Here is a 288,358-nt window from a genome sequence, read left to right on the forward strand (position 1 = left end):
ATTATCTCTAAATTGTCTTTGTCCTTAATGTTACAGTTGCTAATAATGATTTATAATGCTTGACCATATTCTCCTCCTTTAGGAACTGCTTTTTGAAATTGCTGCATTTGAATGTTCTTTCCTAAAACCTGTTTGGTTTGGTTTCTTTTTTTTAGCATTTTTATTGTCTTGTTCTACAGATAGACACAGTGTCATGATATAAAGGATAACCTTGATTGCTCCAGTGTTACTAGTGACCATGTGTAACCAGGTATGTATAACCTCAGGAAACCTCACTGTAACTATTAGCTGTCAGGGAATATTACTCTGATGCTCATAACAATTTCATAAATTGTAAAGTTTCAAAGGATAATAGGGTCTGTTTTCTATCGGGTTTTTTAATCTGCTGAAACACCAAAAAAAGTGTGACCTTCATAAGCACTTAAATGCATGATTGAATCCATTATTTTAAGAAAAATAGCTACATAAAACCCTGTTTTTAAGGACACTTGTAGATATCAAATATCTAAGTTTTAATATGAGGAGAATTACTGAGACTTTGAAGAATTTTGATGCTAGTTCAACAGATGCATCTGATAATCCTAAATCAATTCCTGCCAGATTAGAATAATTTGACAGGTTTAGATGTTGATGGGGAGGGTGGGACCATTTTGCTTCAGTTATTCTGCCCAGCTATTCTAATTAATCTCCACTTAATTTAAAGAAATTACTTACTGTATCTGATAATGAGATAATTTGTAATTCAATTAGCAGCACCATTTACAAGCCCTTAATGTGAACAAAAGCACCTGCTGAACTGCTTAGTCTGCCTTATACTTGGGAGATGGCAAGATGAATTTTCTTCCCCTGGCATGCCAGGATGGCCAAAGTCAGGTCACGCCATTGCCCACAAAGATGTACCAGTTCCACCTGTCTCAAATACCAGTAAAATTATATTGATAATTATAATTATATGCTTTTTATAAGTAGCTGTCAAACAGTGCCTAAGTTGATGTGTTTTTTCCTGCAATGTTTGCTTTATTCAGGTCATGATATAAGTATTGAGCTTTCAGTTGCTATATAAGAGAGAAGTTCACGGTATAGGACAACTCAGTCAGCCTCTCGCAGTCAAGCAGTGTCCTTGTGGATGGGTTGTTTTGACCCAGCTTTTAGTAAGGTGTTCTTCCTTTCCTATGTTTGATTTTGTTGTCTATAGTGCTACTGAAAAAGGACGGATGGATCGGAGAGTTTTGAGTGGTTTTAATGCCCTGAATGTTCCTTTTTGTTTGGGTTTTTTCCCCCTTTGGAAAATTTTAGTTAAGGTGAATTTACTGGACAAACAGATATTTTCTACACTAACCCTGTTTAAACTGGAAGAGAAACTGTGGTGTTGTAATTGCACTCATTGATATATAACTTATACAGTATGTATTACTAATATTTTTGTTTCATTAAACAGAAAAAGGTTTTGTTTTGAAAAGTTTAGGATGAGAATACCGACAGAGAACAGCCCCATCTTAAAGCAACAAACACCCTCAGACAAACAAAAAACACCAAGCTGCTTCTGTTGTGGAAAAAATAGTCTTCACATCAGTTACTTTCTAAAACTCTTTTACACCTGGTTGCTCTAATTAATTGGAAAATGAAAACATGTTCCTTAGCTATGTTAAGTTATAGTGGAGCAAAGAAGGTAGATGTAAATTCATCTACTCAAAATGCTTACACAAAGTACAAGTGCCTTTGTAAATAGTTGTGGGGTTTTTTGGTAGGTAGGATAGTATGGTCTAAAATGAGGATAATGACATAACCAAAGCAGAAAAAGCAGGTGGCACAACAGGAAGGGTCACATAGGGTACCGTAACAGTTCACTGGGAAAGGAAAGGGCAGAAGAAGGAGAAGAGATCAAGTGTCTGCATTTCCTACTGGACTGTGACTCAGGATGGAATTTAAGCCAAATGACCAGATTTAATGCTTCTAATCGCTTTTTTAATTCTAAGGTCCTTTTTTTCCCTTCATGACTAGCACCATTTAAAAAAAGACCTTAACAGGCCAACGTTCATCCTAATTATTCTCTTTCAGGTTTGTGCGCACTCACAATGCCAAGTATTCAAGGCGATCCAAATTTTTTCTGCCTTTGGCAAAGGGAATTAAATGCTTGCCCTTAACACTTGTACCCTATGTGCTATATGTCCACAGGCCCTTTGAAGTAGAAGTGACAACGTTAAAAAGAGGTTATGGCTTCCGAATTTTTTTAGATCTTTAGAATCGCAGATAGATCACAGTGAACACTGACAGGAGGATGGTAGAGGAGAGCCTGGCAACCAGTTAAGACTAGTAATACGTGTATCACCTCAAATATTGCTGGTTATTGCAGTATTTGGGGCATCAGTGTAGTAAGTCCTAAACATGCACACCTTTGGTATCTGCATTCAGAACTGCACCATTTGCTTCTTAAAAAATTTACTTCTGAATGAACATCAGTGTAAAACGATAGCCAGCAGGCTGTTGTGGGGTTTTTTTTGTTGTTTGGCTTTGGAGTGTTCTAGGCACTTGGAGGTTTTTACTGTAATGTGGTTCCTGGGAATTGGCTGCTGTTTAGCCAGTCGCTGGCTCGTGTTATTTCTTTGTGTACATGACTGGAAGGCCTTTACTCTGTGCTTTGAGAGCTCTTTATTTGTGGCTTTTGGTAACAGCAAACATAAACCCCATAAGATTTTATTTCTAAAATTTACTTTGGATCATGTGAATAGATTGGTCAATGTAGCTAAGGTATCACAGGTTTTTTTCTTTCTTTTTGTCATTGACTTATTGTCATTTCCATATTCCTAAAACATGGATTCATGAATGTAATATTTAGACTATTTAGAAATACATTTTCCTTGGTTTGCAACTCAGGATGACACCTGGTCTGCTAACTCAAGTTAGCTAAGAGTTCCTTTTGAGCAACTTAACTCCAATTCTTAAACACTAACTCATTTTATAATTACAACCAGTGTTGGTTTTTTTTTTTTCCTAATGTCTGTATTAAACGCACAGTCTTGGATTGCTTTCAGTTTGCCAGGTCACTGAATTGTCACCAGTTTACCTACTCACTTTTTCATCTTACGACCAAAATTATCTTTGTGCCTTCTGCATTTTCATAAGTTTTTCTACCTATACATGCTTTGTTGTTGAATTACATCAAACCTGATCCCTTCAGGGCTCAAGTAACTCACGTCTGGTTTGCTGATGTTGGCTATGTCTAGTAGTAGCTGCACAACAGTAAGTCTTGAAATTTAGGAAGGAACTATTTAAGCTATAATGTAGTTCCTTAATATGTGCATTATTGTGATCTTTATGTTGTGAGCATCTATGTCACGGTAATGCCATGGTAAAATGCTAGCTTGTATCATCATTCTTGCCCTTATTGGTCAGTCTTTGATCTTCTGTGCTTGAAAAGCAGAGAAACTTTCTTACAACTCAAATGTATTTGTTATCAAATACTTTGATAATCCAATCCTAACTTTGAAGTTATTTTCTCTTGTGTTTGTTAGAGAATTACTTTCACAGGATCGTGGGATAACTCAGGTTCAAAGAGACCTCTACTCTAACCTTCTCCAAGCAGCATCACTTGTGAGGCAAGGCTGTTCAGGGCATTAACCAGTCAGACCTTGAAGACTTTCAAGCGTGGAGACTGCACAGCCTATCTGGGACCCCATTCTTCTGCTTAACTGTCTTCATGGTGAATAGATTTCTCTTATACCTTTCACCTTCATACAGTTTTTATGATTATCTGTAATGTTTGAAGAGAGCTTTTTTGTAGTCCTTATTAAGCTGGCCTAGCTTATTACTTTAGAAATGTTAGAAAATGATGCGACAACATATAGTCATAAAAGCAGTGCAGGGTACTGTTGCAAACCTGAACTGGAAGAGTTTCACAATAGGCTTTCTGCTTTGACACAGAAAGAGGGTTTTGTTGTGAAAACAGTTTCCATTCAAAACTGAAGAACTGTGACATTTTTCAGACAAATGAAATGTTACAGTATATTGTTCTGTATCAATATAATGCTCTGTATCTTCTGAACAGATATCTGAATGGCTGACGGTTCTACTGCTGAATGTGCTTGTCACTGTGCAACAAGTAGATGCTCCAAGTCTAGTTATCACAAGAAGCGTGCTGGGTTAGACAGCATCGGTTTGTGCTTCAGTTGGCAGAAAAGCTATGCTGTCCCCAGGGAGCCTGATCCAAGGCAGAAAGAAAGCTTTTCCAGAGACAAGCTCTTTCCAGCAGAGGAAATGACATCTGTTTCTATTGTTTTATACCTATTCTGAGAGTCTCCACTGAACAGTCTCCTGCTTTGGTGTCCAAGACTGCCAACCCGGCATACCTCACGAGTGTTGCAATGTTGCTGTAATCCCTCCCATGTGAATTGAGGCACATTCTCTGTGTGAATTACTGGGAATAAAGATGGGAATTTTGGTGTTATAGTAGAAGCACTTTAGGAGCAGATACTGAGTGTGGGGGTCAATACCTGCACCGATCACAACACCCACTATGTTCTAAAGTGCTGTTCCTTTGTCTCCCATAGCAGACTTAAGTGAGTGCTTTCTTTGGTTTATTAAACTTCATTTATCCTCCAGCTCTGTCTTTAGTTCTTCTCAATCTCCTCTTCCTTCTAGTGCTGAGGAAAACAGAAGCCCACACAGGAAAATACTTGGTAGGTCATTTACTCAGTAGAAGTCTTACAATGTTGCTGAGACAAGGGGAGCCAAATTCCAAACAACATATAAGTGTTCATAATGATGGACTTCAAGCTGTTTTGATGAAGAAATTACAGTTGCTTTTCATTGCAACTTTAAAATAATGGTGTCCACATATAAAATATCAGCCCCGCTCTAGAGTAGAAATGAGATAGTTAGTCCTTCAGTGTAGGCCTTTGTTAGGATATATGAAGTCAAAGAAGATAGCTGAAATTAGTCTGTAGATTTGCTAGCTTGAACATTTTGAAAGTCTTGGTATAAAGCCCAAAGCCTATGTTCTGTAGTGCCATTAAAACCATTGTTATTGCAGAAGGGCAGGTGAAATGTCCAGCCTACTTGTCTTATTTCTGACAGTAACCACTTGAGGATACTTCAGAAAAGAGCGTTTAAAAAGGTGTGAAGGAGAGGATGATCCTTTCTGTGGTACATCTCCAATTTAAGGATTTCCAAGGGGCAGTATGTATTTTTCAGCACTCTAGAAAGTGTCAAGATTGTATACTGACGTGTATAGGCTTGTTTGGATCACTAGTTAGATAAATGTGGTCTTAAAATAGAACTAGAGTTTGTCATCTCTTCAACCCTCATAATTTCTTTCAGTTTCAGATAAACTACATTCAATCTGGGAAATTCAGACTGACAGTTAAACTGTAAAAACCTCAAGAATGGGAATGTTCAGCTAAGACACGCACATAACTTAAACTCAGTCTTTTGCCAGAAGTGCACATTAATTATGATTTAAGTATTTTAATACAGTCTTAGTTTGGATTAGCTGCAAAAAAAAGACCTTGTTTTTCAAAGACTCATCCAATTGTTCTTTTTTATTGTTCCCATCACTATAGGGCAGAGTTAAGGCTGTTTGGATGCCCTCAACTGTAATTATACTATTGCAAGCAATTTATCCAATGTTTACATGCATATAATACATTGTGTATTAACTTCATTAACCCTAATGCGCATTGGATCAGGTCCAATATAGATGTGTTGCTGAATTTGTAAAATGCTTTGGGATACTTCAGATAAAAGGCACTGTGATAAAGTGGGAGTTAGTAATTACCATGAGCATGAGGAAGTGGTTGTATTTGACTCTAGCTATTGACCCATAACTCTTGGAAAGAAATTGAAAGCTAAATGGTAGATACTGCAGAAGTAGCATCCCATCAGAAAAGCAATGCAGTTTCATAGTCTCTAGCTACCCAGTTTTGAAAGCAGAAGGTGAGACATTTTTGTCTGGTTACAGTTAAACAAAGTGCCAAGGATTTCTTTTTCCAACTTGCTCTTTGCATTCTGAGCTGTAGGCTCATCTGAAGCGTGTTGCAGCTTCCAAAGCATCGTATGACCAGCTGTGCTGTCTGAAAGACCATTCTGTTCTGTGGTACCCTCTTTCCTTTCAGCTGCCATGACCATCCTTTCTTTGTATTGCTCTAGCACAGGGATACACGATGCACATAAAGCACAGTCTTTATAATCCTTCTGGTGATTTGGTGTTGGCATTTACCTTCCTGAAATTACTCAGCTAAGTGTCAGCAAGACTGCAGATTGGCATGGTCAGTACCCAGCAGAACAGTAATTAGCAGCGCTCCAGATCTCATGAAATTTGGGTAACATCCATTTGGCTGCCAGCAGTGAAACCTGATTGGCAAGAGACAAGCAGAATGTATCTGAGAAGTCAGAGCACAATGTGTCTTGCTAAAGCCAAATTAGGAGGAATGCAAGTGGTATGCTTGAATGTAAGTGTATGGAAGGTAAACGTATTCATTCTGAGGTAAGGAAGGAAGAGAAAACTTGCCAGTCTGGTTTGTAGAGGTAGCAACTATGAAGAACCTCTTGTTATTTTCTTGTGCTATATATTTCTGGTTTTAAAGAAACCTTTTTTGTGTTTTTTTTTTTTTAGAAGATTTTTTAATCCCTCTATCTTTATATAGAAAACTCCTATTGAAGGTGATCACAATGCTAACTACCAATCACTGAATGTCTTGATAGCATAGCCAAGAGCTTTCTGGACAGTAGAATAAATGTGAAAACACTTACAGGGTCTTGCATTAAAAAAAAATCAAGTAACATTAAAACAGTCATTGACTCTTTTCTCAAAAATAGAAGTGGTGAAAGGATGTCCTGGGTTCAGCAGCAGCAGTCAGTTTTTCTCCTTCTTAGTAGCTAATGCAGCACTGTGGTTTTGACTTTCGGCCTGGGGATAATACTGATAAAACCGATGTTTTCAGTTGCTGTTCAGAATGTTTACTCTGACCAAGGACTTTGTGAGTCTCATGCTCTGCCAGGGAGGAGGGGAAGCTTGGAGGAAGCAGAGACAGGACACCTGACCCAAACTAGCCAAAGAGGTATTCCATACCACAGCACATCATGCCCGGGGATGTAACGGGGAGTTACCTGGAAAGGCACATTCTCTGCTCAGTCGGGCTCGTTTTCGGCAGGTGGTATCATGTTCTCTTCCCTTGTTATTTCCCTTATCATTATTATTATTGGTGGCAGCAGTAGTGATTTGTGTTATACCTTAGTTACTGGACTGTTCTTATCTCAACCTGTGGGAGTTACATTCTTTCAATTCTCCTCCTCATCCCTCTGGGAGGGGCGGGGGAGGTGGGTAGAAACTGCGTGGCTGACTTGCCGACTGGCTTAAACCACAACAGTTATTTTTTGGTGCCCAACGTGGGGCCTCTTCAGCACGCATCGCCTCCTCCTCTGGTGACATTCCAAAATCTTTGCCCTCTGGCCAGTCCATGATGACTTCTAGAATGCCTGGACAACTGGGATTTCCTATTCGAGCTCGTTGTGTAATTAGGGCAGCCCATTTACTCCATGTCGCATCGGTTGCACGATGTGTAGAGGAGACCCTGCCTTTGAACATCCAGCCCAGCACGGGCAACCGGGGTGCCAGGAGGAGCTGTGCTTCAGTGCCAATCACCTCCGAAGCAGCTCGAACCCCTTCATAGGCTGCCAGTATCTCTTTCTCAGTTGGGGTATAGCTGCCCTCAGATCCTTTGTATCCCCGACTCCAAAAGCCGAGGGGTCGACCTCGAGTCTCCCCTGGAGCTTTCTGCCAGAGGCTCCAGGTAGGACCATTCTCCCCGGCTGCGGTGTACAGTACATTTTTTACATCTGGCCCAGTTCAGACTGGTCCAAGGGCTACTGCATGAACTATCTCACGTTTAATTTGCTCAAAGGCTTGTTGTTGCTCAGGGCCCCATTTAAAATCATTCTTCTTCCGGGTTACATGATAGAGAGGGCTTACAATCGAACTGCAATTTGGGATGTGCATTCTCCAGAACCTCACAGCACCCAAGAAAGCTTGTGTTTCTTTCTTATTAGTTGGTGGAGACATTGCTGTTATTTTGTTGATCACATCTGTAGGGATCTGGCGACATCCATCTTGCCATTTTATTCCCAAAAATTGAATCTCCTGTGCAGGGTCCCTTGACCTTACTCCGTTTTATGGCAAAACCAGCTTTCAGCAGGATTTGGATTATTTCCCTCCCTTTATCAAAAACTTCTTCCGCTGTATCACCCCACACAATAATGTCATCAATGCATTGCAGGTGTTCTGGAGCTTGCCCCTGTTCCAGTGCATTCTGGATCAGTCCATGGCAGATGGTAGGGCTGTGTTTCCACCCCTGGGGCAGTCGGTTCCAAGTGTACTGGACGCCCCTCCAAGTAAAAGCAAACTGTGGCCTGCACTCTGCTGCCAAAGGAATTGAGAAGAATGCATTGGCAATATCAGTCGTGGCATACCACTTGGCTGCCTTTGACTCCAGTTCATACTGAAGTTCTAGCATGTCCGGTACGGCAGCACTCAGTGGTGGTGTGACTTAAGGAAAACATCGCAGGCATCGCCACCTGTGTCGCTTTTAATTATCAACAGGAAGTCCATACATGATATTTCACAACTCAGTCAGAAAACAGAAAGCTGCAACCAGGACACTGCATATGTGTCTGAGGAGCTTCTCATGTGCTGAGGGTAAGGGCCATGTGTGGTCACCAGAAAGCACTGTAGGAGGTGACAAGCTGCATTACAGGAATGGGCACTGCCTCTCATTTGACAGTGAAAAGCTGAGGCTTCCTGCGTGAGATCTGCACTTGCCCCTGGGATCCACTGGCTGGGGAGGGTGATGATTAACACCCTCCATTAGGGGTTGGCTTGTTCTTAGCTGCAGAGAGCAGAGCTGTCACTGTGCATGCACTTAGTAAGGATAAAAAGAGGAGGCTGAATATCGAGTTGCAGAGTCCAAGTCTCTTTATCAGTGAACACAAAGCATGGAGGAAGAGGAGCTTTGCGGAGCTCTGTCAGGAATTACACTGAAGTAAAGTTTCTGATCACTGACTCATGCATTGAAGTTGGATGAAATTAAATGATGGGAAGCTGGCTGGGTTGGGAGGGACGGCAGTGATAGCCTTTCCCATTACTCCTAACAGCCATAAGCAGAACATATTGCTGGGGGTGAATGCTTTCACCAGCAGCTGAGCTCAAACTAATCATGGTCTGTATTTGCTATACCTCTCCTGTGCCCCTGAAGTAATCCCAATACCCTTGTGCTCTGCGACCCCTTCTCCAAAATACCCTGGGCTTCCTCTGTGTTATTCCCTAGTCGCTCACCTCCTTCCCCCATCTGACACATGCTGGCTGCCCACCCCAACCCTCAACCAAGGGGCAGCTGGAAGAGGGCCTTTCTCCCAAGGACTGTAGGGATGGAACGCTCTTTCAAGTGTGAAGCGTGCTACTGAAATCATCCTGTCTCCTCAAATTCTGAAAATAAGGTCCTGAAGTGATGTATAGCTCCTGTCCCCCTTGAAAGGATCATGATGCCTGTGACTTAGGAATGTGAATTCATTAGCAGGGTGTTGTTTGTCCCCCTGAGGGGTGTCCCTCTCCTGCAGAGCAGTGGTGGGTGCCCTTTGGATTGTTGTTCAGCTGTGGTCATATGGAGGGGCCTGGAGGCACCATGGACAAAAAGAGTGAACTTCCTCTCTGTACCCAACGACTTTGCTTTCATCATATTGGAAATATGAATTATTATATTTTCTATATTATATAGGAAATATTTGTCATGGTGGGTAATTAGCACATATGTCATAGCAAAGGCCACAACAAATATATCTTTAGAAAACCCATATAAACCATCTCTTTCCTCGTGTGGCAGTTTGTGTGCAAAAAGCTACTCCTCACTGAGATCGCAGTGGAAGCCCCTAAAATGCAGATATCCTTAGTAAGAAGGTGGATGTCAGAACCATCCACATCGTTTACAGAGAAGCTGTGTTTCTGGACAAATAAAATGTTCTTGATGTGTTTGTAAACTAAACAAAATATCTCTCACAGCAAGGCGTTCAAACCCTCCTTTCCCAGTGAGAAAGAAGTTAAGCGTGCCGTGTAGCAGTAAATATAATCTGCTTACAAAGAGGGCATATTTTTGCCAGCAAAGCAATTTATTTAGAAAAACAGACATATCAATCTAAAGTAATTACAAATTGCAACAGGAAAATTAAAGTAAGCACCTCAGAGGCACTTGTGAAAGGAATTTTCAAACAGAAACATACTGGGTGGAAAACTACAATATGTATTGTTTCTGTCCACTGTCTAGATACTGCATTAATGTGCACTAATGTGCATTTATGCACTCCTGCTAATCATATCCAGAGCACTTCTTAAGTAAATAGACTTTCTCTGTTCCAGCTAGTCCCGTTGTATAAAGCATAGCACTAATCAAGCAAGTTATCAGTGTAATTAGGGACTAGAAATCACCAGGGGCGTCATGCATTATGATTTGTCTGCTTTATTTTTAAGATCCTGAAATGCAAATAGGTAATAAATGGTGTTAGTGATAAATTGTTTTTATTTTCTGTTGAAATTAGTATGAGACAGGTGCACAAATGGCATATATTGACATAAATTGCTGGCTTCTTTCATCCCTTCCCCCCCTCCCACTCCTCATGCATGAAGCACCTAACCCTGTTTCCTTGCCAGAACCACAAGAATGAGGCTTCTGTTAGGTCCTGTGCTATCCTAGAGGCAGATGCTTTTCTCTGCCTTCAGTGCAGGGAAGGAGGGGCAGAGTGGAGATATCAGAGGGAACTGGGAAAGCAGGTGCAATGATTTGTGCAAAACACTCTGAAATGCCTGCTCTGACAGAGCGTATCTCTGCGTCTGGGAGAGGGAGGGTGTCCTGAGCCTGGATACCAGGAAGCAAGAACTTGTTCATTTTACTTGACTAATTACCAGCAGGAAATCTCTGGCAGGAGTTAGAGCCTGAGTGTTGTCTTCTCTTTTGGGGCTCCAGAAGTGGTATACAATAAAGCATGCGACAGTGGAGGCCATCAGTGCAAACTGAATAGATACGCACTTTGGCTTGGATGGACTACAAGAGTGATAGTGGCTAAACTAATTGATATAAAAAGTAGGAAGGTCATTGAACATGAGAACAGTCATGTCTTCCACATCGGTTTGCCTGAGCCATTCATATTTTGGCTAGAACACAGACTTAAATTCCCCAAATTTCTTATTGTGGCTTCTTCTGTGTTTCCATTTATAACCTCAGAAAACTCTCATATTAAAACCCCCTCTAAGTTAGGTCATCTGAGAGGATGCAGAACCACATGTTCTGGAAATCAGTAACCAAAAATGGTCTATACATGTAGGAAGAGAGGGTATGTGGTCTGAACTGAGAGGAAAGCTCACACAGGTTTTTTTAAAGCAGAAATTACTTAACAGAGAAATTTAATCAAATATCCTTCCTTTCTCAGACAAGTGTGCAAAGCTGTGATGGAAAGATGGCACACAGGAGGATAGGAGGTTCCTTACCCAAGTCCTAGAGGAAGGTAATTATACAAGCAGAGAAGAATCTGGCCCACAGTACTTGTAGCTTCAAATTTTGTTTATCATAACGTATCATTTGTTTTCCATAAAGTAATGGAAATGGTATCAAGTGATAAATGACCACCAACAATTTTTAATCCAAATGTTGGTACTGAGGATGCAGAGTGAGCAGATAGTGAACAGTTTCATCCCTCTGGAGAGAGGGGGAATTTCTTTACTAAGCATGAGTAATTTCAAAGACTGAACACATCCCACATGTTTCTACAAGTAGGAAAATAACCTAAATGTATTTTAATTCACTTCATTTTCTCTGAATCGTTTGCTTATGTCCAAGTGATATAAGCCAAGCACATGTGAGGCCTTTCTGGGGGGTGGTGGATTGATGTTGGTGTGTCATAAATAGCTCTCCCCAGATACCCAGGCTTAGGAGCTAAAGAGCAGTTGTTAAAGGGTACGCAGGTGGATACAGACAGCAGGAATTTATCCACACTTAGCTCAGAAAGAAAACTGTCTTTGCACGTGTATATTGACCAGCACCTTCCAGGAGTATCTGCTGTCAGGTAATCTATTGATTGCAGATGGATTGTTGCAGGAAATAGAAGTTATAGGTCAAAATATGGTTCTCTTGTAGCAAGATATACAGCAACTGGAGCTGATCAAAACTATTTACTGCTGAAAAAATTAGCTGACGTGATTAATAATCCTCCTTCCCCCCTTTCCCTCCCCCTCAGCCCCACATTCCTGAATATAAGTGGTGTTCAGATCTGGGGATTTTTTCCCCCGAGTGTTTGAATAAAGTGGATTCATTTTGTCTCAGCCTTTCAGTAGTAAATAAATCAATAATTGTGATCCTGAGGGGCACGGAGGTAACACTGCCAGCGAGCCATGGATCCTGAGCCACAGCTTGTGGGAATCATCTGCTGAGAAAATGGTGTGCAGATAAGACATAGTCAGGCTGCAGTGAAAGGGAAAAGTGAGCAGTGAAGCTAAACTTAGGAAAGAAGCTAGTGGAAACCAGAAAAGGGTAAGGGCTATGGATGTCAGGTAGACTGAACAAGCCAAAAGATGCTATCTGCTCAGTGCTGCTCTCCCTCTGTTGCTTGAGTATGCTGGTCCTTGGATACACATGTGTTTGGGGAATTTTAGATTCATTTTTTTAAGGTTATTTTCAAAATGAAAAGAAATAGATTTGTTAAATTGAATTAAATTTGGAATTTGTTAACATGAAAAGAAATAGAAATAGTACTGCGGTTGTTTTTCGGCACCACAGTATTTTTGCTATTGGGAGGCTGTAATTTATAATCTGTAACTTTTCTTGGCATCTCTTCATTGGTTGATGTTAACTAAATAAAACATTCAAATGGTAAATATTGACCTGAATTGCAAAAAGGGAAAAGACTTCCACTTTCCAGTTAAACAGCTCCTAGCAGGAATATCTTTTTTGGAGTGAGTGAAAAAAATTAAAATTAATAAAAATAACGAAACCCAAATCACCATAAACCAAAACCACACCTCCAAATATCTATATCGGTTTACCATTTGCACTGTGACATGTGCAAACATCAGGAAAAATGTGCTAAAACGGGTGAAATACAACAAATATTTATTTCCTGCAGTAGGTATCCAGTTCCATTTAAGGTGTTTGTAAATTATCAGTCTATTTGTGCTACACTAATGTATGTAGAGGAAAGTTTATATTCTAAACCAAGTTGTGAAACTACCCTGTTAGATCAGGTTAGCATAGCAACCTTATTTCTATTGTTTCACATATGCCTCGCAGCATGCCTTCATGCTTTGTCTTTATTCCACCAAGCAAATAAACCCCCAAAGCTAGCGAGGTACCTAACAGAATGCCTTGCTGAATAGGAACCCAGATGCAATAGGTGCCTTAAGATTCTGGTTTAGTATAACATGCAAACAGGGGCTAAAATCTGTGGGTTTACCCCTCTGTAGAGAGATTCAGGAAAACATGTGCTCAGAGGTCCCAGCTGAGCAAACTGCTTCAGTGCATGCATTGTTTCCATGAGTAGTATGTCTTTCAGCATCAATAACAAAGCACTTAGAGCACTGATCAGGCAACTCACACACTAGAGGCAAGATTAGCTTCAGTTGATCATATCTTTAACAGCTTCTGTCTTTTTTATACTTTTCTCCACTCTTTGGAACAGTAACCAAAATAATGTGGTTTTACACACCAGAGAAAAATAGATTTGGGTTTCTCTAGAAATGTTACCCTCCTGTTTACACAGGATCTGCTACCAGCTGGGATAATTGGCAGAGCCTTCACATGTGCTATTCTAGTCATCAGTGTCAGGAGGTCATATTCTCCTCCCTCCTTTATTAAAAGGAGGGGAGAGGAGAAGGAGTTTTATGTCTTTTTAAAAAACTGTTAATAACTAAAAAAAATCTCCTTTATGAATAATCTACCAGTCAATGCTCTGTTATACAATCTAGCATGCCTCTAAAACTCCAGTGCCAAAGCAAAAAATGGGATGACTAAATCCTTTCAGTCCAGAAACACAGCTGAACTGCAGCTCTATTGCTATGCAGAGAACCTCAGCTCTCTGCTATCACTGCTATTGCAGTGATTGACACGCAGTCCCACCAGTATGCTTTGGATGGGGACCTCAACCTCCATTCAATAGTAGAAGCCTAGTAATTTTGGATGAGAACATGGTGTCATCTGGGTGCTTATTTGAATAGCATCCATTTTGTCAAGAGTATCATGTAAAATCTGGCTTGGTTTTGGTGACACCACTGTTCCAATACTCTGTCATAAGAACATTAGCTCACATCTGGGTGATCCTCTGGGTCCCATTTTAGTTACAGAATAACTTCTCTCCACCTTTAATTTTCTCCCCATATCCTGCTCCTTCAGTTATCAGGTGAAAAGCAAAGACTAAGCTGCAAGGCTCATGCTGGACCTTTACTGGTTTCTGTAGGTTGCAGTTTTAATGGATACAGTTATAAAAGCCAGTGGTGGGATTCAGCGCCCAAGTTTGCCTCAGGATCACTATTAGTGTACTGCTAGTTCATAAAAATTAAAACTAAATGGGGAGGGGGCAGGCATCTTTTGTGAGTAGCTGATAGCAGCCCTTGTGTACCCCAAAAAATGTCAGTTCAGGATGCACTTGGATGAAGAAAATCAGGTTTTGCGGATGCCATGGGTAAGTGCATTCCTTTCAACCTCTATCCAAAGAATGTGGATCCCCATCCTCAAAAGTGTGAAATACAGCAGTGGCTAATGCTTCTGCAGTATCTTAGATGCAGAAGGACAGCAATCTTTAGGTTCTAGGATACTTTAAGAAGAAACTTTTGTCTCTATGCTCTCTAAAGTTGTCTGCCTTATTTCTTGGATCCTCCCAGTACAGTATTTCTGAACAGACACCACAGGATTTGCAAAGCAATGCAAAATGACATTGGCAATACCAGTCCCACACAAAGACAGGTGAATGTACGATAGATACCAAAAGGTCAAATTCTGCACTGACATTTACAAAGATGTCTCTGTAGGTCTTGATATTTTATTCTATTATCCCTGTGCTTACATTTTATATTCATGTTGTCTAGATCCTACAGTTCTCACCTCCAAGCACACCTCTTATTTTAACCATCTCTTTATACCTGTTCTCCCCTCCATGCATCTATATATTAAAATAATCGCTGTATACACAGCTATACATAATATGAAGTTATTTATGAGTAGTCAATCACAGCACCACAAAAGCAAGAATATGTTTACAGAATATTAGCTAAACCCCTGGTTTTCTTGGAAATCAAATTCAGTAAAGGTGTAATAGATAACTTGGAAAACCTTGAAAAAGGGAAGCTGGTGGGGTAATCCTACATTTCAGGCACAGCAACCTGTCATATGCAAACAGTCATACCTGTGGAGACCAACATGAAAGGAAAATTAAGGTTTAGGTAATTACTGTTTAGGTAACTCTTAGATGAGTTTAGGTTGCAATAGAAAGCAAGCATAAAAAGAGAGAAAACCCTTAAGCCTAGGCTGGATGAGAGCAATTTATAAGTTCTTTGCAGGGCTTATTTTGCTTGCAGCACAAACAATTAAACAAAGTCAAGGTCTATTTTGTTTGAAAATGATAAAGTTCTTTGTGCTGCCCCAGCTCAATGCCCTTGTTCATGCTGTAAAATACACTGTTTTAAAGTGCCTGGTAACATGCGTTAAAATGCTGCTTCCATTTCTGCCTGAATTTGAATCCCTTCTGCAAAGTAGAAAGAGTTTCAGACTTAGAACTTGGTTCTGTTTTAGGTTGTGACAGTCGCCCTATCACAGCTTCCAAAGTGATGGGCAATTGCTTAACAGGGTCTTTTGGGCAGCCCGTACTTTGGAAGTGTTACTGTCGCCTCCTGTATCTTCCTTTAAATTAAATTAGAAGGACATATCTGGCTATTAAAATCTAACATCTAAAAAAATGGTGTGAACTGCTAGTCAAGTTGCATGTGAAACAACTTCATCCAAAGATATTTTTGTGCTTTTTCTTCTATTGTAAGCCAGAACCCCCCTACCATCAACAAGAATGCAATAGTAAATTAAATGCATTCATAGTGCTGCAAGACAAGACAATGTAACTGAAGTGAGAATAGTCCTGTAGTGATTGCAGTGTTCACACCAAGAAACTCAGATTTTCTTCTTTTCCATCCTTTTGTGGTTTAGTTGCTTCATCAGAAGAAAAGAAAAGAAGTGGGTTACATGGAGTGTTCATTTGCTTTTCAAAACATTCTGGAGTTAACAGTCATAGCAACTCGAAGCATTCTTATTGTAGTAATATTGCTAACCATAAAGTAATATGTGATTAAGTTCAAATTAAGTAGTAAAACTAAAAAATTGAGTGAATAAAAAGATCATTACACTGAGAAGAAGGTGATATTAGGAGCATTAAACCACTGAGAAACTTAAGTTTGATGTCAGAGTAACTAATAGGTTCTCTAATCTGAGAACTCTGTCTCATAGCATAAAGCAGTTCTTTGCTTGTAAGGGAGGCAGACATTTAAATACTTAGAATGCAGTAGCAAGTTTCCCTTCTTGTCTGTCTGTGTGAGGTGAACATGACTGGGAAAGAGATTACAGATAAATAAAGGGATATTGAAGTGTCAGTGCTATCAAAGTGTGATCCAATTCTGCTGTTAGGCTCTAAGTAGAGTGGTAAAACTAAATTTGTATGTAAAGTGACTTTCCCTTTTTGATCCATCTCCCCTTTTAAAGTATATACAGAATGCCTTGTTCCACTGCTGTTGTCTCCTTTCACAGGTGAGTTTTGATAAGAACTAAGCCATTGTTGTCAGATAATGTTTCTTCTATTTCACGCAGCCTCTAGAAAATGACCACAGAAAGCTTTCCAGAGGTGGAAATAGTTAACCTGATCTCTGCCAAAGAGCAAGCCTCTGCTTGTCTTAGATCTGCAACCTTACTTTTAGAATTAGCCCTGGACACTCCTAAACCAGATCTCTGAACTGGTGCATCCCAACATGCTTTTTTGTTCCACCTGTGAATTGTGCAAGTGCAAACCTTTGTGTACATAAAGCAGTTTTGTAGGTTTTGTCTCTTACATCACTGGATTCTTTTTGCCATTCCCATGTTGCCAACCTTTTTTGCTTTTGTCTATAATGCAGCTTGCTTCACATCTAATGTACTGGAGTTTGGGTGTGTTGGCTGCTGGATGAGAGATCCAGTATTTCTCCGATTTTAGTTTTCCATGACAAGCTAATGACTTCAAGTCATTCTTGAATAAGGCTTTATTTGGCATGACACTGTGTTTACTGTAAAAAGAAGAATTGGACAGATATCCATTAAAAAAAAAATAAATGAAATAACAAGGTATAATTGGAAAAGAAAAACATAAAGTTTGCTTAGGTGTTTCAGTGGAGCCAGCAGTAGACTGGCTAACTAGCTACTTGAATTAGATGAAACTTTCCCATCGATGACATATTAAAAATAGAAGTTGTGGACCGATATGTTAGAGCGGAAAACTCTTTCAGATTTTAAGACATTAAAAAATATTATTGCTGAGGATTAGATTTCCAACCAAAATATGCTATAGTCTTGATGGAAAACAAAGCATTGACAGTTTTATAAAGCTCAAGTAGCTGTGCATGACTGCAAACCAGATGTTACAGCATGATTTTGATCTAGTCACTCGGCCAATAATCACGTTGGGAATTAAGACCTCCTGAATATAGTGTTTAGGAGGGGAATGAGGCTCATCCTCTGGCTCTGAATAAATACAGTTGTCTTTGCTTGTTTCCCTCACTGCTGTCATCCTATGAACGACATGTATGAAGGCCAGATATTTTTTTTCTGTGCAGAGAACAAGGCTTGTTGCTGGCTTGACAAGCTAAGAAGCTTCTGTCTGCAGCAGTTTCATCAACAATGAGGATGTTTATTGAGTAGATACCCACAAGAGGTTGGGCATTTCAATTACAGAGCGTCATTCCTTGCCAGAGCCTACCATAGCAGATGTCTCATTTCCTAATACAAGACTGAATTCTCCCCAACATCTGAATTTTCATCATGGAAATGCTCTTTTGCAGATATAGAGGCAAATTAAATTAATCTGTTGTGGAGGGCAGAGCGTTTGAGCCTTTTGTGTGTGTGATGTATAAAGCATGGCAAATAATAGCAAAACTCTGATGTCTTTGTTAGGCTGTTGTTTGTTTTTTAAGTAGCAGAAAAATATTCTGAAGACATATGGAAATGCAAAACAGGCTAAGACATGAGAGTTATCTGATGGGATATGTGATGAAAAGCAGGTGTACTGTGTAGGAGGACAATAGAATGGCCTCCAGCACTTTATTTATGAGAAAACCCTTTATCTCCATCTCTCTACAGCAAAACTGTCTTTTCAGAAGTAGATCAAACTATGTTACTAACACATTCTTCTCATCTCCCATTAATCCTTCTATGTCCGTCATACAACCCATTTATTTTAGGCTCCAAGGAAAGTTGAAAAATTAAATTTTCTGCCAACTTGATTTCAATGGCATCTTCTTTTGCTTCAGATTCATTGGTGCCCAAAGTGTCATGTTTTTAAATAAGCTGTTATCCAAAGCCAGAGAGAGGCAAGGGGATACATTTTAGTGACAGTACAGCTGCTACCTTATGTGAATGCTATGGATTATCAAATGTAACTTCCGATCTTCAAGTTCTCTTCAGTAAAGATTGATTTGTGACAGTCTTAAGAGCAACTAAATTCAATAGGTGTGGGCACAGAAACATGGTGTCTCTTTGTACTGAAACACTCTGCCTAGAGTCATCAGAAAGACTGCAGTTTGCGAAGTGCTATTTAGGTGCTGTGTGCCCGTAGCGGTATTCTCCTAAGTCATGAACATACTTAGATGCATGTAGGAACTGAGTTGAGACCTAGGTTATCTTTTCCTGAAGCCATTCAGATACTCTCCTACATTTTCACTGTCCTACCCTATTTTGAGTGGAAGCATATTACAGAGAATCACCAGCTTCTGTTTACTTGATGGTGAAGGGAAACAGCTGTTAGTTGGACATTTTCCCTCAAAAAAAGAAACTAATCTCTTGTTTAAAATCTCAATGAGACCTATTGCTGTTATCAGATTTTTTTGTCAAAACCTCAGTTATCATGTCTCTAGGAAGAAAAATGAGGGAAAGTGGGGGTGGAGAAGGGGGTAAGTAATGATGAGAGAATAGTTAGAAGTTAGAGTCCACAGAAATGGAGCAGCTTAGGTTCATCCAGTTCTGTCTTTAGACCCATATCTGTTCTCACTGAAATCAGTGGCATGGCTCCCACTTCTGCAAAGAGATGAGAATGAATGCTGAACCCAGAGAGCTGTCTGTTTTCTATGAATACATGTTTTGGAGATAAAGAGAAATGGAAAATCATCAAATGCACTGCCAGCAATTGCATAATTTGCTATTTGACCGCTGCTGCATGATAGCTGCAGATGAGAACATTGGGCCCTTAGCTTGCTGTAGGTCAAACTTTACTCTTCTGTGTGCAGGGCTGTAAAGATGTGAAACAGACTTTCCAAGACAAATGTGCAAAAAGAAAGAGAGTAACTGGGATCAGCTGTAGCCATGGATTTTATGAATGGCTTGTTGGAAAGAGCATTAAATGGTAACATCAGTCCAAATAAGAGGTCTGCACTGTTTCTGTTCCAAACCAGATGGGTAATTCACTATGCAAGAGGTTTTCATGGCCAGCATTGCAGGCCATCCTATTTGCCTTGGACCAGCTTTCGTAAAAAAGAGAAAAATCTCAACTTTTTTCATCTGGAAGTTTTTATTTCTTTTGGAAAGAGTGTAAAGAGAGGAACCAAAGAAAAGAAGCTACCTGAGGATTATTTTCTTCTTCCCTCTACTTAAGTGAGCAAGATATGACAGGGATCATAGAATCATAGAATAGTTAGGGTTGGAAAGGACCTCAAGATCATCTAGTTCCAACCCCCCTGCCATGGGCAGGGACACCTCACACTAAACCATGCCACCCAAGGCTCTGTCCAACCTGGCCTTGAACACTGCCAAGGATGGAGCATTCACAACCTCCCTGGGCAACCCATTCCAGTGCCTCACCACACTTACAGTAAAGAACTTCCTCCTTATATCCAATCTAAACTTCCCCTGTTTAAGTTTGATCCCATTACCCCTTCTCCTGTCACTACAGTCCCTGATGAAGAGTCCATTCCCAGCATCCTTGTAGGCACCCTTCAGATACTGGAAGCCTGCTATGAGGTCTCCACGCAGCCTTCTCTTCTCCAGGCTGAACAGCCCCAACTTTCTCTGCCTATCTTCATGTGGGAGGTGCTCAAGTCCCCTGATCATCCTCATGGCCCTCCTCTGGACTTGTTCCAACAGTTCCATGTCCTTTTTATGCTGAGGACACCAGAACTGCACGCGATACTCCAAAAGGGAGGTCTCACGAGAGCAGAGTAGAGGGGCAAGATCACCTCCTTCGACCTGCTGGTCACGCTCCTCTTGATGCAGCCCAGGATATGGTTGGCTTTCTGGGCTGCGAACGCACACTGTAGCCGGCTCATGTTCATTTTCTCATTGACCAACACCCCCAAGTCCTTCTCTGCAGGGCTGCTCTGAATCTCTTCTCTGCCCAACCTGTAGCTGTGCCTGGGATTGCTCTGACCCAGGTGTAGGACCTTGCACTTGGCATGGTTAAACTTCATCAGGTTGGCATCAGCCCACCTCACAAGCGTGTTGAGGTCCCTCTGGATGGCATCCCTTCCCTCCAGAGTATCAACCGAACCACACAGCTTGGTGTCATCGACAAACTTGCTGAGGGCGCACTCAATCCCACTGTCCATGTCACCGACAAAGATGTTGAACAAGACCGGTCCCAACACTGATCCCTGAGGGACACCACTCGTTACTGGTCTTCAGCTGGACATCGAGCCATTGACCACAACTCTTTGCGTGCGGCCATCCAGCCAGTTCTGTATCCACCGAGTGGTCCACCCATCAAATTGATGTCTCTCCAGTTTAGAGACAAGGATGTCATGTGGGAAAGTGTTGAACGCTTTGCACAAGTCCAGGTAGATGACATCAACTGCTCTGCCCCTGTCCATCAGTTCTGTAGACTCACCATAGAAGGCCACCAAACTGGTCAGGCAGGATTTCCCCTTGGTGAAGCCATGCTGGCTGTCACCAACCACCTCCTTGTTTTTCATGTGCCTTAGCATGCCTTCCAGGAGAATCTGCGCCAAGATTTTGCCAGGCACAGAGGTGAGACTGACTGGTCTGTAATTCCCCGGGTCATCCATTTTCCTCTTCTTGAAAATGGGGGTGATATTTCCCTTTTTCCAGTCATCAGGAACTTCACCTGACTGCCATGATTTTTGAGATATGATGGCCAGTGGCTTAGCAACTTCATTCACCAGCTCCTTCAGGATGGATTTCCTCAGGTCCCATGGACTTGTGTACGTTTAGGTTTTTAAGATGGTCTCAAACCATATCCTCTCCTACAGTGGGTCTAGGGTCTTCATTCTCACAGTCTCTGCATCCACCTTCCAAGATTTGTGTGGTGCGGTCAAAGCCTTTGCCAGTGAAGGCCAAGGCAAAGAAGTCATTAAGAATCTCAGCCTTCTCCAAATCCAGGGTAGCCAGTTCTCCTGATATCTTCCGGAGGGGGCCTACGTTGTCCTTAGTCTGTCTTTTATTTGCTACGTACCTATAGAATCCCTTCCTGTTATCCTTAACATGCCTAGAATCATTGGTTAAACTGGAAAGTGGCAACTGTAGGTTGGATGGGACGTCTTCAGTCATACAATGTGCACTGAACTATGGAAGTCAATGCCACAAGATGTCATCCCAGCTAGAAATTTAGTAAGACCCAGGAAAGGTAGCTGAAGTATTAATACATTTTGAAATACTTATTTAAAAAAGAAAGCTTTAAAAGACACTTAAGGCTTTGTGATATAAGCTCATTCCTAGACCACAGGGAGAGAACTTCTTATTTCATCCTTGCTTCTTTTTCCTTCCTTTCTTACAGTGGCCATTGGCCATTGTCCAGTTTGCATACTGAAACACGAAGATCTAAATCCAAGTACTCTGGTTCTTTTTTCCCATTTCTGGCAAACTGAGCCTGCTCCTCATGAAAAGCATTCTCAAATGCATTGCTCAGGACAGCATTAAAGCATTGCTCCACGTTTACCATACAACAAGCTATGAGTTAATGTTCCTAGGTGCTCACCCTTCTATTTAATTGACTTCTGTTTGTGCTTAGCAGACAATGAGAGTGGCATGTTGATGAGGATTCTTCTTGTAAAATCCATTGCACTGACTTATGCCAACTGTCTGACTGGAAAGATTCTGCCTTAGCACACTTGAGGATGCTTCTCTCATTTTATTCTGGCCTCTCTTGTAATTGGGCAAATGAGCCTTATGAGAGGAAGATGCTTCACCTGATGCTTAAATGACTGTGAAGCTGATGAGGACTCAATGTTTGCATGTGCAATATCTGTATGCATACTGCGCTTTAGATCTTAAAATGCAATCTCCCTCTAGGGAATGTTTTCTTTCTCCCAGAGGGAAGCTTTTAAATATCTGTATTTAAATAAATGTTAAAACCTCTGTTAATTAATTCCCAACAATAAATTTTAAATGTTCATTTTCTCACCCATGCCCATTTAACATTGTAGATAATGAAGACAGGTGATGTGGCCATCTCTAACATTTCTGTCTGATCAGCACCAAGATGAGATATGTGCTTGAAAGGGAGATGTGATACAACAGTGTAATCACACACACAATGCCCTAAGCATTTTCTCCCCCAAAACTGTAAAAATATTAGCCCTTTTGTTGAAAATACATTTGCCTTCTATTCTGTCTCAAAAGCACCACTGGTAAAGTTTAGAGGTTGCATGACCCTTTCAACTGTACCCTCAAAATACAAAAATGCAACATCGCCATGGTAACAAGCTGTTTCTACCATCCATAAAAATAAAGGGCAGCTATTTGTTTCCAATGATAGCGTCTTATGTTTAACTGCCTTGAGCAGTGCTGACAGGGTCAATCCTTGTTACAATAGTCGGTGGTTCTTGGTCAAACAAGGAAAAACACTACCTGCTAAAACTGACTGTGAATGAACACAATCATAAATCCTTAACATTGACAGGGGTTTTTTTATTGCTGTAAAAAATTAAATGGGTAAAGTACTGTCCTGGGTTCAGCAGCAGCAGTCACTTTTTCTCCTTCTTAGTAGCTGGTGCAGAGCTCTGTTTTTGACTTTCGGCCTGGGAATAATACTGATAAAGCCGATGTTTTCAGTTGCTGGTCAGAATGTTTACCCTGACCAAGGACTTTGTGAGTCTCATGCTCTGCCAGGGAGGAGGGGAAGCTGGGAGGAAGCAGGGACAGGACACATGACCCAAACTGACCAAAAGGGTATTCCATACCACAGCACGTCATGCCGGGGGATGTAACTGGGAGTTACCCGGAAGGGCAGGCTCTGCTCGGTCGGACTCGTTTTCGGCGGGTGGTATCGTATTCTCTTCCCTTGTTATTTCCCTTATCATTGTTATTGTTGGTGGCAGCAGTAGTGGTTTGTGTTATACCTTAGTTACTGGACTGTTCTTATCTCAACCCGTGGGAGTTACATTCTTTCAGTTCTCCTCCCCATCCCTTTGGGGGGGGGGAGGTGGAAAGGGGGGGCGAGTAGAAACTGCATGGCTGACTTGCCGACTGGCTTAAATCATGACAAGTACCCTTCTGTCCCCTTCATATGCAAGGTGTAGAGCACTCATGTTGGTTTCTTATTTGGAGAAATGTATGATGGTGAATTTAAAGTATTTTGTTCTTGGTTTTTATTTTTAAATAAGGCTTTACTCAAAATACTCTACTTTCCAAGATGGAAATATCCCAGTGAAACATAGCCTGGTGAGAAATACCAGAGACTGCCATCTAAGTCACTTCATAGCAGTAGAAGTTAAATACAGTTATTACACAGCCCTCTGGTCTTAAAGATCGTTGCACTGTGTTCTCTGCTAGGATTTCTGGCAACCTTTTTACTGACCTTATTGCTGCTAAACCCAAATGCCTCACACATGGCCTGTTGAAGGACAACACTGTTCTTATACACAGTTGAAAAATGAAACACAGAATGGTGAGTAGGAGTATTTTTATACAAATGTATTTTCATGTATTGAGAGCAGATTGTTGCAGATTACAGGTAAATAACTAACTGGGTTGCAGAGGTTACTCAGAGGTGTGGGGCTGAAAATCCAAGTGTGTCTCACAGTATCTGTAACTACCTAAATATACTAAGTTGGGGAGGAGGATGTTAGGACTTAACGCTAAAGTGACTTGCCTGTGATAGCCCTCGTAACTTATCCCATAGTAGTGAGATGGGCAAGGAATGCAAATTGCTCCAGGCAAGGGTCAGTGGAAGATGGAGGAAAGAGCATGGCAAGAGAAATTTGAAGGATTTTCTGTTTTGCTGTATGGAAGGGTCACAGTCCATCCCTGTGATGCTAACACTGCTTTCATGGCTTGTAGGTATGAGCAGATGTACCTAGGCCCAGGATGTATTTCCTGGTATGCAGAACTCAGCAGGGTATGTAGTGGGAGAAGGGGGCTTTCCACTCCCAGAGTCCTGCTCCCCAGCAGAACTGTGAAGCCATACTGGCTCAGAGAGCCCCCCCTTTGCATGCCTACATGGGAGATGGCTTTCAGTCCAACATCTTGAACAGGGCAGCTATGCACAGAAGACCAACATACTCTTCAGGGTGGCATTATTTGTTTTCATAATAAGAGGAAATAGAGAGGGCCTGAACAACAGGTAATGCAGGGTAAAGAGTACGCCTGTGCTTGGTGGGTTTGTTTGAGGATGAACAATACCAGCTTAATGTGCTAGGGCATGACTTTTGGAACTTTTCCCTATGAGCTTCCTAGTGGTAAAACATGGTAGCTGCCATGCAATGATTTGTACTCCTAGAGTCAGTAAATGCAATCTTGTGGTTAGTGCAATAAATTGATTCAGGCATTATATTTTGCTGGTTTTTTAGTATTATTATTTTTATGTTCCATTTGTTTTGGGCTAATTCTAAGGTATCCTGGTGTTCAAGTTTTCCTTATTCTGAAATGCTCACTAGCTTGTCATTCAGGTCAACTTGGGTATGTCAGGCTTAAAACTTGGTCTTCCCCCGCATAGACACTGTTTGGGATATGGATGATTTGGAAAAGTTGTTTGGGGTGACAGTGCTTTATAACTTGAGTGTATATCAATAGCTATTGGAATCTGTATGTATTGTTGTTAAAGCATAAATCATGTTCAGACATGCAGAGCTTGGGACAGACTCAATGCATCAAAATAGCTACACTTAATGGTAAATATTGATTATAGGGCCTGGCAGTGTAGTAAAATGTAAAGAATCTATACTTCCGAAGTGTACCAGATGTTCCAGTAATGTTCCAAAATGCATGTGTTGCCAATATGTCCACATTTCACAGTGAAAGCTAAGCCTTGCTTAAGGTCTGAGGGGTGTGAAACCATGTTACTCATTGGCTAATAGCAGGCTTCATCCACTGACAAGTCAGTCCATTGATACACAGCATGCAGTGATAGCTGTTACTGTGAATGGACAAAAAAATATAGGTTTAAATAACTTCTATGGCTTTTTGCACTCTTGGTGTACAAGCATTATCTTGTGCAAAGGTTATTCAGGGCCATTCCATCCCTTTCTGTACTGTGCTTAATTGGACTCCAAAAGCATTTTATAGATAAAAATATGCTTCTGCAAGTACATTTGAATTGAGGTCTTTGAGATTTTTGGAGCATTTTCTCCTCCTGTCACCAGTTTATAAAAGAAAGCATTTGAGGAGCACTTTTCATTCGTCTAGCCATACCTTTTGGGCTTGGTCAGTGACAGAAGGATAATTCAGCCTGTCTCTTCATGTTCATGAGCATGAAGAAGTTCTCTTCTGAAGGAACAATGTGGTATCATCTTAGGGTGATGGGATTCCTTAGGAAACTTATCTTCTTAATTCCTTTAGTCTGTTAAAAGGCATAACTGGTTTGCAATGATTACCAACAGTACAAATGCTGTGAGGGGGCCGCTGTGCGGGTCTCAGCTAAGTGATAACCTCTTGTACTGATTCTGAACACACCCAGAGCAGCTTCGTACTCCCTCATGCCCCTGCCTCTTCATGTGCTCCATTCAAGCTGTTTTTTCCAGCGATGAAGAATCTTCAACAAATGGAGAAGTCCACCAAACGTCATCTTTTCTCAATGTGAATATTTTACATAATGCTGGTTACTTTCTGCCTCCTTGCTTTCTCACTACATAAAAGTAAGTCTTTTCTCCAATAGTCAGGATTGAGGTGACATATCTAGGTATAACTTTTGACTTTGAACCTAACAACTATGTAAAGAAAACTGCCCACTGCTGCATATGATACTCCCTAGGACTTTATCATCACTGTCAGGGTGGAATCTAGCTGTTTCTTTCTGTTTTTTCATGAGGGGTGAAGGAGGCCAGCGTGAAATTTGGGTGTTTGTTCTTGGTGTCCTCATTTTCATCTCTGCTCAGCAATAATAAGACAAATGACTGACCAACAAGACACCAACACTCTCAGTTGATGAGCTTTTTGGTGAGAAAGTATTTATTGAGCTTATTTGGAAAGCAGCATGTGTGGTGTGAGGTTCCTGCCTCTGGCAGTTGGACTTTGAGTCCTGCTTGCTTCAAAATCAAAGCTTGGCATTGTAGAATTCATCCTCTTCTATTCCCTCTTTGTTTTTTCTCCATGATTTTTCTTTTAAGGCAGTAGCAAAGCTTGTAAAATAACTGAGCAGTAGAAACCACATGAAGAAAGCTGTTAATCTTTATAGATCAGTCCTGATGATTTGAGATAATCACCCTTCAAAGAAAATGTTCTGCACTTTTGTGCAATTCCTGCTCTAATTAAAGTTTTGGTCTGAAACTGCAACAGGCTTCAGTGGGCAAGGGTCAGGCTGGCTACAACAGGTAGAGGACTGTGTTTATCTTGGAACGTTTCTCACTGTGAAGGATGACCTTTCCAATTGCATCTTGGGCTTTACTTCTCAGAACACAAAAAAAAAGACATTTAGGTTTACCAAAGAGCATCACTAGAATTAAACCAGGCAAAACTCAGCAGACAAATTATCTTCCTGTAATTAGTCAGCTACAGGTGTAAATTTAGATCAAATCACGCTTTTCTCAGGGCAGCACCATAGTATGCTACAGTGCAATATATTTTTGCTATTTAAATCATTTTATTGAAAATAAGGGGCATCTCTTTGTGCTTTTTTGCCTGGAGGTCCTGTTTCTCTGCTTTAGAAGTCCAGGGCTGTGTGGGTTTCCCCTCCCTGACAAGAAAAAATGTAATGAAAGATGATTTGGGGGCAGGACATGGAAGCAGGTTTCCTGTCCATGTAAAATAAGTCATAATTTATGGACTTTTAACTGGGCTGGCCCTCATTAAGTAGTAGTAAATGTTAATGCTAGTATCTTGCAGTTGGCTTATGTTTTAAAGCTGTGTGCATTTAATTGTAGGGTACCATTTACCATCTAAAAGGAAAACTTCCTTCAAAGACCACACATGCATTACTGGAAAGGATATTGTGGTGTGAGGGATCCAGGGGTAGGCAGCATCCAATGGTTTGCTTCTACCTGAACTTAATGGATGATAATGCATCTTTTATGTCATGTTTAATGATAAATTTACTACACTAATAGGTCCATATGCCGTAACAATAGACCACTGCTCCAGTAAGTTCCTCTTTTATAACAAAAAATTGCTTGTGTATTGAGAAGAGGTTGACAGGTAAATTGCTGGGTTGCTACCATCTTTGATACAGTAATGAACTAGGTTTCCAAAAAAAAAACCAAAAACTATTAAATCAAAGCCTGCTAACGGAAGTAGGAGGGGAAAACAAGAAATTAAGTAAGGAATAGAATCACTTAGTTCCCTTAGATGTAGACATACAGAGAATAGGGTCTGCTACAAAGACTTGCGCTGCTGAACTGCCACAAAACAATTCTTAAACTCTCTTGCAAAAGATTAAATATTCAAATATTTATTTCAAAAAATTTATCTGTAGGTAATACACTTCCAAGGCATTCTGTTGGTAATAGGTAGCTGATAATCCTTTAGTTTTTCTTAATACCTCAGCATTGAAAATATATATGCAACTATATGCTTAAAATACATTGAACTATAATTAAACAAGGTATTCAAATAGTCTGTTATGGTTTTTTGTTTTGGTGTATTGGTTTTGTTTTACAAATTCAAAATTAACTGGAAGAAGGCTATCACAAACATAAGATTTCCACCAGTCCCTCCTGTCTCACCCCGAATTCCCTTCTTCCTTCCTACTCTCACACTTCCTCAAATTTCCATCCTCAGTGTGCAGTGTAGCCCTAGCTTGGTAGCAGCAGGGAAATATGTTCCAGAAGAAGCCAACACAACCTCGTTGGACCCAAGATTCAGATTATCCTTCCACACTTTTTAAAAAGAAACATTTTTATAATAGAAATTTTGTAGTTCTGTTTTACCGCATGTTAGAACAATTTTTTGTAAGGATTGTAAAGATTACCTGTCCTATACAAGCAGAGCTGAAAGCAGTGCAATTTTCAGGGCTGCTGGAAAAATAAACTCACTGAAATTTGCATTACATTTTGTCCAGGTCATTTGTCTGGCAAGCAGTGGAAGTGGTAGATGAAAAGTGGTGGCTGGATTCTTCAGTTGTATTGAAAACAACTGGTGGAAGAAACCAAGTTTATTTAAAAAATAGTAATCCAGGTGTGTGTGTGTGTGTTTTGAGGGTAAGATTTTCTTGTTCTTAGTGGGAATAGAAACTGGTTGTGGTTATTATGGCAAATGCGGAGCTGAAGCTAATTGTGAAGTTCCTGCTATATCAGCCCAGTGCACTACTTGTGAGAAGAAATTTCATAGCAATAGTGACCAAATGCTTTTTAACTGGTGAGGTCTTGATGCATTACCCATGCCTAGTGCTTAATCACACTAATGAGGTTATTTGAAATGAGAATGTAACGTCTACAGAACTGTGTCAGTCAGAGGTAATAACATATGTATAACATGGAGCACCTGCAGTATGAAGACAGGCTGAGAAAGTTGGGGCTGCTCAGCCTGCAGAACAGAAGGCTGTGTAGAGACCTCATAGCAGCCTTCCTGTATCCGAAGGGGGCCTATAGGAATGCTGTGGAGGGACCCTTCATTAGAGACTGTAGTGATAGGACAAAGGGTAAAGGGTTAAAAATTAAACAGGGGAAGTTTAGATTGGATATAAGGAAGAAATTCTTTGCTGTGAGGGTGGTGAGGCACTACAATGGGTTGCTCAAGGAAGTTGTGAATGCTCCATCCCTGGTGGTGTTTAAGGCCAGGTTGGACAGAGCCTTGGGTGACATGGTTTAGTGTGGGGTGTCCCTGTCCATGGCAGCGGGGTTGGAACTGGATGACCTTAAGGTCCTTTCTAATCCCAACTATTCTATGATTCTATGATTAATCTAAAAATAAATGAAAGAGTGTATATAATGATCATCATTGTACACTGACTATTTGAGAATATATTGTGAGAGCAAATCTTGTGATGTCTTCTGTTAGTGAAGGTAAGGTGACCGCAGGTGAGCTTTTGAGAGGGGAGGGAAATTAGTGGGGTATCACAGTATCACAGTATGCTAGAGATTGGAAGGGACCTCAAAAGATCATCCAGTCCAATCCCCCTGCCAGAGCAGGAACACCTAGATAAGGTTACACAGGAATGTGTCCAGGCGGGTTTTGAATGTCTCCAGAGAAGGAGACTCCACAACCCCCCTGGGCAGCCTGTTCCAGTGTTCCGTCACCCTCACTGAGAAGAAGTTTCTTCTCAAGTTTAAGTGGAACCTCTTGTGTTCCAGTTTGTACCCATTACCCCTTGTCCTATCATTGTTTGCCACTGAGAAGAGCCTGGCTCCATCCTCGTGACACTCCCCCTTTATATATTTATATACACTAATAAGGTCCCCCCGCAGTCTCCTCTTCTCCAAACTACAGAGACCCAGCTCCCTCAGCCTTTCCTCATAAGGGAGATGCTCCACTCCCTTCACCATCTTAATTGCCCTGCGCTGGACTCTCTCCAGCAGGTCCCTGTCCTTCTTGAACTGAGGGGCCCAGAACTGGACACAATATTCCAGATGCGGTCTCACCAGGGCAGAGTAGAGGGGAAGGAGGACCTCTCTCGACCTACTGACCACCCCCCTTCTAATACACCCCAGGATGCCATTGGCCTTCTTGGCCACAAGGGCACAGTGCTGGCTCATGGTCATCCTGCCGTCCACTAGGACCCCCAGGTCCCTCTCCCCTACACTGCTCTCTAACAGGTCATTCCCCAACCTATACTGGAACCTGGGGTTGTTCCTGCCCAGATGCAGGACTCTACACTTTCCCTTGTTATATTTCATCAAGTTTCTCCCTGCCCAACTCTCCAGCCTGTCCAGGTCCCGCTGGATGGCAGCACAGCCTTCTGGCGTGTCAGCCACTCCTCCCAGCTTAGTGTCATCAGCAAACTTGCTGACAGTACACTCAATTCCCTCATCTAAATCATTGATGAATATATTAAATAATACTGGTCCCAATACTGACCCTTGAGGCACTCCACTAGATACAGGCCTCCAACTGGACTCCGCCCCATAGACTACAACTCTCTGGCTTCTCTCCTTCAGCTGGTTCACAGTCCACCTCACTACCTGATCATCCAGGCCACACTTCCTCAGTTTAGCTATGAGGATGCTGTGGGAGACTGTGTCAAATGCTTTGCTGAAGTCAAGGTAGACCACATCCACCGCTCTGCCATCATCCATCCACCGTGTTATTTCCTCATAAAAGGCTAGGAGGTTGGTCAAGCATGACTTCCCCTTGGTAAAGCCATGTTGACTGCCCCTCATAACCCTCTTATCCTTGACATGCCTTAAGATGGCATCAAGGATAAGGTGTTCCATCACTTTCCCAGGAATGAAGGTGAGGCTGACCGGTCTATAGTTACCCGGGTCCTCCTTCTTGCCCTTTTTGAAGACTGGAGTGACATTTGCTTTCCTCCAGTCCTCAGGCACCTCTCCCGTTTCCCAAGACTTGGTAAAGATGATGGAGAGTGGTCTAGCAATGACTTCCGCCAGTTCCCTCAGCACCCGCGGGTGCATCCCATCTGGACCCATGGATTTATGGATGTCCAGATTGCTCAACTGGTCTCTAACCCATTCCTCATTGACTAAGGCAAACTGCTCCAGTGACCTGACTTCATCTGAGGTCTCAGGAGTACAGGGCTCTTCAGGACTGCCTCCGGCAGAGTAGACAGAGACAAAGAAGGCATTCAATAACTCTGCCATCTCTGTATCTTCTGTCACCAGGGCACCCATCCCGTTCACCAGTGGGCCTACCTTGCCTCTGGTGTTAGTTTTATCAGCCATCTATTTGAAAAAGCTCTTTCTGCTGTCCTTGACCCTTCTTGTGAGATTTAATTCTAAGGAGGCCTTAGCCATCCTAGCTGCCTTCCTACATCCGCTAGCAGAAATAGGGAGTATTTCAAATTGCCCATTTCTAAATATATATTTATTGCTTACGTTTCTCCCATGCGTATAAACTATCTTTGAAACCTATTCCTAGCTGCTGTAGTCCATTTATAATACATATATACATAGCTCTTCCAGAAATATCCTTTTTTCTTTTGGTATTAAAATGATGTAAAATTCCCTGAAGAATTTGGGGATAGATGTCAAATCACTCAAAGCAGTGGTAAGAAAACCATCTCTTTCAACAAGTTTCTTTTATATCCATGAGTACCAGGCACACACAGGCACTGGGCATAAATAGTGGCCATCTGCAGTTTGCAAAAATTTAAAAATTAATAATTATTTTAAAAACAACACCTTATCTTACTGCTAAATGTTTCCCATTGTCTTCTGAGATAAACTACTTAGTGACAGATGGTCTGGCACAGTTATAAGTAATATTTCTAACCTACTTCATTGGTTACAATGAAATTCAGTGGAAAAACCTCCTGGAAATGGGTAGTTCACAGAATTTCTGTAACAGGACACTTGCGTATAAGATGTTGGCCTGCAAGAATCCCCAGCCAGTTCTGAGGATCCATGTTTTCTACTCTACAGTTACAAACAAGACAGCCGTCCCACACAACTCATGATCTGAATGTCAAAGATTTCTTGAGTGAACCAGGGGGATTAAGTGATGTGATGGAAATTGATCATAAATATTTTGATCTTAAATCAATGCCTGAGCCCTAGGGTTGTTTAATTAGTTCTTAATAATTCAGAGGTCCAGCTTTGCTTCATGTTTGTCAAAACCAGACTATGGATCACTGTTAGTGACCATATGGGCCACAGCAGCTTCACAAACATAGATATAACTTCTCACATAGGGTTAGTTATAGAAGAACAAAGGTTTCTGAAAGAGCATTGCAAAGGGACACTCATATATGCTGCTCAACTGCAAAATGCAAACCCTGAGAAGTTATTATTTGAACAAGAACATCTGATAAACACTCAACACTTTAAAATCAAATTAAAAAATCTAACTTCAGTCGCAAGAATTGCATGGCGTGCTCCTTTAAAATGAGGCAGTAGGGCAGCATAAGAAAAAACCAAACAACCCATATTTCAGCAGATTGTTGTGAATTCGGGCCAGGTGGAACTGTGCCGGTTGATCCTCACAGAGGCCATGTCTCAGGCCCGCAGCACAACAAAACTGGATGCAGAATAGATGACATTTGTCTAGAAGCAAAAATAAACACAATTATTATCATCATTACAGTGTCATTCTTTGCTGCACCAAAGAATGAATGTCACAACTGTGGTTTTTGGTACAGATATTATTAGAAGTTGACCCTGGATACACAAGCCAGAACTCTGCTTAAAAAGACCATTATATTTGGAAGAAATCCGCTCTGTTTAAGCAAAATAAAAGCATGAATTTAAAACTCAGATATCGTCTTTGAAAATGCATAGTAGAACTTCTTTTCTGTGAATGACGAGCAAAAGTGGAAAATTGTGAGCCAATTTCTGCTCTAGGGTCCTTAAATCATCTCTGCTAGTGCCTTGGAAAAAATCTGATTAACTGCAGTAAGTGCTGGATTAGGCCCATATTTTGTACTGTATTTTTCACTAGTAGATTCTAGCCCAAAACTTCTAAACACATGAGGCAAAACAATTAACAGTGGCAGATTGCAGTCTGTAAGGGCTGCCTATGCTTACATCAAAGCTAAATATGACTCCTTAATCATAGAATGGTTAGGGCTGGAAAGGACCTTAAGATCATCTAGTCCCAACCCCCTGCCATGGGCAGGGATGCCCCACATTAGACCATGTTGCTGAAGGCTGTGTCCAGCCTGGCCTTGAACACTGCCAAGGATGGAGTATTTACTACTTCTTTGGGCAGCCTGTTCTTTACTAGTGCAGAAATATGCCAACCCTTCATTGGGTTTCTTTTGTACACGTTTGATTAAAGAATTATAGAATGTGAAGCTGTTTGAAAAAATGCATATGGAACTTGAAGGATTTCAGATTTTTAATTAGTAGTTTATTGCAACTTATAAGGAAACGTTGTGGATAGAGCTGTATGCATCTTGGTTTTCCTTTTGGAGCAACTTAACGCAACGCTATTGCACTGGACCAGCACTGATTTATACTCTTCTGGGGCCAATGAATAGAAACCTTAAATCAGCTCAAGGACTGGGAAACAAGTAACCTAAATGTCTTCACTGACTGTGAAAACCTCTGTAAGCAGAGTGACTAGATTTATTGTTTTTTCATTGCTATTGCTATTACAATAGTACTAGGGCTACAACACGTCACATCCTGTGCAAACAGATGCTTGGAGGCAGACTCAGCTCATAGTGATGACGATTAAAGCCGCCTTCTGTTGCAGAGAGCACTATGGCATGGAGATTCATGAGTGAATGCTAAGCTATATAATCTTTTTTTTTTTTGATACCTAGGTTTATTGACCATAATGCAAAGTCACCCAGCATTTTCTGTTTGGGTTTGAATCCTATTTTATTAGCCTGTTTTCCAGTGACCCTGACAGTAGAATAAACATATAAAGAAGAAAGCAAATATAAAAATGAGTATAACAGTTGCTGAGACAGAGGTTGCACCTAGGTCATTAAGAATAGTAGAGACCTAGTAGAGGCTATTTAAGCTCTGGATGTATGGAGTCCACTTCTGGTCTTGGTACCTTGTTCTGTTGGTGCTCAGGCTGCCCCTGTCATATATACTACATGTTTACACTTTGCTTTTTCATCTGTTGCCCCAACATTTTGATGACCAAAGTGGCTAGTACCTTACCCTTTTCCTTACCTATCTCACCTGTAATTGGATTCTCAGCCTGATATGTTATTTATGATTTGGGATAATAGAAAAGCCAGGCACTCATCTCTTGGTTTTAAACCATGTTCATGTAACAGGGCCCCGCTTTCCAGACATAGCTAATGTTTTATGCTTAATGTGGCTATCCACTCCTACAGAGTGCTAAAACAGTAGCCAATGCCCGTATTATTAAATGCATTGCCATTTTCCAAACATTTTTTGGCAAATCCCACTAAAATACTCTTGAGAACAAAAAGATTAATTAATTACACTGAATGTTCAGGCATTGGATCTAAAATACCACAATAGAGAATTTAAGAGAGGAAAAATATTTGAATAGAAAACTTGTCATGTTCCTGTTTATGCCAAAAGCCATGTAATTGCTCAGCTTTATTTGTGAATATAAAAATGGAAGTTTTATCCCCATGATCATTTTTTCAAGGAAAATACAGATAATATTTGTCAACTGTAAACAACTAATTCTAATGGGAAACAAAACCTCTAAACTTATGAAAGCATGAACACGAGATAGGAGTTTATCAGGGAATTGCAGGGGATTCTGCCTGGGCCAACATATAGAAATAATTAATTTCACAGTATCATTGCCAGCTAGAACAAACTGATGATTTAAAGAAAGAGGGGGAAAAGACAGAAGAGAGAAAAGACAACCCAAACCCATGGCAACAAAAAATCTGTCAAAACATATTTCCTTGGCTGTCTTGCTTTCAAGCAAATACTGTTCTCCTTTTGCATGCACTCAGTTTGAGGACTACTTCGTTATAGCAGCCTCTTTTTAGTTGTCTGCCTGTGGCCTGATGCTAGTGGAGCTGATGGTCACTAGTATTCAGAATGTCCTGAGGCTTTGGGTTCAGACAGCCATTCCCTCTGCAATCCTCCCCTCTAAAAAGCTTCTTTTCATGTACATAAAGAAATGCAATGAGGTACAGGGATCCCATTTTATGTTACCTTCTTATTTATCCAGAAGTTTTACAAGCCGCTTGAGAAACTTGATAGTTGTTCAGTAGTTGTTCAGATTCTATTTTAAAAGATTTAAATGTTAAACTAGAATGGAAACTTTTGTGTCCATTGGTTTGACTCTGGTGTGAATAAGTGAACAATATCAAATTCCTACTGTATCCCATTGATTTTCTTTGGAAAGAACTCAGATTGGTAGCAGCTACTACGCTGCATCTAGAGCAGACCTGGGTGCTACATCTACCTATATGATCCAGTCATCCAACCTTGGAGACATGGGGAGTAGAGGAAAGCACAGAAACTTACTATGAAAAATAGGCTGATTTTGTATATCCTGGCCCTAGCTAGGGAACAGAGATATCATGGAACTGCAGAGCTGTGAGACACGATTCTTCTGTGAGTTAATGTTCAAACCCATTCCTGAAAACAAACAGCTTCTAAATTTAGCATGCTTTATCTACTCTTTTTCAAGCTCCCTCATCACCACTTTTCACCCATTAGGCTCTGACACGCGTCATACCATCAGCTCAAAAGCAGCAAGACATCTGATAGCTTCATCTAGAGGTGAGGAGGGAGAGCCTGACATCACCAGTGAGTGCCCACCCAAGCAGAGTGCTCTCATCTCACTCCGCTTTGAAATACTCAATTAAAATAGGTGTAAAGGATTGACAAGACCCACTGAAAGTGGCTGAATGTTTCAAAGAAAAGAGCTTGTCATGCTGGGCTGCAGTGTGTGGGAATCTACATAGGAGGGCAGAAAGAAAAAAGGTTTTTAGTTATAAAATATTCAGGAATATCTTGGCTCATCTGGGGAAGGAGGATAGGAATCTGCAGCTGCTGGAAGGGAAAGCTCACAAGAAGAGTATTTCAGATTTAAACATACGTGTATTATTCATCCTAGCTTGAAAGAGATCAGACAGACTCTGTGCTTGGAGAAGGTGGTTTTTGGGTTTGAAAATCCTGGGTTTAAATCGTGGCCTCTATGCCCAGCTTGCCACTGCTGTGTGGGGTATTGTGGAGTGGGTGCAAAGCCTCTTCAGTTTCAAAAGGTAAATTTGCAGCCCACAGGTACAGAAACCACAATCATCCTTTGCAGTCTCTTTGGGCTAGTGGCTAGCTTTTCAACTGTATGTTTTTTCCACAGTGTGGTTGGAGATTTGCTTTATTCCAGTTGCTTTTGAAGGCTGGTCTATTAAGGCAAAAGGTGGACATCTCCTCCCGTCTCAGCAGACTGATGGTTGCTTTCGCAGTCCCCTAACTCCTTCTACTAGGAGTTAAACTTGGAGGATAGCTGGCCTTTAGTTATTCTTGTCACAAAACTACAGTCTGTAATTCCCTCCATGCCCACTAAAAAAGCATTTAAAGATTTTCAGCTTATGAGTATGTGATCACAATTTCCTGAAATGACAAGAATCACAAATGTACAATCAGCTTCGTATTCAAATGAACAGCCAGGAGCTGCACTCGCTCTTGTGAAACATAAGCAGCAGCATTGTGTGGATTCCCTTCATCTCAGTTCTCCTGGTGGTACTTGAGCATCCTTAAATAGTTATCTGTCAGTTACTTCCAGCAGGAGCTGCTCTTTTCTCACATACTGTTAAGTTATCATGGGAAAGGAATGAGGAATAACTGGAGAATTCTCCTGGATCCATAAGGGGATCCAGAAACAGAGGTCAAAAATATTTAGGAAGAGATCGGTAAGAATATGTCAAGGCTCCTATAGCTGCAGCATGCTTCTTCATTGTTGGCACAGCTCCTAATCAAAATAGACACAGACCTGGGCAGCTGCCTGGAGAGAAATCTCAGCACACGCTAGCAGCTCTTCCTCACATCCCTGTCAAATGCACGTGCAAGTCCTGTTTCCTCTGTAATTCTCCTGTCTAGTCATACATGGAGAACTCTCCTATATTTACAAGACGGTTAAGTTCTCTTTTCTCCGCCCTACTGTATTTTAAGCCCCACCTCAAGTGCCAGCCCAGGGATGTGAGATGTTGTTTCTGATTAATTGCTTACAGCCAGCACGTACGCATCCTGCTGTATAGATGATTTGCGGGAATTTTTTTGGAAATGACACTCACACATAAATCATGAGGTGATTCCTATTCATGCTGGTTTGTGGGGGCTTGTCTTCATGAATTTATAGTTTACAGGAAGCCAAATGTGCACCCTACTTGAAATTACTGGAAGAAAACGCTAGTCTTATTTAACTGGAAGGAGGAAAGCAGTTTTTTCTAGCACCTTTGCAGATGTCCTAAAAAAACAAGAGTAGAAAAATTACTGGTACTGCATTTCTGTCTTCCACCCTCGAGCACATGCCCTGCAGCCTTTATGTGGCTGGGAAGTCTGTGATTTCTGACTGCTCTTGCATGAAGTGCTGGTCACCTCCAGCTTCTGTGGGCTTGCATTTTAGGGGTTGCAGTGCTCTGATTGAGGTACTGTCCTCAGTCCTGTGGTGGTAAGTGTCAAGAAATCCCACATCTCTGGGTATTCCTGTCACTTCTCAAGGTCTTTGTGGCTGTCCAGGAGCAGCTTTCGCAGGCATCTTCTCTTGAGATGCCCATGAGGTGCTGTATGTGGGGTGGTGGACAGACAAGCTCCTGGCTAAGGCAAGATAACACAGGTCTCCTCTGTATGCCTGGTCAAGTGCAGAGTGTGGTCCCCAGCCTTCTCACTGCAACCTGAAAGAGCTAAGAGGTCTCTCTTACCCTGTGCCTGTGCTGGGTTGAAGCCTATGTCATAGGGAAGAGAGGGGAGTCAGGGAGGAGTGCTGCCAGTGGACGTGACTGAGCCCTACCTGCAAGAGGATGGGAGCTCATCCAGTCCCATGCTGTGCCAGAGACCTGGCAAGCAGGCAGGAGTTCCCACTGGAAGGTTGCTCTGTAGACAGAAAGTCAAAGCTTTGAGTAATTCTTCTGAGACTTCTCAGTAAATTCCCATTAGTGGGGAAGAGCGTCATGATTCATTGTGTTACCGTACGCACCAAGAGCAGTCTGCCAAAACCACACTGGCTGCAAGCCCTGGTCAGGAGGACCTGTGATACTCCTGTGTTCCCATCAACACCTCCAGCTGTCTGTTAGGGTTGTGTGGTTTAAGCTTCAATGTGGGAGCAAAGGAAGGGATATACCAGACCTGACTGTTTAAGAGGACTATTAGGAATGTGCTGGTCTGAGTTTTCTCCCCAGCCACTTTTCTGGCTGCTCTCCACGTTAGGCTTAGCTCAGCTTACAAACTGAGTTGTTTGTGATAGCTCTTGGTGCTCTCTTTCCTTTTGTCCTGGCATAAGGGTCAAAGGTGGCCCTCTTCCCTGTGTTTGGAAGAACAGGCTAAGAGATTAGCTGGCAAAATGCTGCAGCCCCTTCAACTCTGGAAAAAGGGAACAGATCAAGAAAGGATTGAAAGACAATGTTAAGTTGGAGGGCTTTTTGTTTTGTTATTTAAAGAACAAAACGTCATAGGTGAGCTATGACATTCTGTTAAGTAAAAGCTGAAGTCATCCTTGGACACTTTTCCTTAAGTTGCAGAATGAAAACCAAGCAGCATGAATTGAGCTGTGTGCACGTCCTCTCTCCCCCATACGCACACCCTGAAAAGTATGTAGTGCAAGTGTTGTCTCTTGCCACTCAGCAGTAGCGTTGCAGCTACCATAGGGTCTAGATAAGGTCTAGACCTTTGTTATTGTGAGGGAAAATAGATCCTGGTATTCTGAAAATGTTGGTGAAACCTGACATAATGGTGGAAGGAATTGTGTCATGGCAACTTCCTTGTCCAATAAAGAGTGGGAGTTCACACTCTTCACCTTGTCCCTGTCTCCCGGCAGTGATGGAGGGGACATGACAGCTGATCGTATTCTGAAGTTCAAGGTGGAACTTATTAGAGACTACTGGTATTAGCTCTGGTATTTCTGTTGACAAACAGGCATGAGAAAGTCTCATCACCTTACTCTGTCACAGGAAAGCATTAAGCATAATTAAGTCTTGGAGAAGATAATCATTAAATACAGGTCTGCCATATCTCAGAAACTCCTCATCCGCCTCAGATGAAGTTACCCAACTGCTATGGAGCTGGTCTGTGCTCTGAACACACTGCTTTGTTGCCTGAGATGAATAAGGCTATATTCTGAGCTGATGTAGCTGGCTTAGCTCCACCAAAGCAAGTAAAATACGGTGACACACACCCACCAATGTTCTTACTTTTAGACAGGTCACTATAAGTCTTTTCCAGAAGCTGCCAGCTTGAGTGGACTTTGGCTTAGGTTGCATGTCTGTAACATGGTTCTATAATACAGTAATTTCCATAACAGCAATAGCATAACGGAGAGGAAACGAGTTGTTCTGTTTTCATTACATCCACTGTTGTGTTTCGGTTTTAACAGCAGACTAGAAAGGTCTGTGAAATATTCCAATCAATCTTGTAACATCTTAAAATATCTCTCCCTAATTAAACAATATCCAATTCACTCCTTATGTAGAAACAGAATGAGGCAATTCATCTGTGTCATGGTTTTGAGTCCATTCTGGATAGTGGGTTTTTTTAACTGTATCAATTGAATAAAGTCATTCCAAACAAATCATTCAAAATTCTTCAAGCTTAACCCTGGTCTGCCTCTCAAAATACAAAAGATGCCTTTGAATACAATATCAAATACCAAACACTTGCTTAAGCTCTTTTATTTGCTATCCTGCTGGTTTATTTTGATAGCTTTTGATGTAAGCCTGGGTAACTTTGTCAGAAATTTTTAACATTGTCTTATATGCTATCTAATGTGACCCAGCAGGTAAGTATTCAACAATACCAATTCCACCAGGACAATCAGTAGGTTGGTATCAAATAGGGCTTTATCAGTGTATTAATAGCAAATCTAAGGATGTTCTCTAGAATTAAATTAAACTGGCAACATGGAGTATTTGACTGAAGTTACATGCTACTCCACAAGAATGTATTCATGGTGTAAAGCTCTGTGTTGTAATATTAATTTAGCTTGTTTTGCAATTGTTAGAAAGGATCATAAATCAGAGCATTGTGAGCAAATGTAGTGGAATTCCACATAACTAGATCTTTCTCCAACCTACTTTGTTCTGCTAGCGGTGTCTCAAAGTGAGTTTGGATTGCTGCTAAACCCTCAGCTTTCCCCAGCTCTTACTGAAGCCAGATTTATAATCTTAATTTTTTAGATGTGTTCCATAATGTGCACTTGATTTCACACCATTGTCCTGAAGGAAGTGATACATAATATTTAGAAAGGCTTATTAGGTATGTACAACAGCTCGAAGACATGCCAGGTGCAAAGACGCAGTCTTGGAGAAGCTGACACCTACATTCAAACATGAAGTGAGCAGGGAAGAAGCACTGAAGTTAAAGTTACTCCCTAACTCTATGATCCTTCAAAACTTAAGCTCTCCAGCAACATTCAATTGAGCAGTTCTGTTAAATATAGCGCTCTGCTTTAGCCTTTCATTCTGGCTGTATCTGTTTGAATTCTCATCCAGCCTCCTCCACTCTGTCTGTCTTGGTAGTTTTCCTGCTTCCTTTTCCCCACTCTTGGCATTCTGCTCCCTGGCTCCCTTGCCAGCCTTCCCCCATGCTCGCTCTGCCATGGAGCATGTAAAGGGGCTCAGTCATCATAGTGGTCCTGTGAAATGGGACATTTCATCCTGCCAGGGGTCAGGCATCACACAGGCTGCATCAGGTGCTGCTTCATAGCGTTGGGAAAGATATCAGAGAATGATAAGGGCTCTTCCCTCCTCTTTATTGTTCATCTCACAATGCACCTGCCTCCTATTTCTTTAAATCTGCAGCAGGAAGATAGGCAGGAAGCTGGGAAAAAAGTTTTTAAACCATAACAACAGCAGCCTCTAACAAAAGGCCGAGCTTTACCCGCTTCAGCTGAGGCAGCCTGTGAATTGAGTGCTGCCAGATTTTTTGTTCATCTCACTTTCCAGCAATGACCTTGTCTGCCCTGAGCACGATCCTCGACTTCTCTTTCCTTTGACTATCCCCACATGTTGGAGGAATTCACATTCTCATTTAAAATGCTGCTATTGCTGGCTCTGACTTCTCATATTTTTCTTCTCTTCAGACACTTTCAATGCCTGGATGTTTTTTCCTAGCCACAGCCCAAGAATCCCAGGGTTATATGAAAAGCTGGTTTTATTTAAAGGCAGTATTTTTCTGGACCTCTTGAATATGAAGAAAAGTTTGCAAAATAACTTAAGTGCTCTCTATAGGCTCAAAAGGCAGCTTACTAATATCTTGACCAGCCTTGTGGTTTTAGGCAATGCGACACATACTGTTTTACAGTTGGAGGTTAGTAAAGCTGAGTAGAGAGGCTGTTCTCTACATCCGCAAAGAGCAAAATGAAGACCTCGCATCCAAACACCCTGGAGTTAGATGTGGATTTGCTTTCCTGTGCAGAGTCACCTCTCACCTCAGTATCTATGTGATATGAGGTACCACACAGAGGTCCCTTAGAACACATACTAACTAAGGAGTCAGCAAAATGATCCTGTATGAAGCATTCAGGTCTGATGAATGTATCCACACAGCAAGGCTCATGCTTTCTCCCTTAATGCTGCTGGTGACTGACAACACGAGCAGACTGATGACCCTTGCAGGTGGAGGAGCTGTGCTTTCCTGTCTTGGAGGATCGTGGGAAGTGTAAGTAACACAGCTCACTGACATGGACAGACTCCCTGGTTCGCACTGCTCCTGATGACTGCTGAATAGCAGAGATTTGCAGAGCACAGGCTCTTCTAGACTCTCAGACATCAGCTGCTTCTGCTGTGCTTGTACAGCTGAAGGAGATGCCATGCCAGTGTTAGGAAAGGGAGACTGCTTCCTACAAGGAATAAATGCTCAGCTGCATTGCAAATGGGGAGGAACTGCTTGCTGTAAGTCTCATCAGGCCCAGGTGAACTGGGGAACAGCACATGTTCACTTACCAGTGCCAAAACCCAGAAGAGACCAAAAGTAAAATATTCCTGTTGGTAATATTCCTTTCCTATAGCAATGCGTTAACTCTGTAGTAACAAGGACTGTGATAAGGTAACTACCCTAATATAACAGTTTTCTTTCTCTGGTAAGAAACAAAAGCTCTGTACACCTAGAACAACAACTTTCTGTAGTTTCGAAGAAGAAGGAATATACCACGACACTTGTGTTGAGGGAACTTTGAAAACAATGAAGTTTTGCCCTGATAGTTCCGTCAGTGGTCTAGATGAGTATACATTAAACAACGTTCTCATACTCCAGCAGTTTCTCTCCAAAGAGAGCTCACTGGTGGTGCTGTGTTTGTAGATTCTAACCAGTATTTCTTCAATCATCCTGAAGCCTTGCATGTGTCTGCCCTGTTTGTAATGGGTGAAAAAATCGAAATCACTAGGCAAAGTCTGCTCTGTGCACCTAATCTCAGGAAAGACAGAAAGATCTGGGTTTACCATCCTCCCACACCAGCTGAGAGACTGGAGTCACCACCGCTCTGCCTGAGCAGTGACCACTAGTCCATAGACTCAGTGTACTTGTAGCTGAAATGCAGTTTGTTCCCAGGTCATTCAGGTGGAGAGGGGACACTAAATACTTCACCTTCACATGCTCTAGCAGTTCCTTGCAGAGTGGCAAAATGACAGTGCTCTAGACCCGCACAGGTCCCATCAGACCACCAGCACCTTCACCCTAGAAGTGGAACTCAGTGACACTTCAGGCACTACTGTGGAAAGGTTGAGGGGGCAGCATGGTTTTTTCTGTTTGACATGGTTTATGCTGTTCTTGGACTTATAATATTAAGCACTTTCTACTAACATATCAGGAAATCTATCTAACGATTGGTGTTGAAGCAGTTACCCAATATTTTTGCCCGGAAGCAGGGGCTCTTTCGTTTTTGCAATGGATTTGTATAGTCTCTAAAAAATGGAGCCCAGATCCTTAGATGTAATTCGTCTAATTCAGTGACTGACGTGATTAGTTTCTTTTAAATTATGAGTATTCACATGGTGGTTTGATGTACTAAGTCAGTCCTGTGTTTATTAATAGCTTTCATTTTATATTTGCTTCCTTATCTTTTTAATAAAGCGAGCATATTATGGAATAAATGTGGCACAGTTTCGCTGATACCACCAAAAATGGATGTGATGACTGAATCATGCCCACAATTAAAATAGGACAGATAAATCTAGAGACTCAACTGAGCAAATCAAGAGATTAATATGGCAGATACCTTTTGCATAACTCTTGACGAGTTATTTGCTTTGTGGTGCTTTGACATGAGGGAAAGTTGAAGGAGATTGTTTCGTTTCACTCCAGGGCTCGAGCCCAATCTAGACAGCATCGTGTGGTGACCTAGACAGTGAAGATACACCAGTCTCTTCTGGTCTAAGACCTTTGCCAAGTGAGACTGCCCAAAACAGATGGTAATCCATCCCGGTTCGTTTCATTTGCCCTCAGCAGCTCTAAGTGGATGCTTTCTCGTTGACTCTCACTGTTCTTACAAGTTTCTAATTTATTGATGTTTTTTTGTTACTTTCCCCTCCTGCACAGTAACACAGAATCTGTCAACACAAAGATGCTATTTAAACCCTACGCATTAGCAGTTTTTAAATAAAGTCCCTTGTTAACTGTGGACTATACGCAGCTGATGGTGACAGACATGGAAAGCAGAGAGGAGAATAGCTAAGAAATGGCCGTTATTAAAGTTCCCTAAAATCCGTGTGTTTGCGTTCCCTCCTGAGACATGAAGACCTGGGTTTTTTCGTTATGATAAAAAAAAAAATGCCTTTGAATTTTCTCTGGTTCATTTCTTTTGGTGTCCTGATGTCCTGTGGTTCCTGGGAGCCGTGTGATGAGCCCCCTGCCATAGGTGGCAGCTCAGCAGCCTGTCTCTGCTGGAAGCTGTCTGTCAGGTTTTTGGGTGGCCTGACCAGGCAGAAGGGGAAATGTGGTTACTCAAGTGATGTTGATGCTGGCCAGAGAACTGGTGCTTTCCTTGCTTCTGACTCACGGTTTCACAAAGTCATTTCCTAATGAAGAGGCTTTGGGATCCTTGGTATCCTGAGCAGTCTGAGTGGGAAGAAGGGGACCCTCTCTCCTTGCACTGATCACTGGAGGACTCCAGGTTATGACGGAAAATCCCATAGCCAAACAATTATGGTTGCTGTTTTCCTGCTTAATGTGTCCCTAGATCTGGCTCACCCTGCTGTAGCCGGGTGTTTTAGAAATACCGATTAGGAGGATGTTGTGGGGCCTTGCCAGGAAGAAGGGTGTTATTGCCACCACTTAAGTTAATGGGCATTAGTTCTGCTAACTGTGGGTCTAATGATCTAATCTGCACAGTCACTGCCTTTTCCTTACAGTTGTTATTCCTCAATCTAAATTGGGAAAGTAATAGTTGCAAGATCATAACTTGCTCTGATGACTTTTAACCTAGAATCAGAAGCTGCTTTTGCATGTCTCTGAATAGATTGCTCTTTTAACTGAACAATTAAAATTTTCCCAGCTCAGCTGGAAGCTGAGTCTGTGTCCCTCATGTGTAGTCCAAATTATACGTAATTAGCTCTTTATTTCTATTAGAATATGAAACAGCAGCTAAGGTTCATCAAAGACAAGACAAATCCTGAAACCTTAACAGGAGTGGTAGTAGTTCACTGTTTGTGCGATATCAGATGGTGGTCGCAGAGGCAATTTACTCAAAAGGAGTTTTGCTGCTCTTTGCAAAGACTCCAGCTTATGGTTTTCCTCTAAAATAAATCCGTCTTTAGAAGAGCTGATCCTTGGTGATGAAGTAGAGGGGGGAAAAAAGCAGTATGTGTCAGAGAGTAGAAACTGATCTGAAAACAGGCAAGAGCTGAGCATGTACCAGTCTGTAACACGTGGGTTTATGTTGCTGGAAAAATCTTTTCCCCTAAGAAAAAAAAGACTTTCTTTTGCCCCTACCTCCTTATCAGGGGCAGTGCTTTAGAGTGCCACATGAGGGGAGGGCAGATGGACAGGCAGGCTGCAAGGACAGCGGGTCACCAGCCCATTTCTCATGTGTGGAGCCTGAGAAAGGGGCAGAGCTGTCTGTAAGGCCATGTAAAACTTCTTGGAAATACTTTGACACCTTTTATCAAAAGTAGCTGATTGTCAGTCCCCTGGGAAAAGAGTCAATCTAGCTTAAGTATGTGTTGTTCTTGCCCTGTGTTATTTTAATATATAAAGGGGGAGGGAGATTGAGGAACAACATGCGTTGACTTCTGTATTCAGCTTCTTGCTGCAATTAAATGTTTAAAATGTCTTCACATCCCCTGGTACTCTAAATATTTAGGTAGTTTATTGTATGACCATATTTTTGCATGCCTCTTGTGGTGCAGACTGGTGAGGATTTTGAAAAAGTCCATAATTGCAAGAAATTGGGGAAAACTGAAGAGGTCCATGGGATTTTGTACATTTCAAAGCATATTTGTTTGTGTTGCCTTTAGTATGCTATGCCATTTACTATATGGCTAGAGTTTTCACAGTTTTCCCTTCGTGCAACAATTACCCTACTCATCAGTCGTTTCTCATTATTTAGACAGCAGTAACCCAGGTGTGCTATCTACATTACAGAGACAGAAGCTTAATCTCTGAGTCAGATAAAATCTAGAAAGGATGTAGACAGAGCAACACAGAAGTGGGGGTGAGGAGAATATAGAATTGAATGATCACAGTAAAGGCTGGGACAAATCTCATTATTCTAGATGCATGCTTGGTTTTCTGTGTTTCCCTTATTTTCACTTATTTCTCTTTTTACCACCCTGTAAGTCAGATAAATATACTGCCAGTGTATATTATGTCAACTCATGCAGATTTATTCAACAGTCCTTCAGGTAATGTGAGAAAAGATTCCTCTTCCTTTGTCACAGAAAAAATTCTGGTAAAATTTTTGATTAAAAAATATTGACAGATTCTTTTTTTGGCATTCACTATTTTAGGGCCAAACCCAAGTCACCCCTTCTACTTCATAATAGGTCAGGAAAGGTAAATAGCATCCTTATTTTTCTCTTAAAACATCCTTTATTAGTAAACATTGATACTATGTGTGTCTTGTATATTTTTAAGGGATTCATTCCAATAGCCCATGTTATGCTATTTCAAGATGTTGGCCTTTGTTTTGTCCCCATTCTTCAGTTTAAATCCAAAGTTATTTGACTGAGGTCAGGGGAATTAGACTGATACCAAGCCAGTCTAAATGACAGATGAATCAAACCGCATAGAGAAGCAATGCATAAACTTCACCTGAATCGAGTTGGATACAGATATTTTTCTGATCCCTCTGCATGCAGATGAATTTTGTTTCCAACATTCATCTGCTGGGAAAATAGGTCGTATTTAGCACAATCTAACTCAAAGTGCAGTGAAGCGTGTGGAGACATTCCTGTTGATAACTGTGAGTTTTAGTTTGGACCCATACAGTTTTGAACAAAATTCACATTATATTGATCAATCAAACTCTCAAAAGCAGGAACATGGTAACACCTTCCAAATCGCATGACGGCTGCCTGCAGAGGTGGCCTCCGAGCATATGGCAGAAGCACTACCTGTCCAGCCGTCTCCTGCAAATGAACCTATATAACAAAGCCAAAAACTGCCTCCAGTGAGCACCCTCTGTCTAAAGAAAGGGTAGCGAACCAACAGCTGTTTTCCAGCTGACTCAGAGAAAACAGCTGCTACCAAAACAGCCGCGTAGCACTCAGCACAGCCGCAGCCAGGTTTTCTCAAGTGCCTTCTAGGTATGAAGCCAGAGCGTAGCAACACAGCATCTGTAATTTGCAGGCGTAGGTTTGCATGTAAGGAAGTGGAGCCAGCAGGAAAATAAAGGCAGGGAGGGAAGAGGGAAAGAAACAACAACAAAAAGTCAAACTCTGCTTGCACAGTAGATGCAAAGAAGTGAGTTTATGTTCCAAGATGGGGGAGAAACAGAATGCCGCTTCTCGCTTTTGGGTGACCATATATACAGCAGCTGTTTATCAGCATAACTTTGTGAAAGATGTGGCTACCCGTCAGAAAGCAACTTACACCAGATGTCCTCAAGGAATGAGCAATTCAGAGGTGTAATTGGAACCAAACTTTGTGAGCAGATGAGCGATAATTCAGTGGTCCATCTAGAGCTGGCAGATACACCTTGTTTTCCTACCCAGGATTTTTTGCTGGTTTGGGCTTCATTAGTTTGGCAGTGTAATAGACAACGTTACCCAGGCAGAACACCAGGAATGTTCTGCTCTTTTAAGATCTGCTTAGCTATTTGCAAGCTGTGTAATCTGTTGATCTGCTTAGATATGAAAAATTGTGGATAGTTATATCATTAAGTATTCATTATAAGCGGAAGACAAGTGAGCCAGCAATGCGGAAGTGCCTTTGTTACTTTTCATTATCCTCTGCACAACAGTAAGATGATCTATGACTAGACGTAAAGGGATCTGTGGGGAGCCACTTAGTTTCTGTCTTTGTCCTGGACTGCCTACTGTATATGAAATGGGTAATTCTTTCATTCCATCTAGATGAAATAAATAGAAGTCACCTTACTGAAGCATTTGACATTTCAGGCTTTTTTTTCCCCAGAAAGGGAGATGGTTTGAGAATAGCAAAAAAGTAAAGAGAAAATTAAAAAGATGGTCCTCAATAGAGCAAAATCTGCACCCATTAACGTAAATTGAGCTTTAAAGAAAAATTAATTAATTGCAGGGGAAAGAAAAAAAGCTGTATACTATACTCTTGAAGATGTATATATATTTGTAGTGTGTGCTTCCAATTAGAAAAGATACATGTGCTCTGCTCTTGCATCCTGTCCCTGAAAACATAGTACATGAAAAGTTAGTGTAGCTATGAAAAGACACGAGGGCTTAGGAAGATCTGTGCTTCTCTACAAGTAATGGCTTTTCTCCTGCTGCTGGGGATTAGTGGATTAGATGCCATGCTCTGTGTCTATGACTTTTAATAGGTGATTGCCACATCTTTATTTCCCTCCTTTGTCCCCTCTCCCCCTCCCCAACTTGTGATGCTTTCATTTGGAGACCTGTTTAAATTTTTAAGATTTGGGAAGTTTAATTTTGTAAGTCTCAAGGGAAAAGTTACTGTGTGTGTACCATAGCAACCAACGGTGGATGCAGATCAAACTGTAGGCAGAGTACTGGTTCTCTGTTTGCTTCCAGAAGTATATCAACCATTCTTGGATGCCACCTCTTTTGGATACTTTGGACTCTTTTCCTAAAGTCTCATTCTGCAGCTATGAGCTGTTCCTCTACTGCTTCCCAAGCTGATCTCATATTGAATCATTTGGAAGGAAATAATTGGTGGCAGAGGATATAAGGATGAGAAATAAGATGTGTAAAAAATAACATGGCTAAAATCTGGAAGATAGGATACGCAAAAGTGGGAGAAAAGGCCTGCGTGATAATTTCCCAGCTTTCTCCAGGCTTAGGTATCTCATCCTTGCCTTAGAGATGCCCTCTTTTTTGTCTCCACACTGTGTGAGTGTACTATCTGTAGTGTATTGCTTTACACAGGCCAATGCCATCACCCTCATTATATGGATGAAGATTTGTACAATGGTACTAAGGTCACCTGGGCATGTGTAGTAGAGAACTAATCTCTCCAAGTTTTAGGACCATGTCCTAACTTCGGACTACCCTTCCAACGCATCAGGCATTCATGCAAAATACAAGGCAAAACACAGCAGCTGACTGCAGCAGGTACAGATTCACCAAAGCAAGTCTCTTCTATGACTTCCTGATGTCTCAGGGCATTATTGAGGAACAGCATAATTTGCATGGTTGTAGGATGTTATGCCTTTGCTATTGCATTGCCACTGCTGATTGCACTAAGTCCAGAGGTGTCTGGTAGTTATGTCTAGAACTCAGAAGATGCCAAACACAGCTCAGATTTTGAGGCCTTTCTGTGTACAATTTCTAAGAGCATCAGTAGTAGATTTGTGTCTACTGGTGTCTAACTTCTCTCTAATGACCTTTGACAAAGTTTCAGATGGATTTTAGCTGTCGTTGGGATCATTCAGGGGTCTCATCTTGAGGTCCGTTGGTGTCTGTTAAAGATGCACATGTCTAGGATCTCTGTCCTTTTCTTACTTGTCTACTTCAGTGAAACTGGTAGGAATTTTATTACTTTTGAGAAATCTGTGATTCTCTAGTTTGGTTGAAAGCAGCCAATTAAATAAATGATGGATGTGGGAGGAAAGAGTTGTATGCTCCTAATCAATGTGATCACATAAGCCCTGTTTCCACTGGAAACAAAGCTGAGACCTGACCTCCTCACTGGACCATGAAGCTGCTTGACATCTCTGATTTCAACAGTTCAGATGTGGCAGTAGTTATCTGTGCTGAAAATGAGTAATAACTGAAAATGATTAAAGCCTCTACGAAGAAAGCACACTTTTTACTTTTTCATTGTATAAAGTTCTGTGTGAAGCTTTCTTCCCCTAAAGTTTCCACAGTGCACTTCTATGAAATTATGTAGCCCAAACGGGCACTCAAAACAGTCTAAGGCTGCAGATGCATAAGTGTGTTGCAACAAGGTTAAATAATTTCTCATGACAAGTTAGTTTTGTTGTCGTTATTCCTCCAGTTAGATGTGATCCAATGGTCGTTTCATTAATGGCTTACGTAGTACCAGTGGAAGCCCCAGTTTGAGTGCCTTGGCTTTTCTAGGAATAGAGAGATTATCTCATTATCATTCTACAAGCCAAGCAGCCTCTGAGGGTTTGAACTGCTGAAATTGATGGGACAATGATTGTCATTGTTATGAGTGTTCTTGTGATTGCTTTCTGAGGGTATTACATGGGAAAACTCTCTCAACATCAAACACCAGTTACTATTTTGTCCACTGTTGCATGATAAATAACAACATAGAAAAGTCTGTAATCTTGCTAATCTACTCTTTGCCAAACTGCACATTTTATAAATAGGGCAAGGGGAAGACAAACCGCTCCTTCCCATTTCTCAACATAGGTCAAGTGACAGAGGGTGAAGTGATTTCCTCTGTATTCCTAAGGTTTCATTACTTTTTGTAAAATACAGCGTAGCCTGTTAAAGGGAATGAGAAATTATTAAACCTGAAATACAATCCTCTAAATCAATACACAATATATATTTTGGTCACAGTATTATTTTCTTCTCTTTCTTCACTTACTTAGTAATTAACAAAATTTTGTAATGTGCTATGGGTCTCCTAGGTATTACAGAGAGAGTATGTGGTAATTGCAATTGAAAACCCCAAGCTAGCTGTTTCCTTAATGCTGATGTATCTTCATGCTTTGTCACTACATACAGCAATGTTGTAATTTTGCTTTCATTTTGTACGTTTTCCAGAAATCTTATTTCTAAGCTGTTTGATGGTCTTTAACAAACATGTTGTTTACAGAATGCAGTAGAGCGTCTGCCTCTGGAGCACCATCTCTCGCGGGTGGGGGTTGTTTAGATAAGTAGTCTTGGCTCTGTTGCCCCTCCATAGGCTCATGCATACACTTGGTCACTGCTGATCTGCGCCAGGAACCCAGCCAGCCCACACCACCAGCCCTCATGGCCACCACACCACACTTGCTGCAGAACTGCCTGGCACAGGAGAGGACAAGCGCTCAAGTCTTCCCCTGCTGTGAAGGCAGAAAGTACATTTGAACCCGGATTTGGGAAGCATTCCTGAGTTTAGATCCAGCCACAGCTTTCCACCCATTTGGGCAAGCTGTAGTCAGGCAGATATGACTCAGGTGAAGTGATGGTGTGCAGCTCGAGGTGTGCAGAATCCCCAGTGCTGCCAGGTCTGCTGCACAACACCTAATACAAGTGTTGCCTGTCCCTGCATAGAGTCAGTGTCCATTACTGGAAGTCTACATAAAAAATACTGCATCTGGGTTTATGAGCTCTTAAGGATTCGTGTTATGACACCACATTCAAAGAGCTGGTCTAAAAGCAGCGCTGCTGTTCCCAATAGTTCTGCATGTTGCACTCCTGAAAGCCTTGGATTTGTGATTATTTTGCTTCATTTGCTGAAGCCATTGGCACTAACCTGGACTATGAAGATGGGATGCTAAAGAATTTTATGTGCAATGTTCTTATGCGGTCCAGATTGTTTTAGCTTTCTATTTGGATAGAGCTTAGAAGGTGCTAATCACCTTTCTATCTCCCAAGTAAGGTCTGTGCCAGCATGCAGCATTAACAGGCCCCTTATATTTGACTGTGCACAGTTGGAAAGTGTTATGCCTCAGTATCAAAGAACATTTCAGGCAGTCAGCTGTTAAGGCAGCCATCATTTAAATTAAAAAAGATGCTTTGGTTTAAGTGTGGGCAATAGGCACCATTCTCAAAACAAGGGCTGAAACTTAATGATGCCACCAGGCAACTGAGACAGGGTCCATGTGCTCACTGTTTTACATTGCCCTTGGTGTCAGGTGTAACTGGGATACGCTGACTTCCAGAGGGTCAGCAGACTGAAGAGGGCAAGCACTGAACAATGTCAGGGAGTTCAAACCACTCTGATCCCAAAACATTGCTCAGACAATCTTTTTCAAGTAGTCTTGTGAATTCCTGCCTTCTGGTCACTCAAGGAAGTACGTGTTTCTTTTCCTTGTGATCCCATATCTGTTCAGAGCCAGATTCGGGAAGTATCAAGATAAATTAAAGGGTTTTACTTGACTGCTAGGTAGGCTTCTCTAAATCTTCTATGCTGTTCAGTTTGCATTAGTTTTAGATTAAGTTTATTTTTTAGATTATCCACACTGGTTCAGCAGTCCCTTCTAAAGCCCAAACAATGCAATAAATAGCTGAGGAAATCAAGAACCAGGCTCCATGTGGAAGAATCTTCTTTTTAAGGCACACCAGATGTTCAGAATGGGGCTTGAATCAAGGCACAGATCCATAAAATGAGAATCATAAGTGAAATTCTACATTTCCTTTTTAGCAAATTTCTGTTAAAAAATCCTCTTACCACTATCAGAACACTTTTGTAGGGGAACCCATGAATTCATTAGTCTGTATCTGCAGAACTACCACCTTGTCTTCTACACTTCAAGGTGAGCTTTTCTTTAATAGTTTCTAGTGCTGTAATAAAAAGAAATGAGCACAGTATTCTCCAAAGTTCATAGGGAGATAATAGGATGTAAATCAAGGAGTAACTATGTTAGTCATGAAAGCTGATGGAAAAAATCCTGGCTAACTGAAATAACTAACTCACGTTGATTTTGGTGGGATCAGAATGTCATCCAACTTTTTACCAATGTCTTTACCCTCTTATATGGGGGGAATTGTGGAAAAAAAAACCCAAAGAGAAATTATGAGCTTGTGGAAGAATGGAAGCTTTTTCACATGGCTCCCAAAGCTTTTGGTACCCCTATTAATATGTGAAAGGCTGCAGTTAATGGAGGTAATTTACATTGACGTAGCTTAAGTTCAACGGTTCTTTGTTAAACCTGAGAGCAGAGTTTCATGCAAGGTTTTGGAGAGTATCACGGGCTGAGTGATATTCATTTTCTGTAAAGAGCACAAATGCGGAAACCAAAAAGAAGCAATTTGATCCTAGTTCAACTCAGCTCAACTTCTTAGCTAAAGTTCATCTTTTCTCTAGAAATAGGGTGAAATATGAGAAGTACCTTCATGCAAAACAGGCAGGGCACCTAACGTATCTGACAAAACTAACAAGCTACTTTCCTTAAATTCCCTTTGTAACCTGTGGTATGAGTGGAGTAGAAGGGAGCAAGAGGAAAGACATACACAAAGAGAGACACATTTAGAAGCAGGACCTGAAACTGGGAAGTGTTGTCCCTCTAAAGGACACAGAAGGAAGGCAGCTCACCCAGGGAACTCCTTGGGTGACATCAGAACATGTCCTCTGCCTTCACCCTTACTTTGCTTGAGGCTGTGTATGTGGTTTTGGCATGCTGTGTATGACAGTAATACTATATTATTTATTACTCTACTGTATTATATAATACTGTAACATTCTACAGACTCCCACTAATGCTTGATGGTGGTAGAATACTACAAGCCTGCATTTGCCCTTCCTATTATAATGGGAAGCAGCAGCTCTACACCTTCAGTTCTATAGCTGCCTTTATTAGGCAAGATTGAGAGAAAAAGGTATAATTAGTCTAATAACAAGTGTGTGAGCTTTTAGCAATTACATTTTCTCCCTACTTTGCTCCTGGAAAGTGCCAGGTACCTATAGGGAAAGAAATTATGAAAGTAAGTTACAATTTCTCAGTAGCCTAATGAATACTGATACACACAGCGAAAGTGTTCCCTTGGCTAATTATTTAGTCAGCAATCACTCTGGTTGTCCCTGCCATGAAACCAAGAAACAGAAGTAGTATAATAAGTACAGACAGGGGTTGCTGACCAGGAAAATATATTACAGTTGGGTGGCATAGGCCTCAGGACATGTTATGTGGAGAAACTGCATTTAAAGCATTGACAGAAACAAATTTAATTAAAATCTGAATAATTTTTCAACCAGAATTTCTAGTTCATATACTACATGGCCAGCTGTCTGAATAAAGTTATGTTATACAAACCCTCTCCCTTGCTTTAGGAATGATTAAATAGCTGGAAGAATTTGATTGTTTTTGTTATCTATCTTTACTCAATTCACAAAATTTAGGCTTGGTATATAAATCACTGCCCAAATTGAGAATGAAACTTCTCCCTCTCCTCAAACGGCAATTAAGTTGTATCTACTGCACTCATTCAATACTAAAAATTCATTTTAATCCTCTGTAGAATTGTTAACTGTGAGCTTCCCTCCTGGAGCCCCTTCCCCTTAGGGGTATTAGTTTATATATGCTTGAGAAAAATCAACTCTAAATAGACATAGCTCAACTACTTAGTAAAGAAAATCTAACTTATTAACTACGTAACTCTACTGAGATTGGCAATACCTCTTCTTGCACAGAAACAGAGGTATTGCAGAAGTATTTTCTCAGCTTTTCCCAGTCTGCTTAAACAGCCCTTAAACCTCGCTTAAATAATTAAATGGGAATTTCAAGCATGCTTCACTGAAAAGGAATTGCATTTTTGCCTTGAATTATCAAAAATAACTAAGCTAAGAACATTGATACTTTTTGGGGCAGGTCTGGAGAGAAGGTGCCCCAGTTTCATGCACTCTCTGTCCTGTCACCTTCCCAAAATACAGCTTGAGTGGTTATTTTCTTACTGGCATGCAGCAAAAGCAGCTATTACTCAATAATCAAGAAGTTGTCTCAGTCGTATGAAAGCCACAGGCCTCATATCTTGAGAGCCATCTACTGGCACTTTATCTATTATCCATGTATTATATATATCCACACACCCTTCTCAGTTACAGAGCTGACATGTAGCAGATTTTACATCTTCCTGCTATGATATGAATAAGAGCTATTTAAAGCAGTCTAAGTTCATAAATCATCTGCAGGGGATTTCTTGGAGACCTTGTACCACCAGACTCCTCCATGCCTTGCCCACAGGCATACAGCAAGACTAATGCAGGACATGGGGCTGCAGAGAACTTTTCCTAACTGCTGCATGGTGATTAGTAGTAATTGCCTTGCTCCAAAGTGGTAGCGTATTTTATGAAGCAAATGAAAAACAAGTGGTGAGCTGTATTCTGGCCAGAGTGTGCCATTCCCATAGGAAGCAAAAGCCCTTGCCAGTTGTATCCTGCTTCTTCCCAGCCCACCCTGCTGGGATTGAGAACCTCCACTAGGGCTGTGGCAGAAGGAGAGTGGACACTCAACCAAGCCAGCTTCTTGTGCCAGAGGTCACGCTTCTCCCAGAGATATGGGACCATGGAATAGGAGGGTGCATGCTGTGCCTCTAAACCTCATAGGACAGGGGCTGGGAGTGGAATGGGGGCAGCAAAGACACGGATCATCAGCAGAGGAAAAACACAGCTGAGAGGCTGCAGAGAGGGACAAGTAATTTTGCAGGTCTGACAAGTGCAAAGACATCTCGCTCACCTTCAATTCAGTCTCCCAGTATTAGTTGATGCAAAAGCCGGTTTTATGTTCATGTGCTGGGCAGTGAGCTCCCGGGATATTTTCTGTTTATGTGTGTCACAGACCTATGAAAAACCAATCTGTGCTGCTGCTTTCAGAGTAGATAGGAGTGGTATTTAGGACTGCACTTTGCCTGTAATTTCTCTTTCTTTAAATGGAAGCTTTTAAACTTTCCATTTAAGGCAGCAAAGGGTCTCTCTAGTATTACAGAGCTTTACTTGATGCACTTGACAAGTCTTTTGGTTTTGGGTTTTTTTTTTAAGTTGCCATTTATATGTATCATTTTACATCAATGTTTTAGTTAGTGAAGCATCTTCATGGTTGTTTTTATAGTGTTTTGAGTTGATATGCCTTCAAATAATTTCTAAATAATAGTTACTTTTGCCTGACTGATCATAAAAAATGTTTCTATCATGCACGAGAAATGACATTTTGAATAAAAAATTAATTACATGATAGGGAGTGAAATGTTTTCAGTTTTCAACAATGCTTCTCTGTAATGCTGTTTTGTTTCATTTAAGGTGTTAAATATACGCATGGTAGCTTGCAAATCAATAGGAGATTAGTGTGGCTTGATAGAATACTGTACCTGGAGAAGTATTAGTGCTATACATTAAATGGGAAACAATATTAGTTTAGGTAAAGTTAAATATATGTGTGACAAGTTAAGGTAAAAGTATATGCGTGGTAGCTTGCAAATCAGATATGACATCAGTGTGGCTTGATAAAGTACTCTATCTGGAGATGTATTGGTGCTATACATAAAATGGAAACAATATTAGTTTTCCTCAGAACATCACCTTTGTGCTAGCTGTTGGTAGTCTGTTGTGTACAATGTCAGTATTGACGAAACATCCCTTTCAGATCCTTAGACAGAAAATGCCAAATGAACTGTTTTCAGAACTGTACCTCTTCTGGGCCTCTCCCTTCCAGGTATGAAATCTGATTTCTTAATGCACATATGTGGCTTTGTGTGTGTCTGTGTAAGAAATTGCTAAGGATATTGACTTCTGATCCTTGTGAGAATCCTTCTTATGCAAAGCTTTCAACAGTCTTAGCACTTTTTCTGTTAAACTTAATTTTAATTTGTGTCCCATTCCCAAGAACAATCAGAAATATTCCTATGACCCTTCATTCTCTGACCTGAGACAAGCCAGATGAAGGATGCCTATCAGCCTTTCATTGCTTAGTGCACAGGACCACGCCACCACTCTGGCGTAGTCACTTAGACATGACACCATGACAGAGGAGCTGAACTGAAGTCTAGATTCCAGATTAGATGGGGTTTTGACCAACGTGGTCTAGTGGAAAGTATTTCTGCCCATGGCAGGAGGGTTGGAACTAGATGATCTTTAAGGTCTCTTCCAATCTAAATCATTCTATGATATCTTGATATTTGTCTTTTTGTTCCCAAAAGCCTTGTGTGTGACAGGTAACTGTGCACACTCTGGTACCCACACCATGTGCTCAGTTACTGGGGCGGGGATGCTCAGACTAGCAGTGCACACAACGGTCAAACATTGATGTTTCTCATAAGTGAAGACAAAGATGTTAGATCTCCATCCATATGCAAAAGGAAAGCATGGACAGGCTGTTATCTGTTAGAATGATTTAGCAATATACTAGGAGACAGGGAGTGTGGCTTACAGACGTGGGCTGGCACAAGGTGCTGAATATGAAATGATTGTTTATTGGTTTATAATGTATGAAGTAGAAGTATTGAATGACGTTAGCAGGTGCCAAGTTGAAGAGAGTTATCTTCTCACACAGTACATGAAGCTCATGACCACAGGTCCTCCTGACTACCATATGTTTTTGTGCTTCATGGGAGATTCATGGAAAGAAAATCTATCAGGATCTGTGAATCACACAGACACTAGCTCTTGTCCCTGAGCAGTCCCAGCCTCCAGCTGCCTGTGAGAGTCCAAGGAAAACACCACTGTAACCTTGTTCTGATCTCCTACCCTCAGCTACATGTCAAAGGATCCATATACGGTCCATTCAGCACAATTTGTGCTGTCACCCATGGGCCATCACCAGTGCTGCCTCTCTCGCAAGAACCAGCACTCCTCCTTCACTGCATCTCTTAAACATCTGGGCAGTGCTATCTGCCTGTCTCCAAGGGTCTACTGAAAAGCAGAAATGGCTCACACATCTGTATGTTTAGCAGTACTACCTTTGTCTGTGGTTAAGCCCTCTCTGTTCTGCAGATAGACACAGTTCAGGTGTTTCTGTTGACAGCATTGCTGTGTGGAGACAAGAGTGGGTACCTCAGACTGGTTGGGATTTGCTCAGTTAAAATATTAATTCCCCTTGGTGGTTTGCAGGAATCATATCTAGGTAGAAGCATACTATGCGGTCAGTTGGGCTGAGCTTAATGCAACTTCTGCAAAATGTTCGTGAAAGATGAACCTAGAAGCTGGCTGAGAAATGCCATTTGGAAATGCTGGTTTATGTCTCCAGGGTTTCTTTTTCATTGGAGCAGTTTCATTGCCTGATAGGAAAAAAAGCAAGCACTACAATTCCAATGACGCAAAGTAGCTAGAAAGACCAATGATATGCAAAGGCTGCACTTACTCTTTCATATTAAAACACTTTCATGCTTTTGTCTTAAAAAGAACTCTAAGTGAAAGAGCCCAAGGATAGAGAAGGAAAATGAGATGTATGTTACACAGAAGAAATAGTTTGTATGGCAAAGAAACTGATATCACACAGAAATTATATCAGTGAATAGAAGCCATGGGTTTTCTCCTTGCAGGCCCAATTTCTGTATCCCCATTCAGTATCATGATGGGAAGAGAGCTGCAAAAATAAAGCTCAAGTATCTCCACAACAGTAAAGGTCCCCCCGGCCACCACCTCTTTCTGTATCTGACTCTTTGAAGAGCTGTCAAGCCATTTAATCTATTGTAGTGCTGTCTGTCCTGAGAGGTGGAGGTGATTTCTACTGCTGATAGCAGAATGTCCAGTGCTACAAAGGTGCTTGTAAGAGCAAAGCTCTTTGTAATTCAGTCATGAAATAAGACTGTTAACTTGGCTAACCCTGATAATAAACCAGAGTTATGAATTTCTTCTCCCTCGAAGATGTTTTGTTGCTCTTCAGGAATAAACAGTGCTGAATAACCATGACTTTATATAAATAATACACTACCTCCTACAAGCTGCATGAAATGTTAAAACTCCAGAATGGACTATAAATGGATGCATAAATCTTTAGGATCCATGTGTTTCAATCCATCTATTTAAAACTGAAGGTAAGAGGATCACAGTATTTATTCACATTTTCCATGCCCTTTGTGCAATTTTTTCTGACATCAATTTCATCTGTGGAGCAGCACAAAATAACGTCCCAGTATATATTGCAATACTTTGTTCTGTTTCTTGGCATGTGCCGGCACATTCAGTTGAAAGTAAAGCATAACACAAGCCAGCTTTTTTGGCATAACAGGTCACCAAAGGAGTGGAATGTTTCAGTCAAAACTCAAAGTGTGAGACACATTGCTGAGAGGCAAGTTGTCTTTCAGTAAAAGCTGAAACCTTTCTTCATCTTTATACATGAGAAGTCTTGCTCTGAAGCAGTTAATTACAATGAAAAATACAGCACATTTTTCTCATAACTGCCCATGAATTGTACTTGGATTACACACTAGTTCAAATGACAAATAAGAGCCATATTTCTCTCACAAGTAAGGGAAGAAAAAGCCTGACAGTATGTAGATGAATGTTATCTACTTGTTGTTTATAGACCCAAAGGATCCCTCAGAGCATTAAAAATCCATGTGATATCCAAGAGTGGTATACTTTGCATTGAGATATGTAACTTAGCTGAAAGCTGTATAAAATCTGTAAAACTGCATGTAGGCAAAGAGCATCCTGCTGCCTGTGTTCGAGGGAAGCCATGTGTACTTTTCCTGCACACATGAAAAATAGATGATCATAAAATCTGCTTGAGATTCACAAACTTCTGACAGGAACATGTGTGTAGGCTAAGTCTGCCAACTTCTGGTCAAAACAGGCCTGAAAATACACAGACCTGAAATAAGCATTGTTCTTCCATGGTAGGGAGAAACTCTAGCTTCATACACAGCAAGTCCGTACAGTCTTATATACAAAGTCTTATATAAGACTTATACAAATATATATTTTATATATATATATATATATACGAAGACGTACAAGTCTTATACAGTCCATTGTAAGCTGGTCTTCTGCAGGGAATAAGTGACATTCTTGCCTCCTATGTTGGGTCTTCTAACTGGCAACTGGGCTCCTAAGCCCTTTCTGATATGGTCTTTGGAATCAGACCTGCTCTTTTGTCAAGAGAAATTGCCATTGAAAATAGGTGACCTCTACACTCCACTCTTGTTAGCTAGGACTTTAATAGGGACTAGCAGTGGTGGTGGTATCTTGCGCAGTAACTCGTGCAGGTGGTGTGGCTCTCATTCTCTCACAAACTGTGCAATGTAAACTTTTTATTAACTAGGTATGTGTGTTTCATAAACATATTGCAACATGATGCTAGTGGTGAAGAGGCTGACTCAGATGTCTCTTGTGCATATGGTGGGATTAGTTCTTACCTTTGTTCTGGAACCTTATCTTGTACTTTTAGTGCTGACTTGAGGAAAATGTTGTCGATAAATATTAGCTGGACTGTAAGCAGCCTTTTCTTCGTCAGTATTCTTGATCATGGTCACCTTCCTAAGGCTTTTAGAAACATCAACACGGGCCATAAAGTGTTTTAAGGAGAAGGATTCACAAACTTAGTCTTTGGGTAGGCAGAGCAGAAAGAGAACTGGTGTTGTGTACCCATAGATTCTATTGCTGAGGAGGTTTAGCTACACCCGTCTGTGCCATTTGGCTTCTCCCAGGTTCTGAGGAAACTTTTTAGAAACTGCAGGCTTCCAAGAGCAGCCCAGCCAAGATATAACACAAGTGTGAATAACTGAGGTTGTATAATTCATCGCTAGTACACCATCTCCCAGCCAAGCACAGCAACAGAAGGCATTACTCATAGATGTGGCTACGTGGGACTGGGATCAGGTGCGGTCTGGCCCTGGGCCTCAGCTGCCAGCTACTGCTGCCCAGTCCAAGCAAAGGAGTGCAGTGCACAGCCAGGGCAGGTCCTGCCCTCACTTTGAGATCTTCAGAACACCTGAAACATCTTGACCGGCTGCTTTTCATCTGGCAGATGATCTCCTCCAAGCACTGGTACATGTGGCATGGTCACATGGATCAGCTGCCCTTGATGCCTCCCATATGGTCTGTTTCTTGGAGCATAAACATCTCAAATCTGGGCAGGTTCAGAAAAGCTCCACGAGTGGTGGGTTTAACACTCAAGATGTAGTCTCCCCTCATCATGTAGTAGAAGAACCCTTCCAAGAAGGATTCTGATTGCTTTTGCTGCTTATCTTCACTGGAGCCAAACATACAGCCACAAGGAACTGTCTGCGGTAACTTGGTTTGGGCATGGAGAATGGGGAGCCAGGGCACATATGTCGTAACCTCAGGATCTTGCTGAGGAGATGCTAGTTACAGTTTGCACATCAAGCTAGCATAATGCTGCCTGCGTGGCAGTGAACCTCTTGCGTAGTTTACAGGAAGTAGTTTTTGTGTAGCAGTAAGATGGGATGGGAACTTTAGGGAGTACAAGAATGCAGGTGTCAACTAGCCTAAGTGTTGAAGTATTTGGGAATAACGTGTTACCAAGAGATTGTGTGTGCAGCGTCACATTAATAGGGCAGAAGAAAGCATGCTTTGGAGCGAGGAACTATATGAAAAAGTGATTGGTATCTCAGTCTCTATAATTCAAAACAAATTGCTAGAGACAGTAATGGAGAAATGGGGCTTATGGGCCTAGCTGTCCCTTTTGGAACAGGCAGACGTATTTTTATCATAAAAAATGTTTTCATAAGTGAAGTTTTCATATCAACAAGGAAAATCTTTTTAAAGTAAGTACCAGTGTTAGTCACAGCAAAAACTGTAATACTGTGCCTTAAGCGGATTGCCCTTCAGACAGTTTCAGGTTCACAGTTCAAGCACCATGGTGTGACAATTACAGGACCTCTGGTGGAGCTTCCCTATTCCACAGTCAGAAAACAAGTATAAAAATAGAGGGGCTCCTTTGTCTCCCCAGGCAGTGCCTGTTGTCTAAGTGGCTGAAAATAAAGCAGGGTAAATTTAAGTCAGAACCGTGTGCCTGCAGGTCGGTTGCTGTGGTGTTATATGGCACTCTGGGGAGAACACGGGCCATAGCCAGGCTTCTGCTGCTGTATTTAATGATATTCTGTGAATGCTGGATACACTTGTGGTATCATCTGGAGCGTGAGTTATAGTGACGGGAGAGACAGATCAGAGAGGGTCTGGCTGTGAGACTAGGAAAGATTGGCCTAACAGATTCATTCCCTGTATGGTCTGGTTAGACTGGGCTAAAAATAAGGAGTCCAGTGGTGCCTTTATGATCTGTAGCTATGTGGAGATAAAAGGGGTTTGGGGTGGAAGAAGGAAGGAGGTAAAGAACTAAAATAGAATGAGAATAGAAACTGTGGGCCATGGTAATTGCAACCAGGGGAAAACAGAGTAGGGAGACCACACAGAGGAATCAGGCAAGTGTGAAGAAGAAACAAGGGGGAAGAAAAAGAAAGGAAAAGAGAGCAGGTCATTCCCCTGGTGAGGCTGTGTGACTGGTTCCTGGCCAGCCACAATGCTTTTTTATTTTTAAGCACCTTAGTGATCAGCCAAGCAAAGAGCTGAGTTTCAGCAAGCAACAAATAATGAATGCGAGAAAGAAGAAACAAGTTTGAAACAGAAAGGGGAGAGGAAACAGAAAGAATGTGATAGTAAATGGCATAACTCAATGGCATGAAAAAGTGAATAAAGAGCTAAAGCAAAGGGAAAAAATTGATCTGGCACCAGGTGCTCAGCTGGTAGATTCGTTGTAAGCCCATGGAAGATGAAGGATAAGATTTAGTGCAACCACTAGCAGGCAGTAAAAATTAGTCTTTCCTTTCTGCTAGGTGCTGCTTAAGGCTTGATAAGTCAATAGGAAACAGTAGGCACATGGATTTGTGTGGATCTTCATCAGAGCCTTAGCACATATTGGAATGTACAAATTGATAAACTTTAATTGTAGTGAAGGCTTCTGGGCTACAGGTGGGTAGATGAGGTCAATACAGTTAGCAGCAGGGAGCAGGGCTAGATGTCTGGGGCAGAAAGGAGGCAGCAGAAAACCTGTCCTACCGCTTATGGAAAAGCTAGATAGGAATTATACGAGCATAAAATATTCCTTGTCTTCTGAGTACAAAAGAACCTCCATATGATGGGACACTAAGCACTAGTACTGCTGTATGCATTTGTGTAGTCCCCTCGAAGCGTGGTTGCATCAACTGTGTCAGGCAGTATTTTTAAAGAGCGACTCCTGAATCTCTAACTCGGGGGTCGAAGAGGAGGTCATACTTTCGGCAGGAACACGTATCCAGCAGGGCTTCCTCACCGGCATCCCGGCAGCTCCAGGCCCGCGGGGAAGCTGTGCCCATCCCCGCCACCTTCGGGGCTCACCTCTGCCCGCCCGGGGGCCGCTGCTGCTCTGCCGGAGCCCTCGGGCGTCCCGAGCTGCGCTCGCAGCGGGAGGTGGAGGGACAGAGGAGCGGCTGGGCGCCCGCCGAGAGCCCGGTGGTCCTGCCCGGCGGGACGGGACGGGTCTGGCTGCTCCGCCGCCGGCCCGAGCGCGGGGCAGCCCGCGCCTGCGGGCAGGGAGCGCCCGTGGCTGGACAGCGCTTTCCTGCTGCTGTCTCTACCAATTGATCCGGTTTTCTCTTCTTTTCCGGTCTAACGCGCCCTTGCCGCGACAGCCGCTTCATCCAGCCGCCGGCACGGCCGCGCGTTAGGTGCCGGGCGTGTGGTGAGCAGGTCCCTGTTACCTGGCCGGTGTGCGTCCGGCAGCGAGCGGCGGCGGGGACGAGGCTGAGCAGCCCTCACTGCGGCGGTGCGGGAAAGGGGCTGGGGACAGCGGCTCCGAGCACCGGCCGGGAGGGGGTGTGGGGACACTGCCGCTGTGTCCCGCCGCTTCGGAGGGGTGGGGGAGTCCCGGTCCCGCAGGCCGCCGCCTCCTAAAACTAAAGCCCCGTAGAGGAAGAAAGGAGGAGGATCCGCGGCGGAGGGCGCAGCGGGGAGAGACGGCTTCCGCAGCCCCGTGGCAAAGCGCCGGCTGGAGGCGGAGGGCGGCTGCAGCGGGGCTCCCTCGCTCTCCGAGCGTGCGCTGGGCGTTGGGGGCAGAGCAGCCCTCCGTGCTGCCGTGATGGTGCATTTTTCCTCCGGCTCCGTCGCGGGGATGGTGCCGGAGCCCGACAAGCCCTTGGCCGCTGCCTGCCGAGGCTGGCCAGGATCTCCCTGTCTCTCTCATCCCTGCTTTCCCTGCTGTGCTCGTTCCTTCCCCTCATCACCTCGCCGGCCGTGTGCCCGCTCCAACCCCCGCAGTAGTGACAGTGTTTTATTTCCCTAACGTCGCATCCGCGCGTGATTGAACACCGGCAGCGGGGTGCGCGGCCAGGCAACTTCAGTGGCGCCGGGGCGTGTGGTGCGATGGGGATAGGGGATCATGTATGTGTCTACCCGCGCTCCCAGGTGAGCCTGCAGCCACCTGCGGCTCCGCGCCGCCGGGGGACGATGCGCTCTCACATATGGGTAGGCAGGGAGGAAGGAGAGGGCAGCGGCGCGGCGCTGCCCGGCCCCCGCCCCGTCGGGGATGCCCATAGTCCGGCAACCAGGGACTCGGCGCTGGGATCGCCCGGGGCCTGCGGGTGGCGGGCTCCTGCGCGGTGGCCCGGTCCCACCTCTCCTGCCCCAGCCCCGTTTCTCCTGCCCCGCCCGGCGGCGGCGCGGCGCGGCCCGGCCCCGGGCGCTGCTGCGGGGCGCATCAGCCCCGCCCGCCGGGCCCCGCATCCCGCTCGGCCAATGGGGGCGGCGCGGCGGCGGCACGTGACGCGGCGGGCCGGGACCTGCTGCTTCCCCCGCGCAGAGGGATGCGGGCGGCAGAGCGGGGCAGGCGGCGGCTGCTGCTGCGCGGCGGCGGCGGCCCCTCCGCGCCCTCCCCCCGCTCCCCGCCGCCCGGCCCCTATGGCAGCCGCTCCCCGCCCCGCCGCCGCCCGCACCCCCGCGCCGCCCCGCCGGGCTCCGCCGCTCGCACCAGCGTCGCGCCCGCATTCAGCCGCCGCTCGCTGACCCGCTGCCGCCGCCGGCCGGGGCCCCGGGATGCCCAGCGGCCCCGCCGCCCGTCCCTGCCGCCCGCCGCGCCGCCCGGGGGGCACGCCGCCGCAGCCGGAGAGTTGAGTTAGGAAGTCATGGTGCCCTGGGAGCCCTCCCCGCCCCGGCAGTGCGGCGGCTGGACGCTCTGCGACTGCTGCTGCTGGCTGCTGCTGCCCGCCGTGCTGCTCGTCCTCGCCCGCCCCGACAAGCTGGCGGCCTTCCCTACCTCCTTAAGCGACTGCCAGACGCCCACCGGCTGGAACTGCTCCGGTAAGCACCGGAGCATCCCGCGTCCTGCCCCGCCGGGCGCTCAAAGTTGCGCGGGAGAGCTCAGGGGAGACAACTTCAGAGGGCGATGCCACGTCCCGCGGAATACATGGGAATGGGGAAGGCAGAAGGTGCCGGGCTCCGGGGCTCGCCGCAGCTCCCGGGCACCTCGCTGCCTCCTGCTCCGCGGGGCCGGGCGCGGCAGCCGCGCCCTCCTCCGGGGCGCAGCGCCGCGGCTTCCCTGGCCCGCGGGCGCACAACTCCGCGCTTAAACCGGGCAACTCTGTGTGTGACTGCGGAGCGGGGGTGCGGGGAGACGGGCCGGGTGCGCGCATCCTGCGGGCGGCTGTTGCCGTGCGCACCGAATCGAGAGCAAATCGGGGTAGGGACGCCGCGACACCGGGAACACGGTGCCTGCTCCTTAGCGTCCGGCTGACCTTTATAATGAGTTTCCTATGTAGGTCAGCAGCCGGCCCTTCTCCAATACACAAAGTAATTCTGACATGAGGCTGTAATAGCCTTTTGAGGGAAAGAGCGTTATCTAGGGTAATGTGTGCTTCGCACATAACGTGTTAGGTTGGGGGGGGAACCTCCACTGTAAGCTTTTCACTTTAAACATGTAGCGAGATGGTTAAGAGTGCTCAGATGTTTTCTAAAAAAATCAATGGATTTAGATCTTAATGGGTTTGGAGTCTGATATAGCTGTTTTGTTTTAATACCTTGCATGCTGTTGGGAGTGGGAAGTCAGCTAGCAAAATCTGAAATTCATGCTTGAATTCGTGAACTGAATTCTTCAGTCAGATCTGTTGGTTTTTCCTGGAGAAAATGAAGGCAGAGAGCTCGATTCATTCAGCAGCTCGTGGGGAACCTGGCACTTCTCCCTGTTAACTTAGAGGTGATCAGTCTTCATTGGGATCAGGCAGACCATCACGGAAAAACACACAGCCTGTTTGTCTTTATTACTGGGGGCTTTGTTGCATCATGGGCTGGAGAAATTCCAATTTGGACTTTTGTCCAACAGATTTGCTATTGGATTGGGATACGTTGATGATGTTTCCAACCCAGAGCCATGCAATAGCATAACTACCGGATGGCTTTTGAGGAAATAGAGTCTGTGAAATAGAGAAAAAAGTGTGTGAGGTCGTGAGGGGTAAGGACTAAGAGAAAGAGTGAGGGAGAAACAAGAGAAAAAGTGGAAAACTGGGGACAGGGAAGGACAAAAGAAAATCTGGACTCTATCATTTCATCAACAAGGTTATTGTGCTATGTGCATTAAAATGCAATCATCCCGTATTGTTCGCCTTGTTAGACCAAAGCTGACATCTATTTTTTTTCCCTCTTTACATTTGAGGTTACGATGATAGAGAAAATGATCTCTTTCTCTGTGACACCAATACCTGTAAATTTGATGGGGAGTGTTTAAGGATTGGAGACAGTGTGACTTGTGTCTGTCAGTTCAAGGTAAGAAGACTGATATTTTGCTCTCTAATTCACTAATGAGAATACAAATCAAGGATCTCCCTTTATAACCTATCTCTTGGCAATTTATTTCTCTACGTGCAGAGAAGTTAGAGGGAAAACCTGGCAGCATGTATAAAAGCTGGCAGGAGAACCAACTAGTGTCAAGAAGACATAAGTTTCTCTGGGAAAATGCAGATGCTGTGGCTTTAAAAGTCCCTCCGGGTCTGCAGTTTCAGGTTGTGCATTTCTGATTTTTCATCTCTGCCGTTTTAACAAGGATTTAGAGTCCTTTCTAAATTCATTTCTGATACAGATCATGGCTTATTGTATTCAGAGTTCTGATCTAGTTAAAGAAATGGATCCGTAATGTGCTTATGCAATATTTTCAGGAAGGGCTGCATAGTGACAATGCTTCTGCCTGTTTATCTGCCTAGCTGATCAGATTAAGGAGCAATCCCTCTGTTCCAAAATCATGAACTTCCTTTAGGTTTTATATAGTTTTAAGGGGGGCTATTTCTGGGTAGGAGGGTTTTTTTTCTTTCTGTTCCTTCTCTCTTCCTCTTACAGCTACATCTAAATCTCAGGCATTCTCGAAGTCAGACGATTTCATTATGAAGGATTCCATTTAATATGTTTTAGCCAACTCACAAAACAGCTGTGCTTTACGTAAGACCTGAATAAAACCTGAACAAATTAAAGGAGTTTAAGCATGTATGAGCACGTGTTGTATGTACGTTTATTCCCCTGTGGTTTCTTGCATTTTGATGTGGATTTGTAAAGTTGTGGAACTTGTAATGCTGATATGAATGTTTACAGTAGAGCAGGCCAAATGGTGCACAGTTCAAGTTGTGCACATCTGTAATGATTAAGTTATTACTGAGCTTTGGTAAACTATTCACTTCGAGGTATGACAAGTATTGTTTATATTTCTAGAGCCAAACGTGTCTTTGGACAAAAAAACCCAAGCGAGAAATTCTTTCATTTAAAACAAAGAAGGAATTTTCTATAATAAGAACAAGACAGTTGTTTGCTAAAGTGCTTTGAGTTTCCCATGTTGTGAGAAAATTCGTATTGACTGTGGGTTTTTTTAATTCCATTTCTAGTTTACATGTAATCAAAAATTCAATGTGAGAATGCTGTTTTGAGCATTTGCCTAGGCTCAGCACACGCAGTGATTTAAGAGTTAGTCTGTTTTCTCTTTCTAAGAAAAATCTGCAATGAAGTGAAATGTCTGTGACTTGTCCCACTGCCTAGTGGTGAGCTAGCACAGATGTTGTGCCATGAGCGCTGGGAACTTAGGGCAGCCACAGAGTGCTTGGGTCTTGTGTTTGGTCCCAGTTTGGCGTTGCCATTTGTCATAAAGCAATGAACTCATAACCTAGAAGGAACAAACTCAGATATTGCTATGAACAGGGAAGAAGGCATTGGGAGTGCTGTTTTCCCAAGGCGGAATGCTGGTCCCTGGTGATTCAGGATATTAAGAATGAGTTGGGCAACTGTGGGCCTGATCACTAATAAATGGGTTAAAATCAGCAGTAATCCTGGGTTTCAGTGGCATTTAGATCAGGCCCTGTAAGCATTTGGAGCTCTTTGTCTTGATTTGAGCTCCCTGTGGAGCCACAGGGCTGACTGTGACCTTGGAGGGCAAATTACCTGTGGCCGATCCTATGCCAGCGCTGAGAAGGGTGATGCAGTGCCGGGGGCTTCTTTAGTCAAATGCATCCACTTTGATACAGGCAGAGCCGGGGGGCATGTTAACTTCTCTTGTAACACCAGTGGACAATGTGACAAGCCAAAAAGATACGCCACTAGAGTCAAAAATCAATTTCTGGTGCGGTGCCTGATGCTGGCCAAGTAAGGCAGAGCCAGCCAGGTAATTTATGTCATGAGTAAGGGGGTTCCCCATCAGAATTCAGGTCCCCCGTTTCGGTTGCAGCTCTCTGGGGTGATAGTGAGCAAATCAATAGCAGACTCCTCATCACTATAATTACTTTTTATGTTTTCTCCACAATTTGCCAGGGGCTTTAACTGCAGTTTGAGATAATAGACAAGGGCAGAAAGCTAATTTTGCCTCCATATACTGTTGAAAATTCCTGGGCTGGCCAGCCTGTGTCTTGAGGGGCTGGGGGAGGCAGAAGTGGGGAGCAGGGCTGCTGCAATCTCAGTTTGGGTTTCTTCAAACCAGAATCACAGGTGCACCATGTCTGTTGAAGTGGAGCTAAAATGAACTTGTTTTTATTTGAAAAGCTGAATATGATCAGACTGCTCTGGAACACCTGAGTTAGGCTTCTGTCCCTGGAGAGACAGCAGGCATGTAGTGAGCAAGGGATTTATATTGGTTGGCTCTCTTGTTGCACTCTACTGCAAAATGATAGCTCATTCACTGACTTCTCACAATGAGACACGTATTTAGTTGTAAAATACCATGTCCTGCTCTGATTTGTAAATGCAGACCCATACCCTGCTCAGGGCAAGCCTAGACCTTGGTGCCATCAGAGAGGGAAGGCATAGAGCTGGTACTGGCTCCAGCAGTGGGGCTGAGCAAGGGGAAAACTATCACCCCTTCCCTCCCTGCACAGGGCAAACTCCATGGGTCCACCGGAAGCTGCAGAGCTGTGCCAGCAGGCACATGGTTGGAGACATGGCTTGCTAGGGTCTGTACCCCAGTCTGCCCAAAGCCACAGTTCTGGCAGCCTGGATTCTCTTCCCTCTTAGATTTCATGAACATATCCAAAAATACGCCAGTGTATTTCCATCAGTCACATATCTTTTCTCTTTAGTCACGAGGACTGTGGACATTGACTGGTTTTCATGTGAAGGAGGAGTCGTGTTTTCATTTGTGTTGAATCCCTCACATGCCTCGATGTTTGTGGAGCTGGAACAGCACCTGGACAACTTACAGCTTTATATTCTCTTTGCAGAATATATTTTCATATTGCTTCATTCAAGATGTAGGTGGCATTTAGGAGTAGTTGATTCAAGAGAGTAGGACACTTTTAACTGTGATACCAGGAGGAGAACTTAAACAAGTTACCATTTTCTTCATAAAACAAACCTTATGCTTTCAGTGCCCAGTGCAGACCACAATGCTTACAAAGCTGCTTTGTCTCTCGTGATAGTGGGCATTCAAGGCTGCTAATGCTGAGAAAGGCAGCCTTTGACTGATACTTGTCTGATTTGGGTACATCCATTTCCCTGCTGTACAGCTGTATTATTAAAATGTGCATGTAAGGAGAGAGAAGTGGGCAGCATGGCACTATGCTGCTGGGTTTAGTGGGAGTTTTGACATGGATTTCCTTGATCAGCCCTTGCGGGATAGAGAAGCATTCCCACATCTAGGGCTTGGGCTATTAAGCTCTAAACCAATGCCAAAAATGTGTCAGTAGACTGAAGAAACTGACAGTCAACATCTAATATACTCCAGTACTAGCAAGAAGTATTTTATCGTGAAGAGCTGCGAGTACCAGATTCAGTGTGGTCAAGTACAAGAGTCTAGTTCTAGTGGATTAGGAATGATCCTGGTGACAAACATCACAACCTTCTCATCCATGATTGTTGTACGGATAACTTCCACTACAGTTTCCTGGTGGCTTTCAGAGCCATCCCAGCTCAAAGCCAAGGCAGGAGCCACCTGCAAGATCTCACTTCTTTTTGTGGCTCCTGCCTTCATCCCAATACGAGTTGTCCAAAGGCAGCAGTGGTGGGAAGAGTGGGCAACAGGTGAAGAAATACAGCTTCTACCAGCACAGTTTGAAGAAGAAAAGGCTGCGTCACTGGTACCCATCATGGAAGTACCCTCTACCTCCACTGGCCGAAGCCAAGCTTGAATGTGGTGGGAGCCACAGGAGAGACAGGGAAACTTCTATGGGGAGAGTTATTCCTGCCTGGAGCCCTGGTGTCTCTCGAAATGAGTTTTGAAATTGCCAGCCTTTGGAAGAAGTTCCCGCCTGTCTCATAGCAGCTCTCTCACTTGCTTCTGTGGATCAGGATGGCACTCGTGATGCTGTATGCTGATAATGTAAGGCCGCCTGGCCTTTCAGATTCGCAGCTGAGTCAGTGTAAAAGATCATCTCTTGCTCTGGGCCAAACCAGTAGAGATTTGCCGCTGTGTTTCTTCAGAACAGGATCCAGCATTGTTTCTGAATGTATCGGAGCTTGTTGAGATACTTTGGGCCAAATTCTGCACAGATTGCTCTGGCAAAAAGTCCCATGGGTGACAAGCAGATAGGATGTCTAAAGCAAGCACAATCTGATCCTTCATGCTTTAAAAATCTGCATGATTGTGTTAATTGTCCTGGTTAAATATTCCATATCGGCCTCCAGCAATTGCTGTTGAGCTTCTGGATGGAGTTAGCGTTTTCTGCTCAGATTGAGGACATAATGGTGAAAATAGCATAGTAACACTTTTTAATCAACTGTTTAAAATCTCTGCATGGAGGAGCCCGTCGTTAGGAAAGGATTTCTACTGTTGTGGCTGCTGGTTCTCGTTCCAAGGAAAGAGAGTGCTGGGGGTGGGCAGCAGCTTGGGAAGATTGAAGAAAATACAATGCATAAGGAAAATGTCATTTGATTTGGCCCAATCAAAATGTCACTCTGACCAGCTATGAATAATTTCTTGGCAGCTGCTGTGTGTGGAGGCCTGCAATTAATGCAATCTATGCAGTTGTTTGTGTTAATCACTTCGGTAGTCATTCACTTTGAAGCCTATTTGATGTTATCCCTGGAACTTCAGTTCTGCATTTCACGTTGTGCCTGATGAACACACCTCAGACACTTTGTGGCATAATGTAGCTAAAGACAAAGTATGATTTCTTTTTAATTTTTATTTGGATTTAAGCAGAGGTGAGCATTTGTAAATAATAATTGTGTTCATCCCATTTGTTATAATTAAACAATGAGGCATACCAGGAGTGTGGTAATCATGAGATAATCATATCCCTGGTATAATTACCATGTACAGGGTACATCCAAGTATTTCTAAGCCTCAGAGTGTGATTATCTTATGATAACTGCACCCGGTAGGTTGCCAAATTTTCAGTGTAAAATGGAATTATTTGTATTAAAATGAACAAGAGAGGGCAAAGCAGTCTGCCAGTGGTGGAGGGAACAAGGCACAGGTAGTTTGCAGAGTTGGGCAGGAGTCTGAGCCGAAGGAGGGGTGCGTGGTGTGAGTAACTTCTGTCTTGGCTCGCTGCAGTGCTGCCGCTCCTGCCTGCTGGCCACCGTGGGGAGAGCTTGGACCTTCCTGGAGCATCCCAGGCGCAGCTTGCCGAGAGTCCCTGCAGAAAGAGGGATGAGTTTTGATCATAGGTGTCTCGGATAATTTCAGCCTGTCCAATCAGTTCTAATTATAGCTATGTACTTAAATAGTTATACACGCACAGGCGGACACAGTTCTGAGTATGCAGGCGGCTGTCTCTGTAGCAGTGAGGGGGTGTGTGTGTACGGGAGGAGGGGAAAAGCAAGCCTCTTCATTACAGTTTGTCTGTAGCCATCCAATGGAGACATGTGAGCTGCTATTGCAGATGCAAGGAGCCGTGTGCCTTGCCGGCACTGCTTCCCAGGGGAATGCCCCCACCTCGTTCTGCAGGGAGAGATCTCTCAGAGTGGCAATTACTGATTGCTTTGCCATTCAGATTGTCTTTCCCATAACCTGTTCAAGTCTGGTTTACGATCCTCTTCCTTTTATGCTTTTAAAAATCCCCCCTCTCTCTGGGGGTCAGCGTGTCCCTCTGTTTGTTTTCCCAAGGTTTCAATACTGGAAGGGGGCAGAGGGGTAGCTAGATGGATGCTGAGCCATCCAGCTTGTGTGACTAACGCTGCTTCTCTCTGTCCGTTCCCATCAGTGTAACAATGACTATGTGCCCGTGTGTGGCTCCAACGGCGACACCTACCAGAATGAATGCTACTTGAAACAGGCTGCCTGCAAGCAGCAGAGCGAAATACTCCTGGTGTCTGAAGGATCATGTGCGACTGGTACGTATAACATGGTCCAAGCTGCTCGCTGACCTTGCCATGTCCCTGAGTAAAATAACCTGTGAGTGGCCAAAGCTGTTTGGATCCCTGCTTTGAATTCATTACAGGTTAATTCTTTACAGTTGTAGGCATGAGAAATTGCTGCCGTCCTTCCCTTTTAAGTTAGTATATGCTCACTGTCTATGATATTGACACTGTTTTGAAGAGTGCAGCTCAGAAGTTGTTTCTTCTTAATATGTATCTTGTGCTCCTGATCATTCTGTGTGCTGCGTACACCCCTCAGCTGTTCGGACAAGTAACTGGAAGCAGATTAAACGAGCAGATGTCTGATAAATGGGCATCTGGATTACCACAAACCTCTCCATAATCTGGAGAGATAGAACTGGAGCATTATTGCCTGCAATCCAGTTTCTTAGGTCTTTTCTTAAGCATGTAGGGCCAGAATCCCAGATGGTATCTTTCAATAGACCACAGGTTATCATGAGCCTTACCAGTCTATACCAGCTGCAGATTTGGCTCAAAACACATTTAATGAGGACATCTATGCAACAGTTGGATTTTTTTCCTGGATTTGTTGGACGAATTCATTAAAGAGTGTGTATGAAAACTGGCATTTGAGACATCTTTTTTTGACTCTGAACATTGCGAGGTATTTGTATCTCTGCTTTTATGAAACAGCTAGAAAGGTGAATGAGCAAAACCAGTCAGTAAAACCGAGTTGCTTATGTGCAGGGGTTCTTGATGTTTTTCTTTTGTACTCGGTATCTGTTAGAGGTGGGCAGTGAAGTTAACTTGAAAAGAGCAGGAGGAGTAAGTCTTTGTTCTTGAGAGAGTTCTTTAAACTTAAAGCAGCATTTTTTCCTGGCTGAGGATGGAGGAAGCAATAAAAAGTGCATTAGATAAACTTTTTGCGGTGCCGTGATTTTGTGTTTCATACACTTGAGATAAAAAATCAACTTCTTTCCCCGGAAATGTTGTTCTCTGAAGCTGTTACCTGACAATTTTCAAGAGGGAAAAAAAAAAACAACACATATGCTGCATTTTGATTTTTTTTGTCTATAAATTCATATTAAACAGAGCTCAGGCTGACAAAACCTGTTGTAGCGTAGGATTTGTTCAACATAGCGAATTGTCTCAGCACAGCCACTTGTCTTTTTTGGTTCAAACTTTTTGATTAAAGGGATAATGTAACATCTTTTCTTAACCTTGCTTGCCTGCTGACAATGGCCACGTTGGAAGCATTCTCTCTGAAACACACGGTGGATTTCAGAAATAGAGACCTGGGCTGCTGAGAAGTGTGGCAGTGAGCAGCCCTCCTGGCCATCACTGGCAGGGGTCTGGGCATCAAAGGGTAGGGGCATAAGGAGAAACATGGGGTCCTTTTCCTCCAAAGAGCCAGGGAATATGATAATTCATTGTGAGAGGCAGGTGATAGCAGGTGTTCATTTCTTTCTCGGTGCTGGGGAGACCTGGCACACCTGGAAAAGCAGTGCTTCCCAGAGCCATGAGGCTCTGTAATGTAATGAAGACACCTTTCCTCTTTCTTCAGTAGCTCATTTGAGAAGGAGAATCAGGAGAGAAGATCAGGAAAATGTAGGAGATGGTCATTGGGAAAACACCATCGTTTTCTGTTCTCTTTCCCAGACCCCTTTTTCACCTGTCCTATGCAGTGTTGCTGTGTAAATCTACCACTTCAAGCTATTCTTGTGACAAGTTGATTTAAATAAGGGGTTTCCTTCTTTTTTTGACTTTGAGCAATGATGGCATGTACAAGCCAGTTCAGATCCACCACACCTTGCTGTCAGTTAATTAGATCTAACGACTCATAGAGTAATTGATCTCAAAGCACCCTTTCCAAACTCTTTCTGTTAATCTTGATGCTGATAAATGGGTAACCCCTTCACTATGGGGGAGGATGGGATGACAACCTCCCTCCTTTCCCTGCAAAAGAAACTCCTCTTATGGGTTATTTTTGGTAACCCTACATGTGTGTGCACTCCGTGCTGTGCCTTGCTTAGAAAATTGCGTAATGAAGCTCCAGTGTTGGCAGTTTTGTGACGTTGCGCTTTCTAAATCTGTGACTCTCGTCATTCCAGCCAGCAAACCATGGAGCAGGGGAAAAAATAAAGCACTTAATTTTGAAACTCAGCAACAACCTCAAGAAAAAAAAAATGGCATTTCAGTCATTTATCTGAAGACTTTGAATAATAATAATTTCAGTGGTTTATTCCAACTAGATCTGATGAGATGTCACTGTTTTGGAAAGATAATGGCATTAATTTCCAATTGGTCCGGCCTCAAACAGATGGGTTTAAAAATTCTCTTTGGTGAAGGTTTAGTAGTGGCCAAGTCGGGTAACTTTGCACAGCTGTTGGGAACAAAGGTTTATCAGTCTCAGTACAACGAAATGAGGCAGAGGCTTATGAGGATGTTTCAGCGCTCCAGGGCTTATCTTATTTTAGTCTGATATAGAAACTTTAAAGAAAAAGAGTTGAGACATGGGAAAGATGGCTTGAGTGAAGTTCGCTCAGATTAGATCTCTGTAGTTTACCCAGGGATGACATCAAACATAGCCTACGCTGTAATACACTTATACTGAATATAATACACTTATACTGAATACACTTACGCTTTGCATGCTTACAGGACATACTGTAGCGTGTGAATATGAATTTCTTTCTGTTCTTTCCTCAGATGCCGGCTCAGGATCTGGGGATGGAGGTAAGAGCTATCTTTTAGTATCTCTGTGCTTATATGTACACGCATTGTCTTTCACAACTTCAGATTTTAAGCGGATGTGCTTTGCACTTTGTTACACTGCATATTGTCTTTTGCTTAGCATTTTCACTGAAATAAAATGATGGTTTGCATTTTAGTCAAGCTGGAACTTAATAATGACATGCTGTTTTCTAGGGAAATTCAGAAAGCTGTTACTTATAATAGGACTTGGAATTATTCATAGGTTGTGCTAGGAGCTCTATCTCCATCTACTGTTACAGCTGCGCTCATTTGGTTTATGTTTAGAGTACTATTTCTTTTGTTTTTAGAACGTGAGCCAAACCCTTGGCTCCTCCTCACTGGGGGATTCAAGCCAAATATTTTGTGGTAATGCAGAGCATTCTTTCAAAGATGTGAGGACTTGTCACACGGAAAGAACAATGTGTTTTTATAAGAATAGCAGCAGCAAAAATGAAAGTGGAAATAGCCCAAACCCTTTACTGCATACCTTAAAATTTAGGCAAGCTTGCATTTGAGTTGGGGATCGTCTTTCTCTTTATTTCTTCAGTGCAGTCATTTATGGTTTTGCTTGTTTAACGCTGGTCCAAGGGTTTGTGACTGATCCTTCATGGAAGTATAACTGTTGTAGTGCCCTGCTTTGGGGCAGGGAATGTGACTTTTGGGAGCTACTTGCATGGTGGGCCTGGTGGGTCAGGGCTAGTTTGTATGGCTATGGAAAATTGTCCTTAACAGTTAGACTTATTTGTGCCCAAGCCTCCCGAATAAGCTCTAGGAGCCCCATGGCAGGGGAAGGGCAAGATTAGCATCAGGTTGACGTGCTGCTGGGCTCCTCTGGCTGGGGCAGCCACCAGGAGCTGAGCCAGCTTTTGGCGTAAGACACAGACAGCAGGTCTGGGCTCTTACCCAGTTCTATGGCTGGTCCTGGCTGGAATCAGGTTTTTCAAATATAGTCCCATGATTTGGCAAAATATCACCTAGTCCTCGTGTAGTTTTGGTAACCAGGATATTAGAGAGTGCAATGTGTGAGTAAAGTGTTATTTTTACCTGTGAAGTGGTCAACAACATGAGCGTGAGGCAGTTGCAGAGGACTTAACTTTCTAATGTTGGACTTGGGCTGCTTTCTGGACATTGGGACACTTAAATGTGCTTTAAGCTTGGCTCTCCCCCAGAATCACAACCTAAAATGCTGCTATTAATTTTCAGGAGCTTTGTCCAGCTATTCCTATTTTACTCTAATGTCCTTTCAAATTGTCTTTTTAAACTGTTACACCAAACAAGTTTCTTATTCAGTGCTTAATAGCAGTCTACAATTTAATTTGTATTTATGATAGACTTTTCACACATATGGTCAGTCAGCTTTCAAATGAAGTTGCGCAAAATTCATCGTGTGTACTAAGGAAAACAGATAAAATTTCATTTGTTTTATAACGGGGGAGGCGGGAAAACAAACTTGGCCACTTTCTAAAAGTAATGAATTTCATTCTTTTTAGATAAAAGTATAGGAATTTAAAAGTATGATTTCCAAACAGTTTCATTTTAAAAGCTACGGTTGACAAAAGGTGAGCATGACAGGACCTTGGGGACTGACTGGGCAGATAGTAAGGGAGCAGATTTGTGAAGAAAACAGAACCAAGTTGGTGCATGTGTTTAAAGGTCTACAAAGCTGCCTTGTATTATTCAAGATTTAGTAGGCAGCTATGGCTCTTCTGAAAGTACAAAAGTATATTTATGTGCCCTAAGAAGCTAAATCCACTGAAGTAAATGCTGTCACTACATCACTCTTTACTAGACACAGTCTTGTTGTAAAAGCTGTAATAAATTTTGGATGTCATCACTGAAAGTCTTGTAAAATCCACTCCAGCAATCATGAGTGGGATGTTTTTCTGGTCTTGGGCAATCTTGTGTGTGTTTGCTGGTTTTATGTAAGTTTTCTTTTCCTAGGCTTCTTCAGTCTTGGTTAACAAACTGCTAACCAATGCAGCATCTCTTTTGGTGGACCATAGGGACCCTCCCCAGCTGTCCATTACCTCTGCCTGAATCAGCAGAATAGGGCTGTGATGGATGCTGTAGGTGTCAGAGGTGCTACATACGTCTGCAGTGAGGGACCTGAGGTATATCAGACAGTGGGAATCCTTAGGAACAGCCATTTTCTTGTTGATCTGACCCATTTCTTGTTGCTGTCGGAATGCCGGCAGGACGTGGGGTAGCACAACACTTTGGCATTCCTGTGTGCTCTGTGGTGCATCTATGTGTGCTGTGTTTTTCAGAGCTGGCAGACTTTCTGGCAAGGGTATGGTTTGTGCAGCTGTGATGGTCTGTCTGGGCAGGCTGAACGATGCCTCCTGGGCATGGGTTAGGAGGCTCTGGTTAAAAAGACAAAGAGCGAATGGACTTCTTGAAGGCACCTGTAAGGGCTCATCCTCCAGTCTCAGTTGCTGAGGAGTGTCCTCAGCAGCAGGAATCTCTGCCTCTCAGCACTTATAGGTCCAAAAGGATGTTGATTCCTGCTGGAGCCCCTCCATGTTATTCTTATGGGTTCCCTTAGTGTTGTTGTGTACCACTCGCAAGCTGTGAGAAAAGGGAAGCACCTCTTCAGCAGAATTGCATCTCGTGGTTGGATTTGTTTGGTCTGGTAAGGTACACATCTAACAGGAAATAAACCGTGAACTAGTAAAGAACATTGTGTTTTTCCAGTTCTTAGAACATGCCAGATTTCTTGCTTTGAGGTGTTTTCCCCCATGACTAACACCCCTCCAGCTCTCAGTACTGCTTCTCTATCAATGGACCTCTTGTCTCGTGGAACTGTAATTGGTTAAGGGTTCAGAAACGACTGGGCAGGGGTTGGTGCAACGGACAGACGTACACTAACACACCATGTGGTCACGCAAGCCTTTTTTCCTCAGGAAACTGGACAGAGCAGGAACAAGGAACAATAAAGCCAGAGGCTGTGTTTTCCCTGCCACACTTCCCTTCTGCGTGTTCCTATCTGGGTTTGCAGAGAAATCTTCTCAATTTATTATTTAGGATTTAGGGTTTTCTGCCTTCCCGTCAGGGATGCTGGGATCAGAGAGGTCCCAGCTTCTTAGCACTTTAATGGTCTTGAGGGCTTTCCAGAAATGATTTAATCCTTTTTTATGCAGCAGTAGCGTACAAAAGTCCCCTTATTTGTAAAGTGATGGGGGAAACTTAATCTCATTTGATTACTGAACCTCCAGCGTGCACTTTTGGGGATATCCAGTAAATGGGTAAGAACAGTAGGTGTTCAAGTTTCTTACTGCAGAAGACATTTTTCCCCTGTAAATGAAGGCTGAAAATGCAGAATCAAGAGCTGTTTCTGTGTTTTGATTGCAGAAGCTGAGCGTATGGTGTGGAATTATTTAAAAGCCCATATCCCAGAAAAACACTAATCAATGGCAGAAAGAATGAATGTGAAAGCGTTTATACAGAGAGTAATTTAAAGACATTCCATTCATTTTCATCTATGCTGTTCTCTAGACAACTGGGTTTTTTTAGATCCCAGTGATTCATGTTTTGGTCTTGAGCAGCTTTATAATGAATTCTTGCTCGTTTCCTAGCTTCCTTCAAACAGTGACAAACTCAAGATGCAGTATTTCATTATAGCTCTTACTGTGCTAAGAACACCTCTCCTTGATGTCTTTTTCACATTGAACACTTCTTTCCCCTCCCTGCATTATCTGTATTCTTAGGTCTGTTGACTGGCTTGCATTCATAGTCCAATGGATTTACTGTGGGTGACTATCACACTAGGTGTTTCTGTGATCCCCAGTAAGGCAGTGTGTAAGCACCTATGTTGAATCAGCTTCAGAGCCTTATTCAATTTTCATTCAAGTCCTAGTGGCTTCAGTAGGAATTGTATGGGGCCCCTGGGTACACAGATCTTATCCTAGTTTGATGTTTACATTAATTCTTTATGATCTAGACTAAAGCAGAATGAAAAAACAAGTCATAATTCATCAATATCATCATCAGCATCTATTTTACAGTAGCATCTAGAGGCACTAATTATAAGATTAGGACTCCAGTGTGGTGCACCCTGGTACTGTGAGGCACTTGTTTCACAGTGAGGGGGAGAATAGAATCTGTGAAGCAGGGTCTGGGTATACATACTGGACAAAAAGCTGTAAGTTGCGTCACACTTCAGTGGCTGAACTGGGAATAACTCTGCTTTCAGAGCCAGACCAGTGCTGAGTCTTTTAAACCACACTGATTGTCAGCAGACCCATATGTAATCCAGAAAGTATCAGAGATTATATTGCTCTTAAAGTTATTACTAATATGTTAAACAAACCTGGTAATCAACAACCTTGCAAGCCAACTTCTTTCCTCCCTCTGTCTCTTTTGTTTTGTGTGTGTATTTTAAGGATGAGAATGTCTTGTTTGTTTGTTTGTTCATTCTTTCAGTTTATCCCTTCAGTCTTATCCAGAAAAATTGAAGTCCTGCAGCTCTTTTAGGTGCCAACATGTAGACTTAATGATAGATTTGGAATTCTGGTCTGCCTTTCCTGTTGGCTTAGAAGATGTGTGAGTAAACACATACATACTATAAATCTGTATGGAGCAGCAGTCATTTGAAACACTAACTGAGAGGAAACAGGGAGAAAAAAATTAACACTTTAAAGTCTAAATTATTTTTGAAGGCAAACTGTAATGGTGCAAGTGTATCTTTTTTTCTTTAATCAACCGGCTAATGGCTACTTTGACCCAATTGTGTTTGTGCTTGTCTCCATGCTGGTTTTGTATGACTAACCTGAATTCAGCAGCTCTGCTGCTTTTCCACTGATTTCCCTTTCTGCTTTATTACAAGGTTGATTGATGGGCAGGGCTATGCAGAACACAAAGAGTATTGCTGTAAACACTATCCTAGCAATAACACTTGAGCCAAAATACACAGTAAAACCTGGAGTATATATTGGTTTGAATGAAGCAGTGTTTAAAATGCAGTGGTGATAAACACGTACATATACACTTGTTCCCAATATGTAAGAAAATACTGGAAGTGTTCTAGTTTAACCTCTGAAAGAAAGGGAATCCATTCTGTATGGGTATAAATGGTGATACAGACTTCTCAAGTGAATTTAGAATATCTCTTGACCCCACGTACTATCATCAACTGCAATAAGGCAATAGGAAATCTTCTTCTACTCTAATTTGATTTTAGAGGTATAATTTAAAAGCAGCATCAGAAGGTACAAAATCAACTATAAGCAACGTGCAATGACTGGGTAAGTACCTCTGGAGGTAATGTTTAAATCTTGAATGATTGAGCTGACTGTGGATGGTCAAATATACATCTCCTCTGTTAAACAGGTTTTTACCTTGTTAACCTCAGCATGGCACTGAGCCCAACCCAATAAGCTCTTTGAAAGGCTGGGCGTATTAGCTCAAGCTCTTCGCTGTCGTAACCTGATTGCATGACTTCTGGTTCAGGGCTGGTGTGCTTCTGACCTATATAGGAGTTAGGTCAGGAAAAGTCTCTTTGTGGCCTTTAAAAATGAAGAAAAGATGAAGTTCCTGTGTTATTGTTGACTAGATGAGAAGAATTTGGGCATTTGCAAGTGCTGAACTTTTAGGCCCCTGGCATGGGCATTTTGTGCCGGTTTTGGACAACACTACGAAGGTATAGGAATGACAGGAATACCAACTTTCGGGTTCCTCTCAGGCTCTTATTTGAGCTAAGTACTGAGCTGATCAGCCCTGCCTGACTGACAAGTTCAAGCAAATCCCCACAGCTCCTGTGAACTTGAAGCTCTCCAGGGTTATATATAAAGTACTAGTCTGAGAGATACTGGTTTTGGATTTGGTTGCCTGCTTTCTGCCTATGTTTTGCTTGCTGCTTCTGCTGCTTCTGAAGTTAGAATGCGAAAATCCAATGAAAAATGATGCATTTTATCCCTGTGCTTGCTTTGTTATTAATGGCCAAAGTCTCTGCTGTGTTTCTGGTGTGAATGCACAGGTTCTATCAAGGGGAAAGGTTCTACCAGGGGAAAGAGTTGGCCCGTAGTGAATGACTTGTGGCCCATTTTCAGCCATTCATGCAAAACTGAAGAAAATGAATAGAAGATGCCATAAAGATTCACAGACTTCTGTAGGCGAGAAGTAGGAATGACATCTATTCATACGCTCTTTCCTAAATTATGTTTTTTAGCACTTCTTTTAAGTAGTTCAGAGCTACACAAGGAGACCATGAGTGAAAGATAGTCTGCTTACACCAAAAAATACTGAGAAGGCCCTGGTTTTGCTTTAAGAGTCAAAGTTGTCTGTCTACATCAAAATGGAGCAAAAGAATCCAAAATATGCTGTCTAATCACGTTCAATTTGTAAATCCACAGATAACCAAGTCATCAAACCAGTGAACAAATCCTATGATACTCCTCAAACAGATTAAAAAGGGACATTGGATCACAAATACTCATTTATCAGTCTGTTGTAAACACAGTAAGAGAGATGCAACGGGCTAGATTTGTCTGCTACATCTCTGTAAACCTGGATTAATTTTCCCTGTGACAACTGTGGAGTCACTGGAGATTAGCAGTGATGACAATGAGAGGTGAATCTAGCCCACTCTTTCACTTTCCTATGTAGGGAGTTCTTTCATAGGGAAGAAAAATGCTTCTCAAGCTTTCAAAAGGCTCTACCATGCTCTCTACAAATACCTTACTCCATGGGGTAAGAGCATGTGTTCAATCGCATGCTTAATTTTTATCACATGCCTAAATATCATTGACCCTCACATTTTCTCTGAATGTGTATGTCTTGCAGCCTTGGAGTGACCAGAACTTCTTCAGATCCTGTTCATCTCTTGGTTATATATTCTGTGGTTTCGTGATTGAAGAGGCTGGTTCACTATGTGCTTGCTTTGAACTGGTTTTGGCGTGACATAGGATTTGGTTTGATGCTCTCGTGAGATCTTAAAAGAACAAATGGGATGAAAACTGCCAAGTCTCTCTCAAGGTTCCTGTACTCGCTTTTCTTTAACTCTTACATTTCAGACCTCAGCTGCATCTGACAAATTTAATATATTCTGCATTGGATGTTTAAATTCCCTTTTGTCCAAGAGGCTTTCTTTCAGGGACTGGGAAATAAAACCAGACATTTTGCCTGCTGTCTTTGAAGTCAGTGGGAGCTTATAAGCAGGAAAGGTACAACTGATTTCCAGACACCTAACAAAGTGGAGATTGCCACCTTCTTTTTGTAAATGGCCACATAGGATGAGTTTAATGAGTGTGGTGCATGACTGAGAATCCAGAACAATTCATGCTTAAATCCAGGCATCTTAAAATTTTATGTTACAGAACTACTGGTTTTTAAGACATTGCCACAAGTCTTTCAGCCCAGGTTTTTGAGTAGTGTTACAGAGGATGCTTAGTTTTTTATTCAAAACAAAGACAATTATTTCAGCCCATATTACTCAGGAGAATATTTGAATAAAAGTCCCAAATGCTCAACAACTGGGAGAAGTCCAAATTGCATTTTGAAAATATCCTGACTTGGGGAAGAAGAGGTCAAAACTCTTCCATGATATTTCACATGACTTTTTTAATACCTTGGGCTTCTTGATCTCCTTAGCTCTAGCTGCATGGGAGTCTGATAATGATGGTGCCTGTTTAAACCTATTAAAAGGCAGCTACTGAAGCAGGATCAGTTTTACCTCAGCAGTCCTAAATATTTTGCAGTCTTTAAAGAGGGACAGTTAAGGGACTTTAATGTTGCTTTTCAATAAGTTTGAGAACACAGGAAGGTTCTAAAGGCCTTACAGAGTGTAGTAGTAAAAAGGGTAGGGGAAAAAAAATCCAGATATTTATAGGCCTGTCAATCTGACATTGATTGAAGCAGGGCATGTAGACCCGAACCTCCTTAATAAAGAAATAGATGAGAACTAATTCTGAGCAATATGGACTGATGTAATAGATTTTGTCCACTAATTGGAGCGTAATTTATGAAGCTACATATTTGCTTCCTAAAGACAACAATACTGATATAGTGTACGTGGATGTCAGTGACATATTTGGCATGGCCCTATATGACACTATGATTAAGGAGCAAAAATCATGCAATATGAATGTGTTACACAATTAGTGGAGTAAAAACTGCCTTTCCCAATGTAATTATAAGTGGATTTATCATTATTAGATGGACAGCACAGGGACCAGCCTCGTGCTATTTATATGTTTGTTTGTTTTATCAGTGACCTAGGTGGGTACATACTTCCCTCGTTGATCAAGTTCTCAGCAGATGTAACTGGGGAAATAAGAAACAAACAGTTCACTGACACAACCCAATCTGATTTACTAGGTGCACTAGTGTAAAAACAGGCTCTCTGATGAGGCCAAACATAAAACCACAACCATAAAACAAAGATGGGAAACCAGGGGAGTGAGGTGGGGAAATGCCCCTGGGAACAATGATGCTGCAAAGAAAGCTGGAGTCTTTGTAGTTACTGGGCTTGTTGCAAGGTCCTCTGCAAACACAATGAGCCAAAGGGCCACTGGTACATTTAAGAAGCAGAGTCTTGAGCAAGGGTAAGGATGTCACAATGCTTCCATCTTTACTGGATGTGGTACCTGCAGCTTCAGAGGTACTGAGAAGCCAAGGGCTGTGGCAGGCAAGTAAGATTTGCTGTGAAAGCTTTGATGCTCTTATATTTTTCAAGGGAAAAGAAAGGTCTGTGTAGGTCATGGTCAGTAAATCCTAGAATCATAGAATAGTCAGGGTTGGAAAGGACCTTAAGGTCATCCAGTTCCAACCCCCTGCCATGGGCAGGGCCACCTCACACTAAACCATGCCACCCAAGGCTCTGTCCAACCTGGCCTTCAACACCTCCAGGGATGGAGCATTCACAACTTCCTGGGGCAACCCATTCCAGTGCCTCACCACGCTCACAGTAAAGAACTTTCTCCTTATATCCAATCTAAACTTCCCCTGTTTAAGTTTGAACCTGTTACTGCTTGTTCTATCACTACAGTCCCTAACGAATAGTCCATCCCCAGCATCCCTATAGCCCCCCTTCAGATACAGGAAGGCTGCTATGAGGTCTCCATGCAGCTTTCTCTTCTCCAGGCTGAACAGCCCCAACTTTCTCAGCCTGTCTTCATACGGGAGGTGCTCCAGTCCCCTGATCATCCTCGTGGCCTCCTCTGGACTTGTTCCAACAGTTCCATGTCCTTTTTATGTTGAGGACACCAGAACTGCACACAATGCTCCAAGTGAGGTCCCAGTATGGGAAACACAAACAAGCAACAGGGCTCTTTGTGCTGACAAACAGAGGTCTAATGAGATGCCAGGCTGGCAGTTAAAGCTACACAAACTCAGAGTAAAGTTTAGGTGCATGTTTGTAAAAGAAGACAATAGCATGTAGAAGTCGGGCAGTGGATAACTTCAGCTGCTCCTGATCTTGTCTGAATCGTGTCAGGCACCTTTGGGCTTCTCTCTGTGTGCAGCTCAGTGTCTGCAGACTGCAGTCTACCCTCAGCTGGTGCTCGGAGGGAGTCCCAAGGAGGATCACCAGCTATCTGTTGAGCATCCTTTTCTTTCCCATTTCTCGTGTTGTAAGGAGGTGAGAGGAGAGGGAAGGATGGCACCCAAATTGCTTTGAAGTTGGAACCCCTGTTGATCATGATTAAATACAATTTGATTTTTTAATCTGTTAGTGCAAAGACCCTCCCTAGCTTTGATGCGTGTGATGGGTGAGAAGAAAGAACCCGAGTAGGCTGTAATTGCTTTGGCTCATACCTATTGTCCACTAGACTCAGACAGAGAGGCATCTTCATTTTTGTTATAATAGAGCCTTGATAAACAAATAACTTATTCTTTTGTACAGTGCCTGAGATTTTCATCAAAAGAGGAGGGAGTCGGTTGTATGAATCACAAGGCCAGTACAGCCCAAGTCTACGCTGTAATTCATTTAGACAAATGCTGAAGTGAATTGATGGACTCAGGTTTGTTTCGATTAGTGGCCTTTTGAAAAATGAGTTGTCCTGTGTGTACAATTTTTCAATCTGTTTACATCTAATTAGCTGTTCAGATTGGCTAAAATTAAGCGATGTCACTTGTAATGCATCCAGAGGTGAAGATATGATAAAATAGACTCTTTTATAATCTCTTCAGTAAGTGGCTTGGAGCACTGGTGTAGTGTGAACTGAGGGTGTGTGGAAGATCAATCTGTAACGTGGAATCGAATATAATCAAGCTGCAATCTCACAAATGTAATGAATAGTCTATAGCATCTCTCTTGTACTTATTCAAAGGGGGAGCACGTTTTTCAGTCATCCTTTCCCACGACTCCTTTTCAGTAGATTCGCTTGGCTGTCTGGGGCATGGTGTTGGGATGGCTGTCCCTGTATGCTGGCATCTTTACCTGTTTCACTATTGATTCCTGCATGCTAGATATTCCTCCCTGGAGATAAGTCATTTGAACAGCTTGAAATCTAAAAACTGACTGCTGCAATGTCAGGTTTCTAATTCTGCAGCTCAGCTGACAGCTCTGGAAAGTCCCTATCAAAGGCAGAAAATGCAACAGCCTTTATTCTGCCAACATACAGCCCCAATTCTATTTTACTGCTCCAAAGCCTACAGGCTTTCACATGTTTCTGACCAAAAATCCAGCTATTAATATGTAAGCTTCTCAGCAATTAAGCTGTGCTTATTGCTGCATCAGTGCTTTTTGACCGTGACCAGCAAGCAGCACATGAGCACCAGCAATTTAGTTCTCTTGCTTAGTCATGGATACACGTCTAAGGAGATTTTGGCACAGGTTTTCTTAAATATTTTCAAAAGTTTTTGTTAGTCTTTTCATTCTTCCTTGGCTCTCAAGCCTTTTGCTAGCAACGTGCAGAGCAATCCCCTGCGCTTGTGTAACAATCCCTAACACGGGACTTGAGTGTTTGCTGAAGTGAGCCTTCCCATGGTGATTATAAGGCGCTGTCACCTGGCTCCCTTCTCCAGTTCCCTACTGCATGGCATGGCAGTGCTGTCCCCTCTCAGCTGGCCTCTTGGCCCCAAAGGTTGGGTTGTCATGGAGTATGGGCAGGTTCCCCTGTCCTGTTCGTGTAAGGAGCTGCAGTGGGGCCATTGCCTCCCTCCTTGGTGTCCCGTTTCTCTTCCTATGACCTGAAGTACCAGGATTGTGCTGGAAATGAAAGCGCAGCTCAGTGGCCGAGGATTTTGGGGGGCAGGGTCCTGCCTTTCACTGAAGTGCCACAGAAGCAGCAGAAGAGGGCTTTTAAAAGCCAGCAGGAGGATTTCCATGTGAAGTCTTTACAGACAGCACTGGAGAGGCTCAGCAGGCAGCTTGGTGACAGGGCAGCTAGTGGTGGAGATGGCCTGGCCAAGCTGTCCATTTGCAGGCATCAGGCTGGGAGCTTCTACCTGGACAACAGCAGTGAAAAGGCCAGCTGACACCTGCCTAGGCACCTTTGTCATCACAAGCCCCTGACCCAGTTCCCTCAGGTGCTGCCCATCACTGCTTTCTGACCCCTTAACAGTTCCCAAAAGGAGCTGAGGGCACTCAGTGTGTTATGAGGTCGAACTGAGATTCTCAGGTGCCAGGGTTGTGCCAAGGACAGCTCCATCCTTCGTGTTGGAGCTCTTTCTGGTTTCCTCCGGGGTCTCTCTCCTCCTGCCCCAGTGGTGGTGACTGTCCCCTTGCTACTGAAGCTGAGGGTGGCAAATGCCTAAGCATTACCTATAGGCAGCAGCAATAATAGCGGGTTGTTGGGTTTCGGGGATTGGGGGGAGGAGGGTGTGTTTGTTTCTTTTTGGTTTGTTTTTTGTTTGCTTGTTCTTCTGTTTTTCTAAAAGAGATCATTTTACATGAAGAGGAACTTTTCTAACCGGTAGAGTAAATCTGTATCTGAATCCATTAGTGTCACGTATATAGATTCAGGTGTGGAAGCCACAGCATGCCCCAACTCCTCTGCTGTAAAGTACTCTTTTCTGGATGTCTTTAGCTGGATGACATGTGCCTGAAATTTTCTCATATTGTTCATGAGGATTTTCTTGGATTCTTTCTTTAAATTTGAAAACAATACCATGAGCCCTTTCTGAATTGACAATAGTATGTATGAAGTGAAAGGTTTTGCTTTTAAGCTATTTGTTGTACTTGAAAATGGCAGTTTTAACAGTTTTAAGCTATTGCTGGGCATTCTTCATCAGGATTTTTATATGCTTTACCTGTTCCTATCCATCTACCTTCTACCTCAGTTTCATCTCAACTCCTCTGCTGCAACAGTTGTTGGTTAATAAAAGATCCTCCTGATTTCACTGGACAGTCAGGCAGTCGTGTTAAACTAAGCCTAATTTACAGAGGTCAACTAGATTGAGAATAATCAATGTTTTGTTACGGTCTCAAGCCAGTGGTAGGGTGGACAAAACAATATCTTTAATTTGGAAGTATTGGAAGTAATGCTGAGAAAATCTATTGGTATTTCTGTATTGGAAAGAATATATGAGGTAATTTTCTAGAGCATTATAGTTATTTGAAAACAGTGATAAACTTAGAACACAAGAATGTTCAAAGTTGACAAGCAAATGGGAAGAAACCCCCACATTTAGTTGACTGGAAATTCACAGGGCTACTTTCTTGTCTTCATCTTTACTTCTCCCTGCTTCATCCCTTTTCAACTTAGGACAGGAAGGAGAGATTCTGCTTTGTCTTAACTAAGGAATAGGACAGCTGCTAGGGGCAGGAAAAATGGTGGTACAATCTTTCATCAGATTTCATGAGACATTTCAGCAGTCTCTTCTTTCTTGAAGAGATTACTTGTGCAATCTATGTAATTAGGAATATGCACCCCCATCTGTCTTAGGCGATACATAGAGGTGAGACATAAAATCTGCATTTTCTGCCTTCCCATAAAAGTGCAGTGACTTCAGGGCCTCAGAAAGTCATCTCTGCTGTTTCTGTGTTTAATGGCATTGTAGAACTAACTGATGAAATGCTGTTAATTTGAAGGGATGTAGAGGGAATGTAAGGTCCTCAGCAGACTCTGATCTGACAGCAGGTGAACAGCATGGGGAGCTGTCAGATTGCACAGCCTGCTAAGGTCAGGTTAAATTAGTGCCCAGCTACTCTTACAGTGGTAGTAGGTGCTAGTATGTATGGTACAAGTGTCACCTTTAAGTCTCTGCAAATTCCAGTCTTAAATTAGTGCATGGAGAAGACATTTAGCCACATCACTTGTCAAGTGGCACTGTCCCAGAGTGGGGCAGGCAATGGAAATTCTTTGTGTTTCTTTAGGAGTTAGTGTCACTTTTAGTGTCGTTAGTTAAGGGATTGGACCGGTTCAGTTTGATGTCTCAGCTGAGTTTATAAACCTGCTGAAAGTTCCAGCAATGCTCATCATCTTCATTGCCTTCCCATGATGGGGAATGAAGGTGCCATCATCTTGTGGAGACAAAAGTAGGCATACTCTCATGATTATGTATGTACATAAAGAAGAGAAGGAGAAGACATTGCAGAGCACCCTGCCAACAGTAGTGAGGGAGGGAAAGCTCTTCTGATAACTCATCTCACCTGCTATGGTTGCATTGTTATTGTCTGGAAAGATTTAGTGCCAGAGGGCTTCATAAAAGACAGCAATCCTGAAAATGTAACGGAGCAGGTTGTGTTACAGGACTTCTCTTCCTTTAAGGTACGCTGTCGCACAAGGCTGCTGTACTGCAGCTCTTAGCAGTAGCAGCCGCTTATGCCATAAACACCGTCAAGACAAATGTAATGTTTTACCAGAGGCAGCCAGCAGATGCTTTGTGTAAACCTTAGCCTGCTGCTGGCCAGGTTAATTTTGGGCGTATTTTACACTGCATTGTCTTTAAACAAATATGTTTAGAATAATAATCCTCTGCTAGCTCGAGCTTCTTCAAAGTGCTCAACAACGGTTGCCCTCTGTTTGAACGAAGGGTGAAATCTGTGCTTTTTGAGAGCTCCTGTTGGAACCACCAATTCACTATGTAGTTTACAGGCATCATAGGGGATTAGCTGCAGAGTACTCCAGAGGTGCTCTTCAGTTGTCATCCTACAGCTAACAATGTCAGCTGAGGAAGAAGAGTGTAGGTAAGAAATGCAAATAAGCCAAAGAGACTGAAAACATTGCTTTCTCTTTGTCTTTCCTTCTCATTTTCTTTTGAAAACAAGATATAATTTCTTACCCTTTAAACCTACCCATGAATGAAAGCATGTCAGTAGGTGCTGCAAAACACTGGGCTACTAGTGTCTCCTATGTGGAGCCCATTCTGGGGATGAAAAGCTGCACCTCTGCTTCTATTCTCACAATAGTAATATCTGTAAAAAATTCAATCTTTCAAGCCAACCGTGGTGTCCTTGTGATGAAAAGAAGGGAAAGGTCAGTGAAGCTTGTCCTTGATGAGAAACAATCCCGACTGATGTTCAGAAAGCTGAAATGGTAAACTAAACCCGTGCACACGTGTGGCAAATGCAGTCAAGCTTCTCACTCATTTCAGCTTCTTTTGGACAATTCTAGATCAACTAGATCTAGTTTTCAGCTAGACTTAGTTGAGAAGTTGGTCTTTCTAATGAATTTGTATGAGTTTATTGACCCTGGCAGTTTTCACTGTAATGCACTCAGTATATTATATTAAAAATGTATATCACAACTGAAGCAGTTTTGTAAAACAAGCTTTAATGCAGCATCTGCTTATTTGTGCCTTGGGGATGAGAGACAACAGCAAACTGCTTACTGCTTGAGAAATCAGCACACCACCACAGGCGTTGCTCTAGTGTTAGAAGTCAGGGCAATGCCTTAATCTGGATGTTGATCAAATTGCTGTGTTGATAATTAGAAGACAATAAGCCTGCATGAAATTGAAGCAAGACGTATTAAAATCAGGTAGTAATTCTCCTTAATGCTGACTGGAAGTAAGCCATGTCGGAAGGTAAGCAGAATGCATTATTGTTTGCCATTATAAAAAGGTCCATTTAAATAGCTCTCTCTCACCTAGGGCAATTTAACCTTTTGTAGGTATGAGCATTACAAGCAAGCTTAATGCATATTTTTTTGTACATTATTGTGCATAAATGCATGCCCACAATTTTTATGTTCCTACGTGCATATTCATCATGAATCAGACTGGGGTCAATGTATTTCCAAATCATGTCACTGATGATAGCCAGGAGCAGCTGTTTCCAAAGAAGGTGAAAGAAGCTTCATCCTTGAGCTACCCTAGTGGGAAATTGCTTGCTAAAACCTACCAGTGAGTGCTTGGCTAGTGCATCAAGATGGGAGTGTAAACGTGGACATGAATGTTCTCATCCAAAAAATGCGTTTGTATGTGAGAATCAGCTGTGAATGTGCCTAAATGCTGGGGTCTGGTGATACGATAATGAGCTTGATAGTGATCGCTTTGCTTGGAATGAAAAGTATTTCCCTGGTTGTCTTTTTTTCCTGTGATTCTGAAAGCTGAACACAAGACCCTTCAGGATGTGGAGGACCCTTCCCTGTGCTGGCCCTGCTTTGCTTGCCTGTCTGCTTCTTTCAGCTTCGAATTTCTTGTAAAAGGTTCATGTCATTTTAGGGAAGCACCTTTATGCTCCAGAACATTTTCTTTCCCAGCATTTCAACTTGTCCATTTCCTGCCTGTGCTTTTTGTACACTATTTCCAATGCTAATAAGACATTATTAGTTTGATTTATATCAATTGTTAGGTGGTTGACTGTGGTGTGTTCCCATAACCTGACATAACTGGCTGTAGTTTGCTGTAATTTTTAATAATGCTTCCTTCAAAACAGATGTACTTATATGTTTGTGTTGATCATTAACTGAAAGGAAGTAACTAAGGCAACATTTGAAAGCTCGTAGATGCAGTACACGTGTGAGCTGTCTCGGTCTGATCAGCAACCTTATGGTGGGTTTAATCTGGAAGTCCTTATTTAGACAAAACTGGGGTAGAGCTGAATCTCAGCTGGTCTTAAATAACTTCACAAACACCATCTTTTCACTGTCTGTGCAGCTCTGTTGGCAGATGCACTCTATTTACAGACAGATGTAACTGGAATCTGAGATTTACACCTAATTTTGCACTGCCACAGTGAACAGTTTTTATTCAAAAAGTGTGGGCATCTTAGTGTTGCTCAGGCAGCAGGACAGGAGACACATCCCACAGAGCTTGGCCAAGGCAATGGGAAGAAAAGAAGAAATTTGACACTGACCTCTCTCCTGTTCTCAGATATGGAGCACCACTTCATGTGGTGGTAGCAATATGGGGCAGATTATTGAGAGACAGTGTTGTTTCTGTTTGTGTTCATGGTTTATTCAACATCAGGAGAAGCTCTTGCTGAACTGAAGGTGTTGCTGTGCTGTTCACCTAAGCAGAATGGGGAAGATTTTTAATACCCTTCATGCACTCCATGACAGAGCAGTCTGGGTGGAGGCTTGTAGACAGGACAGCGACATTGGATGGAGGTTTATAACTTCCAAGGCTTCTAGGAGTGAGTCCAGTTATGTAGCTCTGCCTGAAACCTGATGGCTAAATTAGTCCCTCTACCCAGCCACAGGGGTATGTAGGCATTTAATGCTTTCCCTAATTATGTAATAGTGCAAAAGGCAGTAGATCTGATCTGGAACTTGGATTCCTGAAGTCCTATGCCTCAGGAAATGCCTTTGTTTTGAATTGCGTGCCTCTAAGTATGTATTCAAGTGCTTGGGGATCATTTGGTCAGATGCTTACACAACTGAAAATATGTTAAATGATTTTCAGCCATAATATCTGAAAAAAAGTGTGAGGTGGCCTCATCATATACAATGGCTTGTATCATGCTTCAACAGGTTCTGGTTTCCAAGTAGGGTAGCATTTAGTTGCTTTGGTTTAAAGGCATTTAAATGGCTGATCCTTTTCCTGCTTTGTTCTTTTGAAAGTTCTCTTTCTTTAAATATAAGGGTAAAACCCGGAGCATTTTATGGCTATTGTTTGAACCAGTAACATAAGGAGATGAGAGCTGCGTGTTTGTGTATGTAGCACATAATATATGGACATGCACTGTATAAGACCGTGTTACTTATATTAGAAAGAAAAAAAAAGCACCCAAACAAACAAACACCCACCCCACCCCCCAAAAAATAATCATTTATTTTTAAAGCCATTTTAAGTAGGATTGTTCTTTTTTTCTTTCTTTTTTAAATGCCTGCAGTAGGCACAGACTATGAAACCCTGTATTATTAAAGTTGACAATTACAATAATGCTCTAAAATCCACAGGAAGAGGTTCTGGTTATTGAAAAGCCAAGGAAATCATCAGTAGTCAAGGGCAGACAGGGATCCTAAAGGGATTCCAGCTTGTAGAGAAGAAATAATACACCAGGAAGTAACAAATGGAATTAATTGGTTCTTCAAGTAGAACAGTTACAGGAGGAAGGAGGATTATACATATGTATTATTATTTAAATAATGCGAATGAATAGAGGACTTCAAACCTGTGGGTAGCACACAAACACTACTAAGAGACCCTGGGCTGCTGAAATAAATCTGCATTACAACTGGGCAATGAAGGAGCATAAGGTTCAGAAGCTCCGCTTGAACTTATTTTGGCTGCTGATGAATTTGTTAAAAAGTTAAACGTTCAAGTTTTAAAATCCCATTTTGGAACACTAAAAAGTTCCATTTATTTTTCATTTGTTTGCTTGTTCATGGGTGCTTGGTTGCTCTCAAATAAGCAGCTTCAGAACTGGAACGCTGCAAGCCTGACATTTAAATGGCAGATTCAGTTGTGTGTAATTTTCATCTTCAGTTCTTTTGGGAGTATTTTAGTGTCCTATTACACAGTGACTGTCCTACAAACTGCAGTTGTCTGGGTTGCATGTCCTCCTGCATTTCATCCCTGGCTGTAGGCTGGATGTCTGTGTGGGAAGCTTACGAGATTTGAGCGGTTGTGGTGTTACAGTTTGGCTGCGTGTTCTTCAAGCATGAAGGTATTGGGTAAACACAAAATACTGTTCTAATTGTGAAATGGAAAAGCTTCCACAAATTTCGGGTCAGAAACTTGTCATAGCAGCTATACTATTTCGTTTAGAGGAATCCCTATAGCATCTTCCAAATAGACTCTGTGTGTGTCTTCTAAAAGGCATAAACCAACCTTTTGCTTTTCCCAGCTCTTATAATTAGCAGGAATAAAAATGCTCAAGATTTCAGCAAGCCTTTCTGCTGGAGTGCAGATGTGATTCTTGGTGACTCAGACATTTCTCAGAACTTAGTTACCCTCTATGTAATTATTCCAGAGAATTATCCTTCCAAAACTAGAAGAAAAAAACATGTAATTTCAACTGCAATATTAACATACTTAATGTCTGCCTAATGTCTGAGCATGAAGTTGGAGGCTGGGTCTCCAAGCAATATACACACTGTGAGCACAATGAATCGAGCCACGCAATTTCTTAAACAAAGATGCTAAATATAAGAGCTCTGCATCAGTTATCGCCATGATTGGCCGTGGAACTTGAAGAGAAACTGAGGAAAGTAATGTTTCTTTCTAATTACTCTTCCTCTACCCTCTTTCTCCTTTACATATTGATCGGCCTGTTTTGTCAAGCACAGCAATCTCAGCTCATCTCGCCATGGGCTGCCGAGGTCCTGCCCTGTGTTTTGCTGGCTTTGCTGTTTTCCCAGCCCCTCGCTGTGTGCTTTCAGTACACCACCCAGCACAAAACAGCTCTCTGTCCCTAGCTTTGTCCTCTGCTGACTGTTGCAGTGAAATGGCTCAGCACAGGGCCGGGCATGGGCCAGAAGTGCCTCGGGAAGGGACTGAGGAAGGGCAGCTGTCCACTTTCCCCAGAAGGATGGCAGTGGAGCTGGAGAGGATAGGTGAACCTGCATATGATGCTACGCTGCACAGTTAAAGAGCGATCTGCAGGTATCGCGGTTGTCAGTCCCACTTCTCTCTTCCTTATGGAAGAATTTGCTTTTTAATCAGAGCGTTTGACACCCACCAGCCCTTAACTGTTGTGGAAAAGGGGGAGCCGGAGACAGATCAGGCGAGAGGTGTCTGTGTTAGCAATGGCAGTCGAAGAAGAGATGCTGTGGAAAGCCCTGTAGATGCGTTCTGTCTAAGGGGTTAGTTAAATAGGAACACTAGAGCCTTAGATAATGTCTGGTTGCATAAAATGTGCATCATTTATGAGTTCTTGGGGTTTTTTTAAATATAGCACCTTTTCCAACTCCCTCTTTTTCTCCAGAGAATCTGGTTTTGTGCTTTATACTTCCTAGAAGCTAATTTGACTCTACCTATTTAGAAAATGAGTTTTCAGATTGCTCAGCATGATTGAATCTTACTGTACTTTTGTTCACAAGGAGCTGTGAGAGCTGGAACTCTCAGGAAAGGATAGGCAGTGGAAAGGAAGGCAGCACATTCATATATGTGGTAACTTGCAGCGTGGTGTTACGTTTATGTGACATGACATGCTCATGTGAATCAAATGTGCTATTTTTACATCATGTATTAAAAGGGGAATTGTGACTGGTGTTAGAGCAGTGCCAGAACTCCTGCCAACATACCATGTGATTTTATTTTAAGAATGAAAGGTCTTGAATGAGAACCCTGTATTTCCAGCAAATTTATTCCATTTGTCTAGGGTCAGCTATGCCCATAGGTTGCTGCCCCCTTTTTGTTTGATTTCTTCCTTACACGACATTTGATTTCATCTCAGAATATGAGCAGAGAAACCTAGATGGCTTCTGCAGCTGTAAAATCATGTACAGCACAAGGGAATGTCTCTTTTGTGTATAGTGTGCTCCACATCTTCAGCCAATGTTGACTGAAGTCACTGGAGCTGTGTTGGTGTATGTAAGCACAGGAAGAGCCTAATCCAAGAGGTGTAGTTGGTTGATGGCACCCTTGGCTATTAAATAATCCCCTCAAAAGCAGGCTGTGAGCTGGGCTGGTATTCATGCCAAAAATTGTGGTACTACCTACACTTCAGACATAGGCCAGGGGTGCAATATTAACATGGCAATTAGTCCCAGCGCATGGCAAATAGTTTGTGGATGCCTAACTTGAGACGTTGTGAAGGGACCTGTTTTGCCAAAGAAAACTGAGATTTCAGAGGAATCAGCTCCTTAAAGTCAGGTCATGCTGTGCCGAGGAAAATGACTGTACACTTTTAAAACTTAGGCATGGCTTCGAGCCTCCTTTGTCAGAATGAGGTGATTAATTCCAGGGACAGATTGACACCTGAGGAAAGAAGAGTCATGATGGCCATTGAGCTCCTGCGGGCCCCCACCAGCTGATACCATGCGCTGCAGCATCGACCAGGTCAGGCAGCAGAGGAGCAGCAATGAATCACTGTTTCAGCTAATTGGGGTCTGTCAAGCCCAAGTACAAGACAGGATCACTGGAGACAATAGAAGGCGATAGACAGATGAGCACAGTGAAAATAAGAGTGAGGGATGTTTAATATTTGCATCTGAAGTGTTTCTCATCTCTCATATGTTCACCTAAAGTTCATATCTCTAAAAATCAAAAAACAACCACAAATATAACTTATTAATTCAGGGAATAATTTTATTGTAATTATAGCTAATCCAGTTAAAGGTGATTTGTAATGATTGCAAATTAACTACAAAAATACTGGATTTAATGAGTGGATTACTATTTATTTTGATAAAAGAGAAAATGCAAATAACAAGCTAGAATATTTAGTTCACTTAGATCATGCTGAGCTCAATACTGCTGGATTTATGGAGTCATTTGTTTCCAAAACGAGGGAGAGCATAGTCCCAGCTGAATGCATCAAGACAAATATCAAGCTGTTTTTCTTTCAAAGAGTGTATCTGTACGACAGGGTCAGACTTTCTTGATTTTCTTATAATGGAAATCAGATGTGATGTCTGAGGTCAGAACTTGGTGTGATGCACTGGGAAGTAGTGAATCATCTCTTTCTTTTTGTAGGTTTTTATCTAATTTTCAGTATTAACTTGCTAGCTTGTACATAGGGTGCTGCTTGTCAACAAGCATCTCTACGTACTACGTACCTGGGGGACACAAAGCCATTACCCCATCTCTGCTGCTGTGCCTTCCTAATCAAAAGTAGTGTGAGGTTATCCTGCTTCACAGAGAATTAAAAAGCTAGCACTGCGGGCTGCGTGTGTGTTTAAGGTATACTTGTTTATAAGATTCAAGTCTTGGGAAGTCAACAGGATTGTAAAGCCAAGAGGCGCTCCCACATTAAAAAGTGTTGAGGCTCTGATGGGGGAGTCTCTCAATTACCAAGTATTGCACAGGCAGAAATGGAGAGTCTTGTTCCAGAGATGTGCACAGATATTGGCCAGGTAGTTCCTTAGCAGGTACGCATCTTCATCCCTTTACATAACTTCCCCTGGCTTTTCTTCCTCTTAACAAGCCTTACACTTCACGTTGACTGTCCCTCTGCTTCTTACATAAATGCCACCACCATCATGCTTTGGGCTTGCTTCATCCTCAGACTCTTTGCAGCTTTAAGTCGGTCTCTTAAGTCTGGGTCATGAAGATATTATAATATCTGTATTAGCAGATATTTTTTCAAGCAGCTGTTTTGGCTGTGTTATCAAAGGTGATTGACTAAGTAAATGGAAATGAGATTCCTTCCAAACAGCTCTTGCAGCAAATTAGGTATGGAGCAAACTCTGGTTCCTAAGGAAGTCAGAAACTACTGAGCAACCTGTAATCAAGGTTCTCCTAATGCTGTGTTTTAAGTAGACCCATTATCATAGCAATGTCTTCCTGAAAGCATTTAGACTTCATTACCCCATTAGAGAAATTAACATATTTTACTGATCAGCTTCTGGCACATTCAAAAAACTTGCAATAATCCTGGGTGTTGAAGCTACTCTAAAACATGCTTTCATTAAAGGGGTCTTGTGCCACATAGGAAATACATAAATAGAAAAACCATAATTAAAATGCCACATTATCTTGTGCTAAACTTAGTGTGTCTTGAAATTTAAATATACAGTGCTATCTTTAGGATTTTCCAGCAGAAATCTTCAAATTTTATTAGCACAGTGGAAAAGAAACTGGGAGTTGGTTGTTTTGGTTGGTTGGTTGGTTGGTTGGGGTTTTTTTTAAGCACAAATGTGACTGTAGCAACTGTCTTTTTAATTAAAAAGTTGGAATAAATCTTTTTAAACCATTCACTAATTCTAAGAGGTAACTGATCATTGTTGCAGTATTTAGAGCAGAGATTGCACAAGAGCATGTCAGGAAGAAATGACAGGGAGGATCAGCAGGGTCAGTGCGGAGCCAGCGTAAGCGTTGTGTGTAATTGCAAAGTCAACAGAGAAGAGTTAGTTTATGCCAGAATTTGATCTTGAACAAAAATGAAAAATAACAGAGTCCATAAATATGGACGTAAGGAGGCCTTTTTTTGCTTTTTGCCAAAATACAGATTTCCAAATGCTTTCATGGTCAGAAGAATGTATAAAGACAGTTTCTGTGGTTTGGATTCACAGCAGCTCTCTTCTCCGAAAGCCCTTTAATGTTGCAAGTGCAGCACAATTTCTAGTATAGCCTTTCCATCAGTGGGAGCTCTGGTTGGGGTATCTCACCTGAATGAAGCCATTTATTCTCCTGAGGATTGTAGGCAATTAGTATTTTAAAATCTGATCCAAAAGTTGTGGGAGTCATGTGATGGAACCTCAGAAAGTTATTGTGCTTCTCTAACAGTGATAGAACTGGCATGGGATCTCTGTAGGGCAAATTTAACTGTAAAAAAGGGAAGAGATTTTTTTTTGTATTTGCAGGTATCTGTGGTATTTGTGGTGCAGAGCTGCCCTGCTCTGTTCCAAATCAAATTCAGCGTCTTCCTGTTATGGAGTTGTGAAAGCTCAAGCTACAGCCCATATAGAAAGCACCGCATAGGCCCCAGGGTAAAAAGGAAAGCATCCAAGAAGAGGTGATCAATACAGAGACTTGATTAGCAAAAGGGTGATGCACAGTGTAAGTCTGCATTGTTGGACAACTCCTGGTTGTAATTACTGTCACCTCTTCCAGGTCATTTCATGCAAAGGGAGAGATTAGACAAGTTTTGTCTTTTGAAATATTGTGCACATGTTTAAAATTAAAACCAAAACAAACTCCACCCTCATTCCTGGTTCATGCACAGAAATCTTTGACTCATTATTCTTTGCACGTTTCCATAAGTTAAATATCATTCTGATGCTTAAGAGGGTCTGCAGCAGACACAGGGAGGCATGCAAACATGCTCGTGTCCACATGGGGCACTGAGAAATCTTATAGATGCAGGTGGAGGTTTGAGTGCTCATACTACCTAACGAACTCTGGATAATTGGCTACCCTATTAGTCAATAAATGACCTTCTGTATGCTTCTGGAGAATTACACCTTGATCAATTGTAGGCATGTTGTATATTTTTGTCTGTTTGTTTCTGCTGATAGGGAACACCCCAGAAATGTGGTTAGGGGCAACCTAGATGGCATTTCCCAGACACAGCTTTCTGATATATTGGCCAAGCGCAATGCAAAAGGAGCAAGCTCCCATTCATCAGGCTGAGCTTCAAAAGCATGGCAGGGAGAGAGGGTTGTCTCTGTACTAATGATCTAATACACACTGTTTGTATCAAAACTGTCATAGCAAGGACACTGGTGGGAGTAGGAATGCAGTCAACTCAAAGCTGTGCTTCTGGCATTATCTGGCACGTTTGCAAAAGGCATCCTCAAAAATGTAATTATACTGAATTCACAGAGGTCTTGCGAAAAATATGTCAAGTTGGATGTTTATTCTGATGGTAAGCCAACTCTGACATTCCTCTCTATGTTGAAATGTGATCGTATGTGGGTGTCTAATGATGTGTATGCATACACACATAGGTATCTGCATATTGTATACAGACAGAACGTATACGCCAGTGTCTGGGTGCATATTTATATATCTGCTCTCTCACAGATGCAGCAAAGTGGTGATTAGATGCCAAGGATGCTAAATTTTCACGTTAACTTCGTGAGACCAATCTGTAATTATCTGATACTCTGTCTTACCTAAAAGTTGCCATGCGGCTTAGGACTAAATCCTGCCTCCCTCTTGTGCTCTACAAAGTTGGTATATTCTGTGCTTCAAGTATTTCACATGGGGTTTTGAGGTCATGGGAATCACCTCACAAATGCACTGCCAGGGCAGCGGGGCAGGCAGGTGGGCAGCAGGGTGTCATCTCCCCCCTGTGCAGTCAGCGCTGCTCCCTCCAGCACTGCACTGGGCAGAGGACAGCCTGGGGACCTGACTTTTAGCCCAGCGTTTGACTTCCATGGCCTCTATTAAATTTATAGGCATGGTTATTCCAGGAAACTTGCTGCTTCAGGAACGCTTAGGGGCTCTGCAGAGAAGACAAGCAAGCGGGCAAGGAAAAAGTAGTAGCTCTCTTTGTGTTTTACTGCTAAAGAACTGAGATGCAAGAGATTAATGGATGTGCCCAAGGTCATATTGGAAATCTGCAGCAGAGCCAGGCACTGAATCCAGATACCCTGCATCCTAGCGCAGTGCTGTAGCCATACTTCTTTTTTCTGCTAGTATTTAAAAGAAATACTGTTCCTGGAGAGTGAAACAAATCAGAAAAATAAGCTGGTAGTTTGCGAATGAGAAAAGGTCATTTGTCCTGTTTCATCACTTTGTTGTCCAAAGATCTAATTACTTCTGGAATTACCTCAATGGCTTTCAATCAGTGCCTGTCTATCTTAGGTCATTCCGCACACCTCACCTTGTCAGTTTAAGATGCTTTGTAAAGATTTTTTTTCTTTCCCCTCCCCTCTTAATTAAAAAATAATGCTGCTGGCCAAATCTTCTGTATGTGTTTTTCAAGCCTATGCATGAGGCTGAATACCGGGAGAACCAAGCGCTTGTGCTCCTGACATCTGATGATTGCTGTGTAAGAAGCGAGGCACTTTTACCTGTAATATACCAGAGCTTTCCGCAGATTGGAGATGACTTATAAATTACACCGTGGAACTGCTTCAGCTGCAATAGAAATGTAATCACCGTGATGCTGGGAGGTACGGGCCATTTAAGAACACAGAATTTATACACTGCACAGTCCCTCACAGCACATTGCACAATCAGGAGTGACTCTAAATCAACTTGTTTTAAAATAATGTGTTTCAGTTCTGTTATTGCCTTTCAGTTTCACCATCTTTAAGGCTGCATATATATTTTCAAGGGTTTTTTTCTCCGCAGTCATAGAGTTGTGCAGAACTCTCCCCCAGTCACTCCCCTATTTGCTCCATGAAATCACTTGTGTGTTTTCTTGGTTCCAGCACCCGAGACCTGCGCAGGACCAGCAGGTATATCATACATATCACAACAGAGCTGTGACAATAAGTGGCTCTCTGCGTATGGCAGGTTATGTGAGCAGCTGACCTGGAAGAAATAGAAAATCAAAAAGAATGTGCTCATTCTCAGTGAATAGCACTCTCAGCCTGAAAGATAGTTGGGATCATTCCCCAAGAGGTCTTCTCCCTCTCAACTTTGTAACTCTTCTGATTATGCTTTTTTTTTTGCCTTGACCCAGATTCTGGATGACTGATTTTGGGCAGGACCATGTGTATACCCCTGAGTTTTCAGGAAAAGCTTTTCCTGGCCTGGCTCCTGATGGTTATCTACTCTAAAGCCAGAGATACTGGGATTTCATGGATGGGTCAGTTACTACACTGAATAGTTTGATTGTTCCTACTATACCTCATAAATCTCAAACCACGTTCTGTCTTGCCAGCTGCTAGTGCCAAGTGAGAGCTTCAGAGGCCCTAGCAGTGGGCACAGCTGCTGGCACATAGCTAGCCAAGGCTGGCTCACCTTCATGGCATGATGGGTTAATATACTGTGGCCCAGGATCACTGGTCAAGGACATGGACCACATCTTGAAAGACACACAAATACAGGGAAGAGCAGGTCTGTGCCCTCAGAAGTTGACAATCTAAGTAGGCCAAATCTCAGTTAATGGCTTGAAAATAATTTACCCAAAGCTATAATTAGGTTGGATTGTACCTTACCCTCCTTTCTTTCTCTCTTCTATGAATGGAGTCAGTGACCTAAAAGCTCTGCTAGACTCCCTCCCTTTGTTTCTATTATTAACACTGTTTACTTAGTATTTTCCTTACTGCTGAGAGAAATAAAAGATTTTTTTTTTCCCCTTGCATACAGTTTAGATGATACTCCATTTATTTAGAATTAAATGACAATAACCATGTCCATTCTGTGCCCTTTTGCAATTAATCAATCTCCCTCAAATTCTGCATGCAATAAGGAGCTCACTTGGATGGCAGAGAAAACAGAAGAGCAGAACCGCCTTGTTTCACAGCTTTGCAAAAAATGGACCTTCATTTTCTCTTCTCCACTTCCTCCTCTCTCTGCGTTCTGTGGTTTGCAGAGCAGCTTCCCTCACTTTGTCTGTGAAGTCTGCTGAACCTGGTAAGGGTATTGCAAACTGATTTTTACCTAAAAGCACAGTGGCAAATTTAACCCAGAATAAGCTTAAAGTGGCTTCTGAAAGAAAAGTAGAGAGCAAGTTACTTTTTCAGCTACACCTTACAGCATTTGTTCAGTCAGACACATAGGGAAAAGTTTGGCTCTTTTCTCAGACTTTTAGCTTATATAGCGTTAGGACATTAGCTTTCATCAAAGATCTGAAAGCAACGGTCAAGCCAGGTCAGTGGAGTCTGAGTGGAAAAAAGCAGCAGGTAAAATCCAGCAATTCTTTAGCAGCTTCTGCGGTGTAAGAGGTCACAGATCTTTATTGCTCTTACTTTATGGAAAAGCACCATGGGCTGAGTTTTATAAGACAGCACCCACCTCACCCGAGCAAAGAAAACACCAGAAAAATGTTAGCCAGTGAGATAAAGAGTTGTTTGTCACCAGTTGGCAAGCCAGTGTTGGGGATGAAAGTTGTAAATCAAGGATTACAGTAGTGGTCTGCTGAGGTGCTCTTACTTGTTGGCAATTCTGTCGTTAAACTATCAAGTCCCAAATTGGACAACGTTGTGTTACTCTGCATTTCTTTTTTCCCATCCCCAGCTAATACAAGTCACTGTTGACCAAAGGTCCTTTCACAGTCAGGTGGCAATTTCTACTGTATGACATTAATAATCCTCATAAAGATGTGCAGAGGTGATAGAGTTTTTACTGGTTTTAGATTGAAACTGTGTTTTGAAAGAATAAATGGAATGATTTTGCGGCATTTAAAATACCACAGTACCACGCTTCAATCTGCACATCCTTTGGGTGGGTTTTGAATTGTCCTTGCATTAAGCACAGTTAATGGGTCTCTTTAATGTGTCTGTAACAGTCTGCTGTGATACATACAAAGGATTGCTTTTTTCCCTCCACAAGGACGAGAGCAGCAATACCAGTTTTGAAACTTTTGGACTGATCCATCAGCTTAGTCCTTTACGCAGCATGACCTTTATCATCCCATATCTCATTAGAGCCAGAGATTAGTGATTTGTCTTTTCAAAGATCAAAATCGTCATTTTTAGGTGCCGTTTCATATCTGTATATTTATGTCATACTCTTTTCCTTGGCATTTCAGTACATGGTATGAAGCACTGGTTTTTAGCTCTAACAATTCTGAGGGGAAGAGCAAAACACTAGTAAAATGTCAGCTTTATTATGGCTTAAAGAAGAATATTACAGTGTTAGCAGTCAGAGTGTATGTCTTCTTGTGATGAAGTTAAGTTCCTCTATGAGAAGAGTAGTTATTTTCATTTTACAAATAAGCAATTGAGTTATAGATAAGTATAATAGTTTTCCTGAGATCGTAGAAGGAGCTTTGAGGGAGCCAGTTCACCCCTCATAAATCTGACCCTGACTAAATGAGCTAATGGAGGAAAAAGATTTATGCAATAGAGAAAACGGAAATCACTGGGTATGTGTAAGAAAACATCCATAACTGCCCCAGATTGGTGCTTTCAGAAGCATAGTTCTTTGTACCTGGAGTTTGGTTTCTAAGCATTTCCTACAGAGGAGTAGAAAGCGTTTGTGTTTAATATTCTTCCTAGATAAAAATTACATAGTAAGAAGTATTACTGGTTTGTGATCCCCATAGACACTGGTATGTTTATACGTTTTCACATAGGCATAGAAGCTGAATTACATTTTGTCTTTTGAAGGGATGGTGTATCATTAACCAGAAAGCAAGCAGAATCACAGCCCCTTACCTGCTTCTCACTTGATAATGAGTTACTTTTGATATAATACTCACGCAAGGGAGATTACCTGTTATGATCCCTGCCTTCTCCACTTACCACAGGGCAAAGTGAGGCAGTCACATTGTCCACTTGCTTCTAAATGTAGGTACCTGCAGGGGAAGCTCAGTCTCTGCAGTTACCCCTGTGCGCAACAGCAAATGGGACAGGCTTGGCCAGGGCACAATCAGGGCACTCAAATTAGGCTTTTCCTCTGAACTGCTACATGCCCTCCAAAGTCTCTTTGTCTTGCTGCCTGTTGATGAACATGGACCTTAGATAATAACAGATACCAAAGGTAGGGTGCCTACTGTGTCATGTCTGCTGGCAACTCATGGGGAGATGGAATCAAGGGATGGCCCCTCTCCTCCATGCTGGACCTACCTGCCCAGAGCAAGTATTGCCCTCTCCTCCCCTATGCAGAAATCCATGATCCAGGGTGGGCATATGGTCTCCCATATGATGGTTTGGGAAAAGTTTTACCTTCTGGGTGCTGTTATCAGGAGGTCCATGTGGAAATGATGCTCAAGGGCTTAGTGAAGCATACGGGGTTAGCCATGGGACATGATGGCCAGAGCATTGAAAAGGTTTAAAGTCAATTAACTGTATCCGGTAAGAATTGCTGTGTATTGGTAGTGCCTAGGGAAATGCAATATAATTGAAATAACTAGAATATACCTATCTGTACAGTGCCTGACATAACTGAGTCATGGACTGTCCTCCAGTATAGCAAGAATCTCCCACATCACCAAAGCCCCTCTTATGCCACCTTCCAGCCTTATTTAGTAGTGAAATATCAGCCCATAAATTAGACTAGCCAATATTGGGTTGTGTATGTAGCAGTTCCCTTTTATTTGCAACTGATCATAACCAAAGCTGGACAGAAAATAATACGGTTCATATATTAAGTATGGCATTTTATGAGTGTTCAACACAGTAATTCTCATAATAAAGAGGGGTAATATTTAGGCCAAGTGATAAACCTAAAGACTGATAGCAAAGACCTTTTTTCCCTTTTAGAAATCATGTCTTTTTAACAAGAGCCATACTTTGTATTATTTGTTGAACCAAATGCATGGAAGTTTACTAAGCAAAATAAATAAAGGAAAATCAAAATAATCAAAAAAACTACAAAAGAAGGAATGAAACAGCTGGGCAAAGTGCATCTGCAGCACAGTAAAATGTGTACTGTGTCTGCATAAATAGTAAATCAGCATTTTTATGGCAATACTATGTGAAGCCACAAGCTAGGTATAAGTAAATAGTACAAAGTGCAGATATATTTGAATATAAGAAGGTAAATACTCCAAATCAAAGCCCAAAATTAGGCAGGCACCTCCTCATAATTATCTGTAAACATCCTGTTAATCTTAGAACTCTTTATTTGACATTTTAATGGTCTGTTCAGTGATGATACATTGCGCGTAAGGCTGCGTTCCAATAATCATTAGTTTGGAAGTTTCCGTTGTTAGCAGGATACCAAGAAGATAAATGATTAATTGTGGTTTCCTGAGTCCATCTTTTCTTTGCTCCCCATAGGCCTTGTATTGTCTCCTCTTGATTTATGCCAGAATAAGAGCTTGGTTTTGGTCTGGCTGGTCTAGTCCGAGTACAGGCTCACTATTGGATCTGCTTGAGGGAAATGGAGCCTTTGGGAGCTGCCACACACCTTGCCTCTGGGGTCTGAGAAAACCTCCATCTCAACACCGCGGGTTTTCTCTTCCGTGTCTCAGAGACTGGCTGTCTCCAGAGGCTCACTCAGGAGATCATTAAAAGCATTGGGAATGCTGATAGTGACTTAATGGGTTCAGACGTAGGTATGTATTGTCATGAGTGCTGTAAATAAATGCTTTGGGAAGACGGCTTCTCTCCCAGCTGTGTGTAGCAAGGGGTGGCACTTGCTGCCAAGTTTTGTGGGTTTATCGTGGCCTTTGTGGTATTTTGAACTTATACTCAAGCTCGGGATCCTCTACATGTGATTTATTGAAGATCTGACCTTTCTTTGATTGTTTTTAAAGACAGTCTCTTGCCCCTCTGTAGTAGAAAGCAAGTTGGCACTGCAGCCTGGACCCCAGGGCGGGGAGGGAAGATAGGCCTCACATTTATTATTTTTGATGAAAGCCTTTTTTTAGGCTGGTCTCAAGGTTCTTAGGTCCTTCCTTGTCAGGCCTGAATTGTTGTCCTCGTTCCATGAACCTTTGCTCCACAGCCGCACAGCTTTGCTTTCTTACTCCCCTTATCAGTGATGGGTATTAACTTCTTTTATCCTGTGTTCACCTGGTTTACAGTCATCCAAGGTGACTATGAAGAGTGGGAACACAGAAAGGCCTAAATGAAGCTTGTGTTTAAAACAGAGAAGAGTAATTGTGTAAAGGCAGCTTCAGGGATTCAGTCCAAATGTCCAGCTCAACAGAAATCTTCTAATTGCAGATCAGACCCTGAACACAGATGTCCTGTTTTCTTTTTTTCAGTCTGAACCTTGATAAAGGACTTTGACATTAATACATTTTGGGACATAAACAGCAGGTTGCCAGTACAAGGCAGTTGTTCCAGCACTGCCTGAGTAGTGGAGGAGCTGCTTATCGCTTACAGCCTCTGCCAGTGCTTTGGCTGAGAGAGTACAGAGAAGCTGAAGAGCCAAAGGAGAGTGGAATCTGAACAGAGACTTGCTTCAATTAGCAGAAGGAATCTCATCAGGCTGAGCCGAGCACTGAGCACACATGGGGTTAGCTCCAGTCTCGCCTTTCCCATCGAACAGTTACATAATAAGTATGCAGGAAAATAACTTTGCTTGGCAGAACACAGTGTGTGGAAAATGAACTCATTTCTCGTGATGATTTAGATGCCGCTGAGATTATGATGTTAAGGCTTTTGTTTTAAAGGGTTGCAGACTTTAAACAGAGATCACAAGGAACATCGTGCTTTGGGATTTAACATTTATTCATTCAGTTCATTGAGTACTGATATGCACATAGTACTTTGTTGCAGGCATCACAGTGCTGATAGTAGCCTGAGGTGATGAACAAGGGATCGCTAGATAGTAAAGAAAAGGTTGGCCTTGCATAGTTCCAACCCAGTCATCGTGTAATATTTCCTTAGATCTGACTTATGCGTTCTGTACTTTGAACAAATACCTGTAGTGCTTTGCTCACCTCCCCTGCTTTCTGTTTATAAAGGGCTTTACCAGTTGATTCTCGAAGTAGCTATGAAGTGGGTGATTTTTCTTTCCAGTGAGTTTAAGCCACGCTGGGACTGCAATAAAATCACTGTTCTGAACACTGAAGCAATCAAAATGAACATACTGCCTAATTCTAGCAGCAGTTTTTGAGTTAAAATTATTGAACACTTTCAAATCCTTTGAAAACATTAACCCAGCCTGGATCTCATTATTGCAGAGATCATACAGTAACCAGAGCAGGGTTGCAGCTGAGTTCATAATGTCAGAATTTCACTAGCCCCATTCAGGTGGAGGGAAGGGGACATGACAAATACAGCGTAATGCTATAAAAAGCAATATCCATTGATTTTGACAAGAAATATTTCCATGCGCATTTCCTTCTCTCTTGCCGTCTTTTTTCCTCACTTTGGAAGATTCTATAGCAGGTTTTAAAACCTTCCAGAAATGCTGTAAATTTTTCCAGAGGGATGAAAAATTTAATGTAAAAATTCAAATAGAAAAATTGAAAATCTCATGGAAATTTTCCATGGGAAAGGAGTTGACCATGGTCACCCTCCAGTTCTCCTCCAATGAGAGCCAGCTGAGCAGCTGTGTACAGACAGAGGTGGCAGAGACCAAACGGTTCATTGACCTCAGTTCTTTCCACTTCCTGACACATCTTCTCTTTTCATTTGCACAGTATCCCATGGTAGCCATCACACTTCTCATCCTGTCTTAGGTCAGGCCACAGTTTCGTGTAATTTCTCTATTTCCCTTTATCCATAGTCTGTCAGGTTGAGAAATCAGGATTTCTTGAGCATGGGTAACTAGAGCTTAGTGCAGCACTCCAATAACAATATTAATACTTGTCTATTTCTCCTGATGGTGAAAATATGTCATGAGAAGTCCTAAGATTTTGTCACCTTTCTCACAGTGGCATCGCAGCCAGATGTCTCATGGCTGGTCCATCACCGCCTCATTATCCTGTAGTGTTGCTATATCCACAGTGTTTCTCATGACTAGGGGAGTTGTGGTCGTTGCTGCCACCATCTAAATTCTAATGTAAAGGCTGGATGCTCAGATATCACTGGAAGTTACTTGATGCTGGAAGTAACTTTCTTGTTGACTTCATGGGGAGGTTGCATGCCCAGACAGTGTGTAGCAAACCTGTTAGTGTCCGTCTACCACTCCAGGTGGTGGCAAGTTGCTCTCCTGTGTCACTCATCTCCAAGGAGGGAAGGAATGTAGGTCAGGCATAGGATCGCACAACAGGATGTCTTGATTTTGTCACAGATGCTTCCTGATGGATAACATAAACACCGCCTGTGCTTTGACATTCACTGTAGCTATTGCTCATAGAAGCTTTTTCAGCATTTTGCTGAAAATGTTGGGGTAGAAGGATGGAGATGATGTCTTTTCTAGTCAAGAAACTGATGACAGTTGATGAGCTGAATGGCATCAGGCTTGTCCTCCATTACTACTCTTTGTAACTGTCCTGCACAATGCCAGGATCTGCTGTACACAATGTGTTTCCATTTGTGCTAAGCCGTTCGGGGTTTTTTTTCCCCATAACTCATCTCTCTGTGTATTCACACTAACTAGTATCCTAAAAATCTTCATGAAAGGTTATTGATATTCTAAGGTAATTTGATGAAATAGCACTGTTAATGCAATTATTCATGATAACAATGATCATAGAAATGATAAAAATACAGGTTGAAGAAAGTTATTATAAAACTGGCAAAAGCAGTGTTGCTTACATTGTTACTTAACAGCGTTCAGTTGCTTTGCATTGCTTGTTACACTGAAATCAATGGCCTTGTTCGCTATCATCTTTTTTCTATTTGTGTAAACGCAATCTATGTTAATGAATATATTTGAGCACATCCAAACTGTTTGCATTGGAGACTATGAGGAACGCTTTATTTATCACCTCATTGGAATCAGATCAACATCCAGGCCAAGCTTTTTTTCTCTTCCTTAAGTGAACGTACTAACTTTCATACACTGATATTTATGTTGCTAAAGTAGAAATCATGTAGTGCTGGGAAGCTCATAGCACTGAATTATTTGCCGTATCACTGTTTTCAGCAGTGCTGCAAGCTAACCCTTTAGAAATCAGTCAATGCTTTTACTAATGGTAACATTTAATTTTTGAATGCTTTTGCAAAATCCACACAGTTGATGAAAGCAAATTAAAGGAGCATGAAATTAGTGGGGCTTACATCTCTTTATGGTTTGTGAGCTGAGCTATTATTGGTCTCCAGACCTGATTCTGAATCCCAGTAAACGAAGGCCTAAGTTTTTATATTTAGATTTTATAAATAAAAGAGCTTTTAAATTACCTTCTTCACACCAGATGAACACCAAATCTCTTGGACATTTATGTATGAAATTATGCTCTGTCCTTTTCTTTAGGTTGTAACGAGAAAGAGCAAAATGTTGAACGAACTAACACTTTGGCATGAAATTTAAGGGCCAATAGTGATTACTAGGGCCTGGGAGGAAGCTTTCCCTTGGGCCACATTATTGCCTTGATGTCTAATGGTGGGCTGGCACTGACTGCATTTGGAAATCAAATAATGCATCAGACTGTTAAACTCCCATTAAAACTGTGGTGTCTAATATGTTTGTGGATTGGAGCTAGCATTACTATATAAATCTCAGTTCAGAGGTAAAGAAGTGCTCTGTAGAGCACCTAGAAAAGATCCCTGCTTGTCTACTGATCCAGATGACCGTATTATGCGACTATTTTATTATATGTATTGTGATAACATCCATACTGTGTTAAGCTCCTTCTGGCTGAAAAAGAGCAGATTGCAAATTCTTAAAGCAGAGAGGTAAATGGAGATTGTCATTACAGAAAAAGCCGGTTGCAAGCAGAGCTGTAAAAATTGTTCATGGTCACACCTTAATGTAGTAACTTCCCTCCTACAGCATTGCTGATTTTGTCTCTCTTTTCAAGCATGATTCACATCAGAAAGTGATGTTCAGGAGAGATGTCATGAAGGTTTATTGACTTTAATATATCTCCTGTGAAAGGAACAAAGCAGTGGGTGTATGGGTTTGTAATGTTTGTAAGAGCTAGAGAGATGGGATGGACACCAGATGACCAAGAAGTTGCCAGGGATCCAAATGAATGGAGGCAGCTGCGGAAAAGCATCATGCTGTTGAAGGAAGTGTAATGTAAAAGCAATACCGCACCCTGGAAAAGGGGAGGGCTGGTCAAAACATGGGTTTGAGAATGTTTTCACTGGCAGAGAGTCTTGTTGGTGTTTGCAAGTTTAGAAAGCTAGGCTGTGAGACTGCATGGAAAGCAGTGAAATTCCATATAACATAGGCTTCCTCCTGAAGCAAGAAAGAGTGGCGGGAGGAAGATTCCCACTGTGTGGTGCAAGACAGCAGGAGATTCCAAAAGCTCTGTTCAGTGGTGGGTTCGGGCAGGTGTTTTCTTTCCTCCTGGGGAAGTGAGAGGTCTCTGGGATTCATTCCATTTTCTGGAATATTTCTCTTTTCCTAAGGCTGGCGTCAAAAGAACTGTGTAACAGATTGGCAGCTCTTTCTTGCACAGCCTTCTTGTATGTGGAAAATCTGTTGACATTTTGGCATGTAGCTCTCACTTTATACACAAGAATATACGGTGTGCACACTTCCCCCTCTTCAAGTGACTGTTCAGAGGTGTGAGGGGAAAGGGCCACATTAATTCCAGCCATGTGTCTGCAAGGAGGTGCAGTGACAAAAATGTTTTGTTTGCTGTGAGGTTTAAAACTTGTACTGCCAAAACCCCTTCAGTATTTAGATCATCTGCTTTCATGCCAAAATTTAAAGGGAAAAAGAAAGCTTCCAAGGCAATCAGAAGCAGAACGATCCGTGATTCCTAGAAAGCTCAGCTAAGCAAGGTTTCCACAGACACGACAAGCTATTGCTTAGGAAGAAAGGAGGAAAAAGGAACAACATCTTCCAAATATGAAGTTACACTTTGACTCCTGCTGTTGGTTTTATTTTTACAAAATTCTTCCAGTGTCTTGATCACCCAAAAGAATGGTTTTAAGTTTGAAGCTCTTAACAAACGTGGGTTCTCAGCCACCTCCCAAGAGTTTAAGGTTTTGAATATAAAGACCTTTATTCTTCTGCCATGCTTTAGTAATTATTATCTTTTAAAAGAATAAATATTTCTTCATTGTCTGTAGAGATACGCATGTGCAAGTCCTACTGATATCACAATGCTAAGATTACAGGATTGGATCCCAGATATTTCTAATACAAGAAAATGCCAACTAAATTTCTTCTTATGCCTGTTCATTTACTTTTAGCACAGTGGTAGAATAAAAATGTTGTAACTGCTGGGGATGGCAGAGGGTGTTGTCATTAAGAAGAAGCCTTGAAAATGTGAGTTATTTGCAATGAGCCTGACACCCTTGTAAAAATGTATGTTTAGAGTCACATAAATAAGAAAATAAGTGTGAGTTCCTGCATAAATAAAATCTGAAAGTCTTTATTTAAAGCAGAAACTTTTGCATTGAAAGGCACAACTTGGTTAAAAAGAGCATTTTTTTTTACTGAAGAAATGTGTTAAATTTTCATTCAAATTTAGTTTCTCATGCCTTCATTTTTCATCCAGCCATCTATCTATCTATGTATTCATCGAGCCCGTTAGCTGTGTCTATGCTGCCTTTGTTTGCTGCCTTCAAGTCTGAGTTTGAGTATAGACAGCCAAATGTCTAAAGACAGCTGTCAGTGCCGCTTTTAATGGGCAAAGCCTGAGTGTGATCCATTCCATCTCATAGGCCTAAAACTGCCTTTGTGAAGAGCTGGAGGGTGAACCAGCAAAGCAGACAAGCAATCTGCACAGCAGAGAGTTTCACCTGAAGCCTTTTGTATGTTCCTTTTTTATGTGCTGGGTTATTGCTGAGTTATTGCACTCATACCAAGGTACATAAATGTTGTGGGGCTTTTTTTTCTTCTCCAAATGCACAGCTGTAAAACCCTCCTTACTGGAAGAAAAGGCAGTCCTAACAAATACGTTCTCTACAGTCTCCTTTTGTTTCTGTTTGGCCCCTCTAGCTGAAAAATATTTCAGCCATCAAAGGTTTGATCCAACATACGAGAATACGCACATCCCTCTGTTTTCAGCAGGAACTTACGTTCATGAGCCATTTTTGATTAATATTAACGTCGGGTTTTAGATTCTCAGTTCGGGTGACAGAAGAGACCTTTGAATATGGCTTGGCTGCATTGCCTGCATACTTAAATGTCTTCACATGTTTCAAGACTGTAAGTACAATCAGCTGTGTGCCGCTTTTGAGGTGGAGGACTCACAGGAGGGCCAAGAAGTAACCTCTGAAGAGATCTCACGAAACAGACAGGGCACTGTGATATTATGCAATATCACAGGGAAATAAATCTGAATGAATCTTTTTAATCAAATAAAGATCAGAGTATTAGGACCAGAAGATAGCTTTTTCATCTACAGGAAATGAATTCCCAGGTGAAAAATTCTTGACAGATACTCACAAATGTATGCTCACTTCCAGCTAGCATAAGAGCAAAGATCAGATTTACCGTTTCACCTGTAAACAATTAAACAAGTGAGGACTCAAAGAACCGTCTATAAGAGACAGATTATAGTATGTTGAAACTAGAAAATTCTGGCAGACTTGATGTGAATCTCAGTCCCATTAAGTTCTCATTAGGGCTGCAAGTTTAACGTTGGCACCAAGAAAAAGTAATGAAAAGTAACAGTGAAGCTGTTGTACAGTGTCCTGGTTTTATCTGAGAGAGAGTTAATTTTCTTCCTAGTAGCTGGTACATTGCTGTGTTTTAAATTTAGCCTGAGAATAATGTTGGTAACACACCGATGTTTTAGTTGTTGAGCTTATCCTGATCAAGGACTTTTCAGTTTCCCATGCCCTGTCATGAGGAGGGGCATGAGAAGGTGGGAAGGAGCAGAGACAGGACATCTGACCCAAACTAGCTAATGGGATATTCCATACCACAGCATGTCATGCTCTGTATACAAACTGGGGGAGTTGGCTAGGAGCTGCCAATTGCTGCTCAGGGATGGGCTGGACATTGGTCAGTGAGTGATGAGCAGTTGTATTGTGCATCACTTGTCTTTCTGGGGGTTTATTCCTCTCTCTACCTCTCCATTATTATTATTAGTAGTATTAGTATATTGTATTTATTTCAATTATTAAACTGTTCATATCTCAACCTGTGGTTTTTCCCTTTTCCGATTCTCCTCCCCATCCCATTGCGGGGCAGCAGCAGGCGTGAGCGAGAGGCTGCATAGTCCTTAGTTGCTGGCTGTGGTTAAACCATGACATACGATTTGCTTAGAATTTAATGAATTAACACAAGGTAGAACCTGTAGGCTAGGTGCTCAGTTCATTGACAGCCATTGAGATCTTCATGGCTGGCAGAGTTGCTGTCTGATTTATTCCACCTGAGTAATTCTCCAAGCCTGATTTATTCTGTGTTTTTTGTTTTAGAATACTAGATTCTTTGAACCAGGCTACCACAGGCTATTATGATTTCCTTATCTAATATCCTCCACAAGAAAAGCATAAAACAAAACTTTATAAAAGGTCAGCCATAATATCTCATTTACCCAATCATATCAACACTCAACAAAGGGACATGAGACAATGAACTGTGCAAATGCTGTTCTGTGGATGGTAAGCTGTTATAATCTGGTATGTGAGGGTCAAAGCACACGGAGATAAACATAAAAACCTCTGATCTTGGTAAATCATACCTTTGTTTGTAAGGCTTACTGACACATGCAGGTTTTATATCTGATAGCAAAGAGTGAGATATGTTCGTAAGCAAGTAATACCTTGATGGTTTGGTCTGCATGAGCAACAGTGAAGACCTGAACGGAAGATTATAAAGGACTTTGGGTCTGTTTTTTCCATTCCTCCTGTTTAAATTTTGTTATCAAAACTAAATTCTGCACTTTATTTGTAATGATTTGCATAGCAAAAATTGAAAACAAGGGTCACCTCTGACTGAATCATCTAGAAGTCACAGAATCATACAGAATAATAGAAATCCATTGAAAGAAATGGATTAACCAACAGAAATCCAAAGGCATGTGCAGCAAAATAAAAAAGTGTACATAATTTGTCATTTTTACACCTGAAGGTTGGTACCCCAATATTAAAATCTGAAGACAGGAAAATTGGTGCAAAGAACATGCAGTAACTGTTGTGTTAATGATTGTATTAAAGTTGGCTCCCCATGCATAATTTTCCAATAGTGCTGTGTGACTTATAAGGGATTTCTTCATTGTCTCACACAGTGATATGTTCTTACTAATTATAGTTATTAGTAGTATGTGTGATTTGGTCAATTAATAAAGAATATATTGCCAGTATTTAAGTAATCTGTGTAACTATTCCTACTATAATCTCTAGCAGCCCAATGTGGTAATTGTGTATTTAGTCTTAGATCTTTCTATTGCATAGTCCAAGAATATATGTATTTCAAGTTACCACAAAGTTCATGATATGTATTGTACTTTAAAGTACTGAAGGATGTTACTAAGTTGAATTCATCACCAGTCATGTAGCTCCTTTTGTGAAAGGTACCAAGTTTATGGTGTGCATAAGTTTTGAAGAAGGTAAATAGACCTTTCTACAGTCAATATCAGTGATGTGTTATATGTGTGATCCTTCTTGTGATTCTAGAGAACTGGGCCTAGTGACTGGTTTGATCCTTTCCAAACCCATTTCCCTAAGAGAAGCAGGTTTCTGAGATGGTGGGAATGGTGATTTGGGATTTTGTCGCTGGATCTGGTATAGGGCCATTGCTACTAAACGATTGTAAAGGCCGCTGTAAGGGGAGAGGTGCTGACTTTCAGATACGACATCATTAACTTGTGGTCATTAGAAAAATCCCATGATACTTCTTGAAAAAGTAGAGTAGTTAACCTTGGTGGCTTGGCCAGACTCCAGCTTTTGTAATTGCATCCTGCCTAACTAAAATTGCATTGCACGTGTTCAATTGGATGGGGTATTCTTCACCTATTACCCTCAGCTGCTGAGTAGTTCTGTTCAATATTTTCTATATTTCAACACAGAAATGTCTTCATTCAGCATTATTTGTTTTGAATGATAGTTCATAAAGTGCTTTGAAATCCTTCTGGCTGAAAGTTGCTGTCTACTATAAATGTAAATTTTCTTTGTTGCCAGCTGTAAAATCGTACAGGTTTTGACATCAAAAGATCTATGCCTTGCACCATTATGATTTGGCTTGAAGAGCTCCTGAAAACCTTGACAGAGTGTGCATTAAACACAGCTATTTTCTGCAAGGATGCTGGCGAGAGAGTGCATATCTCCCAAAGCCAAGCAACTAACATAATCTGCCTATGGATCAATAGTATGCCCTTCAGGGACACTGATACTCTGAAGCAGTCAGGGAATTAGCTGCGCAGTGTGCAGATACTGTGCTGGTAACGGTGGTGTTAGCTGTAAGAGACGATGGCTACGCTCAAAATATTGCAAGAGGTTGAAATTCATTACTCTGGTAGACTACTGGCTTGTCTGAAATACAACTTCTGTAGTCAGCCAAGGGAAGCCTTTGCTTGTTTGCACTGAAACCTGTCAGGGGACTTTGGAGTGGACTATGGTCTAAATATAGCACGATTGTTTTCTAAGCAAATCTTACATTTTTTTGACAGAACTCTTCCATCCATGCATCAAAGCAAGTGCACTTCAAGGGGCTTTATCTGTGCAGATAAGGCTATGTGATACAGGAATTAGGAAAGGAATAAAGCTGGAATTAGTGCTAAATCCACAGTAATATTCTGCTGTGAGATACTTCGACCTGCAGTTCTTTTCAAGTTGTACTGTGTGCTCTGCGAGCTGGCTGCATGTGCTTGTAATGAAACATTAAGGAAAGTATCAGGCACCTGAAGGAGAAAATTACTTTCATTGTTCTCTGAGTAATATCTACCACAAGAGTCAAAACCTCCTGCGTCCCCAGAAAACAAACGGAGAATTCAAGGGTGAATGTGAAAGGGGAAAGAAAAGATCTGCTGAGGGAGAGGGGTGATAAAGGCAAAGCTTTGTGCTTTGCCCAAGTGTAAATTCAGGATTATTTCCCCTTCAGATAATGCTCTGTACTGCTCCTTGATTTTTGATTGTGGGACGCAGGCAGACTGCATCAGCACAAGCAATGCTACTCTTGGGATGGCATCTGTGGCTTAATCCAAAGCTGACCAAAGGCAGCGCATTGCTCCCTGTGGACTTAGGGAAGTTTGAGAGTAGAAGGCTTGAGTGCTCCAACAGTGTCTTTATTCTGCCAGTCTCTTCAGAGGGAAGATGCTTAAAAACACCTTTCAGCCCAAAAGTCTGAGAGTTTTCAGACTTCCGTGTGTGCAGACTGGGGAAGTTTTCTTACCTTTTTCTACCGTGAGCCTGTGGCCCCACTTCATAGGCACATAAACTGCTTGGTATTTGACATATCCAGGCAGTGTACCTTTCTGTAGGGCTTATGTGGAGCCCAGCAGACCTACTGCCTGCAGAAAGGGTGTAGGCATTTTCCAGGCAGTGCTGTTTCCTGTCTTGCTGAGCATTGCACTCAACAGGCAGTAGTATATTATCTTAGACACAGCTTATAAATGTCTTTAGAGGACCATCGGGTGTAACAACTGTGGTCCAAAGAGCAGGCATAACGATGGCTTTGTGGTGAATGCGGGGCTAATCAGGGACCCTTGACACAGAGGGAATTTTGGAGTGCCTTGCCCTGGCAGGCTTTACAGGCAGAGGTGACAGCCTGCCTGCAGCCTCCATTGCAAGGGGTTTTAGGAGCAGGGAGACCTTCTCCTATCCATCATGCTGCTTTCTGGTGCGACTGGAGCAGGCAGGAAGAGGGGAAAACATCAGCGATTTATAAAGCAAACAGCCGACCTCTTCAGTCTCCTGGCATCACAACTGCAAATCTGATTTCAGATCATGTTCCAATACATGCAGTGGCAGCCAGTTTTTATTCACACGCAGCCAACCCCCTTTCCCTAATGCGATGACTGTCCTTCCCTACACAAGGAAATACAGTACCGACCCTTCTTCAGTTCTACAAATGGTTCAAACTGAGCCCAGAAGGCTTATTTACTCAACTCTGTGCCTAGTTTCGTGAAATGCTGAAATCTATGAAATAAATCTTAGGCAAAGGTTGTGGGGGTTTTTAAAAATGCCATCATTAACTCTTGCTCTTGGCCGTCTTAATAGCCACTTGTATTCAGAGCATGCAAGACTGCTACTCAGCGTCGCTACAGTAGGATATATTTGCTATAAATTAATTAAGTTGCTGGCAGTATCCCAGATTGCCTTTGAAATGGAAAATTTATAGAAATATGAACTTTATAGTTGGTAAGTTGGTAGTTTTAACGGGTAAAGATATACGGTCTTATTTAGGTGGGCAAGGCACAAATCTGGGTGTAGCTAGAGTTGTTCTGATGATGGAGGCTCTGGTATTCTTTGTCCTTTTATACTGTGCTTTCTGTGCACTCTGACAGTACGGGCAAATTCTCTAGTTATCTACACACCCTCCTATTTTTCTCAGGTATTCTCCAACTGTAGCCATGAAGATAAGTTTGTATTAGGCCTTATAGACATGTCGCTCTCCTGAAAAGAGCTCTTCCACCTCTAATGAAGTCGTGTGGTGTTGCCATAGTAATTTCTTCTTACCTGTCTGTGAAACGTCTACCCTGTTTCATCACCACAAGTGCTATCTTCTACAAAGCCTTCTGCTCCACACTGGGATGCTAATCTTCAAGAGGAATGCTGACCAGCAGTGAAGCATTAGTCCTGTACTTTTCAAAAGTTGAATTCAGAGTTTTACTCCTAAAGACTCCGCTGAGAGTGGCCACGTCCTTTCCCTATACAAGGATGGCATGTGGTGCATAACCTGAGCCGCTGCTCTCAGACTGTGCAAAGTGAGAAAATCCAGGTTATGGTCCCAGAAAAAAGCCAGATTCATTCAGGCCATGACTGGGCAGTGGGAGCTCGCAGCACCGCAGTGGGCAGCCTCGGCATAACCTCCCTGATTAGGTCTCTTAATGTGAAATCTGGACAATGATACTCTTCTCTCTAGGAGATGTAAATAGATACATGTAAATAGATACAAATATTTAAGATGCTCACTGGGACCATACAAGATATGTTGCAATGGAAAGCTGGGAACCAAAAAGTCAACTAAGAGACAGTCAGACACTGTGAATGGCCATCAAAACCATCCTCTGTCCCTTTCCGTTGCCTTCAGCATCCAGCAACCACTGTTCTCCTGTGCAAAGCCACCCCTTTCCTCTAGCTCAGGACTTAGCTGACTCCCAGTGTGCATGGGAATAAGTGTTTCCTAACCAATTAAGACATGAGGATGGGTGCTAGAATATGTAAAAAGAAAAAAATTTATATTAACAATGGCCTGAAAGCATTACCTGCACCCTTTAGCCTGTTCTGCGCGGACAGGGTACAAAGTTGCTATGAACTATAAATGTACGTAGGAGGTCTGAAAAAGCACATCTGCAACAACTGTGTTCTGAGTAGTCGGTGATGGTTGTCGTTCGCTCCTTCCCATCCAACTCCAAAGTAAGAGGCAATAGCGATGTTTAAAATCTGTGGAAGCATTTAAGGAGCAATCCGTGGTGTCACAAGGCCTTTTCAGGACTGCAGGACTGGTTTATGGGCTTTCTGGGAAGCATTGGGCAGACAGGGAGGCTGGCAGCTGCTCAGACAGAGCAGCATGGAAAGGGGGGACATCAGGAAGATCTGGTCTTTCACAAGGTGCACGCCATCGAACAGTGCACCAACACATTATAAGGTGCTGGGGAATGTCTGCTGGTGAGAGGCCAGTTGAAAAAGATAAAACAAATAGAACAATGTGACCAAAGACTGACAATAAATCACTGAACTCTCTGTCCCTGGGATCTTAAAGCCAAAATAGTGCAAAGAAAGAGTGTGGATAGGCTGCAGGAAATGGGATATCTCCTAGAAAGACCTATATAGTTTTTTTCCATTTGTCAATGATACCTTTGATTTGGTGCTCAGCTGATTAGACTATCTAGATCCATTCTTTTGGATACTGGTAGCAAAAGGGAAGAGTAGTTCACAAAGACATGGTGTCTATGGTTTAGCAAGGATTTTTCAGCCGATTGTAGCATTTTTCAACTGCTTAATGTCCTTGTTGGCTTTGAAAGGTTTCTGAACCAAATATTAGAGAAGCAAGCATAAAGCAGGTGCCCTGTTTTACCTTGGCAATAGTGAAAGAGCAGAAATGAGCCTGGATGGCATTTACTCAGATGCTTAGGTTTGCCACTGGTTTAGAAGGATCAGAAATAATTTGATTCAAAGCAAAAATTAAAGTAGTAGTGCTACTGGGTAAGAATTAATGTATTTCAGCATCAGATCCCATATTTGAATAGGGATCGGTTCTGAGCAAGAATAACCTATTCCAGACCTGTCACAGAGTCAGTAGCCATCATTAGGTATACATGGAGCTGTACAAACTGGGGAAAAGATAGGTATCTGCCCCACAGGCATGTGTGACCTAAAGCTGAGATGAAGCTTTCTGGTACTGCATAAATTCTGTTAATCTATTTATGTTGTAAATAAAAAGTAACCGGTGAAAAAACTTGTGCTTACAGAGGGAAAATAGATGCTCTGGAAAGGTTAATATCCAGAATCAAGTCTAAATATGGACTTTTGTTTGTAAATTCATTTTGTAAAGGGCAAGAATAAAATGAGTAAGAAAAAAAAATGGCAGAAGCAGATAGAAAACATAATGCTGGATGTTTTAGGTGGTGGGTTTTTTACTAGCTCTAAATAATGGTAGTGTAGTAGAATAGCTTTGTGGATGTTTTTCCTCAGTGAGATGCAAATCCAAAGGCAAAATGGAATCCGCTTAAGTAGGATATGCATGTATGTCTTATAGGTCACATACTGCTGGGGGCATTTTAGTAAACCTGACCACAAGACCCTAGACACTAGGCACACTGTTCTTGAGGGTAATTACCAGTAAATGCAGGGAGATCAATCGTGCCTGATGCACTGAGCAATTATATTTTATAAATTATTTTATTAATTCATATTTTAAATTTGATAAATTTATATTTGTAAAAGTCTTACTGTTCAGGGGGTGCAAAGTATGTGAATTTCATTTTACCACAGAAATATTAGGAAAACAGCAGCATGAACAAAGCAGACAGACACAGTGCAAGACCTTAAAGCTGCTCCGATGTTAGGGAGGTGCACCTCATAAAATAAGCCTGTTTCAGAAATACCACCATGGCAATTTGTATGCTTGGAGGAGGTCTTTGGGAAGAACCATTCCCTCCACTCAGACCAAAACCCTACAGGGGTAGGTGTTATGCCTCTCTCAGCATGGACCCTGAGATGGAGGAATGGTGAAGAAAGTGAACCCAGGTCCAGTAAAATGGTGGGATGCAATGAAAATAGGCTGTGGCTGATGTAAGAGTGATAAATACTGGCTTCTTTGAGAAGAGAGAGCCATGTTTTGTACTCTGCTACAGGGTTTTGGATACACTGATGAGGACTTGGAGCTCCTTGTGAGCTTAGCTCTTGGAAGTGGCCCATCATGTTGGCAGAGTTGGGTCTTCTGTTTTGCAGCCAGCTCAGTCACCAACTGTCGGGGTGCTCAAGGTTTCTGTTCCTCTGAACATCTTTCTTGGAAGTAGCGCAACGCGTGGCTGTGTTTTCCTTACTTGCTTCATTAGCTCTTTGATTAAACTACCTGTGATAGTAAGGCTGGAAGAGACGATCTCTATTTTTGTTAATAAAGCAGTAGCACAGAGCTAGGCAGAGCATCTGCTAGATGCTGGTTGTGTGATGCAGCTGGGATCCTCTCCTGCTGCACACCAGCCCTCTCCTGACTTATGCATCCATCCATGGCATGCTATTGATGTTCTCATCAAAACGTTGGAGGGCAACTAGTTCTGCTTTATTGAAAAGCAAAGCCGTCTGCAAACTTCATACATCCACGGTTATCTTAGAAAGGAGCCATGAGCTCTGATTTGAGTGGCTGGGATTTTGTGGCCTGTCCAATTCTTAGGCAGCAGTGCAAAAACCTGTGCCGTCCTCCTTGAGCTGGTCCCTCATGGGTGTTAAGACAGAAAAGAAACTTGAAAGCTTAAATCAAGATCAGTAACAGTTTCTGGTTTGTTTGGCCAATGCGAAGTTTGTCTTCCTGAGGTTTGTGATGGGGTATCCTGAAAGCTGCTCCTCCCGCTCAGCCAGGCAAGGCTGAGGCGGCCTGTGTAGCTCTTCTTGATGCAAAATGATGAGATGATTCAGAACTCCCATGGCAAATACTCATTGCAACTGCCTCTGCGGAGCGTGTGGATGCTAAGAAATTAGGCAGGCACAGAGCTCATGTGAGTACTGTCAAGTGAAGACTCATGCCTGGGGGCCTGTATAAACCAGATCACATATACCACACAAAGTCCGAACCTGTGTTTGCTCTTCACCCTGTCAGTCCATCAACATGATTCCACTTGCACACAAAATGGAAAAGCGGCATTAAAAAATGTGGAAAATAGAGCAGACAAATAATCAGGCTACAGAGGAGATGCATCTGAGCTTTTTTAAAGTGTATTCACAAGTTAATTCAGGTAGGATATTATTCTGACAGGTAAAGAGTGAAGTTTACTCCCGTGGGCTATTTGTGCTTTATTTAGGGCTTAAGTGAAGTGCAAAATCTCATGAAAGACAGAAAATCCTTCAGTGTGGAAGACAACCCTCTGGAGGTGAAATACAGCTAATCCAACACCACCTTCCCCCACCGCATTTGCAGTTGCTGCATTAGAGCAGCAAGAGGGGTCGGCAGCCCATATCTATCCCAGCCTATGATGGGACCGGGGTCAGAAAGCCGGTTTCTCCAGTACCTGGTGAATGGTCTGTTTTAAGCAATCCTGAGCACACTTCGGGGGTGCCAGGCTCCAGGGAGCGTAAACACCCCTTGGTGATACTCATGGCTGTTTCTAAACCCATGCATTGCTGTCAGCAAGGTTGTAATGTGTGTATAGGGGAGGTGCCTAGCCTAAATCAGAACAGCTTCAGACCACTGTTAGCTTTTTGTGCGTAGTTTTCCCCTCAAATGAGTAGTCTTCTATTCTTGCCATGGTTAAAGCAGGGACACGAGCTATGCACCTTGCACTTACATTTTAGTGTGGAAATGTTATTGTGGAGTCCATGGTAATTAGCCGGTTGTTCCTTCTACTGCTTGCAATTACAACAAAGAGGTACAGGGATAGTTTGTAGCAAAACACACGTGAAATCAGTGGTTCTTCCACTCGGAGCAGGCATTTGCAAAGAAACATACCCGCATCTGCCATACACCTGCTAACTTCTCCTAAGAAATAGTCATGGTGAGCACCCAGGGCTTGGCTCCAATCTGTTAGGAGGCAGCTCTGCTCCACTGAAGTCAAGCGGGCACCCAGCTGGTAGGAGCTGAACGCTGACCTCCACTCTGTGTGCTAGGAGGCATTTCCTCCTCCCTCACCACGCTGTACGTCTGAGGACACAGCATTTCTTGTGTTTTAGACTGGCACACGCTGGATGGAATTTATCCGGTGAGTTTTCCGGAAGCCAGGTTTACACAGTGCTTTGAACAAGAATGGCACTGCATTTTGTATTGCAAATACTTAATACGTGATGTTGAGACTTTTCTCACCACACTGGGCCATATCCTTTTTATGTTTCTGTGTATGTAGACATGGGGTTGTACTGCTGAGCTATATTTACATTGCTTTCTTATGCTTATAGGGCCTGGCCACCTTCTGTGTGATTTTGGGGTTTTTTTGTCCGGATCCCCTCTTCCCATATTTTGGGGGAAGGCATAAAGGGTTTGCTCTCTGCTGAAATAGTATCCGTACCATCTGTATGCGTCCTGTATGTATTCATGCATACAGATATACTGCAGAAGGGTGAGTTTGGTGGCTTAGTGATACTTAGCTGCCATTTCAGACTTTCTTGATTCTTTCTTCTGTGCTGTACCTAACAGAAAAGGTTTAATATGATTGTTAGCAGAGGTAATGGAGAGAGTCCCATTGATTGGAGCAGGACCTGAACCAGACCCCTCATTTTTGCTGACTGTCACACGGGACGCATTTATTATTATGGTCTTTCTTTCCTTTTTTCATCAGAATTCACTGCAAATAGTTTTTCCATCATTAAGAGTTTTTTGGAAGGAAAAGTTACATTTTAAAAAGAGCCTGCCTTGCTACAATTTATTCAGCTCACCATTTCCTGATTCCAGCTGTGCCCTCGTGCTCTAACGGGGTTAAAGAGGTTGAGTTCCCACAACACTAAGTAGAGAGAAAATCTCAAGGTGATCAGGAACTGTGTATGTAATATTCTTAATTGTTCTGTGCATCATTAAAATGTTCATGCATTTCATGTACTTCTGGCTGAAAATTGCCCATTCAGCTTTAATAGCTAATTACAAGAGTGACCAGGCATTCACATGGCACACACAAGCTTATTGGATATGACAGATGGATGTGTCTGGACCTCTGATTCATCATTTTATCTTTCCTTTCGGAAAGGCTATGTTATCACTGTGCAAATAAACCGTAATTCTGCCCCGGGCCCAAGTGCTCACAAAGGAAAAGGAGAGGAAAAGAAGCACACCCTCTGTGCACCTAGGCAGCTACATAGCATGGGTGCTGGCTGCAAACACCGGAGGCTGAGGAACCTCTGAAGCTCTTCTGTAGAAGGGTTGCTCACTCCTTGGAAACGGGAACAGAGAGGACAGACTTTGTGCTGTGACTCCGGCAGATGCAGCACAGAAAACCCAGCTCCGGGGGATGCAGAACAAAGGTGGCTGCAAGCCCTCTGCGCCACGTGGATCTTGGCTGTTGCATGGGCCGCTGAGGCTCCTGACACACATTTGGGCAGTCGCAGTCTGCTCTGATTGGAAGTAGGGCTCCCTGAGATGCCCAGATTTGCTGTCCCCTGATTTAGAGCTGTCACGAGGAGCTTCATCGCCTCCATCACCTTCTGCCCTTTGCGTCAGGGGTGCAGCCACCTCAGGTCCATGCATTGGTTTGACATGAGGGTGGCAGGCTGCTGGGCAGGACCCTCACCCTGAGCAGGAGTGGCCTGCATAGTGTTTTACCTGCGTCATGATGAGCTGAGTGGTAGCACTGGAAACTCACTGCTGACTGCTCTGGGAAAGGCAGAGCATTACCTGTATTTCTCTATTCTCTATTAACATAGATTGTGCAAACCATTTAACGAAAGATTTTTGATTTTTTTTTTCCCTTTTAAAGAGGTCTGTTCCTTTTCTCTAAAGGTATTTTCTTTAATGGAACAAAAACTTGGTCAACTGGAACAGAAATTTTCAAACCACCATGTCTAAAGAAAGAAACTTCTCTCCTGAGGGCTGAATAAGGTGCAGTTGGTTCCCTAACTTCTTCAGGAGCAGAAGAGCTGAAATCTTGTCCACAAGGTCCTAGGTATAACCAAGTCCTCTGAATTTGCAGAGTCAGGGACTTTTAGAGATTATGCAAAAATACGTCGTGGCCTCATACGTGGGCAGACATCACACACCCAGCTGACATGAAGACGGTTTTAATTGCGTTATCAAAATTGCCCAGTGATTTCAATGGGAAATCATACAAAATAAAGACTGAATTGTCTTAGTATGGAACCCAGCCATACCCTAACCTGCAGAAAAGGGATGATATAGTCACAGATGTATAGTTTTGGAAGTAGCTTCAACTGATCTTCCTCGTGTCTGATGGGAACAGCTATAGTTGTCCCTTGCTGTGATTTGCTTGGCGCAACCTCAGAAGCCACTTCTGAGCACACCAGCTGCATTCCGGTGCAGCCTGTTCTAGCCACTTGTAATTCTTAGCAGTTGGAATATCTAACTTAAATCACCTTTGCTGTAAATTATATCAATTATTTCTTGTCTCAGAAATAATGGATGTGGAGGACAATTGATTATCCTTCTTTTTATAGCAACCTTTTAAACATTCCTTTTTATATCAGACGACTAGTCTCTCCTCAGTCTCCTCTTTTCCAAAGTAAGAAATTTCCACTCCCCTGAGCTCACCGTGGAAGTCATATTTTCTGAATCACGTCATCCTTGCAGCTCTCCCGTGGACTCTGCAAAGGTGGCTGCCCCTGCTTGAATGCTCTGATGGAGCATTTCTCTACTTCAAACCAGAGTAGCATCAAGCAGAGTGGGATAAGAATGTCTTATAAACATGTCAAAATAGGTTGAGGGTAGAAATAAGCAGTTATTGGACTAGCCAAAATCTTGATTTATTTTTTTAAGCCCAGAATAAAATTGAGAATTAAGTTTCATCTGCATTACACGTTTTATCTGCCAGTTGCCCTGTTTTGACCTTTCCTGTCCCCAAGAGGTATATACTGACAACTTCTATTGTATTAAACAATCTGGTCCTAGTTAATCAATGAGCAAGGCTCTTGGTCTTTACTAGGCTACACGTCTGCATTTCATCCTCTAAATCATTCATTCTTTTTCTGTTTCGATGTTCAGCCACTCTATTAATAAAACTTGTGAGAAAACTGCTTACCCTCTCTGTCAAAGATAGCATCTTGCATGTTTCAGTATCTTGTAGGTCTGAGTTTCCTCTAAATAATTGTTCCTGCTCTGGCTTGGATTTCAATTTTAAAAAGCATTAACCCAGTATTTACTTGGCATTGGCAGCAATAGACCATTCATAGGATTTTATGTCCTGAGGGCAAATGGCTCATTCCCTTCACTGTTCATTAAAAGCAAATACTATTTGAACCCTTTGTCTCTTCCCTTAAAAGAAAGAAAAGCCTTTACTATATTGCCCACCAGCGAACATTTCATTATTTATTGTTTAATTGCTGTTTTATACTTGGCATAAAAGATGTAAGATAAGATGAGACTGCTGGAGGAGTAGTTATTAATGGTGAACAGGAGAAAAGGACCCAAAACATCAGTGGCTGTGGAAATGCTATTTCTCACTCGGCAGCGTTCGGTATCATTAGCCGTGCTAGTGAACCCTCTCAGCTGGCATGGTGAACCCTCGCACCATGAAGCACTTGTAATCGTTCCTCTGTGGCGCTGCACCACGGAGAGATACCATTTTCTAACTCGTTTGTATTGTTTTGAAATGAGATCTCCGGTCTGCAGACACGACCTCTTGAAAGGAGCTCCGTGCTTGATCATCCTCATCGTATTTAACTGGGGTTTATAGTGTCCACTTGAGTCTACTGACACAGTGGGTGAGAAAATAGAGAATTAATCTTCTATCACATTCCCTTCTGTAGAGAAAATTTCTAATTAAACATAGAGAAAATTACTTTGAAAGTAACAGGAAGAGGGAAAAAAATCCTTCCTCTACTGTGGGCATGGGCAATGTTAATTGAAAAAATGTGATTTATTCGTGAAAAGCTTCTAACTGCACCTCATGTCTGCAGTGATTTTCCTAAACTGGAACTAGCTTTCCCTCCAACAAGGACCTGTGCTAGGAAAATAGAAGAATGTACTATAATTACTGTTTTGCTTCTGGTTGGTTTGCTTCAGCTTTTCTGTTCATATTTATCTATGTTTCCAAATTTGAGAAAAATCCCTTGATAATTGCCTCTTCTCTAAGATGATCTCACTGTGGCAGTTGTCACACACACTGAGAATTTTCCATTTTAATATTCTGGTCTATTACCCACTAAGAGCACCGACAAGATAACGAGAAATGAAAGTCCCCTTTTTAAGCATTTTTGTTTTTAAATGACAACTTTAAATGTATAACTCTATTTAGAAAGAAAAATCTGAGTGGATGGCATGATGGGTAATGATATGTAAATGACCATTCATGCATGAAAATCAGGGCCACAGTTGAATGTATTAAGCAATGACTGATATAATCATTATTTTGGATTTTGCATCTGAAGAGGGGGGGATTGCAGATATCAAGTGAATTGCGTATTTAAAGAAAACATTTGTGTGTGTGTGGAATAAAGAATGATTTAGACATTTTTGCTTTAAGTATCCTGGTGTTATGCTGTTTGGACTTAAATAAGGTCAATATGTTGGGTTTGTGCTTTTCATATTATCTCTGGCTCTCACTTTGGCAGATCCTCCCTTCCCCTGTTTGTGCAGCGTGCCATCGGAGTGCCAAGTTTGTAATGTCAACTCTTTACAGCTCCCTGTTAATGCTTTTATCTACAGAAAGCTGACGACTGCACACATGGGGGGAGAGCTCAGGGAAAGCCAGTTGCTTGCATTTTAAAAAGTGTGCAATCACTGCGATCCCTTTGTTGCTCTCACATGTTACACGCACTGGTAACACACTGGGTGGTACAAGAAAGCTAATGCTGTGGGTCTTGTGGAGCTGCAAGATCAAGCTGGCAGCCCTCACCAAGGCTTGACTCTGGTCCCTATCTCCACACATGACAGATGTGACCAGGGTCATCACTTAACTGCTAGTTTCCCTTTCAAGGGTTGGGGTGCCTGCTGCAGGGTTTGGGGCCATGACTCTGGGATCGCAGCTCAGGAAGGTGATTGGCAGCATGCAGGCGATGATGCTTAGTATGCCTACTCCTTCATCCTCCAGCTCGTGTGATAGTGATGCTTCTGCTGTTGATGTTACAGGTGCAGAAGTGGGACCTTAAGTTGGGCTCAGAGTGCAGCTGCCATTAAGTCATTGCTGTAAACTTACCAAATTCGTATGCCTAAGAGCACACACATTCCGAGAAGTGCTGCCTCAGTGTAAGCTGCAGATGCTTTGTTCTGGTGACCAAGGGTGGCCAGTGGCAGGAAGGCTGTTTGAAGCTGACCCAAAAACATGAGGGAAGCGTCTCTGGGGATTATTGTCCGGGAGGTGACAGTATAACTCTGTTCTTTGCTTCCTAGCCAGAACTCTGCAGCCGTTCTGCTTTTAAAGTGCCTCTTTCATGACAAGGCTGCTAGTGAAGACTGAAATAGGGGAAGGATGTGGTATCAGTAGATACTAGAGACAGTGATGTTCGCTTGCCTTGTCTCATTCTGTATTGTGAACTTTAAGGAAAAAAGAAAATTCCGTCTTGGAGTAAGGGAAAAATAAGCTTCCGTTACACAATATCTACATTAATGGATTCCTTCTATCGAAGGCAGAAAATAGCTGTGTTGCTAAATATAATTAATGCATCTGGAGTTTGGAGAACATTATGCTAAATGTCCATGATACATTCTCGGTCCCCTTCGGCAGTAGTATATGATCAATTTTGCTACTCTGTCCTTACCTAATTATTGCTGTCGCTAATGAAGGGAAGTAGAGAAAAACATGTCTTAGTAGGTTAATAAGCCATCCAGAAAATTATATTAGCATGATCAATCCTTAATGATTATGGTTTCTCATAATATTAGATCACCTGAAAGGTGTTTTTTGTAGGAGATGGGAGGGATAGTAGATATCATTTTGTAGCCATTCTTCCAGGTGTGCTCAGTTGGTTTTTGGAGAGAAAAGCACTCAAGTTTTGGCTCAAGAGTCCTGACTGTTCTTGCAAACATCGATTTACTTAATGGAGCTGGTTTATTTTATCATAGAAGCATGTGTAAGGGCAGCAAGTATGGGAGTTTTTTTACCTTCCCTCCTTGCACAAGTATTTGTGACATTGGCTTTCACCCAGGTTGATGGTGTGCGTGTTCTGTGTTGCTTTTCATCAGCTTTTGTGAATAAACTGGCAGTCTCAGATCAGTCTGAGCAGCTTCCAATTGGCATTTTCCTCCTCTCTCCATGATGATACACCTGCATTTGTAATCTAGTATCTGGCTTAGTATCTGTCAGGATTTCTTCATGTGTTTGGTCTTTGTCTCATTGATGCTTCTTTAGGTACCCATGTGTGCCAGTACTGCAGCATACTCAGGATATGTTTATGAAGGCTCTAAGAGCATGTCCAAGGTATCAAAATGAACAGCAGAGGGGAGTGATCCTCAGACATCAGACTTTTTTTCTTTTTTCTTTTTTTTTTTACTTAAAGATTTCCCCAAATTAAACTGAATCACAATCCTCCCTTTTAATTTGTTAATTACACTTCTGCAATGGTAATGCAATCAGTGAATATAGCTAAAGTGTTTGTGTGGGGGAATCAATATTAATGAGAAAGAGCATATTTGCAAAGTGTGGTACATACCAGCTCTTTGCTTTGCGTCCATCTGCCTTGTGTAAGGCAGCTCTAAACCAGACCCAGCTGAGCAATGCAAGGACCCTGTGGGTCATTCACTCCCTATAGTCCCATCTATACTTTTCCGTACTCAGAGGAGATATGGAGCAGGGCACACTGCCGTTTGGGCAGGAAGGCCAATGTTTTGGGCAACACAGCCCTCAGAGGACTCAAGTTCAGCAGCTTTGGCATCTTGACCAAGCAGAAAGTCAGGGCTGTCTCAGCCTGGTGACAAAACTCTGAGTGAGCTCATAAAGGTTAATCACGACTAAGTGAGAATGAAATCTGGCATTTTCCTGCTGGGCTTCCAATTTTCTGTATATGCAGTGTATTGAAGCTAAGTGAGATTAAACGTTTAAACCGTTCTTGCCATATGGCTCCCCCTATATCATAAACACATCTGTAAAATTATCCTCAAAAGGGCAACATCGTTCTGGTATGAATGGATTCAAATCCATGCTTCTCTCCTGCTCGTATCAAGGCCGAATTTGATGTGTTGCTCTCAAAATGTTTGTCCTGTTAGCGGAGGTCTAGGAGGTTTTTCCCTACATAATCGCATAAAAGCACAAAAATAGATCCCCTGTTTATCCACAGAACTGATCCGTGGAGGCTCCTTCTCCTAAATCTTTGCCACTCTTACAGGAGTGGCTGTGCTACCCATGAACTCCCTTGCCTTTCTCCTTAGGCTATCGGCAGTGTTGCCAGTATTTCTCGTAGGGTTTGTGCTGTGGACATGACTATTCCACTGCATAAACCATAAACCAAGGAGTTACATTGAGCCAGTAAGGGTGCTACTGACATAATGCCTCAATCTGCCCACTAATAATGGAAATAAAAAGGAAAAACATGATTCAACAGATTTTTTTTTCCCCATTTGTCCTGAAAGGTCATCTTACTGCTGAATATTTTCATGCGGTTAACTGATCCAGTATGGTTTTGTGTTTGTTGAAGAATAGGGTTATATCAAAAAAAAGATAGGTTCTATGTTGCATAAATATTGTATCTACTCCTGCAGGACTTAGAAACTTTGTCGTTTCCCTCATCTTACCTTCTACTAAGTTCCTTAGATGCCTGCACTTGTGTGCACCCTGAGCTACCACAGGGTACCTAAGGACTGCCTAGCTACAGGCTTGGGAAGGCAGAAATACCTTCACACATGTCAGGAGAGATGTTTTTGCAACTAGCTCTGAGCCAGATTTTCTTTATTTTTAAGTGGAAATTCTCATAAAGGAGCAGAGCAAACACAGGGATAAGCCTGGTTGTACAGGTTTGGAGGATCAGCACAGCGGTGACAATTGCAGACTGGGGAGTGCTACTGCAGAAATATTAAGTTCTTCTGTGTCAGGAGCTGTGGAGGGGGACTGGGGATTACCCTTTATATGCAGGTTGACTGCTGAGCTGGTGGAGGAAGAGGCAGATAAAGAGCCATCTATCATGGCTCCCAACCACAAGGGGACAGCCTGGCTGGACATGGGGTTTGACTGCCAGTTTTCTGACTGCGCTGCGTCCTCCTGAGACCCCCATCACAGAACGTGACCTCAGCACATGTCTTCTTGACTTCTTGAGCTCTGGGGCAGCCCCAGCTCTCAGTTACATGTGTATAACCTGCATTAGCACTGAAGAAATAAGCAACATAAACAGAAAGGAGAAGAGTATGCGCCGCCCCTGGCAGTGTTGGGTAGGGCCTCGAGCAACCTGCTCTAGTGGCAGGTATCCCTGCCCGTGGCAGGGGGGTTGCAAGTAGGAGGTTTCTTTCCAACCCTAACCATTCTGTGATAACACAGAAGAAAAGGGGAGTGGGAGAAGAAAACAGCGCTCCTTGTAGAATTCAGTGAAAGGTAGACCCAAGTCACTTTTACAGTACAGTCACTTTACACTACCCTGATTATGTAAATGGGACATAAAGTAAATTAGACTTTCACTTGCTCTGGCACTCCCTTCTATTGCCAGAGTGATTTACTGAAGCCTTAGTGTAAATTAGACCCAGGACCAGTGTCTGCGGTCCACGTTTTAGGATTTAAAACCAGCCATTTCCCAAGATAATTGTGATGCAGTCAAGACTAGGAGCAGCTTCCTAAAATTGTCTGATACCCAGATTTGGGTTTCTTCAGTGGCTTAAATGGAGTGGCATATTATCTCCTCTATAGTCTGCCTAAAAGATAGATTTGATGTCTGCAAGCAAAGACATGAAAATGCTATAGGCGGAAGCTCTTATAGCCTGCCACCTATTTGATTTATGTGATAAGTGATCTCAGATGACCCTCCAAGGCACTGAACCATTAGAGAGTTATGTTGCACAGCGATAAGAAATCTTCAGAGATACCTAAATCTTCTTTTACCACTGGGAGTTTCATCTGTTCTGGAATAAAGAACATTTTTATGTATGATGTTGCTATCTTGCTAGCCATACTAATATTCAAAAGGATACACAGACTTAAATCAATAGCAAAATGACAAAGACTTTAAAACTGAAGTAGTCAACAAGTGGATGCTAGACAGCTCTTTTAGGTTTTATCTTCGTTCCTTTCATTCTGTTTCTTGAAAGATGAGCAGCTGTAAGGGTTCGCATTCAAGCCTTCTGTTAATCTTTCCGCCAGGTAGGAAGCTGGCAAAAGCACCCTTTCGGAGCAGAAAGCCTTTAAAAGTCACATCACCCATTTGGGGCTTCCTTATTGTAGGCTTTGTGAAATCATGGGTTGGATCCTTCTGTATTCTTTTCACTGAATTTCTCTAAACTCAGTCATCCAGGTTCCTCTCTGCCTAGAATGAATAAAAGTGCTTAGAACCCCAGGTGGGATGCAGATTCTTGACAGAGGTCAGGGAAAGCACTGGCAGGTAATTTCTGTGGTTTATGTCCAACTGTAGCATCTTCTCCTGCAGAGGGAGGCACTGCTGACTCATATTCCTCCTACTGAACCTATATCTAATGCACTATTTGCTTGATAGAATTTGCTGTGAGAGCAATGTTGCAGCATGTAGTCCATATGTTCTGCCCATCAGACTATCTTTGTGTCATGTGTTTAGTGCATCAAACATAAGGTATCCAGCAGTAAACTACTGTTTCAGGCAGTAGGGGATGCAGCTTCTGCCCAGGCATACAAGAGGAAGAGGAGGGGATAGAACCAGGCCCTGCTTTTCAGCAGAGCCTGAAGATGCTGGGGCTCTTTGCAGGTCTGCAGGGACAGTGTGTTTGGCAGTCCACAGAAGGGATGAAGAGGGTTTTGAGCCTGGCCTGCTCCCCTCCCTTCTGGCACTTACAGACAGGCAGCTCACATTTAACTCCTCCTGAGTAACACTCGATGGCTCTTTTTCAGACAAATAAGAAAAGTGTTATGGTACTGGGTACTTCCTTGCACTATGGCTTCCCATCTCCCTTGACACAGCACTGAGGTTTAGTGGTCTGTGCGGCCAGGCAAGTCAACCTGAGGAAGCAATCAAACATCATCTTTTTTTATTTCTCCTAGATCGTGGAAAATCTTCTGGTCCTTGCAATTAGGACTGCAGTGGTCTCCTTTAATAATGGTCCTGATTGGTGACCCGTCGTGTTGCATTCATCCAGCAGCGGGCATGTCCACTTGGTTGTTTTGTTCGAGCTGTTGGGCATACTGAAATACATGAGAGCAGGGACTGATGCCACAAAAGCTTTGGCAGCACTGCAGGCATGTTTTTTACAACAAGCTGTATCTATTCCTTGAAAATTCTCCTGCAAGGAAGTGATTTCTCTTTAAAATTAAATTAATGCAAGGCAGAGATGAATAGTCCCCATGTGATATTTGGCTTTTTACTCAAAGCTGTTTATGAGGGGAAGCTCTTGGCAGAATTAAATGAGCCTCCTCTTCCTCAAGCTGGCAAATCCTGTCAATGCTGGTCATTGTACACCTTCATAAATCTGCAGTGTTGGCATCCCATATACAGCAGGCAAACTTCAAATTTTGTAGGGGGACCGCACAAGGGTGCAATAATCACAGCTGTTTCATGTCAGTATTCAGGAAGCTTACAATAGGGTTTTATTCAATGAGCCATTCCTTTTGAAATGCCATTAGAGATATTTGCGAGGAGAAACTGGCCTCAACTAATCGTATTTAATTTTTTATCAAATGCACCATGGGAGCAGCAGGGATATGCATGAGGCAGAAGCAAGCAAATGGTGTTTGTTTAGAATAAATAAACTTTGAGTAAGAATTGAATCTGTTCCCTTCTGGCCACAGTTGTACAAATACAGGCAAGTCCCTACTGAAGTCTGTAGGGGATCATGTCCTGACTTAGACCTGGGTGCTCTTGGAGACCTCCAGTTGTGCAGGCTGAAGGGAGAGAACTGCAGTCAGATAGATGCAAAGGAGCAATGCAGCTCCTATGAAACTGTTCCCATCCACTTTAGCCCCAGTAAATGAGGTTTGGAGGGCGTGAAGGCTGCGCATCCCATCAGGTGAGGCTTCCAAGCGCCTGCACTGGGTGACAGATGGAGGGGGCTTCTAAGGTTTCCAAGACATTGAGCTGTGCAAAGTGAGAGGCAGGCTGCCCATGCTTCTCACAACAGTAGCACCTTGTCTGCAGAGCTGCCAGAGCTGCTCAGTGCTGGGCCCTCTGTTAGGGTAATTGCAACTGAAAATTTTGGAAATGGAAGAAGCCAAAATAGAATGGGAAGGAAGGCACGACAGGAAGCAAAACAGGAGGTAAAGAGAAAGACTGAGCTAGAGAAAGCAGCAGCTCTTACTAATACTGTGGAACAGTTTTTGTACTAGTTATTTACTGGACTCAGGGCACTTCCCAGACACTGTTTTCTTGCACTTATTAGCCTGTATTCAGGACAGGATCAGAGCCTTCAGCACAAGGTGCTAGAAGCTCAGCACAGGGTCTTGCACAAGAGTGAGCTGTTTCAGAAGGAGAATTAGGTTTTAAAAATTACAAAATTATAATTTCTGGTATTCATGTATTTATGACACTCACAAACTTTTTCTCCACAGCCCTAAAGCTTAGACATACCTTCCAAACACATATGCGTAGAAGCTGAGATCTTTATACATTGAGATAAGTATCTCAATATATAAACATGATATATAAACATGATACATAAACATGATATATAAAACCACCAGCTGTGATTTTAAGGAAAAATATAACCTGAGAGTCACAGGAGAAATACGGAAGACACTGCAAATTGAGTCTGACTGGCATCAAAAACGTGCCAGGCTGTATCTACGTGGTCTTTAGAAAGAAGATAAGAGGACATTTTATCAGCATTGTATGAGCTTGCTGGATACATGTAGTTCCTCCCCAAAAGCCTTGCTAGGTATTTGCATCACACTGAATTTAACCTTTTCCAGCACTTGGTGGAGAAAGGCAGCATGAAGGTACCCAAGATAGGACCTGAAGCAGTATAAAGTCTGGAAAGGTGGTATGGTTTCCTGGGCAGCCAGCTCAGGTATGGCACAATGCTCATGCTGTTTAAGTAACCTGCTCAATGATAGCAGAAAGGTGGTTTCAAGGGCTGGCCTATGGTGGGATGGAGAAACAGACCAAAGGCCCATTGGCATGTAGCAGAATATTTCAGGTCTGCTTGAGAAGTTCCGAGTTGGGTCAAGCTGGGCAGAGACACTCTGTTCTTTTGTTATGTGATAAGTAATTTCCCCAGCATGTTTGTGTGTGTGAGAGAGAGCAAATTGGTATTTATTGAGATGGAGCCGTGCAGCAGGAGTAAAGCAGAACAAGGCATGTTGGAGTTTGGATTTATCACCGGTACGGCAGGCCATTTTCTGTTCATTTCGACTGTAATGCTGTTCTGAGCCTCTGCCAGGCTTCAAGAGCAGAGTCATTCGTGAGTCGACCTCCTGTTTCACACCCTTCATTTTTCTCACTTTGTAGGTTTTGACTGAGCTAATGCTTCCAGGAAAAAAAAAGACTTATTGATTAGAGATAAGTCACTTGCAGCATCTAGGCTTTTATTGGTCGAGTTTGTGAGTTGCGTTAGCCATTTGGTAGAGGTGCAGGTAGTGTTTGCTCTAACACATTTAGTAAATTCTCTTGGCTTCTCTGCCCTGGTTTCTCAGAGCTTTATCACTTCGTCCACTTCCCTTGTCACCTGCCCAGAGCACTCCTGTTGGCACTGAAGCATGTGGTGAGATCACCTCAGCTGCTCAGAAGAGCATTCTTCTCCTCGTTTTAATTTGCACTTTGTCTTTCATTCCAAAATACAAAAATGGCCATCAACCCTCATCTCGACATGATTTGTGTTATTGCCTAGATTTTTATAGCTAAAGACAAGTGCTAGGATGAGCTAGGGCAAGCTTTGTTTTTCTTTCTACAATAGTAAAGATGTCCCACCATAAGGAGTCAAGTCAGATTGTGTCTACATCAGGCGGACAGTTTAGGACTTCTGGTTTTCGTCTGATATTGCAGGAGGTGAGCACAGAGTCAGACCAATTTACTGGTGATACTTTCAGTCTGTTTTTTCATCTGTGGAAACAAAGAAAATGTCTTGAAAATGGTTTCTTTCCCGTGGGACTTGCAAGCAATACAGATTCTTGAAACCACAACTATCTGATGCGAGTGCATTGAGGAGGCCAGAAAAGGACCAAATGATTAAAACAGGAGCTGTTGTGGTTACCACAGCCCATTGACTCTGTATATTGTGTGTGGTGTCTTCCCCAGCTAAAGATTTTTTATTGCTTAGGAGATAGAGGTAGTCCCTGAAGTGACTTTCAGATAATGTTAGTGACCTCCTAACCCATGTTAGCACATTTCCTTGAACTCTGGAAGTTGCTAATCTCGCTAATACAAATAGGAACTTGCAGTTTAACATCTCAGTTGTGTGGTGGGCTTCGGTGATTAGCTTCCTTGGAGCCCTACTATGCTCCTACAAGGTTTTGGTGTTAAAACTCAGCAGCTGCTAATATGTTAACTACATAATGTGCATGAGAAAAAAAGAGAATTGTGCTCCTTGTATTTTTAGAAGAGGAATCCAGAAACTGGATTATTTTTGCTAACATTTTTTCTTCTTAGTTGGGATATGAAGTCAAGTGCAAATCAGCAAGTGCAGCAAGGAGAATAAAAAAAGGAAAAAGAGTCACCTTAGAAAATGAACATTCACTAGACCTCAAGCTAAAAACCAGCAGGAAATGTTGGGAAAATAACTCTTTCTAAGATGTCTGGATTTATCAAAGCACTTATCTGCACAGCATGGAGAAAACAAGTCCTGTGTGTCAGTCCTGGGTGTGGGTACATATGCCAGCGTGTATGTTTGTGTAGGGAGAGAAAAAACACCTCAAGGAAATGTAAAGATAATATTATCTGTGGTTATTATCTGAAAACAGAGAGGGAGAGAGATAAACAGCTGTCTTCTTTTAATCGAGACTGCTGCATGCTTGGCCATTTAATGACAACGTGCACATTGACTATAGATGGCTGGATGCAGAGCTTCTTCAGAGAAATATGAAGCCGTGACCTATTATTTTCTAGTAGAAATTATGAATTGCATTGTGCTTTAGTATGGATGGTCTTATCTAAATCAGTTACTTCAACATGCTGAACCTTTCAAATGCTTTCCTTTAACAATGGAAGTCGCTGTTTTACTGGGCTTGTGATGTGGAACCTTGTGAAGCCCCTGATCACACCACACCTGCTGAAACGTTACAGGGAGGAAAAAAATAGGGCATATGCTTTTAATTAAAAGGAAATGCAAGGGAAGTGATTTGCAGAATAACGAAATAAAGAAATTATAGCTCTTTTCCATATATTCTCACCCTCCTGAAGTGGAGTGATTGTCATATTCCTGGTAGGTGAGAAATGCTTGGCTGTTGTAAGAAGTCTTCTGCCCATAGGTCCCATTGTCCTTTGCATATAGTCATTCATTACCTATTGTGCCTAATATCTTAACCACTGGAAACCCCCTGTCAAGATTGGCTGTCAAAGTTATCTCCTTAGTAGAAAAGATTTCTATATTTAAAACGTAAATGAAACTTAGTGAAAAACACAGGGCAGGATGCAGCTGCAGAGGAATGGGGAGCAGCTGTACAGTAGCAGGAGCCTCACAGTGCTGTTGGGTCGGGATCACACAGGCGGCACATGGAGATGCTAATGGCGTGAGGACATGGCACTCGGACACCTTGTCCACCCTCATACACCTTCACCTCTAATAAAATGTGAGCCTAAAGAGTTCCTCAGTCATTTAAGGAAACACCAAAACCACAGCTCAGAGCCTCCTTGCAAAGCCTGACAATGCAGTAGGACAAAAATCTAGCGTGTTTTCTGAATTTCCCCTTTGGTTTTTTGGGCACGGATTTTATGGATATAAAGGTGAGCAAACTTGTACAAAGAGGTCAAAACCCTCTTTTTCTTTTTTTCCTTTTAGGATAATCATAATGCTCATCATAGGTGAATTGTTTTCAATTTAACATAGTTTAAATTCAAGCATGACAAGAAATTGCTGCAGCACAGCACATACCTAAATATAGAGGCATCCCTGCCTGTGGCAGGGGGTTGGAACTAGGTGATCTTTAAGGTCCCTTCCAAGACATTCTGTGATTCCATACCAGCTCTTCCTTTGAAGAAGCCTCAGGAAAAAACTTCTTAGACAAACTGTCCCCCTTAGGTATTTCTGTAGTCTGTACCACTGTAATATCTAAGCATATAGTAATCTTTTAGTATACTTGTTTCCATATTCTGTGATGTTGGTAGAAAATGGTATTATTCCCATTTCACACAGTGGGAGACATGGCAGAGGTTAAATAAGTTGTCCAGGGTAAGAAAGCAAGTTTGTTGAAAAACAGGCATTAGGACATTGTAGGGACAAAAGCCCTTTCTCCTCCAACAGCCTTGTGAAAGCCTGGGACTCTTTCCCTTTCTTTAGTAACTAACAAAACCAGCCTATTCAAAGCCTTAACTACCTGGTTAACCACTAACACCAGGTGAATGGTCCCATGCAGGGGATATACAACATCAGACAGGTGATGTCACTGAGGCTACTGAGACACTTCTGCGTGTCTACCAGCTTTGGTAGGTTAGACCTAAATGTGCTATAAGCCTGTACCACAGTGCTGACTCCAGGTGAAGGAGGAATGAAAGGATGACACTGCAGAGGCTGTTTATGCAGATAACATCAGTTAGAGCCAACTGATGCTTAAAGTCTGGTTGGTTTAATTATTCTGTAACTGGCAGAAGGATATCGCCAGGTACGGTGTCTTGCTAGAAAACAGCATCTTTCAAAAGATACCAAAAAGCACTTATATACTTCCGTACAAATGCAGATGATATTTCTTTTGGATCTTTTAAGAACCCCTCCTCTTGGTGCCTACCTTAGTGGGCTCTTTCTCTTTTTCAGTGCTCGTCTGCTGATATTTTTTTGCAGTCCTCTTACACCCATATTTCTATTTTCCTCTTAGTGCCATCATGTTTTTTGACTTGAGGGCCAGATACGAACCTTACACAACTGCAGACATAGACTTTTCTTGGCTTCAGATTTAAGCTATGCTGGAGATCATCCCCTCCTCTGGACAGCACTAAATCTTCCCTGCCAGCAATAACTAGTCCTTGGGGCTCATAGCTGTGCTTCTGAAGAGAAAAATGTTTTGCTTTGGAATGGGCTAGATTGCACCACACAGCAGGTGATTTCAAAACACTTTCGAGGAAAGCATCCCCTTGGGGTCCATCTCAAGGCCTTCACTGGTACAGGACATAAGGCAGAGTGTGATGCTATCAGTATACCTCCATTATTTTCCCAGGGAGCAAAGCAGTGAGGCTTAATGGTCACAGAACCTTCCCGGGCTGCTGAAGGAGTCACTGTTTAAGTGGAATAGGAAGAAGAAGGCTCTTTCTCCAGTTTCCTTTCTAACTCTACAATATATTTAGGGAATTTATCACAGACCAACATGGAAATCTCTGTGGTGGTCCCACTCAGAAACACTGTCTGTTGGCCAGCCATCAACTTTGTGAGCAAGGCATTAAGCTGATGCAGTGAAGAGATTTTTCTAGAGAGAAGTGCTTTGCTACAGTGCTGTCTTTACTAATGTGTATTTTTCTGCTTTCCATCAAACAGTCAATGAAGGCTCAGGTGAAACCAATCAAAAAGAGACATCGACCTGTGACATTTGCCAGTTTGGGGCAGAGTGTGACGAAGATGCAGAGGATGTTTGGTACAGTAATTTGGTCTATTCTTCTATTTTAATGAATGTTGTATTATCTAAAGGTACCGTGGTTTAGAAAGCATTACAAATATTAGCTATTTAATTTTCTGCACCCAGAGATTCATCAACAAGTGATTGAGGTGGTTATTACCCTGAAAAAATGTATAAACCAGTCTGTTTTACGATTCTGGAACATGAAGTCTAGAAACAGAGTTATCCATTTTGTTGCTGTTATAACTTATGTTATTCCATCTGGGCTTTTACAGCTTTATACTTTGGTAAAAATAGAATTGGGAAAAATAATTGACCTAAAGCTTTTCCGGTTAAACAGTATCATTAGTATTATGATCATGTTAATTCATGTATGGCACTAGAAGCGCTGGGAAATCTGTCTCGCTTTTTCCTAGTTGCTGGAGTTGACGACCTAAGCCTCAAATGTTTGAAATAATTAGAGTGTACATTTAAACATTTTCTCAATGGAAATTGGTTTAGTTTGTATTTTATAAAAAGGACTTCAGAAGTATTCAGGGTTGGTTTTATTTTTTATTATTTTAAACCTTAACCACATAAGCTGAAAGGAACTAATTCTCTCTATTCAGAATGTATTTTTTTCTTTCATTTTACCGAGAAACTATGTGAACGTGGAAATTCAGCCAACTTTAATAATTTCATTGTGATTTTGGAATAGCCAGTAGATGAAAAAAGCCACTATTCACAGAGCTGTACTTCTAACACTGCCTTAATGCTGAGCCTCATATTTCTATCTAAGGAATTTATATACATTTTGAGAGACAACAAAATACTCATGCAAATGTTAGAGCTGTGGTCTGAATGATGAGTCTTCTGAAGCTGTGGGGTGATGGTAGCTAAAGGATGGATACAGAGGCTGGACAGTGTGATGTCAGTAAAACAGCATTGCCAAACTCTTACTTGGATGATACGAATGGAGCAGAGAGGAGTCAATGAATGAATGAATGGTGAACATGATAATTGTGCCAGTGTTGGACAGGGGATCTCATCCAGGCAAGGAATCCATGCACTGTTAGTCAGGCATGAAATCATGAACATTTCTGCTAGTAGGTGAAGAAGCTTAGGAATATGGTCGTGGTCATCCATTTGTGCTCATCTTGGTTTAGTCTTGCCAGGATTTTAATAACATTTAAAAAACACCAAGCAAACAGACTACAGAAGCCTTGCTCTGGCTCAAGTCGTCAAAAGAAATTGTGGTGTTGAACAGGAGCAAGATGCATCGGGGTTATAGGTTTGCAGCAACGTAATGAGATTTGTGTGGAAGAAATGCTTAATGTTGACTTTGCTTAAGAAAATTACCGCAGGTGTCAGGTTTTTCATCATCTCCTTGACCGGTTGTCCTTGGTAGTTTTGGTGGTGCAGTGTAGAAACAAAACCATGGTAAAATTAATATATCAAAATTCACAGTCTAGTGCTCATGTTTTCATAATTAAGTGCACTTCCAAATTGGAAGGCAGAAGAGAGGGGCAAGGAATAATATTAGCTGCAAGATAACATTATTAATCATAAGCACTGAGTAGCAGTGTTTATTTTTTTCCAGAAATAGCTTGGTAAAAAAGCCTGATCCAACTTACCCCAATAATGTTCCCACTGCAGCTCTTCCACTATCTAATTCCTCCCTTCTGAAACAACTTGGCTTATATGGAGCAGTGTAATGACTGCAGGAGCAGAAGTTCTCAATCTTTATTGACAGGTGGTCTTCCTGCAGGGGAAGAGGCTTCTCAGGGCAGGAAGCAGTTAAGGGCATTTACTAAGAAGATGCTACTAGACAGACTGTTAAAAGGCAGGAAAGCAGATTTCCAACCAGAAGTACAAAGACCATGTAAAGCCTGTTAGAGGTCTGCTTTGAAGTAAACAACTTCATATGCCGTAACAGAGCCCTGATTTCCTGTCCCTGCCCCCTGATTAGTCTTGGATAAAAGTTTTTCTACAAAATGAGCCTTCTGGGTGTTAGCTCTTTGTTATTCTTATTTCTAGAATAAAAGCAGGTTGTGTATGGAGGTCCTAGATCCCTCTTTTGAATGTACATTAATTAAATTTCCATGTTTGGCACCAGATAGACATATTCCCCCACTTCCCCTGCCAAGATGTGGTGTGCAGAAAATATCCATAGATTAAGTGGGAAAAGACATTTTGGTTTATTATTTGATCGCTATTTTTTTGTGGCCTAAATTTCAGATGCAAGCAGGGCTCCTACAGGCATCTCACCTGAGCGAAGAGGTTTGTGTAATCCAAATGGGGTCAGTGGTTCCTGGTTTCTGTGGGACCTGTTGGTATGGGATGTCAAGCCCAGACCCAGCCACTGGCAGTGTCCCCTACCAATCAGGACCAGTTTGAGAGTGCAGAGTCAGTGCCTGATCCATTCCAGGTAAAAGGGATGCAAGCCAGTAGCTGAGCCAGACCGCAGAGAGCTGGAGATGGGAGGCTGGCTGTTCGCCTAGTATTTCTAGGGTGCCAGAGTAGATCAGAGAAGAGAGCACAGGTGTGATAGCAGATGTGGTTGGGCTGCTGATGATTTAAAGTGACAATTAACATTATTCTGCATTGCCACAGTCTGTTACTTTGCAGTCCCTTGTCTCTGGTTTGAATCTTTCTTTTTTCTTTCTTTGTTTCTTCATCTCTGTTATTCACTGCCAGTTGTCACTCAGCTGAATTGTGCTATTGTACTGTGTCACCAGGATTTTAAAATCTTTTTATTTGTGTAAAACCATTCTGTTAATGGCTAGACTCCTGGGATTCTGATGGGGGGGGGCACATAGAAGGCTACTCATAGGGGTAAGATATGTGTGTGAATGTTTTCTGGAAAGTATGAAGAAAAGGCAGAAAAGAACCCACTGTAATAACAGGTTTTCCACGCCATGGTAAAGCACACATGTGTTATTATCCTATGCTGCGGTCTAATATCACGAGGGTGAATGCAATTTGGCATTCCATTACTGAATCTCTTTCTCTAGGTTAAAAACAAAGACTGTTCAGTTGAAAGTCTTTAACATCTTGCTACTTTAATACGTGAAAGCTTCTTGTCACTTAGAGGATCGTGTATTACTGGCATTATTCCCACCTTTAATGCATTTTGCACCAGTGGGTTTCATGAATATTTAAAGCAGGGCAGTGGCTACGCTCTTTAGCACGGGATTGCAATCTATTGGTAAATCAGACATTTGGTGTTGCTTACTTTGGGTTTTATTTCTGAGCTGGCTAAGGAATAATTGATTTTTTTTTAAGACAGGGCTACTCAACACCCCGAGAGATACACTTAAAAGGAAATGAAAAATGAAGCATAACATTCTGAACCATGGTGTATTTCTAAGATCTTCCAGAAAGCATCTATGAAATACTCACTCACTGTATATAAATAGTACTCACCAAATGGAGTGCCTGCTCATCTACTGAAGTGGCTTAGTGTCAGTGCATAACCACGTCAGAAACCTGCATTCCACTACTAATCTCCTCCTTATGGGCCACTGAGGAAATAAGAGCACTCTGCACTGGACAGACCATGGTTTGGATAGATACTGGGCAGCTATTTCAGGGGTCCACAATGTGTCCAAGTAAGTAGAAGGAGATAAATAATAGGAAAAAGTCTTTTGTTGAATTTCCTGTTGGAAAACACCAACAATAGAGAGGACAGCAGTATTTTCTTAAACAAGATTAAAGCCTGCAAACCTCTGACTCGTACAGTTAATCAAAGTCAAAATGATGAATCAGGGTTAAATATGCATGCCTTTCCTTTGAATTTCAATATCAGCAGGTCAGCCAGCAGCAGTCCCAAAGTGCAGCATTGCCCAGAATGAGATGCAGTTTGCTAGTTATAAGACAGACGCACAGAGATATATGATGTGCTTGGGAGAGAGTGCTTTCCCTGCAGCCTGGCATCACCTAAGGAAGTGAGGATGCCATCTCTGCAGATTGCTCCTCTGCCTTCCTCTTCCTCCCAGCTGGAGTCTGCAGGTAGAAAAGGGAAGCAGTGGTATCCCTGGCAGGAGGAGCCTGACCTTGAAGTGGGCCACTCAGGTGGTTGCACCCATGATAAAAAGGGACTTAAATACCCCTGCTGCTTCCTGCAGCTTGCTCCCACATGCCCCAAGGACTCCTCCTTGGCTGAGCAGAGGGTTTTGTGCTCTGCCATAGGCAGCATGCTTGTGGTAGGCAACTTTTCTCCCTCCTCACAAGCCTGGCCCATGCTGGAGAGGCCTTTTCCATTTCTTGCAAATGGGCAAGGATCCCAGTGGGCAGGTTCAGCTCAGTAGAAGACGCTGAAGCCACTCCGTGGGGACACTGTGTCCTTGATGACCTGAAGCTCGGACCTTGGAGGGAGACATCCAGGCCTGAATAAAGGAGCTTGGCATGTTCAGTGTCTAGATCGGTGGGTGAAGGAAGAAGCATCAGTCTCAGGCGTGCTGTGCAGCTGTGTGGTATTCCCAAGCGAGGTGGCAGCATAATTACAGCAGGTCCCTTGTGTCCTGCTCTTCTTTCCGCATGGCTGGGACAATAAACTTCACTTACCCACAGCAGATACACACACATAAAATGTATTAAGAAGATGAACAGTTTCAGTCCTTTGTTTCATATTTCACTGCTAATCACTGATATATGTAGTTTGGGTAAATGCTCCTATAAGGCAAGTGAACAGTCTGAAACACATGAGGATGGGTGAAACTGCTTTCTCATGCAAATAAGAGGCGCTGTACATGGGAGATATTTGTGCAAATCATGCAGCTGCCATCTGCAGTGACCCCTACAATCAATATTGCTCTAGCAATCAATATTTATCTTTGTTATAGTATAGAAAGAAAACATATAAAGGAAACTAATGATTTTGCCAGCTTCTCAATCCACCCAGCAATTAGGTCAGTCAGCTTTGGGTCCCTTCCCCCTTCCATCAGTTGCTCTCAACCAGAGCATCTGCAAATAAGATGCTGTACTACTACAAAGTACTAAAAGGTAGTTTGAAAGCTCACATACATTACACGGGTATTGGCTGCTTCATGTTCAGCAGTGTGTATAATAACTATGTGTGACCTACTTGTTCCAGATGCAGAAACAAAGAGCTCCTTTAACATCTGCAGTGTCCCAAGTATTATACAGTAGATATATTGCCATTTTCTGCTGCTTTCCTTTCTCTTCACTCATGACTACTTGTAATGCCTAAACATACTCATTGGTGCAAATAAGCTCAGAAATGGAATCAAATAATTAAAAAACCCACAATCTTGCAATTTCTGCTGAACTTCAGATCATACCTATGGCATGAAGTGAAGCTGCTGCTGCTTAAATCTTCATGTGGTGCTTAGTAGTCATGTCTACTAACAGTCCAGGCAGGGGTTTAAGGACGAAAGTAAAGGCACCACAGCACGCAATCTCTGCACTGCACAACCAAGCATCTTACACCCTCCTTCTTACACCTGTGTCACTTATATTAGCCCCATCCTCGTAACAGGTAACTCCAGTGCTTTCCCAGAAATTAGCTCAGTTCTTGCTCTGTGATCTGTTAATGTATCATTTGGTACGTGTTCTGTGGTTCAAAGATTTTGGAATAAAAAGAAAGCAGCGGACTTCCAGTGTCACTGTTGAGATGCCGTGTTGCAATACCTGTAGAGATACCATGCAGTGGGTTAAGAGTCAGCGCTCTGTAAAAAAGTAGCCTGAGCAACTGGAAATTGGTCCATGAAGGATTTGCAATGAAAGACAAAACATCAGGAATGCTAGGAAACACAATATGACACCTACCTATGTGTTATATTTTAATTATTAAGAATGCTCTGTGAAGTGATGGCTTTTACAAGAGGGTGGTCAGCCACATCTGCTGCCTGGGGTGTGGAAGGTGAATGTGAGAACATGAGCCTGGCTGTGTTCTTTCATTTGGGCTGTGGAAGGAAAGGTCAGGTGGACTGGAATGAAAGTGGGAAAACTAGCAAAATACAAATTTCTAGCTTGAATTGCTGTCCACAGCACAAATAAGAACAAAGCTGCAGTGGTTCCAGCTTGAGTGACAGCTTGAGGCTTATTAGCAGCCATTGTCTAGACATCGTGTAAGAGTCAAAAAATATAGTCCACAGGTGAGCATTTCCTGAATGCCACAGCTCCTATCAGGTTTCTCATTGGTAAGCTCCTGAGAGATTGTAGGACTCTTTCAGTGCACAGTTTCAATAGCCCAGAGGAAAAAGTGGCTTTGTCTGCAATCGTAGTCAAAGGAAAATCCCTACTGACTTGTAAAAGACATTAAGTCAAGCCAAAACTGTGTGTTTCCTCTTTTTCAGCAATGAGTCTGCAGAAAGAGCAAGGGAAGGGAAGGGTTTCTCTAAGAAACCCTGTGGCCCAGTCCTCCAAAGTAAGAGGCAGGAATGAGCACCTTGTTCTTCTAAATTGAATGCACTACTAGTGGCTTGGCTGGAAAGTTGGGGAAAGCATGGCTTTCTTGGACATCTGGTGAAACTTCTTACTCTACATACATTATATCTGGTTTTAGTTAAAAACAGCTTTTTTTTCCCAGTCAGGTAAGTTTCACAAAATCGCTTTACCATCTTTGAGCCTTCATCCTGTGCCAAAACAGCCTATTTGATTTTGAAGTGAGACTGATTCCTAACTCCCTTAGGGTGATGGTTTGGAGAAGTCGACCTTTCCATCCATTGAGTCAACGAAGTCCTTCAGAGGCTCATGTTCATTTGAGAAAGTTCTGCCTTTCCAGATCCTCAGGATTTATTTTCTTAATAACATTCTTTAAAAAAAAAAAATGGTTTTAACATAACCCAAGATTGTCTGGAGTTACTTATATTTCATAGTGTTTTATTGCCAATACACTTTGGAACACTCTGGTAAATAATTCAGCCTACACAAAGAAATTGGCAATATTTTCTCTATACATCGAGGAAGTCTGTCATATACACTATATATCACAGCTCTAAATGTTCTCAGATAAATGCAAACCCACATTGTGTTCTGTCTGTACTACTCACCCAAGCAGGTCTTTTAGGGACCCTGTATGATACATCCATCTTATCCAAAACCTAGGATCCCTAATGTTTGGTTTTGTAATAAACCAGATATTTGTTATCTTCTGCAATTACAGCAAAACTCGCTCTGTGTCCAGGGGATAATACCCTACACAGTCATAAAGCTTATAGATTTTTTTCCCTTGTGTTCCTCTTTTCAGATGCTGATCCAGACTTGGGGTTTGGTTTCAGAAAGTGAACTTCCAGCTTATGGAAGTCAATGAAAGTTATTCCACTAACTTCAGTGAAACTAAAGTTCTTTCCCTGTATCATAACCATGCAGTAACGTCTCAGTAGCCAGTGAAGCCTTTCACTGGTGGAAGGGCGAATAGACTCTGTTGGAGTGTAAATGCGCAATCATTCACGGAGTGCAAAGGAATAACTTGGAAATTGTGATGCTAAAAGCAGAATTTGGCCTACTGACTGCTTCAGTTGCTCCAGAGGAAACATTGATTTGTGAAAAGCCAAAAATAACTTCTGAGATTCTGAGGGGGTTTCTTGTCTTATCCTGATGCCAAGCTCCTGTTGGAGAAAGGACAAATCCTGCTAAAATTTAAGGGGAGGAAGGATTGTAAGGCATGTAGAGCTGTCATTTGTCTTCGCAAATTAGTCACATCATCAGTCTGTCAACATTAGAGGGTTGTTGGGTTTTTTCTTTTTAAAGTAGCAGTAATCTTAAATGTGTGGCTCAAAATGGTCTGATTTTCCTGTTAGGTTTCCATGGCCAAGATTCCTATGCCTAGGTTCAGCATGTGGTGTGTGGATGAGGGGCATGAAGACATAGAAGGGTGGGTGGTCATGGTAGAGAAGGCTGGGAGGATGGGCCAGGAAAGGATAGAGGACTGTGGAAGCAGGGACAAAACCTATAGCTGACTGGCAGCTGGTCCAGTTTGCTGTTTGCTGAGCAGTGGGGAGGAGCTGCAGTGGCTGCACATGTACTGGGGCTTGGGGGGATTTTGGGGACAGTAAGGAGCTGGTCCTCACCTGCCTTCCTTCTGCATGGCTTGGAGGCTAAAATGGCACACTCAGGATGGAGCAGGTGAATTGAACATCTGCATGGTGTGGACAGCTGGAGGATGTGTGGGGTAGCGGCTTGGCTGGCATCGAGGTGGTGTGGCTGTGGACTCTGTTAGTGTCGACCTGTGCGTGTTATAAGGGCTGGGCATTGTGTGAGACATCCACAGCATCCCTCTCTATGTTCAGGAAATGTCCATAGACCACATACACACATGACAGCATGGCAGAGAGCATGTTGTGTGCGCAGTTTAACAGGGGAGCAAGTGAACCCAGGGATTTCGGGTTTTTATTCCTCTGCCACCAGCTGTGAGTGGATTTCAGTCCTAGGCAGGAAAATGTAGCAGCATTGTGAGCACACACCTTTATTTGCATTTGAAGGAATGGCTTCAGAACTGTTCTGTGCTCTTGCTGTAATACAGGGTGTTATAAAGATCATGCCCCACTCCTGACGCTTTGTGGGAGGTGCAGGTGCTCCAAGGGGAAGCCACCACTCCATTGTGTACCCCCACGGCTGGGAGAGGCCGAGCTCACCAGCCTGTGAAAGCACACATAACATAAGGGATAATATGATAATGCACAGCAGATATTAATGTGCATTGACACACAATCATCTGCGTACATCAGGGCATTACCGCATGAAAGAGCATGTGCAGAGACCTTGGAGAGCAATGCGCTTTTGCACCTTTTTCTCCCTTGATTTTGTTTCCCCTTTTTGTTATTTAAAAATAAGACTTCCTTCCTCCCTGGCCCCCCATTGAGCCAAAGCCATGCCCTAGTAGTAAACAGAGCAGTGCCTTCATGACGGCCTATTTATTCGCAATAAAAAGCTGATTGGCCTAATGCACAATCAAGAAAGGAGTGACATTTATTGCTTCAGGTTTATGATGCTGTGAACTGAGCAAGATTTGGAGCCTTGCAGTGCCTTCAGGGGGCAGGAGATCACCAGCAATGAATTGTATTTATACCTTTTCCAATTTCCTACTAACATTTTAGCAATAAATAGACTGTGTTGTTATTGAGTTTTATGTAAGTATGTTTACGAAAGCAGGAATACAACTTTGTAGCTCAGAATTACATGTGTTGGCTAAATAGATCGGCAGAGAGAATAACTATGTAAAGCACTGGGAAAGCACTTTCCAATTTATCATCAAATGTCTTAATAGAATGCTTCATGTCTTCCATCCTACTTTATGTTAACTATTAAATTAAAACTGCATCCATTGCAGAAGGTCGGAAGCTCCTTCACACACCCGTGTAGGAACATCAAGGCCACGATTTGTTCACACGTCTAAGCGATTAAAAATACATCCCATGCATTAAATATGAGCCTGAGGAAAACTCAATAGGAGCTGACGCGCAGGGCTGACCTCAGCTCTCACAGCCTGTGCGGGGTGACAGGTGTCCCTTCCCCATGGCATCCATCTCCTGCCCTGGGCCTTTCCCATGAGCAAGTCACAGCTAAAAGCCTGTGTGTGCAGACATACAGACTTAATTGCTGTGTCAGCCTGTCCGTTTTGTAATGAAGCTCTCCCATGTGAAGAAGCCTGGGTGCCCCAGGGATGCCCGTCCTTGTGGCGCATCCCTTTGCAGGTGGATTCCGCTGCTCTGTGTCCCAGACGGTTACTCTCCTCTCATTAGTTTGCTGGCAAGGACACGTCACTGAGATGGCACGTTTCATTCATTCGTACATCTTCCTTTCCCTGGAAGTAGTACCTTTCCTTCTGCCTTGTTCCCAAAAGCAGTCAGCGACTGTGGTCATCATGAAACAGCAAGAGAAGAGGCAGCATCCCCAGCCGGTAATAATACCTAGTTTTGCACAGCAGCTTTCACCTACAGACCTGAACGCTCTGAGGAAAAAGAGGGTTACTACTGCTCTCTCCTCGCACATGCAGCAATTTGCCCCGGTCCCAGGCTCATACCTATGGGCCAGGATCTCATTTCACCGCTGTGCAGGATGACATGAGGTTATCTTGCTTTATTCCTGCCTGTGCAGGAGGTGCAAACAATGCCTGAAGGAAAGCCTGGAAGTATCCTACTAAAATTTCATTAAATCGCTAGACTGGATCTTGTTTTGTAATTCAAGTCAGTTTACCAAGCTGGGGAGCCTGGAGTCGGCAGCCAATTCAGATGATGCTGCCTCAGGCGGGTCTTCTCATAAGTGGGAGGCACACATTTGAGGACACAGAGCAGCTGATGGTGAGAGATAGTCTGATTTTGCACGTGTGGAGAGAGTCTTTACAAAGAAGGATTATTTTACCTCTGCTTTCTTCTCACTAGTTTTAGGAGGGTCACTCCTAGGCCTTGCTTTCCCCACCAGCGGTGGATTGCTAACATGTTGCATGGAATGGGGCTTGCAGCGTACTGGTCTCCACTAGTCAGAAGGCCATCATCCCTTTACTCTCAGTGATGAATGAGTCCACTTCCCACTTGCAGAAGTAGCTTAACAAATTAACCAGAAATCTGCCATTGGTCCCAGCTGGTGCTGCAGCTCTTCATGGGCAGACCCAGCCTTCCTGCATGGCAAGGTTCGTGTAGGACCTACAGCTAGATGGTGTCCCCTGCTTCCCACCAGACTATTCCCACTGGCTGTTGCAGGCCAGAGTGAAACGCTGGGATTTATGGGGACGATTCTCACTATTCAGCTGGCTTCCAGATAGGAGCAAACAATATCAGGATAAAATGTTCGTGAAGGACAGACTCAAATGTTTACAAAAGGAGAGAAACAGCAAAGCTTTGTTTTAGCACAGCCTATAGAAACGTGAAGGACGTCAAGTGTAGGCAAACCATAAAAAGCCATTTATTTTATTCTATGTGCTTTAAATAAACTTCACACATTAGATACCTGCAGATACTTGAATTGGCATATGAACACAATTAGAGTTTTCTTCTCTAGTCACACAGCTAGCATGAGGGTTTTTCCATTGGTCTTCAAACCCAGTCATCAGCCTTGTAATTCTCTATTTTCGCTGCTTGGGTTTAAAGCATCCAGCCTAGCAAAGACTGTTTTACATAACTTAGTTCCTTTAAATAGGAATGATATTAAAAAAAAAAATAGTAAAATGAGACATTTATTTTGCCTTAAAGGTGTTAGCATACAATTCACTGTACTGCTGAGGGCACTAGAGGTATAGGAAAGCCAGATGAAGGTCGTATTATAATTGGTGCTTTGAATTGTAAGAAGGAAGCAAAGGTGAAGTTTGTGATGTTTTTTGCGAGAACTCAGTAAAGAAAGTTACAGGGAAAAAATGAAAGGAGAATTAGGAATCAAGTTGCAGTGTCTTGCACAGCAGATTAAAGCAGTTTTCATGAGCTGCAGTCTCCAGCCTTGAAAACTGGTGGAGCATGGAAACAGCTCCTCACCCGAGCTGGTCGGGCTCAGGGAAGGATACAGCGCCTGGGTGGCTCTCCTTATGGCTATAAGGAGAGGTGGCTCTGGGAGCAGTCCATTAAACTGTTTGGAAACAACCTCCGGGAGCTGTCATAACAAACGTGCTCTGAAAATCCAAACATATTTTTAAGCATTGCCCGTCACTCCCAGCTATTAAGCAGCAGCAGTATGGCAGCTGTATGGTGATTGCCCAAGCTCCTGGCTCTGCACTTCAGCTAGACTCTGACAGCATGTTGCATTTGGTATGCAAGGAAAGGCATCAATAAATATATTCACCACTTTAGTGCATTTTAGCTTGACATATGTCCAGTAAACAGTATTTTGCTCTCTTGATGTCAAAAATCCCCCCAAAATCACCTGATTATTCAGTGCTTCCTTCTGTTATGATGCTTTGGGGTTCTTCAAATCATTTTCATTATGCACTACATAATAATAAAAATCTCTATGCAGTATGCTGATAATTCCGTGCATGGTCTCTGTGATTTCTGATTGTTTGAATAACAGGATGCTATTGAAATGCCATGCAGAAGCGTTGCATCACCCTGAGAGAATAAAGCTTTTCTCCTTTTACTCCTGGTGAAGATAAACATTTGAACAGCTGAAATAGGTAAAATATCCTAGGGAAAGCACTGTGAAAAGCAGACATGCTAAAGCCCTTCGTGCAGAAGCTGGGCTGCAAAGGACAAAAAGGAGAAATAAATTAGATAAATAAATAACATTGAATGGAAGGCACTCAAAATAAGCTGTTCTTTTTCTTCTCTTGTGATCTTAAAGCAGAAGAGAAGCACTAGCAGGACCAGGAAAGAAATATTGCGTGCTATTTTTGTGCTGCTGTTATAAAATATGTATTGTTTATTGTTCTGCACTGCAGCTAAAGTTTTGCATCAACCTCAAAAATACAGCAAAGTTTGTTTTGAAGGAGACACGCGGCGCTGCTGTTCTTTAATGATGTTCTTAAGAGTGCAGTGGTAGGATTTCAATCTTCTTACAAGCCCAGGCAGGTTGTAGGGTATGATTCATAGAAAGTGTAAAATACTGTGTGCCTGTGTTCGTTATGAATATATTTTGTATATACTATTTTATATATATATATGCCTATATATATGTATGTGTACCTGGTGTTCAACTGTATGCTAAGCCAGGCAATGATGCTGGGCAGTCTTGTCTCCTGGCTGGAAGCACTGTTGGGTGCCATCCTCTTGGGCTGTGCTCCACGCGTTGCAGAGGCCACTGTTAGGTACCTGAGCTCGGCCACGCTACCAAAAGTCCCTTTTGACTCTGTATTGAGGGTGCCAGGACTTTACGCTAAAACTTACCTCTCTGTAAAATGGGTATAACAGTACCAAGTTATTGTTGCTATAGGGCTGCATGAGAATACTGTAAAGCTTAATGGTGTGCTTGTAAATGGGTTGAGAGGCAGAGGAAGAAGCTGGTATTTATGTGGTCTTTTTGAGACTGATGTTGAAATGGAGATGCATTCAGGCCCTCTGGACCAGTCCATTTTAGCTGTCTGTGTGTGCAGGCAGCTTTGAGGATAACTGATGTGGTGCAGAGGTGAGCAGCAGAGGTGACCAGTCACTCCTCAATAAAGGGGTGTTGCAGGCAGTGCAACAAGGCATAATGCCACAGGCACACAGGCAGTCTGAATGGGCTAACTGAGCTCCTAGAGGCTGGGTCTGCCCAGCCTGGTTAACCTTGCAGGTCCCCGCTTAGAGCTAGTTCAAGTATCTCTGCATGGTGTTGTGTTGAGACATATAAAACATACCCAAAGCTGCCTGGGTAAATGAGCGCTCCCACCAGCCTCCTGACACGTGGCTGAACCGCAGTACAATGCATGTTCAAATGTTGAGGCGTAATGCTCAGCCTGGCTTCATTTCAACTTGCCTGCTGGTAATGTCAACAAAGATGCCCTGTGTACCAGAAAGAAAAACCTTGCAGGAATCCAAATGATAGAGAAGGCATTTGGGACTGATTGCCAGGCACTTTATGCAGGCATATATTGCCAGGCTTGCTTCAAATGTGCATTTAATGCCCTACTCGGAAGGGCAGGGGGCTTGGAGAGGACCACACCAACATCTGACCAGAAATTTTGAGTTTCTGATGACTGTTTTCTACTCGGAGCAGAGGAAGATAAGAAGTGTCTCTGGTGGAAATATAAACGTACAACAACCGTGTTTTTATTAATACGCTGTTTTATGGTAAAGGGAATGCTTTGGGCTTGTTTATGCTGCAAAATGTTGTTGGTTTTTTCCTTTGTTTTTTTTTTTTTTATTTTTATTTTTGCCTGGAGAAAATCTACGATGTTTAAGTGATTGCAGAATGGAACATCACTTTCCCTGTAAAATAGTGCTCACTGAGACGTGGTGGGATCTCACACTTGACCAAATTAGCATATGCGCTCAAATATCAGAGCTCTGACTAGTAAAAATAACACCAGATTTGCATTTTCACATTTTTAGCTCTCGCTCCCTGTCTGGTTTTATGCCTTTTTTTCTTGACTGACAATTCTCTTTGTGGCAGATTTATTGCTGTTCTGCTGTTTGGACCCTATAATCAACTAGACACTTGGCTGAAGACGTTAGTCATTTCATTAAGTACTTCTTTGCAGATATCTCAGACACAATTTTCTGTTGCTCTGGTTCCAAAAAGCAAATGACCCATGGCCAGCAAAGTCTGCATATGAATCTTTAATAAACAGAGGTAGTACCAACAATGCTCTCAGGTTTCCAAACTGCAGAGGGCTAATTAAAAGATGTTGAATAGGGAAGAACTGCCATCGCCATCCTGCTCTGACAAAAATGCGCCTGCATCTGTTCCCAGTAAAACTGCTCTTCTAGAAGCATTGTCTCATTTATCCTCCTTCCTTCCCATCAGAGCTACACATGAAACCTTCTTCATGCTACGTGCAGATATTGCATAGCAATTTAAAATAAAGAACATTTTTCAGTAATACATTGCTGAAAACAAAGACTGAACAGTTGTCTTAGGAGTAAAGATAAAGCATGGAGTGGGGTTCTTTTTATCATCACTGTGTCACTAGTGATTATACTTTATTCATGAACTAAGGAAATATAATTACAGCACTTCCCTACACTTCATAGGCAAAGAACCATTCACTCATTTTATTGAGATGCCTCCTTAAAACACAGTTCTTCCCTCCAGGAACAGTCCTTCATAGCCGTGAATCCTCTCTTCAGCAGCATGCTCTCTGCAGGCAAAGGTACACTCTGTGCCCAGAAAATAGTACCATATGTTATTTGCAGAAGAGTGGGGAGTGAGGAGCCGGTGTACTCACCGGTGTACTCACCCATGGCTGGTTTATTGACCCCATTAATTTTTACAGAGACTGATTCAACAGAAAGCCAAGTTGGCTGCTCCAGCTTGGCCAAGCAGCCTGGTGCAGCACATTGCCATCACTGCTGGGACATAGACCTCTCTGAAGTCTGAAGAGGCATCTTTTCATGGTCAAGATCTGTGCAGGAAATAACTACTGGTCGACTTTGCGCTCTTATTTCCCTAATAGGGAAGGGGATAAGTGCGTTACACACGTGGAGTAGTGACAGCCTCTCCCAATATGCACGCGGGTTCCCTTGTGCTATTTAGTGCACTTACTACGTTATTGCCCTGACAGAAGCTCAAAGACTGAAGTGCAACAGCTTGCACCCCACAAGTCAATAGTGAGGCGCAAGGAGGTGCCTGCCAGCATCTTACCTGCCGCATGAAGCCTCATGGGCTCCTACAGCGTGTTAGCTGCAGAGCTGCACTTCTGTATGCAGACACCCTCCAGTTCTTCCTGGATGTGATGTTCTCCTGTGAGGGTCCAGGAATGTCACCAAGCAGTTGCTGCAGGATGTGCCATGGGGAATTAGCCTGAAATCCCCTGAGGAGGTGCCCAGGTCTGCCTGTTGGACAGTCATTTTAGTTTGGTTTGATTTTTTTTACTTTCCTGATCCCCATAATAACTAACTGGATTCCTGGATGTTCAGCTCCTCCAAGATTGTCATCATATGACATGAAATGGAATAAAATAAAGCGTATAAAAGAAGTAGAATTCATCAGAGACTATCATAATGACCTGCAAGAATAGACATAAGAAAGTGAGCCTTGTTTACAGTGACAGCCCAAATTTTAATCAATTAACATATGAGCCCATTACTTGAAAGACGCAATGGACCTGTGGGACAGCATTCAGTATTTCTTCCTTCCTCAGGGGAGCTGCAGGGTATCGGCTGACATCTTGGAAGCACTCCTTCCTCACTGATGCTTTTAAAGCTACTTTTCTGACTGCAGAAGGCATAGTTAAGCCTTGCACATGCATTTTGTGTGTGCTCTTGGGTACAGTTTCATCCTGTGACCCCATAGGAGACCTCATTGACCTTCTCACAGCTTCTTGAGCCCGAGGAAAGCTCAGTCAGCCTTTATATTGCCAAGCTTTCTTCAGTGCTACAATTAGGAACAGAGAAACCACATAGATTTATTGATATAACTATAATCAGAAGTCATAGCCAGGATGATAAAATGGTCAAATGATCAAATTACTTAAAATTAGAGGCATACTGAAGTGCCTCGGGGACCACAAAGCTGCAGGCAGGCAGCCGGCAAAGCTACATGGCAGTGGGATGCATGCTGCCAGCCCCATGCAGGCAAGGGGACCAAGGGAGAACCCCAGGATTGGTGCAGCCAACAGCCAAAAGGGGTGAGGCCGCTCCAATTTTGTCACTTGTGAAAGATGACAAGGCAGAGCCTGGGCAGAGCCAGGTTGCTTGGTGAGTGTCAGAGGGAAGTGCCAGTGCTGGGTGCTAGGTAGGAGCAGGATGGTGTTTCTGGGCATGAGAAATGCTGGGGCAAGGCTCCCTTTGGGGTATGGGATTCCTGTGTCCCCCAGGATCTGAAGTCTTGAACACCATTAGGATTCTTACCTCATGTGCACTCTGCGGTGTCACAGTGTGGTTCTGCTCATTTATAGGAGACAGTCCCACTTTTGCATTTTATAACACTTTGAGAAGCGAAGGCACTTTTACCTACGGCTTCAGGATTTCATTCAGTCAAATACATTAAGTGCTGTTCATTTTGTATTTATTGCCACCGGTACATCCTGCTTAAGGATGATGTATGGTATGAAGAATTCTTCACTATGAGGTTGGTGAGGCGCTGGCACAGGGTGCCCAGAGAAGCTGTGGTTGCCCCATCCCTGGCAGTGCTCAAGGCCAGGTTGGACACAGGGGCTTGGAGCAAGCTGCTCCAGTGGAAGGGGTCCCTGCCCGTGGCAGGGGTTGGAGCTGGAGGAGCTTCAAGGTCTTTTCCAACCCAAACCATTCTGTGATTCTATGATTCTATGCTCTGTGGCCCTGTATGCTTGGCCATGCACCTTTGGAGTAAATGCCCCTCATCTTTCTCTGCAATTTGCTTTCCTGGAATTTGGGGGCATGGTTGAAACGGCAGACTGCTTGTTCCTCTTGTTTGAAAAAATGTGTTTGTATATACTGTCATTTTACCTAATAAGATGAGCACTGTAAAATAAACAGTCAGCAACCCAGGCACATTAATCTTCCTGATGCAGTTCTACCTTTAGCATTTCCTGACATATATTTGGTGTTGACTTAATTGTACAGCCTTAAAGTAGGATTTGAGTATAAAAGTGCAAAAGCAGTAAGAAAGTGCAGATGCAAGCTAGAAGCTGTCCCCTGAAAACTGTGCAAGCAGTGGATGATGCACAGATCCCTGCAGCAAGGAGATTGAGGTGACAAGTTTATTGTGGTGTTTTTTCACCACCTATCTAGTCATCCCTGAACATCAGGCTTCACACAGGAGATCTGTTGAGACTTGAGCATACAGTGTCATCCTGAGGTTGTCCCTTTCAGTTCTTGCACACAAGGAATCTGACATCAGCACAAAGCAGTGCGTGGTTCATGGTGCTCATGTGGTGTGTCCTCTTAATGCAGCATGAGGCTACAGAGATCTTGCCTGGAAAGAAAAGTTGGTCTCACAGATAACGTTTTAGAATGGAGTTGAGAAAAATCTTGGCTCTCTTCTCACTTTTGCTGAAAGAGGCCAGAGAAGTCATTTTGGAACCTTGTTCTTTGAAAGGTATCAAAAGATGCAAATAAATGCCTAATGGGCTCTGAAATGGTCTTTGAAATCAGTGGGAGACAGGTCTCTGAGATTTCAAAAATCCCACACAAAGTATTTGCATGCATCTTTAAGCATCTAAACACCTTTAAAAATATGTCTCTTAAGTGCCTAACTCTGAGCATAGGTTCCTGTGTTCCGCAGGCATTTCTGAAATTGCATCCAAAGTTGCTTAGATTTCCCCTAAAGAGCACCCTTTTGTTTTAATTTTCTCGTTGACTTAATTTTCTCATGACTTGAGACATAATATATATTAACCTACCCTCATTTTTTGTAGCAAAATGTGGAGAAGTGAAGTTGTTTCTGAGCTGGTTTATTACAAAAAAGGAGCATATGGCTGATTGTGTCCCATCTGAAATGCAAATGGTGGAGCTACGTGGAAAGAATTGCTATTACTTGAGCAGTAAATGTTTCCTAATGAAGTGAGTTTGACTAAGGTGGGAAGCTGGAAATGGCTGCAGGAAGAGATGACAACAGTGAATATTTTTGGTGGAGCAGAGCATTCTTGTCCCACTGATAAGGAGGTTCTTAGGAAATCAACTGGAATTTTTTTCTTATATTCTGTATGTTCATCAATGTGGGGCAATTGTTACACAGAGAGCTAGGCTCTTTTCTTCCCCTTGTTATGAAATAATGTAATTTAATTTGTAACCACAGCTTTTCACTGGTGGCCTCTTTTTGAGCTGAAGTTTTCTGTATTTTTTTAACTTTTGGGGGAAATAGACCTACCCAATGCAAAGAAAGTCTAAAAGAAAGACGAATTCTGATTCCACTAAATTTGATCATGTTGGGCACTTTTGTAGAGGCCAGAGGCCAAAGAGGGTGATGAAGAAATCTGACCCATCTAATTTCCTGGATGCTTTCCTCTTCCCACCAAGCTTTTTCTCTTGCGTGTGTCCCTCTACACTTCCACTGGTCGAAGGTGTCCAAATGTCTGCTGCGACATGGGAGGTGAAATGACTTTCCAGCTCTTCCCTAAATCAAGCAATGAGGCTAGAGGCTGACAGCTCCATTACTTAACTTTCTAATGGGAGAGCTGTGGAGTTGGTGCTGTGAGGTTCAGTACAACCAGTGAGCTGCAGATAGAGCATCAGTCACATTCCTTTGCCTTAAATGTCAGAAGGAACCGGGAAGAGTCTAGATAGCAGCATGTGCACAATTATGTGCTCAGAAGAGCTGAAGCAGCTGCCAGGTTAGACCTTGGGCTTTGTCCCCAAGCAGGATCCCATCGGTGTTAATGTAAGCGTTGCTGAGGCTGAGCTGTCTGTTATATGACACAGTTGAGGGACAGAAGATTAGCATGCCTTTCCCTTGCCAATGACCAAGGGTGTCTAACATTGCTAATGATAATGAAATAGGAGAAATGTAAAGAAAAGAGGCTGCAGCCTCCTGTTGATGGAAGTAATTGGGTTTCTCCATCTTATGAGCAATGATGAGGCTTGCTGGCCTCAGGATATGTTCACATTAGTGTGTTCAGATCTGGGCCAGACTTTTGAATTGAATACCCCACTATGCTTTGGCTCAGGGCAGCCCGAGAGCTCATGAGCTGGGTCAGTGGGCTCTGGAGATACCTCTAAGCTCCCTGAGAACAGAGCCAGCTCTGCCCTACCTGTGCTTTCCCACACTGTGCTCTTGGCCACGGGAGTCTTCACCCCACACAGAGCATGTCACCAGGTTGCGAGCGGGCATTGACCTTGCTGGGGGACACCTGGGTAAGGTTTTTTGGTTGCTGAGTTATTCAAATGCTTCAGAAAGGGCTAGTTCACAAAGTCTCTCCTAAAACAGCATTCCCCTGGTTTTATTAGAGTAGCCTCACCATGTCCAGGAAGCTACTCAGTAGGAGATCCCACCACCCTAGGCACAGAGAGAGTACAATCACTTTGCTACTGTCAGTCTTGGCAGGTGGTTTTATCCTAGTAGGGTGAGATGAGGCTTCAGTATCACAGCTTTTATGATCAGAGTGCCTACAGGTGCTGTAATTATTATAAGAACTAAACCATTATAAGAACTGAACTAAATCAATATAAAACCACATTTATCCATTGTTACGCGTGATGGGCAGCACCTCAGTGGAGGTGAATTTTGTGGTGTCTTTAATTGCAAGAGGGCATAGCAGCTTGAATTATATGCATATCTGCTTGAGTGTTCTTTGTTTACAAGAAATTACAAGCGGTAATGCTGTGACATAGTTTTCCATGTATAAAACTCTTCTTTATCTTTCGTTTTACTTGCTTTTCCCTTCTGTGCCTCTTGCCTCCCCCTGCATCTCATTTCCATTCAGAAACACAAATGACCTCTTGACAGAACTTTCCACTTTCATTCTGTTGATTTGCATTGTGCAGTCAGGAAAATACAAACGCTTTTATTTCTGAGATGTATTTGTGATGTCATGAAAAAACTTTCTCATATTAGCCTCTTCTTTTTTTCTCTTACTTTATCTTTTCAGGTGCGTGTGCAACATTGACTGTTCTCAAACCAACTTCAATCCTCTTTGTGCTTCCGATGGGAAATCTTATGATAATGCATGTCAAATCAAGGAGGCATCATGCCAGAAACAGGAGAAAATTGAAGTCATGTCTTTGGGTCGATGTCAAGGTAACTCTCATAACAAAATTCATTTCAAAGAATGTTTTCAATTTTTGCTCAGGGAAAAAAAAAAAGAACCGGGGTTGGCTTCTTATGTGGCACTTCTTACATTTCCATTAGACTCTTGCAATTTATATGGTAGAGCACAGGCTGTGGGAGAGGGCAGAACCCTCCTCAGTACCGATGCCAAGCGAGGCATGAGGAGTGGCATGTGTAACCCTTCCCACACTGTGCCTGCAGCAGCAGGGGACTGTCCAGCCCTGCACTGGTTTCAAAATCAGGCACCTCTATTTTGCCCAGAGCTCTGTCCTCCAGGTAGGAGTTGGAGCAGGACAGCAGGAAGGCCCCTCAGATACGTTTTGCCTCCCATAACTGGAGCAGCACAAAGCAGCCTCAGGAGGCCAAAGACATGCTCCCAAACAGGCTCCCGCTTGTTTCTGTGCTGGGCCCATGAGATGCCAATAGCAGCTCAAGACCCACTGTGATTCTCCATGGATGCCATGTATGTCAGTGCCCAGCTCATGGGCTACTACATCACCTGTAACCTTTGAGTTGACTGCAAAGCTCTATTTTGTTCTAAAGTAAAAGTGAAGAAAATTTGCCTTTAAATAGCTCCTGTAAATAGAGTGTCTGCTAAGGCTCAGACTTTTAATAGCTTTTTTCCGCTTAGCTTCTGACCAATAAATCCTCAGTACATCCACTTACAAAGCCATACTATACAGGTGTATTAAACACATTCTAATTTATTCTTATCTCTTTAAATTTAACCACCCTATGTGGCAGTTCATTTCACGGTACATATTAAAACTCCCCAATTGCTTCAAATAGAGCAGAAATGACAACTCCTGTTTCATACCGGTATATTTATCCCAGCTGCAATCTGTTATCACATATTGTTATAAAAAGACGTGTTTTCTTAATGGAAGATGTTTCATGTTTCATTCCAAAAAGCCAGATCCTGCTGTTTTCACCTGGCAGATGCAGGGGAGCCTTGCAGCGAGCAGCGGTACTGTGCATGCAAGTGAAGCCACGTTTGCTTGGACACTGGTGGCTGGGACATAGTTTGTATCAAGTATAGGCTTCCCAAGCAATCTAACGTATTTCTTTTCACACAGATAATACTACAACAACTACAAAATCGGAAGATGGGCATTACGCAAGAACAGATTATGCAGGTACGGTTCCTATTCTGTGAGAATCACAATTCACGGGAACTGTGTAAGTGTCTTTTTTCCTTTGCTAAACTGAGGTGCCCTTGTCTTCTAGGGTGGTTTTCTTGGTTTACTTTAAAAAAAAAACCCACTGTCTCTGCATTACTCTTTCTTTTGCTGGAAACTCTCTTCCTTCTTAATAAATGGGCTTCTTCCATTTTTGTCGATGTAGAGATATCATGGCCATAAAACAGTTCTGACAGTGGAAATAAGTGTTGTAAATTATAGGCCAGAATTAGCAGACATTATTGAAAATTGTTGAAACAGTGCACTGGAGTATGCATATTTTTGTCATGATATACAGGTTTAAGAAAGTGCAAATCCAGAGCATAGCCAGCTGTGATCCCGTGAAACGTTGCCTTTATAGATGATATTACCTGTCGGTGCTTAACTATGAAGTTAATAAGGTTCTTAAAATGTGGGGGGTTTTTTAAGTGATAAATGGTTTTAATTTATTTAGAAGCTACAATAAAATATAATGGCTGAATAGACTTATATGGCGTTTGAAATTAAAACCATGTAAATACTACAGAGATTTGGGAGACATCTTTTGCATCCTTTGCCTGGGAGGATTGATTTAGAAGTTGAACGTGTGTGTGCGCACGTGTATGCATGCAGATATTCACAGCTCACACTGAGAATTAAAGCCTTTGGGAAGGTATTGTGAAAATGGGTCAGGTGATGCGTTCCTTGCTTCAGTTTGTTATATTTATATGCTTTGAAAGTATGTAGAGAGAGTAGGTGTAGCTCGTTGGGTTTATCTGAGCAGATTGCTGCATGCCTTAGGTGAAAGCCGGCTGAAAGTTTCACAGGTCTTAACACTTCTTACCTGCAGAGTCCTCAGACAGTAGTTAATTCAGCTGGTCCTCTCTTGTGAGGGCCCTTTGTTCATGACATCCTTGTGTTAATAGGTTAGAAATAGCCATTAGAAATGGTTGTTCAGTTCCTACTTAAAAATGGTACGTGATGATTAAAACATAGAGCTATGAATAAATGATGTCTCGGTGAGGCAGAGGAGTGCTAGGTGTTGGGGGTGGCTGCAGCACGAAGCAGAGAGAGTAGAAATCTCTATGGAAAGTAAATGCTGAGATTCATTTCCAAAAGATCAAAGATGAGCAATGGCTCAGGTGTTTCCTGCTGCCAAGGAGGCCTTCCATGGGTGAAGAGGTAGTCATGCAAAGAGAGAAAGTCTTCAGTCTCTTTCCCCCAAACCCTTGATTAATCTCAGCTTTTCTCTGGGAGGCAGCTGTCACTTGTCTCAAAAGGCTGGAAGGGCTGAGGTTGTATCCTGTGATTGGGCAGGAGATACAGACCCACAACACTTAGAAAGGAGAAAGCACATTTAAGCATGAAGCAACTGAGTTGGAACAAGGGAGGAAAAGCAGAAGCGCGAGGAGGAGGAGATCACAGCGATGACAAGAGAAAGCCAAGTCATGGGTCACAGAGGAAGAGGCGCACAGAAGACACCTTCAGCTCAAGTGGGCAGGAGGAAAAGAACAGCTTTTGCTTAGGAGATGATATTTCAGCCTACGCTTGAGAGGAGAGGTGGTGGGTAGAAGAAAATTGATTGCAGCAAAACACTGTCAGGGGCTGGGAGTCGAGCAGGGAACACAAGAGGGAACTGGTTTAGTGGGCAGGGGTGAGGGTGGAGGTATGGCAAAGAGGAACAGGTCTGTACTGGAGATGGTTTCTGAGTGTGGAGAGGTCAGAAGGAGTGTGGGAACAGATAGCCAGTGAGAGGTGATGGGGCGCTGTGGAGAGGAGGTGGCACCTGACTGCTCTAGAGCCATGGAGTGATGGAGACATCCTAAACAAGCAGTAAGGCTCAGCAGATAGCTCTGGCACAGAAAGGCACCATGATTGCACTTTAGCAGGCAGCAGCTTGAGGCTTCTGCTATGCTTCAGACCCCAGCGGGGAGCTTCAAGGACAGCAAATGTGCCCTCTGGGTGGGTCTTGTCAGGCACCATTCATTGACTTCACTGCAATCACTTTGCACCGGCTGATGTCTTTTTATGCACCTAACTATTATTCTTACTTAACTTTTTCATTTTTGCATACAGTGTCAGCATGTAGGGTGAAAGGTGCAAGTTCAGGCAGGGCAATCCACATGACTCCACTGTCCCTTCATATTTGTGCCATAACCCTGCCCGGAGACCCTAGGGAAAAGGGACCACTGTATTAAAAAGCTGTAACAACTCCAGCCTTTTGGAAATAGTGAAAAGGAAGACAGCAGTATAAAACTGGGGCTCAGGGAGCATTCAGGCTTCAGCGTTTTCCAGGCAGGAAGCTCCATGCCGTCCTCACACTCTTTCAAATGTAGAAACATTTGATGATGGCTATTACAGGAATGTGGTATGTGCTGCTTTTTTCCCACCTTCATATCCCTCATAAGGGAAATACTGCCCTGACCATGGGGAGCTTTGTATGAAAGAGAAGCAGTTCCTCAGCTGTCGTGCCTCTAAAGCAATTTCCCCAAGCCTGCGCCTTCCTAGAGAATACCTTTGTTCTCTTACCATTTAATGGCATTAAAAATTGCAGAGGCCATAAGCACTCCACGCTTTTAAAAACATTGACTTGTATGGACTGACTTTCCCAGGGGAGAAAATAGCAGTGGGCATAATTGATGTTGTCAATTATGCTAATGCAGCAGTGCCAAATGCTCTTTGCAGAGACGGTGGTAGCTGAGCGGTGCGGGTTTTTCCATCAGCACCCCCGCACGCTCGACGTGGGGTCCCAGGAAGGCAGCAGCTTTGGGAACAGCCACAAGTCCCAACACCCGGCTGATTTTTTTCATCTAGAAATATTCAGGCCGTCTGTTCCATCAGTGTCTTCGCTCCCTGCTGTTCCTTCAAGCCCGCTGATACTTGCAAATAACACACAAATCTTACAGTTTGAAAAACCAAGAGTACTTGTTCCTTTGGAGTGTAAATCTTTGCAGTAAGTTTACACCACCTTCATTTTTTAAGGGCTCTTTACACAGGCAAGATTTGTCTGATAGTGGAAATACCTGATTAATATCAGAGACACCCAAAAAGCATGTCCCCTTTCTTAACAAAGCAAACATGGGGAAAAGTGAGCCATAAGTGGCCCTTCTCTGATGGTGTTCACTTCTGCATGGCTGCTTGTGCAATACATGTAACCAGAGTGTCTGTAGAGAGATGTGTTGGTGCCTCTCTCTCTGCTATTCTGACCTCTTTTTTTCCTGAAACCCCAAAGTATTTATCAGTTTTGGGGGGATTTTCACTTTTTTCAACAAATGACATTGTTGATGTTGATCAAGTTTGTGATAAAATTTAGTTTTAGTCAATAAATGAATGGATGGGATTTTTTCCGTCAAAGCCAATAGAAATGCAGTTTATCTGGCAATTTCCATGAAAGAGCATTTTTAAACACTGTAAGTGTAATGTATGTTTTGGAATGTAGCGGAATGTAGTGTCGGAGCTGAAAGCCCTGTGATAGATGTTTTCGTGAATTTCCCCATTATATGCATACAAAAGTTGACTGTTTTGGTGGCATTTTTGCATTCAGAGTCTAGGCAAATCAAGGAGTTTTCATCTTGTTTATTTACTTGCCTATTTATTTTTATTCTTCAATATTTATGTTCCCTTCTTAAGATTTGATATGAGCAATTATCCCCCTAACTGATTTTATCCTTTCTCATTATCAAATTACTGAGGTTTTTTCCAAGTCACTTGGAGCACTATAAAGAGTAAGAAACAGAATGGATGAGCCATATTTCAGTGTTATATATTCATGAAAATTGTCAGCGAAGACACTGACAAATTTGATAGACCTATTCAATAATATCATCTTCCAGGCCAGACAAACCTCCCTATATGAGCATTGATTAGATCAAGTCTCAGCAGCCGAACGCCAGCAGCACAACAAAGCTGATGGAAAGGGGAAAAAAGGGATTTTCAGCCCCAGTAGTCTTCTTTAACGAAAAACATGCATATATGGCCAGTTTGAGCCATATTTTTGGGTTCCTCAGCAGTGGTAAATTCTCCCTTGGCTGGAGCCTCAAGTGGTGCCTTCTGCAGTGTTGGCTCGTTCGGGATCTCTCTTGCAGGCAGTGCCATGGACCCTCTTGCTGATGCTGATGCTGATGCTGTGCCCGGGAAATGCTAACAAGCACAAAATGCTGCACGTATGCTCATGGCTGCTCTGTTCCCGGCTCTTCCCCCTGGTTTCCCATGGGATTTCAAATCTTCATGACAGTCTTGGATCTCTTTCAGGCCGCTTTCTGGCACAGGGGCCTTCCTGGCACTACCGGAGGTGCTTGGGCAAGTAATCCAGCAGATGGCTGTGTTGCCCAAGCAAATGGAACGCTCCACCAAAAAGGGCAAAATCCATCTGTGTCAACACATCATCTTCCCTTGGCTAGGCCAGGGCTGCGGCATGAAGGCAGCAACAGCCATCACAGATTCCCCTTTCTAGGTTTAAAGGGTCTCTTCAAAAGTCCAAAAGTCTTGGACTCCAAGATAAATACAACGTAATATTTATGTTTGAGAAAAGAAAACCATCCTAAAACTTTACCAAAACCCACCGCTCTGCATCATTAACTTCTAATCCCTTTAACAGGACAACAAGCCATGCCTATCAAGGAAAATGGGGAGAAGTGACAGTGGTGCACTGACCCACCACATGTGAGAAGCACTGGGCTGTGATGCATCCCTTTCTTCATGGGCTTGATACAGAGCCCACTGAATTCAGTCACAGTCGTCTTTATTGCCTGTAATAGGCCTGGAGAGTGGCCAGGAATCAGAACAGCAGTGCTGGATTTCTATAGAGAGTGACTATTTCATTTCCCTCCAACCTCATCCCCCGCCAGGAATAAAATGTGAGAACTTCAGACTAGATTCCTCCTCCAGATTATAAAATTTTTAAGTAGGTTAAGGTTTGAGTGTAAACCAGTTGACATTGACCCTATAAATTAAATCTTGTGTCTACTATCATGTAAGCCATTTCCTAAACTGGTAAAGAATAATAAAGCCCCAGAGCTTAGCTGTGGGATATAAACTATCATGCAGTTTTGCTCTGCCTTTGTGAACCAGGCTTTCCTTTCTTCTTAATGGAATTAGCAAGTGAGACATAGAGCCGAGCACCGTGCATCCATCATAGCTAGAAAGAAACCGTTTCTCATCTGCAGCTTTGTAAAAAGGCTGGGGAAATTGCATCCTTGCATATGCAGATTTGCTTGGCTTTCGCTTCCGCAGAGTCAGAGTCAGAGGTTGTCACACTAAACAAACAGATTATTTAGGAAGTGTTCCTGTTTTTCCATCAAATCACTTAAGAATCGAGAAAAAACCCCACATTTTAATATTTTGACAGCTGCGTGGCAGCATGAATGCTGTCTAGCTGCGGCCTCCACCTGCGCTCACACCATAGGCATGCACGCTCTGGAATAGCACAGTTGATACATAGCTTTAAAAAATGTAAAGCCTTAAATGTGGCTACAGTTGTTATTTGCATTTACAAGTGAAAGGTTTTGTGAAAATATACGTGAGCTTTATGTACAGTGAAAGTCCACAAACGGCTGGAGATGAGCTTACAAAACAAAGAAGAACCAGTGCAGATTGTATTTCAGGCTGTACAATTGAGGGGGTTTTTGGACTGTGACTTGAGGAAAGCATATGAGGGCATCTCACTCAAGAGATGTGACTATATTATGCGCCACATCCCTGGATGTCCTTTAAGATGTCTGGTGGTTTGGAAGTGTACATGTTCTTTACTGTGAAGGTGGTGAGGCACTGGAACAGGTTGCCTAGAGAAGTGGTAACTGCTCCATCCCTGGCAGTGTTCAAGGCCAGGCTGGACAGAGTCTTGGGCGACATGGTCTAGTGTGTGGTGGCCCTGCCTATGGCACAGGGGTTGGAACTAGATGGTCTTAAGGTCCTTTCCAACCCTGACTATGCTATGATTCTGTGTTTACAAATAGCTGAAGTCTGGGGCATATGAACTCAAAATGATCTGAGTGTAGAGCCAGCCTCCATTTAGAAAATGATTTCCTAAAAGAGTCAGGTCCAAAAGCATTTTGGCCTTGTTTTGCCTACCTAATCCTGGCTCTCCTGATAGTAAAGCCTTCCAAAAGTAGAACAGAGGAAATGTCTCAGCTCATCGAATGGAACCTGGAGGCTTCCAAAATAAAACCAAGGTTTACCATTGCAGAAAGTAGGATAGTGTTTACTCGGCAGTAGTAACTGTGTGTAGCTTAGTTTAATTTACAGAGTACTAAAAAACACAGATAAGAAAACCATTCCTATTCTGGGGTTCTTCTGAGTGATTTTCAAAGGGAAGAGAGAGATCAATATATTCTGATAGCACGGTGGTCTCTAGCCATTCTGCTGGCTTGCAGCTCCTCTACTTTTCATATAATCATAGAATAGTTAGGGTTGGAAAGGACCTTAAGATCATCTAATTCCAACCCCCCTGCCATTGGCAGGGACACCTCACACTAAACCATGCCACCCAAGGCCTCATCCAACCTGGCCTTGAACACCGCCAGGGATGGAGCATTCACAACCTCCCTGGGCAACCCATTCCAGTGCCTCAGCACCCTCTCAGTAAAGAATTTCTTCCTTATATCCAATCTAACCTTCCCCTTTAAATTTAAACGGGTTTAAGTTTTAACCCGTTACCCCTTGTCCTGTCACTACGGTCCCGTTTGTTGATATCCAGGAGAAATTTAAGAAGCAGAGGTAGAGGCGGGCTGGTAGGTTAATAAATCTTACTGCCACCTACTTCCGAACCAGAGTCTGAGTAGCCAGCAGCGTCAGTCCCAACTACTCGCTTGGCCCCCAAACCTTCACTTGTCCTGGGTGCTTTCTTAGATGAAAAATTGCAGCTGCTGCTTTTCGTAATTTAACCCCTGCTTTTCAAAAGGTGAAGGAAAGAAAGTCCCACTCCAGCATTTCTCTGTGCCATCATGGGAAGTGGATGCTTTATTTCTAAAATACAAACAACCGAGGCATTAATACAATTGCCTAGCGGTTGGCGCTGCAGCAGAGGCTACTCCAAGTGTTCTTCTTCTTAAACTCTCAAATATACCTTTAGATCCTGCATGGCTCCATCTTACTGAAATCTACGTAATTATTTTGGAACAGGAGATGGACACACTATTGTAGAGGTCATACAATAGCCTCACAAACAAGTCTATGCCAGGAAGGAAGCTGCAGCACTCTGGAGCGCCATGCGGTGTGATTTAACAGCACTTACTCATAACAGTCTTTTCCTGAGGAGCATGCAAAATCAAAACAGGCTTATGGAGATTTTAAAAACAAGCTATAAGAAGAGAGAAATATTGCTCATTTAATCTGCCAGCCTCAAGAGAATGCCTCACTTTTTATGAGAGCTCTCTAACTTTGAACCACATGTGCTAAGCTCAGTAAAATGTGCCTTGGTTTTTTGAGTTTCTGGGGTTTTGTGGTTTTATAATGAGAGAAATTGTGCCTTTTCATTACTTATGATTTCCCAGTGTCATGCTCATGGAATCTGTAGTTGTTAGCATTAAAACTTAAATTAGGTCTCAGGTGAACTGCTAGGCATCTTTTTACCTAGACTGATGTAGCACAAGGCAAAAGAGCATTTCCATTTGTGCTTTTAAAGCTTAGTCCTTAATTTAGTCACTAATGAACGTGAATCAAAAGTTGCAGAATTCATTTGTGCTTTCTTCCCATAATAAACAAATTCAATAGTATTGTAAGTGAACATCATAAGGAAAGCTATTTGATTTGCGTAGAAGCTCAGTAGCCTGAAGATTTGGTATGTCCAGGCTAAGAATTTGATCTATAGGAAATAAACAGGGAAAGCAAGTACCAATGTGTAACACTAATATTGGCGTGGGGAGCTTAAAAAATACAAAATTAGACCAAGCTATTTTACTGTTGTCAGCATCCCTGAAGTATTTAAGTCCTGGAAATTAATTCAGGTGTAAAGCTGTGTCAAGATAAGGGTATAATGCAAGTGTATTTTTCCATCTAGGGTTTCCATCAGAACCGCGCAAAGTTCACAAAGCTTGCTCCGAACATTGGCTCCCACTTCTTCTGCTTCCAAGACTATGTACCTTCCTGATTGTTTTTTCCCTTATACTATCATATAAGCAGTCTTCTGTAACATTTTGTTCTGTTAAAGGCTATGGATAAAAACAGGAAATAAGTGTAATAGAGATGAGCAGACCATAGGCATTTCTACAGATTTTTCCATTTGTTTCCCAGTCCATAAACACATTGTGTATCATTTACATATATTTTAACATATTTGGAGCATAGAAACCCATCTTCCTGAACAAGTCTGAGTTTTTCAGTACCCACAGATGCTTTTATCCTCTGCTCGGCATTTGTGTTTTGATCAGAATGAATAAGTTCAAACAAAGGTAGAACCTGCAGAAAAAAGACAATTTTGTGCTGACACATAAAAATGTGATCCCTAAAACTCAACACGAATTGTGTCTGATTTCTCAAGTTGTCTTTAACCAGATGCCTTCTTTCTAAATACAGCCTTTAATGGCAAGGGGTACCCAGAAGAAATGAATGTAGCCCCCATGGCTGGGTTTCACAGTCTCAGCTGTGGTGCTGGTTTAGGTATTGGTCTGTAACTCCTAGTGTTTCACCCATGTTCCAGGAGGATGGTAGATACCAACTGTCTTTGTCCTTTTGACATCTTCATGAAGGCATTTCCCTCTTCATAGCATCTTCTTTTCATTCTCAAGTCCGCTGCCTTCTCTAAAGGGAAGGGAAGGGAAGGGAAGGGAAGGGAAGGGAAGGGAAGGGAAGGGAAGGGAAGGGAAGGGAAGGGAAGGGAAGGGAAGGGAAGGGAAGGGAAGGGAAGGGAAGGGAAGGGAAGGGAAGGGAAGGGAAGGGAAGGAAAGGAAAGGAAAGGAAAGGAAAGGAAAGGAAAGGAAAGGAAAGGAAAGGAAAGGAAAGGAAAGGAAAGGAAAGGAAAGGAAAGGAAAGGAAAGGAAAGGAAAGGAAAAAAAAGTATTTGAGGCAAGACTTTGTGTTTGAGTTGATCTTCCCCAAGGAAAAGGCTGGGAAAATTAATCCTGCTTTCTGGACCTGGGGAGGAATTTCTCTCACCCTTGGTTCCACCCTTCCCCTGGGCTACAGGCACTTCGATTAGCTCAAGAGTCGTCCTTGAAGGATGCTGTTTGAGAGGAAGCACACAGCTGTTTGCCATCCACACCACCAGCTTGGATTAGTTAATGTATATTAAGGAGTACCACAGTGTATTTTTATGCCTAGCAGCCCTATTTTAAGTCTGGTTCTGTAAATCTGCTGTTGGGAATTGCAGAGCCTTCCCAAGAATTTGAGAGTTAACGTTGTAATGAGATGCTAGAATATCCGTTTTCAGTAAACACCAACATTTAAATATTTGTGTTTGATCTACTCTGAAATGTAAAAAGAAAAAAAAAATAATATTTTGAAATATTCATAGAACTGAATTTCTTCAGAATTTTGTTTCACGGGATGTTTTGGCATTCTTTCTGAAATGTTAGATATCAAAATACCATAAGATGAAAGCCTACGACAGCTGTAATAAATAAGTTGTATAGTAAGGAAAGCTGCTGCTTAGAGCTTACTGAAACATCATCTTTTCTAGAAGGAGTATCATCATGTCAAATTGCAATACAAACACAAGATAATTTGATCATTTAGACACATGAAATGGTAACCTGATCCTTAAGATAACAAAGGCTTTCACCTAGACTCAGGAAGTATAAATGCATCTGGTAGAATGAAAAGAAATATGGTTGGGGAAGAAACAAAGGTGCGGGTATATTTACTTTTGATAGACCGTCAGAATTAGACCACATGGAGACAAGTGGTAATTTTTGCCTAGTTTAATAGACTTTAGTAAAGGAAGTAAAGACAGACTGATATCTTGCCACATCTGTTTCACTTTGCTGATGGTTTCGATTCTTTTCATTGAATGCATCTGCTAAAATCTGCATCTTGCACTGATTGTTCAAGCAATGGAACATAACTGTTCTTTTTGTATTTCTTAATATTTAGTGTATGAGACACTGAAACCACTAGTGACAGAAATTTGTTACTTAAATGAAATGGGAAATGGCTTATAGGAGATGCAGTGTTTTGAATCAGCTATGCCTTCTCCCATACTTCTGTCCATAGAAGTTCTTTTCTGCACATGGAAGAAACTCATCCTCAGCAGTTCGAGGTGCACATCTGTACCACCAAGCAAGCGGAAGCGCCCTTAGTAAGCCAGGTTGGAAAAGCAGCATTTTCCTACTCAGCAAGGTGACTTCTTACACACTTGGGCTGTAATTTTAGCATGTACCCATGAGCATTAAGTTAGTGCGAAACTCTCTTCCTGGAAATACAACAGCTGCAAACAAACTGTGCTATTACAGAACCAGTGGCCATGCATTTCAGGAGGTTATCAGCGCTGAATTGAAATGTACTTCTTTGCCTACTGCTGTTATCACCAGCCTTACCCGTTTTAGACAGCATTACATAATAGTAAAATATTTTTCAGGAGGAAAAAAACAGAAAAGCACATTAAAACCCTCCCTATGGTTTTAATCTCCCTGTTTTATTTTAGCTGTGGTTTAAAGCTGTGTCAGGTGTAGATCAAAAGCATCCCCCCCTCCCTGGGGTATTTAATTTACAATTTCATTTAATAATGGAAGTGTACTTCCATCTAGCTAGGACGACGAAGGATTAAATAAAAAGCACTGCTCAGAAATCAAGTAGCACAAGTCTAGCCTGTCCCTGTGCTCTCCAAATGAAGTAGTCATGGAAGGGCTTGTTATTAGTCTATAATATCAAAACTGATAAACTATTAGTGTTTTGTCAGGCATGATATATGCTAAACATTTCCCTCTGCAGATTGCCTTGACAAGAACTGTGACTGTTTTTAGACACATCTGGCACTGCGGATTTTTTTCCATCTTGCATTTCAGTGATTTAAAGGGCCTTGGCTGGGCAGAAGGATGTCAGCTGTTTGGTTTAAAATACTGCTATAAGAGTGAAAAAGATTTAAAGGAGCAGTAGGTAGAATTCTGGCCTCGCTGAAGCTAGTGGGAGGAATGGCCATTGAGTTTAATGGCTTTGTGATTACTCGGCATGGCTTTTTCATCCATTTTTATTCTTAGTAAATTTTCCATTTCATGAAATTGCCCTTTCTTTTCCATTCAGCTTCTCCCACTTTGAATATTAGCTCTAGGAGTGAGCGCTGAGATAAAATGCCAAACCCTGTATTTATACAAATGCCATCTTTACAGCTCACTTCTGTGCCACGTCTGTAAGACAATAATGCCGGTGCAGCCGTATAAAAATAGTAAATGCAAGTATTCATGTATAAAAAAGATGTTCCTAATAGACTTTTCTGGCTGTGCTGCAAAATGGGCTGTGCGGCCAGTGGTGAATCTCAGGACCTCTATAGTTTACAGAAGCTAATCTAGTCTTTATGGAACGAACCAGCGAGGCAGGATTGCGCTGTGTCCTGTAACACCAAAATACATTGACATGTAGAGGCAGGGGAAGCCGTGGAGCTCTTCTCTCTGAAGAGTTTAACGGGAGCTGGACATCCCAAAACAGCCAAATCCCATATGCATTTGGCATATTTCAGCAGGCAGAGTCTGAGTTTGGGGCATGGAGAAGTCACTTCAAGGACATTGTGGTGTGGAAGAGTTTGCAGTCATCAGACAAGGAGAGGTGACAGCTCCATAACTGTCTCCAGTGCAATGTGTGCCCTGGAGGGGTCTCTTTTCAGCCCTTGAGGCTACTCATAAGCATGAAGTACGTCCTGCAGCATGGGGTGGTCTCCTCTCCACGTCTCAGAGACCAGTTTTTGCCTGATAGACCTTTGGCATCTGAGTATAGACAAAAAGCTTGAATTTGTATGGCAAGATTGAACCCTTTTGTTACAAAAACAAGGACACACAAAGGTTTCGGCTTTCTCCTGCCATTGCAGAGTTTCATGACAGATGGGAAACAAAGTACGTTAGGTAAAAAAATATAGCAGGTTTTGCTGCAGTGGCATTTTATATTGTTTTATCAATTTCTCCCACTACACTTAAGTTTGGAATAGCAAGGGATATCTTTCCCTCTTCAGGCATGGGAAAAGAAGCATTAAACTCCTGATTACCAAGTAGGAATTTCTAATGTGTAGTCTGCTAAAAAGTGATCCTTTGAGCAGTCACGAAAGATTTGAACAATGGAAGTGGGCAGATACAGAAAGCAAAGTTGTAGTCTGTGTGGACCCATTACCATCACAGTTTTCCAATGCAGGACTCAGGTGAGTAACAACAGAGGCAAAATGAGCAGGTTTCATCCCTCAGCAAATGCAGTGCTTTGCTTTGTACAGCAGAGTGATCACAATTTTGCAGCATGCAGTAAAATGTTCCTGAGCATAATAAAACTTTTCTGAATAGCCCAAACAAAAGCAGGAAAAGCATGGCCGAAACCATGCTTTTAACCAACAGCAGACATATCTCTGAGCAGTCACAGGCCATTCAGGGTCACGTTCTGTCAACTAGAATAACCAGGATATGCACAAGGGATTTGCCAGGCACGTGATTCAGGCAGCGTTAAAGAATACCACATATAAGAGTTACGTATTTTCACTTCAGTCTCCTATTTTCTTACACACGCTTCCCCCAAATTCTGCAGCTCTTCCTTCAGTTTCCTGGATTAATTCTCTCAGGCAGCATGGTTTTACAAGCACAGATGCTACCTCGGAAAAAAGAAAGGAGGGAATGGAGCCAAATGGGTGTCACACTCCAGCTTGGCGGAACCTTACCAACGTGCACCCCAAAAAAAAGGGGAAAAATGAAAGACTGCTTCTAGTAATCAAAACTGAATATGAAATCTGTGCAAAATTAGGGCTGTAAAACCTTCAGGCTGTCAAAAGGACAGAAGGAGACACCTCGTGACCAAACTGACGTCCCTGACCTACTTGTCCGTGCTGTCACGTACCTGGGTAAACCCTCCCATCTCCGTGCCTCCCATCAAACCTCTCTTGACAGTTTTGCCATTCATACTTGCTTTGTAGTTTTTTGAGTTTGTTTGAAGTGTGCAACCAAAAAGTAAGTTCTCATAACATCGTGCTGGCAGGCCTAAATGAAAGTCAGGGACCTTTACAAATGCTGCTTCTTGCTACCCATCGATCACCACATAAAACAATCCATTCAGGCCTGGAGTTCCTATTGGAAATTAGGGGACAGCCTGGTAATTGGGTTAAGGTGTGCTTTTATTTGCAGCGGTTTCTCAAAATGAAGCTCCTATTTTGCTCATTGATTGCCTGCCCGATCTTTCTGCCAGTAAAAGCCACTCACATAGCTGAAGAGACAGGGCAAGGGTTGATGGAAAATACAGCTTCGTGTTGCATTAGATGTGTGTGTTCCTCCGAGAGTGATCAGGTAGATAAGGATGGTAAGTACATCTCCATACAGACATGGAAACATGCTTTGTTAATCCACAGTTAAATGGCTTAAAAGCAATTTTTATCAATGTAGTCCTTAAAAATTGGAAGAGCTACTAGTTGCATCAGTATTTAAATTCCTGCCAGCCACATGCATAGGTGCCAAAGAGAGAATAACTTCAGGACACTAGGATTGCATGTGTGAATTGGAGACCTTGGGAATCTATGTTATTAAGGGATTGGAGGGGAGAGGAAAAAGCTGTATTTGCCCTCCTCATTTCCAGAGATGGGTTGAAAATACTAAATTAACTTTACAGGCATAGTCCCAGAAACACACCAGGTTCGATCATGTATGGAGCATGAATTAGCTTGGCAGCAATTGCGAGACCATAACTTAGGCCACTACAACACCCTCTTTTACTAGTCCTCCACAAGCAATCTGCACCAAAATCATTGTTTATAGCTTTTATCCAGTCTAGCAACTTCTTCCATCAGAACATATATATATTGTATCCCATTGTGTTTATGAAAGATGCGCTTAGTTTTATTTCTGTATAGCCCTTCAGAGCAGTACAGATGGTGCAACTGGTCACAGCCTGCCCTAGTGTGAATCAGCTAGCCATGCAAAGTACCACCGGGCACTTACAGAGAGCAGTTACACCCCATTTCTCCCATTTAGAGGAAAAGGTACATCATAGGTGTGCAAAGCTGCACTGTCAAGCCAAATCCTTTCTTTCATGATGGGCACTGAAGGCACAGCCCTCCCCAGGCTGTCTCCTGTCCCTGCACACCCACAGCTGGGAGATGGGAGACGTCGTTAGTCATGCGACTGTCCCTCAGGGCAATGCCAGAGAAATGATCTTGCTCCTTCCACACATCAATATTCTTGACACCCATCTTAAAACTTAGGTCATGCATATCCATCTACCCTTTGAAAACTGTCAGAAAGGTACAAATATCCCTTCACTATTTTTAGGGCTGTATCAAAAGTATTTATCGGCTTTCTGGCATCTCATCCCATTTGTCATATTTGATGCTATCTACCAGTTGGCAGGGGAGGAGGATGAAGTCCTTCAGAAACACAGTGGCAGATGGGTGAAACTCCATAAGGTAAGAGCACAGTGATGATGACTCCCAGGTGGTGTTGTGCTTGTTGTCACAGTCTGGAAGTGCCTGTTGCAGTGCCCTGACCATAGGCTGAGCAGGGGGTTGAAGGAGCGGCTCATCCTCACCTTGGCATTTGCCTGCCCACAAGGTAGTGGGGATGTGGAGGAGGTCTGCTCACAGCCATGGAGCATGGCTGAGCTGTGAGGACGGAGGACAGCGGATGTCTGGTGACTCCGCCATCCACTTTGCATGCCATCAGCACCCTCACACTGCCTGGTGATGCCAAAAGACCGCTTCCTTCAGCACGCACCCTTGGCTGCGCATCCCGGTGCAAATGTGTACGAGGACGGAGCTCAAGCTGTATTATGCATAATTCACACTACTCACACTAGGTGGTACGTGACAGGTGTTGAGATTCTTGGTTTTCCATACATATATTGTCAGTGGGAAGCTCTTCCAGCTCCTCCACAGCACAGATCTCAAGGCTCTGCATCAGGTGGCTCTTTAGTGTGCAGGTAATGTGCTCATCCGCCTCGTGCCACAAAACTGGGCTGTTTTCCTAGCACCGTTGGTTTTTAGAAGGCAATGTATTCAGGTTGAAACTTTGCCCACATACCATCTGCTTCAGCCTTATCTTTCTTTGACAAGACAGCTGAATATATAATGTCCACTCGGCTTTCCCAGCATTATGTAAGGTTGAGGTTTTATGTTAGGTTTGCAGTCTCAGAGCTCCTCAGCAGCTCTTGCAACAAGCCCCTGCTTTTGTTTTCAAGTGAAAGAGCAGTGACAAAAATCAATACCATCTTCATAGCTATAATGAATGTGACCCACAGCCTTTGTTAGGATGACAACAAGCTTCCATCATATTTCTGGCCTATTTGCAAATATTGATTTGTATTGTAAATTTTCTGCAGCCATTTCATATGAAATCTTAAGGTCTTGCAGTTTTGCTCCCTGCAGTCCGTTTGGTATCGAATGTACAGCTATGAATCAAAAGGCCTACACATAGACACTACTGATAGCCAAGGTTGCCAAGTTATGAAAATGAGGTGTTTCGGGGGGGTTTACACTTCTTAAGGAGGATCGCTGTCAAAAAGCTCCAACTGAGTGAAAGCACTGCTTTGGAGTGGCAGCAGACTCTGTTTACTCGGAGTGGGGGAAAAAAGTGGAACCTTCATATGCAAATGAATGGCATTTGGAAATGTCATATAGCCACATCTACATATAAATAAGCCCCCCTTGGAGTGCTGCACTAGCAAGGCTGCTTTGATATAGAAACTGCATAGTAGCACGTAAACGAGAAACAGCAGGACACCACTCGGTCAAGTTCAGGCAGTTTCGTTCCTTAATCACCACTTAACTAAGTTAACTAGTATTGCTGTGGCACTGGGTGTTATATGGGGAAGTGATTGTGCTTGTGAATATAGTTTGGTTTTGCTGCCAGGAAGAAGCAAAACAGGGAGATGTGTTTGTATGTGCTGCATGGGGGCTGTGCAGTTGTCTGGCTCCTGTGCCCCAGAAGGTAACGCTGAATATAGAGATGTTTCCTATGTCAGCATCCCTCCTAGTCACCCTGTGCCTCATTCTGTAGCTCCATGCCTCCTTGCTCTGAAGGAAACAGGATTTGGCCATATAAAGAAGCACATTCTGCTGCTAACATAGGCGTAGCGTAATGGTTATTCCCATCTCTGCTTAATCTGTTATTGAAGAGTAAATTGCAACTCTCAGGCATACATTTGCAAAGGGGAGAATGTAAACAGGAGCCTTGGTCTGGTTCCTACTGTCCATTTTTGACCCCCTCCGGCACTGGCACTAATGAATAGCTGGAGGAGAGGTGGCTGGGAGGGAAAGCAAGCCATCAGCCAAGCCACTGGGAGGAATTCCTCGCAAAGAGGTGACACCCGCTCTGCTCTTGCTGTGCTGCATGTGATGGATACAGCATTACTCCCTCTGCCTTCAGGCACGCAGCCTAATTGGAGGGAACCTCACAAATCTCTGAAGTGACACCAACTTTTTTTCCACACAGAATTACAGTAATAATAAGGTTAACTCATCCTCTAAGGGCGCTGTCATGAGCTGCCAAAGGAGATCATACGCAAGAAGAAAAACTATGACTTTATTTCATTACATGGCTAATTTCTGAAGGGGGAGGAAGCCACTCCCATGGGGCTGGAGGCATTCTTAGACAGGGGGATCTGAGTGGAGGCAACGTCATCAGCATGCTGAAAACAAAGACTAGCTGAGTTAGCACAAAGAAGGATGTAATCTATTCTAGCAATGGGGTTAATGCAGATTTAGTCAATCCTAGCATAAAAGAAGGAAGCACAAACTGTAAGGGCCCCTTTACCCAGGGCTTTGATAAATCCGCAGTACAGCCCCTCATCATGAAATCCCATCTGTAGCAATGATTGCAGGCCTTGAAATCGGCGCCTGTAGCAGCGGTCTTAAAGAGCTCCATCTGTGTAGCTTATCCACAAAAGTATTGAGAGATGGCTTGGTGACAGCTAACAGAGAGACCACATGGGGATCTGAAGAACTTTCCAGTCTATTGGACTGGGAAGCAGGCAGGTGCTGTTCGCACGCAGCGATGAATCGCTCCGGGAAGCTGCTGAAGGAAGAGGTCAGTCCATCATCTCTTGATGTCCTCAAACCAAGTGTGGAGGCGCTTGTGCAGCATCCACAGCGGTGACTGCTGCCTTTACTGATGGCCTCAGTAAGGGTGAGTGGACGAAATGGGGTGGTGGAGAAGTGGAGGAGGTCAGGCAAGGTGCTTTACCTCCATGAAGGCAGTGGTCACCCCAGGGGGGGAGTGTATCTATTGTGAGCACCCGAACACTGAGAAAGCGCTTGGTTTCGAGCAACACTTTATTCCATGTGGTGTTTTATTCTTTTCTCTTTTGTCTTGGCTAATGTTGCTGGGTGTTCCTGTTCAGGCGTGTGAGCAATGGCTGCTAGCATGTACTTGTATCCCTGTGCTATTTTGGGGTTGTATTGCATCTTGTATTGCGGTACCTACTTGGTAGCACCTACTCTTGTGTGTAGGAGCCTTGGCTGCTTGGGATCCACATACAGTCTCTAGGGGACAGGATAAGGAGTCTTTGTCTAGCCAGTGAATCCAGGTGGACTGTGGCCACTGAAAAAAACAAATGAAGGGTAAAAAAAAGGCTACTTTTACTTTTGAGCAGAAAAATGGTCTTGTTATGTGCAAGAAAATCATTAACAAGTTGCCTAATTTCAAGCAGTCTTCTCAAATAAGGAAGATCTGTTCACAGATGTTGTAAATAAAAGCGCTTCTTGATTTCAAAAGTTCGGAGGTAGCTTTAACATATATAGCAGAGCCCACATCTATATGCTGACAAGCTGGAAGTTCTGTGTTTGAACATCTGGGGGTTATTAGTGTCTTAATTCATTGGTTTCTATTATTAATTATGGCAGCATGCTGAATAATTACGATACATTGCTGCAAAAGACAGAGCTCAATATTTTTTTCGGAGTGTGCTAGGACATCTTGCCATCATCTGAAACGGAAAAAGCACTGGATCATTTTTAAAAAGGAAAGTGGATGTTATCTTATTCCAGGGAACTCATTTGCATAGGGACATTTAAAATTAATAAATTACTGTGTTGAGCAAGCCTATTTTGTGCCTGAGAAAATAAGTGAATGTCATTTAATTCACCAAGTTCCGTTTCCCTTTTTTTTTCTCGCCTTTGGTAAAGTAGCGTATATGGGGAGGGTATTTTTTGTGCAGTTTATGGGGAAAGACAAGCTTGAAGTTTGTACTTGGAATGGCTGCAGGATGAATTCAGGCTAGAGCTGCAGCATAGTGGTGCCAGACATTTTCAGCTGACATTTGGTGTCTCACTTTCCACTAGCTCTCGGGGAGAGTGGGCTGGTGAGCTCCCTCTTGAGCAGCAGCAGGCACTTCCTTCTGAATGTTCACTCCAACACCCACCCAAACAGTGATTTTCATGCAAGTTGCTTGCACACATTTTCTTCATTGTAAAGAGACACTATATATTCATAGGATCGAGAGCAAGGTTTTAAAAGGAGGGAACTTACTGTGTCAAGATAATGAATAGGTCAGATCTGTTAGTGGTGAGGTATGACTGTGTTGGAGGATGGCAGCGTGGCTGCTGGCAGCTCTGTGAAGGGCAGAGCGTCTGGAGCTGTTGAGCAAAGATTCCGGAGAACTCTCTTTTCTCTCATCAGAGCCGGTTCTGAGCTGGGATTTATCATCACGGTTCTTCATTACAACTAAGAAGGAAGCCTAAGGATTTTATCCTCATAAGTTGCTATGGGACCTCAATTCCTGCTAGATGCTATTAGAGAGGTGGGAAAGTATCAGGAAACCTGCTAAAGCAATTTGGCAGTTTCAGAGGGAACACCACCATTACAACCCCATTCCTCATGACTTTGCACAGGGACGTTCAACTGTGCCTGCAAACATTCCTGGGCTGAGGAAACTCTGTTTTACCCCCAGAAAAGCAGCAGTTGCTGACTGTGTGAAGACTGTCATTTAGTAACATAAACAGCTATCCCTAAGCTCATCCATAAGATTCAAATTTCTACCCCTCGTCAATCACTGAAGCTCTTCCACAAAGCTCAGGGCATCCTCGACATTCGCTCCAGAGGCTGACCTCTGACTCTCTGGACCTTTATTTGGATTTCAAGTAAGAGCTGTGTACCAAGTCTCTATCATATGGAGCAGAAGATCTTTTTTAAGTAACTTCCCAATGCTACGCTCTGCAGCATATAGTTGGGAGAACTGCCAAGGAGGTAAAAGGAGGTGGAGGGACACGCTTCCAAAAGGGCTTGAAAAGGTTAAGGACACACATTTGATGCAAGAATCCCTTTCTCCCTTCATAAATCCTCTGACAATGTGGTATGTAAGGAGTCACTACCTCAATATCAGCAAGAGCTTTCAGCTGCAAATTTGACTGACTTCAGCAGTATTAAAAGATTATTATGTAAGTCAGTTCTCCTTAACCACTGTTTCCAATGAGACAGGTGTCAAAATAGCTTCTGCTGCACATCATTCACCATCTCATCCCTTATTTAATGAAATATATATATATATATATATATATATGTGTTTTCAGGACCTGCCTTGGTCCAGTGATGACTGTACACCAGGTACTAACACTGTACATGAGCCAATAGTTTGTGATAGGCCTAATCTATCAGTTACAGTTTCCATAAGCTCCAACATTACACCTTGTACAGCAGTGAACAGCTAACATGAGAATTCAGAGACGTGGCCCTCCACTTTGCTTGCCTGAAATCAGCGAGAAAGTCCCTCTGATTCAAACATAAAGAACGACAGAATTATCAGCCCTGCAGAGCTGACTGCTCAGTGCCTGGCAGTCCATTTTTGGACATAAAAATCCTATGGTTTTGCTTAGATTTTTATCTAATTTCTCCAAAGTGAATTGCAGGAACTTAGGTCTGGAAAGAGTTTTCTGGGCACTCCAGGCAGTACTTCATGTAATCCTCATCAAGGGCACTAATGGATTTACTCGTTTGTCAGTGGCGCTCCTCCACATGTTCAAGTTGTGTAACAGAAGCTCCACGCGAGCTCAAATGGGAGCTGGGGACCAGTGAGGGCTGCCCAGAGAAGAAACTGGCTGCATTGTTTTCATCACTTGTAGAGTTTGGTCGTGCAGCTGGGCAGGCTGTTTTGGCTTCTGAATTTCAGCTTCACTGAAATATTTTACCTGGGAATCCTAAGGGAGCACAGTCTGCTTCCAAAAAACTGAAGGAAAGGCTGAAAGGAAAGCTAAACCAAAAATAAAATAAAAAGAATACAAAATACATTTGAAATAATTCTTCCAGTCCTTAACGGAGGACAGGAACAGCCATAGATATTAAGGAATTTAGACAAGATTTAAATACTTCATTTAACATTTCAGAAGATAACCCATCAGGAAAAGCAAGATCACTGAGTGGATGGTCAGTCACTGGATCAAATTTACCCAGTGCAGTAGCTCGTTGTCTCTACATGTCCCTGCCATCCACAGAAAGATTGGAGAGCAAGTGTTCAACAGGGAGTCTCTTCTAGGAAGCGAGATAATAAGCTGTTTCAGTCTACACGAAGTAGCATCTGGCTTCAATGCATTTAAAAATAATTTGTTTTGGCTAGTGTATCTTATATGATAGGCTATCATGTCATGTTCTGGCACTAACAAAAGATGTGAACAATATGAAATGTCATGTTAGGCTAAAGATGCAAAAAACGTTGCAGAAATGCAAAAGATGTTGGCTTCCTCGAAGTGGCATTTTCGATCTGAAAAAATGCTTCAAGGTTTGTGAATACAGTTGATCTGAAGGGTGAGGGTGTACTTCTTTTTGCAGTAAAAAGATGCACTTTGAGAAATGTGGCAGGAATTGCTTTTGTCCAGAGACAGGAGAGACTGACCCAGTCAGTCCAGATTTCATCTTGGCTTTACAACTTCTGTCTCTAAATTCTAGCCATTACCAAAAGGTACAAATCTGTCATTTTGGAGCAAATAAAACTCACACATAGTCACTGATAACAATGCAGCAACTCCAGTGTTTGAAGAAGAGCTACTGAATTTAACTTTACGGAAACCTGGCTAACTTCAAAGCCACTCCACAGACGCTTTGGTCTGTGGCATTGCTTTATGAATACTGATCTACTGTGCTTGGAAAAGAGTGGGTAACTTTGTATTTAAGCTTTGCTCTCTGTAGGTGTAAGATTGTAGTAAAGGTTTAGTTTAGTGATGCTATAATCTGATCAGTGCAGTACTGAATCTATAAATAATCCAAATTTATTTGATCTAGGTTTATTTTTTTAATTGTACAGTTCTTGTTTGATTCATAATTTATACATATTTTTGTTCATATCCTCTCTTTTTAGAAATTATTTATAATTCTTATTTCATAGTGGTGTAAACCCTGCAATGCATTCATGAGGGTTAGTATCTCATTGACTGCTGGATTACTGAAAAGGGCTCAGATCCTTCAAAAATGAGAGCAGTCAGTTTAAACACGAAGGGACTTCTAAAGCATAACTTGGTGTTCGGGGCTCTATTTTGAATCTGAAAAGATGTTTTATGTAATGAGAAAAATAACCTGTTTAGAGGGAGCAAAATATTTTGCGTGAATTCAAAATGTGCTGGAAGAGGGGAACTTACTCTGAACTAAATGATGCTTTTACTGCGGCCTGTCTTTCGAATGGCTGAAACGGCAGATCAACTAAATGCAACTCTTCATCCCCCTCTCTGCCTTTGTGTTCAACCCCTAATTCTTTTAGAGGAGTCATCAGTCAAAATCGGGGATTACAGACAGTTTGTGTGTAAGTTTTGTAGTCTCTTCCTAGCGAGATAATAAGTGTTCCCAAATGAAGTGTTTATCCTGCGAAGTGCTAGCAAAGCTTAGGGCATCTCACTTTTCATCTTTTCATACAGAAAAGCATTTTCCGTCATAACATTACACTTAGAGGTGTGCTTACAAGTTCTACAGGATGCTAGATTTACATTAAAGTATGCTAGAGACCTTTTTAAAGAAACATGGTTTCTGCCCTTATGATTATAGGAGGAGGAAAAATCATTCCTCTTCTTACCAGCCCTACAGCCTACACAGAGTGAGAGCATCTGCAAGTTTGGGAGAGGTCCTGATCCCCCTTTCAAGTCCTAGCAGTTTTGTTTGTCCTGAAAGGAACAATTTCCCTCACCACCTTGAAGCATGCTGTTAAAAGAAAGAAACCAAATGGTATGCTACCATTTTAGCAACACTGCTGGCTCATCTGAGAGGGGAGGGATTCTCACACTGGTTAGGGGTGGCACACAAACACCACAGAGATATCTTGGTACCTGAGAAGGAAGGAACAGAAATACGCACACATCCTATTCTTCAGAAAGGAAGCCAACTTCCTCTTGGTAATGGAAAACTTCAAGGAAATGGCATATTTTCCACAATAGAAAAGAAAATACATATTAATATGGATTCTGTGTTTCTTGCTGCAGTTTCCTAGACAGAAATGTATTTGAATGTGGTCCATAGCAGAGGTGTGCACCAGGCAAGTCCGTTGATAGCTGATACATGTCACTTACTTTTTCTGTTCTGGTAAGATTTACAGGTGGAAAAAAGGAACATACATGAAGTCCTGGTGGGATGATAACTCTCTATCATATATCTTACATGCTGGCATCCAGTGCCTCACACAGAGAGCGATAGGTAGCCAAAAAGGTTTGGCAGCAGACCACATGGACCTTCTGCTCCCACCTCTTTCCAGTAGCAGAAATTCCCAGGCAAGCTCCCAGAGGAGGTTATACCAAGCCTATGACATGCTTCTTGTCAGCACATCCTGTCTGTACCATCCCAGGGATAGCTGTCAGCCCCAGGGCCAGGAATGGTCCCGCACCGTGATGCCCTCTTCTGTGCTGCATGTCATTAACACAGAGCCTTTATGGCAGCCTCACACAGGTATCTCAATGTAAGCAGGGACTAGCAGAGGCAGGCAGGTTTGTGTTCAGCATATGTGCGTTTTAAAAGATGCAGTAATTGTCCATAATGCAGAGGTCTGGAAAGTCCTAATGATAGAAGTTAATGCTGTCTACAGGGATGCAGAGGTTGCCCTGTCATTCTCAGTTGCTGTTTTAACATAAGGACAATATAACCAACTTTATTAGTGTAAGTTGTTAGAGACTCTTAAAACTCTCCTTGGACAGCAGCAACAGGAAATAAATTCATTATGGAAATCTGTACCTTGGATCTGCCACACACACTTTTCCCAAAGGTGGGATAATGCCTAAGCATACCTACTGCCAGCACCACTGGCTTGGAGGCAGAATACAAACTGTAATTGTTTCATAACACTCAGGGACTTCCTTTGGAAGATACAAATGCTTCAACTTGTGTACAGAATGTATTTCCTCAGACATCCACCCTGAGACTTTTTTCTTCTGCTTTTAATTACTTGCTGCTAGATGATACCTTCACAGAAAAGGGAATTTTACCATTTGAGATGTCATAAGTATTGTTTAAATGGAAGAATTTGCCAAAACTACCCAGTACAATTAACACCTCAGTGGCCTGAAAAATTCGTGTGACTCTATTGCAAGTAGCACTCTGTATTTCAGGTCATGATGTAAATGCTTATCATATACCTGTTTCAAACTAACTAAAGTCTCCGTTTTCCTGGCCACATGGAGGAAAGTATTTTCCAGGATTTGCAATCCCAGTGACTATTAACAGCTACAGAAGCAGGCACAGAAAGTCAAACCAGTTTAAAGGTACCTGTGCTGTGGGACAGGCAGGAAGCCAGAGGGCTCTGGGGCATGGGTATGCAGTTCTGATGATAAACTCCAGGTCTGGCCTCCTGCTCCCCTGCTTCAGTCGTAAAGTTGTCTTTCTGAATATGTTGTGTTGAATAATTAAGTGTATTGTAATGGTATATTGCATGCAAATGTCCAGAGTCTTCTTCCTAGCCTTGCCTGGGTGTGAGGAGACAGTCCATAGAGAATAACAGCAATGATCAGGCATTTTTTATGTGCTATTCTGTAATCAGGTTTTGAATAGTCAAATTATTTTGTCTGGTGTCTCATTTGCTGTAACTTGACGGGAATTAAATATGCAAAAGAATGACAGAAAACCTTGCAAAGCTTTTCATCTACATCAGCCGACCTGTTTCCAGTTGCAAACTCTTGCTTCCATAAACAACATCTTTCACATCTTGTTCTTCTGATTTTTCTTTCTTTCATCTGTTGAGCTCTTTCCATCATTCCACCTTATTCTGCATTGTCAGGTTAATGTTCCCTTCACCTGTGTTCACAGAGAATGCAAACAAACTGGAAGAAAGTGCAAGAGGGATCTACATCCCTTGTCCAGAGCATTACAATGGCTTCTGCATGCATGGCAAGTGTGAGCACTCCACTAACATGCTGGAACCGTCTTGCAGGTAACCCTTCTACCGGGGAGGAAAGGCTACACACATGAAAAAACGCTTACTCTAGATAAACCACGGAAAATAATGGTAGCCATGGCCCTTTGTGCTACAAAACCCATTAGACTTTAATTATTCAACAAAGTCCGCATTTTGTGTGGTGGGCGCGTGTTGAGTTATGCACAATGTTAATTGATTGTAAAAACATTCAGTAACCTTCAGTTATATTTAGGTATATTTTTAAAAGCACTTCACAAAGGGCTCAGACAGCAACCAGATAGCCTTCTCACTCTGGGGGAAAGGCACGACACCAGGGCTATGTCCCTGCTGTGGCAGGAGGGATGCTCATGGGGCAGCGAGCTGGGGTGAAGGGGGCTCCATGCGGGAGTCTTTGGAGGAGGTTAGGGCAGGGAAGAGGAGTGGTAGTGAAAGGACGTTTGTTCAGTGAATGCCTCCCTGCAGAGGTGGGGATATTACCTCTGAAGTCCAACCAGCAGCCTGGTGGCAAAGAAAAGGACTATCATGCATGAAGGACCATATTCCTGGGACATTGGACTCGGAGAGCTAAGATACGGACCAGACTTATCCCACAGGGTAGATCTGTTAAGCCAGCTTCTCCCAGCTCCCGCAAACAGCCAAGGCAAGTTTTGCTCTTTGCAGCTGCTGCATTTTAGGTTCTCCATTCAGCTGTAAAATGTCCTTTTCTCAAGCTGCTGGCTGCTGTGGGAATGTAGGAGAGGAAAAGGGTGGAAGTACAAGGCTTGACCCATCAGGGTTAGTGTGCCACTAACACTTCCGAGAGGGACCCAAGCAGTCTGGCTCGGTCTCTTATGGTTGCTGCTGCCATTGACCTGGATTTTCACATCTTCTTTCTTGGGATTTTAGCAAGAGTTAAAATGGGAAACCCACTGTTTCTTCCCCAGAATCACAAAAGGAGAGATGTCAGGCTGCAAGATGGGAACTGGTGAGCAGTGCAGCAAGCAGCATTGGGGTACATGGTTGCAGCATCAACAGAGGGTTTTTTATAGCAACCAGACAAAATGTAAATGATGTATCCACTTGCAGGAACATCTAATCACATTTCATATGGAGCTTGGATGATTGCTTATCACCTCCTTCGGGGTAATCTGCATAAGGAGCCACAACTAGATGGCTTTTCACCCTCCCCCACCTCCCCAAAGAAAGGGAGAAATGTAAAATATGTTGTGCAAGGAACTAAATGGATTCTCAACACAACGTGCAAGTAGTTCCACTTGATGCTAGATAAGTCCCAGCCTCCTGGGCACCTCCTGGCACTATTGCAGTGATGCTAGGACCTGAGGTTTGCCTTCTGAGAGGTCAAGGAGGCACCGATGCCCCCTCTAGGGAGCCCATCCTGCAAGAAAACACATGAGCTCATGCTTAGGCAACTGATTTTCTTTTTCAGATGTAATGTTTGGTTTTTGCATTCTTTGAAAGCAGCAGATAATCGGGCAAAAAACATCTCTCGTTTCAGATGTGATGCTGGCTATACTGGACAACACTGTGAAAAAAAGGACTACAGCGTTTTATATGTGGTTCCAGGCCCAGTACGATTTCAATATGTCTTAATAGCAGCTGTGATTGGAACCATCCAGATTGCTATCATCTGTGTTGTAGTCCTCTGTATTACAAGGTCAGTATCTCTGGTATTTTGCAATAAGAAAAGAAGATACTTTTGTTTTGCCTACTTTGTGCGTTGATTATACGAGTTTCTGCAGTGACACTGCTGATAGCAAATGCTGTTTAATTCACCAACAAACAAAAGATATACTGTCTGGTCCAGCCAGCCAGTGCTGCCTCATAATTACAACTGAATTTTTACTTCCATCTTAATCAAACTTAGGTAGCAACAGTGCCTACAGCAACTGAAGGTTCCTATTTTGCATTCAGATGCTTGGACAAATACTGTTCATATAAATAGGGGAATATAAATACAGCAGCTGGATCAACACTTAATAAAACTAATCATATCTCCATCTGGTTTCCTCAAGGGCCCATTCTCTTAGTCCTAATCAGGCAAAGCATACGAACTTTTAAGCCTGTTTGCGATCCCATTGATTAAATGATTTCATTAGGCATGTATACATGTTCAAAGGTAACGCACATGTTTACAGTCTTCTCTGAATGGTGGCACACCAAGCCATATATGATATTTTGTTTGTTTCTTTCTTTAATGAGGAGGAAAGGGTGGTTGTAATGGAAACAACAGCCCCAGGGTAGTTCAGAACATGAGGAGTAGATGCAGTCCTTCCTCTCCTACCTGCGCTGCTCTGCCTCCCCACTGAAGTGTGTTACTGTCTCTGGGAGGGGTTGGAGTAAGTTCTGAGCTTTAGACATCTTCAGGCTTCTCTCAGAAATCACAAGGTTAAATTAATTCAGATAGTAAGAATGAGAAACCATTAGATTTAGAAGTAAATTTATTTTTAAAATCAAAAAGAAAAATTAAGGCCAGGTAGCATACCTGTGCATAAAATAAAATCTCAAATGTATTTCAGCCCCTATGTTGCATTACCTGGCTGTAAGACTGGTCTAGAATTTGTTCCTGGAAAAGACGAAAAGAAAAACATTCATAAATCATTCTCTGGCCTCAAGGCATAAAACAAAACCATCTGATGAAAGGTAGCTGCTTTTTTGGCCAAGCTGAGTCCATCAGCTCAATGGTAAATGCTGAAGGAGCAATAGATTATGGTGGTATTCACAGAAGTAATTCAAACAAACAAACCAGTAGTTTGTGATGAGAAAAAGAAGATGGTGTAGTAACTGATAATGGAACAAATGCTCTGCATCGTTTTGTTGAGTGACTCTAGTTTTGTCACCTTGACACGGTAACACAGAGTATTTTACACTGAAGAATGAAGACAGTGTGCTTTCAGTGACCTGGTACTGTAGTGCAAATTACCCATCACACTGTTTTCATACGTGGATGGTACCTTTTCCCACCCACTTTGTGACCAAGTTAATTTATGATCTTTTGACTTTTTTCTGTAATGGATGTAATTACTGCAGAACATCCTCTGTCCCAGCATAATGGTTCGAGATACATTTGCAAAAGTGTACTCTTAAGTAGCCTAAGAGAAATCCACATGGTAAGAGCACGTTGTGGCAGTATATGCATAAGTAATTGAGTTTTTGAAGCCATCTGCAGTGGAGAACCTGACTGTACTGGTTTGAACTCCACACTCTGAACCCTTCAAAGTGCTAAACTCACCCTACCAGGTCCCTGAGAGAAAGAAGGGAAACTTCACTCACGTGGAGGATGCTGCAGCCAGATTCTTTGCCAATAATTTCAGTGCAGCTTCACCTAATTCATTTATCAAATGAGTTTGGTGCACTGTGTCCAAACTCTGCATTTGAGCCACATAAGACTACCACTGTAAATCTTCTAGGCATCATTACTGTTGTTGCTCTTAAAATCACAGCTGTACAGTGGCACTGATGTACAGGGTGTCCTCCATTGCTGGAAGGCTCTGAGCAATTCTTGGGCACTTTTAGGACCATCGTTGCACAGACACTTTGAACAAATGAACTGTGCTGCTGACAGGGGCAGTCTGCCTTTGCTCCTGGGTACCTGGTCCTGCCAGTGTTCTTGTGCCAGCATTGGTATTTCTGTAGCCACACAATGAACCCAGCCAGGGGATGGATTCAGCAAGGAAAACCTTGTTTTAAAGTGGCTCAATTCCTTTATGAGGTTGGCCACCCAGCTACTCATTGCTAGTGCCAGTGATGGGAATAAGCAGCTGGGGTGGAGAAGTAGGGGACCAGAAGCCAAGAGATACAGAGAGAAGGAGGAGTGAGGCACAGTTCCTACCCAATGACTTTTATCTTAGAGGTAAGGCAAAAGAGAAGCAATGATAAAAGTGAAGGAGGATGGCAAATAATATAGGTATGGCCTAGTGTCATAATGATTCTCATCAGTTTTCTTTACAGCTTTGCATTTTTAGTGCTTCCCTAATGTTTAGTCACAGCAGCTTATTTATGTGAAGAAATAACTTGATTAAAAATGAATGCGTAATGTGTTTTACCTGCTATGAATCACATTGTGAGTAACTCGAGCTTGCAAGCAGGCTTCAGTGGAGGGAGGGCAGGCAGCCTGTGCTCCAGTACCTAGTTTACATTGATGTAACTGCTGTGTTCATAAATGAATACATCCCACACACAGAGCACTACAAAGAACTTTTGATTAAAGAGTTAAGGACCAAGGAAAAGCTGCCACTCAATTTTAGTGGGTGATTAAGTCTAAAAAGCTGGTTAAGTGCCAGCACCCCTCTTAGGAAACCCAAATGCACTTCAGACACAACCTACCTGCAGATGCAATAGCACTGCATTTCAGTAGTCGTGATGTTGGTACTTGATCCCGGGGCATTCCCAACCCTCCATCAATTGGTAGTGTAGTGTATTATGCAATTAAAACATGGGCATTTTTGGTTAAAAGATGATTTTTTTCATGATCTTAATTGGAGTATCTCTACATTTGACTCCATCTCTCTCGACCTTGGACTAAGTGACTGTATAGATGCTGTCAGTGTCGGTTTTGGGAAAGCATCTGTGAGATGCTCATCTCCTTGCTCCCAACAGGAGCAGTCGGTATCCACCCTTCTCCGGCAATGCACAGCTGCATCCCCTGGGATTTCTGACCATCCTGGTCATCCGCAGCCACTTGGTACCTCCATGTTTCTTACAAAACCAGTCTGGCTCTGCCCACTGTGCCTGGTTCCCAACCCACCATGGCCGAGTGCTGGGCAAAGCAGGGCTGCACTTTGTGCTGTAAATCCTCATCCTCTGGGACTCAGGAGGAGCCCCGGGTAGCGTGGGGCTGCAGGAGGATTTACAACGCTGTCTCTGCGCACCGTGTCGAGGTGTCGGTGCCGTCTCCCATGGAGCGCCGCAGGGTCCTGCTGTGCAGTATCCAGCTGACTGGGCAGGAGAGGCCGCCTGGGGACAGTCGGGGCTGGGAGGCTGTCAGCGTGTGCATGACATGACATGCGGCTCAGTGAATCAGCCCTGTGTTTGCTAACAGCGGCTCCCTGACTCACTCGGAGAGCTTGATCGCCTTTTTAGGAACACACACTGAATAATGAGCTTGTCATGAAATCACAAACCAGCTAAACTCGGCATTAGTTTCATAATGAAAGCTCTGCTGTGACCTCCAAGAGCGCTGATTTTTCCTGGAGTAAAGATAGCAGCCTACTTTACTGCTTCCAAGAAAGGAATGAGGCACAATGTAATGCACAGCCGTGCAGTTTCTCATGAGGGGGTGGTCCTGTTGGTCAGGACAATCTGACCCATATTTTGTTGCACACTTACATAATTGTGTTTCAGCCTTTTGAAATGCTTCATAAGTCCTTACGTTCTTGTATAGCCTTCCTGTTGGCGTCACAAAGCTATAGCATCACTCCCATTCAACAGGGAAAAAAATGGCCTTTTTGGTTTTAAGGGGTCAGTCAAAACTTACTTCTCTCTGTTTTGCTGTTAGTTATTTGACACAGAGCTGAAAGCCAATGCTTTGAGCTCTCACTGCTCCACTCGGTGCATAACCCACAGGGTTTCATAAAGTGCTGCAGAAAGCCTTCCTCTAAACAGAAACACAAGTTAGCCCAATACAAAGGGAATTATTTTCCGTGTTAGTATGGACTGGGTTATCATGGGTCTTTCTGTCATGCCACTCCAAGAGGGTGTTTCAGTCTTTCTTGTGTAGCTGCCTGAGCAGAGGGCAGAAAGAGGCAAACCCAGGATAAACACTCACACTGAACTTCAGCTGAAGAAAGAGCTTTCTGTCTAAGGGTGCCTTTCCATGGGAAGAAACCAGAAACGCAGTATTATCTTTCCATTAAGGACAAGCGCTTCATAGCATCCCCACAGCTGATGCTGCTGCAGGTGAATGGTGGAAACGTGCTCTTGCTGAGGAGCACCGTGAGGTCCTGGGGCAGAAGAGATTTGCTTTTGCAGCCACCCAAAAGGAAAATAAGATTTGGGTTTTTTCCAGTGCAATTACTTTCCTCACTAAGCCAAGCAGCCCTGTGAGGAGTGTAACGTGGTGCAGGCACCCGTAAGTAAAGTAGCTGCTCGCTAATGAGCTGAACATGGAGCATTTCCATGGAGACTAATAGGGATTGCAGACGCTTAGCTCCTCGGAAAGGCAGCCCCCGCTTCCACTTTGTAAATGCTTCACAGACCTGGGATGCTGAGCAGGTGAGCATGCGACCATCCTGAATCTTCCACCTGCACCTCGCTGAAAGTAAACCTGTTATTTAAAGATGAGTGATGGGGTGCAGCTGGGGCTGTCACAACGCTGCGGAGTCACCACTGCTCACCAGGAAGGAGCAGGAATCGTAACATTCCCTTTGCCATATTTTTGTTTACAGTATGTTTTGTGGGGTTTGTGTTCTGGGGGCTTTGTTGTGGTACCATTGCCATTAGCCAGCCCATTTCATTTAACTGAAGAGGAGACGTGTTGAGGGGCAGAGGATGCTTGTGCCACTGCTCAAGCAGATGCATTGTTAAGAGCTGTGTATTCTCACAACTCTCTTTTCCAGGAAATGTCCCAGGAGCAACAGAATCCACAGACAGAAGCAAAACACAGGGCACTACAGTTCAGACAACACAACAAGAGCATCGACAAGGTTAATTTAACGAGCGCATGTTTCCACAATGGCAAAACTAACTGCAGAGAGCTTGGACTACAAAATACAGTATTATAGACAAAAGATTAAGACAAGATCTACACATGTTGCCTTGCATTTGTGGTAATCTACACCAATGAGAACATGTACTACAGCTATATTTGATTATGTATGGATATATTTGAAATAGTATACATTGTCTTGATGTTTTTCTGTAATGTAAATAAACTATTTATATCACACAATATAGTTTTTTCTTTTTCATGTATTTGTTATATATAATAAATACTCAGTGATGAGAAAAAAATTGCCTTTCTTAAATTTGCTGTATCTCATACATAGCTGTGTATAGTCTTGGGATATTGTATATGGACACTAACAAATCTTCTTTTTTTTTTTCTTTTTCCAGTTCTAGTGGCAATTTTGAGTCTACTGAACTCAGTAGTAGGGTTTTGAGTTGGTCCAAGATCAGCGACAATTATGGATGTGGGAAAGGCGAAGAATAATTTAACCTACATTGAGGAGGGATAAAATATTTCAGATCCGGAGTCAACTACATTTCATCAGCCTTCTTCTCCCATACCATCTATCTTTACTGTCCCATAGCTTAGGAAGTCTTTGCCTTCTAAATTAAACCCTAACCGAAGGGGAAGTGGAAATTGTCAGTAACCGCGATGAGAGTGTCAGGGTAATGTTTCGATTTGGAAGGGAATTAGGTGTCTGTCAAGGTGAACCCTACAAGAACGCCTTGCAGAATCTCAAGCTCTGGTCACTGGAGTGAGTGAAAATTGCTTCTTACTGTTGATTGAAAATTATTAGGTTAAAAAAAGTTAATAACATAATAACAGCTGAAATGCCAGCACCATTTGTACCTCGTGAACATGCTGATGCAATTTATTTTTTCAAAGAGAAGGTGAAAACCACTCAGAAAATACCTTATGAATAACTTTATGGGTGACCCTACTCCATTAAATGTAATGAAGTGAAATGTTGGCTATATCTCAGTAAAATAAGGGCATGTGCTTTGTCACATGCACATGATGGACAAGACGCAAAGTTATTTCCTGATAGCTGAAACTTTCCAAAACACATTCTCTCAAGAAGGCAGCATTAGTCTAGTCTGTGCTATGAATTCTGAAGATGACAGAGTGAGACTGAAGGGCAGAGTGCGGTAACTTCACTCCTGCTGGATAACCCACTCCACTAATTGATTAGTACTAGTCACACTAATATAAGTGAACTAAAACCCCTTTGTAACAGTATTCTTTGTGCTGCTCCTTTCCAAAGAGACTTTTCTGAGGCAGAAGGTACCCATGACAAGAGTTAGGAGTATTTCTCACTGTCATCACCATGTAAGAAGTTGCATTTGGGTCAGAATCAGACCTGGGGTTACCTGGGATGATGTCTCATGAGTATGTTTCCATTTCCTGCTTCAGCACTGGTCTGATCACCCACAACAGTCACCACCAGCCCCACCGGCGACAGTCCACCCGATCCAGCCATCAGGCACGGGTGAAGCCGTACTGCTACTCTTAACATGGCTTTTGGTCTCCTTCCACCCCCAGCCTGCTTTAAAGTGAATCCATTGCATGATGTTCACACGGTTTCAGTTTTTGTCTTGTTCTGGGTTTCTTGGCTTTTTAAAGGTAATAAAAGGCGATTGGCAAGAGATGCTTCCAGGCACCTGGTCTTTGCTGGTTGATGGGAGTGGGAGTGTGGTGCTTTCGCAGGCAGTGGGCAGGTGATCGCACGTGACGGCTCTGCAGCACGGGGATGCTGGCCCTGCAGGGACCATCTGCTTCCCAGTGCCGTGGGCTGGGGCAAGGCAGAGGGAGAAGGGGGCTGTTCTCCCAGCTCTCAGTCGTCAGGGCTTGTTTTCGGATTAGAAGTGTGATGGTGCGGGGTTGATAGTGCAGCAGAGAGGCAGCGAGCAGGTGTGATGCTGGCCCGCTGGACCGAAGGGACATTGCCATGCTCAAACCCACTGCACAATGCTCCTCTTTGTCCCAGTTCTTGCTGGTTTTGTATCCCATACACAGGCTCAGTGTGACGTGGAGGGGAACCCAGGCTCTGCTGGGCTGTATAGGTTTGGTGACACAAGATCCTCTCTAGGGAGACTTTGCATGCTCTGTTAATTACACTGATACCAAGTGGCATCCCTCCATCACCTCAACCCAAGGCAGCAATGTCAGCGAGCACCTCTGAGGAACACTTGAGCATGAGGTTGAGGATTAGGTTGGAGGTGGCCAATGTAGCTCTACTCTGCAGCCCCCACCACCATGCTTTGTGCTGAGTGACGTGTTGGAGTCTAACAAGCATCAAAAACACAGATTTTGAGCTGAACCCAAATGTCAGTCCCCCACTGGGACTATCAGATCTGGGTTGTTTATTTCAGTCACTTACATTAGATACAAAAATCAAATGTTAACACATACACGCTGCCATGTACTGATAGCAGTAAAGCTAATTAGGAAAAGGCCTGGCCTAAAATAGCATAGCATCTCTTAGATGTGAAAATAGAAGTACGACACACTATCTCTAAACTTCCCAAAGTTATTTGGTGTGGTTTTACCTTGCAATGCCACATTTAATCCCTAAACAGCCTGTGTTTGTGCGTTGTTATTAGCCGCATCCCCAGCTGCAGTATCTGTCACAAAGCCTTCACACCTCTGAAAACAAGGCCAGTTTTTAAGTACCCGCTGCAGATCGGAGGGCAGAGAGGGGAAAGTGATTTCGGCTCTAATGCACAGAGGGCAGCTCCTAGCGAACAGCAGGCCTCATTGGGCTTTTCAGACTTAACCTTCAACGTGCTGATAGGGGCACGCAGTCTGACAATAACAGTGTCTTGGGGTTGTATGTACAGGAATGGAGATTTCTAGAGAAAACATTTGCAGCAGCAACAAGGCAGCAGATTTGGAGACATGGACTTGGGATTGTTTTTTCCTTTCCAGAAGGGGCTGCAAAGTGCGTTTGTTAGAGCTATCTGCTGGCCAGAACTCAAGACGTGGAACATTGAACTTCACAGGATGCAGAGGGGTGGGCTGGGCACATAAGGACCCAGCCGCGTGAAGCTGTGGTTATGGAGACGGTGTCATGCACAGAGGCAAAGCCCAGCTTCTCCACCTGGAATCACATGGAGGGGTGCCGATGTGTTGCCATTTGACCACTTCCCAGTACTACCTGACACCAGGCCCCTTGCAGTGCCAGTGGGAGTGGGCTTGTTCCTCACCTGGATGACGCAGTAATTCATTTATTTTTGGCTGTTCAATAGGCTTTTTCTCTCATTCCACTGCGGCATCTGTAAATAACCTCAAATACCACCACACACTCACTTTACAGACCACACGAGAGAAGATCTAGATATACAAAACCACTGACAACACCAGTAATGCCACCCTCAGCTTCAGCACCATGCCAGCCTGCAGTCACTTACTGGCCTGGCTGTTACTTTGCTGAGGCCAAACCACTTGGTAAAAACAGGTAAAAATAGGACTGCTGGCACACCCATTCCCTAAGGCTTTTCCTGTCAGTCTGTAACATTTTTTGGAGCAAGAAGCCATGTAATTGTTTTGTTTGTGATGCATTTAACGCAACAGCATCCTGACCTCGATCCTCAAAATAAAGCGAGTTGCTATTGGCATGCATTGAGCGCTGGCGAGCAGAGCCCACCCACCTTCCCCAGCCTGGGATGTTCAGATGATGTTCAACCCCTTGGTGCCTTTAGATGTAGGCAAACAAGGGTTCTGAGCTGAATGCCAGCTCATAAGTAAATTGCCTTTAGAGCTCATACAGGCTGCAGCAGGCGGGTGACATGCAGCTCTCCCCTTCTCCCACCCCTAGCACTGCACTACAGGACAGGCACAGCTTCCATGCCTCTCCATCATGAGGCTTACCTTAAAATAAAGTCTAATCAGATGGTCATTATCATTCACTTTCACCCAGTGAGAATAAGACATGATTTACAGAACATTATCATTATAAAAATATTATAATTAATAAAAGGAGGCTGGATATCCTATTCTCGCTGCTGCTGCCTTTAGATTACCAGCCTCTGCACGCTAAGGCACTGTGATTACCTCAAGTGAAACGACACTGGGGTAGTTTTTCCCTGTAGCCATCAGGGTCTCACCTCCCTGGGCAGCACGAGATCAGCTCAGCTTTCCTGGGTGCCAGCCTGAAGGACCACATGCTGAAGGCAGGGATGACAGCGTCTATATGAATGCCCCATGCAGAGGTTAACTGAAGGGGCAGGTGGATGTAGGCAGAAGGTGGGTGCCGTGTATCGCTGCCTCCTATTTTTCCAGAAGCAGCTCTCAAAAAGCCTCATCTTCAAAGAGGTCTCTAAAGCTTCTTTGAAAACAAAATGATTAAAGGCTATTTTCCCTCTCTTCCAACATCAGACACATCTCGCGCCACATCCTTGCTTTCACCCCTCATTATGCATGCAGCTTCTCTGCAGCTCCCACTTTTGCGTCAGGGTGGAAGTTACAACTCAGAATTAAAAGCAAAGTTCATTACCACACATCAAAGTAGGCATGGCCAGGCCTACCCTTCCTTTTATTCATGGGGGGGGCTGGCTATTTACAGACGTCAGCCCCCATGGGTTTGCATGCCAGGCTGGAGGCAGGAATGCCCACGTCTGGCAGTGCTGGTGGGGTTTTCTCTCCTGAATGACGAATAACCTCAACTGGACTTCAGGATGACATGATGGAGATATGCTGGGCCATTATGATGAGGTCTTTAGAGCCATTTTATTAAACACAATAATACTTTTTCTACAGTTCTGGTCTGAACAGACCACAACCTGGCTGACTGAGCCAATTACATGGTGCTCTGTTTGACACAGGAGCCAAAAGTCTCATTACTTGCTCCACACACACATGACAGTGCACACATCAAAAGAGCTTCTGCCAGCACCCATGGACAGGAGGGGCAGGAAGAACAGGAGGGGCAGGAAGAACAGTAGAGGCAGGCACAGCCAGCTTCTACCCCAACCAGCCTTTAGGCTGATGCTTTGCCTTCAAATGCTTTTCATATTAGGTGGGCTTAGAGTTTATTTTCGTTTCATTTTAATTAACAGTTTTGTCACAGCAGGAGGGATGCTGAAAACAAAAATGCACTTAAAAAAATGATCTTTTGGATTTTTCTCAACTTTTCCTTTTTTTTAATGCCGTATTGAACGCGAGCCACAAAGCAGTAAAATATTCCGCAGTCTCACAAAGCAGCCGCCAAGCTGCATAATAAAAAGTCATGTGAGGAATCTGCTCTATAATGCTAACTAGGTGGCATCAGCCGTGGCTTTGTAAATAAAATGTGAGGCCTGTTTTGCTCAGCTTAGGAAAGGCAGACCCCAGGTTGAAGCCTTCATTTCAGTGCCGCTCCCAATTGAGTTTCCCTGGGTTGTGGGAGCCATTAGCCCATGTGGCTGTTCCTCACCAAAGGCAAGGGAGACAGGAGTGTGGTTTCAGCCCACCAGTGACCAAGCCTCACAGTGCAGATGTGCCCCCAGCCACTGCCATCCTCCAGCTCGCTTTTCAGGGGTCACAGCACCTTCCCCTGCCACCGCCCCAACATGAAATAAAAACAATTGGAAGGTGAAAAGTGTTAAGAAAATGCAGTAGCACCTCATAAACTTCCCATGGGAGAAGCCTTAAAAGCAGCTTGCTTTACATCAGGTCCCTCGGAAATGAAGTGTCATTATTCAGGATGAAATCCAGCCTCTAAGTGCAAATGCAAGCAACAGACCATCAGCGCCGCCAGGGAAGAGGGGCAGCGGTGGGTTTTACAGCAAGGAGCTCTCAGCAGAATAGGGATGAGCTGAGAGGTGAGGAAGAGCCATTTAATGTGACCTGAATTAGCGGCTATAGATAGTGCTTCCTGCATGTTTTACATTTTTAAATAAAAAGGATCTTCTTGCTTAATGGTTAATAAAAATGATTAGTGCTCCCAGGGCAGGGATTCTGACAGATGCAGACTGTGCTGGAGGGACCAGCTACAAGACACGAGAGAAGATGAAACCGGTTTCTTTTTTTTTCCTGTGGAGTACATCTCTACCAGCATTTGCAAGTTAATTTGTGATATAATTATATGTTGCTTCTGTCACAGAAGAGCAGCGTGTGCAATGGGCCAGCGGCCCGCCACTGGCAGCCTGCAGCAACCCAGCAAACACTGCTGCAGGCAGAACAGTCAACAGCTGAGAGGTTGTGGAGGTCTACACACACACATATATATTTGCATATATATATGTATTATATATGCACACATATATACATGTCTATTCACACATGCATATAATACACATATATAAAATACAAGTGTATATATATATATCAGTGTATATATCTGTATCTATCCATAGAGATAGATATAAAGAGATAGAGAGATGGATATAGATATGTATATACATATGGGTATAGATATATAGATAACAGATATGGATATGAATCTAGATATAGGTAATAGATAATAGATATGGATATAGATAGATATAGATATACAGATATAGATTAGATGTAGATATGTATGATATATATATGATATGTAGATATATATAGATATATATAGATATAGGTATTGATATCGATATAGATTATAGATAGATATAGATATAGATTAGATATAGAGATATAGATATAGATGATATAGATAGATATAGATATAGATAGGGGTGATAAATACTATACAGGAAAGCAAGCTGATTGCCTTGGAGCATGCCCTGCTTTGCTTTAAAGCATCCAGGCTAACTGCCCAGGAAAGCATTGCCCTGCCCAGCTCCCCAGTGTAGCACCCAGCATCACCATCTTCCTAACAAAAATGAAGCCTGCCACGCCAGCCTCTTGGCAGCTCTGCAGCCTCTCTGAAAGCTGGGCTGACTTTTCTTTTTCTTTCATTGTTTTTTATTTTCATGGCACGCCACATAGAGGGTTACAGTCAGTAATAGTTTTCTAAGAAATAAAGTCTGTGAAAGTAATTGTTAGAAACAAGCAGCAACAGCAAATGCTTGCTGAATGGTTGCCATAGTGCAGGAGCACAATTTGAGATGTAATATCATTACTAATGATATTTACTTGGCCTGCAGGAGAGAGTAGGACTTGTGCTCCCTAAATGTCATTTGACTGCTAATATGTCACCAGCACACCCAAGGAAGGGATCAGCACGACCCAGGGCACCATCGCCCATAGGAAGGTGATGCTGCTGCTGGTGTCCCCTCCACAGTCTGTGCCTACCAACCACCCCAGGATGCCTACATCTGGCAGGTATGTGGGTCCCCAAGGAACCCCCCTGCATGTAGCTGAAGCACTGGGGCTCAGCTCCCCCCTGGCACCCCTGGAGCGGCACTGCCCAGCACCTGAAACAAGCCCCAGGCTCCTATTTACTGATCTGAGTTACACAGAATGCGAGTTCAGACTTCCTCTCCCGTCGGGCTTCTCCATGGGAAGGGGAGACATATTGCGTTGCTGTAAAGTGAGCCATTTAGTTTATTAAACGCTGTTAAGGGTGCCCTGAGGTCTCTGCACATGTGGGACCATCAAGGCGGAATTGTTATTATTATGGTTCTTATTAGTCATAGTCATTTTCCCAGCGATATGTCTCACGTCCAGATGTCTTCCCATCTATCTCTTACATTTTGCGATGCCAACACAAAACTGTTATGAAGATGGACTAGCCCACATCCTGCTTCATGCAATACAGGAGCAGAACATTTGTGCAAAAAATAAATATATATATATATATATTTTAAATTAAAAGACAAATGAAAGAAAGGGTCATAGTTGGCTAAAAATGAATTGAGCAGTGCATAAAAGAGACAACAGATTAGAGAAGATAACGTTTTAGTTTAAGTGTTCCGTCATTATTAATTCATTTGGTGCTCTTTATGATAATACCAATCATTTGGAATTCATTTGGTGTTTATGTGGATGTCATCTCGACTCCTGCAGAAATTCCAAAGTAATTCAGCATTAATGTGCTATTAAAAATTGTTACCAGACAGTACCTTCATTACTTCACCAGCACAGACTAATCTTTCTTCTCTCATTCTCTAAATTCAAATTTCACTGTTTATTTTGCTTTTATCTTTATTAGGGTTTTAAAATGTAATGCTTCTATTTAAAAATTCTCCTTATGCTGCATGAGTGTTGTCTGGTTTCTTTGACAGCATCAAAACTATGCAAATAAAGGGGTTGGGGTTTAATGGTGATTTTTCATTTTATTACTGGCATTTGACTGAGAAACAACCAAAAGAGGTTTCAGCTTATCATTTATGAGAGTGAAGCTACTGAGCTGGTATTTATGTTCACAGCAGATAACACCCAACCAAATCTGTATGAAATGCCATCTGCACCATGTGGAGTTCTTTCTTTTTGGGCACAGGAGATGCTCCTATGCTCCTAAGTCAGGCAGTGAAGGGATGCAGCTGTCCTGGCCCTCCCGAGGCACCACAGGGACCAAAAAGGTCAAGCTGCCACTGACAACCCTTTTCTGGACTCACCCCATCGATGGAGCATCCTTCTGCTTCCAGCTGAAGAACATCAGGATGGCAGCTGCAGTAATGGATATTCTGGGTCCAAACCCTGGCAATAGAGGAAAAAAGGCTATCCTTGCCATGGAACATTAAGACATAAAAAAAGCCCTAGGAGATTAAATGCAAAAACCTTGCATTAAGAGAGCATTAATTAGGCTTTATAGTCAGGGACTCAAAGATTAGAAAATACCAGATTGCTGGGAGTCTGGATAAAAATAATAAGAAAAGAAAGGAAACACAAAGGCTGGGGTCAGTTCCTAGCTGTGCCTCTCTTGTGCAGCCCCCTAATTACATGATCACATACTATTTTTTCTCCTGGACACCTGCTTCTTTTGGACCACAGGACAATGATGTACAGGGGCAAAGTGAAGTTTGGGCTTGGCAACTCTCATTCTGCAGCCACAATTGGAGTGCTTGACCGTGCAAACAAATGACACTCTTTTAATGCTGCTTCTTCGCAAATATTACTTGTTTGAAATTACAGACCACCATGGACCCATGTGTATGTGAGCAAAGATAAAGGGGTGGGCATTATTCAGCGCTCTGTAGCCCAGAGAAAGTGAAGAACACAACACAAAGTTCACCACCCATCCCTTTAAGTACCCTTTTCATTGAAAGGAGGGATGAAGTCCTTCAGGTGACCAATGAAGTGAAGCCCATCAGCAGGGTCAACAGGGCAGCACAGAAGTAGCATGGGTTGGTCACACGAGGCTTACAGTAAATATCCCTAGCTGGTGGCAGAGAAGGAGCCAGCACCAGCCTGGCTCCTGGCCATGGAAAAGGCAGATGCCACCACCATCCCCCGGCACCACTGTGTCCTGCAGAGCCAAGCATCCTCCACCACTCCCATGGACAACAGAGCACAGTTTTACACACAGAATAAAGCCCATCGCAGAGGGATTTTCCACTTAATGAAAACCCTGCGAGGAATACGAATGCTTATAGGTTAAAGGAACCTGGCAGCTCTTACTTGTCTGTCATGTCTTTAAGGATTGCCATTAAGTCATAAACATGACAAAGATTAAAGAGTTTATTAACGTTATTAGAGAGTTGAGATAAAATGGTTTGCCTTGCAGGGTCTCTCTCCTGCTCGCACTATTTAATGAAAACATTTTCATCACTTTCTGAATCTATTACACCAAATATTCATTTCAGGAGTCCTAGGACGATGTTATTTTAATTGGAAAAGATGTAGCAACCTCCTGAAAGTAATACAGTTAAAATACCTTGCCACAGCTCCTCTTGTCCTTGCTGCCATCAGGTGAGTGTTTTTCCAGCCCATCCAAGGCAGCAGAGCAAGCAAAGGTGCACAGGGAAGTTTTGCAGCATGGAGACACTGAGAGCCAGCAGCAAATCTGCCTAGGCCTTGAAATTGGCTCTGTGCATCTCCAAAAGCCGCCACGTTGGCCAAGGTTACTGCGTGATGAGAACCATTGGATGGGGGGCTAAGTCCCTGGGGAGCAAGTGAGGGGTAAGAGCATCTTCTGCAGGCACAGGAGACAATGTAAAGTCCTCGCTGGTGGAGAAAAGTGAAAGGAGTAAAAAAAGCTTAAAAAATAAAAGAAAAAGGAGGTTTGTGATGGCCTGCGAAAGGACCATTATCCTCTGCAAATCTATGGCAACTAGTCACAAAAAGCAGAAGAAACTAAGCAGTCAAAGCTTTCTTGGTGTGGCCACTTTGACTTGAGTGGGCATTACACCGTGGCTGACTTTTAATCCATGTTTAGAGCAAGTCCAGTCTTGAATGGTAAAGACTGAAAATCTGCCACTTCCAATCAGTGCCTGGACAGTTCTGTTTTTCCTGTGCGAGCCTTCCTTCCATCTCAAGACTTTTGAACTCTATTTGCCATGCAAGCAGCTCACAGATGCTCCTTCTTTCAAACTTCCCAACTAACCTGATTTGTTAATTTATTCTATAACCTGATTCACTATTAATTTATTTTCGTGGCTAAGACATCCCCGCTTTAAGTTCCAATTAATTAAAGGGGAGGGCTCAATGTTTTTGCTACGCAGTATCTTCATGCCACATTGTACTCCATTTTAGCACCGCACTGAAGCATTTCCAAAGTTTATTGCCATTAACTAATCTAAATCCATACATCTGCAAATCAATTTCATGCACACAAAAGATTACTCCTTGCAAATGTACCTTTAAGAGGGGAATATTTGCCATAGCAATCATCACTTGTTGCTTAGCAACAGGCATAGCATCACTTACAGCAAGTTTATCCTAAACAGCAATGCAAAACCCAGGGAAGTGGCTATCCACCCCATATCATCCATCTTTGCAAGTGCTGGTCAAATCTAGGTTAACAGATCCAGCATTTGCTACTTTTCCATGGATTTTTTGGAGGGGTGTCTGATTTTAGGGATCTTAACAACAATAAAATGATCCTCGGCCATTAAACTAATTTTGAGCAGCAATCCAAAGCTCGGTGGCCCATCCTGACCATGATGGCAGTGTGAGTGCAAGTCAATGTGAGCATGAATGCTTGCTCAGGCTGTGGCTATGCTACTGCCAGCTCAGCATTTTGCACTGAACACTTAAAGTATTTACACATAGTTTGTTGCAATCAACTCAAGATTAGAAGAGGGAAATCAGATTATATTAAGACCATCCTAAGGGTATCCCGAGGCTGTTTGAGTCTTCCTGGAAGAAGCCTGGGAAGCCCCTACAGCCAGAAGCTGTCAGCTCCCATCACTATTCATGTGACTAGCCACCACTGCAACACACAACCTTTGCAATGGTGCATACATCCCTGTGCCTGTCCATCCATCCATCCGTCTGTCTGCATTGCTGTGCCTCCTCCAGCTCCTCCTCCCCTTGGTGTGCTGCCTGCCAAGCAGCTTTCTGACGTGACCCTCCTGCCTGCCCCTTGCCAGCCATGGGTACCAGCCAGCTGCTCCCCTTGGCCAAAAAAGTGGCAAGTAAATAGTCTAACAGCATCCATTAGCCCTGCCTCTGACGGTCCATGGAGAGGAGCCAGCAAGCTCAGGCCCGGGTTTTAGAGCCATTATGCCATATCTGTAGGCACAGTTAATTCACAAAAGGTGAATGCAGGGTTTGCAATCAAGGAAAAATTAGCATCTCATCCAGCAGAGAGGGTGAACGTGTGAGCCAGCCAGCACTGCCAGCAACCTTGACTCTCTTTTTGGCAAAGCTGGCTGGCTTGGCAAACACAATGGTAATGGGATAAACTGAAATACCAGGCAACGGGGCTGCTCTTTGAAGTAATTATCCTCCACGGCAGCAAGGAGCAAGATAAAAAGGGTTTTAGAGACATGGTGTGGATGCAAAGGGGACATTATTTGCATTCCTGAAGTCAGGCCTCAGTTTGCAAAGCTCAGGTGTGCTGATGCCAAGCAGCTGAAGAAAAGGCAGGAAAGCCTCAGGTGTGGGTACAGCAGCAAGGCAATGCAGCTGGAAGAGGAGCTGTGCAAGGAGGAGCAGTGTCAGTGGGTCCTGGGTTCAGCAGTAGCAGTCATTTTTCTCCCTCTTAGTAGCTGGTGCAGTGCTGTGGTTTTGACTTTCAGCCTGGGAACAGTGCTGATAACACCGATGTTTTCTGTTGCTGCTCAGTAATGTTTACTCTGACCAAGGACTTTGTGAGTCTCATGCTCTGCCAGGAAGGAGGGGAAGCCGGGAGGAAGCAGAGACAGGACACCTGACCTGAACTAGCCAAAGAGGTATTCCATACCACAGCACGTCATGCTTAGTATATAAACTGGGGGCAGCTACCCGGAAGGGCGAGATCACTGCTCGGTTGGGCTGGGTATTGTTTGGCGGGTGGTGAGCAGTTATATTCTCTTCCCTTGTTATTTCCCTTATCATTATTATTATTGGTGGCAGCAGCAGTGATTTGTGTTATACCTTAGTTACTGGACTGCTCTAATCTCAACCCGTGGGAGTTACATTCTTTCCATTCTCCTTCCCATCCCTCCTGCAGCAAGGAGGGGAAGAAGAGGGCAAGTGAGAGGGGAGCTGCGTGGTTCTGAGTTACTGGCTGGGCTTAAACCACAACAGCAGTGTTAAACCCTTATTGATCTTGAATGCCTGTCCCATACCCACTGTTCTGATCCACAGGCAGAGGTTTCATTGCAAGCATTTAACTTTCAGAAATACATATCCATTTAAGGGGTAGAGCAAAGGACTAGAGACAAGGTGAAGGACTGAAGATCACAGTGTCAAATCTCATAGTTGGGAACTACAGGTGAGCACTGAATGGGATTTCATCTGCCATGCACACACAAGAAGGAGGAAAAGGCAAGGCAAGGAAACAGTAATGGCACAACACATCCCCTTAGGTCGCGTGTGACTAACCAGGTAAACTGTTGGCATTTTCCTATCAGACACTCGACTCTAGTCCAATTGTGAGATCTTAAACAAAATTACTTTTGAAGTAACAGCATAACAGTTGGCATCACCCATTGACCCGTGCACAGTGTACCGTGTGGTGGAGATTTCATTTAGAAGAAGCTGAGGATCACCTCTCACTCCCCCAGGCCCCAGGACACATCTCACTGCTCCCACCTTCCACTGCAGGCAGCAGGGCTTGTGTTGACACTCTTCTGATACCTATGTGTTAAAGCCTTTTCCTAAAGAAAAAACTTAAAAAGGTGAAAGCAGTGTTTTTTCACCCACAGTCCAGAAGAGGAGGAAGACAACTGCTCAGCTCCTGCTGAACCTTAGAAGCTTTTCCTTCACTCACAGCAGATTTTAATGGCTTTTTCTGTTCTTTTAAATGGAAAGGCCATGAAAATTGAGAATGCACACGAAGAGGTGGTGAAAGGGAAAGCAGCAGGGATTGCAGCCAGGCAGCTGCAGCAGGGACACACACAGAGTGGCAGGACCAGCACCAGAACCAGCACAGTGGGATAGGGAGACAGAAATGCAGGCATGCCCAAGGATGATTGCAGCAGGGAGAAACAACTTTGCAGGAGGAAGTCCTTGGTCTGTGCTCATCTGTTAGAGGATGGAACAACGTCTTCCCCGAAAGGGTGTTCAAGCATTGGAACAGGCTGCTCAGGGCCATGGGGGAGTCACTGTCCCTGGAGGTGTTCACAAACCATGTAGAAAAGAAAGGTCCTTAGTGACATGGTTTAGTGATGGCCTTGGCAGTCTTGGTGGTACAGTTGGACCTGAGGATCTTGACGGTCTTTTCCAACCAAGTCGATTCTATGATGATGCAGCTTCCCTCTGCACGCACACACAGACACACAGGCTTTTGGTGAAGGAGCTGCAGGTAGAGAATCAGAGGATGAAGCCCAGATGCACTCATCTGAATCCCTCACAAAAACAGGCATTTCTCATGAAAGATGTGCAGGAACACCTCTCGGGGAGAGCCCGTGGCTCCTGGCCAGGCTGGATCCCTGCAGATGGTGGTTTTGGAAAGAAAAGCTCTATTCTAGGCAAAAGCCCCACATCTCCTTCTGCGCAGCTAGTGCATAGCCAACCAAAAACGTTTGTTACAGAGGAAAATTATAAGAGAGATGTGCCTGAATCCAGAACTAAATGTAAAAACAGGAAACAAATATAAAAAGCTTTATAAAAGTTTGAACGGATCCTTTCCGATGTGGAATGGCATTTTAATGTGATGTTTTAAATGATTTCTTCCTCTTTTTTTCCTTTTTAGCTTTTAGGCAAACCATTAACCTGAGGGGTTCTTTCTGCCTCCGGAGGAGTAACACACAAAAGCAGGCACCTACCAGATGGCTGCTGATGGGTAAAGCACAGATGGGGTTGAAAACGTCATGGTCCCAGCCGTTCCATGGTCTGCTCAATGCCATGCACCCAGTGAGACCCAGCAGCACTCGATCCCGTGGAGGCTTTGCTGACAGTCTCAAAGGGAGCAGCACATGGGGTGGGTTTGGTGTGGAGGGATGAACAGTCAGCACAAAATGGAGTGAGCACATCTCCTGCTGCTTACAAAGGCACCTATAAACAGGGAGGCAGTCCTAGCTATGAGTTTTTCCCGTACTTACTTTTCTGATGCCAAGGACCTACTTTCAGGCTTTGACTCCAGCCTATGAATTTCCAACACCTTAAAAGTCTCAAACTGTGTGCTTAAATATCTTTGGCCTATTGCTGACCTTTCTGAATCTCAGGAACGGCCATTTCTTCTTGCTGATGCAGATGTAGGAAGTTCTTAACTAAATCCTAACTGAAAGCCAGAAAAGCAGATAAGCAGGTTAATCCCCCAGCCTGTCAGACCCCAGGCTCCCTCGGACTGCAGGTCAAGTCCTTGCTCTGCAGACCAGCTCAGCATTTTGCTCACCCTTATCTTGACTGTGCCAGTGTGTGCTTCTCCGGAGCTGGGGAGGAAAGCATCCCCACTTTCCAAAGACAGAAATACTTTGCTGCTGTTCATTCACTTACTGACATTTGTGGTGCGTGAAGCTGGTCCCTGGCTGCTGCTCCCTTCACAAAAGACCTTGTGGAAGCCTGAGGAAAATGCATTCAAAGAAACACACGTGGTTCAGGTTGTGTGTGTGTGTGTGTGTGTTAGGTTTTGGCTACAAAAAGCCTCCCGAAAATCCTAATTCCGCCTGGAACTATGTGATGCTACTCAGCCAAGAATAGCAATATCTTTTAGGGACATGCCTATGTCAGTTAATAAGGGCAAAGTTTCAAGTGCAGTAGCACTGTATATGCAAAAAAAAAAAAGTATTGATTTTGATGCCTTCAGAGACTGCTCTGGTTAAAAGGAAACAAAAAAAAAGAAGTACTTTTATCTAGAATACTGCAGCATCGCTTCTGTCTGAATTTGGCCTGCTTTCTCAAGAAGGGGTCTGGAAAACCAGCGCAGGGGGGAAAAGAAATCCCAGCCACTCACTCATTAATGAAACAGCAACGAACTCATTAAGAGCAGCGATTGCTGCCGAGGGTGCCCCGGTTGCACCAGCTGCTCCACGCAGCAGAGCCCTGCCGGGAGCCCCAATTAGGCAGATGGAGCTCGCTGGGCCGGCGGGGGACCAGCCTGCCCCAGCAGTTTAAGGGAGCTGAGCCCATGCGGGACTGTCACAATGACAGAGACCCCACCTGTATTAGAACAACGATAGCAGTCGTCGCAAAAGCTGCTGCAGAAGAAACCCGTGCAGAAGAACGGCATGGTCAGAAGGGTGAGCGTGCTCAATGCTTATCTGCAAGTGCTGCTTCATAACTCACCTACACTGACCTCTGTCCCCTCCACCACGAAAGGCTGTAGGTCTCAAATCATTTCTTTCCCCCTTATTTCACATCTCGTCTGCTCCCGGTTCCCCCTGAGGCTGCCGGCAGCATTAAAACCAAGGGAGCATGAAGTTGGTTGAAAATAACCCTTGGAGGTTAGTTTTGTCTCCTTATCTTTCAGGCTTGCACAGGACAAGTCTTACCAAGTCTTTCATCACCACAAGAGACCCATGGTCTCTGCAAACACCAGCAGTCACTTGGGTTTCCTGCACTACACTTGCAGGCTCCCAGTCCTAACCTAAAAGACAGTCTGGCACAACCTCAAAAGACAAGTGTCAACCTTTCAGTTTGGAGTCATCCACAGCCCATATCCAAGGGGCATCCCTGCCCATGGCAGGGGGTTGGAACTAGATGATCTTAAGATCCTTTCCAACTCCTATGATTCAAAGAAGCTGACAAGTCTTGTTGTGCTGGAGGTAGAAGCCTGGAGGTCAAAAACCAACTTCATGCCCAAGTCATTTCAGGAGAGGGTGAGTGACATTTAGGACATGCTGCTCAGAGGGGTACATGGGGCTGGGGTCATGCCTGCAGCACAGCCTGATGAGTTGGCTCTGCTCTCCTCAAAGCTGGGAGAAAGGCAATCCTCAAAGGACAAGAATACAACATATACAGCTCTGACGCTTCAACACGATTCTTTTCTAAACACATTTGCTCTACCAAATGGCACTTAAAAGCCTGGCTACAAATGGCCATTGTCATTTGTCCCCCCGGGAATTGAATCGCTTCATCCGGACACACATAACCTGCTGAGGCAGCCACGGCTGCTATGCCAGAGGCTACACAAAGCACACAGGACCCCCTATACCGGGACACAGCAAAGATCCAGATAGCCCTCTCCACTTCGCCTCTGACCTCAGCAAATAGCAGAGGATAAGAATCCTCTCCCCTGAGAAACACTTAATGCTGCTGGCTTCCAGCAGTCACTCACAGGCCCTCTTCCATCAGTGCTTCAGGGTCAACACTGTGGAAAGGCAGCCTGGGGACTTCAGGGTGGAAAGATCCTGCGGTGAACAATCCATTGCTGCTTTGAACAGTAAGAGCAAGAGCAAGTTTCTGTCTTCCTGTCTTCCCCCTCTCTCTCTCCCTTGTCCTCCTGACTTCTGCTCACCTGTAACCAAGCACTCACTAGAGCAGGAACGTCTCCTTCTGCTCCTGCTGCTCCTGCCAACAGTTCTCTTGCTTGTCCCTGTCTAATTCGTTCAAATTTCAGACTCAAGGTTTTCCCTAAATCCCTTCCCAATCCTCCCAGCTCTTCTCCCCGTGCACCTCCATCCTGTCCTCTGCCAAGGACAACTGTAAAACCACTTGGCAGTGTGTCTTCACAAATGTTGGTGCATGCTTGTTCAGTGTTAAAATCTGTCTATATTAAAGGTTGCCATAATTAGTACTCGAATAAAGTAAGCACAAACCAGAACACTAAGAAATACTAAGCTGCCTCAGAACCAGGAGTTCAGCAGCACAGCTGAAGTACTTCTAACCCTTGCCTCAATAGAAAGATGGTGAAGGAACCTCTTGACGATGCCTTTATCTCACTCTTGGAGAACTCCAGGGAGCAGAAGGTTGGTGCAGCTTTGCTTGCTGTACACAGCAGACTGTGAGAATATTAAAGGTCGGTTCAATGGATGCAGGATGTATTTGTATATTGTCTGTTGCATAGGTGCCCTATGTGACACTGCCAGGGCTTCACCAAGATTCAGCTACATCAGTGAAAAGAGTATTGCCTACCCACCATGTACAAAGCCCCCCCCCATGTGATGGATACGGTCCTCTCACTGGCTTGATCTCCCCTTCCGCATTCCTGTACCTTTGGCTTCTCCATGTACTTATTTAGTGTTTCTAGATGAGATTTTTTTTCCTGGTGCATGTTGCCATTCTCTGATGACAGATCATGTTAATCTTCCTAGAGTAGCAATACCAACAATGTTACACAACACTATCCTTCACCAGACTAAGACATACTGTACTAAACCTCTGATCCCACCAGAAGGGTCTCAGACATGCGTTATCCCTGCCCCTGTGCCACTTTTTGTAGTCATCTGCTGAAGGGGGGAGCAGAAAGGCACCAACTCACTGAGCAGCAGTCACAAAGAGCAAATAGCCCATGCCAGAAGATCTTCCCTGAGAGCAAGCTGCAACAATGCACCAGCCATCAGCCAGGATTTGGTGGCTTGCCCCTAACTGTGCATCATTTACTGACTGCACCACACTGCTCCCTGCTGCCCCTGGCACAAACCAAACCAGCGTAGGGCAAGGATCTGTAAAAGAAGGACACATCATGGCCCCTGAGTTTGCTGGACATAACCAGGGGACACTGAATAACCTTTGATGACAACTAAAAGCAGCTGGTGAAGCCACTCTGAATTTGATTAACACTTTGATGAGAAAAAAAATGCTGGATCCAGAAATAAATACTTTGAAAAAGGTTTTGACATTTTCTAAAACTTGGTTTTATTACCTTGAATTTGCCTGGAAGGGCACACACAATAGGTTTTAGACACCCGTCCTTACCTTGGTTGTTTCTCTTTGTAACCAAAGCAGAGATTTCTTTAAAATGCTCTTAAAATTAGCCTCTGAGAATCCTCTGCAGATGACCCTCATCCTCCACAAAGAAAGTGTCAAGGGCTACCAGCTAGCTCTTCCAGATGCTCTTCATCGCTGATGGTGAAACCTCTCCTCCCAGTGTGTTTGGAAATTCCCACGTGTTTTAATGCACCTGGAAAGGCTCCCGAAAGGTGTAGTTTGCCCTTTAAAAGCAAAAACCTTTTAAACCTGAAAATAATTACATGGATTTCACAGGAAGTGACACCAGTAATATGCTTTTAAATAGAGACATGTAAGGCATCAGTCAAGAATATCAAGACCAGAAACTAACTACTCCTGAAGAGCCATTTTTATAGAAAAGGCAGAGGAAAGAGGGAGACGGGGAAAGACAGCCATGGTCTGCATAATACTGGAGAGAATGTAAAGAAGGGATGGAATTAACCTTTTTTCTAAGTAATTACAAGTTGTAAGGCAAAGGAAACCAGCCGGTTGAGAGCAATTTCAGTGAGATGGGGATTTCAACACTTGAAGCACTTTGGCTATCCTTTAAAAGCAGAAGAGGAGGAAGGGAAGTGCCTGGTGTCGGGAGATGAGGGTGAGATGGAGCTGCAATACCGCCATAGCCACATCGAGCCCTCCAGCCTCGGAAGGACCATGCTCCAAATGTGAAAGATTTCATTACAGGATGTAAGCCCGCAAGACAATGACCAGTAAATGCATTCTAAACGGGGTTATTCAAAAGGCAATCAAATTTTTGCAAGAGGAAAATTATTTGGGAAGCTGGAAATCAAAAGACTTCCTTAATGTCCTACAACCTGATATTTCATGTGCTCCTACATTCACCTCTTAATTCTTTAAACATTGCCACATTTGGCAACTGGAGAAGATGTGGAAATATTCGCTGAAGGTATTCAGTGGAGAAAACTTGATTATTTTCTTTTCAGTTTGAATATTAACTTCTCAAATCACCCAACAACTCACCACAAACGTCCTGCATCATCCCCGTGGCACATCCTTTGAGTGCAACTTGGCCAGAAGCTTTTTTGTTTTTTCCTTTTTTCTGTTAAAACCACTTCATTTCTATGAACACCCACACTCTTATAGCTCAAGATGGAGAGCTCTCCTGAATGCAGGATCCTCACAAATGCAGATACGGCAAATGACGTAGAGAGGATTTCAGGTGGACAGCTACACTCTGCTCTGTCTGCCTGGTCTTGAACTTCATTGCAGCCACAGAAGGTGCAGACCTGCTGCCTGGGCCAATACTGTTGAATCTGGGAAAATAAACAGCTTTAAAGCATGCTGCTTCTTTAGATTGTGCTACCTTCAATTTACATGCTGCTACACTACACAAAACTATGGATCGACGTGATGATAAACAGGAGGGAAATGTTTATCAGCATTAAAAAAGACAGAGAAGATGGGAAAAGTGCTATGTTTTAAGGCAGAATTTAGCTTGATTTTTCTCCCTTACACTTCCCATTCCATTGGGTGCTGTCCAAGAGCCAAAGATATTTTTTCTGAGTCCCTTGAATGGTATTTTTCATCACAAGTCAGCTAAAGAAGCCAGTATTTCTGTTCATATTAGTTCTTGGAGTCACATGTAGCTAATTTACACCATCCAGCTATTTTGCTTTCTGTGCATGAGGGTAAAAAGCTAAATAGCTTTGAGAATAATACTACCGTATCTTGCTTGCTTTAACCCATTGGGGTATCCTCAGATGCCCAGAGATCGTTCAAGAAACAAACTCGACACAGCACTGTAAAGCAATAAACTGCAGAATAGTTGCAATGATGCCTAGTGCTAAGAAACATAGTAGAGTTATTAGTGAACCCTGAGGTTGGGCAAATATGTTTAGCAGTAAGGAACCAGGCTTTTTTTAATTGTTCTTTAAAAAGTACTACTTTTTTAGGATGCATTTTACTAAAGCACAAAACCAACTGAATTTCAATGGATGTTTGGGGTTTTTTTGGCCCTATAGGTTTTATAAAAGGGAGATTATCTGGAGAAAAAAACCTCACAAAGTCTTGATGCTCCATTTCTTCAATCACAGCTTTTCCCTTCCATGGTCTTCCTTGCTCCCATTCATTATTGGATTTGTGGCTACTGCTCCTAGCAAGCGACACAAGAAGCTGGAAAGCAAGATTCTGTGGAGAAAACAAGCTCAGAGAAAAAGCCCTGTCCAGATGAAGATGAATTTTCCCAACCCTTCTTTCAGCAACCTGCAATGCTGTCAGAAGATTCAGAGTGGAAAATGCTTTGGGTTTGAGGGGAGTTTTTTTTGAGAGATGATGTCCTTTTAACAGCAGGTCTGCACTACCAAAAAATCCTGTGGTGAAGAAAACTCTAAGCCCAATGAGATGGCCACATACACTCCTGTGCAATAAATCCCCAAGCTCCTCAACATCCTCCTGTTCTAAGGGATGAAGAGAAGAGATGATCTCCATTCACAGGGGAAGCTGTGGGAGATCAGACCTACCTACAGCTAGCGTTGTGCAGACGGGGATAGGTGCAGGTTCCACTAACTTGTATGAGAGATTTTTGTCAATTTATGCAAGCAGTGGGTATGCAATTGGGGTGAGAGCCAGTTGATAAGTTATGGCACAGCAGCTGGTTGGTTTGGAGGGCTAATTATGGGGTGAAGTCTTACACATCTGGATCATCACTTCACATCCATCTCAGTTGCATACTAACGACAAAGTCGTTACTCTTTGATAGTTCCTTGGTGACAGACATGAAATGGCTCTGCAGGTCCAGACCTGAAGAGTAGTGCACTGGTCTCCGCCTTGAAGTGCCCCATATGAAAGGGACTAACTGATCTTTGTGTTGGCAGCAAGAACAGAGATCTCAGTGCTGATTTGCTTGGGAACACATCCAGATTTGATGCACAGCAAGAGGCCAGCCTGGAAGAAGGCTATCCCACCAGCTTCCCTGCCACACCACTGCTGAGGCCACCAAGAGAACAGAAAATTCTTCCACAATGTTGTTGAAACACATTTGACATGGCAAAGCACAATGGATTTCAGCAAAGGATCATTAATGACAGAGTGCACCCAGTGTAACCGCTTCACCATCTTTTCTCACAGCAGGAGTAACCTTTGCGTGGCTGCAACCCTGAATTGTGGTTACTCTCTGACTGATCTCCATAAAGTCTGGCAACACAGCCTGGAGCCTGTGGACAGAGTCAGGCCTTAGTGATTTAAGATCCACAACCTAAAATAAAACTAAGACATTTGCAGGGAAATACATACACTTGCTCACCACTGCAGCAGCCCCTCAGTGTGTTGGCAGCAGGCAATGGGAAACCCTCTGAGATGACAGCCGGAGGAGGTACACAGCACCGGGGTGAGTTACAGGCTGCTGCAGGGCACAAGCAAGAGGTCATCTGAAACACTGAACAGCATCATGCGTTCAGTTCTGCAGCCAATACATGTAAATAACTCCTGGTGAACTGTGCTCAGGTTAAAGACTAAGTTCACCCTGCTCATGGCTTTGATGTGAGCGTGGGTTCACTGCCTGCAACCTAGAGCATGACAGCATGCCAGGAAGCGGGGCTGAAATCCTCAGTGCTTGCTGCGTAAACAAACTAATTTGCAGCCTGACATTTTAGCCGTGTCCTGTGTAGATGACTTTCTGCTTATCCAATACTTCTGAATGAAAACACTTAATAGCTGTGCAGTAATAAATAAGGTACTAATACCATGCGCCACGGATGCTCGGTACCTGATTTAACCTTCTTTTTTTCTCCTAACCTCAGTAGGGGCTCTGAAAAATATGCAAGTTTTTTATAACTAATAAGTGTTTTCAATCACTGAAAATAATTACTGTCAAGAACAGATAGCTAGCAGCGTGCATAGGCCATATATATGGCAGCAAGGGGAAAGTGCAGGAAAAAGAGAGAGACCAAGAGAGAGGATACTGTCAAATACCCAAATCCTTCAAGCCTAGATTTCTGGTTTTCACATGCAAGAATAACTAGATTTCAACCTATTCCTATGTAAAGAGGAAGTAAATCTGGAGGCCTAGGATGCACCCCCATTTTTCGGAGACTCTCCAACCCCAGCTCTCCCTTGGGAGGCTGAGGGGCTGGCTTCTCTCTAGAACTCTACCTGGTCACACCAGAGGCAGCTTTCACGACAAACTGGCTGGTCCATGCTTCAGTCCCAGCTTGGGTTTTATTCATTTGGCTTCGCCAGATCCCCATTTACCTAATTCACACAACTTACCAGATGTTTAGTGGTTTGCTTTTCATCCCTTCTTCTTCCACTGCCTTAATGCAGGCACGCTAGAGGGGACCTGAGGATAAAAAGGATAGAGACAAATCAAGAGTGCTGCAGTGGGCAAATGCTGTCACTGAGGCCAGCTGGCCCATGACAGGTCCCTTTGGACTATTTCTCACTGCGTTACCATGCTCAGCCCCACAAACCTCGCCTTGACCAGGTACTCGGAGAAGAGCTCTGGGATGCACACCCGGCGCCTGCTGTTCTTTCATCCTTCTCATGCCACCTTGTTCCATCATCACTGTTCATCAGAAAGAGTAACTCAGGTTGACATCATTCCTACCAGAGATGGGAGCTATTGAATTATCTAAGGACAAACCTAAATACTAGCTTTTAAAGGATAACTGATCTACTAAAAGCAAGTATTGTTTTGGACATGCCATGTCATATTTATCACGCTTGGCTTTGCATTGCACTGTTATCTCCTGCAATGTCATTTGAACAACATGAAGTCGCATGGCACAACATGACAGATGCCTCAGCAATCAGGGAAAGACACTCTCTAGATTCCAGGTCCACTATAGCTCATCCCAAATAAAAGATTCAAGGGACACAAATGACGGTGTGCCTGCAGACTGAAAGTGACTCAAGTCTCCCCAATTATCTGCAGAAAACAGATCTTCGCAATTCACCTGCATTGCATATAATTTATGCTCTACTTGCTTCCATTAAGTATGATTTCATTATCTTCTTCTTCCAAACAACCTGATTACAAAGCTCTTCTTTCAGCTTTTTATTAACAATAACAATCACAGGGAACGTGCCAGATAGAGGCAGGTCTCTTTTCAGTGATCATAATCCCTGATTTCCTGCTGGAAAATCTCACCTGCGTTAGGAAAAGGCACCAGCTTGAGCAGTCTTCATAGAGCAACATGACAACACTCTGCCAGTCTTCACAGGAGCAGACTGTCCTCGTCCTTTCCAAGAAGGTTGCTCTCTCACATGTTCCTTGAGAAATTTCAAAAGACAATAAATCTTTGAGCACATATTGTAATAAAAAGTATCCTGGAAGAAGAAGCATCCATGTGTATTCAGCTGCAAACTATTAAAAGCTTTCCAGCTTTTACTATCTTTTAGTGGAGGAGGAAAAAGAAAGCAGACAGGTGATCTCTGCCTTTCACTGAAAACTACTTCCCCTTTTCTCCAGAAATATAGAAACATTAAAGGTAGAAGCAGCTCTGTTTCTATATACAGTTTCTGATCTGAAATTGGGGAAAAACTCCGTCATCTTCTTCCGAAGAAGCTGGCACCTTTGGAGAAAATTTAAAATGTTGGTGAGCATTTTAATCACACTTCCTAAAAGCCCATCTTCCAGTCTTGTTTCATCAAAAACAACCAGAAAAGAACCTCCCTTGAGCTCTGGTTCCCTGGTCCCTGTGACCTTGCAGATCCTCACACCCGTTACAAAGGCTTGGCTGCAAAAGCAGATCTTGACGATGAAGCTGTTCCTCTGCTCCAAAAGCAGAACCAGTTCCCAGTAGGCAGTCACAGCCCATCCTGCAGATCCTGCCATTTCTCATGTCCCTTTAATATTGCCTCTGTATCTTTTTATATCCTGACATTAACGGACTTGCTCCTCCTGCTCTGTGCCCCACATATTCACTAGATGAATACAATACATTGGCAGCTCTGGTTTGACTGGCCATATGCTGTTCAATTTGCTGGTATCCTGACCTCGCTTTTGTCCGAGCTGCTAAGAAGTCCAGCTGAGTGGGTGAAATATCCTCCTTTATCTGAAGCTAAGGAAACTATTCCTCACCCTTTCACAAAACTTAATTTGCTTTTCAAATAGAAAAAAAAAAAAAGCAGTTTATTATTATTATGCTCCTCAAATGTCTGAGGAAATACACAGAGAATGCCTGGCACATATGGTATTTTTATGTGGATTATTTTTTTTCCTTGTCTACAAGTCTGTGCAGAATTATTACTCCTTGGCACACAGCGAAAAGGAAGTCTCCTGTGCATAACATGATTTAGTCTGGACGATAAAGTGGAAGTGGATTTCTTCGTTGCATATTAAGTTCTGCTGGATACCGTTTGCACAAGAGAGCAGAACTGCAGCTTCGTGTTCTTCTGTGATGATACATTTCCCGTCAGACTGTCTCATCTCGCTCTTCCCCCAAATATTAAACTTACTCCCAGCAGTGACTCTCCAAATGTCCCACTCTCACGTATTAGCTCTCCAAAGCCAGTTACTCATGTTTGCAGGGAGTTGACAGCTAGGAGCCGGGCCCTGTGGGGTTCCCTCCTTCAGGGAGCAGGCTGGATGGCCATCGGGACAAGCAAAGCCTTTGCACGTGAGTACGATGCCCTGCTCCCCTCAGGGACAGTGCAGCAGGAGAGGGTGGTCTCTGCCTGCAGCAGCCTCCAGCCACTGCCTCACCCACAGCAGCTTCCCAAAGGGTCATGCTGCCAGTGAATGAGGATGCTGCTGCTGCTGCATCCTCCCTCTTCAGCTCCCTATCCACCAACTTCCCCCCCTTCCCCAAGAGCCCTCACACTGCACAGATCCCAACCCACCTTGTACACAGGCTTCCAGTTGCTCACCTCATGCTAAATATTCTGTGTATCCACCATGCTGTGTGCAGCCTCCTGGGTTGTCTCCCTCACCCCGGAAGCTGTGAAGCAGTAAAAGATTTCTCCTTCTCAGCCCAGTGCTTGCTCCTATACACAAAGCATCACATCACATCTGAGATGCTGATACCTTCTCAAAATGTACTAGTAACTACTGCTAAAGGACAGGCTCTCTATAATCCATTGCACTTAATCGCATCTATCAGCCAGGGTTGGGTTTAGTAGTACTTGTCCAAACTGGTTGCTCAGTGCCAAAGACAATGCAGTAAATCAGTCATTGTTTCTCTAATTAATTATCTTTCTTCTCGAACGCTTTTACAGCACACCACAAATTGGGTGCTGTCGGTGAGACTGGCTCACAACAGACATAAAGTTTTGTTTTAATAAAACATCAAAAGGCACCACTAAGGACTGATGGACTAATTTCTCTGCACTGTGTCAGTGGAAGGAGCAATCTATGGCCAAGGGGGAGGAATGCCTTCTGCTGGGACAAATCCCATCAGCATTTCTAGCCTCACTGCCCAACAACACAAAACTCACCACGCATGTTTAACAAATCTGCCAGTCCAGCCTCCGCTTCCCCAGCAGTTTTTGGCCAGTTTCAAACCACTCCAGCGGCAAGGCAGAGGTTCTGATGGTATGACAAACATCACTGTGGCAAAAGGAGCAGACCAACAGGATGGAAAGGTTACTGTGACCCAGAACTAGCCCTCAGAGTAACCCTCCAGCAAGAGGCAACCAAGCGTCATGTCTTCAGCCTTCACTTGCTGGGTGCAGATACCCAGTCCTGGTGCCAGTAGTGGCAGTATCACTTCTCCCCATCCCATGCCCCCCCTGGAGCAGATATCAGCTCCCCAAGGCACCTGCCTTCCTTGCTGGCCTCTCCTCCTGTGCTCTTGTCATTAACCAGCTCTTTACCTAGCTGCATTTGCACAGTTAGATGGCCTCACGCAACATCTTTAAAGTCAGTGGGAGCTTGGACATGAAAACCTATAAGCTGAGGATGACCTGTACGGTCCCTGCCATTCTTCTTTCCCCTATTAATTCCCCTTTCTTTCCTTTCCTGTCATATTGGTTTACCTATTACTCCATGCCTAATAAATTATGAGTAATGCTCCAGCATCAAACATTTCTTATCCTGAGCACCATGTGACTAATGAGCGAGTTAACCTCCAATTTCTGTCCATATAATTCACGCACATTGATTTTACATGAAAAGAACTCTTGACTTACATCAGATGACCCTGATAAATTTAATCTCTTTAATGCTGCTTCTTTCTAAATACATGTAAAATGTTTTCCTTTAGAAAGTTTCTCACTGGTAAAACAGGCACTGAACTTGGCAAAACACTCCTCTGATACCCTGCCAAACTAATCAATAGAAGTAAATAACAGCCAAACCTGCATAAAAGGTCTCGGATTCCTCCAAGCTCTGGTGACTCCACCAGCATGATGGTAACCAGCACAACAGGTAATCAGAGCTGACAGCTGGTGGCAAAATCCACAGCTGGAATTTAGCAGTGGGTTGGGAGAGGTACTAGTTTGGGGCCATCTTATTCCTGGTCTCACCTGTGCTCCTTTCCCTATGGCATTGCCTCAGGGCTGTAGCCCCAGTCAGAGAGGGAGCACAGGGACAACACGCACCTCCTGAGCCTTTGGGATCCCAAGGAAACCTCTGCAGTGGGTGCTGATGGGCCTTGCAGCCACATCAACACTGCTGTTCCTGCCTTGGCTTTGCCGAGTGAGGGGACTAACAGGGAAACCGTACTTTGGCTTTTGTGCTGGCTGCCATGGGGCAGTTCAGCTTTTCCCTAGCATGCACAGGGCTGGGAGTTTTAAACACTCCAAGACTTGCAGAACCTTTGCAGAAGGCTCATAACAGGAGTCAGGAGAGTGTTTACTTAGATTAAAAAGACAGCTTACCTATCTCCTCCATTACGTATATGTGCCATGTATACAGATTGATGCAGAAAGGCTCCGGGAGGCAGGCTCTAAAGTGCAAACTAGAGATGGGATGGAGAGCCAGCTTGTCCAGCAGCAGGGACCATGGCCAGGCCAGGATTTTGACACAGCTCCTCAAACCTGAAGAAAAATTAATGTGGAATAAATTGATCTCTCCCCTGCACCACCATGGCCAAGGCCAGCATCTCACATACACACACAGCAGCATGAGCTGCTTCTGCTATAAACTGTGACTGGTCTAAACTCCTCGCCCGGGTTGCAAGTTCCCAGCCAAAACCAAGGGAGAGAACAAGGAAGCAAGCTACCAAGAGGGGCGGACAACAGCAGCCCTCTGGAAACAGGAATGTCATAGGAAGGGCGTATCAGGTAGTGCTGCTGGGGAGAGCCCATGGAAACAGAAGGGGTTTGTTTAGTTTGCTCCTTTCAAATACGTCCACTCCTTTCTGAGCCTGCATATTTCACAGTCTTGGCATACTTTCCTTGTTGACAACTCTGGCAGATTCAGTGATTTTTGTTCTTTTCCTAAGTGAACGCACTCACCAAATGCATTTTACAAGCTCCCACAACTTGAGGAATAGAAATTGTAGCCTGAAAAAACCCAAGGACCAAAAACGGTAATGTTGCAGAACATTCAGGGGCTCAAACACGCAGAGCTTAGCATGGCTAACACATCTGCATTGTTTTTCAGTCATCAGTTTTTATTCCTTTTCACGGTAAAATGATTAAATGATTTTGTGCGAAACAAAAGGGTGAGGATCACAGCTATTTGGACTCCAAATACATGTTTTTAATCTACAGGATTACAGGAAAACCACGGAGGAATTATATATACCCAAGCATTAGGAAATAATACATTTCAGCTACCCAAGTGTTAGAATTCTATATACCCACATAGTAGAAACATGTAGTGTTTCAGCAAGAATTCCTGTTACCAAGCAAACATCAAAAACAGAAGATAAAAAGAAACTGGCTGTGCTTGAGAATGTCAGGACACAGACGAGCAATCCAAGCCTGCAAAACTCCGTAATATTTTCCCTGATGATAACAGCTCTGGATCAGACCTGGGAACAGTTATGTATTATTCTAAATGAACAGCTTGGCATTTCTTCACGCCAAGCTTTGCAATAGCTTGAGAACACTGTCCCTCCACCGCCACACCCGGTTCATCCCTATTCCCCCAAAACAGCTGTTGTGACCCTATGATTTTTCACCACAGAAGAGAAGCTGTGGCTGCCCCATCCCTGGCAGTGTTCAAGGCCAGGTTTAACGGGGCTTGGAGCAACCTGGTCTAGTGGAAGGTGTCCCTGCCCATGGCAGGGGGTTGAATTGGATGAGCTTTAGGGTCCCTTCTAACCCAAACCAGCCTATGAGTCTATGAAACACTAGAGAATGCAGTTTGGGCAACCAGAATGCCTAGCTGAACTCCACACCATGGGCAGTGAATGAAATCTCCTGGCACTCCATCCAAAAATCAAGCACCCCATGCAACACCAGACTGGGTTTAGGGTTTGCTGTTTGTTGGGTTTGTTGTTGTTTGTTGATTATTTTTTTATTATTATAATAAGAATAGTCCTAATCTGAAATAAAAATAGTAATAATGAGGAGGAAGAGGAGGAATAAAATTATTATTAAAACTCCAGCAGTCTGGTGTTTCACGAGGTGCTTACTTGGTGAAAGGAGTGCCTGGAGACTTGTTTCCCCACATGCGAATATAAGTATGTAAATTATTATTACAATCACTATAGAATCATAGAGCAGTTTGGGGTGGAAGGGACCTTCAAAGCTCATCCAGTCCAACCCCCCTGCAATGAGCAGGGACATCTCCAACTAGACCAGGTTGCCCAGAACCACATCCAGCCTGGCTTGAATGTCTCCGGGATGGTGCATCCACCACCTCTCTGGGAAACCTGTGCCAGGATTTTACCACCCTGATTGTAAAGAATTTCTTCCTCATATCCAGCCTGAATCTCCCCTCTTTCAGTTTAAACCCATCACCCCTCATCCTATTGCAAGTACTGAAATTATATATGCCTATAATTATATTAATATTTTATAACCACAACTATGGTAATATTATGTTAAGATATTAGCATGCTTAGGCCCGTTAATGTTAATTTATTATCATAATCGCTATGTTTTATATAGTAATGACTTAATTTTTTTTAATCTTTATTATTATTAAACTCCTTCCGATTCAACGAGACAGGCTTTAAACTCCCAAGAACTCCCCCGGACCATCAGCACCACCAATCCCAACTCCTCCTCCAGCAACCGCATTCCGCGGTATCTCCTGCCATCTACTGATGCTTGCGAGAAGGAGAAGACTGCATTTTGCTAAGTGTGGGGCGAGAATCCCCCCCTTTGCTGTGCAAATACACGGGGGGGACGGGATGCGGGGAGGCACCGGGAGCCCGGCCCCGATCCCGGAGACCGCCCGGGGCGGGCCGGGATCGGGGCCGGGCTCTGCCCGAAACCTCCCCAGGGGAGGGGAAGGCGCAGCCCTTAAGAGCGGCAGCGGTTTCGGCCGTCCCATCCCGGCGCGAAGATGGGGGAAGCAGCGGGAGGCAGCGCGGTGCCTCCGCTACCGCCGTCGGAGGCGGTCGGGGGGCAGGTGAATGCCCTGACCGTGCTGGCCTTGCTGGAGAAGCTGGTGTCGATGCTGGAAGCGGTGGAAGGGCAGCAGCGGCAGATGGAGCAGAGGCAGCGGGGTTTGGAAGGGGCGGTGCGGGGTATTCAGGGAGACCTGGGGAAACTGTGCCGCAGCCACGGGGCGACAGGGGAAGCGGTGGAGAAGCTGCTGGAGAAGTCGCGGAAGGTGTGCGCTCATACCCGCGCCGTGCGGGAGCGGCTGGAGAGGCAGTGCGACCAGGTGCGGCGCCTGGAGCAGCATCACGCACAGCTCCTCCGGCGGGACCGCTTCAAGGTGCTCATCTTCCAGGTGAGACACGGCCCCTCGGCCACACTGGAAAAGACTGCTGCTGCTAACTCCTAGCACGCTTAGGGAAAGAGGAAAGAGCTGCTTTTCGTTCTGGGCAAACCTGGGGAAAGAGCTGACTTCTTACTAACTCTTAAACTTGGCAAAAGAGCCGTCTTCTTCCTAACTTTGGAGAAGTTCTTTTAATCTTGGCAGACTTTGGGAAAGAGTCCGCTTTAATTCGCAGCAAGTTTAGGAGAAACGCCCACTTTTACTCTCAGCAAACCCAAGGGAAAAGCCTGTTTTGCTAACTCCTAGTGAACCTGGGGAAGGAGCTGTCTTTTTTGCTAACTCTTGGGGAATTTGGGGAGGGAAAGCCCTTTCTTAGTTAACTTTTTGCAAACTTTGGGAAAGAGCCTTTTAACTCTTGGCAAACTTGGAGAAAGAGCTGCCTTCTACTGTCTGCTATTGGACCTGAGGAAAGAGATCTTCTTTTGTTAACTCATAGTAAACCTGGGAAAAGTGCCACCTTTTATTCTCAACAAATCTGGGGAAAGAGCCATCTTTTACTAACTCTTAGCGTATGTGGGGAAGGAGCTGTTTTGTTGTGGGGTTTGGGTTTTTAAGTAAACTTTAAGAAAGGGCTTTTTTTCCCTTTTAATTGGCAAACTTGAGACAAGAGCGCACAACTTTTACCAGTGCCCCTAAAAACTGCCACTGCATCTGCCCTCAGGATGAGGAGAGGGGCAGTGCTGCAGCTCCCTGTCACACTCAGCCTCACATTCTGCTTTCTTCCTCAAGCTGTTGTGGCCCATTCAGGGATGAGCTAAAAATCCAGCTAAAAACTCAGCTTCCTGGCATTCCACCCAGCGATAGCAGCAGTTTGCATATTTTCCCCTTTTTAAGCAATGGCCTGGACAGAACATGGTGTGAGCTTTAACTAAACACAGGACGTGACTTTCACATCTTTGACAAAGAGAAAAGGAAAAGCCAAACCTCCACAACACCCTGAGGGAAGAAAGGAAAGCAAATGCAGGGCTGGAGTAGCCCCAGCTCAGGCATGTCACCACCTCATCACACTAAACTTGTCTGGGTGTTGTATCTGTCAGTCGCTAACTCCCCTCCTTGTGTTGTTGCGTGTTATGGTGTTATGTCTATTCAAACACCCCCAAAACAACAGAGCAGTGCCTGATTTTCCAAGCTGGCAGACCTGGTTAGTGCAGAGGTGCTTCTCTCAGAAAGGAAGCCCCCACCTCCTGCTTATTGTTCTCCCCAACTGCAGTCCTGGCTTGCCAAGCCAGAAGAGGAGGAGCTGTGGCATGTACCGAGCGTGGTAGCTTCCACCCCAGAAGGAATGTGGAAATTATTCCAGGGACTGGGTAAACTAAAAGACACATGTTCCCTGTACTTCTGCAAGGACTGTATGATCCGTTACTGTAAGCCAGACACCGCCATCTCCCAAGCCCTGCTAGCTGCCTCCCACCCCCAGGTTCAGACCTAGACCTTGAACATTTCCTGTGGGGAGGGTGCATCAGTGTGGCCTGGGGGAAGGCAATTCTATTGCATTTATGCTACCTCCAAGCATGAGAATTAAGGCCTTGCCATTGCAACTACAGCATCTTCCTCCACTGAACTAATATTTGAGCCTTTTAAAATGACATAATGTGGAGTGTGAAGGCAAAACCACCGCTGTATGTGTGCAGGGCAGGTCCTGTTACCTCTGTTAGGGATCCCCATTGCTGCTGCCTAGCGGCAGTGATTTGCAGGCACTGGGTGAAGTAATGGTAAAACTCACCAAGAAGAGTTTGAAGGGTAAAGCAAGCAGTGTCCTGAGGGCTGGCTTTGCTTTTTTCCTGACACTGAACAGTATTGCAAAGCTAAGGCCTATTTAAACCTCCAAGCCTTTCCTTGGAATCCTAAATACTGAGTCCTAAACTGCACAAACCCAAAGCAGACGGCACAGGTCTGTGTCCCAGAACAACAGCTAAAGAAAATCCACTGCTGCTCCACCACCCATCACCAGGCTGGCACCTTTGGACAGCAGGCCCTTCGTTGCTTTTACAAGGATTTAGTTGATTTTGTCCCTGTCTCTCATTGGAAAATACACTGCCATGCTGTGGGGAGATGAACATAACCGATCCCAAACCGATGGAGACCAGGAACACAAGCCTTGGAAAAGAAACACTGCAGTTAAATTCAGCTAAAAAATCAGCTGCCAACTGGGAATTGCTCCTGGCACTGCCCTGCTGCTGGCTGGAAAACCCGGGTGGCCAGAAGAGCTTCCCAGGGCATGGGAGGAGCTGGGATTTTCCACTGGGGAAGCAGCTGCACCCAGAGGGATGGTGGGTGCTTGCCAGGCCATGCCCACATGCCAGCTGCCAGCCCAGGCAGGCACCTTACCTGTGTGCCCACCTCCGTGGCGTTGCCCTGTGGGGTCTCTTACAAGCTGGAGGTGGGATGATCCAGGAGCCAACAGGGCCACTGCCTTGCTAGGATAACTAGGATACAGAGGGAAAAGCAGAAGGCTGGCTGGGTTTCTCTCCTGCCCTGAGCGGGAACCCATGGAAAAACAATTGCAGGAAGGAGAAGTCTCAACAATGAAGCTGTACTGATGCCAGATTTCTGTAAAAACAAAAGGGAAATCTGGATGTAGGAGACTTCAGCTGAGGGATTCTTCTTTTCCACTGAAAAAAAAATCCCCAAACCAATCCCAAACTTCACAGTGCATTTTTCTCATTAGAACCCACTTTTCCAGCTTAGGAAGCCAGCTTGCGTGAAAACCAAAATACACATTTGTGATTCAGTTCTGAATTTATCATCTACCTCATACTCTCTGATTCTTGGTGGGGGCACTGAGCGTAGCCAAAACACATGACTGAGCTCCAGCGCTGCGTTTATGAAGCTGTGCTGCCGCTCGCCAGCATCAGCTTTCCCTCAGCGTACACACTGAGAATGAACCACGTTGAGAAAAGGTCACCTATTTACATATTTTCCATTAAAATGCGCTTAGTTTTCTCTCCCCTAAACTGTCTGCATTGTTCCTATTTTGCATAGATTTATTTAATCGGTGACATGTTTTAAGGGCGCTCCGTTCCCAGCATTTGGGGATGCAAAAGTTATTACAGATGCCACAAGTGACACAGCGATTCAGCAAAACACTGAAGTGACTGTTTTAAAAATCCTTGTTAAGCTTTGGCATTGTTCCCCTCTATTTTGTTCCCGCCATGTGACCAGCTTTTTGGTTCTGGTTTGGTGGGGCTTTGTTTGCCTTTTTTTTTAGCTGCAAAAGCAAAACACAAGATAAAAAAAGGCCCATGTTTAATTTGAAAATTAAAATCTCACATTTACTGGTAAATAGGACAGATTAAATAAGTCAAAATTATAGCATGGGGTCAAGCACACTGATACTCGAGTCCCTTTCAGATGCTGCTCTTGGTAAATGCTTCAAACTGAAATGAAGCAGGAGAAGGGCACAGAAAAGGAGCCACTTGATCATATCTTCTTGTTTGGGTCATTGTAATAATCTTTCAAATAAGCAACTTCAAACTCAGAAATGCACAAGTGAGGGAAGCAGAAGAATTATAAGCTGGTAATGCTATCAGCTCACTGCTAAATGTCCCACTGGGGCCTTGTAGGGAGAGTATTCCTATATTGATTAATGACAAAAATACCTTGCGTGGCTCTTAGGACTCGGTCCAGCTGTGCTGCAGGAGGTCAAGGGGACAGTGCAGCCCACACCCAGCCTGTACAGGATGGGCAAATAGGCACCCAGCAAGTTCCCCCTCCTTGACCGCAGCCCCAGCCTGCTCCCTGCCCTCGTCCCTTCCTGTGCTGACATCCAGGTCTGAAGAGCCTGTCCAAAGGAAAGTAGGTGGAACTATTGCTGGTTTTAGAAGGATTTGTCATCTTTTGAGCTATTTTGTGTAGCAAAACAAGTTTTAGACTAGCAATTATGCAGGCATGTAACAGCATCTAGAAAGTGTAGAGGCGCCTAAACCGCTGTAAGCATGGGGAAATGCTATCTTGCTTTCTTGAAGGCCATGGCCTCTCACAACAAATCCAACAAAAATCGAAACCAAAGTACACCAATTGCCCTTATGCAGCATCAGAAATGCAGCCCTCCTGAATAAATTAACTACCTGCTCACTCAGTTTTGCAGTACACCATTATGGATCTTATCTTCTTCCCTGGTAAAAGATAGGGATGAGATTATGACCTATAGAAAGCTCCAGAGAATGGCTGATCAAAGCCACAGGGAAGGCACTGATTTTAACTCTGTTGGTATTACTAGTATTAGCAAGACTTGTTTTACACAAAGAACTTGAATCATTCTATTTGTCTCCTACATGGAAAAATTAAATTCAGAGGAGGTAGCTACCTACAGTCAAGCTGATCTGAGAAAATGCAAGTGCTGTTTTTGAACTCGGATGTGGAAAATAAAAAGATGTATTGCTTTCTCAGAATTTTAGGTTACATCAAGAAGAAAAGATCAAAGTTCTACTTTTTTTGGCACAGAAAATAGTTATGCAGTTTGTAACAGCTGGCATTTTTCAGTGTATTGTTCTAGTCTTCCTAAATGAAATACCAGACTGCTTGAAAAATGCATCAAAACAAAACATAGCTGTCATATAAACTTGTTAGACCAAAAAGTTACCAATAGCCCACTTAGAATATGTTATCAGTAACCACATTTCAAATAGAAATGTCTGTGCCATCAGAGCATTCCTACTATACCACCTTTGTATTTCCAAAACACTTAATTTATTTCCATTTGCATTTTAATAGTACCTGTGATCCTAAGGTCTTTTAGAAACGTGAGACAGGAGAGCATGTCATTCACATTTTACAAGAGATGCCCAGAGATTTATGTTTTCCAGGGCTATGCAGGAGGCTTAGAGAGAAAAGTGATTCCTTGACTGACTGATAGCTAAAGACTACCTAGAAACTGCTTTTAATTGAATCATTAGCTCCTTATTAGGTAGCATATCTTCATTTGGTTTTTTTCTTTATAAATATGGATCGCTTGACAGTCTCCCTTCTACTCAGCCACAAATTTGATAAAAATAGAAATAAGATCCATGTCCATATTCTTCTAGAGACTGCATGCAGTACTTTGGTTTAATGTGAATACTGCAGACACAGAGCTAAACTGACCTTGAGAAGAGCCACACAGGTCCATCTCTGACTTAGACTGTACTGTGATCCAAACACCACTTTTTCTAGATTAAATACTTTAAAAGTTACAATCCATCTTTAGTCATTAAAATCAGAGTTCTCTATGCCATTCAGACACTTACACCTGAATGTTCAGCTGTTTAAAACTATGTGATTACCTAGGTTTGGAAAGAATGCACAAGACACGTAAATTATGCTTCATACTGAGTTGTCATGCTCTGGGGAATAATTTTACACTGCACCCACTCATGTAATCCATATTTCATTAACTGCAGTGGAGAGAAAATATAAATATTTGTACTGCAGTTACAGCTGCCTTCACTTAAAGCTTGTGCAGGTTTCCTTTGTTTTGTTATCTTGGTCATTGTTGCCGATGGTTGCAGTAACGTTACAGGTGCTGGGAGAGGAGGGATGGCTCTATTAGATGTTCCACTGCAGGCAAAGGGCTTGGAAAAGCTTTGTCTGTGCCAGTGATTGTGGCTGAGGCTGCTGGTCCAGGAAGCTGTGCAGAAACCATAGAAGTAAAGCACATACAAACTCGGGGAGTGTCACGAGGATGGAGCCAGGCTCTTCTCAGTGGCAAACAATGATAGGACAAGGGGTAATGGGTACAAACTGGAACACAAGAGGTTCCACTTAAACTTGAGAAGAAACTTCTTCTCAGTGAGGGTGACAGAACATTGGAACAGGCTGCCCAGGGGGGTTGTGGAGTCTCCTTCTCTGGAGACATTCAAAACCCGCCTGGACACATTCCTGTGTGACCTTATCTAGGTGTTCCTGCTCTGGCAGGGGGATTGGACTAGATGATCTTTTGAGGTCCCTTCCAATCTCTAACATACTGTGATACTGTGATACTGTGAAATTGCCATCCATGCTTTTCGTTTTACGAGAAATACTCACTTAAATCACAGCGTATATGATTATATACCGTGTATGTATGGTATTAAATGATTTTGACTGGCCACATGCATATTCTTGAGTTCCAGAAGCACCACAAGGTAGCCAGGACTATTTTGTTTTTAAAAGCATTCTTACAGAGTGTCAACAGCAAATTTAACCCAAGACACTGTTCTCTCCAGTGATCACAACTGCATGCTCAGTCCTGAAATAATGAGCATGAGCTACGAAGTGTATGTGGCCTTTCTTCCCCTTAACTGTACACTCAGGGCCACTAGGGACAGATGTGAGACTATTACAACCATTTCACTCAGAACTTACTGCTTTTTGTATCTAAAGATAAATGGGAAAGGGGGAGGTGAGAAAATCCTTCCAATCCATGCAGCTAAGTGATACTGCATGCACTCTGAGAGCGATAAAAAAGGTAATGAATGGAGACTATGCAGACCTAAGGCGTAACAATTCCAAGAGGAAAAGGGAGCATGCAAGGAGTCTCATTTTCTTTGCAGGGCAGATGCCTGCAAATCCTACCACAGAACAGTGTGTTCATTGTGCTGCCTCTGAACTGCTCAGGGTTGCAGAGCTTCAGCCACAGAGGTCCTTCATTACGAGTTGCAGCTTCTGCCCTCATTCAGCCTGGTTTGTTCTCAGGCACCTTCTCTCTTTCCATGCCCTTTCTTGGTTTTGTTTCTAAAAAGCAAACATTTTCGTGTTAGCTAGAAGTGACTACTAGTGTTTTCTATGTGGTATAATATCTGTTTGGTTTTGTGTGCCATAAACATCTTTTTCAAGGAGTGCTGTCCGTATTTTTAATATTTACCAACCAGAATTACTAACGTTTTTTTCCCTGTAAATAGCTGTAAAATAGCACATATTCTAAACATCATGGACTGCATGGTCTCTCAGTATCAACAATCTGTTTTTAACGGCAACATACATTTTGCTGAAATACAATGAAAGTGCTAACTGCAACTAACATCTCTGCAGAGATACTCCCAGTCTTTAGCTAGAGAATGTGAGAGCTGTGGGGGTTACATGACTTCTGTAGGTCTACGTAGGGTCTGCAGTACAACCTCCTGAGCCACGGTACCTCTTCCCCAGGGATGGGTGCACAAACTTTACAGCTAAACTTGTATTAAAGAGTATCTCACTTAAATGACAAGGAACAGGCTTCCCATTCTGTACACATTCCAAGTCACTCGGAAAGAGACATCTCACAGCTCAGCGCTCATTAGTCTTTAACTTTACGAGATAATGGTTCAGTGGGCTTTGAGTGGCTTGTTACTGGTTAAATATACTGAGACATGAAGAAATGCTCAGCAGTCTTCATCTCATTAGGGTGTGTGGGGTAATTGTTGAGGGTTGTGCTTTGTTTATTAATTTAGCATCCTGTGAACTATGAAACTCAAATATTGTCAATTCTTTCAGGAGGAAAATGAGATCCCTGCCAGTGTTTTTGCAAAAGAGCCTGTTCCCAGCATTACAGAAGGAAAAGAAGAACCTGTGGATGAGAACAAAACACTAGAAGAAACCTTGCAAACAGTGGAGTTGCACTCGGATGATGAAATGTTTCACGAGGAAGATGATTTGGATGACAGTGCAGAGGAAAAAACAGAAGAATCAAGAGCTGAGAAACTTAAAAGATCCAGCCTTAAGAAGGTAGACAGCCTCAAGAAAGCATTTTCTCGCCAAAACATCGAGAAGAAGATGAACAAGATCAGCACAAAAATTGTCTCCCCTGAACGGAGAGAAAAGATCAAGAAATCGCTTACTGTACACCATCAAAAGTCTTCTTCTTCAAAGAGTTCAGGTTTCAAAGTATCACCCCTCATGTTCAACGTGAAGAAAGTCCGTGAAGGAGAAAGCCCTGCTGAAGCTGAGGACAGACCAATAGAAACTGCAAGCAATGACCAAGGTGAGAATGAGGATGAAGTGTCATTCGCCAGCATGCACTCAGATATGACCCCTACCACCTCACTGACCGAGGAGGGCAAAGCAGTAGCCGATTCTCTAGAGAAGGAAGCAAGAATGGAAGGGAATGCCATGATGAACAACAACATCGAGCTGTCCATTGTTGAAGATGATGAAGAGTATGGGGTGCCTCTACAAGTTTCTAGCCAGAAACTCTATGATGAAAGAAACAACCCAGTCGGCGCGGAAATGGAACAATCTGATGAAGAAACGACCCAAGCAGCTGTCCTGCAGATAGACCAAACAGCGTAATCAAGCTGAGCCTTCCTTCTCCTTCCAGATACACACGGTTTTACTTGGGCGAGTAACTGGTTTCTGCTACACAGGCGATAGTAGCGATTCAGTTTCTTCCATCCTTTTCTCTGCAGTGGTTATTATTGCATTGTTTCGGAATGCAGAGTGAACAAGGTCAATGACACAGGCTGCAACATGCTCCGTTTTAGGCCAAATCACTGGTGTTCATTAAGTTAGAGATGCTGCCAGCTGGTGTAAGAGACTGGCAGGAAAAGAGTATGTGTAGTAGAAGCAAGCTGGTCAGCTGGCTTTCTTATAGTTAGGTCAGAGGAATGCGTGGAGAGTAGACAAAACCCAAACATTTCTTTTTTCTTCGAAGTATTTTACAGCACTGTGAGTAGTTTTGCATGTAAATGTAGAAATAGCAATGAGGACATTTGATTTCGGTTTCCTTGCTATGCTCCATGAATACTAACAGCCTCAGTAACTGTGCATACACGTATAGTTTGTTTGGGGCTTTGCTCCACGATGCTGTAAGACTAAAAGAGCAGAGTGCTTAGAAGCCGAGAAGTTGGTTCCATCCATTTCAGTAGGGGAAATGTTTTTAGCGATAGTCTCTTGCTATTTCACTTGGAAGAAATGACTGTGTTTAGGTGGAAATGAAAAGTTGTTTTTCAATCTACCAGAGTTATGGAAGTACACTAGTGACAAGCATGAATGTATGATCAGTTACTGTACCTCTATGGGATCAGAAATTGAAAAGGAAAAAAACCAGTAGAAGGGATTTGATAGAAACATGGAGGTAGTCTGAAGAAAGTATGTGATGCTATGAAATGTATAAAAAGCAAAAAGAAACTCCCCACAATATTAAATCTATACACCTAGCTTAAAGAATATATACTCAGATAACACTAATTCTTAGTCTTTATAGCGATATACTATCAAACTTTGCACATGCACAACTTCGTATCTCAGAGTATTTTGAAAATAGCATAATTTATCGTTTTACAAATTATTTCCTATATAGAGCTATATTTACACAGAAGAGTTAGATAATTACAGGGATGTAAGGACAATTTTTTTCCAAAAGGTGAAACACTCACTTAGGCATGTCTAAAGGGAACAATGTGTTACGGACTGAACTTCATGGCAGGGATGAGTTTACATAAGGATGACTCTGCAAAGCCACAGGATTTGATTCTCTGCTAATAACTTTCATCAAAGCCACCTACCTGCTCTCAGAACTCCCAGCCTGTAATTTTTCAGAATTAATTGAAAATGAGAGGTTACAGGGTAGCTTGTTTGCTATGAATGTTCATTCCTGTCACTTAACAAAAGGTAAGGGGGAAAGGGAGGAAAGGGAAGCACAATACCCACACCAGTTGCCTTACATCCTTGGTTGTTTATGCAGTGGATTATTTTTTATATACATATAAAACTCTACTGATACTTAACATTGCACTAAGAGGTTGCTTCATTCAACTTGTATTTAGGATCACAAATTACAGGGGAAATAAAAACTACAGCAAAAATACCATTATGAAATGATTAGCAGGTATTACTCCATAGGGTTAATATCTGTAACCAGTAAATCACACTGGAACTTAGTCACTAAGAGCTTAGTGTAGGTGAGTACTATTAAGAGTTAAGCTCTTAAGTGTGTGGTATCATATAGGTGATACTGTTTGTGAGAGAAATCATGGCATAACTCGTGCAGCTATATTTTTATTTTGTATTAACTACAATGGATTTCCATCATTTTTACTTGTAACTAACTACAACTACGACAAATAAAAGCATAACATAAAACAGCCACGTCAGTCTTTGGAGTAAGCAGTCTGAGAAGCTGGCGAAGATAAAATTTAAAAGTCAAGCATTTATTACTTCAGTTCATGTCCCTATTGCAGCTATACCATTTTCTCTCTCATCCTCTCCTGTACCTATACCATTTTCTTTCTCATTCTCTGCTGTTCTTTACCAACACAAACACCAGTGCTTTGCTTTCCACACACTTGTCAGCTCTCTAACCTGTCTGAATGTAGTCAGGCACTTTCCAAATCTGCTAGTTCCATCTGCATTTTTTATTAGACTGCAGCATGCTTCTAATACTTTAAATAGTCCTGAAAAGCAAATTTATACTGAAGTGTATATTCTATTTACGCACACAGATAAACTCACGTCTTCTAGAGTGCCACAAAGTCTATAGCAGGCTTAATTTTACTGACAGACCAAAGAATGCATGTTTAACCTTTATGTAACAGCTGTCAACTTCCCACAGCCACCAAGTGCTAACCAGGAACCCCAGCATCATGTTTACATTTTGCTTTCAGATAGGCCTGGTTTGTTTGTCCTGCTAAGCTTTAATTCAAACAATACCCTTGGCCATGCTTTACCCAGTTTTAGAGATGCTGAAATGAATCCCGTGCGCAGTGTTGTAAGAGCATTACAGTGCTATCCAGAAAAAACATTGGAAAGGCAGATACTGAGCATCTGTGAGAATTAATTCAAATACCCACTTCAGGATACACTACACACACCACCATCAGTTGAAGGGCTAGAATTAAATCTTTTCTCCGTCATGATCATAACATTTACAAGGATGAGCGGGCCTCTAATTCTAACAAACAAAAGAAAGCATGCTTTCCAAGAGGAAAAAGATGTTAACTCATGAATGTCTGCTTTTTTGTACTATCTTACAAACCAGAGAAGAAGCTGGAAGGATCCTGAGAAGTCCCCCAAGCTGTTTCTTCCCGTCTCCTTCCATTCTTGAGTCCCAACTAGAAACATTAGTCTTGCAAAACTTAGTGTCTGAGGGAGGAGACAGACACTGCAGCACCAGCAGCACCGTATTCTTTCAAGTATCTGAAGCATGTGCCTGGATCTTGTCAGGCTGGCAGATGTCAAGCATATGCAGGGGTATTCCATGCATGTGCTGACAGGTTTGTCTACATAATTACTGGTTAAAAAACCAGCTTGTTTACTCTTCTTGACACGATAACATGGGTACAGCGCCTGCCTGCACGCTCCACTCGTACCATTGCTCCTTAGAAGACCCGACCTGTTGGCTGCTGCAGGGATTCAGAGTTTGACCTCCACTGGAATCAGCAGGAACTCTGCACAAAGAAAGAAGGTGTGATAAAGTCCTTACTGTATAAATATTTAAACCAGCAGCACTTGGTGGCTGCTGATACTTCCATTTTCAATGCCAGAAAACCAGCTGACATTTCTGTCCCCTTTTAGGGGAAAAGGGCAGACAGCATCGCGTTGACTCCCATGTGCTAATCCCTGAGCCAGCTTCTCTGTGAAAAGGCACAGATATGGGCTTTCTGAAACATATCACTGTCTAATAAGAGTACAGTCAAAGCCCCCATACAGGCCTGACTGAAGCACATTGATGATTAAAGAGAAAGAAGAAAGTGAAGAAGAAAAGGATCAGAAGGTAAAATATACCTGTTTGCCCTTTACGCTGATGCAAGGAAACCTATTTGTTGTTATAGGCTGTAATGCCAAACAGTTGTGCAGCTGATGACTTATAGTCACACACTTAAAAAGAGGTAAACTTGGAAGAATTAGTGAAGTAATGGCAATTCGATAGAGGGCAAACTGTTCACCAAGGTACCACTCCAACCCTGAAAGTCAATGAAAAGCTTTCAGCTGGCCCAAAGGACTCTCTCAGCCATACAATGGCTTTGGGCCACATGTACAACTCCTGTGACCACTAGTGAGAGCTGTGTGCATAGCTGCAGGACATGAGATCTGTGTATCTCCCCAGTCCAATCTGCTTAGCTCATCAACAGAATAAAAAGGCTTACTGCCATCAGCACAGCAGATGCAACAGGGTGACAGAAAGGAAAGCTACAGCCTGCTTTGTAGGGTGCACTGTGACCAAAATCTCAAGCTAAGTTCTGACTTCAAGTGTTTGCTGTTAGTAACAAAGGAGAAGGCGTATCTCCAACTCCTGAAAGCAGAGTTAGGTACGCAGGCAGAACAGTTTTACTGTGACCCACTAAGATGCACATGCTCACTCTGGGTGTCAAGGGGTGTCAGGCAGCCTTCCTGCATGCAGAGAAACAGATCGTCCGCTCAGAGCAAAGCAAGCACGCAGCTGTTTGGCCCCGGTCCTGGTTAGAGTTTTGCCTAGGCAACTAAACAACTGGCAGGAAACAAATGCCAGAGCAGCCCAGAGGGTGCTGACTCAGCACCCAAGTATCCGCTGTTGTCTGACTCACGGCCCTTGCTGTCCCAAATTAACGGAAAAAGGCTGATAGCCACTTTCCACCGCTTTACACTGACCCTTGCCAGGGTTCTGCTTCAGGAGCTGCGTTTGAACCGGGATCAACCCCAGGCTGAGTCTAACCGCATGCATAAAGAAATTCTAATCAGCATACTTGCAGCTGTCGGTGGTGGCTGATCTTTCCTGCCCTCCTTTTGATCAAAATGCCTTTCTTCCCTTCCTCTCACTCCGCCAAGTCATTTGCAGGTGTCTGAAGTGCACACTAATTCACATAAGGAACTCTAACTGCATGTTGAGAACTGATAATCAATGTCATCTTTAATTTTTCTTACATGGTTATCCCCTTTAATGGAGTGTGCTGCAGTAACTGAGAATAAATCTGCTTTGGGTTAAGCTAGAGATTGTTATTTATTTTTCTTTCAGATCAGAGATTAATACTGCTGTATGACCATTGGCACTAACCTCTTTTTCCATAGCAACACTAAAGAGAACATAAACTATGAGTCATAATTTCTCTCTGGAGGACTTTTTTGTAATTATGATCATTCCACAGTTCCTAAAATATGTTAGCTGATATATAGCTCTGGTATAACAGCTTTGATTTTCCTTCGTTTGAACACACAGGCAGAAAGGAGAGACTTCCATTATTTTCTCTTTCTCAGGCTGAGCTAAACGCTACACAAAGTACCATACATTCATTATTCATTATAACCGTGTGGCTCATAAGAACTCCACAGCAATGTTTTCCTTATAAAGGTAGAACAGGTTTCCTTGCTTTCAATAACCTTAAATGATACCGACCTTCTAAAATGAAAACTCATGTCCTTCCCAACATGGGTAGTAAATTGGGGTCTGACAGCTGGAATTGATCCAAACTGGAAACCATACTATACTGGATGGCAGCAAGGTTGCACAGTAACACTGCTCCTCTGCCAGTCAATAGCTTTTAACTCTCCAACATTTCCTCTCCCACAGAACACAGCTGCAAAACACAGCCCAAATTCAGTAGTAACCATGATTCTCTTTACTCCCTTCAGTGAAAACCTGGCCATGGAAAAACTTGTCCATACAGTTCCTTGGAATATCTGAACAGATGATCACACCAGATCTTCACAAGAGATTGTTAAGACTTTTTGTATGTGTCTGTCTCTTACATTTCCCTTACAACACAGTCTGCTGCATGCTGGTGTGAGGTGCTCAGAAAACCTATAGTGCCTGTTGCAATAAAAGAATTAGGAAAGACAATTAGCAAACCCAAGGCCACACACATTCAGGCAACAGTCAGAATCCAGAACGGAGAGCCAGAACACGCTTACGCCTCTCACTGCTCTGCAGTGTGATCCCCAACAGCTAAACCAAACCTAGACTGCACCAACAGAAAGGGTATGTTGTTAGCTCCTGCCTTGCCAGCATGAAGCAGGGCGCACAGTGTAAGACCAGAACACCAGCTAACATAGTATCAATCACTCTACACACTTGTGTACCCCTCCCAAAGGTTTCAGGGGGAAAAATAACCCCAACCTTTCAAATTCCTCAACACAGGGAGCAGAAGGTCATTGTAACACCCCATGCCATTAACTCCAGCGAGGAGAGTCTGGCTCAGGCTTCTTTATTCCCTCCCATCAGGCTGAAGCTGGATAGAAGCACAGGTGATGTGAACTGTGCTGGATACTGAAAATGTGCAAGACAGTGTTAGGAACAAATAGCACACAGGGGATGTCTACACTGCACACCATGCACACATATCTCATTTAGATCGAGTACCAGGCACAGCCTAACTACAGAAACACAACATTCCATTCAAGCAAATTTCTCTCATTTCTCAGCTACTTAGCTCCTGATGTCCTATGCTATTCATTTAAAGCAAGCTTCAGCATCTTTTCAGTACACCACCAAATACAGTTATGTATGCCCTTATGTTACTTGTTCTTTCTGACATGCCTGTAGGCAAATGAGCCCCATGAGGGTGACAACATGAGCCGCATTAACCAGCTGCCTGGTCCCTGAATCATTACAACTCAACACAGCGCTGAGAGAGACATGGAAAAAGGGACAGTGAGAACATCTGACTAGTGGTAAACGAAGTATGAACACATAGAAGTTGTCTGCATTTGCAGTCAACTGTCACTTCCACACCATCACAGAGAAGGCTATATGCACTCTGTGACTTCTTTAAATAGCCTTCATTTCCCTACAAGGTTTACCATTTTACTGTTGATGATTGCTGGAGACTGAGAGTCACTGAGCAGGTTATGACTGAAGACATTAAGAGGTGGTATGTCATGTAAGAGCTGTGTAAATACTCCTATGTACATTTGAATAGCAGGAGCTTTCTGTTTGCACGTCCAGGCAGAAGCCCTTTAAGCTGCACACCCCTCTGAATGAAAGGCAAGCCTGTAGTACATGGAAGCATGCATTTCTAGGTTAGGTTCAACAGCATGAAGATCTCCACTAAACCATGGTCGTGTCATGCAGTAGCTCTAAAACGCTATATACGTAATACGTATGACATCCAGTTTCAAATAAGGTGAGAACCTGGAAAACTTTTCTTGGATTTTGGAGTGGTTGTAGATTTTTTCACTAAAAAGGAAACAGACTGTCAGGATCCCACAAATCCAATCCTAGAAAGAAACCCAATCCATCGGATTGGGTTTTATAGTCAGTTCCCATCATTTCTTAATGATACAATAGCTAACATCCAGCTGGGATTGGAGGGAGGCATGAAGACAGGGAAAAGTGTGTGGGAGGCTATGAATAGGAAAATATGGATAAGAAATGGAACAGTGAGATGTGCACGAAAGAAGGAACGTGTGAGGGAAGGAGTCAGTAGGAAGGGTGGGGAACTGGAGGAAGGAGCTAAATGCTACTGAGAAAGAAACACCAGCAGAGCACCCAGAACAAAGGCCTCAAAGCAAAGGATTGGGACAGAACTAAGAGGCAGCAAAAAAATCAGGGAAAACAAAGGAAAACAAGAGTCAATGTGGTCTAGGGTTCAAAAGGATGGAGAGGAGAGTAGGGAATCAGAAAATACTGTGGGATAGCTGCCATGTAAGAGCTTGCAACAGTGAGGAAAGAGCACAGTGTTTGTTTTATCATCTCCCCACCTGCCAATCTGTACTGCAGAGGCAGCGCCCGAGATTTTTACTGTGCAATGCCGTCAATGCTTTTTGTTTCACTTGGAGTTTGTTTTGAGGGAGAAAAGTTAGTCAGGAATAGGCAAAAAGTAACATCATATTCCCATCAAAATAGCTCAGCCTGAGCCTGCAGAAGCCCATGCTGGGACCAGCCCTTTCCCAGGTCTACAGCGCAAGTTCACACACCACCACACATTTGCCATGCTTACTTGCTTCCAAAAAGCCTTGGTGTGAGGGGGGTCAGTGGGCAAGAGGACAGATGCAGCTAACAGCAGGATGGGGTCTCCTCTTACCCAGACATTTACCTAATCCCCCACTGAGTACAGACCTCCTGCAGACAAGGGACAGGCAGGACCTGCTAGAAGCACTGAAGGATGCGTCTCCAACAGCTGGATTTCACTGCCAGACCACTGAATCCTGACGGTTTGCTGGAGCAGAACCAGCAGGATTTCTTTGCTTTTGGGAAAGCAAACCCAGCTCTCCTCCTCCACCAGGCCTCACCCCCTCACTTTGCCAAGAAGTCTGCTAAATTAAGATGCGAGGCAGCAATGCTGGCTGTGCCGTTTCTCCTTCATGCTTGGCCTCCCGTGGGAGTTGCTCCATTCTCACGTATCTGCTGAGAAACAGCTTGTTCTTTCTGGCTTTCCTCTGTTTCTTATTTTAGAGGTGCCTTTCTGCCACTCTGCACAGCAGGTTCTGCTCCGATGCCAGCGCAGACCTGCCTGAGTCCCCTTCTCGCCATGGCACCCCTCAGATGGGGAGCAGCTTTCTCCTGCTCCACTCCTAACATGTCCTAGATTGTTTCCTGACATTTTCTTGTACTTTTCCAGCAGCTCTCCGATTCACTACATAGCTCTTTCATAAAATGAAAGGCTCTACTATGAATTCTTGTTATTGGCTCACAGGATGCGGGTTAATGGATGCAGGGTTTTTCACACCTGCCATACTTGGATCATTTCCGACACAGAAGAGGGAAACATAAGGAAAAAATGACGGAAGAGCTTTGGAGCCAATGGAAGGGGAAACCTGGTACGACTCCACTTGCCTACTTGTTTGCTGCTGTCAAATTTCAGTGCTTGGAAAGAAAGTCTCCTTCTACAGAAGACAGGAAGGGGGAGATGTATTGAGAGATAAAAATGAGGGTGGAAACTCAGTTCTATGGCTTCTTTGTCATACAACTCTACAGTGACATATATCTATCTCATACATGTATATGTGTATGCATACATCTATATACCCACGTGACACATCTCTCTCTCTATATGCACACCTGTATAGCCAGCCATACTATTTAGTACAGGATTAATGTTCTAAACCCTAAAAAAGGAAACATTTGGCATCCAAGTCTCATGAATTTTGAAGACCTCTGCACACCTATAACTAATTCTATAAAGTAGTAAAGACAAAGTTCCTCAAAGGTTTTCCTCCTGACGTTTCTTACGGTGTTTATGCCATCACAACATTCAGCATCCATTCTGAAAAACTACACAAATTCAGGCAGTCCCCTTTTGCATGATGTGACAGTAGTCAAAAACATATGCCAGCAGTGGGATACCTGACAAAATCCAAATATGTTTAGACAAAATCAGGGATAAGAGAACTTGAATTGGTGGTTCTTGATCATATATAACACTTACTCAAACTGCACCTCTAATAGGAGTGATTTCATATTACAGAGAGTGTTTCGCTATATGAGGATTTCACAAAATCACTTTGCAAGTCTTTCACACACAGTTTTGTGCAATATTTGTCAGGCAATGTTCACACTGAGACAGACGCAAGCTCACTGTGCCCATGCTTCAAGCCAACTGGAAGACATGTTAAATGTCAAACGTTGCCCCAAGCTAATATGCCATGTCTCTTATTAGCTCAAACGGGGCCCTGCACTAACTGCATCCATATGATGCCTGGTCAGCACAAAACACAGACAGGGTGAGATCATCTCTGCCTGTACAATACTGTTAGGTAACATAGAGAGTTTTGCCTGCATGAACAATGCAGTTGTAAGAGGTTTTTCTTCACTGTTGCTCCGTTAATACCTAAGCTACCCGAAGTTATAGAACAAAATAGATTTTCAGACTGTAATTAAGCAAAATACATCTGGTAAACATTTTACCTGCAGTTAAGTATTGAAGTTGGAGAAAAAATTGTCTACTCAGAACTCACGTGATTTGCTTGTTATAGCAGGAAGTATGGCATAAATTCTTCTTTGATGCCATCCTACTGGAGCAATCTGAAGGATTATTTTGGCTTTATAAATCTTAGTCGTCACGCTACAATACAGCACTTGGTGTTTGCTCTGATTTTCTTTGTATAGGTCCAATACAAGAGGAAACTAGGGATCAGCTAAACTGCAGCGATTTTCTCCTGGTCTAAATCCTCTGGGTAAAGCTCACAGTCAGATTTGTCACCAGCAGCAGTTCTCCTGCCATGGTTCTGCCATCCAAACGACCACAGGGACTTGAGGTGGAAGAAGAGGCAAGGTGCTCTTCTGACATTCTTGAGATCTACAGAATTCAAGAAGGCTACACAGAACAATTACTTTGTGTAGGTTAGGACAAGGCTTTAGCCTACTTCCCTCTCCCCACTGTGATGGGGACATTTTATTCTTCAAGATTATATATTATTCAGTTAATTCTGTCAGCTTTCTCCAAATATTATTTTCACTCCACAGTGCAGCTGGCCAAATACTGCAAAAAAACACTGGCTGAAAAAATAATTTGTGAGGAAACAGGGTTTCCTCTTCTCCACCTAATGCATTCCAGCAAGTTCCAGCGACAGTCCTTCCTCCCAGCATTTAACTTGACAAAGCATGTGGTAAGCCTGTCAGGAACCTGAAGACACCAAATGTTCACGATTAACAGTTGTTATTGTTCTTATATCTATTAGTTAAAGCTTGCCCTTAGTAAGTAGTAGTTCTTTTTTCCCCGAAATTTCTTTTGCACAATAATCCTCTTTATACAGGACCATGAGATTTTCAGATTTTCATGTTCAGCTTTGAATGCTACAGGAATACTGCCTGGTGAGGAAAAACCTGCTACAATTAATATATATTATAGTTTCATTCTTAACTGGATTTTGTACAGCGATCACTTCTTCTTGTTCCTTTCCCAAGTTGCACTGCTGTGGCTGCTGCCTTTTAAGTTTCTGGTTTGTTTTGCATCCACATTTCCCTACCATTGCCACCACAATTTACATTATCAGGTTGTTTTTCACCAGGCTTCTACTAACACGTGTTAAAATTTTCAGCCATCTAACCACGGGTGGTTTTGGTGCTGGTGATAGAGGACGTGTGATCCTGACACCCATTAGCAGTGGCATGCTGGAATCATTTGCTGCACCATACATTTACTTAACATTTATCCCAGCCATATAGTAAGAGTCTTTTTGTTGCAGCTTGCCTTCAAATCCGACTGAGTTGTACATAGAATACCCAAAAAGTGCCATTTTCAGAAAGAAAATCATCAGGGGTTACGCTGAGTGAGGGGTAAGTATGGGAAGCTTAATTCTACTCTTGTATACGTGGATGTAGGTTTGGAATGAATGCACTGAAGCCCATGGAGCTGTGTAAGCTCTGTCTATGCTATGTAGCAGAAAAGTTGGTCGTGGACCAGACTCTTGCACGACTAGGTTGGGATTGCAAAATTCCTACATGTAGGAATACAGAAGCCCTGTTTGAGCTTCTTCAAAAGACAGTGTTTCTATCACCTTCAGGACTAAAAGCCTCACCTGAGAGCCAACTGATGGATTCAAATCAACTCCAGCATGCTTTGCATTTCATTAAAACCAAGACCTCCCTCTTTGCTCTAACTTCCCCAAATACTTTCACTACATAAACTAGCTCATAAGACAACTTTCTCTGAACACAGATCAAACACACATCTGTGAGACATTACTTTGGATTCAAGGTATGGTACCCAGATACTGTTCTGAGGAATATGATACACAATACCTTAATTCTCACTCAAACAGTTCCTGTTTATCTGCATGGAGGACTAACTCAAATATTAGCTTTTGGATTTGATAAGGGACACATTAAACAAACACTGATGCCTGTATCATAAAAAAGCTGGCTTTCAGCAGATAAGTGAAGCACTAACTACAAGTTAAGTATTACTATAGTCAGGCTTTGCTTGCCATGGTGTTTTCTTCTACAGGCTGCATGTTTCTTCAGTAGTGCATAAGCATATCTAATAGAGTAGCTCACAGGGAGATTTCAATCACCCCCTAGCACATGACAAATGAGACATTTCTTATGCAAGCTCAGCTGCACACACTACTCCTCTCCTTCCCAAGAACTTTGGGTCTGAGACAACATTTTGTTACTCCATTGTCATGCAGTTATGAAAGACATACCACTTTCATTGTTTTCTCTCCCTGAGTTAATTACTCCCGTCTCTAAAATAAAGAGGCAACAAAAGAAGGAGCATGAATAGTCATTTCCTTTGCCAGTCACCAGGTAAAACACTTGTCAAAAAATGTGACAATCGGTAAAAATCTACATGAAATTTGGTAGAAGCTTGACACTTCTAACATTGCATAGACTCTAACCTCATGCTCCCAATTAATCAGCCTTACTAAAGCTGAATGCTCCTCTAAAATTAATGGTGCTTCCTTTGGACTACACTGCTTCTCAGCATGAATTAGACAACCAAAAAAACCCCTGTGCTTTACAAGGAAATTCTGAGGTAGATCTACATTAACTCCAAACTGATTAAAAAACCCCCAACCAGTAACAACAGCAAAAAAACCCAAACCCAACAAAACAAAATCAGCCAAGAAGACAAACTGAAAAAAAGAGGGGTAACAAAGGGTCACATATAACAGAAAGCAATGATAGCTTCCACAAGCATTTACCAACTACTTTACCCTGCACCGTGCGTATGTTTAAAACCACTGTTACTAGATCTTCCAACAGATAGCAAATATTTCACCTCTTGAAGTTAATTTCCACATCTTGTTAAGCCTGTGTTTTATCCCTGTATTTTCAGAAACCACAGGCACAGGCTGAAAATGCCAGAATTTGCCACTGAAATGTGCTGTCTGAACACAGTAGCACTTGTGGAGCTCCACTTACAAGCTCCTCTTCCCAGGACTCAGCTTTCTGCTGCTCACAACCTGAAGTAAAATGCTTAAAGGAGCTACATTGCTCACACTGGCCATAAATACCAGCAGCTCTGTCACTCACTTAGAAACTAATATATTTTTCCATAAAACTTCAGAAAATACCAAACTTCAGCCCGTCCCTCAGGAACTGTCCCCTTTCATCCTAGTCCCGTTCATAATCAATTCCCTGCACAAGGGGGCTCTGAACCATGACTGTGGCTCTCAGATACTACCACAATAAAGAGTAAATAGAGGAAACAACAACAGGTTTCCCCCCAGGAGGACTGCATCCAGACACTTGCCTCACAGCGATAAGCGAGTATCCAAACAATCAAAGACGCAGATGACATTGCTCTCAGAATAGTTCCTGTGTTCCCGAGTCTCCGGAGAGGTGAAGGAGATTTCCCTCTCAGGGGCCACTGCCATGCAAACACGCTTTCCTGAGCCCTGGCTCACCCCTGGCCCTCGCTGCTCAGCCTGCCCTGCTCTCCAAACAATGCCAATGAGTTAATGCCAGAGTCAGAAGCAGCACAGCTCACTTGTGTGCTGTTTGCTGTAGATTTAGTGTGCTCTCTAACCGGCCCCCCAGGTTCAACAGCATTGGTTGTACCGGAGCACTACTGTCTACGCAGGGAGCACTGCTGAAACAGGTCATTGCTGATGAGGGTCACCTCTCATGGAAAAGCAGCACTCTGTTTCAGAAAAACTAGCTTAGAGCCTAAAGTAGCAAGAAAGAAGGGATGAGCACTATCCTTTCCTCAGGCAGGCAAGCATCCGTTAGAAAGCTATTTCCAAAGATTTAGGATAGACTGTAATACCTGCTAGGTGAAATAGAGCCCTAAGCTTCCTCCGCAGATCTTGTTCCACAAGCAGGTAAATAAGCTTCCTGCAGCTGAAGCACAACACCCAGCTTTTGGTTCCCATCCAGCAGACTCACCCAGGAAGTGAGATTTATTTTGCTTAAGGGTACAGAATGTCTGTTCCCACAGGACAGCTTCACTTCCTGCTTTGGGAAAACTAACTAGGTTGGTGATGTCTGCTACAGCCTCATAAATCCATGTCAGATGCTGCCTCAGGGACAGCCATTGCTCCTCTAGGTCATTCTCTTCCCCACTTAGAGAAGATGAACAGCTGGGTATCACAGCTCCGGCAAAACACTTACCCATAGCCTTATGCCACTAAAGGAGCATGTTTCTGTCACTGAGACCACAGGAAAGCAGGAGGCAGAGCAGAAGCAGCTCGTTTTCTTTTGCACCAGCCTTTTCAGGTCAGAAGACAAAATGGTAATAGAGCAGGCTTTGGTAGTTGGCTTCCCAAATGGATCTAGAAGCAAACAAAAGAAGCCAAATTTTAAACCTGCTTATGAACATCAAAATAATTATAATGTGCATGCACAAAATATACTAAAATATACTAAAAACCTGCACAAGCTTAGATAAAACAGATTCTGTGCTGAAGATGGAGGGTTGCTGCAGAGAGACTGTGTCTCAGGACAGGTGAGCTTCCCATGCACTTACACAAGGCTCCAGTGCCAGGGCCACATCATGCAGACAGCACTGGTGCTCAGGATGAACAGCACCAACAGCTCTAGTGATGCAAACTTTAGATGACTCACAGCACACCCTGTAACCCACCCCAATTCAGCCACAGGTACAGCCTGTATGTTGCCTGTGGGCAGGCAATGGCAATCTGGGCAGTGCAGTAAATTGCTGGCGGTGTTAAGTCATCTGGATCCCACATGGTCCAATGCAGCTTCTCACTCCAGGGCTTGGTCTCTAGGGTCAGCCTGAGCTTTAGGGAACCTGGGCTCATGATGCAGTATACAGGCAAAAATACTCATCATGATGAGGTTTAGTAAAACCTGGTCATTACAAAGCTCCAGGAACTACATGCCTCTGACAACAGATAAAGCTCCACTGATACCAACAGAGATACGTCAGCTCATATTCACTGAAAATCAAGTGCAAAATAAATTAGGGTAACACTGGCAACTTGGTGCTTATAAGAATGTTTTAACACACACAGTTTTGCATGCAGATGGCAAGTTTGCAAGGAACATAAAGTTCCTTTATACTGGGGCAGAAGTATTATCACACGAGTTCTCAACAGTCTGCTTTTCCTTTCATAGCTGGACGTGTCAAACAGACCACAACCAGCAGATAAGAAATGCCTGCAAAATCAAACTGCAGATTAGAGAGGCAGCAACAGCAGCTGAGAGAACCTCCACCACAGCTGTGAGACAGATCAAGGGAGCTGAGAAAAGCTAAGTGCAGTTTCAAACTTTACATGACATTCAATCTATTACATAAATAAACAGGGCATTATAAGGCTGTGAAAACGCTGATTTTCTTTCCTGCTTGTTAGCCATGGACTCGGTGGCATCAGCTGTGGCTAGCGCTGCCGCTCACGATGCTGAAAGGCATGAACACAGAGCTAAAATAAATTAGCCTCTCCCCTCAGCTTAGAGGGAAATGTTCATGTATCGCTGTTTGTGAGGATGTATACATCTGTTTTTCAGCAAACTGTCACAGCAATATTAAAACCTAGAACTATTAATAAGGGAGTGCTCTGCGATTCAGAGACATGCCTGACATGTAAATCTTTCCCTCCAATGTATGCATTCCCCAGAACTAAAGCAAGTACAACTAGAGCAGAGTTTGCATATCCAGGACCAAATTTATGTCATGCAGCATCAATGTAAGGAACGCAATAAACAATGTGCTGACAAGGCCTGCAGTATTTTCCAATTCTTTGGAGTTACAAGTCAGCTGTCATCAGCAATACTGGGCAAATACTTTGTGTAAATGAAGCTATGCAATATGGAAGTGGGTCCTAGTAGGGAGATCCAAAAAGATCTTGAGATAATGAATTTCCCCAACTCAAACACACGGGATCTGATCAGGCAGCCCTTGCCCACACTCTAGTGGATCTCCCACTGGATGATCACGGTGGGCACAATCTCCAACTGGATGAAAATTGGCATTTACAGGTGGTCTGTGGGCTTCAGGCAAGCAAAACCACCACATGTGTGGAAAGACTAAAGCCAAGCATCTGCTGTCTGGGATCATGTGGGCAGATGAAAGCAGTACCAGCTAGGGGAATTTAATTCCCTTTAATAAAATATTGTTTGTTAAACCAATTGATTTGTGTTTGCAAGTGAGGAAAATTAGTTTATTAGGCACCAGGTAGTTTGGTTTCATTTTCCCGAATTCCCAGGTGGGAGCTCCAACCAGTGTTTAACTAGCAAACCCTCTCAATTTGAGCTGGATCCACGCAGCTGCATGCCAGCCAAATTCTGACAGAGGCTTATCACATCTATAACAATGAGAATATCACCTGACAACCAATGCCCTGTAACACCAACTCACAGTGAAGAATCTTATAATGTAACAGCCATTGACATTTCCTAGCTGCTCCCCAGAAGGCAACCCACAGAGCCTAGCTATTTTATCTTAGCTTTGTTCTAGTTAGAGACGAGAGTACCCTGAAAACACATGGCAGAAATCAGACCATGCAATTTCTGACTGCAGTATCAAAACGGATATGTTAAAAAGCCCTTAAAAAACATCTTCCTCTTCTTCACCATTGTAATCCTACAATCTGTCACAATTCTACCATCTGAAACTCACCATGTCCAAAACGCCTCTTTCCTCTTGCTATGCGGACAGAAACTCAAAGTGAAAATATCGGGTGAATGCAACTGTGTCCCTGATGTCAAAAAAAGGAACATGATCTAAGAGTAAACAAGTAAAATTTGCATGTCATTTGTCCTTCCCTGCAGAAGAGTGTTATGATGCACTGAGGTCCATGATGCTCCTTAAAGCACATCTTCTGTCTGTACAGCTTAAAGCACTGTACTTTCAAGGACTGTATTTTCCCCCCACTCACAATAAGCGAAATAAAAAGGGTTGGAATGAAATTGCCAAAAGTAACAAAAGCCATTGTTGCAGCTTCAAACATGAACCCCATTTCCTGCTCCATCTCAATGCGGCTGAAGACAGGTTTCTGCTGCAATGATGAAAACTACTACAATGCACACACAGTACAAGAGCTAAGAAAAACATCCAGGGTGTTATTGAGTATCAGTAGAAAATCTTATAGCACTTAAAGCATCCAGTTATTTTTACCCAGGGTTCTGGTGATTAACAAGCTGTGAATGTCAGATCCATCTAACTCACCCTGAAAGTACAGGAGAGGGAACTGAGGAACAGGTCCTTAGCACCACTTACTGAAACAATACAAAAGTAAGAATTATTATTATTGCTAGTTCCACTATTGCACTTCAATTCAACTGAAAATCTGCCCGCCAATAGCACAAAGGTGAGTCAAGTGCCGCAGGAGATGAAACAACCAGCATTACTCTCCAGCTTAGCTTATATTATACCTTGGCAATCTGAAGTTATTAGAAATCAACATTCTTTGTATTCCTCACATATGCAGGTGCTTTTAAACCATAGCTCTGCCTTCTCCTCCCCTCCCCATGAAAGAGTTGGAGGGTTATGAATATCAATTAAGATAAGAATATGGTGCAAAATGCTTAACATGCCTCACTACATGCTATCAACGGAGCACATGCCAGCAAGGCAAAGCATGGGGCCAAAGCGGGAGACAGCATCTGCTTCAGGAAAAAGTGTGCAGCCAGGAATTACCTTTCAGTGGAAAATATTTGGCCAGATGGGAATGTTATTTAGATGTGACGCATCCCATTAGCGGCAACTAACGCCATGGCATGAAATCCCTTATTACAGCACCGGAGTTACGCCACGCTGTCACTAATTAATAGCACTATTCTCTTTTTCCTTCCCCAGCCTGTACTTTCAAGTCGTCTGCGCAAGAACCACCGAACTGTTATGGTGTGGCGGCCCACTTAGCACAAAGCAAAGCGGCAGCCAGCAGATAAGCAGCAAGGGAAGAGGGGCAGTGGCGGGGACTGGAATTTGTCACTGCGCTGTGATTCACCACTAATTTATGTGGGATGCCGCGCAGCACAGGCAGAACCCAAGGACGCACTCAAGTTCACCCTCTGCGTTTTCCTTTCTGCTCATAGGTGGGGCTCGGTTCACAGGATTTCCCCTTCCTCTATCGTCACAGATCTTCAAGGTCGCTTATCCGACAGGGACCGGGGGTCGGAAACGCTTTGAGAAACCCCACGTTTCACCGCAGCTAAGGGCAGTCTGTGCGGTGCCCTTGGGACAGCTCAGCTGCCAATGCCTCAGGACAGCAAGGTTTCGGACCTGCAACATTTAGGATGGGCCAGTGTATATTCGTACACCTTCCTTCCACAGATACTGCGCTTAAAAACACCGTACATGAATCTTACTAAGAACAGTATTTATTGCGCGTCGTGTAGCACAAAATCCCGCTGAAGCCATGGCCCAGGCAAACAGCTCCGGCCACCCGCAGCTGGAAATGACTGAGGGCCTGACCCCCCCGGGACACGCAGAAACCGGGATCCGACAGCCCTGACGGCCGAAGCCCCCTCCCTCCGCACCATCCACAGCGGCCGGGCCGACAGAGAGCTCGGGCTGACCCCACCGGCCCTTCGGCCCTCACACCCCGCGCCGGGGCCGGCGGGCGGTGGAACCCCTCGGCCACCGCCCTCCCGCGGGCAACGCCCGCCGCCGCGGCACTGCGGCGCCCCCTGGCGTTTCGCCGGGGGAGCGCGGCCGCCCGTCCTCGGGGCCGGTTACAGACGGTGTTCAGCCCGCTCCTGCGGCTCCCCCGGCCGGCCTCCGACCGTGAGGGTCCCCGACAGCCGGCCTGGAAGCGGGCAGGGGTTCCTCCAGCCTCATCCGACCCCAGTGCCTGGTGCTCCCTGCGTGCCGCCGCCGCCGCGATGGGAGCCCAAACACGGCCTCGCCGTGCCACCACGCTTCTTGCTCCCTTCACCCAAGCCTCTCCAACAAGAAACCTGTAGGCAGGAGTGAGCCCTGGGTAGATAACCTGGCTGCCTTCCACTCCGGATCGTCTTCCTCAGACCTCTCTGGGTCTCTGCAGACCGCAGGCTGGCAGGGGCAAAGGCCCATCTTACTGGTGACAATCGAAAGAATGTAACTCCCACGGGTTGAGATAAGAACAGTCCAGTAACTAAGGTATAACACAAATCACTGCTGCTACCACCAATAATAATAATGATAAGGGAAATAACAAGGGAAGAGAATACGATACCGCCCGCCGGAAAAAGAGCCCGACCGAAAAGAGGACGTGCCCTTCCGGGTAGCTCCCAGTTACATCACCCAGCATGACGTGCTGTGGTATGGAATACCTCTTTGGCTAGTTTGGGTCAGGCGTCCTGTCCCTGCTTCCTCCCGGCCCCTCCTCCTCCCTGGCAGAGCATGAGACTCATAAAGTCCTTGCTCAGGGTAAACATTCTGACCAGCAACTGAAAACATCGGCTTTATCAGTATTATTCCCAGGCCGAAAGTCAAAACCACAGCGCTGCACCAGCTACTAAGAAGGAGAAAAAGTGACTGCTGCTGCTGAACCCAGGGCAGTATCCACCCCTTACTCCATACCATTCACGTCATGCTCAGATCCCACATTTTCCATATGCCCTCACTCTCATCTCAGTGCACTGTTATCTTAGTGCACAGACCAATTCCTATAAAGCTACAGAGTCCATTGGGTCCATGATGTTGGGCTTCATGTCTTATAACAGTCTTTCAGGGCAGGAGAGGCTGTGTGCAGTGTTGGATCGTTGCCTGCTGATGCTGATCGTTCCTTTACCGTAGGACTCGTCCAGTTCTATCAAAGTTCATTCTCTGTTCAGTTCTCCGGCGGCTTTCCATCCATGTTCCCCTCATTACATCTCCTTTTAATACAGCCCTGCTGAGACAGCAGCTTTCAGAGTTGGTGTATGTTCTGGCTGCATTTCAAGTCCTGGTTGAAAGCAATTAAAACTGCTAGTGTGGTGCTGAGCTCCCAAGGTCCCAGGCCTCGTTTAGTAGGTCAAGGCTGGCAGGGCAGCACAAGAGCATGTCCAGTCAGCACGTCGTGCCTTGGGTTTGTGTAAAGGCAGCTTGGTCAGGACACGGTATGGGATTACACCTAAGGAACCAAGAGAAACAGACTCACCTCCGTGCTGGATGACATGAGAATGTGTTCTTCTGTCTTAACGTTGGTCATCCAAATCCCGTAGGACTCAGAGGAAATGTGGAAAGGAAAACCCTTTGTGTGCATTCCTTCTACCTTGGCCTGTCCATCAAGTTTGGCCGTGGCTTAACGGGATCAAATAGTAGGACAGGACAAAACTTGCATGACCATCCATAGAATCATAGAATGGTTTGGGTTGGAAGGAGCCCTAAAGCGCATCCAGTTCCAACCTCCTGCCGTGGGCAGGGACTCCCTCCACTGGACCAGGTTGCTTCAAGCCCCATCCAACCTGGCCTTGAACACTGCCAGGGATGGGGCAACCACAGCTTCTCTGGGCAAAAAGAAGTGATGATCTTGTGCTCCACTTACTAGAAAAGAGAGTGGTGATATATATTTTGCCTTCAGCAAGGCTTTCTTTGCAGACATAATCATTACAAAAAGAGAAGGAAACATGACTTAGAGTTCAGAAGACACTCTGTCCTCAGAGAGCAGTATCAGTGGTTCACTGTCAGATTGGAAGGATATTTTCCATGATGATCTGTCTTGGGTGACGTGAACACTTTCATAAATAATTTGGATGATGGAAAAGAACATGCTTACTAATTCTGCAGATGACAAAAGCCTTAAGGAGGTTTGAGGACAGATAGAATGAACATGATCGTGACAAGCCAGGAGAACAAACAGTCTTGAAAATGTAAGTCTTAAAAATGTAACCCAGTTTGTAACCTAGTGAAGAAAAATTCAGTGCCCTACACTTAGTAAGGATAAGCACCTGTATGAAACAGGGAAGGGCACAAGGAGTGCTTCTGGGATGCTTGTAAGTAATCATCAAATGAATATGTATGGAAGTTATGCTGCTGCAAAGAGACTTACAACATAAAATGCAGTATCTATAAGAAATCCCCATGGTGTAACAATAACAGCAAACCCAGCAAGTCCTTAGACCTTGGCCGAAATACTGCATTTGGAAAGCTACAGGCCAGCTGGAGAGAGCCAAGTGTGTCAAAGGAACAGAAAATACGACATGATGCATTTGTCACAATTCTCTCACCCTTCCTGACAAAGAGAAGGTTGAAGGAAAGCATAACTAGCTGTCGGATACAAGGAGGACTTGCCAAAACTAGGTATTGTCTCCCTAAAGGAAGGGGAAATGTAATGACTTGAGATGTCAAAGAGGTAGAGTGAACATCAGAAAGGGTGAGGGGATGTTTAACAGTAGTCACCACAAAGCATAGCATGATTGCTCAGGGAGGCTGAGGAGTCTCCATCATCAGATGCTGATAAGAGGTGGCTGAACAAATCACGAATGACATACCTGCAGGTCTGCACCTCCAGTTCTGTACAGTGGCAAGGATGGGAGCCAGGATGCTTCTGATTCAGCCTGTCCTCAAGTCTTCATCAAGCATCCACTCAGCTTTTTGCTGCCCTCAGCCTGCAGGAGCAGAAACAGTGAGTTTTAAGAGGTTGAGCATTCCTCAGAACAACACTGCTTAAAATACCTCCCTTCCTCCAAGGGCTATAAACAAACTCTGCATATGCAATGCAAAACTGGAGTTAAGTCCCTGACTGGCCACAGGAAACATGAAATGAATTGAAGGGTTTATGTGAATCCAGTCAAAACTTTCTGAAGTGGATGCCTCAGATCAGGCCATTAAATCCCTACACAGAAGCCTAAATCAGTGGCCTCATTTTCAAACACACACTGAGCACTCAAGCAACTCCTGTAGAGTCTAAAAGGAGCCGGTGATTGCTTGTCACATCTGAGAACTTGTGCCACTTTGGCTCTGAAATGTGGACCTGAAAGCGATTTCCTATGCAATTTTTCACAGTTCTAATCCTCGTGTTTTGTGAACATTTTCCTTTCTTTTTTTTTTTTTTTCCTAGGCCATTATTTTCTTTGTAATGTTAACGTTAAAGCAACTCCAAAGCTCCAACTCTGGAAGTCTTCAATGGATGCAGAACTTCAAGCTGAGAACTACAGCACACTGAAGATTTTACCATATCAAACACAGTTTGCACTCCCACATCCCCTCCTGCATTCGTAATTACATTCTGACTCGCGTTATAATCACATTTGGGTCCCAGTCCTGCTTTGGAAATTACATGGCTACAGGCAGGGACGTATCTTCCAATGCACAGCACCCATCGTTGGTTAAGCCATATGCAATCATCATTGTCACAGCCAAGAAACTGGTTCTTCACCATTTGAATGCACCAGTTACTGCATCTGGACTTCAGGCTGCAAAAGCCATATGGTGCAGAGTCCTCAACACTCTCTTTATTAAAGAGATGCTTAAAAGGAATACAGTTCTAGCACTAAATAGAGATATTTTGTTACTTAACTCTGAAGGAAGTTATAATGCTGGGGTTTTTTTTGGAGCTTAGCAATAGAACAAGTGTGCTGTATCTGTAGGAGGGACAAGAAGTTGTGCTTACCTACAATTATAGTAGAACAGGAAAAATCAGTTTTACCCCCAAAGTCTGAATATTTTATGTAAAATGCATGAAGTGTGATTTTGGGTAAGCGTTGAACAGAAATTCCCAACTTTTCCCAGAATTCTTCCTCAACAAACTGTAAGAACACGTTTCAGGAATTTTGCCAGGAGGATGCACAGCCAATAGCAGATGCTTGCAACAATAATTAAAGCTCAGAAATAGGAGAAAAGAATCCACTAAAATCTTACCCTATTACTATGGAGCAGTTGACATATGTGGTGGGATTACTGTCCCCTAACTTCAGATATCTACAAGGCAGACTTCTGCATGGGACATAGTCACCCTTGCCTGGCACTAGTACCAAAGAAACGAGCATGTGGCATCAAATGAAATCAGCTTACCCAGGGCAGCAGCATTTGCACAGCAGGGAAAGGAAGAGCTCCTGCTTGCTTCAATAGCTGCTTTTCCTTGCATTATCAGTTGGCTTGCTTTAGTCTACTGCATTTATCTTCAGTGGTTGCTCGTATTTATTTTAGAGTGCTGCAATTCAGACATCTCAAAGTTCACTTTCTCTTTTTCCTCTTCACTAACCTTACAGTTAAGAGATTCATAGGAAACTACACACGTACCAGAGAATAAGAACCCTTACCTGACCTAAGCTGCTTAGATTTCAGCCATCTTAAATGAAGTACCAGTTAATTAGCAATCCATTTGCAGTAAAGACATATTTCTTAAGCAAGCTTTATGCGTGTTCATGCTGCCCTCTCCTTTTCCCACCTAGAAATCAAAATATCCCAATGATATCTTTGAACAGTGCTGAAACTGTAAACATAGCCAAGTACCTCCTGAGCCAAATAATATCAGCAGGTTCCCTTATTTCAGTAATTTTCTCTTCTCACTATTGAAACATGAGATTTCTCATATCTTCACATTAAAAATCCTACCTGCCAATGACAAAAAAAAACCAAACCCTGCCAGTGAGTAAGTCACCCTGACATGCAGCAGCTATAAATTTGGAAGCCATTTCCCACTCTCACATGTGACTCCTCCAGTTTCTCAGGGGAAAGTCAATCTAGCATCACACTGCAGTCCCAGCTGCTTAATTAGAGTGACTAGGAGATGGCATCCCCATGCCTGCATGAGGCAGATGGAGAAAGCCACGTGCCATCATCGCAGGGGCCATGCAAGGTGGTGCGTTTCCGTGCATCTGACACAACTCGCCTCTGCAGCACCCCAGAAGGCAACAACCCACAGAGCCAGTGAGCAATTCCCTACTCTTATCCCTCTCAATACATTTTATTACCTTCTGAAAACAAATAGGCAACAGAAAACAAACCAACTGAGTCAACATCAACAGGTGCCTGAAGGAGCCACGGATCTGAAGAGCTGAGGATGCAGCAGAGGGAGGTTAACAATATTAACGTTATTTTGAGGCAGAATTATACATATTTCTAAAGTGACTTTGAATGCTTCATCTCTTACCAGGGAAGCTTTTGTTATTATGAATTCTTCTGTCTGAGATGATAATTATTTGGGTTCAGAGAAAGAAGAACTGGCAGTGGGTTTCTTTGCATGAGAATTCGGTTGTATTTCAAGGTGAGTAAATAAATCCCAAACCAATTTTACCTATTAGCTACTCCAGTTAGAAATGTTGGGAACAATATAGGCAATACTAATCACAAGCTTACAACTCTTGATTAAATGATAGACAAGACATTTGCATTTACCCTTAATAGAAAGTACTAAACGCTGAGCACAGTCATCAAAGAGTTGTTTCGAGCAGAAGAGTCTCTTAATAGAAAGTACTAAACACTGAGCACAGCCATCAAGGAGCAGAAGAGCCAGGTTTGTGGGCACCTCCAGCCCCGGAGGACACTGATGTCAAGGATCAATCCGTACAGACCTCTTGAACATCCGCTGTCAGCCACAGGAGGGCAAAGCGAACCTAGCCAAACTAAAGAAACCACAGTAAAGCAGCCCAGCCGAGGCAGGATCACTCGTGGTAAAGGGGAGGACGTGTCAGGGCCAACCACGGGGAATACGGAATATTTCCATACATCCTCCAGACCAAAGTGTGTTTCCACTGCTCATTAGCAGCAGGACCAGCTTAGGAAGGAGCAGCAGAGGGAAACAGCCTGCTGGGGCTGCCGGTCAACAGCAAAATGTCTCCCGTAGACCAGACCCTCTTTGCTCAAGCCAAGTCCCCACCAGCAGTACTCTGTGCATCATAAAATCAGGCCCAAACCCTCCGTAGCTGCCAAGCATTTGCCAATCAGAGCATCGAGCACTGATTTCAGAGCAAACTTATTTGGCCGTCGCAGACACTGCAGCTATTCATAATGCCCCCTCCATCAAACACAATCCTGTGATTCGAAAGAATACTTGTTTTTCATAAACCCTGGCATCTCCCCAGCAATCAGTGAACTCCCTGGCGGCCGGCCAGCACATCCACTGGTGGCAGCAGTAACTCCTTCTCATTACAGTGTTTATATGTGCGTAAATCTGAGCCAGGTGAATTCACAATATGCAGTGCAATGATAAATGTATCACATACAGCAAAGGGTCGAGGAGGTGGCTCTGGAGATTTCTCTTCTCTGAATGGCAGCATGATCCAAATACACAGTTCTCAAGGTTTTTGAGTTCCCAGACTCATGGCCAAGTTTCTGCTAGACCTAAGCGTTTTACACAGTCCACAGATTTGCTTTAGTTTTCATTAAACAGATGATAAAGGGAACCCATGTATGACTTTTTGGAAACTCAAATCAAATGTTTGGGGTTTTTTTTTTAACTTGAACACTCAAGAAAATCTTTTAAAAAGTAAATGCTGTGTTTTTCTTAGAAAGATAAGGCAGATCTTTCCCAGATTTGCTGCAGGACCTGTGGGAAATAAAGGGTGCTTATTTTATGCATTTCTCAACGTAGCTTAGAGCTGTTATATACAGGTTTGTTTACTTCCCCACTTGAACACATTCTCTTTTCTCACTGTCAGTAAATCAAGGGGTGGTGGAGGGGACGACACCCAACAGAGCACAAAGGATGCTCAAGATGTTAATTTTCTCATAGTATGTTCACATCATCCAAAGGGGAGATTACTTCAACACAGACATGTTGGAGACATGACCAGGAGAAGACAGAAGGCTGCCTCCACCTTCGCTGGTAGTGAGGGATCTTTAACCAAGATGTGCTTTCTTCAAAGTGCTCGTATCAACAGCCATGTTCAAAAGAGCTTGGCTAAAAATACACGTCTTCCAGTGTAAGAAACAACAACATACAAATGTAAGTCATACAGAGCAAAAGAGACTTTTCAAACCAATCTTTTCCACCCTGAGATATATCCCAAAGAAGCAAAACCAGGGGAAAACATTCTTTCAGGTACCACATTAAAAATAAAAGTCATCTATGAGTAGTTGCCAGTAGCACACCAAAATTATCACCCTGGTTTCCTCCAAAGAAATCATGACCTCTGGAGCCAAAACGCTTTAAAATAGGGGGTTCTGTATCTTTGCCTTGTGGTTTTCAAGCCGGTTGCATCACCCTATTGAGCACGCTCATGCTTCCAGGCCAATTTGGTTTAATGAAAGCAGTCTGATCACAAGACTGGAAGCTTGCGCCCTAAAGAAAATAGCGACTATCATGAGACTCCCCAGTAAAAGAACAGTAGTGAATTGTGAAGTGCAGAGGACTTTCAGCACAGAGGCTGTGTTTCATACCTGTGCCACTTGCCTGTTTGTGCAGGAAGCTCATGCCTCGTTTCTTCCCTCAGGTGTCAGGCACTTGAGCTTCCCATCTGAGAACCGAATTTGCAGTTTCCAGGTGTATTTCAAAAGGAATCTGAAATGTTCCCTGCTTCTCTGCAGGTATTTCAATCCCATCACTCAGGCAGGAGCTGAACAGCTGCTACATTAAAGGGAAAGCCCACACGTCAGAAGCAGAAAAGAGGAAGATGTTACAAGCAGACCTGAGCAAAAGGCAGCTTATGATTAAGTCATGAGAATGTAATTAAGGGTGTAAGAGCAGTGGAATACCCTAGCTGATACTTTCTTTGAGGCCTCCACCATGGTAGGGCATGAGGCTCTGCTGTAAATGCATGCAGGATCTATGTCAGCTCTTCTTTCTCAGATCCCTGCTAACCTCCAGGGCTCCTACAAAGAGACACGCTAAAGTAGGACCTCATGGAAGAAACTGTTGCCACCATGCAATTAAATGTAAAGGACAGTTAAGCAATAGGGAAGGCTGACTTGGGAAAAGATATAGAGCCTGTGGTAGCCTGTCCTCATGCATTCAGGTCTGCCATTAAGTTGCCCCAGTTATACCTTCTCGAGTGAGGATTTTTAGATCACGGTTGCAGCGGGGCTGCAGACAGGCAGGAGAAATGGGATGCACCAGAGTGCTAAGGCAAGAATATAAAGAAGGGATAAGGCAGCAGCTGAAGAACCAGGGAAGTGCTGCTGCAGTCGGATGCAAGAACGTGCAGGCAAGCAGAACAAAAGAGCATCATTTCAAAAAGAAGGGAGGGACAGGAACAGAGCCAGAGATAGCAGGAGTCAGCAGGGGAAGGACTTTGGGGAAGACAGGAGGAGGGAGACACTGCGCTGAGGAGCTGAAGTGACAAAGAGACATACTGAGGGTTAGCAAATAGAGGAAAAGAGGGGAAAGCCAGAGTCTGTCCGCACGAGGCTGTTCTGAGGAAGGTCAGGGTCCATTCCTTGCATTTGGCAGAGTGGAGATAAGGATCTTTGGTGTAAATCCTTGAGCTGCTTTGATGTCTTTTTGAGTTAACTCAGGTTGAGTTAATTCACTGTTTGCGTAAAATTAGTTTTTACTGCTAGGTGGTCGTACTTGCCACTTTGAGTCTAATTAGTCATTAATCACCTGGAGTCTGTCTACCAACACCTGAGAAATTCCATGTATAAAGGCAGGTTTGCTTTGGTTTGTGTCTTTGCTAGCCAGCGACAGAGCTGACAGCACCCTAACGCTGCACGCTTATAACCTTCAAACCTTAGCCATCAGCTACATTACAAGCATTTTTTTGCATGCACTTCTAAGCCAAATCCTATACTCAGAATATCTTTTACTGCAAAAAATGATCTATTTGATGCAGAAATAGATTGCAGAAAAGCCAAATACACACACAAAAATGTAAGGGAGGGAGTCAAAATACCTCCCTGCCTGTGTGTGCTTAATCAAGGAGCCTGCATTAGGTGTCTTCTCAGCCAGTCATAGCTGGTGAGATGGGAATCTCCAGAGCAGGATTCAGCAGTATCAGGGCATTTAGGACAGCAAACAGACCCTGGGGAATGGCACGGCTCAGGAGACTCTGAGCAAGTATTGAATGAACTAGTACTGGTTATCTGGGCAGCCAACAGGAATTAACAGGGTAAAATTCGTAACAGAAAGGTCTGTGAATATCAAAACTCACAATAAAAACCTCAATTCTGAGTGCCCCGGACGGAGGAAACAAGGCACATTTCTGTCTAAAACTGAATTACCAGAGCTACACTTCGCGTTTTTGCCATTACCATTAAAGTAATAGCTTTGATTGACAGGAGCTCATTTTTAATTAGCCAGATCAACCAAGGCACAACATCAGCATTTCTGAAAGCATCTGAAAAAGCAGCCTACTTCTGCAAGAAAAGCTTATTTCCATTTGAAGATTAAAGGCTCCAGACAGCAGCAATATGTTTCTATCTGCCATTTCAAAAGGGAGACTTGAAAACATCAGGCTGTACCACATGAGAGATTAAAAGATACAGGGAGATAACTCTAAACCAATCCTGCTTCTCTGAGGTCTTTTTTCCTTAATCCTGTCCAGCAACAGCCTTTAACAACAAAAGCGTAACTGCATTAATCAAGGATTATTAGCAAGAAATCTTAATGCAGCATTTTCGCCCATCCATCTCGGATGTACTCCGAGATGTACAACTCACTGGAGAGTGCCATCATCCCTGAATTCATCCACAAGAGAATCACACTCTGTGAAGTGGAGTGGGTTGCATGATGGGCCAGAACAAGGGGAACTGGGGACCATAGCAAGGTCTGCTCCTCAGCTGCAGTGACCAGAGATCACTACAGCTTCTCCCTGCAGCTTCACTGCAACGGCAGCAGGAGAAAGCTGTCACCCCATTCAAAACTGTGCGGTGTGAGAAGAGGCAGCCGGGAAGCGGAGGGAGAGAATGAATGAGAGATACCAGAGCATGACCTGCCTTAACTTTGCTCTTCCATCCTGTCTGGCAGAGGCCTTGATTAATCCACAAACGCAGCAAAGTGACAACGCAGCTGAAGAGCTGTCCAAACCCTGTTATCTCCACTGTTCCTATCGCCCGCAGCATTCTTGCTGTTTGAGACATTTTTAACCAAGCAACATCTTCCTGAAGCGTACTGCTTTCCAGAAAACCATTTCAGCTCGGAGATAGACTGCTTCCAATTAAAGCTGCTTGGGAAAACAGGCAGGGATGCTGGACGGGGTGCAGGCACACGCATGCACGCCCCATGGGGTTTGCAGCTTGGTGGCACAGTGACCATGGGGGGGGACACCTGAGTCTCCCCATAGTTGCGCATGAGGACAAGCAGAAGCAGAATGCACAGTGTTGAGAACACACCTGCTGTTTTTAAAGCCAAGCCAGATGTTTCCATTTTGAGGAAAGCATTCCAAAGGGATTTTTTGTTTGCTCCAATATGAAACGGACACAGTTGAAAACCTTGAAAGCCGCAGCAAAGAGAAATCATCATTCCCTGGACAGCTGTGAGCAGGACGACTGCCAGCTACAGGGCACGGAAACAAGCCCTTCTAGTAAGTATTCCAGGCTTCACCGCTTATCTTTGTCCTCGACTTCATATTCTGCTTATTAAACATTGGAGGGCCTGAGCATTGATTTCTTCTGCTGTGGAGCGGACCTGCAAACAGCTATTGAGATCTGTTTGGAAGAAAAAGGTGAACTAAACATTTCCATATGATAAATTTAGACTCCACAAACCCACAGTTAACTGCTGGAAACAAACACTAGAACAGAGCTCATCTGGCAGTGGAGCCAGAGCCTGGAACCTGATGTTCCTACAGACCGTTGACTCTGCCTCTCTGATTCATACCAGATTTCCTAGGCCTGCAAACGCAACCACTTGTAAACCTTATAGGTTTAGAATCTTATAGATTAGCATCTGATCAGCAAACCAGGCCATTGCATGTTCAGCGTGCAAGGACTTGTTAGACACCCAGCTTTGGTTTAGGTAATCTTTACTTTTAGCAGTCATAGCTGCTCTAGCTGACACCAAGAGCTTTGTCATTTCTGCTCAGCATCAGCAGGGTTTTCACTTTCTGTCATAACCACTTAATGCTACACAGAACATGGAGACTGAGAGTCTGATTTCTTCGTTGTCCTCCCTGCTGCAGCTTTTTTTCTCCAGGACCTCATTTTAGAATCACAGCCTGGTTGGGGTTGGAAGGGACCTTAAGATCATGCAGTTGCAACCCCCTGCAGTGGGCAGGGACCCCTTCCACTGGAGCAGCTTGCTCCAAGCCCCTGTGTCCAACCTGGCCTTGAGCACTGCCAGGGATGGGGCAGCCACAGCTTCTCTGGGCACCCTGGGCCAGCGCCTCAGCACCCTCACAGGGAAGAGCTTCTGCCTAAGAGCTCAGCTCAGTCTCCCCTGTTCTGGCAGGTTCAAGCCATTCCCCTTGGCCTGTCCCTACAGGCCCTTGTCCCAAGCCCCTCTCCAGGTTTCCTGCAGCCCCTTTAGGCACTGGAGCTGCTCTCAGGTCTCCCCTTCAGGAGCCTTCTCTTGTCCAGGCTGCCCCAGCCCAGCTCTCTCAGCCTGGCTCCAGAGCAGAGCTGCTCCAGCCTTTGCAGCATGGCCATGGCCTCCTCCGGCCTCGCTCCAACAGCTCCACGTCCCTCTTGTGCTGCTGCCCCAGAGCTGGATCAGGGCTGCAGGGGGGGTCTCAGGAGAGCAGAGTACAGGGGGAGAATCCCCTCCTTCGCTCTGCCGGTCATGCTGTGGGGATGAAACCCAGGGCACGGTTGGTTTCTGGACTGCAAGTGCACGCTGAAGCTGGCTCTTGTTGAGCTTCTCGTCAGCCAGCACCTCCAAGTCCTTCTCCTCAGGGCTGCTCTCAGTCCATTCTCCACTCAGTCTGTATTCATGTTTGGGATTGCTGCGACCCAGGACCCTGCAAGGACCTTGCCCTTGGCCTTGTTGAACTCCGTGAGGTTGACACTGACCGACCTCCCCAGCCTGTAAAGGTCCCTCTGGATGCGCCGGGCTGTGCTGCAGGGCTGGGGGAGCCCCCAGGAGCAGACCCAGGGCTCCCACCAACCTGGTCATTACCCTTGAGAGTTCACCACTGTCTGCTGCAAGACCTGTCCAAGCGCCATCCACCAGGCACAAGGAAGCCACATACAAGAGACGACACTGCCTCTGCTGTTTGGTACTGCCCAGACTATAGACAGTGGTTATAGTTAAGTTTCAGCTTTTACTTACAGCAGGCGCAGTGTTTAGCTTTTCCTTCTCCAATCCCACTATTAGCCTGACACACGTACTGGAATCTTTGACTAAATGCTTCAGCTTTCCAGAACCTGCAGCAAACTTGCACCACCTATCGACACGACAGAGCCATTGGTTTAGGGCCAGAAACCCGGCTCGGCTCAGCAATGCAGTTCAGCAGTGCTCCTTAGCATGGAAACTTAATCCTTGTACTGCCAGCATCTGACATTAAAACATGCCCCAGTAAAGCAGTGTGTTATCTTACCAGCTGTTTAGCAGACACCAGGGTGCATCTGACCTGACAGCATCCTCTGCCCTCCTACATGTCCACCCAGCCCAGTACGGTGGGTGAGCGTGGAGGCCCCGAGGTGGCTAAGGGGAGCTGCTGCCCCTTCATGAGTGACTGCAGAGGAGGTTCTGTGCCTCCTCACCTCTGGCTCAGGCATCGCTGAACTCCTTGTCACAAAAGCCCTGGTGACAGAGAACTTCCTCCGCTTGAAATGAACTTTCTTTCACTTCCCTATGTATTTCAGGGACTCAGAGGCATCTTCTCCAGCACAGTTTATTCTGGCCACATAGGAAGCTCTTAGCTTAAACTTACACTCCACTGGTCCTGTAGCAAGGGAATGCCCATCTCTTGCGCAGGATGAAGACATCTCTGGCACCTCCACGCTGCCGAGCCTTTTCTGCACACTTCACAGCAGGCTCTCAGACAGCATCATCATCAGAAATACCACATTATATAAAGCTTCTCCCAGCATCATCTGTCCTTTGTGTGCACGAGAGAGCTACAGACATGCTGGGAGGCTGTCCCATCTGGTGACATCGGTGGTGACCTTGAATACCAGCTGCAGCTATGAGTGCTGGACACGATGGAGAGCCAGCGCGACACCAAAGGATCCGCTTTCTTCCTCACCTTCGACCACTACTCAGTGCCCTCAGGCCGTGGTCTCTGTGGAGGAGGCATCTCGGTGACACTGAGCACACAGTGGCATGACCAAGACGGGTATCAGCCCAGCCCCACACACGGGCGATGGGAAGCTTTTGCTTTTCCCTGGAGTGGGAAGGGACACGTCAAACACTCTCAGAACAAGCGCTCATAAGGAATATGGGGTTTCTGGCAAGGCTCTTCCCAGCCAATTTAGCTGCTGTTCAGCAAGCCCCATGTTTTGACCACAGAAATAGTGTATTAATTCCACTGTAATGCACTGAGCTTCCTGCTGTGGGTATTGTGGATTCGCTTCATATCGTAACAATTCCCAGTTGCAAGCTTCAGCATTACCAGCACGCATTACACTTCTACTCCTTCAAAGCCATGTGCTTGCTGGGGAAAGCTGGTTTTATTCCCATTTTCTCCATTCTCCCTCACTCATGCTCCACTTTCTATCCGCTATGATTTTTTCCCCAAGAATCAAATCAAGGCAACGGTGTCAGCATTTTCAGACGAGGCACAGATGTCTGAGACCCTCAGGGACTCGTTTTATTTTGCTCATAAAAGAAACACAGGGGAAGGCACTACCACACTCAGGATTTGTACAGCACCTCCCTGTTCCTCGTAATGAATCTGTATCTCAGATATGCACATTAAAGGCACATCTCTTTCAAGTCAGATCAGTTCCGCTGAAGATAAAAAAGCAGAGGCAACAGGCAATACCCACCAGGTGAGAATTTGCCCAGCAACTATAAAATGCCTGGTGCAGAGTGCAAAAACAAGCTGCCACCACTCGAAACCTCCCGCAGTAACAGGGTTTCCCTTCAGCCCCCGACAGGACTCATCCTTCTCTCCCTCCCCTGCGGCATGGGTCTGCTTTGATCTCCTTATCTACAAACCCTTTGCCTCCCAAGTCTTTCCCAACCCCATTAAAAGTACACTGAAACACACACAGCTGATGGAGGCTAAAATTCATGTGGGCGCTGCTGCTGCCACCTCAGCCCATGGGCTTGCAGCAAACTGGACCCAGATGGAAACGTGTGGCTTAGCAGAAAGCTCCGGCCTCAGGTACCACATCTGGAGCCAGCCCAGAAGTGATGGGGAAGGGGAAAGGCTGGATAACTCTTTTATCTGAGCACCGTACCAGAGTCTTCACATCTCTGAATGCTGTAAGACACGCACACACAGCAAACCTCAGAGACAACCAGAGAAGGGCCCCAGGCAAGTTCAGAGGTGGGACATGATGGTTCTGCTTCCAAAATGCTTCAGTGGCTTCAGCTGAGTTGCCTCAAGCTCAGAAGTGCCTTTTTAGGGCATTTTGATGCTTTGCTTTGAAGTGGAGCTTCCTCCCCTAATGGAAATAACATACAAATCCTTACAGGGAAACAGCAGCTGGGGAACTAATACAAAAACACTGATTTGGGGAAATTTGGGAGCTTGGGGTTTCAAAGTTTAGCTTCAGATTTTATTAAGGCATGCAAATGCTTCACACCTGTATCAGTTAGGAGGTAGTTTGCTGGAGAAAGCCAAAAATACAATTCATTCCTACTCAGTGCCATGTCCAGTTACCTCTAATGTCCTTTACTATAACAGAGACTATCTCAGTCTTTATGTTATATTGATGCACCACGTGCAACCAGGATACAAGAGATTCACAATTTGGAAGATACCTTTTCCGGCAGAGGGGCAGAGGGAGAAGCCCACCTTCACAACAGAGCTTGCTCAAATCAATGGATAAATAAAATGCTATTTCAGTCTTACTGGCATGATCTACTACAGTAGGAATCCATCAAATCTTTCAGAGATCCCAAGCAGCTTCTGTTATGTGCTTACACCCAGGGTATATTACTCACACTTGGAGGAGAAATTGGTGGCATCCAGAAGCCAATCTATTTCTTCTTGCAAAGGATTCAGCTTCACACCAGCTTTGATGCTCAGTTTTACATCACACAGCATCTGCCAAATGACAGCAATCTCCATGCACAGGTAAGAATCCCATGCTAAAATACAGCAGTTATTTCTTCAACAGTTCATAACAAACATGTCTTAGCTTCTCAACTTATCTATTAATATTACCCAGGCCGTTACTCTGCATGAGCTGTACAACTGTCAGATTTGAGGTATTTTAATCCATTTTCTTCCAACTCTCTTTTTGATATTTGGAAAAAACCACACTGAAGTCTTTCTTCATATATTATATATCTGTAGTTATTTGGGGCCTACAAGGATGCTGGGGATGGACTCTTCATTAAGGACTGTAGTGATAGGACAAGGGGTAACGGGTTCAAACTGAAACAGGGGAAGTTTAAATTGGATCTAAGGAAGAAATTCTTTACTGTGAGGGTGGTGAGGCACTGGAATGGGTTGCCCAGGGAGGTTGTGAATGCTCCATCCTTGGCAGTGTTCAAGGCCAGGTTGGACAGAGCCTTGGGTGCCATGGTTTAGTGTGGGGTGTCCCTGCCCATGGCAGGTGGGTTGGAACTGGATGATCTTAAGGTCCTTTCCAACCCAAACCATTCTGTGACTCTGTGATTCTATAACTGCAGAATAACCTACTGTAGCCGGAAAACAATTACTATTGTTGCCTGGTTTTGAATTTCCTTGCTCAGGACACTCCCTTGACCGTGATAAAGCAAGCACCAAAGAACCGCAGTGATCCAGAAAGTGCTTGGCAACTCAGATGAGGGCCAGATTCTCATCTTTATTATAATATCATTTCTTTCCAAAAATTATGTATGAGACAAGTGTTTTGATATTCAATAACCTGTTTACAGGAAATGACTTTACACAAAACATCAAATGAGCTGACAGCAAATTGAATTTAAAATATGATTTTTTAAAATGCTCATGAAATTCATACTGCTTTAAATATAAATTAGCCACAGTGCCAGAAGGGATGAATATATTTCACTACTTGACTGCAGCTAATTTAATTGTACAGTTTTACCTATGTTCGCTGTATTCATTGTACTTTCCTATTAAGGGATGAAGGAGCCTTCTTTGCTGCTCTGCTGCCTGCTTATATGCATTTCCTGGGAATGTCAGGAGGTGAAAGGGGCCTTTGGACAGGCACACTGGTGCACCAGTGCCAGACCAAACCTGGCTATCCTGGATCCACAGGATCCCGGAAAGGAAACCAAGAACTGCATGAGATGAGGTGTATCTTTTTGCTTTCCAAGCCAGCTTGTCACGTTGGTACCAAGAATATGAACTGCACTGCTGGACATGTATCCAAATTAATAGTGAAAATACATCTTTATAGCCTCTGATCAATAATCACCCTGTGTTTTCCCTCACTTAAAGCAGTATCGTACGTCCTGGTCAGATTCCAAATCTAATAACTGCATTCTTCCAACATAAATTCTTTCCACAGCTTTAAATAGAGTCAGCATTCTTTATTTTCGGCCCATAAGTACTCTGTGCTTTCAGAGATTTGCTGCCTGCTGCTCTGAAGTGAGGCTGAAGTGAAACATGCACATTATTTTGAAAGGCCTTTCTGCTCCTAAGAAGAAATATGCTCAAATTCAGAATCCTACCACCATTAATAACTTCATACAGGATATAATAATACACATTCAATGGTTCATACTACTCTGATAGTCGCCTTAATAATCACAGTCCCACAGCTGAGCAGGCTTGAATAAAATCACATCCAAAATCTCACCTGAAATCTGAATTCAGCCTCTTACATGAGAAATAACTTTCCCTTTGCTTCCTTACTTGCCATGTGCACAACCGAACGCCTCTGGACTTCCTATTTTTGCAGTGGAAGCAAACCGCGAGGCAGCCAAAATGATGAACCAAAAAGCAATGTAACTGATCTCCACATCTCCCTGAGACAGAGTCCTCAAAGCCCCAGCACCTGCCCAGCCATGTGCTGTCTCCACATCAGCTCTTATTTCACCCCAACTACAACATACTTAAAGACACGGTAAAGTGCCGCAGATGTGCAAAGTTCAAGAGTGCTTCAGCAGAGAGTGACAACAAAAATGAGCCTCTCTGCATAAAATCAGCTCTGTGTGTTTTTGCACCCTCTATCAAATTACAGCATCCCCAAATTATGTTAGGAGAAGCCCTGTCTAAAATGCGAGTTGCTGTATTTCATCAGCTATCAAGAGATGACTCAGGATTATAAATACTGAAATAAAATGAACATCCTGTTCCAGCTTCTTTAACTAAGTTCTCTCCCTCAAATAGCATCAACAAGTGACTCAGTACAATGTCATATCAAACAGTACTTTTGGTACAGCAATGTACTTGGCAAACAGCAACTCTCGCAAATACATCGCTCACATTTTACCGTAGTTGCTAACCAAAAGGTCTTCATTTTATCTTGAGGGGAAAAAAAGGAAAGAATGTATAACAAGAAGATAGCAAGTAAATAATATTGTTCCCATAATAAGTGGGAAAACTATTTGTCTGCATTTGGATGAACCAATAAAGGATGTTTATGACTAAATTCAGCTTCAAGTTGCGACACCGATGTTATGGTGAGAGTGTACCACTGCAAGTTTCTTACATTTAAGAATCCTAGTAACACACCCAAATAGCACTTTTTGCTCCTCAACAGTCAGCCAGGGTTAAGTTTTGCACATTATATTTGGAATAAAACAAAACCCAAAAACAAATCAAAAGAAAACACGACCTACATTGCTACAATATCCAGTTCTTGGTAAATAATTCTGGATGAAAAGACATGCCATTTGGAGAATCCATTCCCATTAAACAAAAATCTCATTTAAAAGAAGCTCCTTCTCACCTGTAGCTAACTCAATAATTAGCTGTAGCTACATTAATTGGTTATAATCCAGAGATTACGTAGGATAATAACATGCTGTAATAAGGAAAAATGATGTTCCGTTTTTGAACATGTGGGTTTGTGGCCATTTCCTTAGAGGGGAGCATGCTTTATAAAACCCACAGATTCAAACAAAAGAGCAATTTTAATTCTTTATTGTGAGAAGTGAATATGAAAACAGTTCTCAGAAGGAAACCAACTTTGCTTTTCTTTTGGCCACCCTCTTTCAATTACCAAGTAGTTACTTTGAAGGTTGGATTTCCATTGAGTAGTGTGAGCCCTGTGCTGCCCAGCCCAGCTAGGGGAGAAGCCATAGCCCTCGGGGAGAGACCGGAGTGCCTTCCCAGGCAGGGCTTTAGTAGCACACAGATTAAGACCTGGGCAGCCAACAATGTATGGCAGATCATGGTCAGAGCCTTCATCTTCTCATCAAGAGTGCAAGCAAGGTGGCAGGGCCATAACTGGATCAGCGGAGAGGAAGGTTTCCTTTCTTACTGCAGACATTAGTTTGTGCTCACCATCTCTGCAGCCCTTAATAACCTTCATTATGAACCACTCCACTGATCACCGTCAGCTGCCCACTTCCCTATCAATTCATCTTCTGCATGTGGGGGTTAGCCTAGTTGTATACACAGAATTCAAGGAACACGCAAACCCCCCCATTATTCAACACCTCATTTCACCCTGACAAGCAAAAGCAACATCTCTACTGCTCTCCCATTTGACCTGCCAGCTTCCTGCTAGATTTTTCAGCATCAGAGTTTCACCACATGAGACAGACTGCACAGCAGTCTCCCTCACAAATTAACCAGGCAGCAGGGCACTGGGTCTCACCGCAAAACCAACATAAAGTTACTAGCAATAAAAGCGAGCACAGATTTCGGGGAGGGTGATACCACGTTTGAAGGTTTTAGTGGATGGGGTTACTTTTGCTACTGTAAATGGTGACCTATTCTATGTGCCAGTAGAAAGCAGAATCCCTCTTTAGCCCTACAGATTCACAACGCTTGTGTTTCTATACCTGAAATCGTGCGGCGGTGCTTCAGGCATTCCCATGGATCAGTACTTGGCCTTTCAACCCTCTCTTCCCAACTTAAGAAACAAAGCTGTGGTCTTCCAAATAGGTTTATAGTAACTTCATATTTAACTTGCATCCCAGCAGGCCAGAACACTTTTGATCATCTTTAATACACTTACATGGTGCAGATGTGAGCATATCAAAGGCAGCATTTGCAGAACGCCTTCTTTAAGTCACATAATGCTTTGTCTCAAAAGAATTATTTGTTCAAACCCTAACAAACTTCACGCTATGGAATTATCCACCTAAACGTGACAAACGTACAGCAAGGGATTTTAAAATGCTTATTCTACAACGATGCCACTAAAGCTGTTTTCTTAAGCAATTGTAGAAAGGCAGATGCATGGAAACAAATTATTTTTATCTTGTAAAGCTAAACATTTTTCTGCTGAAGAGAAAGACATCCTATTTTTAATGTAGATCTCTTTAGAAAAGGACACAGCTGCTGTTCACTCACTTAACCCACTACTGCCGTAGTCTCCAACAGCCTCTTACTGCAAATTCAGCCTCAGCCTTGGGATGTTCAGATTTAGTGTGGGACCCTTGAATGGGAACCCCCATGAAGGGGGCTTCACGCTGCCATGGTGTTTAGTACCTGGGATGCCACTGTCTCACACAAGACTATCACATCAAATGCACAGTCCAACTCTTCAGTCAGTTGGAGGTTTCAAGCTGTCCTGGAGTGGTATTTGGGGTCCTAAATGTTGCTGTCAGCCCAAGGTGCTATTTCTGAGCCCTCACCCCCTGGAGAGCCCAGGAACGGCTCTCTACTCTGCTCGAGAGTCCTGCTTTTAATGAGTTTCTGCAACAGTTCCTTCTGTCACTGCAGAGTAGATAAAGAAAAGGATCAAATTGAGACTCATTACAGCAATAATTAAAAGCTGACCTTCCAGCAGTCAAGCCAGACATCTAGCCTTCTGAAAGAGCCTGTCCTGCAGGTGCAAAGGACAGCTTTGATGCTTCACCCATTTACAGGTGTGCAATTTGCCTCATTTTCTAAATTAGTGCCTCAAAACAAGACCAAAACAACCCCAAACCACTCTCATTTTCCATTTGCAGGACTCAGTGCTTTTTCAGAAAGCATAAAAGCATCTATTTCAGTGGCAGAAGGAAAGCAGATTTCATTTTGCCCTGTACTAATCACTCCTGTCCTTGCATACAGAGACACAAAATAGATGCTAGAGGAGAGGCAAAACTTACCCACTCTAGATTTAATTTCATTATTTTATAGCACAGGTTAGAAAAGATCCTCTGTAAATAGCTTGAGCTAGCCTGGAACTAAAACAAGAGACTGACATCCCCATTTCCCAGCAGAGTCCTGGTCCCCTGGCACAGTGAGGAAGGAGAACAGCAGGAGACCTAACCCACTGCCTCCTCCACCCTAGCCACAAGCTGCTTTTACACCATATGTACCATGTGAACATCTAAGAACCCTCTAAACATCCAGCAGCAGAGCACTACATGGTTTTCTGGATGGCAAACAGCCACCAGCATGAGCCACAAGCCCAGCAGCCACTTCCCTCAAAAACTGATGGAGCAATAGGTATTTCCAAACGCAGCCAGCCAGCCTGGTGTGACAGACTCTGGGTTTGGTATTTGGAAACACAGCAGTCCTGGTTTAAGCAGATATTTTGTTGTTTGTTCAGCTCTTTTGTCCCACATCTTGGTGTCTCATAGGCATAGGCTTCACTAGGCACTTACATGGCAAAGCTGTAAAGAAACCAGCTGGTTAATTTAAGAGAGTGCAGTCCTCACAGCATTCCCTCTGGGAATTTCTTGAAGCACACAAAAACATTTAAGTTGCATCACTTTTTCTACCACATCATTAGTTCTATTCCCAAATCTATATCCTGAGGCAGGAAAAAAGTCTCAGTATCCTTTCTGCATTAGGCTACAAACTTTGCAGGGACAAAAGGAGCTACCACTTTACAAGAAGTAAAGTAACAGCAGGATTACAGTTCCACTTACAATCCAAATTGCTCCTGTTCCTGCCAAGAGTACATTTTGTCACTAAAATAGTTGCAGGCCAGCATTAGCCCAGATCCACCACATGTCAATAGAGAACAACTAACATATACCTATACAGGTTTCAGCTGCAGCCCCTAGTAGGGACAGTGACAGGCAGTGCTGAGCAGCTTGTATAGGGCTGACAAGGGACAAGCTTAGGATGAGGCAAGGTGCAAAGCCAATACAGGGCAGGAAAGACACAGGCAGGGTCCTGGAAGCCCTTGGAAGTGTCAGGCTAACAAACAGCTGAACCGCTGGAGCCACACAAGTTTGGACAAGCCACAAAGCAAGGCTGGGAACAAAGGAAGGCAAATCATCATCTATCAGTCTATTTCAGCTCAAGACACGGGAGCAAGAAGAGTTGTAAGGAAGAAAGGGGGCTACTGCTCTGTGGGACCGATGCATATGTAGACATACAGCTATTTTAGAGATCCCCTTTTAGGAGGAGCAGGTATTTAGGCAAGCTTGAACAGCAAATCCTCCCAAGGCCGTGAAGCCAACCAACAAACCCTTGTCCCCAGAAACTACCCATTATAAGGCTACTCCAACAGTCCTCACTCAGTGCTCTGCACCCCATCTCCCAGTGCAAGGCATGACGGTGACATTCAAAAGCAATCCAGCTCCACACAGGGCCAACCTGCCAGACGTCAGAGATGCACAGCTACCACAGCAAGTCTGCAGAGTATTTACAAAGCAGTTTGCTAAACTTACACAAAGGGAATAATTTGCAACGTAATGGCGTGTTTGCATTTTGAATATCCGATTTCCTGTTCAGCAAATAACCTAAACACTCCCAACCAAATGAAATGTAGACAAGACTTAAAATGTTTGAAGACAAGCACTCATCCAGAAAATTAAGGTCAACACGGAACAGATGGTGCTTCTGAAAAATGTGGCTTCAACATTTATCTTTGTGTAAAATAAAAATCTTTTAAGAACCTCCGGCTGTTTGGCGACAGTCCTACTTGAAATATTGAATCTCGCACTCCACGGATAATAAAGAAGCACTAAAAAATTACTTCAAAATACTAAATCTAAATAAAGTTCTCCCAACTACTGCGCAGTAAGATTTTTGTAGGCATGTAAATACATATCAATAAAAGATAGATTCGAGCGCTTCTGTAACTGCTATAAATATTGCAAGTGCTCTCCCCATTTCCATAAATATGACCCACGACTCCCAAGTGAAAAGCTTTTTCATTTGCAGCAGTCAGGGGAAAAAAAAAATGATCCTTTCTTCTTTATCAAAGCCTTTTGAAAGGCTGAATTTGAAGCCCAGAGCACAGGGAGTTGTGAACAGCTTGTTAGGATGATGCATGAAATGCCTTCTTCCAGCCAAGGTGGATGCGCTCAATGGGATTGCAGGAGAGCCGTTGTTATCCTGGAGGGCAAGCAATGTCACACCTACCTGGGGAGGGAGGGAAACAGGGGCTTCCAATTGGGCAGGCCTGCAAATTACATCGGTAGTACAGAAATGAGCTGGAACAACCAGAAATAGTGAGGCAGACCGGTCAGATGCCCAATGAGTAATAACATGTTAGAGACAAATCAAAAGGGTGATATTAAAGAATTTGAGTGTTGGCATAAGAAGCAGTGCAAGCAATCACATGGCAAGGTGAGCAAGAGGCAGGGGAAGGCTCGGCAGGACAGCAGGCTGCTAGCGAGGATGTCCTCAGGACAGGTAAAAGAGAGGATAGCCAGGGAAAACACAAAGCTGCACAGCAGGGATCCTTCAAGTTCACCTGAAACGAGAACTAAAAACCTAAACCCAAATTACACACATCCTGGGCCAGAATTAACCAGATATTTCTGGAGGAAAACACCTGCAATACCTGAAAATACAGTCGCAGGGAGATGTCCTCCTGTGCATCACTGACAGAGCACCCTGCTGACAGCCAGGCCTCCGACAGGCTGTTACTTCAGATTACAGGGTATACACATCACATGAATCCCTGAAGTTAATTGCCAAGGGGCCACCTGAATGCCTGGAATGATGAAGTAGCCTGTGATAAGAAGTTTGGACATCCAGCTTCAGACATCAAAGCAGCCACAGAAGGAGCTACGGGCTCAAACCACCCATGCATATGCATATAACTACAAGGTAATTACAGATCTACTGCCAGTTTCTGTTTGACAGTCACCAGACATCCAGTAGAACAGCCATTATCAATGCACCGCTTTTTTCCAATGTGGCTCCCAGCCATTTGCATCTACTATAAAAGACCCAGGGTTTTGTAGCTCAAGCCTTCAGCCACAACACTGATGAAGTTGCACAGAAAGCTCCTGCAAACCTACTTTGCTAAAAAAGCTACAGGAAGCTTATTGCAGCAATTCCCCCAAGTTGATGCATCCTCTTACTGGCTTCATGATACTAACTTACTGAACGTTTTGGGTCTCACTTCCTCTAGAAATTACCTCTGCTTCCCTGCTCTAATGGGGAAAATTAGCTCAGCAAGAACATTTAGACTCACTGTCCTCAGCAATGGGCCCTGCCATCAGTAAAGCACAGCCAAAATGAAACTAGATTGCGTGTTCCAGTGAAAGGCTTTCAAGAGTAGCTTCTATACAGGGCTTTCTTGCTTCAAGGCCATCCCAAATCACATCACAGGCAGTTCTGATAAGCAACAGCACAACAGCAGCTCACTGGAGTCTTATAAATAGTAGAGACTAGATCAAGGTCTCTTTCTCTCCTTACCTAGGGCTTTTTGGAACTAAATTAGGCTTTTTCTGTTAAGAGAAGGTTGTGTTGGTTTTGTCAGTCCTACCGCATGGCCAAGCGCTGCTGCTGCACATCACAGAAACATCTATCTGCATCAGGCCTCGACTCGCTATTTCTAAAAGTAAAATAAATCATATTAATTTGTTCCTCCAGCGCTTGGTGCTTAAAGTTATTTCTTGACAACTTCTGTTCTTGGCATTTGAGCATTTTTCATATTCAGCCCAAGTCTGACAGCACTATTGGTTATCCTTCTCTGCCTCACTAATAATTTGGTTGATGGCATGCAGGTGGGTTTCTCTTAATTATAAAACCCATTTGCAAAGTTTGCATTAGGTGATTTGAAAAAATAGAGCACTCCACTCAAAGGTTAAATATAAGTGGGCTGCACAGCTCCATGAAAATATTGCATAATTTAGAGATAAAAATAGCTTTGCTTTATTCAAGCTAGGCTGGATAGGTAGATTTTTATCGCAATCAGCTTAAACCCCATCTCTCCAAGTTGCATGCTCAAGTTGATTACAGAAAATTAAATTTAGTATTAATCAACCTAGGAAGAAGGAAATTACAAAATTAAGCTAATGCATAAATCATGGAAAATAATGGTGCAAACAGCTACAGCAGATCATTTAATGCATCTTCATGCTTGTCCCATGCCAGAATCAACTCCCCCCAGCCTTCCTGACAAGTAGTTGTCCAACCATTATAAAATTCACTCACGACACAGGTACCAGAGCCCCCCCAGCCTTTCTATTACAGACCTTGCGCGAGCATCCTCCAGCTGCCCTGCTTTTGGCTACCTCCAAATCCCTGCCCTGGTAGGAATGCACAGCAGGACGCAGCAGAAGCGCTGGGTCTAACAGATCAGTTGCCAATGGCTGCACTACCCACCCGGCAGGATGTATTTTTTCCCTTTCCTTCAGCAAAAAATAAAAGCAAGCTTCACCTGCTCGAGCAGGTTTTACACTGCTGGAACGCTGTGCCTGGCTGCGTTGCCATGTCCAGAGCCACAGCTTTTCACCCATGCCTTCAGAGGCACCAGTAACCGGCACTAGGTCCCAGGGAAGCAGCAGCCTCTCCTGGTCACACCAGCAGGCTCTCCAGGACTGACAGGTCACTTGCAATTTTTGGGCACAGAACTGCAGCACTTGGCACCTCTGGAAAGAGAGCAAACCCAAATGCCTATACAGCTATAAAGAATCTGGTTTTAGAATACGTATTCTTGAACGCTTCTTGATTTAGGAAGAAAAGTCTACACATTGATTGTGGCTTTTTATGCCACTTTATCTAACACATAGCAGTGAGTCAGGCCTGCAGAGCAGACACCATCCCATTTAAGCTTGTATAGTGAGGAAGCATTTAGCTCTGAAGGCACATCTATAGCACAAGAATTTTCTAAGCTAAATCCTAGGGGTTTACTCCTTCCCTAATCTTGCTAAGAAGGAAACATACAAGTCTGGACAGTCTTTATCAGCTGAGGGTGCAGGAGGGCAGTTCTAGATGAAGCTTTTGTAACTACATTGCTTTCTTCCTCAAAAAAAACCCCAGCCATTGGGAGACATTAAACAGAAACGTTTTTAACTCGTCACTTCCAAACTTTTTTTCTAATCTCTTTCTCTAATCTCTTTGAACTCCCATCTCCTGTAGTTTAATCCAGAGTTTGTTTAGGATTAAGTTTTTCCAGCAAGACACTGTGTATGTTTATGCGCGTTATAAACACACACAAACGTCCAACACTGAATAAATTAAAAATCATAATCCTTATAAAGAGCCGTAACAATTTCCCGTTCTCTGGAATCAAGAATAAAGGAATTAGCAGCATGACTAAGGCTGAAGTCAGAAAGCCCGTCTCTGAACGAATTCCCACAGGGCTTTGCCGAAAGCTTCCATCTCTTTTTTCAGGCAATTACCCCTGTTTTGGTGGTTGTTTGTTTTAATTGAAGCCACGTCCGCATGAGCAGCTCCCCCATTCAGCCGGCTCCAACCTCCCTAATCACACAGATGCAAACAAAGGCACACCAGCACAGCGGCTGCTCAACCAACCAGGCACACAGCCCTCTTGAGGTCTGTCTGTTTCGGTGGACCTAAGCAGCCATCTCCCCCCTCCGCAAAACCGAGCAGGCACTGCGGACACGGAGCAGCACCAGCAGCACCGAAGCACCAGGCAAGCCACTGAGGCAGGCAGAGCCCCCCCTGTGCTATGCAAACGCAGCACGCGGACCATCGCTCTGATAGACGTCGTGAGCCCCTGCAAACAGCCAAGCAAACACTGCAGCTCCCTCGGCAGCCTCAGCCCATCACCGTGCCTCGTACTCCACACAGAGGCACAGAGGGGCTGGGGTCACAGCAGTACCCACCCTGCCCCTATAGGGTGCTGCAGGCCACCCAGCCCAGGGGTTCCCTGGGATCCCTGTGCTTCCCAGCAGCAAGGGCCAGGCTCACCCCACAGCACTGCTCAGCATGGGGAATGCTGGGCTCACACAGTACCACACAGCTCTGCTGCAACCAGTGATGGAGGCTCATCAGACCCAGGACAGGAGTCACAGCCCTGTCACCTTCTTAGCAACATGCACTAGTGCTGGACTGAGGGAAAGCTCCCACCATCAGCCAACTCTAGCTCGAGAGCTAGCGCTAGCAAAAGCTGCAGGGAGAAAGCAAGGCAGCTCCTGGGATCCCCTGTGAAAGAACTGCCAGAGACTGCACGCAGCAGCACAAGTAATTGCTGAGCGCGAGGGTTAAAAATAAACAGCATGTCTGAAATGGAAAGTCTATGGACCTTTGAGAGAAGCAGGGGGCCAACCTGGCAGCTGAGACCACATGGGCCATGAAGCAGCTCAGGAAACTTCCCCCGAAACACTCCAAACCCTACTGGTTTTACTGATTCCTTACAAAGCACTTGGGGAGCTGCTGATGAAAACTGCCTTGTAGAACAGGAAAGGATCCTTTGTTCTGAGGGTACAGACATGAGCTGCAGAGGATGACCACAGCACAGCCGCGTCATTAGCAGAACATTAACATCCAGGAAAAACACAACACCCCAATGGGCTACAGGGGACAGCAGCTTGTCTACTAAATGTTCATGCGTCCACAGACACACATGCGCTAACAGAACACAGATGACATCCCTGCAATGTTGCTAAGGGTATCATCTGTACAGACTGCACTGATGTAGAGGAGAGGTTTCATACCTCTTCAAGCAGCTTTGTACAAGCAGCACTGGCTGCAGACACCCTTACTGGAATTTGTGTGATGCTGAAGAACTACATTATTGGAGTGCACAGGACTGCAACCTGCCAGTCACAAAGCCAAAGCTAATTAAATGAGTTATGGAGGCAAATGATATATCATGCCTTGCTCCAGCACGTGTCAGCTTTTCCAGCACTTTCCCCTTTTCACTGTGGACATGGAAGGCATGACTACCACACTTCCAAGATTAGGGCAGTATTTCACGGTATAGGACTGCTTTTCCACTTTTGGGATCAAGGTGAAAGATCAAGGAACACATGGAAGACTGTGGCAGGCAAACAGGAAATCTTTCCACTGCCATACTGCTACAGTCTGCCATCAGTCCTTTTGCTAGGCTGGTGAGACAAGAGCTGTTGTGGGGTGATGAAAGCTGGGTGCCTTGTGACTCAAGTGTATAGGGGCTACTGAGCTGCACTGAGGCACTGCACAGTTCGTCTGGACATGTGAACACCTTTTAGAGTTGTTTTTACCTTTGGCAATCTACAGTGAAACTACCCTAACTGCAGCCTTCAATACCTTGGGAAGACTTCTCTAATGACCTAACCCACTGGGCACTTATGAACTACCTTATAGTGTCAGAGTAATTCATGACAACTGCTTGTTTACATATTGGAATGTGTGTCTCTGTGAAGCAAGGTGGTATGATCCGAACAGATGTAGGGCAGGCTCCCAGATTCCTCTGCAAGCTGAGAACTATCTTGAGGCTGATACCACTGAGGGCAACGACTTTGTCTTAGGTTCACTGGAAGTTCAGAAGACCTTGAAAAATTACTACGGTTATATTTACTTTAAGTCCATGCGACTTTTCAGGGCACAGATTTCCCCTGCAAAGAAGTAAAAATTTATTAATAGACTGAAATATTTTCACATAGGAAACAGGGAAGCAGGAATGCTACTAACCTTGAGAACATGAAGACCAGCCTCTTGCCTTTTTCCTCCCAACTGCAAATCAATCATCCACTTGGCAGAAAGCTTTTAATGTTATGCCATTTATCAGCAGTAATCATCCCACTTTTTATTCGGAATTTATGAACAAGTATTCTGTTTATTAGCTTAATAAAAGCTCAAATGCATAGACCTACAAACATCAGGCACCTTAGCACACACCAACACAGGACTCCCCCCTATAGCAACCTTCTTTATGCTGTAGAGAAGTCAAGACCACCAGGATTGAGATCCATGGTGGAGATACCCAAGTGAGTATGAAGTGCCCACCATGCCATCACTTGCTACCTTTACAGCTACTACTGGAAAGCACAGCTCTCACACCATACTTGTATCTCGATCCACCTCTGAAACATGTCATACATACTTCACAGGTTTGAAATCCTCTTGGCTTCCTTGTCACAAGCATATCAAATGTCTTAATGCAACACTGCATAAGAGGTTGTCCATGCATCCAGACTACACATGACTTATTTAATAAGCAATCCAAAGTCCCTGAGTTACACATCACCTCCTTACACCATTTCTCCAGAAGTCACTGCGTGCTTTTTCTTTCACCAGCTAACACCGCTCTTCCGTAACAGCACCCATGGGTGATCTCATGAGGCATGCCACCCTCTTGTGTCCAAGAGAAGTTTCACTAGTTCCACCTGAAAGCAGGTATCAGGATAGCACTTTACTAGACCAGAGGCAAACGGCCCTCGGGTGTTTGAGCACACAGTCTCTACTAAACCTCCTTTGTCATTGCTGCTGCTTGCATTTAGAAGAAAGTTCAGTAATTCAGACTAAGCAAGGACCTTCTGCCAATTAGAAGCAATTTTCAACAAGTAATCACAATAGAGTACCAAAAGCACAAGTATCAAATGGAAATAACATGTAAACATATATGACACAGTAGTAGATTCAATTAACATGAACAACAACAGAGACAACTCACAATTCAGAAATAGCCTTTTGTCATGAAGTCTTTATGGCTTGACAGAAAGAAAAGTTAGATTTGTTTTTGAAATGGTTAGTGCAATTTTTTATTTGAGAGGTCAGCTATAAGAATCAAACATATGAATCCAGTATGACACCTCAGCTTCCAAGTTGTTTTTTAACCTGATCTGAAATATGGCACTGGACTTTTATCTAGAGTCAAGGCATTTGTGATTTCAGAATAAAACCACAGCTACTTCCCCCCAGGAGATGGTGGTAGTGGGGTTCTCTAAGAGATTATCTGTATTTCTTATAAAACAGATGAAAGAAAGCCTAGCAGCTTAACAGCATCAGAAGTGCAGCTGAGTGCTTGGCCAGTACCTCTGCAATCCACATATCCATCCATACATAATTCATTTGGAAAAGTGAATGAAGGAAGGAGAAGGCAGCCTCATTGAAGAGATGGGTAATGCAGCATTTGATAACAGTTCTTTCCTGGAAATTCAGACTCCTACAATGTAGCCTTAGGGCTTTACAAAAGGAGTGGCTACAAACAGCATATTCCCCCAATACTGTCTGAATTCAGATCCTACTCTCCTGCTATTTCATGCAAAGCAAGAATGAATTACTAAGCTTCTATGAAAAAATCACTGTCACTTTCCTTGACAATGATGGTGTCAATGGAGAATTTTTAAGTAGCATACACCTCCTTGGAACCAGAAGTCATGCTTCAAAACACTCGCCATGTCTTTAACTTTTAGCTGAGTTACCTATTCTTCGATTCAGGAGACTGGGTGCTGGTGCCACCATTCCTTACACTTATTGCTTTTACAAGCTATATTCATTCCAAGGACACCCAATTCACTAGAGCATCTTTGCTCTTTCCCTTCATTTCTCTTTCAATACAAAGAACTCCCATCAACCCTAATGGAAGTCAACATATGCACACACAGGACATAGACCTTTTAAGGCTATATGGCTGACCAACAGAAACAGAAAAATACATACATGTAACTGAAATTTTCTTCCATTTAGCAAAAGGTACCAAGCTTTAATTGAGACACTTCAAGCTGTTACCCTTACTTTCTTAAATTTGCCTTCTCCTCCTTCCCCCTTAATGAGTGGGGAAGACTTCACTGTGCTTCCCTAAGCAAAATAAGAAATAGATCACATCAAGTTTGCTCCATAGACCAAAAGGTAAAAAAAACCAACAATAAAGGACAAACTGGTTCACAGTTAACTATAAATAAAAGTGCAATAAGTGTTCAAGTAGGGTGTAGAGTTTAAGCAAGCTGTACAACCACATTTGGCATAGTCATCTTTTAAAGGCTCTGCGTGGGTCCCTCCCATTACCAACAGGGAGAAAAGGCTGAACACTATTAGCTGGTGCTGGATTTACAGGTCCTCGTCCATTGCCTCTCCCACTACCTGCGTAAGAGTGGCCGTGATTATATGTAAATGGAAATCCACTTGATTCAGGTCCAGTCTGTAAACCATTTCCTAAAAAGACAGCAAAAAGGTTATCAGGAGTTCCACGGACTGAAATCACTGCTCCCTTACATAAGTTTACCAACAGTGAATGCATGGAGTTTGTGGCAATCAGCAAGCTCCAAGCAGCAGAAGAAAAAGCCCCTCTGGTACTGCAAGAGCTTACCTTTTGCACTCTCCTAAACTACCTCCCCACCATCCCTACCTCCACTCTCAACTGAAGCAAGAAAGGTCAGAGTTGCATGCCAATTCTTTGCCCAAGAGAGACCGGAGTCTCGTGAAACTAGACTGGTACTTTCAGAAGCATGCATTGGCTTGTAGCTAACACACCAAGATGCTCCAGAGAGACAGCAGGGCAGCAGAAGTCAAGGAGAAATCAGCAAAAGAAAAGCAGGCTACACAAAGCTCCTTCCGACATTCCCCACTACCGGGAACATAGAAAGCTGCCTTGTGAAGTCCAGCCACAGAAGCAACTCAGCTAGCACCAAGTTCTCATGAACTTAAGGCTTATAAGCATCACTGCTCATGTTTTGCTGGTAGGAAGAGGGACAGAGCTGAAAAGGCAGAATGATGACAGGAAGCATAGGGAGAGAAGGAACAGACAAAAGGAAATCATTGCATTTAAAAACCACACAAGAAGCAGGAATAAACCACCAGAAGTTTCAGAAGATATGCTCACGTTCAGTAAAAGGGCTGTCCACCACCCAAACTAGGGGCAGCAAGGAAGCATCTACATACTAATTGGGCTGAAAATGAAAGCCTACTCACCTCCCCCTGGCACGGAGGAAAAACTGGCCTGAAAGCACTGCTCCCCTTTGCTCAGGATAATTTATTTTCAAGGGAACAGAAAGAGCTTGTTTTTAATGGCAAGTTATGGAATCAGTCTGCTGTCACCAGCAGGGTTTAGCTATACAGCTTCAGGTACTGAGTCTGGACATGAAGAGTTGTAAGCTGAGAAGGAACCTCAAGTTCTTGAAGCATTTTCTTATTTAAGCTTCAATGCTTAAATAAATCACAAAATAATCCGGCCAGGTCAAATACTGGAATTCAGATTACCACCACTTCTGTTCTGGGGAGCGAAGCTGGCAGGAAAGCTATGGTGACTGGCAAGACTAAAGTATTAAAGTTTAAAAAAACCCCAGAATTTCAAGTACTGCAAAAACACTTTGAAAGCATCAAAACAATTTAGGATCAGTCAAGTCCCCTTACATAATACAGGCACCTTGAACATTCTGATCTCTTCCTCTTCTAGGGAAAAAATGCTGAAACCATTATCCATTAAATGTTCATGCTTATGTGCTTGCAGGTTCAGGCCCCAGTCTAAGAGACTTTTTAGAGCATAGTACACTTTTGCCCCAGAGTGGGGAAACCTTAGCAAGATAAATTTCTTTTTATTAAGTGTTTCTCATCCTTTCACTTCTACAAAATGAAAAAACTTACCCAATGGCCCAAAAGTACATGAACTCATATTACTTGATGCAGAACTATTATTCTGTTCACCCTGTGCCTTCAAAGAAAAGAAAAAGAGAAAAAAAAAGACATGGATCAGAGAAATTTCACATTTTTACAGGAAGGAGATATTTTTCCTGTGTTCTTATAGTGAATCCATATGGAATTTATCTGCTACTAATTATTCGTTCATTTTTATCTATCAAGTCCATTTTTCCAGAAGAGTCACATCTGATCCCAGCCTGGTGTAAAACACTCAGAACAAATAGCGCTTTATGCCAGAAGCCTCAAACAGGTTTAACATACCAGTTTGTTCTGCCCCATGTGTTCCGTGTTGGGCTCGCTGAAGTTTGGCACTTCTGAATATACCATGCAGAACCTGGGGAGAAATTAGGATGATGAGGTAGTTCTAAAGCCTAAGGTTCTCAACTCTGCAACTCAAATGTTAACATCTCCCATCACCTAGAAATAACTAATCCAGATCCCACCAATTCAGCAAGAATTCATAGGTACTAAAAGGCTCTTTGAACCTTTTATAGGCTTGTGGTAAAGCTGCCACATCTTCCTGGTGAGGGTGTTTCAGTCAAACAGAGGCAAGTACACGGTTATCTAGGAGGTAAAATGGCCTAAAGAAAACAAAAGGTGATGAAAGGGCTCCATCCACTTCTCTTCCAGCTGCACAATCTTGGCCAGCACCCACTCACAAGGTCACCTGAGACAGAGTCACCCAGTCTGCTCCCGGATTGTGACTCCATTAGATCTCTAGGGAAAACTTAAATGCTCCCACACACTCCCACATGATGGAGTGCCCCATTAACCTAATAGCACAGAGGAATCCAAAACAGGGAATGAAAGCATCCTTTTCCACCCAAGGGCACTATGAAGGAACAGGCCCACCAACTCATCACATGGAAATTATGGCAGAGGGAAAGAAAGATTTGGATCATTACACAGCCTGGAGTGGTTAAGAAGTGGAGCACTCACCTCCTGCTCGGAGGCACAACCCAGATAAGGACTCACCTCTCCGCAGCCTGCTGGAGAGTACGCCAACCGGCTGATGCTTCTGAAGCAATGGTTTTATACCACAGGAAATCTACAGGTCATCACTTACAAAATCCAGCTGAATATGGGGTATTTCTGAACCACCCAAGAAGAGGTGGCCATCCCAGAGTCCCACTTCCCTGATCACAAGAAGGCCTTCCACAGCTGTTTGTGCAACCACAGTAGCACTCTTCCGGTTAGAAAACTGTTGCTATTTTTTCCTGTTGTTTGTCAAGTGTGTTACTCATGCTTGTTCTTAATCAGGACGAGTCACCACCTCAAGTTTGTGGGCAGTTTAAAGAAGGTTTAATGAAGCTTGCTTCTGTTTAGATATGATTCACTGGAGTTACCTCTCTCTCCCTTCTTTGCACTGCCTGTCTCTCAAGCACGATACACACACACCAAAATAAAGTGGCTAATCAAGCTGAGGCCTAGGTAAGCAATGCAGATTAAGTCCCTTGTCATTTATACACCTCCTCCCTCCAAGTAAAAAACAGACCTGTGCCAGTGATGGAGGCTGATTTTCCTCAACCTACCTAGAGTTCAGAGAGGGTGAGAGCTCATTACCACATGGAAACTTGCACCCCAGTGGCCTGTGCTGTACCTATTCATGACCATGTACTAAGAGCCACCATGTCTCTTACTTACCATGATGCCCTAAGCGGACACAACACCACAAGTATGAACATACAATACTTACTCCCCAATTTTATGCAGCTCCCCTCCTCGTCCTGTATAAAGTGTCAGGCATCCTTTCCACAGAGATGCATACCTGGCCAAAGAAAAGGGAAGCAAAGCAGTCTTAGTGAATGAGAATTACCACTGTTGAAGAAAGTGGAGGCATGCTATCTTCCATGAGTTAGTAAGTATTATATATCAACAGAACTGGATTAAAAAACTTCCGAGGGACTCCAGCTTCACTGAGCTAGATGTTGATGGATCCTCATATTTTACTTCTACCAAAAGGTACTGGAAGCTCAGGTGACTCCTTTGGTAATGCAAGGAAAGCAGCCAATTATGAGATTGGATGCTCCTTCCTTGGCTGAAGTAATCCTTATGACTAGTCCTGCAGAGGAAAGGCATTTTGCCAAAAGCAGTATAGCAGTATCTGTGTTACCACTCAGTGACAACTCTCAGTAAGAGCCAGAAAGAATCATCTTTGTTCACTGTATATATAGATACTGCTACAGAATGAGTATGACAGGAAGTGCTTACTTTTTCAGTATAGGTCCTTACCAGGTATATATGTTGGGGATTTTTAAGGCACAAGTTTGACCATCATGTTCCAAGTGAAGTGCAGAAATGCAATGAAATCATTTTTTGATTGCAGAAACATTCACTTACAAGACAGCATGAGAGCACTCCAGTCTTTATAGTGGCACTTGACTTCAAGCACTGGAATTTAAGTGATACAAAACCTCCTGCATAATTGTTCCTTTCGGTGAGGGGCATCATGTATAGGAAGAAAATAATGAAAATACAGACCAGAAACCCAGGAGCAATGTAAGGGAGTTAGTAGGAACATGGGTGTCTTCTAGCAAAGGAATAGGGAGCCCCAGAAACTGCACTCTCAGGAGTCACAGATAATCTGGACAAGGCACCACTTCCTTATGCTGCAGGTCTATCTCTGGAACATAGATAACCAACCTTCCTCTTGCCCTTTGCTTTATCTGCTGAGACTGGGAGCCATTCAGCTGCACACAGAGCCTCAAAGAGAGGCACCAGGGAGGAGTCAGGCCAGCAGAACAGGACTGCAATGCCAATCCAATGATAACCTTCTCTGTACTTCAGCATGAGCAGTAAAGCATAGTATCTACAGTTACAGTGCCTATCTTGGGAGTTTTCCATCCAGAAGCAGGATTAATGTGCTTCATAAAGCTACCTTTCGCTTTAAAGATTCCCTTTATGCTTGACCTTTACTAACCAGCTAGTTGGACAGTCTTGTGGCAGAGCACAAGGGAAGAGAGCTACCAACTAAACCAAACATACATTTCACAGTATCACAGTATGTTAGAGATCCATTTACTGGGACAAGATTCAGCACATCATGGGACTGATAACCTCCAGCATGAAGTTATTCCACATATGCAAGAATTTGTTTTTGTCTCAGGAAGAGCTGGCTATAAAGCACTAAACTCCAGAACTAACTTCAAATTTAGAAATCTTAACTGCAACAGCTACTTATACATGGGTCTAATCAGCCAACAACAAAAATCAGCCAGTGTCTGCTTTGCAGAGGAATGCATCTATAACTTGAAATTCAGCAGAAAAAAAAAGGCAAGTTTACATGTGGAGTCTAACTAAGCTTTTCTACTTGTAATAGTGTGCATCTTGAAAAGTCAGATTAGCCTACAGAGCTGAAACTTACCTGCCGTTTAATGGCAACATCACACGCTCAGTCCTATTTAAGTATAGGATCGTGTTTGGAGAACCCTACATGGCAGCACAAGGGCATTTTTTGAGCTGCTGCAATTTCACTCACTACATGGTCCTAAGTGAACATGCAATTCATTTAAATGAAGGCATGACTGAGCCACCCACCAGAACAGTGATGTCAGCTCATGAATTTAATTCACACAAGCCAACTTCAGTTTTCAACACGAAGGAGTGCAATGACCCTCCCATTTGCTGCACTGAAACACCAGAGCAGCTACTGCAAGCCAGCCACAGAGCAGAGTACAGTAACACTGCTGAACAGTGTCATTAGTTTGTTTCAACGTCATCTACACACAGGGCTTTGTGCTGGCCCAAGCTCTGGTTTAGTTCCACCCACAGTGCCTCAGCACTTCACGTGCTCTCCACGCAAGCAGGCTTCCCCAGAACCACCTCTGCTGAGGAGTCAGGCTCTCTCTTGTAAAAGGACATTAGCATAGTAGGAAGCAGCTGTAGCTTTGGTGGCAAAGGTTATCCGATTTCATGTCAAAAGCAAAAATTACACTCAGATAAACAACTTAAGAGCAGCTCAGTCAGCAGCTCCACTGAGTAACCTTTTACCTACTTTTTCACAAAAACAAATTAAGAAGACCTTACACATTGCGTAGCTCCACCATCTCCTGGAGTGCTGTAGGCCAAAGGATCAGTGTAATGCATTTCTAAGTGTAACTTAACTGGCATAAAGAACTCAAATTAAAATGAGTTAACACTTTGCTATTGACAACTGAAGCGACATGGCAAAGGATTTTCAAGCTGAATCTAGTATGCTTTCTTACAACATAAGGTTTTGGTTTTGTTTTAGAGATTTTTTTTCAATTAAACCAGCTCTGAAATAAGTTAATTGCACCTCACCAAACTAATAATGTTCTATAATGTAGCCATAGCATGAATGTTTACAGTAAAACTGAAAAGGTTCTCCTCTGCCTGTCATTTCTGTTAAACCCACTGCAATGAAAAGCAACTTTTCTGCATGAGAGACATTAATCATCCCCTTCTTCCATTAAGGAGCTGACTGCTAGAGTAAAGAATTGGCTGTGAAAATAAAAACAAGCTTTTGACCTCCCTACTTCATTTACATACCAGGACTGACTGTTGCATTCACCCCCCACCCCAAAAGAAATATTTTCCCTGACAGCTTTTTCTAAAGCCAAACCAAGTCTCCTATTAAACACCACCTCCTCATTAAAAATACAAGCCCCTCCTAGCCGTCTACCGACTATATGCTCAAGGCAGGCACATTGTGGGGTGGAAAAGGTGGTGGGATCTCAGGGTGCCACCTGGGTAACAGAGAGCCGGGCCAAGGGGGTCCAGCTCTGTCATCCGCACCTCTCAAGAGGCGGCGGAGCTACTCAGAACCCCGCACCTCCGCCTCGGTGACAAAGGACTCCCCGACCCAGCGTGCCCTGGAGCGGAGCGCAGGCAGCGCCCGGCCGGTCTGGGCAGCGGGGCGGCGGGCCCAGCCCCGTACGCACCCTTTGGTCAGGCGGATGATGTCCCCCGGCTGGATGAGGCCGCCGATCTCGTCCCACACGGAGATGGTGATGCTGCCCGTCTTGTCCGCCACTTTGCAGGACCTCACCTCATGCCCGTCCTTCGTCTTGGTGACTCGCCCTGCGGGGAGAACGGCGGATCAGGGGAGCCGGGGGGGGGAGTAGGCACCGCACATAGCACGGCCTGGCCCCGCCAGCCGCCCCCCCCCCGTCCCCCGGGTGACACGCATGGGCGGCCCGGGGGTGGGGCGTGCCGGACGCCACTTACCGATCTCCAGCACAATAAAGATGACATTTAAGTTTTTCAGTCCGGGTTTTATGTCTTTTATGAGGAAATATGTATCGCTCGCCGCGCTCATAATGCGGCCGACACGGGGGGCAGGGCTGACGGGGCGGGCCGAGCCCGCATCCCGCGGGGCAACAGCGGCAGCAGCGCAAAGCCGGGCGGGGGGCACCGGCAACCCTCACAGGGGACAGGGACACGAGCACCGAGGGGCTGCGCGGTAACTGTGCGGGCACGCCTGACCCCCACGCCTCCCAGTCCGGACCAACACCACTACCACAGCCCACCCACAGCCTCCCGCTCCCGCCGGCACTGAGGAGCACATGTGCGCGGCGCTCTTATTTATAGCAACAGGGCGGGACCACCCCAGACGCCGGGTGGGGGGAGGAAGGGGTGACGGTGCCTAATGGAACCGTCCAGGGCACGCGGAGCGCCGGGACTGGGGCGCGAGCTAGAGCCGCACGCTGATTGGGCCGCGCTGCGGCCATCTTGTGTTGGTGGGGAGGGGACGGGGGAGATGCGGTGGTTGCTGAGGCGAGCCGAGGCAGCCGAGCTGGGCAGGGCAGGGGCTGGGGTGAACGTTCCTCGTCAGCAGCTGTGGCTTGGCTCACTCGTTCACTCATTGAGTTTATTGTTTTCAGGGAAACAGCCCAGCGGCGCCCCGAGCGCGGGCAGAGAGGCAGAGAGCTGTGAAGTAGCGCTCTGCCTTCCTCGCCGCGCCATTTTAAGTCCTGGTTGTGACACCGAGAGAGGTCTTGCAGAGATTTCTTGGAGGGCGATTTCTCAACAGTTCCCGACCTCATTCGCTGAAAATAACACATTTAGAAAGAGGATGCGTTTATTGGGGTGTCCGCTAGGGGCGGGTTTGTTTTTATTCCGGAGAAGTGTTATTCGCGTCTCCACCAAGCAGAAATGACGGTTGCAGGGGCTGAAGGGAGGAGCAGAAGTGCTGTGTGGTACTTCAGGGCTTTGCAGGGCTGCACCACAACCTAAGGGTACTGGGACTAAATGTTCAGTGGATGTAGGGAAAGCTCAGGATTATGCAGAAGTTTATTGTGCTGAAAATGTGAGCAAGAGTCCTCTCGAACACTGAAAACACTATCAAAGCACCCTGAACTCTAACAGGAGCCTTCTGGGGAGACAACTTACCTGACCTTGGTTAGAGGCTGGGTCAACCATGAGGGGCAGGCAGCATCTCCAAGGGGAAAGCTGGTAAGATGGTGGACTAAGGACAAGCTCTCCCAGCTTTGTGATGTCCTTGGCCAGAAGGATCTGATGAAATGGCTCCCTGCCGCAGAACAGCCCAAAGACATGCAGATGGATTACAAATTCAGCTCTCCCCCTTAGGAAAGGTAGCAGAGCAGTGCATGTGCACTTTGCTTCTCCTTTCCAGAGCCAGACTTAGCTAGTTGGGCTTTCACCTTCCATTTCCGTAAGCAGAAATCCATAGATGACAGCAGTTGTGAAATTCTTGGCCACGCATTCTGCCACATTGGAGCTTTGGTGCAACGAATGTTGTGCAATGCTTATCTGTAGGCAGTGGAGCAGCACTGCTGGGTACAACTCGGTGCTTGGAATAAAACATGCTGCTTGCAGGAATCTGAAAGGAAAGCGACATGAGCCACAGGAGAATTTGCTTAAAGTCCCAAAGAGCTTAATCCACATCTGTCCTGAATCATTCAGTTGGTGCAGATGGGGGGATGACAGACTCCCTCAGTGGCCTCTCTCTTGAGTGGCTCTGTAAGTTTAAACTGGTAACGCTAAAACCTTCAGAGTGATCAACTGTATGTCAGTGCATGAATGGCTTTAATTTAGTTAATTCAGAAGGAGTTCAAACCAAACTCCAGCAAAAACAGTGTCCCTGGCAAAGGCTGCACAAAAATTGCTGTAGAACTAGCAAAAATCTTCTATACAGATAGGATGTTTCTGCCCTCCTCTCTACCTTTTGTCTGCCCCATCTATTTAGAGCCCTTGAGAAAGAATCATTTTGCACTCTGTGTATTCAACCGCAAGAACAGTAGGACCCTGTCCTGGATCACTCCAGGTGCTACCAAAACCTGACTCTCAGTACCAAAACGTCTGGAACAGGACAGCCAAAGGCTGTATACTGGTCTGCTTCAGGGAGCAAAACCCAATGGAAAACCTCCGCAACGGGTCCCAGCTCTTGCGTTCTGACTTAACAGGAAGAGAGAAAAAAGGGAGAAGGATCATTGAGCAGATCTCATTGGAGATTTAAGGGGAATCCTTCATTTTGTATAGAAAAAATTAATACTTTATGGCAAATGTTGGGTAGAGAGGAAGCCATGAGGGTGGTTAGCTCAAAAGCAGAAAACACTAATGAATGCTTCACCAAAACACAAGTCTAGTCATAAGTCACTGGTAAGATAGTTTCAGGTGGACATCTGTCCAGGAAGACAAGTGTTAGTGTAACACAGGAGCTGAGAGAGGTGTGAAGGACACCAGATGTGGGCTACCGAGCCACCTTGCGGTTCTACTCACTATACTTGCAAATAAGCAGGCAAGCTACCTTTGCGTCAGGGAGCGTGACAACTTCTGTGCAACACATCGTGCCCAGGCTGCCTGGTGTTCACCACACAAGCCAAATTTAGCCTGTCGTGGATGTCTGCAGCAAGGGTTCCACTGATGAAATTAAATCTGTTTCCAAGCTCATTTGCTTGCTGCAGAGCATTTTTCTTCTGTGTGCAGGATGCAGGTGTTTGTAGGCTAAGACTCACGAGAATGTTTCAGTCCAAAGCAAAATCAGGGCTGAGTTTTAAAAGGGTTCTCTGCAGTCGCAGGTCTGGCAGAAGTCCCATGCACCTCAACAGGTCTGGGATTTCACCCTCTGGCTGTAATGCAGTTACTCCAGCAGAGACATCTGTCCAAACTGCCTTTTTTCTGCCAGTTGCTCAGTATTCAGTGCTGCTGGAGTCCCAGAGTAGATCTTCCCAAAAGAAGTCTGCGAGCAAGAGCTGATGTTTAATATTTTATTGTACACAGAGATTAAAAATGTGCAGAGGCCTACAAACACCGCCTTTAACCGAGCCTTACCAGGCCGTTACCGTACATCTGACAAGCTGCTAAATGAAGCTACAGGTCTGGTCAGCTGGTTTTTAACGTGGATGACACTTCAGCTCCCTGATGCCACTTCACAGTGGCAGCCGGTCCGGCGTTATGGAGACCCCAGAAAACAATGGTTTGGTTCCTTCAGCATCTCTTGAGCATCCTGTGTTCAGCCACTGGGGTCAAGATTTGCCTCAAGGAAATATGAATGACACCAGGGGAAGCCACCCAGGCTTGAGGGGAACGTCAGCCAGAGGTCAGATGCCTGAAGCAGGAAGGGCTGCCGGGTGTCTGACTCCAGGATTTCAGGCAGCTTTTTCTACCACCTACCTAGCCGTCAGCTGAGTAAGCTGACTGCGTACCAGGGCATCACACCGTACCCCAAGGGAAAAAACCCAAACTACTAAAAATGAGAGAAAAAGCAACTGCAAAGTAAACATTCTGAATCTGCAGCATTCTTTCCAGAGGAGCCACGTGCGTGTCCTGCAGCACTAACGCAGCCTTTTCATCCTGGGCAACACACGTTATAGCAGATGTTTAGGATGACTTACATGAAGTCCCTGATGTGGGGCAGTTCTAGGCAACTTCCCTGCTCAGCTGTGCGTCTGGGCTTGGACCACAGGAATTTGGATCTAAATTTCTTTCGTACAGATGGAGACATAGGAGTTAGTGTGTCCTCAT

The 288,358-nt window shown here is 43.4% G+C and overlaps 3 protein-coding genes across 3 annotated transcripts; 2 read left to right on the forward strand and 1 right to left on the reverse strand.

The window, feature by feature from the left end:
- Window positions 1-64,656: 64,656 nt before the first annotated feature.
- Window positions 64,657-191,677, forward strand: TMEFF2 (transmembrane protein with EGF like and two follistatin like domains 2; the record flags this gene model as incomplete). Its single annotated transcript, XM_080621543.1, has 11 exons — window positions 64,657-64,831; window positions 66,180-66,289; window positions 72,136-72,265; window positions 74,960-74,986; window positions 138,533-138,629; window positions 158,623-158,771; window positions 159,878-159,937; window positions 184,261-184,384; window positions 185,865-186,023; window positions 190,924-191,010; window positions 191,420-191,677. 11 exons carry the CDS (start codon window positions 64,657-64,659, stop codon window positions 191,514-191,516), a joined length of 1,215 nt encoding a protein of 404 aa, XP_080477669.1. The 3' UTR covers window positions 191,517-191,677.
- Window positions 191,678-220,665: 28,988 nt separating this feature from the next.
- On the forward strand, window positions 220,666-229,329 carry CAVIN2 (caveolae associated protein 2; the record flags this gene model as incomplete). The annotated part of the gene is made up of 2 exons (XM_080620598.1): window positions 220,666-221,058; window positions 228,535-229,329. The coding sequence occupies 2 exons, from the start codon at window positions 220,666-220,668 to the stop codon at window positions 229,327-229,329; spliced, it is 1,188 nt and encodes a 395-aa protein (XP_080476724.1).
- A 47,153-nt stretch (window positions 229,330-276,482) lies between these two features.
- NABP1 (nucleic acid binding protein 1) lies at window positions 276,483-284,690 on the reverse strand (the record flags this gene model as incomplete). The annotated part of the gene is made up of 6 exons (XM_080620922.1): window positions 276,483-277,930; window positions 279,359-279,425; window positions 279,674-279,746; window positions 281,109-281,180; window positions 284,314-284,452; window positions 284,600-284,690. 6 exons carry the CDS (start codon window positions 284,688-284,690, stop codon window positions 277,746-277,748), a joined length of 627 nt encoding a protein of 208 aa, XP_080477048.1. The 3' UTR covers window positions 276,483-277,745.
- Between the last annotated feature and the right edge of the window lie 3,668 nt (window positions 284,691-288,358).

Source organism: Psittacula echo, assembly GCF_963264785.1.
Source record: "Psittacula echo genome assembly, chromosome: 6".
Classification (NCBI taxonomy): domain Eukaryota; kingdom Metazoa; phylum Chordata; class Aves; order Psittaciformes; family Psittacidae; genus Psittacula; species Psittacula echo.